At 42.1% G+C, this 288358-nt stretch overlaps 1 protein-coding gene, 2 non-coding genes and 2 pseudogenes across 3 annotated transcripts; all 5 read left to right on the top strand.

Annotated features, from left to right (window-relative positions):
- The first annotated feature begins 20013 nt into the window (after positions 1-20013).
- Positions 20014-20115, top strand: LOC115832718. Its single transcript, XR_004028227.1, has one exon. It is a non-coding gene; the product is annotated as a small nucleolar RNA U13 (small nucleolar RNA).
- A 14296-nt stretch (positions 20116-34411) lies between these two features.
- On the top strand, positions 34412-37052 carry LOC100590444 (annotated as a pseudogene).
- A 30156-nt stretch (positions 37053-67208) lies between these two features.
- On the top strand, positions 67209-67845 carry LOC100590111 (annotated as a pseudogene).
- A 5795-nt stretch (positions 67846-73640) lies between these two features.
- PLEKHM3 (pleckstrin homology domain containing M3) lies at positions 73641-274769 on the top strand. Its single transcript, XM_003254005.3, has 8 exons — positions 73641-73809; positions 97811-98739; positions 122448-123383; positions 153675-153820; positions 168694-168887; positions 191590-191653; positions 241479-241636; positions 273412-274769. Exons 2-8 carry the CDS (start codon positions 98130-98132, stop codon positions 273587-273589), a joined length of 2286 nt encoding a protein of 761 aa, XP_003254053.1. The 5' UTR covers positions 73641-73809; positions 97811-98129; the 3' UTR covers positions 273590-274769.
- LOC115832581 lies at positions 79422-79525 on the top strand. Its single transcript, XR_004028107.1, has one exon. It is a non-coding gene; the product is annotated as a U6 spliceosomal RNA (small nuclear RNA).
- Positions 274770-288358: the final 13589 nt, after the last annotated feature.

The raw sequence follows: 288358 nt of genomic DNA, 5'->3' as shown, positions 1-288358 counted from the left end.
GGGACTTCTGTTTGTCTTGCTGGGGTGAGCTGCCATCTTGAACTTTGAGGATGGTGTACTCTCACTGGACAGCCTCAGTCACATGCCTGCCTCTGTTGGGGAGAGTGGGTCTTGTGATTGCTAGAACCACCTGTGGAGGAGCTGCTCTCAGAGAGAAGGGACACTGGGCCAAAAAAGTTAATAGATGTCTGCTATAAGAGGATTCCTGAATAGACAGATGAGAACAACAATGCCTCCAAGTTCTTGGGGTGACACAAAGAAAGCCATTCTTCTGTAATGTATTGTCCATCTGTAAATATGAACAGGAATGTATACATATATGAAAAGAAAGAAAGCTAAATGAACCCTGCAGTACTAGACCAAAATCGGAGTTATCAGTATAAAACCCATGGTTTTTAAGATAGATAGATAGATAGATAGATAGATAGATAGATAGATAGATAGATAGATAATAGATAGATAGAGTATTCATCTGTTCTCATGCTGCTAATAAAGACATATCCGGCTGGGCACGGTGGCTCACGCCTATAATCCCAGCACTTCGGGAGGCCGAGGTGGGTGGATCACGAGTTCAGGAGTTCAAGACCAGCCTGGTCAACATGGTGAAACCCCATCTCTACTAAAAATACAAAAATTAGCCGGGTGTGGTGGCACGTGCCTGTAATCCCAGCTACTCAGGAGGCTGAGGCAGAGAACTGCTTAAACCCAGGAGGTGGAGGTTGCAGTGAGCTGAGATGAGATCACACCACAGTACTCCAGCCTGGATGACAGAGTGAGACTCCATCTTAAAAAAAAAAAAGAAAGACATATCCAAGACTGGGTATTTTATAAAGGAAAGAGGTTTAACTGACTCACAGTTCCACATGGCTGGAAGGCCATGGAGGAAGGCAAAGGGGAGAAAGGCACGCCTTACATGGTGGCAGGCAAGAGAGCTTGTGCAGAACTCCCCTTTATAAAACCATCAGATCTTGTGACACTTATTCACTATGATGAGAACATCACGGGGAAGACCCGCCCCATGATTCAATTACTTCCCTTCCCACTGGGTCCTTCCTATGACACATGGGAATCAGGGGAGCTACAATTCAAGATGAGATTTGGGTGGAGACACAGCCAAACCATATCAGATAGACAGATGGATAGAAAGATAGACAGATAGATGATAGATGATAGATAGATAGATAGATAGATAGATAGATAGATAGATGATAGATGATAGATAGATAGATAGATAGATAGATAGATAGATAGTACCCTGTACTAACTATAGGGTAGCCCTGCTCCACAAGGAGCAGTAAAAAATAAAAAAAATTAGATAGGTAGATAGATAGATAGATAGATGATAGATAGATAGATGATAGATAGATAGATAGATAGATAGATAGATAGATAGATAGATAGATGATAGATAGAAAAATGTACTTACGCATGAGTTAGACATACACATATTTTGTAGCTCCGTCTGCTGAGAGGGCCTAGAAGTAATGACATTTTAGGAAACAAGTACACACCTAGCACTCAGATCTTGGTCTGCAATAAGAGGAACCAGGGCTTCTAGGAGAAGCATTTAATTCCAGGGCTGGGGCAGAGGAACTACAAGATGAGTCTGGAACATCTTGTGGTTCCAGGAAGTAAGAAAATGCTTAAAAGGGGGCTGGGATACACCTGTAATCCCAGCACTTTGGGAGGCCGAGGCAGGCAAATCACCTGAGGTCAGGAGTTCACGACCAGTCTTGCCAACATGTGAAACCCCATTTCTACTAAAAATACAAAAATTAGCTGGGCGCTGTGGTGGGTGCCTGTAATCCCAGCTACCCAGACGCTGAGGCAGGAGAATTGTTTGAGCCAGAAAATCAGAGGTTGCAGTGAGCCGAGATTGTACCACTGCACTACACCCTCGCAACAGAGTGACTCCATCTCAAAAAAAAAAAAAAAAAGTGGGAGGTAGATACAGCAGATATAAGCACAAACCCAGTGGTGTTCCTAATGACAGAAGCTCAAACTATTTAAATTGCCATTATCTCAGCTTGTCCAGGGCTGGTGAGGATTCATTGCAACTGCTGCCCTCCAAGAAGCTTTTAAAAAATGGTGACACAGCAGGAAGGGATCGCTTTTCTACCCCCTTCCTCACTGAAGCTATCAATTTTAATACCTCTATTAGCTCAAAGAAACAAAACATTCTCCATGAGCTATAATACACATCACTATAATTTTAGAGATAAAATCTAATTGGAATGTTCAGATGACTCTCCACTGAAGTTTTATTCCACAGGAAAATACTGAAATTCTTTTTTTTTTTTTTTGAGACAGGGTCTTGCTCTGTTGCCCAGGCTGGAAGAGTGCAGAGGCATGATCATGGCTCACTGCAGCCTCGACCTCCTGGGCTCAAGCGATCCTTCCACGTCGGCCTCCCGAGTAGCTGGGACCACAGGCACATGCCACTGATGGTAGTAGCAGCCCATCTAGGGTGGCCGCTGCCAAGACACTGGCTGCAACAGGGAGATGGACCCGGGCTTCCCACTCCACAGAGCAGGCGGAAGCCCTGCCCTCCCCAGGTGCCACTGCAGTTGCCCTGCTGTGACTGTAGACCCCAGAGTCTCTGTGCTCTTGGGGTCCCAGGAAGGCCCCCCTACCCCCTACAGGCTCAGAAGTGCCTGTTTCCACTGTCTGGCCTCTCCCCACTCCCAACACCTGCTCCGATCATGGAGCAAGATTGAAGCCGAGCCTGGGCACTGTCGCAGCCCAGCAGGGTGGGCACACACTCAGGGCAACACTGACATGCCAATCCCCTGCCACCTTGGCCCCCTCCGGGCTTTAGGCACCGATTAGCATAGGAGGGAAGCTGAGGAGGGGCTGAGGGCAGCTCAGCACTGGCCTGCAGGCACTTGGCTCTAACAACCTACACTCCATGAATGGAGGCAGGAGGCAGACAGGCTTCTGGGCAGAAGAGAATGGGTCCTGAGTGAAGCCCCACCTTCAGTCCAAAGAAGGCCTGAAGCCTGGGGGGCAGGCTGCCAGTCCTGCAGACTGGAGAGAGAGCTCATGGTACTTTTGCCTGGGCCAGCCCATGGCTGCCCGTGGACCAATCAGCATGCACTTCCCCGCTGAAGTGCATAAAACCCGAGATTGTACCATTCTGCCAGAGCAGAGAAGATGTCAGGATGACCACCTGCAGAAAGGAGCCACCCTCTCCAGGGCCTCCTCTCTGCTGAGAGCTGAACACTCATCAGGATGATCTGCCGGCAGAGATGAGCCACCCACTCTAGGCCTCGTTTCTGCTATAGCTGAACACTTGACAGGTTGACCTGCCTGCAGAGAGGAGCCACCAATTCCAGAGCCACCTCTCTGCTGAGAGCTGAAGACTCAACAGAGATGAGCTACTCACTGTGGGTCTCCTCTAAGCTGTTCTAACACCCAGTAAAGTGCCTCTTTGTCTTGTTCATCCTCCACTTGTCTGCATACCTCATTCTTTCTGGATGCAGGACAAGAACTCAGGCAAAAGTGCCACTGGCCACAGAGGTTTCCAGCCAGAAAAGTGACACCCCAAAGATCTCGTAACACCACCACTCCCAGATAATTTTTGCTTTTTTTTGTAGAGACTGGGTTTTGCCATGTTGGCCAGGCTGATCTCTAACTCCTGGGCTCAAACAATCATACTGTCTCGGTTTCCCAGAGTGCTAGGATTACAGGTGTGAGCTACCATGCCCAGCCAAAAAACACATTCTTTAAGTATCTGGAATCTATTTCCAGATATGTAAAGCTGGCTTCTCGGTGCTGTATAATATAACCCATGCAGTGGTGAGCAAGTGTTGAGCAGCTGCTGAAAGGAGCACAGCTTTGGAAGGCTTCCCTGCTGTTTTCACAGTGTTTTTTCCTGCCACGCAGCCAATAATAATAATCGACAACATTCCTAGACTGTTTCAAGGGTGTTGGGCATGGTGCCATTTACTTCACATCCATTTGATTTTTCAATCTTTTCATAACAAACATATGAGTCAGGTACTAGTAGTATCTGCATTTAACAAGGATACATGTTCAGAAATTAAAGAATTAATCCGGTGCCACATACAAATAAAAGTTGCAAAACCAGGATTGGAAGCCAGAGTTTTCTGACTCCAGAGTCCCCACATTTCACCATTAAGCGATACTGCCTCTCTGTGGGTAAGGAGACACTTGGACACAGAAGAAGGGTGTGAGGGGTGATTACAGGAAGTTGTGTATATTTTTTCCTGGGCCATGGCATTTCTAGCAGTAATTTACTCAATAGAAGGGATAGTAGAAGCAATGAATATGGACATAAGGAGCTTGGCCAGTTACCAGGGACTCACACCTAGCAGGCTACTGCTTGATTCTGGGCATCTATCCCAGTAGGGACCTCAGGCAAGAAGCTGAAGCCAGTGAAGCAAAATGCAATTCCCATTAGAGGGAAGGCTGGCTGGTGGGCAGAAGTAGCTTAATGTCTAGGCAGTATTCTGTGATTTTGCTCACCTCTATTACTTCAAAGAACACTGACTATAACATATGTTGGCAGAAAAAGCCCCAGCACCTGAGTAGTCAAGATTTCTAATAGGCTGACTAGCAGATTTTCTGATTGGTTTAATGATTAGAAGGGCAAAGTCTGCAGGTAATAGGTATTGTTGGTAGCTGGGTGGACTTGAGCAGGTAGGAACTAAGAAGGGTTCAAGAACAGCCAACCTCAACATGGAGTGAGACACAGGTTAGGAGATGCTATGCACCGGGCACGGTGGCTCACACCTGTAATCCCAGCACTTTGGGAGGCCAGGGAGGGCAGATCACAAGGTCTGGAGATTGAGACCAGCCTGGCCAACATGGTGAAACCCCGTCTGTACTAAAAATACAAAAATTAGCTGGGCATGGTGGCAGGCACCTGCCAGCTACTTGGGAGGCTGAGGCAGGAGAATCCCTTGAACCAGGGAGTCAGAGGTTGCAGTGAGCCGAGATCGCGCCACTGCACTCCAGCCTGTGTGACAGAGCGAGACTCCATCTCAAAAAAAAAAAAAAAAAAAAATACTATGACAGCCACAACATGAATTCAGCTCATCCTTCAATAACGGTTGAGTGCCTTTTATGTCCCAGGTCTTAACGCTGCTGAGTTAAGCAGAAACATTTCAGGGATGATAAGATAAAGTTGCTGCCACTGAAGAAAAGGGAGAAGGAATAGCATTGATTGAGCTTTTACTCTGTGCCAATCACTGTATCAGGTTGTGGGAATGCAAAGAGGAATAAGTCAGAGCCTTTCCCCTTAGAGAGCTTAGAGTCTAGCCAGAGGAGCCAGACCACAATTCACTCCATAAAGTAAAATGTGGTTAGCTTTGTAGGCGCCCAGGATGTGTAGGGCTGCAGAGGCATGGAAGAGGAAATACAAGAATTCACCCTGTGTAGGTAAAAGAGGATTTTCTATCTCCCAAGGAGATGACATTTGAAATGGATTTTAAATTCTGATTAGGTATTTAACAACTGAGAAAGTAGGAGGACATTGTTGACACCAGAACAGCATGAAAAAGACATGAACATAGGGAGGCATGGCGGGGCACTGTGCATAGCAGACAGTGTGGAGCCCAGCATTGTTAGAGTACAAGACACAAGGGGTGGATAGAGGTGAAGGGCAGCAAAGACTAGAAAGTGGGTAGATCAGGGTTTTAAGTACTTTCAGGTAATAGGGGACCACCGAAGGCTTTCAGCAGGCTTGATGCAATCGGGCCTGTTTCCTTAAAGACAAAGAACTGACAAATAAGAGGAAGGATGGAAGCAAGAAATCCAGGAAGCCACAAGAGTGTTTGCAGAGAGCTGGGCCAACTCCAAGTGTATCTGCCCCTTGATAGGGGTCAGCTGGACATAGCCTGTGCCTCCCATTTTGGAGAAATAAGAGCTTAGGGTAGCCAGATCTTCTCACTTTTTGCGAAAACCTAAAACTGTGCATTCAATGGCAATTACCTACCCCAACACTGATGTTTAATGTTGCTTAAACATCTTTAAATCACCACACAGGACAAGCAAAACATCCTCAGTTAAATATCTGTACAATTAGGAATATAGGAGGGATTTAAAATCCAAACAGGGCTGGACGCAGTGGCTCATGCTTGTAATCCCAGCACTTTGGGAGGCTGAGGCGGGCGGATCACCTAAGGTCAGGAGTTTAAAACCAGCCTGGCCGACATGATGAAACCCCATCTCTACTAAAATACAAAAAAATTAGCCGGGCGCAGTGGCAGGCACCTGTAATCCCAGCTACTTGGGAGGCTGAGGCAGGAGAATTGCTTGAACCCAGGAGACAGAGGTTGCAGTGAGCTGAGATCACGCCACTGGAATCCAGCCTCGGTGACAGAGCCAGACTCCATCTCAAAAAATAATAGATAAATAAAATTTAAAAAAAATTAAATCCAGACAATAAGGTTTTGTAATTGATTCCTAGAGTCAGGCCAACCTGTGTTTGAATTCTGGTTTTCTCACTAACCAACCAGGAGGCCAGGGGCTAGTGACACAGCCTCTCTGAGCCTTATTATACAAGATGGTTGACATTGTTGCTATGAAAGATAAATAAGAAACGCATGTTAAGTATTTAGAACGGGACCTAGCATATACTAAATACTCAATAGACTGGGTGCACTGGCTGATGCCTGTAATCTGAGCACTTTGGGAGGCAAGGTAGGAGTATTGTTTGAGACCAGGAGTTCAAGACCAACCTGGGCAACATAGCAGGACCTCACCTCTACAAAAATAAATAAATATATACATTTTTTAAGTGCTCAATATGTGTAAGTTTCTGTGGTTGTTGTTATATCTATTGTATTCTACATTGTATATTTTATTATTGTCTAGTTAATATATTATTATCCTTTTCATCAGTTAGAATTGAGTTTTTATTTAGATTCAAAGCACCACAACCACTGCAATCTTAAAAACAACAATTCATATCCCTGGTTTTGATACCCATAGTTGTAAGAAAAGCAAGAGAAAACTGGCTGGGTAGAGTGGCTCACATTTGTAATCCTAGAACTCTGGGATACAGAAGCAGGAGTATTGCTTGAGGGCAGGAGCTCAAGGCCAGCCTGGGCAACATGTTGAGACTCTATCTCTATAAACAATCTTTAAAAAGTTAACTGGGCGGCTGGGCACGGTGGCTCACGCCTGTAATCCCAGCACTCTGGGAGGCCGAGGTGGGCAGATCACGAGGTCAGCAGATCGAGACCATCCTGGCTAAAACGGTGAAACCCCGTCTCTACTAAAAATACAAAAAATTAGCTGGGTGTGGTGGCAGGTGCCTGTAGTCCCAGCTACTCGGGAGGCTGAGGCAGGAGAATGGCGTGAATTCAGGAGGCGGAGCTTGCAGTGAGCCGAGATGGCACCACTGCACTCCAGCCTGGGTGACAGAGCGAGACTTCATCTCAAAAAAAAAAAAAAAAGTTAACTGGGCATGGTGTTGAGTGCCTGTAATCCCACCTACTCAGGAGGCTGAGGCAGGAGGATCACTTGAGCAAAGTGGGTGAAGGTTGCAGTGAGCTATGATGAAACCACTGCACTCCAGTCTGGGTGACAGAGTGAGACCCTGTGAGAGGAAGGAAGAAAGGAAAGAAGGAAGGAAGGAAGGAAGGAAGGAAGGAAGGAAGGAAGGAAGGAAGGAAGGGAGGGAGGGAGGGAGGGAGGGAGGGAGGGAGGGTGGGAGGGAGGGACTTAGCTGTCATTATTTTTATCCTCCCTATGGAAAACAAACCAGAAAATATGGACTGGAAATTCAGTGAGTCTTTCTCCCAAGAATATTTGCTAACTGTGTTTTCTAATGAGCCTCATTCTTTCTCTCACTTCTTTTCAATCTTGCAAGTTTTTAACTTAGAAATTTTTCAGGCTTAGAAACTTAGATGGCTCAAGCCTGTAATCCCAGCACATTGGGAGGTCAAGGTGGGAGGATTGATTGAGCCCGCGTATTTGAGACAAACCTGGTCAACAAAGTGAGACCTCACTTCTAAAAAAAAATTTTTTTTAAATTAATTAATTAACTAATTTAAATCAATTAATTAAATTTGTTAATTAAATTTTTCCACCTTATATTTTCAAAAATAATGAAATTTTGTTAACATTTTCAATAGCCTAACCTAAATTTATAATTAAAGATAAAGTGGACTGCTTCAAGAAGTCTAAGTGAACAGAAATCTCCCTTGCTAAAGATAAGGGTTCAAAGCTTTACATTTAATCCTCGAAATAAATTAGATCCAATCTTGCTTTGAGAGCACCCGGCAGATGAGCAACAGCTGTTATGTTTGACCTACATTTGACCTTCATTTCTGTCTTCTAGCAAAATAGGAAAGTAAGATTAGCTTATATGAGATCAGAATAGAAATAACTGAATTGAAATCACTGTTATAATGTGCTGGGCAGGACTCTTTCAATTGCAAGTGACTAAAACTAACTCACACAAGCTTAAACAAAAAAAGGATATATTGCTCCACATAATCAAAAGCCTTCAGGCATGGCTGGATGCAGGGGCTCAGGTGAGATCGTCAGGAGCTGGTCTCTGTAGCCCTCTCCTTTCTCCGCTCTGCTTTCCTCTATGTTCGTTTTACTCTCAGGCAGGCTCTTTCCATATGGTGGCTGTGGTAGTTAATTTTAGGTGTCAACTTGTCTGGGTTAAGAAACCCAAATAGCTGGGAAAACATTATTTTTGGTATATCTATGAGGGTATTTCCAGAAGAAATTGGCTTTTGAATCAGTGGAGTAAGGAAGACCCCTCCTCACCCAATGTGGGTGGGCACCATCTGATTAGTTAAGGGTCCAAACAGAACCAGAAGGCAGAGGAAAGTTGAATTTGCTCTCTCTTCTGCAACTGCGACACCATTTTCTCCTGACCTTGGACATCAGAACTCCAGGTTCTCTGGCCTTTGGACTCCAGGATTTGCACCAGCAGAGTCCCTCAGTTTCTCAGGCCTTTGCTCTCAGACCCAGAGTTACACCAATGGCTCTCTTGGTTCTCAGACCTTTGGACTTGGACTGAGCCATGCTACCAGCTTCCCTGGTTCTCTACCTTGCATGTAGCCTGTCAGGGGACTCCTAAGCCTCCATAAGCACAGCAGTCAATTCCCATAATAAATCCTCTTTCATCTATCTATCTATCTCTCTATCCATCCATCCCATTGGCTCTGTTTCTCTGAAAAACCCTGGCTAATTCAGTGGTCCTCAACTGTTTCAGCCTTAGAATACTCTAAATGGCTGAAGCAAACCCTGGAGTTGGGAGATAGAGTCAATGAGACTTAAGCCACATGGAATGAGAATGAGGAAGAGGTCATGTGTAGGTCAAACATAACAGCTGTTGCTTATCTTTTACTGGGTGCTCTCTAAGCAAAGTTGGATCTAAAGTATTTTGGGGATTAAATGCAAAGCACTGAACACTTATCTTTAGCAAGAGAGATTTCTGTTCATTTAGACTTCTTCTTGAAGCAGTCTACTTTACCTTCAATTATAAATTTAGGTTGGGCTATTGAAAATGCTCACAAAACTTCATTACTATTGAAAATATAAGCTGGAAAGATTTCTTTAATTAACAAATTTAATTGATTGAAATTAATTAATTAATTTTTATTGAGATGAGGTCTGTTTTCTAAGGAAAAGAGGAGCACTTGAAGGTAGAATGGATTCCAAGAAGAAAAATCAAAACAAAATAAGTGCTCCACCAACACGGCACATGTATACATATGTAACAAACCTGCACGTTATTCACGTGTACCCTAGAACTTAAAGTATAATAATAAGAAGAAAGAAAAAAAAAAGTGCTCATCACCTGAGTATGCTCACTACAAAGTCCAAAGAAAATTGGTAACTTGCTTCACACCACAGCATGTAGCAGACACTCCTGCTAACAAACGGGTAAACTAGTCACTGGCTCCCTCATTCACTAGAACACAGACACTGACAGTGGAGTCTACGGAGAGCATCTCTGATTTCCCAGTTAGCACCCTATCACATGCAGCTTTATGAAGAACATGTTTCTTCTTCCTTGAAATTCAGACTGTTTTAAGCCAGGCGCGGTGGCTCATGCCTGTAATCCCAGCACTTTGGGAGGCCGAGGAGGGTGGATCACCTGAGGTCAGGAGTTCGAGACCAGCCTGGCCAACGTGGTGAAACCCTGTCTCTACCAGAAATACAAAAATCAGCTGGCCATGGTGGTGGGCGCCTGTAGTCCCAGCTACTGGGAAGGCTGAGGCAGGAGAATTGCTTGAATCTGGGAGGCGGAGGTTGCAGTGAGCCACGATTGTGCCATTGCACTCCAGCCTGGGTGACAAGAGCAAAACTCCATCTCAAATAAATAAATAAATAAATAAATAAATTTAGACTGTTTTAAAAAATATGACTGAAAAATTTCAGGTTAGATAAGCACTTCCTGTTGGTAAAGGTGAGTAGAACCTGGAATGGAATTATTGTGTGAAGTTTTCAGATTTTTCTATCATGAGCTGTGTAGAAAATAGGGCCAATAAACTTACTGATCTCTTAAAGGCAAGCCTTAGAGTTATCTACAAATAATCCCATGCCTTCAAATGGCCAGGTCTCTTCAGGGTTCTCCAGAGAACTAGAGCCAACAACATATGAGTATATAAGAGGAGATTTGTTGTGAGGATTGGCTCATGTGATTATGAAGGCTGAGAAGTCCCACAATTTGCTGTTTGTAAGCTGGAGAACCAGAAAACTGGTGATGCAATTCCACTGGAAGTCTGAAGTCCAAGTCTGAAGGCCTGAGAAACAGGACAGCTAATGGTGTATGCTCCAGTTCAGACCCAAAGGCCTGAAAACCAAGAGCACTGATGTCTGATGGCAGAGAAAGACAGATGTCCCAGCTCAAACAGAGTGAATTCACCCTCCTCTACTTTTTTGTCCTATTTGGGCCCTAAATGGATAAAATTATCCATAAAATGATAAAATTACTGTATTGATGAAGTTAATTTTCTTTACTGAGTCTACTGATTCAAATGCTAATCTGTTCCCAAAACACTTTCACAGACATACCCAGAAATGTTTTACCAGATATTTGAGCATCCTTTAGCCCAGTCAAGTTGACACGTAAAATTAAGCAACCCACTACTATATACCTAATGTGGTCCTTCAATCTATTATTTCATTTTGAAAACCAGACTTTGAACTTCTGTAAAGTTCTGTACTGCTCTGAAATCAAGGCTTTGTAAAGCTCCCACTTTTAATGAGCAGTAGGATGATGCAGCGAGAAGTTAGATTTGGAATCACAAGCTTGGAAGCCAAGTCTCAAATGTGCTTCCTGTTATTTGCATGATTTTATGCAACTCTGAGCCTCAGTGTCCTTGTCTCTCCAACACCAACAGAAATTCCTACCCCTACTACCTTGCCAGAATTTTTTAAGAAGCAAATGTGATAATTGTTCAGGAAGCCAATATTTAAACTAGAAAGTGTTCTACTTTTTTGTAAGGTAGACACATGGAGCTACTCTATAATTAAATGAATACTTGCAGAGTCATTCAATGTCAAGCCAGGTTCCTTCACTCTCCTCCAAGTGGGCAGTTATTAATATTTAAATATTTTTTTAAATGCTGATGGAAGCTAATTTAAGACACCCTGCCTTTCTTTTAGAGAAATAAAACTATCTTTTCTTCTTTAATAAAGATATTTATGAATTCATGGACTTTAATTCCTTTTTTTGTAATAAATCTGTTTGCCTTTAGATTATGGAAGAGTGTTATGAGATTTTAAAAGAAATCTGTATTTTATTTTTTTTTTTGAGACAAAGTCTCACTTTATTGCCCAGGCTGGAGTGCAGTAGTGCAATCTCAGCTTACCGTAACCTCTGCCTTCCAGGTTCAAGCAATTCTCGTGTCTCAGCCTCCTCAGTAGCTGAGATTGCAGGTGTGTGCCACATTTGCTAATTTTTTTTTTTTTTTTTTTTTTTTTTTGAGACAGAGTCTCACTCCGTTGCCCAGCTTGGAGTGCAGTGGCGCGATCTCAGCTCACTGCAAGCTCCGCCTCCCAGGTTCACGCCATTCTCCTGCCTCAGCCTCCCGAGTAGCTGGGACTACAGGCACCTGCCACCACACCCGGCTAATTTTCATACTTGCTAATTTTTAGTAGTGTTGCTATTTTTAGTAGAGAGGCTGGTCTCAAACTCCTGACCTCAGGTGATCCACCCGCCTCAGCCTCCCAAAGTGCTGGGATCATAGGCGTGAGCCACCACGCCCGGAGGAAATCTGTATGTTATTTCTGGCTGCCATTTTTTCCATGTTGAATTTCCAAATTCTTTAATTGATATACATCAGCCTTTGGTGTCTGGTAAATTCTCTACAACTTGATTAGGAGCATTCTTCCTCTTCCCCTATTTCCTCTGTTGGCTCTCTCTGCAGGGACATCAGTGTTGCATCCTCTCACTCATCAGCCCGTCCCTCCGGGACACTCTACCAGAGCAGTGCTTCTCAGTCTGCATGCACACTTGAACGATGTGGGAAGCTTTTAAAAATAATCCCAAAGTTTGGACTCGCTCAGAAGTAGGACTTAGTCTGAGGTAGGGCACAGGCTTCCCAGTGTTGGTAGAGTCCCTCAGCTGATTCTAATATGCAGTCAGAGCTGGAAACCATGATTCTAACTCATATATATATATATATATATGAGTGTAATATTTTCCCATCGGACTAGACTTTTTATCATTATATAACGTCCCTCTTTCTTTTTTAACTGTGTTGCTTTAAAGTCCGTTTTGTCTAAGAATAGCTACTCCTGCTCGCTTTTGGTGTCCATTTGCATCGAATATCTTTTTCCACCCCTCTACCTTAAGTTTATGTGAGTCCTATGTGTTAGGTGAGTCTCTGGAAGCCAGCAGATGCTTGGTTGGTGAATTCTTATTCATTCTGCCATTCTGTAGCTTTTAAGTGGAGTGTTTAGGCCATTTACATTTGGCATTAGTATTGAGATGTGAGGTATCATTCTATTCATCATGCGAGTTGTTGCCTGAATACCTTATTTTTTTAAATTATTTTATTGTTTTACAGGTCCTGTGAGATTTATGCTCTAAGAAGTTTCTATTTTGGTGTATTTCTTTTCTCTTTTTTTCTTTTTTGATATGGAGACTTGCTGTGTCACCCAGGCTGGAATGCAGTGGTGCACTCTCGGCTCACTGCAACCTCTGCCTCCCGGGTTCAAGCGATTCTCATGACTCAGCCTCCAGAGTATCTGGGACTACAGGTGTGTGCCACCACACCTGGCTAATTTTTTGTGCTTTTAGCAGAGACAGGATTTCACCGTGTTAGCCAGGATGGTCTTGATCTCCTGAACTCATGATCTGCCCACATCAGTCTCCGAAAGTGCTGGGATTACAGGCTTGAGCCACCATGCTCGGCCTATTTTGGTGTATTTTGAGGCTTTGCTTCAAGATTTAGCACTCCTTTTTAGAGGTGCTTGTAGTGCTGGCTTGGTAGTGCAAATTCTCTCAGCATTTGTTTGCCTGAAAAAGACTGTATCTTTTCTTTATTTATGAAGCTTAGTTTTGCTGGATACAAAATTCTTGGCTGATAATTGTTTTGTTTAAGGAGGCTAAAGATAGGACCCCCAATCCCTTCTAGGTTGCAAGGTGTCTGCTGAGAAATCTGCTATTAATCTGATAGATTTTCCTTTATACATTACCTGAAGCTTTTGCCTCATGGCTCTTAAGATTCTTTCCTTCATCTTGATTTTAGATAACCTGATAACTATGTGCCTAGGGGATGATCTTTTTGCGATGAATTTCCCGGATGTTCTTTGAGCTTCTTATATTTGGATGGCTAGATCTCTAGCAAGGCTGGGGAAGTTTTCCTCAATTATTCTCTCAAATGTTTTCCAGACTTTTAGACTTCTCTTCTTGCTCAGGAACACCAGTTATTCTTAGGTTTGGTCTTTTAACATAATCCCAAACTTCCTAGAGACTTCGTTCATTTTTTTAATTTGTTTTTCTTTGTCTTTCTCAGATTGGGCTAATTCGAAAGCCTTGTCTTCAAGCTCTTAAGTTCTTTCTTCTACTTATTCTATTCCATTGTTGAGACTTTCCAGTGTATTTTGCAATTCTCTAAGTGTGTCCTTCATCTCCAGGAGTTGTGATTGTTTCTTATTTATGCTATCTATTTCTCTGGAGATTTTTCCTTCTATATCCTGTAACTTTTTTTTTTTTTTTTTTTTTTGAGACAGAGTCTCGCTCTGTCGCCCAGGCTGGAGTGCAGTGGCACAATCTCGGCTCACTGCAAACTCTGTCTCCCGGGTTCACGCCATTCTCCTGCCTCAGCCTCTCCGAGTAGCTGGGACTACAGGCGCCCGCCACCACGCCCGGCTAATTTTTTTTTTTTTTTTTTTTGTATTTTTAGTAGAGACGGGGTTTCACCGTGATCTCGATCTCCTGACCTCGTGATCCGCCCGCATTGGCCTCCCAAAGTGCTGGGATTACAAGCATGAGCCACCGCGCCCGGCCCTGTAACATTTTTTAAATGTCTTTAAGTTGGTATTTACCTTTCTCTGGTGACTCCTTGAGTAGCTTAATAATCGACTTTCTGAATTTTTTTTCTGGCTATTTAGAGATTTCTTCTTGGTTTGGATTGTGAACCTAGAAAATCTGAGACAGTTCTCAGTTAATTTAGAAAGTTTATTTTGCCAAGGTTGAGGACAGACCGTGACACTGCCTCAGGGAGTTCTGATGACATGCCCAAGGTGGTCAGGGGCATAGCTTGGTTTTATACATTTTAGGGAGACATAAGACAACAATCAATATATGTAAGAAGTACATTGGTTCGATCTGGAAAGGTGGGACAACTTGAAGCAAAGACAGGAAGATTCAAAGCAGGGAGGGATCTTCCAGGTCACAGATAGGTGAAACACAAACACTTGCATTCTTTTGAGTTTCTGATTAGCCTTTCCAAAGAAGGCAATCAGATATGCATCTATCTCAAAGAGCAGAGGGATAACTTTGAATAGAATGGAAGGCAGATTTGCCCTAAGCAATTTCCAGCTAGTTTTTCTTAGGGATTTTGGGGCCCAAGATATTTCCTTTCACAGGATCCGTTGCTGGTGAGCTAGTGTGAGCTAGTGTGAGCTTTTGTGGGTGTTAAAGTGCCTTGTTTTATCATATTACCAGAATTGTTTTTCTGGTTCCTTCTCATTTGGGTAGACTATGTCGGAGGGAAGATCTGGGGCTCAAGGGATGCTGTTCAGATTCTTTTGTCCCATAGGGTGCTCCCTTGATGTGGTGCTCTCCCCTTTCCCCTTGGGATGGGACTTCCTGAGAACCAGACTGCAGTGATTGTTATTTCTCTTCTGGGTCTAGCCACCCAGTGGAGCTACTGGGCTCTGGGCTGGTACTGAGGAGGGTCTCCAGAGAGTCCTGTGATGTGCTCCATCTTCAGGTCTCTCAGCTGTGGATACCAGCACCTGCTCCAGTGGAGGTAGCAGGGGAGTGAAGCGGACTCTTTAAGAGTACTTGGTTGTAGTTTTGCTTAGCGTGCCGGTTTTCTCAAATGCTGGTTGTACTGACAGTAAAGCTATCATGTGGACAGACTTAGGACCTCTGGTTAGCCAGGATGTTACAGGCAGTGGAGTTAACCATTGTTCTCTCCTTTCTTGGGGCAGGGTTATTCTTTGATGAGTTGCTGTAACAGTTTGTGTTGGTTGGTCTCCAGCTAGGAGGTGGCACTTTCGAGACAGCTTCAGCTGCGGTAGTATGGGGGGACACAAGCTTGCCCTAGGGTCTCCTGGACGAGCATTCAGGTTTCTCAGGTGATGCGCGGGGCCGTAGAACTTCCATGAGTTGTACGTCTTTTGTTTTTGGCTACCAGGGCAGGTAGAGAAAGACCATCTATCTAGTGGGGGTAGAGTCAGGCGGGTCCGAGCTCAGACTCTCCTTGGGCGGGGCTTGCCGCGGCCACTGTGGGGGAGGGGGTGTGGTTCTTGGGGGAGGGAGTGTGGTTCTCAGGCCATTGGAGTAGGTTCCCAGCGGGATTATGGCTGCCTCTGCTATCATACAGGTCGCCAGGGAAGTTGGGGAAAACTGGCAGTGACAGGCCTCACCCAGCTCTCACGCAGCCTGAAAGGCCAGTCTCTCTCCCAGTGCTCCTCAACAGCACCGAGTTTATATCTAGGTGAGTTTATATGCCAATGAGCAGGGCTGGGAACTCCCTCCACCGCCGCCATACAAGCCTCGCGCTTAATAAAGCAAGCAGGGCTGTCAGGCCCGCCCCTCCTCGCTGCGGCTTCTGTGCTCCTATCTGCACTTCCTGTTTGCCCCCAACCCCAGATTCTGCTCTGGAAAATTCGTGCTTGAAATCCCTGTAAAGTTCAGCTGGAAGTTTCCTTCTCCCTGTGGGCTTTCCCTAATTCTACTGGCAGCCCGCTCCCCTCAAGGGCCCCTGTGAGATAAAGTCAGAAATGGGTTCTCTGAGCTTCCCTGGGGACCGGGAGTGCCTACAGGGCTCTTCCTGCTGCTGCTTCTACTTTTATATTTTGCTCAGCTCTCTAAATTCGCCTCACCTCTAGGTAAGGTTAAATCCTTCTCCCATGATATGGATTTTCAGGCTCCCCAGTGAGGATGTGTGTTTGGAAGGAGACTTTTCCCCTCTCACACTCTGGGCACTCACAGTTTTTCAGCTGTGTCTTGGAGTTAGCAGCGGCAAACTCTTCTTTCAAAGGGTCTGTGAATTCTTTCGGTTTTCCTGGTATGTTCCTGCAGTAGTTCTTGGAGCAAAAGTTCACGGTGTGAGTCTTCACATGCTGTTCTGCCTGTCTTAGTGAGAGCTGCAAGTCAGTCCTGTCCCCCATCTGGCAGCTATTTTTATTATGCCTTCTCTTGCCATTCTTGAGAATGTCCAGTGATTGTCTTCCAAGGAAAAACTTTGTATGCTATATTTGCTACCACGCTATTTCATCATCAAATCCTAAATTATCTTTCTGGGTGTGATGAATGAGACAAACATGCCTGGGATACTTTCCCATATTACTTTGAAGCATCGGCATCCGAAAAAGAAACAGATGGCACACTCGATATGGATAAATTGAGGATATTTTAATAAAGGGTCTATTTATAATGGTTTAAGCCAGATTAGGGAAACCAGAAAGAGAAAGTGTAGCACCCTGGAGCTAGCAGTGGGGGAAGCCATTACTTCCTCCCAACCCCCTAACCTAAGGCTCAAGGGAAAAGAGCAATTGTTGCAACCCAGAGAGCTTAGCCCTCTAGAGAGGGCTTCTGAAAAGAGCGGTGGCCTTCAGAAGAAGGATGCAGCCAACCTGTGGAGACACAGCAATAGGGAAACAGGTGAATAAATATCCTGGCCTCAGTCTTCTCCCACTCTCAGATCCCTTAATGGTATTCACCCTCGGCCAAACTCAAACCACAGACAAACAAAGCAGCTGAGCCCCCCAAAATCATGCTGTTCTTTATTCTGTTAGATCTTGGAAAGAGTGACATCCCTACTCCATTCTAGCTTGCCACTTTTTAGGACTTTTTTTCTCAGCCTCACAAGGACGACTCAAACAACCCTAAAGTGCAATGTTGTAGCGGGCAAGCATTTTTGATGGAAGTCTAGAAGTACTGAGTGCACAAGTACGTAAATGCTTACTTCACTCAAACAACCTCTGGACCGAAGCATCTCTCTTTCCTAGTTTAGAAACTAGTGATTAGCAAGTGATTAGTAATTGAGATCCAGTTTAAAAATAAAAGTTGACTTTGGACTCGTTTAAATATTGGATTCATAACGCAACAAACATTTATTCAAAATCTACTATGGCTCAGGTCCTCCATGCATGCTATGGCTTGAGGACACAGGCACATAAGACATCAAATAGCATATTTATTCACTCAACAAGTGCTCCTTGAGAGCTTTCTATGTGCCAAGTACTATGTAAGATTTATAGTCTAGAGGGAGGGAGGCAGAACAATAATAAGAGTAAATGAGATAATTATAATGCAAGGTGATAGTATTTTAATAGTTATGTGAGTCTATAGAGTTATAAAGGCAAAAGAGAAAAACCCTCATGGCTTGTTATGTGATGAAGCTAATGTCTGAACAAATACCACATATTCCTGAGTATGGTCTTCCTGAAGACCAAATTCTTCCTTTTTCTTTTTTTGAGATGGAGTCTCGCTCTGTCACCCAGGCTGGAGTGCAGTGGAGCAATCTTGGCTCACTGCAAGCTCCGCCTCCCAGGTTCACGCCGTTCTCCTGCCTCAGCCTCCCGAGTAGCTGGGACTACAGGCACCCGCCACCATGCCTGGCTAATTTTTTGTATTTTTAGTAGAGACAGGGTTTCACTGTGTTAGCCAGTATTGTCTCGATTTCCTGACCTCGTGATCCGCCCGCCTTGGCCTCCCAAAGGGCTGGGATTACACCAAATTCTTTATATACATAATTTTAGAAAATATTTAAAAATGAGTCCTTCTAGAACAACTGTATAATACTAATGCTTTGTATTTATACCACTCAAAAATTTTTGCTGGGCACAGCAGCATGGACCTCTGGTCCCAGCTTCTCAGGATGCAGAGGTGGGAGGATCTCTTGAGCTCAGGAGTTCAAGGCTATAGTGCATTGTAATTGTGCCTGTGAGTAGCCACTATATTCCAGCCTAGGCAACATAGCAAGACCCTGTCCTTTCAAAATAAATTTTTAAATAAAAAATTTTTTAAATCTTCAGAAGCCATTGTAATGGTTAAATATCATTCATTCATTAACAAACAATTATTCAGCAGTTATTATAAGCTAGCAATTTACCCTAACTCATATGGTTCTGAAATAACAGAACCCAAGTCTGAACCCAGCCTGATTCCAAATCCACGCTAGTTCCTCCACAGTAGAGAGAAGAGGAAAATATGTGAAGGAGAAAAATATTCCTATAAACGTGAGGAACTGAGCATCTTTGTGGAAGAGGAATGAAATCAGAATGTATCAAGTCAGGACAACAGAAGCCACTCTTTCAATCCAAGGGAATTTAATTCAGGAAATAGATTATAAAAGTGATAGAAGAGCTGAGATGCCAAACGGGGTGGTGACGTAACCCGGAGATTAGCGACAGCAAGAATCAGCTAACATCCATGGGCTGGAGGGACAGTAGGAAGAGATGCTATTCTCAGAGCCTAAAAGCTAGGATCGTCTGGCTGGAAATAGAACCATTATAGAGGCTCCCTTGCGGGGGTCTGGACCGTGGAGGGAGGGCCTTTCAGAGGGAGTTAGAGCCTTGAAAGAGACTCTGCTGCTGTGGAAGACATCACAGGAAGCACAGAGAGGCGGGAGAAATATCCATCCACTCATGCCTGTCCCCAGCAGAATATACAAAACTCATGGAGCAAGGAAGCCTGCAGACTAAAGGTTCCCACAGTGCAGAACGGGGCAGGGTGAGGAATCACGCTGGGCAGTTGACAGGCTCAGAGCTTCCAGGAAATATTTATGTAATTTAAGTAATGTAGTTTTATGTAACCACTTACCCTATCAGTACTATCCTTTTTTTCAACACTCTAGGTCTTACTTCTTGGTCTTAAAGAAAACACAGGGCCAGGTGCAGTGGCCCATGCCTGTAATCCCAGCACTTTGGGAGGTTGAGGCAGAGGGATGGCCTGAGCCCAGGAGCTTGAGACCAGCCTGAACAACATAGCAAGACCCTCTCTCTATTTAAAAAAAAAAAAATTAAAGTGAACAAACAGGCCTTGCTTCGTTTCCCCGTTTCTTACCATTAGATCACACCCTTTTTGCCCTATCACATTTCTCCACAGTGGTCCACTCTTCACTAAACCTACAATAAACAACGCTCACATTTAACTGCTTCTTTGGGTCTTCATTTCCTTATGAAGCTTCCCATGTCGTATAAAACTTAAGTAAGTTTGTTAATCTATCTTTTGTGCCAAGAATCAGAAATAGTAGAGGAAAAAATATTTTTTCCTTCCCTACACAATTCTATGGGACAGATATTGGCATGTCCATTTTAACAGATGAAACTCAGAGAGTGAATGACCTACCCGAAGCTCAGAAATGGTCATTGGCCAAGTAAAACTCAGTCCTTTTGTAGTTTGGGAGCATGATTTGGTGTTCGTGCCTAAGTGTGATATGTGCCTCCCTCTGAACCTTGTTACAGCGTTGGCACATTACCCATCTAACCTGAACAACAACAACAAAACTCAGTTCTAGTTCTTCTGATCATAAGTTTAGTGCCCTTGTCACCTCAACGCAACCACCTCCCCCATGAGAAAGAAGCTTCTGCATTCCCTTCCATACTGGGAAGGCACTGTTAAAGTTGAGTGAACTTTATCTTGTATTATTCCAGCCATCTGCTCTATGATTATGATTTTGGTATAAACCTTAAGGCTTTATCAAGGAAAATCACTATTAACTTTTTCTGCTCACTTTTTTTCTTTTTTTTTTCGAGACAGAGTCTTGCTCTGTCGCCCAGGCTTGAGTGCAGTGGCACGATCTCAGCTCACTGCAACTTCTGCCTCCCGGGTTCAAGTGATTCTCCTGCCTCAGCCTCCTGAGTAGCTGGGATTACAGGCATGCGCCACCACGCCTGTCTAATGTTTGTATTCTTAGTAGAGATGGGGTTTCACCATGTCGGCCAGGCTGGTCTTGAACTCTTGATCTGCCCACCTTGGCCTCCCAAAGTGTTGGGATTATAGGTATGAGCCACTGCCCCCAGCCCTTTTCTGCCTATCTTTACCAAAATATTGAAATGTTTCCAAGGCTGGATGTGGTGGTTCCCACCTGTAATCCCAGCACTTTGGGAGGCCAAGGCAGGCCGATTGCTTGAGCTCATGAGTTCAAGACCAGCCTGGGCAATATGGCGAAATCCCATCTCTACAGAAAAATGCAAAAATTAGCCAGGCGTGGTGATGCACGCCGGTGGTCCCAGCTACTCAGAAGGCTGAGGCATGAGAATCACTTGAACCCAGGGGGTGCAGTGAGCAAGATCATGCCACTGCACTCCAGCAACAAGAATGAGACCCTGTCTCCAAAAAAAACAAAAAAACAAAAAAAATAAAAAATAGAAAAATAAGAAAAGAAGCTAGATGCAAAAAAGCACCTATTGTATGATTTCATTTTTATAAAATATAAAAACATGCAAAAGAACTCTATACTGTTAAAATCACAAGGGCACTGGTGGGTTTCTGGGTTTCTGGTGACATTCTATTTCTTGATCTGTGTACTGGTTACAGGGGTGTGACCAGTTTTTGAAAATTCATTGAACTAGACACTTGCAATTTGTGCACTTTTCTGTATATATGTAATACTGTAATAAACAGGGTTTTTAAGAGTAGCATAAGTTGCTTGAAAAAAATTTGCAGGATAGATGCCTTGAATTTATATTTTCTCCTACACACTGCAGTCAGCTAGAATGAAGTGTGAAAGGCTCACTCTTGACATTTGGGCCTTTCGTTCCTCCTTTATTCATCCATTTAACACATATTTATTGAAGAATGGGGTCAGGCACTTGGAGGCAAACAGAGTCTCTGCCCTCATACAGACTACAGCCTATGTAGAGAGGGAGGAGACAGACGTCAATCAAATGGTCACACAAACACACATATCAGAGATGGTGAGAGAAAGGGGGGATGCTGAGAGGCCTCCCTCAGACCTAAAGGGTGAGTAGGCTTTGGCAGAAAAGGATATTAGAAAGGGAACCATGGTCAGGTGGCTTTTAAACGTTAGGCTTAACTTGTCCAGTAGAGGGCGACCACAGACAGGCATTTGTGGCAATTCCTACTGCATCAGGAAAGCTGAAGGCTGAAGGTTTGCTTATCATCATCTCTCACTGAGTGTTGAAGGATCACAAATTACTTACCAGAAACTAAGAATCCAAGTGTAAATTTACAAACGTCAATGTTGCTGTCTAGCATTGCCCAACAGTTTGATGCAGATTCCTGCCAAATGCCTAGTGACCTTAATAAATAAAAAAGAAAAAAAGTTAATAAGGCATGATTAAAGGAATCAAAATAAAAGCCCTTTTCTTGATTTGCACACATCCTCAAAGAGCCGCCTCAAGTACAGATACATACACATGTGACATTTTCTTATTTATTAGTACCTCCCTCCACGCAAACACACAAGTGCCTCATATCTGCTGTACCCCACATCCCCTACAGAAAGCATTCTACTATGGATCTGCCTCATGGATTATTGGTTTTATTCAGGCAGCTGATGAACAAATATAATTTTATATGTTGCCTATAGACATAAGGCAAAACAATAATTTCCCACATCCCATTAAATGATCAGGGATGTAATCAGGATTAAAAACCAAGATATTTCCAGCGTACTTGAGGATAGATTTCTTTAACATCTACTATATATCAGCACTAGCAAGACTCTAAGGCATGTCACTTCCTTCCTTTAAAATTAATTCCCACTGCAGGCTGGGTACAGTGGCTCATACCTGTAATCCCAGCACTTTGGGAGGCCAAGATGGGTAGATCACCTGAGGTCAGGAGTTTGAGACCAGCCTGGCCATTATGACGAAACCTCGTCTATACTAAAAATACAAAAATTAGCCAGGCATGGTGGCGCATGCCTGTAATCCCAACTATGCAGGAGGCTGAGGCATGAGAATCACTTGAACCCAAGAGGCAGAGGTTGCAGTGAGCTGAGATCGTGCCACTGCACTCCAGCCTGTGTGACAGAGTGAGACTGTCAAAAAAAAAAATTCCCAGTGCAATTAAAATTTTTCGGTTTTTTAAAAAATGAAAGCAATTCTCTGACAGGTAAAGGCCTGTGTGGTCTGGCCATTACCCATCTCCCAGACTAATCTCCTTTCCTCCTCATTATGTTTCAGACTTTCTTGTATCCACGAAATCGCCATTTTCCATTTGCTGTTTCCCTTGCCTGAAACATTCTGCTCCCATCATCTAACCAGAGGCTTCTTGTCATTCGAGTTCCAAATTGTTACTTCCTAGGAAAAGACCTCTTTGACCACTCATTCCTGTCTGTCCTTCCCAACATGCAAAACAGAACCCTGATCTTTGGCTGGAAATGTTTTGTGTTTTTGTTTGTTTGTTTGATGGAGACAGAGTCTCCCTCTGTCGCCCAGGCTGGAGTGCAGTGGCATGATCTCAGCTCACTGCAACCTCCGCCTTCCGGGTTCAAGCAATTTTCCTGCCTCAACCTCCCGAGTAGCTGGGATTATAGGCATGCACCACCATACCCAGCTAATTTTTGTATTTTTGGTAGAAATGGGGCTTCACCATGTTGGCCAGGCTGATCTCGAACTTGTGGCCTCAGGTGATCCACATGCCTTGGCCTTCCAAAGTGCAGGGATTACAGGTGTGAGCCACTGCGCCCAGCCTAGCTGGAAACTTTCCTGCCCAGTATATTAGCCTGTATTTCTCAGCCTAACTAGCAGCAGGATGTGGCCATGTTTCTGGCTAATGGGATGTAAGTGGATATGTTCAGTGGGACTTCCTAGAAGCTTCCTTAAAGGGAAGCAGACAGGCCAGAGGAGGTGCTTCATGCCTAGAATCCCAGCACTTTGGGAGGCTGAGGTGGGAGGATCACTTGAGGCCAGGAGTTTGAGACCAGCCTGGGCAATATAGTAAGACCCCATCTTTACAAAATATAAATTTTTTTTTTTTTTTTTGAGACGGAGTCTTGCTCTGTCGCCCAGGCTGGAGTGCAGTGGCACGATCTTCGCTCACTGCAAGCCCCACCTCCCGGGTTCACGCCATTCTCCTGCCTCAGCCTCCCGAGTAGCTGGGATTATAGGTGTGCACCACCACGCCCAGCTAATTTTTTTTGTATTTTTAGTAGAGACAGGGTTTCACTGTATTAGCCAGGATGGTCTTGATCTCCTGACCTCGTGATCCGCCCACCTCGGTCTCCCAAAGTGCTGGGATTACAAGCGTGAGCCACTGCTCCCAGCCTGTTTTGTTGTTGTTGTTGTTGTTTTTTAGCCAAGCGTAGTGGTTCATGCCTGTAGTCCCAGCTACTCAGGAGGCCGAGGTTGGAGGATGGCTTGAGCCCAGGAGTTCAGGGATACAGTGAGTGAGCTATGATTGCCTCACTGCACTCCAGCCTAGGCAACAGAGTGAGAACTCATCTCAAAAACAAAAAGTGGAAAGAAAAAAAGGGGAAGCAAACAGCTCTTCTTCCTATTTTCCCCTCTCCTGCTATCTGGAATGCAGATGTGATCACTGGAGCTCCTGAGAACACCTCGGATGCTGAGATGGCAGTGAGGACGGGAGGAAGAGCAGGTAGGGGCCTGGCTAATGGCACTGCAGGATGGGGGTGGAGTGTGCAATACCAGCCTCTAGATAACTTTGATGTGAAAAAAACAAACAAGTTTCTATCTAATTTAAGACACTGTTATTTGCAGCTTGACTGTTACATGCCGCTAAACCTCAATACTAACTAAAAATATCACAGCCATCCCCAGACACATCACCTTATTTCTTCAGTGTCATTTCACTATTGGAAATACCTGGATCATTGTGTTTATCTGAGAGTAGGGATCTGGCCTGTCTTGTTCCTTGCTGCGTCCCCAGCATCTGCTGCAGTGTGATGTTTCCATGCCTTCCCAGAATTTCAAGAAATAAATTGTAATGATCTTCATGGAAATGTTACTAGTCAGGAATTCCATCAATATTAACAGCTAGCGATGGTGCATCAGTAATGAAAAAATTTGGAAAGTTTTCAGCAAGTGTGTTCCTTCTCCTTGCTGTAACAAAAGTGTTTTACTCAAAAACTGGAAGATAGAGCATCAGAACAACTGGCAGAGGAGGTGAACACAGTGTAGTCTGTCTATGACACAGATGAAAGCAATGACTCTGATTTGGATGATGTGGCTGGAGCCAGTCAGTATAATCTACAAGGTTGTGTCTTTCTGGCAACTTTTAGAAAAAGGAAAGTTGTAAAACTGTTTACAGTTTCTCCAATAAGAAATTCTCTTTTGCATAAAGAAAGAAAAAAAACACACAGGCCGGGCACAGCAGCTCACACCTGTAATCCCAGCACTTTGGGAGGCCAAGATGGAAGGATAACTTGAGCTCAGAAATTTGAGACCAGCCTGGGCAGCATAGCGAGCCCCTGTCTCTACTAAAAATAAAAAAATAGCTGAGTGTAGTGGCGCACACCTGTAGTCCCAGCTACTCAAGAGGCTGAGCCAGAAGGATCACTTGAGCCCAGGTGTTCAAGCTTGCAGTGAGCTATGATCGTGCCACTGCACTCCAGCCTGGGTAACACAGTAAGATCTTGTCTTAAAAAAAGAAGAAAGGGGGCCGGGCACGGTGGCTCGTGCCTGTAATCCCAGCACTTTGGGAAGCCAAGGCAGGCAGATTACCTGAGATCAGGAGTTCGAGATCAGCCTGACCAACACGGTGAAACCGTCTTTACTAAAAATACAAAAATTAGCTGGCCATGGCGGTGGATGCCTGTAATCCCAGCTACTCGGGAGGCTGAGGCAGGAGAATTGGTTGAGCCCAGGAGGCGGAGGTTGCAGTGAGCTGAGATCACACCATTGCACTCCAGCCTGGGCGACAAGAGTGAGACTCTGTCTAAAAAAAAAAAAAAAAAAGGAAGGGAGAAAGTGGGGGAGGAGGAAGAAAAGAGAGAGAAAATGGAATATTATAAAATTGTGAGAGAGACAATAACTTGCTTAAAACTTGTTTGATTAGTAGTTGAAGCATTAAGTAATCATGATGCAAATCTTCTAATCGAAAACAGAATCGTGCTTTGAGTAGTATGCTTTTAAAAGAAATTAGAATCGAATTACTTAATGCAGAAAAAAGATCTCATATCTCTCATTAAATATTTCAGCAGTTAGCAGTTTATATGAGGTTGACAACTCTTTTTGCTTCTGCAAACAAAAATGAAATGGCTCAATTAGCAAAATCATTAAGGAAAGACTTTAATGGAGGAAAATAGGCTTTATCAGAAGCAATGCAAAGAAGAGTGAATATTGTTGGGAACTACCCCACCACGAAGTCAGAAGCATCTAAAATCTGAATTAGCGAGGATAACATACACCTCAAGGAAAAAAATCAAAACCAGTGAAAGAAGACAATATTTTCATCATTAAGAAAAGTGAATGAGTTTGTAATAACCAACACGTACCCTAATGCCCAATTCGAAGAAGCTTGCAGACACATTCTTAGTAATAATAAACGAACATTAACATAGAATGAAAGAAGCATTCTACATCTGGAATATTTGTCAGGAAACAAGGACCAAGACATTCAGGGCAATTCATGCTTTATGTGTTTTTCAATTTCATTTTAAGAATAACTTCTGGCCAGGCGCAATGGCCCACACCTGTACTCCCAGCTCTTTGAGAGGCCGAGGCGGGCAGATCACAAGGTCAGGAGTTTGAGACCAGCCTGGCCAGCATGGTGAAACCCCGTCTCTACTAAAAATACAAAAATTAGCCAGGTGCAGTGACGTGAGCCTGTAATCTCAGCTATTCGGGAGGCTGAGGTAGGAGAATTGCTTGAACCTGGAAGGCGGAAGTTGCAGTGAGCTGAGATCGCGCCACTGCACTCCAGCCTGGGTGACAGAGCAAGACTCCGTCTCCAAAAAAGAATAACTTTTAAAATTTAAATGTTTGCAGTATTATCTTTCAATTGTTTGAATCATTTTATTTGGCATTATTGTGTGTTAATGTTCCCTTCTTTTAATATATTCTATCGTCTAACTCAGGTAGAAATTATTTTTATGTGTCATTGAAATGTAGTGTAATCTTGTCTCAATATATATGTCCATAATAATAATAAACCATATAACCCGTGCATTTATTATCACTGTCTGGGGGGATTTCTTGTTTGTTTTGGTTGCAGAAAGCCTTAGAAACTTTTTGTATAATCCCATCACAGAAACATGGTCCGCTATTTACTACTGTGGTCAGTCATCGTTTCTAAAAACATACCAAGAAGGCATTACGGGAAAATGTAGAATAACTTATGATTTTGAGGATCGCCAAGAATTCTCAATAATTCTAATTTTTTGTTCCAGAATCCTGAAGATTAATAACTCTTAGAAATTCTCAAACACTAGTACAGTGCCTGGCATAGAGTAGACATCAGCATATATTTAGAATGAATGGGTATTATTTTGTTTAGTAGTCACAGCAATCCTGTGAAGAAGATGCAGATGTGCCCATTTTACTCATTAGAAATACCTGGATCTCCTTGAGGTTCCTGTGAGACAACACCTTTAGGAGTCTTAAAAGTTCTATTGTTTACTGAGATGGTCTATGAGGCACATCCTTGAGATTCTTAGACATACTACTAGGCCTGCCCTTAAATTTTTCTGACAAAGCATCTTATTCTGGATTTGATCTTAGGCCCTAGAGATATTTATTATTTGGGAATCTTTTAATGGAAGAGACCAGGGATAAGCAACAGTTTTATTTTATAACCCAATATTTGTACTTTTCCATTTTTGCTAAGAACTTGAATAATTTTTCTTTTTTCTTTTCTTTTTTTTTTTTTTTTTTGAGACAGAGTCTCACCCTGTCACCCAGGCTGGAGTGCAGTGGCGTGATCTCAGTTCACTGCAACCTCTGCCTCCCGGGTTCAAGTGATTCTCCTGCCTCAGCCTCCCAAGTAGCAGGGATTACAGGCGTGCACCACTACACCCTGCTAATTTTTTATATATTTAGTAGAGACAGGGTTTCACCACATTGGCCAGGCTGATCTTGAACTCCTGATCTCATGATCCTCCCGCCTTGGCCTCCCAAAGTGCTGGGATTACAGGTGTGAGCCACTGCACCCAGCCCACAATTTTTCTTTAGATCATCTCTCCTGTCTCATATTTTGTCATAGGCAACTGAAAAAGCCAGCTGGCACCTTCTACATTCTGCTTGGACATCTCTCTAGCCAATCCCACAAGCTGTTAAGCACCCTCTCTGTTTTCCACGTTCCCATAGGCGACAGTGTCCTCACACTTTCTGTCACTACATAAAAAGAGTCCTCTGTTTTCCAGCCTCTATAAATACTTTCCTCAGTCTTTCACACCCTCACCCATAGTCTCCTCCTGGCTTTTTCTGCTTCTCTCTGACACTGTCCCAAAGCCAGTGCCACATGGTTTGGGTATTCGTTATGATAGCACCCCACTTCCAAGTACCAAATTCTGCCCAAGTATCTATTATTACTGCACAATACTGTAGTGGTTTGAAACAACCATTTATCATGACTATCTTCAAACAGGGCACAGCAAGGAACAGCTCATTTCTGCTCCAGAATGCCTGGGGCCTCAGCTGCAAGACTGGAATAGCGGGGGGACTAGAACAACCAGGGGTTGGCTGGGCATCTGTTTCTCTTTCTCCCTCTGTCTGTCTGTCCCTCCCCACCCGCCTTTCCACACAGTTTCTTCCTGCAGCCACCTTAGGCTCCCTTATTCGATGGCAGCCTCTGGGTAGTCAGACTCTCACAGGGAAGCTCGGGGCAGGGAAGCTCCTGTCCTCAGAGACAGGAAATGGAAGCAGCCAGTCTCTTAAAGCCGAGCTTGGAAACCAGCACAGTTCCACTCCCCAGATATTCTACTGGTCAAAGCAGTCAGACTTGAAGGGAGGAGACATAGGTCCCATTTCTCAATGGGAGCCGTGTCAAAGAAGGTATAGTTGTCTTTCATCTATTATTATTCACCTATTTTACTACGGTTATAATAATATGGTAAAATAATATGGTAAAGTTTTGTGATAACAAAGATTATAAAAACATTATTATTATTATTATTACTGAGAGGGAGTCTCACTTTGTTGCCTAGGGTGGAGTGCAGTGGCACGATCTCAGCTCACTGCAACCTCTGCCACCCAGGTTCAAGCAATTCTCCTGCCTCAGCCTCCCAAGTAGCTGGGATTACAGGCACCTGCCACTGTGCCTGGCTAATTATTGTAGTTTTATTAGAGATGGGGTTTCACCATCTTGGCCAGGCTGGTTTTGAATTTCTGACTTTGTGATCCACCCGCCTCAGCCTCCCAAAGTGCTGGGATTACAGAGGTGAGCTACCATGCCTAGCCAAAACATTATTATTATTATTATTATTATTATTATTATTATTATTGAGAGAGGGTCTTGCTATGTTGCCCAGGCTGGTCTTGAACTCCTGGCCTCAAGCGATCCTCCAGCCTTGGGTTCCCAAAGTGCTGGGATTACAGGCATGAGCCACTGTGCCTGGCCAATTCAGATATTATTTTACTGCTGCCCAAACCCACTCTTAAAAGGGGGCGTCCTCAAGTTCCTATCTTCTACACAGTGGTGTCTTATGATCATTTTGAGACTCTCAGTTCCGCATATGAGGCACACTGTTTGAAACAGTTGGTGTGCAGAATAGTTTTCATTCATCTCTCTAGGGTAATGCTTTGTCCCTTCCTCACCTGCTCTGTGTCCCGGGAGGCAGGTCTTTCCCTGTTGGCTTCCGGTTGATCTCAGCCACTGGATGACAACAGAAGTTCCATGGAGGAGGTAAGGGAGTGTGAGGGTGCTAGATTTATTCCCAAGCTTCATCCCAGCTGAATCATTGTGGTTTGGCTTTCTGGCTCTCCAGGCAGTGTTCTACATTTAGCTATACCATATTCTCTCTCAATTAGTTCAGGCCTAGACCAATAATATCTTCCTGGTTCTTGCTAACTTCAGGATACTGCACCATTCTTTGTGAGTTTCCCTTAAACCTGATTCTTTATTAAATTCCTCTAAATTATTCTATTTGGGTCTTCTGTTCACCGACAGAGACGGATACAGATGGTCTACTTCTGATATAACTAACACTTTAAAACTCTCCCTAATTTTTTTTTTTTTTTTTGTCAGGGTCTGGTTGTGTTGTCCAGGCTGGAGTGCAATGGTGCAATCTCAGCTCACTGCAGCTTCTGCCTCCCTGGTTCAAGCAATTCTCCCACCACAGCCTCCTGAGTAGCTGGGACCACAGGTGTGCGCCATCACATCTGGCTAATTTTTGTATTTTTTGTAGAGACGGAGTTATTGCCATATTGCCTAGGTTGGTCTCAGACTCCTGAGCTCAAGTGATCCACCCACCTCAGCCTCCCAAAGTGCTGAGATTACAGGCATAATCAGCCTTTTTCTTATCAGAATTATTTATTAATGTAGTTTTCCCATTTTTTAAATCAGACTTTTGATCCTTTGTCCTTCCATTTATCTAGAGTTCTTTACATATTAAGAATATTATACTTTTATCTGTAATATAGCTCACTGCTTATTGTGTTTTATTTCTCTTTTTGGGGGAAACAGGGTCTCACTCTGTTGTCCAGGCTGGAGTGCAGTGGCATAATCACAGTTCACTGCAAACTCAACCTCCTTGGCTCAAGCAATCCTCCCACCTCAGCCACCCTAGTAGCTGGAACTAAAGGCATGCACTGCTACGCCCAGCTGATTTTTTTTTCAGTTTTAAATTTTGAGATGGAGTCTCACTCTGTCACCCAGGCTGGAGTGCAGTGGTGAGATCTGGGTTCACTGCAACCTCCACCTCCCGGGTTCAAGCAATTCTCCTGCCTCAGCTGGGATTACAGTAGCTGGTATTACAGGCACCCACCACAACGCCCAGCTAATTTTTTGTATTTTTTGTAGAGATGAGGTTTCACCATGTTGGCCAGGCTGATCTCGAACTCCTGACCTCAAGTGATCCACCCGCCTTGGCTTCCCAAAGTGCTGGGATAACAGGCATGAGCCACCACGCCTGGCTTGTGCTCATTGTTTTTTGACTTTGCTTACAGTAGGGTATTTAGCCATGCTCCAAAAAAATTATTTTTATTTTTAATGTAGTCAAATTTATTAACCTTTTCTTTTATTGCCTCTAGATTTTGAGGCTTTCTCTATACCAAAGTTAAAGAAGAATTCACCCATGTTTTCTTCTAGCACTTGTGTGATTTTGTATTTTACATTTAGATTCCTATTTTGAATTTATTCTTCAATATGGTGTGACGTATGAATTTAATTTTATCTTTTTCCAAATGTACCATCTGTCCCAGAACCATTTATTTAAAAGCTTATCTTTGTAGAACTTGAGGATAACTGGTAGATTTAAAAAAATAATAATAAAAGTTTATCTTTGACCCAATGGTTTGAGATGCCAGTTCTTCATATAGTCAATTACCATATGTGTTTCTATTTCTGGACTTTTTATTCTGCTGCATTAGTCTACTTGTCTAGTCATGGGACAGTACCACTGTGTGTTAATTATAAAAGACTTTATAGTATGTTTTAATATCTGTTAGTCTACTTCAAAGTTTTGTGTGTTTTTAAATGTTTCCCTGGCTATTTTTAAATGTTTCCCCATATAAACTTTAGTATCGGCCGGGTGTGGTGGCTCACGCCTGTAATCCCAGCACTTTGGGAGGCCGAGGCGGGCGGATCACGAGGTCAGGAGATGAAGACCATCCTGGCTAACGCGGTGAAACCCCCGTCTCTACTAAAAAAAATACAAAAATTAGCCAGGCGTGGTGGCGGGCGCCTGCAGTCCCAGCTGCTCGGGAGGCTGAGGCAGGAGAATGGCGCAAACCCGGGAGGCGGAGCTTGCAGTGAGCCGAGATCTTGCCACTGCACTCCAGCCTGGGTGACAGAGCGAGACTCTGTCTCTAAAAAAAAAAAAAAAAAAAAAACTTTAGTATCAACTCGTATGGCTTCATTTAAAAAGCTTGCTGCTATTTGTACTGGGATTATGATCGTTAATAAATTGACTTGGACAACTGACATCTTTGTGCTGCTGAGTCATCCTATCCAAGAATAGGAAATGTTTTAATTATTAGGGGCTTTATAGAATATTTTAATATGTGGCAGGCTACTCCCTGCTAAAAGTTTTTCTTTTTTATTGGTTTCTTGACTATTCTTGCTTATTTTTAAAATATAAACTTTAGTATTAATTTGTTTGGCTCCATAAAAAAGTTTGTTGGTATTTTCATTGGAATTGTGATAAATCGACTTAGGAAGAAGTAACACGGCCCCCAGATCTGATCACTTCAAAATAGATATTTTGAATGTAAACACACACACACACACACACACACACACACACACACACACGTACATGCACACCAGAACCTAAAAATTCATTCCAGATGTGGAAAGGATCAATGTCATTCAATCTAGCAAATATTTATATACTACCTGCTATTTGCAAGTTACTATAATAAAATATAACATGAGTCACGGTCTCTGTTCTCAAGAAGATAAGCACCTGAAGGGGGCGATAAGCACTTAATGATTATAGTGAGCCTGCACAGCATTTAATGCAGTGTCTTTTGGGGTGAGCATCTCTCTGAGCCACAGAAATCTACAGCCCAAATATCTATGTGCAGCACTTGGATATATCCACAGCAATCCATGGCAAAAATCCAATGTGTTTTTTCTTGCATCTGCTGCATGTTATTATAACTTCTTATTCTCTAGGGATCTTGACCACATCTAACATTGATCCTCACCCCCAAAATGTTCTCTCTTATAGGAGAAGAAAAGTTTAAGATGAGACCATTCGTTTATCCTATAAATATTCTTTGAGTACCTTCCATATGTGAAGATTGCTCTTGGAGCTGAACTCATAGTGGGTTACAAGAAAGACCACATCCCTCCTTCGGGAGATTCCATTCTGGAGACAGAGACAGTTCAGGCAGAAACAAACAAGTTAAATGATACAACATAATTGCAGGGTGAGGAGGGCTGTATGGAAGAAGAAGGCAGGGAAAGGAGATGAAGGGCAAGGTGCCATTTTGGATAGGACAGTGAGGGAAAGCCTTGCTGGGGAGAAAGAATTCGGGCCGACTTGAATGATATGAATGAGGGAATCACATGAAGGTCCTTGGAGAAGACCCTGTCATACACAAGGAGCATCTGCAGAGCCCGGGGGGCCACACAGCCAGAAGAGAAAGCAAGGGAGAGACAGGGAGAAAAAGGGCTTCAGGTGCACAGTGTCTAGAGCAAGTAGGCACTCCAAGTTCCCCAAAAGGAGTTTGGATTTTGTTCTGTAAGAAAGGATGCTTTTTTGCAGGGGTATGACAAGTGTGATCTTTAAATTTGGCTGCCTTGGAGAAAATGGACTGTAGTGAAGGGGAAAGGGGGAGGCTGGTCAGAAGTCACTGTGCTGATCATGTGACAGATGACAGGGGCTTGGACCAGGGGACCACAGAGGACAAAAAAAGAAGAAGCAAAGTGGAAGAATGTGGGAATTTTTTTGGAAGACAAACTAACAGGACTTACAGATGGACTGGATTTGAGAGTGGAGGGAGAGGAAGAGCTAAAGGTGGCTCCCTAGTTTTTGGTTTGAGTAACTGGTTGAATACCAGTACCATATATTAAAAAGAGGTGACTACTGGAGAAGGAGCAGGTTTGGGGCAAAACCATAGAGATCTATTTTAGACACATTATTCAAGATACTTGGTTACTTCCCACTAACTTTTAATAACCTAGCATAAGTTATATTGTCCTTTTCTATTCTTCTTTCATCCCAAATTAGAGTTGTTCCCAGGACAGTGTTTAACCCAGATGTGAAAGAAGATACGGCAAATCATCATTTGATCATTTCTGAAGGTCTCAAGTATTATCCTTCTATAAAAAGGATTAAATAAGGCCGGGCGAGGTGGCTCATGCCTGTAATCCCAGCACTTTAGGAGGCCAAGGCAGGCAGATCACCTGAGGTTCGGAGTTTGAGACCAGCCTGACCAACATGGAGAAACCCTGTCTCTACTAAAAATACAAAATTAGCCCAGCATGGTGGTGCATGCCTGTAATCCCAGCTACTTGGGAGGCTGAGGCAGGAGAATCGCTTGAACCTGGGAGGCAGAGTTTGCAGTGAGTCGAGACCATGCCATTGCACTCCAGTCTGGGTAACAAGAGCGAAACTCTGTCTCAAACAAACAAACAAAAACGATTAAATAGTCTAGGTGGAGTGGCTCACGCCTGTAATCCCAGCACTTTGGGAGGCCGAATTGGGCAGATTGCTTTGAGCTCACAAATCAGCCAAGCATGGTGGCTCACACCTGTAGTCCCAGCTATTCGGGAGGCTAAGGCTGGAGAATCGCTTGAGTCTGGGAAGCAAAGTTAACAGTGAGCTGTGATTCCGCCACTGCACTCCAGCCTGGATGACAGAGTGAAACCCTGTCTCAAGAAAAAAAGAGGGGAGGGATTAAATAAGTATTGTCATTGACAGCAAAAGCTGTTTGGATCTAGTTGATTATATAATCTGGATACGTATCCTCACCCAAACCTCATGTTGAAATGTAATCCCCAGTATTGGAGATGGGTCCTGGTGGAAGGTGTTTAGGTCATGGGGGCAGATTTCTCATGGCTCGGACCTGTCCTGGAGATAGTGAGTTCTCATGAGATCTGGTCATTTAAAAGTTTGTGGTACCCCCACTTTAACTCTCTCTCTCTTGCTCTTGCTTTCGCCATGTGAAGTGCCAGCTCCCACTTCACCTTCCACCATGAATAAAAGCTCCTTGAGGAATCCCCAGAAGCCAAGCAGATGCCAGCACCATGCCTCCTGTACAGCCTGCAGGACTATGAGCTAATTAAACCTCTTTCCTTTATAAATTACCCAGTCTCAGGTATTTCTTTATAGCTATGCAAGAATGCCTAATACAGTTGATTTCAACTATAATCAAGGAGGGAAAAAAGTGAGTGGAGGTTAAACAAAGTCGTTTGCCATTTTTCACATGATCAGGAGCAGAGATAAAGTTATAACTTGCAAGTGGCTCCATTCAGGCTGATGGTGCATGATCACAGTGCTTTGGTTACCTGGTGGGCCTCATGGGCTGAGGCCTCAAAGACATAACCAGGCCCTATCGTGATCGCTCCATTGGAAACATGGGGCCTTTTTTCAGCATCTGCCATCCACAAGACACTGTGCCCCTGGGACTTTCACCATGTCTCATACGGTAGCCCTACTATTATTCCTAGGCAGCTCTGTATTCCCAGAGGGTTTCCCTTGACTTCTTAGATACAATGGATCATTTGAGTTTTGCTTGTGAAATTGTGAAAAGTTTTTAAGAGCAAACACACACCTCAATGAGACCATAAAGGGGTTAAGGCATGTGCAGTGCTTTGAGGTGTTCAGATGAAAAGCTCTCAGTAATATTAATTATTATTCTTTTACTTACAAGTAGCTCTTTTTTTACATATATACTTTAAGTTCTAGGGTACATGTGCACAACGTGCAGGTTTGTTACATATGTATACATGTGCCGTGTTTGTTTGCTGCACCCATTAACTTGTCATTTACATTAGGTATTTCTCCTAATGCTATCCCTCCCCTATCCCCCCACCCCACGACAGGCCCTGGTGTGTGATGTTTCCCTTCCTGTGTCCAAGTGTTCTCATTGTTCAATCCCCACCTGCGAGTGAGAACATGTGGTGTTTGGTTTTTTGTCCTTGCAATAGTTTGCTGAGAATGATGGTTTCCAGCTTCATCCATGTCCCTACAAAGGACATGAACTCATCATTTTTTATGGCTGCATAGTAATGTGCCACATTTTCTTAATCCAGTCTATCACTGATGGACATTTGGGTTGGTTCCAAGTCTTTGCTATTGTCAATAGTGCCGCAATAAACATATGTGTGCATGTGTCTTTATAGCAGCATGATTTATAATCCTTTGGGTTTATACCCAGTAATGGAATCGCTGGGTCAAATGGTATTTCTAGTTCTAGATCCTTGAAGAATCGCCACACTGTCTTCCACAGTGGTTGAACTAGTTTATACTCCCACCAACAGTGTAAAAGCATTCCTATTTCTCCACATCCTCTCCAGCATCTGTTGTTTCCTGACTTTTTAATGATCACCATTCTAACTGGTGTGAGATGGTATCTCATTGTGGTTTTGATTTGCATTTCTCTGATGACCAGTGATGATGAGCATTTTTTCATGTGTCTGTTGGCTGCATAAATGTCTTCTTTTGAAAAGTGTCTGTTCATATCCTTTGCCCACTTTTCGATGGGCTTGTTTGATTTTTTTCCTGTAAATTTGTTTAAGTTATTTGAAGATTCTGGATATTAGTTTTTTGTCAGATGGGTAGATTGCAAAAGTTTTCTCCCATTCTGTAGGTTGCCTGTTCACTCTGATGGTAGTTTCTTTTGCTGTGCAGAAGCTCTTTAGTTTAATTAGATCCCATTTGTCTATTTTGGCTTTTGTTGCCATTGCTTTTAACAAAACAATAAGTAAAACATGAGTCCACAAAAAACTGTGAGAGGGATATACCTTATAAAGACCTTGGGTTCTTTTGGCTGTTGGCTTGGAGGAGGCCAAGGTGCAACTTTCTTTTTTTTTTCTTTTTTTTTTTTTTGGGACGGAGTCTCGCTCTGTCACCCAGGCTGGAGTGCAGTGGCGCGATCTCGGCTCACTGCTAGCTCCGCCTCCCGGGTTCACGCCATTCTCCTGCCTCAGCCTCTCCAAGTAGCTGGGACTACAGGCGCCCGCCACTACGCCCGGCTAATTTTTATTTTTTGTATTTTTAGTAGAGACGGGGTTTCACCGTGGTCTCTATCTCCTGACCTCGTGATCTGCCCGCCTCGGCCTCCCAAAGTGCTGGGATTACAAGCGTGAGCCACTGCGCCCGGCCCAAGGTGCAATTTTCTTCCGTCATCCTGAATCTGGGTTCATCCAACACCAGCTGCCTCCACCATGCTGCAGAAGTTCGACCCCAACGAGATCAAAGTCATATAGCTGAGGTGCACCGGGGGTGAAGTCAGTGCCACGTTTGTGCTGGTTCCCCAAGATCGGTTCCCTGGGTCTGTCTCCAAAAAAGGTTGGTGATGACATTGCCAAGGCAATGGGTGACTGGAAGGGCCTGAGAATTACAGTGAAACTGACCATTCAGAACAGACAGGCCCAAATTGAGGTGGTGCCTTCTGCCTCTGCCATGATCATCAAAGCCCTTAAGGAACCACCAAGAGACAGAAAGAAACAGAAACACATTAAACACAGTGGGAATATCACTTTTGATGAGATCGTCAACATTGCTTGACAGATGCAGCACCCATCTTTAGCCAGAGAACTCTCTGGAACCATTAAAGAGATCCTGGGGACTGCCCAGTCTGTGAGCCATAATGTTGATGGCCACCAACCTCTTGACATCATAGATGACATCAACAGTGTTGTTGTGGAATGTCCAGCTAGTTAAGAAGCACAAAGGAAAATATTTCAATAAAGGATCATTTGACAACTGGAGAAAAAAAAACAAAAACACCTTGCGTTCTGCAGTCAATTCTCCCTGCCTAAGTGAAAATCCCTGATATTTTGTGAATGATGAGGGGACACAGTCATTCCAGTCCCCAGCACTAAGTCATAGTACATAGAGCAGGGCAGAATATCTGTAGCTACTGTGAATGAAATTATTTTGAATCCTGTGGGAAAAGAACAGTGGGATTGGGCCAGGAAGGAATGATTTACATTTTAAGCATCAAATGTGTGAATATTTTTTTCCAAAAATATAAAGTCTTCTTTTATTATAAGAAAAGTAATACAAGTTTTACATAGAAAATTTAAAAATACAGACTATTTTATTTTTTATTTTTTTGAGACAGTCTCACTTTGTTATCCAGGCTGGAGCATAGTGGTGGGATTTCGGCTCGCTGCAACCTCTTCCTCCCAGGTTCAAGCGATTCTCCTGCTTCAGCCCCCCGGGTAGCTGGGATTACAAGTGCCTGCCACCATGCCTGGATAATTTTTGTATTTTTAGTAGAGATGGGGTTTCACCATGTAGGCCAGACTGGTCTCGAGCTCCTGACCTCAAGTGATCCGCCCGCCTCAGCCTCCCAAACTTCTGGGATTACAGGCGTGAGCCACCGTGCCCAGCCAGAATATTATTTTTTAAATAACATTTAAATTAATTTTAACCACTACTGAGATAATCACTATTAATATTTTATTTATATACTACAAATATATATGTGTATGCGTATGTATATTTATATATAATCATCTTTTAGAAATATTGACTTCTATGAGTGTATTCTTTAAGAGAACATGATTTGAAAACTAAAAGATCAACTTTTGAAAACCTTTGTTATTGGGAAAGTTGCCTAGCACAGATATAATAACAATTACTGGCATTTTATAGCATCTTATGTGAATTATCTCTTTTATTACTAAAAATAGCTATTGTTATTAACATAATAATAATTATTATTGACATATTAGTGACAGAAGAAAGAATACCTTGCTGGGAGGCATAAGTCCCAGTTCAAAGTTATGATTAGATACAAAGCTGCAAAATACTTTGAGCCTGAGTTTCCTCAAGTATATAATAAGCATCTTGGACTAAATGAAGCCTGAGGCCTCTTCCAGTTTTAAAATCCTACCAAAGTCTTATTTTAGAATAGGGGCACTTACTGAGATGCATTTGCTGAGATGCAAATTTACTTTCAAATATTTTATCTAAAATGCACCTGTTTTCAAGCTAAGAAAAATGGATCACATTTTGAAGAAAATTCGAAGGCTTTGAAGATGGGGCCTATTTACAGAGACCAATTTGTTTCTCTGCATTATTTTAACATGCAACTCTTCTCCAGTCCTGAAGCTTCCTAAGTATCTGAGGCTTCGAAAAGTGGGGGTAGAGACAGCTTATTACCATGGAGATAGATGGGAGCAAACGGTCACATCATCAAAAGCAAACTAGAAATGTACAAAGCTTTTGTGATGCTGATCCTTTTTTTTTTTTTTTAAGTAAGAAGAAGAAGGGAAAAAGGCACAAATAAAAGGACAGATCTCTCTCATTAAATCCAACACTAATTTAGTAATCAGTGAAATAAAGGTACCCTTGAAAGCCTGCTGCCAGAAAATACAGTACAACAAAGAAGCACAAAAGGTTGCTGGCTGCCAGGTATAATTTCCAGGTACTCCAAGTGCATTTAGACTCCCTGTTCTCTTAGCTTTGCTTTGCAGATTGGCCGTCTTCGTGGTAGGCTCGAAGTATCCATTTAGTCACCCTAGTGTGTTATCCAAATATTTAGAAGGAGAAAAATTGTGGGAAAATAACCTTTAATTTTACAATTCTCCAAAGGAAACTGTTCAAAATTAAGAGGTCTAAGAAGATAAGAATGAGTGTTAATCTATTTTTCTGTTTATTACCTATCACTTTGGATAATCTGGAAATAATTTTGACAGTGGGATAAAAGTCGAAGTTGGGGTAAGAGTCCAAATTTTCACAAAGTAGCTTACATCAGAATAAAGTCGCCGTCAATTAGATTGCTTGCATATAGATATGTGAGCTATTACCCCTATCCATTACATAATCTTACTCCAGCAGAGGCTGCCAAAAACCTGTAGGCAGGAAAGATTTACACTCAGTTCTTCATAAGTGCCCAAAAGAAATCACTTTAGAATGATTATATAAGTTAAAGAACATGGCCAAGTTTGTGCCTTGAACTTTTAGTCTATCAATTAGCAATAGTAATTGCATACTGCTGAGATGTTTTAGAGACTGAGGTGGTTTTAAAAGTGTTTTGTGCTATTCAGAGGGAAATTCAATTTACATCATATTTTAGAATGTGAATTATGAAGGAAATTGTCTCTTTTTCTTCCTTATCCCTCTCTTCCCCCTCCTCTACCTCCTTCTCCTCCTCTTCCTTTTCCTCTTCAGATTTTCGCTCTTTGCCTACAGCATTAAGAGAGACTATTCACATTATAAAGACATTGATTTCCTTAATTGATCTGTAAATTCAATGTATATGCCAAATAAAACACCAAGGTGATTTTTTTCAACCTGACAAAAATAACACTAAAGTTCTTCAAGACATATAAATGGGCAATTAGAAAAATTCTGAAAAACAAGAGTAGTAAGAGGGTAATTAATACAACTATACATTAAAATGTATCATGGAGTTATAATAATTAAAATATCTTATTCTAGAGAAGAAATAGAATAGCTAAATAGAATAGAATGGAATAGAAGAGAATGAACAGAAATAAACCCAAATACGTATATAGATTTAATGTGTGGAAAAGGTAGATGAGTCAAATTTATAGGGGAGGGATGGGAGAAGGGAAGATGTATTAGTCAATAGATAGCGATGAGAAAACTGGCTAGGAATGGAAAATAAAATAAAATGGGTTCCTCACCATGCTCTTTGTATTCCCAAATTTCCAGAGGATTCAAAGATAGCAATATAATACATACTCTGTGGCCATACCACTCTGAATGCCCCCAGTCTTATCTGATCTCAGAAGCTAAGCAGGGTTAGGCCTGGGGGCCTGCTTAATACTTGGATGAGAGAACTGTAATATAAACAAGTAAGTGTATATATGTGTATATATATGTATATACACACACACACACGCATACACATAAGTATATATATACACACACATATATACTTATATGTATGTATTATACTTATTACATATACTAGTTTTGAACTACTATTAGGTATATTAGATTATATAGTTGGTGAATTTATATATAATCTGGAGTATGAAATATATATAATCTAGGAGTTGTATATAATCTAGGAGTTTTAAAAAAACTGGTGAATTTATATATAATTAGGAGTTTTGAGTGAATTTATTTATATATAATAAATATATAAATAAATAAATTTTTTCATTTATTGGTGAGTTTATTTATATATAATCCAGGAGTTTAAAAATAATTTCTAGGCTGGGTGCTGTGGCCCACACCTGTAATCTCAGCACTTTGGGAGGTCAAGGTGGGAGGACTGCTGGAGCTCAGGAGTTGCAGACCAGCCAGGCATGGTTGTGCACACCTATAGTCCAAGCTACTTGGGAGGCTGAGGTGGGAGGATGGCTTAAACACAGGAAGTTGAGGCTGTAATGAGCTATAACTGTGCCACTGCACTCCAGCCTGGGCAACAGAGTGAGACCCTGTCTCAAAAAAGAAAAAAAAAGAAAACGTAAAATAAAATAATAAGACTTTTTCTTCATTTTTCTTTTAGTTTTATTTTTTATACCCACACCACACAGACGTAATATAAAAAGACTTTCTAGGCAAGACACACAATTCTAAAGTCTTAAAGGAAGAGAAAAATAAATTTGAATATATATAAAGTGGAAAAAATATTGCAACGTATTTGGCAAGCAAAGAAAATCATTAATATACAACTTCTTGTACAACTCAGTAAGTAAAAACAAATCAAAAAGAAAATGGTCGGCCGGGCGCGGTGGCTCATGCTTGTAATCCCAGCACTTTGGGAGGCTGAGGCGGGCGGATCACGAGGTCGGGAGATCAAGACCACGGTGAAACCCCGTCTCTACTAAAAATACAAAAAATTAGCCGGGCGTGGTGGTGGGCGCCTGTAGTCCCAGCTACCTGGAGAGGCTGAGGCAGGAGAATGGCGTGAACCCAGGAGGCGGAGCTTGCAGTGAGCCGAGATTGCGCCACTGCACTCCAGCCTGGGCGACAGAGCGAGACTCCGTCTCAAAAAAAAAAAAAAAGAAAAGAAAATGGTCAAATGTATTAAAATCTTCGTCTCATTCACAATTAAATAACTGCATATAAAAATAATGAGTATATCCATATAATGAAATATTATCTGGCAATAAAAAGCAGCATTATTAAATAACTGCCAAAAAGTATAAATAACCCAAATGCTCATCAACTGATGAATGGATAAACAAAATATGCTATATCTATACAATAGACTGTTATTCAGCCATAAAAAGGAATGAAAAACTGACACATGCTACAACATGGATGAGCCTTGAAGACGTTACGCTAAGTGAAAAATACCAGACACGACAGCATATGTCTTATGATTCCAATGACATAAAATGCTCAGAATACGTATATCCAGAGAGACAGAAAGTGGGTTCGTGGTCGCCTAAGGCTGGGGAGTGGGACTAGAGGAAAAATGGTGAGTGACTGCTAATAGATACAGTTTTGGGGGGAGGTCACGAAAATTGATTGTGGTGATGCTTGCACGACTCTGTGAAATACTAAAAACCATTGAATTGTGCACTTCAAATGGGTAAACTGCCTGGCATATGAATTATATCTTAATAAAGCTGTTATTTTTTAAAAGCTTATGTAAAAAAAAACCAATGAGCGATTTGAATTTGTTTATCATGTTACAAAGCTAGATAATAATAAATGTTAAGAATACAGACACAGTCAGTCTCATACTCTATCGGTAGGAGTGCAAATTGGTACACTTTTTTGAGGACAATTTAGTAATATCCTTCAAAATTTAAATACACCACATCCTTTAATTCTGCAATTCAAAAAATTACCATATGGATATACTTGCAAAAACTTGCCTATATATGTACAAGTATATTGTTTATAATAGAAAAATCTGAAAATCTGGAGCTAGCCATTCTGGGGAATATTATACAGCCTTTTATTTTTTATTTTATTTCTTTTTTTTTTTTTTTTTTTGAGACAGAGTCACTCTGTCACCCAGGCTGGAGTGCAATGGCGCAATCCTGGCTCACTGCAAACTTCATCTCCTGGGTTCAAGCGATTCTCCTGTCTCTGCCTCCTGAGTAGCTGGGATTATAGGCAAGCCCCACCACACCCAGCTAATTTTTATATTTTTAGTAGAGATGGGGTTTCACCATGTTGGCCAGGCTGGTCTAAAACTCCTGACCTCAGATGATAGGCCTGCCTTGGCCTGCCAAAGTGCTGGGATTACAGGCATGAGCCAACATGCCCGGCTTTATACAGCCTTTTAAAAATATTATAGTTATATGGGCTGATATGAAAGGATCTCCAAGAAAACAATAAAAATAACAAATATTTACTGAGCTTTTGCTATGTGACAGGCACTCTTCTAAGTCCTTTACATTCAATAACCCACCTAATCTTCTTTGGAACCCTATATTTTTAATATCATCACCCTTATTTTCTAGATGGTGACACTGAGAGGCACAAATAGGTTTAAGCAACCTGCCTGAGATTGCATAGTAACTAAGTGGTAGACACAGAATTCAAACCCACTTGAATAAATTTAAAAAGTATAGATTTATATAAATATGGCTTCATAGTTATTCTTTTCTTTCTAGGAGCATACATAAGTAACTGTTTGAAGAGAGAGGTACTGAACTGCCTCCTGATTGGTTACTAGAGGAGGCAAATCAACAAAAGCTACAAAATGAGGTGGGTTTTTTTGTTTGTTTGTTTGTTTTTTAATGGAGGGATGGGAGTGGAGGGAGTTGTTAGTGTTTACTTTGTGTGTCTCATGATCTAATGTCTCTGTTACTGACTGGAAGCAGATTGCTGAATCCATAATTTGATTTGCCTGACATTTTTAGATAGATCAACCTAACATATCTAAAACTGAATGACTAATTGTCCTTTTGATCTTTTACTTAAATGAAATAACTAGTTTACAGACCTAATTTTCCCTTCTTAAGGTGTTAATTCTCCCTTCTTAGGGTGTCTAAGACCTGATCCTTCTTTTTCAGTGTAACTACATTATGTCTAGACTACTCCAATCTAGCATTCAACATTGGTTTTATCCCATTACTTTCTTGCACAAAAGCCTTCAAACTCCCAGTATTAGTCTGTTCTCACTCTGCTATAAAGAAATACCCGAGACTGGGTAATTTATAAAGGAAAGAGGTTTAATTGACTCACAGTTCCACATTGCTGGGGAGGCCTCAGGAAACTTACAATCATGGCAGAAGGCAAAGGATGAGCAGGCACTTTCTTTACAGCTCGGTAGAACAGAGCAAGTGCAAGCAAAGGAAATGCCAGATGCTTATAAAACCATCAGATCTCCTGAGACTTACTCATTATTACAAGAACAGCATGGGGGAACCAATCCCATGATCCAATTACTTCCACCTGGTCCCACCCTTGACACATGGAGATTATTACAACTCAAGGTAGATTGGGGTGGGGACACAGAGCCAAACCATATCATTCCCCTCAGGTAATGGTTTCATCCTCAGCCCAGGTTTCACACCTTCCTTGGTCTGTTCAAATCTTTCTCTCCAGGCAGGGCATGGTTGGTCACACCTGTAATCTCAGCACTTTGGGAGGCCAAGGTGGGAAGATCTCTCGAGCCCAGGAGTTCGAGATCAGCCTGGGCAAGATGGCAAGACTCCATTTCTATTTAAAAAAAAAAAAAAAAAGTTTCTTTCCGGTATTATTTCCCACAATTTTACCCTCCACATCAGCATTTGCTGCATGAGATTTTTGCTTTATCCCTAAATCAGCCCGTCCCTTTCTTTCTGCCCATATCCATTATAGCCTGACTTCCAAGTCCAACTTCAATACAACGTTTTATCTAGAGCCTTCCCTGAGTAATCACTGTGATGGCAACTTCCTTGTAAGCTCATCCAGGCGTTATTTATGGTTTACTTTGCAATGGAAGAAATGCCAATGCCTCCATTTTGTCCTCTCTCACCTGACCAAGATTCTCTCTCTGCAGATTACTCTCTCTCCCCACTGTATCCTCAATCTCCCTCTCTTTACTGGCTCCTTCCCATCTCCATTTAAAACTTTTCAAGAGTCTCCAATTATAAATGAAGCAGAAAGTATGTGGCAGTGAAAGTTCTGGTCCCCCTGTGTCCGGAATTGGTGGGTTCTTGGTCTCACTGACTTCAAGAATGAAGCCGCGGACCCTCGCGGTGAGTGTTACAGTTCTAAAGGCGGTGCGTCCGGAGTTTGTTCCTTCTGATGTTCGGATGTGTTCGGAGTTTCTTCCTTCTGGTGGGTTCGTGGTCTCGCTGGCTCAGGAGTAAAGGTGCAGACCTTCGCGGTGAGTGTTACAGCTCTTAAGGCAGCGCGTCTGGAGTTGTTCGTTCCTCCTGGTGGGCTCGTGGTCTCACTGGCTTCAGGAGTGAAGCTGCAGACCTTCGCAGTGAGTGTTACACCTCATAAAAGCAGTGTGGACCCAAAGAGTGAGCAGTAGCAAGATTTATTGCAAAGAGCGAAAGAACAAAGCTTCTACAGTGTGGAAGGGGACCCGAGCGGGTTGCCGCTGCGGGCTCAGGCAGCCTGCTTTTATTCTCTTATCTGGCCCCACCCACGTCCTGCTGATTGGTAGAACCGAGTGGTCTGTTCTGACAGGGCACTGATTGGTGCGTTTACCATCCCTGAGCTAGACATAAAAGTTCTCCACGTCCCCATCAGATCAGTTAGATACAGAGTATCAACACAAAGGTTCTCCAAGGCCCCACCAGAGCAGCTAGATACAGAGTGTCAATTGGTGCACTCACAAACCCTGAGCTAGACACAGGGTGCTGATTGGTGTGTCTGCAAACCTTGAGCTAGATACAGAGTGCCGATTGGTGTATTTACAATCCTTGAGCTAGACATAAAGGTTCTCCAAGGCCCCACCAGAGCAGCTAGATACAGAGTGTTGATTGGTGCATTCACAGACCCTGAGCTAGACACAGGGTGTTGATTGGTGTATTTACAATCCCTGAGCTAGACATAAAGGTTCTCCACATCTCCACCAGACTCAGGAGCCCAGCTGGCCTCACCCAGTGGATCCCGCACCGGGGCTGCAGGCGGAGCTGCCTGCCAGTCTCGTGCCATGCGCTCGCACTCCTCAGCCCTTGGGTGGTCAATGGGACTGGGTGCCATGGAGCAGGGGGTGGCACTTGTCATGGAGTCTCGGGCCACACAGGAGCCCGTGGAGGGGGTGGGAGGCTCAGGCATGGCGGGCTGCAGGTCCCAAGCCCTGCCCTGTGGGAAGGCAGCTAAGGCCCAGTGAGAAATTGAGCGCAGCGCCCGTGGGCTGGCACTGCTGGGGTACCCAGCACGCCCTCCACAGCCGCTGGCCCGGGCGCCAAGCCCCTCATTGCCCAGGGCCGGCAGGGCCAGCCGGATGCTCTGAGTGGGGGGACCTGCCAAGTCCACGCCCACCCGGAACTCTAGCTGGCCCGCAAGTGCCGCGCGCAGCCCCGGTTCCCGCTCGCGCCTCTCCCTCCACACCTCCCTGCAAGCTGAGGGAGCCGGCTCCCGCCTTGGCCAGCCCAGAAAGGGGCTCCCACAGTGCAGTGGTGGGCTGAAGGGCTCCTCAAGTGCCGCCAAAGTGGGAGCCCAGGCAGAGGAGGCGCCGAGAGCAAGCGAGGGCTGTGAGGACTGCCAGCATGCTGTCACCTCTCACCCCTAAGTAAAGTGCTGAGAATACTGAATTGCAAGCCCCAGAATACTGCAGCAGTGATTTCTGGGGCTTGCAATTTTCCATGCACTGCCGTAAGCTCCAAATATCAGACAATCAAGCAGTGGGCAGATGGGGAGAGGGAGGTAAACTGCAACAAGTATTTTGGAAAAACAGTTTGACAGTAAAGAGTTAAAGATTAAAGTATTCCCCCGGGGCCTTATCTGCAGGGGATATGTTCCAAGATCCCCAGTGGATGCTTGAAACTACAGATAGTACCGAACCCTGTGTATACTATGTTTTTCCTTATACATACATACCTATGAATAAATTAGCCACAGTAAGAGATTAACAACAATAATTAATAAAATAGAACAATTATACCAATATACTGTAATAAATGTTATATGAATTTGGTCTCTCTTTCAAAATATCTGATTGTACTGTACTCGCCTATTTTCTATGGGTAACAGAAACCACAGAAAGCAAAACCACATGTAGAGGGGGACTGTTGTAACATCCTTATGACCAAGCAATTCCATTCCTAAATATATACTCCATAGAATTCCTTGAGCATGTGCACCACGAGACATGTACAAGAATATTCATAGCAGCATAGTTATCATAGTCCAAAACTGCAAACAATTCAAATGTCCATCGAGAGTAGAGCAAATAAATAAAAATGGTTGTATTGTAATACACATAAATGTATTATACTGCATAGGGAATGCTTAACAGTATTCTATACAAGAGAATACTACTGAGTGGTGAAAATGAATAAACCGTAGCTACATGTAAGGACATGGATGAATCCCATCAACATTTGAGAAAAAAAAAAAGAAAAGCAACCCCTAATATCCAGCAGCTGTGCTCGTGCTATCAGCTGGCCACTAACAACTAAACATTGGTGTTCACCTGTTGAAAGTAAGTAATTTCATGTAACATAACACCAGATAAGGCCACGCTGTGACCATGATAAAGACAAAAACAAGATTACTCTGTAATCACATCTGACCACAGACAAAACATGGATATTGCCCAGACCACAAAAATGACTAAGTACCCTCTTATTCTAGCTAATATGAGGGACTGCTGCTTCCTTCCCAATTACAGCATTAGTCTTGGTCTAGCCTTCCCTCCTTCTAGATAAGATTTAGTGCGATACTCAATGCTCCTGACAGTATCTAATCCAGAGCAAAGTCCTTGTTCCTTCAACTCTCCCCAAAATTACCTAACAGAAGCCCAAATCCTACAATGAGTCCTGACACCCTCTTACTAGGATGTCCTGACACCCTTTTACTGAGATATCCTGACACTCTCTTACTGAGATGCCCCCTCCTTCCCCATGCTGTGCTTCCCCCTCACTATAATGAGTAACGAACTCAATTTCTTCAACTGCAGGAGTTTTCCTGTTGGACTGCAGGGCATTGGCACATTAAATGGAAAGAAGCAAGTCCTCCCAAGATATGAACTTCCTTGAATAGGAATGATGAGAAAACTAAATAAAAATAATAATAAGAAGAAAAAAAGCAAAATATAAACTTGCATTCAAATTTCTTGAAATACTAATTACATTATTTAGGGATGCTTATCACATCCTAAGTGATGTGACACAACTATACAACTATAGTTGTATAAATGATACAACTATAGAAATAAAAGCAAAGAGGCCAGGCACTGTGGCTCAAGCCTGTATTCCCAGCACTTTGGGAGGCTGACACAGGCGGATCACCTGAGGTCAGGAGACCAGCCTGGCCAACATGGTGAAACCCTGTCTCTACTAAAAATACAAAATTAACTGGGTGTGGTGGTGCACACCTGTAGTTCCAGCTACTCGGGAGGCTAAGGCAAGAGAATCGCTTGAACTGGGGAGGCGGAGGTTGCAGTGAGCCGAGTTGTTCCACTGCACTCCAGCCTGGGCAACAAGAATGAAACTCTGTTTCAAAAAGAAAAAAAAGAAGAAGGGCAGGGCAGAGCAGGGCAGGGCAGGGCAGGGCAGGGAAGGGAACGGGATGGGAGGGGAGGGGAGGGGAGGGAAAGGAGAAAGAAAGGAAATGAAAGCAAAGAGAGGATTATGACAAACACTGGCATAGTGTTAGCTCTGAGGGGAAGAAAGGGAGGGGCTAGGTCAAGGCATAATTGAGGAGTGAGCACCAGTGAAAACTGCTGCCAGAGAGCAGGTAGGGGAAAGCTGGCTGAAACCTGGAAACTGACCTGATAGCTACGGAGGTGACCTCTTCTCCGGATGTGTCTGAGAAGAGGGCTCCAGCATTATTCCACTTAACAGAGAATGGATTCAAGAGCTTGTTTGATGATAAACTTTCAGTCTAGACGTAGCTTACCTTATTCAAGGATGAGTAAAGAGGGCAAAACACTGCAGCCTTGGAGACACTTGCAGAATAGGAAAAAGGAAACAACCTCCAGAAGGTTCTAGGGTAGAGCTTGCCCCAGGAATTGATCTACTGTAGAATACAGAAGGAAACTTCAGGGAACTGGAAGTCTCCAAAGGTACAAGACGGATTTTTTTTTTAAGGGAAGAGCTATGAGTTACTAAAAGAAAGGAATAAAATGAAGACATAAGTATGAAATGAAAAATGCAATGTATTCATCTGTTGAGGCTACTCTAACAAAGCACCGTGGACTGGGTGGCTTTTAAAGAACAGAAATTTATTTCTGATTGTTCTCTAGGCTTGGAAGTCCAAGGTCAAGGCACTGGCAGATTCGGTGTCTGGTGAAGGCCTGCTTGCTTCTCTTTAGACAGCCGTCTTCTCACTGTAATCTCACGTGGCTGAAGAAGCCAGAGGGAAGGGTCTTTCTCAGGCCTCTTTTATTAAGACACTAATCCAATGCGTGAAGACTCCATCTCACCTCCCAAAGGCCTTTTACCTCCTAATACCATCACCTTGAGGGTTAGGATTTCAACATATAAATTTTTGGGGAATGCAAGCATTCAGACCATACCATAGACAATCTTATTATTATTATTTTTTTTTGAGACAGAGTGCAGCGTCACGATCATGGCTCACTGCAGCCTCAAACTCCTGGGCTCAAGTGTTCCTCCCTCCTCAGCCTCTCAAGTAGCTGGGACTATAGGCATGAGCCACCACACCCAGCTTATTTTATTTTATTTTATTTCATTTCCTTTCCTTTCCTTTTATTTTATTTTATTTCATTTTATTTATTTTAATTAGAAATAGGGTCTCACTCTGTTGCTCAGGCTGGTCTGGAACTCCTGAGCTCAAACGATCTTCCCTCTTCGGCCTCCCAAAATGCTGGGATTACAGGCATGAGCCATCATGCCTGGCCACAACAAAATTTTTATTAAAGGAAGAATGATGTGATGAAGAAAGATTGCAAGGAAATTCTTGTGTGCTGGAATTAAAAAAAAAAAAAAAAAAAAACAAAAACAAAACAGGCTGGGCACGGTGGCTCACGCTTGTAATTCTAGTACTTTGGGAGGCCGAGGCTGGCGGATCACGAAATCAGGTGTTTGAGACCAGCTTGGCCAAGAGACCAGCCTGGCCAATATGGTGAAACCCCGTCTCTACTAAAAATACAAAAATTAGCCAGGCATGGTGGTGGACACCTGTAATCCCAGCTACTCGGGAGGCTGAGGCAGGAGAATTGCTTGAACCCAGGAGGTGGAGGTTGCAGTGAGCCGAAGATCATGCCATTGCACTCCAGCCTGGACAACAGAGTGAGACTCTGACTCAAAAACAAAACAAAACACCACAATGTTGGAAGTGTAGCAAACCTGATGCTGTAGTGACAAGGACAAGTTAAGTAACTTTCCCAAAATACAAGGAAAAAAAGGACAATGAATGATAAAGATAAGATGATAGAAACGAAGGCTAAAGAGAGACAAGCAGAGTCAACTGATGTTTCTTAAGAACTCAGAATCAGTGGAAAGACACACTCACCAGGGATATGAGAGGAGAGCGATTCTCCACTGGAGGGTGGAGATGAGAGTGTGTGATAACAGCCTGGGTGGGCACATGATGGGAATGGCCCCAATGGGCTGATGTGCTTTTAAATTGCAGTAATTAGTGTCTGCTAATTGGGCTGTATTGTGTGCTTCAGTTGAGTTAGGAAAAAAATAAGTCAGAACCACTGTAAAACAGAAGTCTGATAGAAGAAAATGAATGCGTATGAATGAATGAGTGAAGTTGTTTAACTAGATCAAAAGTGCTAATACATGTTCCAGATGAAATAAATCTCAGGACTTCAAAACCAGACTGGGCAACATAGTGAGACCTCATCTCTACAAAAAAATAAAGGAAATTAGCTAGGTGTGGTGGCATATGCTTATAGATCCTACTCCAGAGGCTGATGTGGGAGGATTGCTTAAGCCCTGGAGTTCGAGGCTGCAGTGAGCTATGAACATGCCGTTGCACTCCACCCTAGGTGATAGGGTGAGACCCTGTCTCAAAAAAACAAAAATCAAGAAAAACATACACCTAGACATATTTGAACAAAATTTTTGAACCACAGAATTAAGAAAAAAAGCTACCATATTTTCTCATCATAAAAAGAAAAATCCCAAAACAAAGAAAAAAATTAATAGTCACAAGTTTCTCTTTTTGTGTCACATAAAATACCTGAACACAATGAAACAATGTTTACAGAATGCTGAGAAATGACGTTGAAATAATACTCAGCCACATTTTTATTCAGGAAAAGGCAATATAAAGAGTCCTCCAATTCAACAGCACTTGGAAAGATGCCACCTCTGTACTCTTCTTTAAAAATTACGTGAGATGGACTCTAACAAACTAATAAACTGGTAAGTCATGGTGATGAGTACTTATCAACTAAAATTGAGATAGTTTTAATACAAAAATTAACTAAGCATGGTGACGTGCATCTGCAGTCCCAGCTACTCGGGAGGCTGAGGTGGGAGGATCACTTGAGCCAGGGAGGTAGAGGTTGCAGTGAGCCAAGATCATGCCACTGCTCAGATGACAGAGCTAGACTCCAGCTCAGATGACAGAGCTAGACTCCGTCTCAAAAAAAAATAATAATAATAATAAGGAGCCTGCATCGCTGAGTCCCGTGTATTGGAAACTGAATGTATAACTGGAAATTCTTGTAATTTACTTCCATGTAGAACACTGGGTTTGCTGAAGGATAAATAATAAAATGTGCTAAGTTCAAGTTTATATGCACATTATTAAAACTCAGTAACCTCAGCAATTGTTCAGAATTAGGCCAAATATTTTTTCAGGGAGGAATATTTTGTCATTGACTTTGTTTACGTTTGCTGGCACATGGTGATAAGCACAGCCCAACTTTCAATTGATTTTATTATTGTTCCCACTGCCCTACCCTTGGTCTACCACTGGCTTTAATAATTCTGGGAAGCCAGACACGGTGGCTCACACCTGTAATCCCAGCACTTTGGGAGGCCATGGCAGATGGATGACTTGAGGTCAGGAGTTCATGACCAGCCTGGCCAACATGGTGAAACCCCATCTCTAAAAATACAAAAATTAGCCAAGTGTGGTAGTGCATGCCTGTAATCCTAGCTACTTGGGAGGATGAGGCGGGAGAATGGCTTGAACCTGGCAGGCGGAGGTTGCAGTGAGCTGAGATTGCACCTCTGCACTCCAGTCTGGGCGAAAGAGTGAGACTCTGTCTCAAATAATAATAATAGTAATAATAATAATTCTGGTAAATCGGGCTGGAAAACTGAATGCCAGATCCTAGGTCTCTCTTTTTCTAGTTTTTCTCCAAAGAAAGGACTGCGGTTTAATCATTTAGGGTCATGTTCCCACTGTATGTAAAGGAAAGTCATTGCAAAGGTTGAAGCAAGTGAGGGAAACCCTTTTCTTGTGTAATAGCCCAGGGTTGGTAGAGCAGCTGCTCGTTACCAGCAGTGATGTACACTCTCCCTTTTGGCTCCAACACCCTGTGCTTCCGTCTTTCTTCCTTAAGCTTGTGAAACAGCTGCTGAACCTCAACGTGTCATGTGGACTTTCTGCTCAGGAGGAAGCAGAAAAAGCAAAAGCAAAATATTCACAAAGCTAAATCTGTCCCTTTTTATGAGGAAAACAATAGCTTTCCTAGAAGTCTCATCTACCAGGCTTTTGCTGAAATCTCATTGACCATACTCGCCATCCCACCGTGCAAGAGAGAGTGAGAAACACGGCCTTTTTATTTTAGCTGGATTCATTGCCACCCCAAATAAAATTGGAGTTCTTTTGGTGAGAAGGCATGGATATTGTTTAGATAAGCTGCCTGGAAACTAAATGCTAGCTATTGAATTCTTTCAGTTGTGAAAAGGTACAGAAATAAACTTGGGGTATAACTTGAATTTCCCATAAGGAGAAGCTTGTGGTGAAGAATCACTATAATTTTAAACAGTTCCAGCGCTACAGCATGAGAAAGATCCATTAAGAAAGATGCTTAACTATGGAGCGATAGAGACCATAATTTCTTTGGGCCAAAATCATTTCATGTTTCTACTTTTTGTATTTTAATATTTTTTCACTGATGTTGCCTTTCTTTTTTGTAACCGAGAAAGGTTAAAATATATTATCATATTCAATCACCATGAATACATATCATAAGGTCTAGAGACTATTAAAACCAGAAGCAGGCTACTCCAAAGGCAAATATTGACCCTTCTTTTTCCACCCACTCATCTTTCAAGTTCTTGAATCTGCCAGAAAGCAGCAGTGGCCCCAGTAGCAATATTAACTATTTACCATTTACTTAGGTCCTTAGCCCCACCTGCACAGCAGCTCCTGAAAGGAAGGGCATGATGGACGCAATGGGCGTTCTTTGGGTGTTTTTAACGCTAAGGCTCCCTAACACCGAGTTCTCAGGTTTGTCTAATCCAGCTACTTCCTTGTTGTAGTAGACCCATGTTTTCTTAGTTTGCCCTCATTGAGGTGAATAACATATTTGTTGGTGAAAATTTGCAAGATCAGATACCTGTTTTCTTTTTTTTTTTTTTTTTTTGAGGCGGAGTTTTCGCTCTTGTCACCCAGGCTGGAGTGCAATGGGGCCATCTCGGCTCACTGCAACCTCCACCTCCTGGGTTCAAGCGATTCTCCTGCCTCAGCCTCCTGGGTAGCTGGGACTACAGGCGCCCGCCACCACACTGGCTAATTTTTGTATTTTCAGTAGAGATGGGGTTTCATCATCTCGGCCAGGCTGGTCTCGAACTCCTGACCTCATGATCCACCTGCCTCGGGTTCCCAAAGTGCTGGGATTACAGGCATGAGCCACCGCGCCCGGCCATACCTGTTTTCTTATTGTCTCCCACCTCAGAAAATAGCATGGTCTGAAGGATGGGCTCAGGAAAGGAGCTCCCGTCTAGGGAGGATACAGTCTGAGGCTGACAGGCTCTACTACCTGGCTGAAGAAACTGCCACTTTTTGGAGACAAATCTGTGCAATTCATAGTCTCTCTAAAAAAAACAATTCTCAAAAACTCTGGCTGGGCACAGTGGCACATGCCTGTAGTCCCAGCTACTCAGGAGGCTGAGGTGGGAGGACCACTTAAGCCCAGGAGTTTGAGTCCAGCCTGGGCAACATAGTGAGATCCCATCTCAAAAAAAAAAAGTCTGGGCCAGGGTCTTCCATTTTGCTTTTATATGGGATTTCATGCTAGATAGACAGAGATATAATCAATGTAGATATAGATGTGGATACAAATAGAAATAGGTACACATATACATACAGAAAGAGATATACATATATTAATAGAGATAGGTAAAGATAGACATATACACATAGGTAGGTATAGATACATGGGGGACTAAGTCTACCAAGAGAAGAGTTGCAAACCACTTTGAACACCTAGGCCTCCATTGCAGCTGATCATCACAAAATTTGTGCATACCTCATATCACGGCCATCTTCACAACTGTATTCTCAAACACCACTATCACCATATTCTTCCCAGACTAGAAACCAACGGTGATAAATTATGGTACCTCCGTAGGCAATATATCATTACGCAGTGAAATACCACTGGGCCATTTAAAATAATGAGGTAGGGCCAGGTTCTGTGGCTCACACCTGTAATCCCAGCATTTTGGGAGGCTGAGGCAGAAGGATCACTTGTGGTCAGGAGTTCAAGGCCAACCTGGCCAACATGGTGAAACCCCGTCTCTACTAAAAATACAAAAAGTGGCTGGGAGTGGTTGTGCATGCCTGTAATCCCAGCTACTCAGGAGGCTGAGGCAGAAGAATCCCTTGAACCCAGGAGGCAGAGGTTGCAGTGAGCCGAGATGGCCCCATTGCACTCCAGCCTGGGCCACAGAGTGAGACTCAAAAAAAAAAAAAAAAAAGAAAGAAAGACTGACAGAGGTATGGGGGATGTATTGTGAAGTGAACAAAGGAAGTTGCAAAGCTGTGAATAGAAAATTCTATGTGGTGTTATTTGAAGGGTGGCAGGAGCTGGAGAGAATAGTGCAGAAGAGATGTGATTAGACGATGGATAAAAAAAAAAAATTCTAAGGGAACATATACCAAAATGCCACTTTTTTTTTTTGGTTGGGGAGAAGATCATTTTCCTACATTATATGCTTCTCTAATGCTTTATACTTTTATACAAAAATATATAACCTTTGAATTCAGGAAAATACATCGATTCATATCTTATGTGCAACATGTTTTTAAAATTCACTTTCAGCCAGGCTGCTGTATCCCAATACTTTGGGAGGCTGAGGCGGATGGATCACCTGAGGTCAGGAGTTCAAGACCAGCCTGGCCAACATAGCGAAACCCCATCTCTACTAAAAATACAAAAATTGGCCAGGTGCAGTGGCTCACGCCTGTAATCCCAGCACTTTGGGAGGCCGAGGCGGGCAGATCACAAGGTCAGGAAATCGAGACCATTCTGGCTAACATGGTGAAACCCCGTCACTACTAAAAATACAAAAAATTAGCCGGGCACGGTGGCAGGCGCCTGTAGTCCCAGCTACTCCGGAGGCTGAGGCAGGAGAATGGCGTGAACCCGGGAGGTGGAGCTTGCAGTGAGCCAAGATCGTGCCACTGCACTCCAGCCTGGGTGACAGAGTGAGATTCCATCTCAAAATAAAAATAAAACTAAAAATAAATAAAAATACAAAAATTAGCTGGGTGTGGTGGTGTGTGCCTGTAATCTCAGCTACTCTGGAGGCTGAGGCAGGAGAATCACTTGAACCTGGGAGGTAGAGGTTGCAGAGAGCTGAGATTGCACCACTGCACTCCAGCCTGGGTGATAGAGTGAGACTCCATCTCAAATAAATAAACAAACAAGTAAATAAATAAAATTCACTTTCTTACAAGATCTGGCCTTGGCTTTGCTACTCATTCTTATTTTATACCACTCCCAGACTTTCAGCTTCAATCAACCTCCCTCCTGCCATGTTCATTTCCTCACCTCTACTCCTATTATTCCTTCTGCCTGGAACACCCTCCCCTGAGCCCTTCATTATTACAAATTCTACCCAAATGTCCTTCAAGGGCAGCCCAGCTTGAATCCAACAGTCTCCTTGAAACTCTTCTTCCAAATCAAGTGTGGTGGCTCACACCTGTAATCTCAGCACTTTGGGAGGCTGAGGTGGGACGACTGCTTGAGACCAAGGGAGTTCAAGGCCAGCCTGGGCAACATAGCTAGACCTTATCTCTATTTTTTAAAATAGAAAATATGTATAAAAACTTTTCCTTCAGCTCTCATTCCACTCCGACCACTTGTTTTCTCAATTTTTATAATGTCTTTCAAACTTTAGTGTGTATAGGAATCCCCTGGAGAGATTGTTAATGCTCTTGTTTCCCCACCCCCAGAGCTTCTGATTCAATAGGGTGATGTAGGGCCCCAACATTTGCATTTCAAACAGTATTCCCAAATGATGTTGATGCTACATGCAGGTTGTGGATCACACTTCTAGGGACACTGGTCCAGAACTCAATAATTTAGAACGTATATTCTGTTGTTTTGTTCATTCTATGAAACACATATCTCTTTCATTAGACTGTCAGCTCCTTGAGGGCAGGAATCTAGTTTCACACTCCTCTATCCTGTGCAGTACAAGAGTGCCAAGAGATGCCCATAGGATATGTGTTAATTGAGGCTTGGAGGTTTGCACATTTTCTCCATAATTTAGATGCAGTAAAGATTATGTGTTTGCAGCAGTCTCTTCCAGTAGTACCAGCTCTGGAAAATTTCCTGGCACTGGCTCTGAACTTGAATGCATCTGGAACCCATGAGGTGTGACCATGTGGCTTTATGTTCACCTGTCTTGGGTGGACAATTCTCTATGGGCCTCAGATTTTCTGAAAACACAATTTTATAATAAGAGTTTTTTTCTTTGTTCTCCAGACTGTCCCTAAATTGGTGCAATCCTGTGGCTGAGTGATGCAACTTCATTATAAGACAGCAGTCTGGGTCTAGGTGGCCATACTAAGTGTAAAATACAAGTATGCAATCAATTTCTAGCTTTTTTTTTTTTTTTTTTTTTTGACAGGGTCCCACCCTGTTGCCCAGGCTGGAGTGCAGTGGTGCAATCACAGTTCATTGCAGCCTCGACCTTCTGGGCTCAAACAATCCTCTCATCTCAGCCTCCCAAGTAGCTGAGACTACAGGTGTGCACCACCACGTCTGGCTAATTTTTAAGTTTTTGGTAGAGATGAGGTCTCATTGTGTTGCCCAGGCTGGTCTCAAACTTGTGGGCTTATAGCTTTATATTTTTAAAAGGAGTGATAGGATACACAGCCTCAGTCAGCCCACTGTATGAATGCCTGATCCCATTCAGTGTGAGTCATGTTACATTCAGCTGGCTGTGTATGGCCTGATGGCCTTCTCTCCAGGGCAGTCGAAGGCAACAGAATACATACCCAATCCATGCTGTTACTCTGCATCTACTGAAGCCCACGCTTCCTTCTCCAAACAGTAGAGAAAGTCCCCAGTTTTCTTGGGGATCATAAATAATTGGAACAATTCCACCCAACTATCTCTGTGCTGGCATGTCTGGAGTGCTGAGACACTCTAATTCTTCAGCTTCTTCTTTGGATAGACCCTCTGTTCTCTTTCCCACTGGGTCTTGAGAAGACAGGAGGCATCGCTAAAGCTTGTGTGTGTTTACTTGTGCCTTGTGAGTCTGTTATTGTGTAAAGATGCTCTCAAAGGGGGAATAAGAATGTGCTTCTAGTTCTACCCCTAAAACTAGAAAGTTAGTCTTTAACCCCATAGGAAGAGATCTGGCCCCTTACGCTGATCTGAGAAAATATGGAATATAGGTAGTTCCCAAATATACTAGACATAGGAACCTCTCAGGGAACAAACTTTGGTTGATAAATTGCAAACAGGCGGCCAGGCACAGTGGCTCACACCTGTAATCCCAAGACTTTGGGAGGCCGAGGCGGGCGGATCATGAGGTCAGGAGATTGAGGCCATCCTGGCTAACACGGTGAAACCGCATCTCTACTAAAAATAAAAAATAAAAAAACAGCCGGGCGTGGAGGCACGTGCCTGTAGTCCCAGCTACCCAGGAGGCTGAGGCAGGAGAATCCCTTGAGCGACAGAGCAAGACTCCATCTCAAAAAAAAAAAAAAAAAAAAATTGCAAACAGGCATGGAGGAGCAGGGTACAGTATTTTGAATCACTATACGCAATGCAACAAAGATTTATTAAGCACTCAGGTCACAAACATTGTACTGGGCATTGAGGACAGGATGGTACAACAAAAATAGGCATAATTATTGCTTATGGAGCATGTGGTCATTCTCATGAAGCTTACAGTTTCACAGCAAGGTAATTATTAATATAAAAGCATTCTGATAAGTATAAACGTTTAATTACTGTAAATGCTGTGAAGAGGAGCATATGGTGCTATAATTGCATGATATAGACATCGTCAACCTAGAAGGGGAACTAAGGGACAACTTTCCTGAAGGGCTGACTACTGAGCTGAGAGCTTAAGGATGAGTGGAAACTGCTCGGGTAAAGAGTGTTCTAGACAGAATGATATGCAAAGGCCCTGTGGCAGGAATGAGCATGAATTGCTCATGGCATTGAAGAAGGCGGCAGTGGCTGAAGCAGACAGCTAGGGGGAGCATGGTACAAGATGTTGCTAGGGAGAAAAAAAGGAACAGACCATGTCTGGGTCTCTTAAATCACAGTAAGAATTCTTATGAGCAATAGGAAGCTACTGAAATGCTTAAGCAGGTTTCTGTTTTGAAACAGTTACTCTGGCTGTTGGCTGTTGTAGAGTTAATGGATTGGAAGGGCCAATAGTGCTGCTAGGAGGTGATTGCAGGACAATTGCAGTCACCCAGAGGAGAGAAGATGGAAGCTTGGTCTAGGGTTGGGAGCGGGGAAATGAAGAGAGGTAGACAGCTCTGCACAGAAGAGTTCCCCATATGTGATGCAAGCTTCTAGGAGAGCTAAGCATTTGAAGCCTTTGTTATAAAGCTAACTGATTATGGAACAGTAGTTTGAATTTAGGTGGCTGTATTAGGTTTGTAAGCATGTGATTGACTTCTAGCTTCATATTTTAAAAGCGATAATGGGACAGGCAGTTTTTCTACAGAAGTGGAGTCCTGGAGAGTGAGTAGAGAAGCCAGCTCAAGGAAAAATTCCTCAGGAGTGCCATTCTGCTTTATCACCACTGAGTGCTGCTGTTTCCAATGACAAGTTCCCAAGAAACCAAAGGGCCAAGTAAGGTAAGAGGAATGGGTTGGGTGGGGGTGGGGTTGGGGGTTGGTGGGGGTGGAGGGGAACCAACTTAGAGTTTTAAAAAGTGGAGAAGACAAAGATGTTTTCTAATTTTGGAAACCTGAGTCCTAAGCTGCAAGGGTCCAAATCAAATTTTTGGGAAGGTCATTTTGTAATATGGCAACTTCTTGCTTTACTGTCAGCATCTCTAAAGACAGTCCCCAGTAATAAAGGGGCCAAAAGAGGCTTTTTTAGAACCATTAGTGTACCCCCTCCTGTACAGTCCCATTAGCGGGCCTTATTAAACCAACCCAGACAAAGAGCAAAGATGCCCTAGTTAATGGAGAGTCTCCGATAATTACTCTGCTCAGCCGCTTCTTTTAGGGTCTGAATGGTCTTTAAATAATGTTTCTCTTGCTGTGGTCACAGACAATGACCTAGCAGTCTGCTTTAAGCGGTGCCAATCCCATTAGCCGAAGAATAGCAAAGCTCTGTGTGTGTCTGCGTGCCAAGGGGCGAGTGTGTGTGTGTGTGTGTCTGTGCGCGTATGTGCGTGTGGTGAGGAGCTCAGCTTATGGCAGGGATCAGGCTTAATGTTGCTTTCTTCCTCTTTTCCTCCCTTTCTCTACACATCCATCCCTCCCTGGAACCAAACATACCACTGTGTCTATTGGGTCATCTGCCTGTTGAGTGACAACCTGCCCTTATTGAAAATGGAAACAGACTCCCTTAAATGCTTGCGGACAATGTTTCTCATTCCTATTTACTAAACACTTCTCTGTAGGATATGATTCTAAACATGCCCCTGTCCTCTAAGAACTTCACGTCCCGGAACCACAATAATGCAAACAATGTAAAGTCACCCCAGTAAATGTGTGCCATTCAGGGTGGAAAATGTTTTAAAAGCTTCATAAATGTGGAAGAAAAAGATTGAGGGTACAAAAGTTAAGGGAAGGAATGCCAAGATCTTTGGAATATTTTCCTCTGTGGCTCTCTCTCCTGATGCCTTGCAACTCTTTTTTCTGATAATGAGAATGCTTACTTATATTTGAAGACAAGTTATATCCTGGACAGAGAATGCGGAAACGGGGCAACCTTAATTTATTTAGGAAGGATCAAGTGCTCCAACATGAACGTGTGAATAAGTTCGATTATGAACTGTTTTGTAATAAAAATGTACAAAACAACATTCAGAAACACTGCCATAAATGGAACCTGGTTGCAACCTGCTCTTGCTCACTGTTGTCTGGAGGACTTTTTCAGAGGCTCCAGAATGGTCTGATTCAACAGTTTTTGAATCAACTGGGTGTGAAAACAGGCTAGCATAAGTAGGTAGGGTGACTCCACTCACACAAATACATGGGAGTGAGTTATTTGCAGCTCATTAAGTATCACAAGGCCTCTCCCCACCACATACCCACCCGTCACCCACATCATATGCCTCCTAGGAAGAATGATTATATTGAAGCCAACAGGATAAAAGAGCCATTTTCTGGTTCTGGGTTCTAGAAAGACATCCTAGACAAAGGAATAGTCTACTTGGGAAAACTAAAAAGATGCTCCATTTAGTTCTTACTTTATTTAACTTTGATCTGCATTTGTTGTTGTTGTCGTTGTTCTTGTTGTTGAGACAGGGTCTCACTCTGTCACCCAGGCTGGAGTGCAGTGGCATGATCTTGGCCTGAGCAACAAGAGTGAGACTCTGTCTCAAAAAAAAAAAAAAAAAAAAAAAAGCTCATTTGGGTCTTAGCGTAGTGTTGGGGGAAGATTTTTAGATCACATAAGAAAAGAAAAGAGAGTGGCCGGGCGCGGTGGCTCACGCCTGTAATCCCAGCACTTTGGGAGGCTGAGGCGGGTGGATCACGAGGTTGGGAGATCGAGACCATCCTGGCTAACATGGTGAAACCCCGGCTCTACTAAAAATACAAAAAATTAGCTGGGCGAGGTGGCGGGCGCCTGTAGTCCCAGCTACGCGGGAGGCTGAGGCAGGAGAATGGCGTAACCCTGGGGGGCGGAGCCTGCAGTGAGCCGAGATTGCGCCACTGCACTCCAGCCTGGGTGAAACAGCGAGACTCCGTCTCAAAAAAAAAGAAAAGAAAAGAAAAGAAAAGAGATGGGGCTGTTAGAGATAGGAGTGGACCTTACGTAAGATTAAAAAAAAAAAAAACAGGCCAGATGCGGTGGCTCGTGCCTATAATACTAATACTTTGGGAGGCTAACGCAAGAGGATCACTTAAGGCCAGGAGTTTTAGACCAGCCTGGGCAACGTCCTATCTTTGTAAAAAAAAGAAAAACAAATTTAAATTAGCCAGGTGTGGTGGCCTGATCCTGTAGTCCCAGCTATTCAGGAGGCTGAGGTGGGAGTTCAAGGCTGCAGTGAGCTATGATTGCGCCACCACACTCAAGTCTAGGCAACAGAGCAAGACCTGGTATCTTAAAAATAAAAAAACAAAAGACATGATGTGTGCTTCATGAAAGGGCCATATATGCAAACCAACCCCCAAATGCAGAAGGAACCAAGAAACCAAAGAACAAGGCAGACAAATCCAGTTTGTCAGTAGAGGGTTATTTACTGGGGAACTTATGGACAAAAGGATGGTCTTGGGCAGCTGCCAGACAGGTGGATTTCCACAGTTATCTCCCAGATCCAGTGCTTATATACCATAGGGAAAGGGTATATGTGCTTTAGAAGGAATGTATAAGGACAATTGAAGTCCACCTCTCAGGAAAAGGGAAGAATGCTATGTGTGTCATAGCCTAAGGGCAGGATTTGATAACATCAGGGGTGTCTTGGCCTAAGAACAGGATTTACAGACAGTATATATAGATAAAAATAGAAATCTTTTCCCCAGACTGGGGTTAATCAGAAGTCAACATGGCAGATTAGCATCCAAGATGGAGTCACTTTTGTCTCCACAACCAGTTCACCAAAGTTTGAACAAGGGAGTGTTCTTTCCAAAATGCTCTTTGCTTGTAGACAAATGAGTATGTTTGCCTTAATTGTCATAGACATTTATTTGATTTCTGTTTAAGTATTGCTCTTAGATCTTAAACTGGAAGGATGACTATATGCCCATCCCCTAATAAACATTTTGATGTCTAGTATTCCTTTATCTGAAAAACAAAAAACAAAATAACAACAAATCCTTAAAAATCACTGTTGAAACCCAAGTATAATTCTGAATCTTGATTGTCTTCAACATTACAAATACAAATTGCTCATTAGATCTTCCTATAGGCCATCATTGTGCTTGGTATTGTGAAGAGTAGTAAATATAATTCCTAATCCTAGACTTTGTGGCTAGGATTCTAATTCAGATGTCCTGATTCTTTTATTTATTTATTTATTTTTTATTTAGAGGTGGGGGGTCTTGCTGGGCCAGGCAGGGTGGTTCACGCCTGTAATCCCAGCACTTTGGGAGGCCGAGGCAGGTGGATCACTTGAGGTCAGGGGTTCGAGACCAACCTGGCCAACATGGTGAAACCCTGTCTCTCCTAAAAATACAAAAAAATTAGTGGGGCTTGGTGGCATATGCCTGTAATCCCAGCTACTCCAGAGGCTGAGGCACAAGAATCACTTGAATTCAGGAGGCGGAAGTTGCCATGAGCAGAGATCACAGCACTGCACTCCAGCCTGGACAACAGAGTGAGACTTGGTCTCAAAAAAAAAAAAAAAAAAAAAAAAAGAGATGGGGTCTTACTATATTGCCTAGGCCAGTCTTAAACTCCTGGCTTCAGCAATCCTCCTAGCTTGGCCTCCCAAAATGTTGAGATTATAGGCGTGAGCCACCATACCCAGTCACAAATGTCCTGATTCTCAAGCCAGTGCTTTTTCTAGTATAGCAAAGCTTCTCTTATGACATAAGTACCTTATCAAAATCCCACATATATAAAAGATAGAATATTGCATTAAAAGGGTTGATCCGCAGTAGTCCCTCCATGCACTGCCATCAGGCCTGGGCAATCAACTGTTCTCTGGCTCCCCTATGGCCTCGCTGGCCTAGAAGGTAGCAACCTGGAGGCCCCGCCTTCTAGATCAGGTACATGTGGCTTCAGAATTCCCTGCCCTGAAAGTTGAGAGCCTGCCTCCAGGGCTGCATGGGCCTTTTTCCCAGGGTTTGTCATCCTGGGGGCTGACCCAGCTGTCAGTATGTCATCATAGGCCTGAGGAGTGACTTCATCTGGGGAAGCAGTTGGTAAAGTTAGGATATGGTCGCTGAGGTATATGCATACGCATGTGGGTCCTTGTGGTGCAGGACAGGGCCTAGGCTGGGAATCTGAGGGCACCCATTTGTTTTCTTCTCCCAATCCTTGTAACTATCAGGGGTGTGCCTGCCATTAAGGACCTGTCCTGGCAAGGTGAAACTTTGCTCTTTGAGTTTTTCCTGGCAGTTTAGTTTTGAACACATGTCAAAGTTTTGTTACACTCTCGCTGCCAGGGCAGTTCAACTTGGTTTTTTTGTTTGTTTTGTTTTTCCTTTTTTATTTTTTTGTGGAGAACGGGGTCTCACTGTGTTTCCCAGGTAGATCTCAAACTCTGGGGCTCAAGCTATCCTCCTGCGTCTGCCACCCTAAGTGCTGGGATTACAGGTGTGAGCCACCATGCCCTGCTACCAGGGAAGTTCAACCCAAAGATTCACTCTTGATAGGACATTTTGTAAGAAGGGAAAATAGGTTATCATTTCTGATTAAAGTTCAGTATATTCTTTTTTGTTATTTTTATTTTTCGCACTACTCTGCAATATGATATCTCCATTTTGCTGCGTGAAATAACAGGTTATTTATCAGAGGCCAAATATTACTAAGCACTGTTATAAACTCTCAATATGGGCTGGTTGCAGTGGCTCTCACCTGTAGTCCCAACACTTTGGGAGGCCGAGGTGGGCGGATCACTTGAGGTCACGAGTTCGAGACCAGCCTGGCCAACATGGTGAAACTCCATCTCTACTAAAAATACAAAAAATTAGCCGGGCGTGGTGGTGGGTGCCTGTAATCCCAGCTACTCGGGAGGCTGAGGCAGGAGAATCACTTAAACCTGGTAGGCAGAGGTTGCAGTGAGCTGAGATCACGCCACTGCACTCCAACCTGGGTTACAGAACGAGACCCGGTCTCAAAAAAAAAAACCTCAATGTGAATTAACTCATTTCAACAACACTTTGAGGTAGATAATATTATTACTATTATTATGTCATCATCATCCCTATTTTACCTACGGATAAACTGAGGCACAGAGAAGTAAAGTAGTTTGTGCAATGCCTGAAAATTAAAAAGTGGTAGAGACAAGATTCTAACCACAGTGCAATGCTGCTTCTATTCAATCTCCTCTGCTTTTCTACCTCTACTTATCCTTTAGGTCAAGCTCAAACCCTCCCTCTTTATAGAAGCCTATCTGAGCAGCTCCATCTGATTTTCTGGACTTCTGGGCTTTCCTTTGCCTTCATCCCTCCCTGGATGTTTACTGTTTGGGACTGCTGGAAATCTTTCCAAATTTGTATCTATTAGCTCTACCATCTAAAAGTGAAAGGTCTCAGAGTATATGTTCCAGGTTGAGAAAATTTTTAGATTGACAGTTGAGTAGGCAGATGACTGGTTTCCCATAACAAGTATGGTGGACTCTGTGATGTACTGCCCAGATCCCCCATCAAAAAAGGACTTGTTGCTCAAGCTTCCGGGAGTGCTGTCAGCAGATTACCATCAGTGGCCATTCTTCCTAGGGACTGTCCCAAGTTCATAGAGCCACCTTGCCTTAGAGTGGCCCATATCCGATGACTAAGGGATGTGGGAATATAAAATCCTGGCCATCTGGGTCAGTGGTGTGCTGGAGCCAGCCTCTACTGATTCTTAAGGCTTTAATATGTGCATTTCCAATTCTGTGTTCTGTGATGATACATCCAGAGCTTGAAATTAGGCACGGTAGGGATTTTTATATTGTGAAAATTGGCAAACTCGAACAAATCAGAACTTTTACTTTTTCAGAGTCAGTTTACCAGCACACCACTGTTCTTGGTTCTACATAAAACTATGCTGAAGCCACATCAAGATTGAGACAGTTTTTCTTTTATAATATTTTAACTTTCTGGACGATTCTCTTATAATCACCCAATGGCTTCTTCCTGCCCACTGCACGGATAAAATCAATATACTAAGACTGTGGCATTGCAGTAGAGAAAGAGTTTAATTGACATGAGGCTGACTCATGCAGAGGAACTGGAGTTATCACTCAAATCAATCTCCCCAAAGGCTGGAAGACTAAGGTTTTTATGGACAATTTAGTGGACAGGAGGCTAGGGAATGGATGCTGCTGATTGGTTGGGGATGAAATCATCAAGGTGTGGGAAAAGCTCCTGGTGCACTCAGTGCGCCTCTAGGTGGGGCCATGTGACCAGTTGAGTTATGAGTCACAAATCCAGGTGAGGTCAGTCTGAAACAACTACAAACCCAGTATTCGTTTCTACAATAGTGATGTTATCTATAGGAGCAAGTGGGGAAGTCACAAATCTTGTGGCCTCCTGGCCACATTACTCCTGGCAGTAAAGGATTATAGAAACTACATCTACATTTTGTCGGATTTCAAGCCCGTTCCATAATCCTATTCTGTGGCCTTTCATTAGTCTTACAAAGGCGGGTTTCTGTCCCTGAGCAAGGAGGGGGCTAGTTTCAGGGAGGGAGTATTATCATGCTTGCTTTCAAGTTAAACTATAAACAAAATCTCTCCCAAGGTTATCTTGGCCTATGGCCAGAAATGACCAAAAATAGTTCGAAGGTCAGAAGCAGGATGGAGTCAACTATGTCAAATTTCTTTTACTGTCATAATTGAAACCACAAAGGCAGTTTCACTCATCTATAAGCTGTTAACGGAGGGCTCTGGATAGTACTGACCATTATACAAGCCACCAAGAATCAATGAACCCCATACCTAGAGGACAGTGAATTCCTGTAGTAAATGCTTGTTTTTTCTGTTTTGTTTTGTTTTCGAGATGGAGTCTCGCTCTGTTGCCAGGCTGGAGTGCAGTGGCATGATCTCAGCTCACTGCAACCTCTGCCTCCCAGGTCTAAGTGATTCTTCTGCCTCAGCCTCCCGAGTAGCTAGGACTATAGGCGTGCGCCACCACGCCCAGCTAATTTTTGTATTTTTAGTAGAGATGAGGTTTCACCATGTTGGCCAGGATGGTCTCGATCTCTTGACCTTCTGATCTGCCCACCTCAGTCTCCCAAAGTACTGGGATTACAGGCATGAGCCACTGCACCCAGCCAGTAAATGCTTGTTGAATGACCACATTCAAATTGCTCTATTAACGTCTTCTGTAAATTCTATCACTTATTCTTGATCTTTCTAGTTTAAAAAGCCTTGGTAGTTGGTGGTGGGGTGGAAAATCATTGAATAGTTAGCTTTGCTAATGGCTTTTCGCTTTTTTTCTGTTAACTTATTTGTAGAAGTGATAATCAAAAGAGTTAAAGACATATATGGCCTGGCCATCAACTAATCATGGATCCCCTGAGGTCAGGAGTTCAAGACCAGCCTGGCCAACACAGTGAAACCCCATTCTCTACTAAAAATACAAAAATGAGCCGGGTGTGGTGATATGCACCTTTAATCCCAGCTACTTGGGAGGCTGAGGCAGGAGAATCAATTGAACCCAGGAGGCGGAGGTTGCAGTGAGCCAAGATTGCGCCACTGCATCCAGCCTGGGCAACAGAGTGAGACTCCATCCCAAAAAAAAAAAAAAAAAAAAAAGAATCCTGGCCCTAATATAAGAGCAGGGTCCTAGAGATACCCACCATTTCAGCAAAATAGGGTCAGATATTAATCTTTTGTGTGCTGGATCTTAGGATGTGGGAGATTCCTTATAAAGAGACCTTAAGATACTTAGAGTGCTTAGAGACTGAAGCTAGTTACCAACCCATATGGAACTGTTTCAATATTTTAACAGCAGGTATGTCCTTGTGGGTGCCTTCCAGCTGAACAGCAGGTTCATTTATACTTTCAAGGAATAACTCTATTTGTGACCTCAATATTTGACATCTCCTATGCTTTTAATTTACCTAAAGAGACAAACAACAGTAATTACACTATGTTGGTCTTAATAAATATCCTAATCAGTTTTACTTGGGCTTATTTTGGGAGATGGGTGAGGTATACTTGGCTTGCAAATTTTAAGCTATAAATAACACTAAAAATGTTCTGATTAAGTTTAAAACACTTTTTGATGAGATTTTTGTTTTATTTCTTGGAAGACAGCATTGATTTTTTTGAATCCTGGCTTGAGCATTACTTTAGTAAATGAAGGCTAAAAGGAAAATATCTAATGAAAGTATATAGTAATGGCACTTCCTCATATGACGTTTAACATTTTTTGAGATCATTTACTAAGTACCATAATACTTGTGGAGGAAAATGCAAAGATGAACAAGATAGGGTGCCTGCCCTGCCAGGGATGCTGAAGGGGATACGATGGCAGAAATTTGGTATTTGTCAATTAACCTCAATAAAGCTGGGGAAAAAATCAATTAATTAATTAAAAACAGGGAACTTAAAGTTGGAAAAGAAGAGTTTCCAGGAGTGGGTTAAAAAAAAAAAAGGCTTTTTTGTTGTTGTTGCCACATCTACTGCAAGAATGAAGACCATTCTCAGCAACCAGACTGTTGACATTCCAGAAAATGTCGACATCACTCTGAAGGGATGCACAGTTATTGTGAAGGGCCCCAGAGGAGGCCTGTGGAGGGACTTTAGTCACATCAGTGTAAACTCAGCCTTCTTAGGAAGAAAGAGGCTCCGGGTTGACAAATAGTTGAGGTAACAGAAAGGAACTGGCTACCGTTCAGACTATTTATAGTCACACACAGAACATGATCAAGGATGTTACACTGGGCTTCCGTTACAAGATGAGGTCAGTGTCTGCTCACTTCCCCATCAACGTTGTTATCCAGGAGAATGGGTCTCTTATTGAAATCTGAAATTTCCTCGGTGAAAAATACATCCCCAGGGTTTGGAGGAGGTCAGGTGTTGCTTGTTTGGTATCTCAAGCCCAGAAAGATGAATTAATCCTTGAAGGAAACGACATTCAGCTTGTTTCAAATTCAGCTGCTTCGATTCAGCAAGCCACAACAGTTAAAAACAAGGATATCAGAAAAATTTTGGATGGTACCTATGTCTCTGAAAAAGGAACAGTTCAGCAGGCTGAAGATCTAAGAGTTGTCCAGCTACAGAAACAAGATGCTGGAAGACTCCTAAGACCTATTTGTGATATTTAAATGATGCAATAAAAGACCTTTGATTTGGGGAAAAAATAGGTGTCTGAACTATAAAATGGGAAGAAAGGGGTATGTGGGAGATAAGTCTGGAAAGGTGAAGTGTCAGTCAAGACACTTTCAGTTGTAAATGTCAGAAACCAACACAAACTCAACTCAACTCCCTTGAGATAACATGGGCTTAATTGATAATAGAACTATAGGGTCTAGGAGGTGAGGTTAGCTCCAAGCCTGAGGAGATCCTGGGACTCAAGCAAGGTTATTAGCTCTTACTCTCTCACCACACCTTCCCACTCCCCTCACACAAAATCTTCATCCATCTCTTGGTGTTACTCTCCTCTCTCCTGTCACCCTCCTTCCCTTGTTCTGCAGACAGACATTCTCACATGGTGGGAAAGATGGCCATCAGGTGCCTCCAATTCACATCCTTCCAGTCCTGTATCCCAATAGGCAAGGCTCCTTCCACAGCTTCAGAGATAAAAATTCCAGGGAAGGACTCTGATTGGCTGGGTCACATGCCCACCCTGGCTCAACCGCTGTAGCCAAGAGACTAGGGTACTGTGAATAGTAGAACTGGCCTAGCATTGATCACATACTTACCCTGTGTCTTATAGGTAGGGGAAGTTCCCAAAGGAAGTAGGAATGCTGAGTGCAGAAAAACAGAGATGTCCCCACACGTAGGAGGGAGCCAATAATGTAGAGAGCCTCAAGGTCAAGCCATGAAGTCTGAACTCCTTCTGGCAACAGGAGGCCGTTAAAAGTATTGGAGGCCAGGCATGGTGGCTCACGCTTGTAATCCCAGCACTTTGGGAAGCGGGGGGGGGGGGCTGCAGATCACAAGGTCAGAAGTTCAAGACCAGCCTGGCCAACACGGTGAAACCCTGTCTCCACTAAAAATACAAAAAATTAGCTGGGCATGGTGGCAGGCGCCTGTAATCCCAGCTACTCAGGAGGCTGAAGCAGAAGAATAGCTTGAACCCAGGAGGCAGAGGTTGCAGTGAGCTGAGATCACGCCACTGAATGCACTCTAGCCTGGGCAACGGGGCTAGACTCCGTCTAAAAAAACAAACAAAAAAAAAGTATTGGAGTAAGAAAGTGGCTGTGGATTAACAATTGGACTAGATAATCTTCTAGGTTTCATTTCATTCTAATTTTGGGTGTTTTTTTCTGTTTCTGTTTTTTAAGACAAGATCTGACTCTGTCGCTCAGGCTGGACTAAGAAAGCGGCTGGGGATTAACAATTGGACTAGATCATCTTCTAGGTTTTGTTTCATTCTAGTTTTGGGTTTTTTTGTTCGTTTGTGTGACAAGATCTCAATCTGTTGCTCAGGCTGGAGTGCAGTGGTATGATCACAGCTCACTGCAGTGTCCAACTCCTGGGCTCAAGTGATCCTCCTGCATCAGCCTCCTGAGTAGCTAGAATCTTGTGCCACCACACCTGGCTAATTTTTTAATTTGTTATTTTTTGTAGAAATGGAGTCTCCCTATGTTGCTCAGGCTGGTCTCTAATTCCTGGACTCAAGTGATCCTCCTGTCTTGGTCTCTCAAAGTGTTGGGATTACAGGTGTGAGCCACTGCCCCCAGCAAACCTTAATTACTGAGCTACAGCATGAGGCTCCATTCTGTGTTAAAAATCATTTTGATTATTGAAAGAGAGGCCTTCCTGAATGTTAGAGTATAAAGAAGTCAAAAAAATGGTTGCCCTAATGTAAACTATGAACTTTACATTACATGGGTGGTAATGATGTGTCTGTCAGTGCAGCTTCATTGATTGTAATAAGTGTACCACTGTGGTACAGGATTGATAGTGGGAGAGGTTGTGGGTTTGAGGAGCAGGGGATACATGGGAAGCCTGTACATTCTGCTCAATTTTCCTGTGAACCCAAAATTGCTCTAAAAAATAGTCTATTAAAAGACAAAGGAAGGCCAGGTGCAGTGGCTCATGCCTGTAATCCCAGCACTTTGGGAGACCAAGGTGGGTAGATCACAAGGTCAAGAGATGGAGACCTTCCTGGCCAACGTAGTGAAACCCCGTCTCTACTAAAAATACAAAAATTAGCTGGGTGTGGCGGCACATGCTTGTAGTCCCAGCTACTCAGGAGGCTGAGGCAGGAGAATCGCTTGAACCCAGGAGGCGGAGGTTGCAGTGAGCTGAGATTGTGCCACTGTACTCCAGCCTGGGCAACAGAGCCAGACTCCGTCTCAAAAAAAAAAAAAAAAAAAAAAAGACAAAAGAAGATGGTGGAGCTGCTTTTAGCAGACAGCCTTCTGAATGGAGATATGAACTTAAGTATTTTACATTTAGAGAGGCAAAATGTTCCTAGCTGACATACAGAGGCCTAGCTGACACATAGAGTTCCTAGCTGACATCAGAGGCCCGTGAGCCAGTGGCTGCCTACCTGAGATTATTCTCAGCCCTAAATCTTTCAGCATCTTTCAGCCTTTTTCTGGGATCATCCCCTTAATTCTGGTGCTGAGGATCGGTATTAGTGAGAGTGAATAAAATCAGTCATTCTGCAAACACAGTTTTGTTGTTGTTGTTGTTGTTGTTGTTGTTGTTTTGAGGTGGAGTCTTGCTCTATCTCCCAGGCTGGAGTGCAGTGGCATGATCTCAGCTCGCTGCAGCCTCTGCCTCCCAGGTTCAAGTGATTCTCTGCCTCAGCCTCCAAGTAGCTGCAATTACAGGTATGTGCCATGACACCCAGCTAATTTTTGTATTTTTTAGTAGAGACAGAGTTTTGTCATGTTGGCCAGGCTGGTCTCGAACTCCTGTCTTCAAGTGATCCGCCTGCCTCGGCCTCCCAAAGTGCTGGAATTTCAGGCGTGAGCCACTGCGCCAGGCCAAAAGCAGTTTTTTAAATGCATTTTATGTCCCAGACTTCATGCTTAATCAATGAAAAACAATGACAAATCACCAGACTCCTGGCATCAGACTTCAAGACTAGTCTGAAATAGTTTTTCTCAAAGGGTGGTCCATGGATCACCTACGTGGGAAGCACTTGAGGACCTTGTAGAAATTATGGAATTCAGGACCCTAATATAGGTAGATCTTCAGAATAAAAATCTGTGAATGTGTGACCCAGGAATCTGCGTTTTTTGTTTGTTTGTTTGTTTGTTTTGAGATGGAGTCTCACTCTGTCATCCAGGCTGTAGTGCAATGGTGTGATCTCGGCTCACTGCAACCTCTGCCTCCTGGGTTCAAGCAATTCTCCTGCCTCAGCCTCCCGAGTAGCTTGGACTACAGGCACCGGCCACCACATCTGGGTAATTTTTTGTATTTTTCATAGAGACAGTGTTTCGCCATGTTGGCCAGGCTGGTCTTGAACTCCTGACCTCAGGTGATCCGGCCGCCTCAGCCTTCCAAAGTGCTGGGATTACAGGCATGAGCCACCATGCCCGGCCTAGGAATCTGCATTTTTAACAGCATTCAAGAACATTGACACTCAAAATGCAGCATCACCTAGGAGATCATGACTGTTGGAGAGGCCCCATCCCAGACTTACTGTATCAGAATCTGCATTTTGACAGAATTCTTACCCATTAAAGTTTGAGAAACACCATCCTAGAAGATTCTGTTCCATGTGAATTTTGAGAACCACCAATCCAACAGAAGACTGATCTGTGTAGCACAATGTAATGGGTACATTTATAAAGGAACACATGAGATCCCCTAGGAGTGCATAAAAGGAGCAGGTTTCCCTATCAGGCAAGGTTTCCAGAAGAGGTGTGATGTCACCTGCTGCTTTTTTTTTTTTTTTTTTTTTTGAGGCAGCGTCTCGCTCTTTTGCACAGGCTGGAGTGTACTGGCTCAATATCAGCTCGCTGCAACCTGCGCCTCCTGAGTCCAAACGATTCTAGTGCCTCAGCCTCCCAAGTAGCTGGGATTACAGGTCATGTGCCACCATGCCCAGCTAATTTTCGTTTTAGTAGAGACAGGGTTTCACTATGTTGCCCAGGCTGGTCTCGAACTGCTGGCCTCAATCAATCCACCCGCCTCGACCTCCTAAAGTGCTGGGATTACAGGCGTGCACCACCATGCTCTGCTAATTTTTGTATTTTTAGTAGAGATGAGGTTTTATCACGTTGGTCAGTCTGGTCTCGAACCGCTGGCCTCAAGCGATCCACCCGCCTTGGCCTCCCTAAGTGCTGGGATTACAGGCGCGAGCTACCGTGCCCGGCCTTTTTTTTTTTTTTTTTTTAGAGTGAAAGTTTATTAAAAAGCTTTAGAGTAGTAATGAAGGGAAGGAAAAGAAGAAAAGAACACTTGGAAGAAGGCCAAGTAAGTGACTTGAGAGACCAAGTGCCTGTTACCTGCTTCTTAAAGAGCAGGAGAAATTAGCCAGGCTAAGTAAGAGGATGGGCCACGAGTGAGAACTCTCATCAGAGGAAATCACATGTACAAAGTCCTGAGGCAAAAGAGAATACTGCAAGTATTCTCTTTTGGTAATTAAAACAAAACAAAACAAAAAATGTACCTCTGAGTACATAGCCAGGTGAGGTGGCTCACACCTGTAATCCCAGCACTTTGGAAGGCAAGGAAGGAGGATCGCCTGAGGCCAGGAGTTCAGGATCATCCTGGGCAACACAGGGAGCCCTTGCCTTTACAAAAAAAAAAAAAAAAAGAAGAAGAAAAGAAAAAAGAAGTTAGCCACGTTGTGGTGATGCGTGCCTGTAGTCCTAGCTACTCAGGAGGCTGAGTTGGGAGGATCCCTTGAACCCAGGAGTTCAGGGCCGCAGTGAGCTATGATCGTGCCACTGCATTCTGGCCTAGGCACAGAGTGAGATCCTGTCTCTAGCAAAACAGAAAAAAAAGTACTTCAAATTGCAGAGTTTAAAGAAAGCTTATTTAAACTTCGAATATCAACCAAAGGAAATTTTTTCTTAACTCAATGGTTAAAGATTTGCTTATTAATCTTCTGGAGGGTGGGAAGAGGAATCAGAGTTTTAGATTTCTGTTTCATCCCTGACCCCTTTGACCTTTTTTTTTTTTTCATTCCTTTGTTCATTCATTTATTCAGATATATATACATTGGGCCTGTGCTAGGTGCCTACTAGATGGTGGTGAGTGAAACTGAAATAGTGCCTGCCCTCAGGGAGTTTATAGGTGAGATGGGTGAGCGTGGGAAAACCAATACAACAGATAAATGTGTACTTATAAAGTGAAAAAATGGCTAAGAAGTGTGCTATGATGGAAAACAGGAAACTGCAAGGAAGATCTGTCCAATCAGACCAGCATATCCCTGCAAAGCGACCACAGTCACTGCAGGTGGGATGTGGGCGGTCTTACCAGGCAGTCCTGCCCGCGTGCACACACACGCACACTGTTTTGCTGGGAATCCGCAAGTGGGGGTGAAGACCTCACCTCAAAACACCCCTTTTCAACCTGTGTAGGAAAGGACAGTGAAAACGGATTTTCACTGCAGCCCCAAAATCGGAAATGAGAAGCAATGTCCAGAATAGTCCCACTTTTGGAAAGAACTTATTTGAGTAATTAATTCCCTTAGACAAGGGAGCTGCTAAAAACCAGACCGACTCTGACATGTTCTAACTGACATTTTCCAATCGCAAACACCCATTTTGGCGTTGGGTGGAGCAGTGAGGAGACTCCGCGACACACGCCATTGCTTTCACAATGTGTACGAGAGGAACTGTATATAAGAAAGCAAAGAAATAAGGAGGCCTGGCGAGTGCGGTCAGGCCAGGCCTAGCTGCCGGGTCCCTCGGGCAGGAAAGACGCGTCCTCGTGTCCTGGAACCTTGTGTGTCCGGCTCTGGCTGCCCGGGCCGCTGGCGGAAGCATTTCAGAGTGGGACCGCGAGAAGCCGCTTGTAAACAGAGCTGGTCCGGGATGGTCAGCGGCCGGGAGGGCTGTCACCGTGAGGCGGGCGGCGGACTGCGAGAGCCAAGCCCCCGCCAGGAGCGGACTGCAGGCCCCGCAGGTGAACGGAGAGTAGCAGCCGGCGCCCAGGTGAGCATCCGTCTGCTTCTGTGCTGCCTGGCCGGCCAGTTTGGGGGATGGGGTGGGGACGACAGCATTGTAAATATCCGAGCAGCTCCCAGGGGTAGCAGTGATTTTGCTGTTTCTTGCATGCTCAGGTTTTTATTACGTGCTGGAGACTGTACCACATTGCAATGGCTAATGGGTGAGGGGAGATTACATGATGCATTGTCTGCTTATTTTTGTGAATCAGGTATATAATAGGAGGAAAAAGTAGTTGAAATAGTAGGTGATCTTGTTGAGTGCGTTATTAGTACCCCTGCCATCCCCGCCTGGGGATTATAAAACCAAACCCCAGCAGAGCTTTTAACCTACATCAGGCTGGGGCTTCCAGAAAACGATTGTTCTTTCTGTCGACTCTGTCCGTTTTTAATGTATAGTAAATGACACCACATGACTGATGACAAGCATGGTTTGGTCTTGTAGGAAAGAATTATTAAGCTAAAAAATCAAGATAAGAAAATCTCACACCCATCCCTTAAATAAAAATAAATTACTACTGAGATATATATTTGGATGACAAATTGAGACTCGTCTGGATGTATACCTTGCAAGGCAAGACAAATTTGAATTTACCAGGTTAAACTGAGATTGAGCCATGCTGTTGTAAACTTATTTAGAAGTTTATTTCTCTCTTCTTTTTTCTTCCTTGGAAGGGACCAGAGAGAAACAGCTGAATTTTTTTCTCTATATTTTAATTTAAGTAATCGTAGTGAGTTGTGATTTGTATTTATAAAGTATTTTATTATAAAATACTACATGTAAATTATAATTGGCATACTTAAAATACAAGGCAGGTTTTGACTGACTGACTTCAAGAAAATGCCTTAACAAAAGCTGGGCTATATATCTAATCTCTAAAAATGTCAATAGACATTCATAACCTTGGTCACATAGTCTTTTAGACAGGAGATGAATATTAGGTTAAATTGCACCTACAATAGATAGATATACATAGAAGAAATGATACTAATTCATCATGAGTTTTTTTTTACAATGAATATTTTTACAATGTCATGGTTTATAGCAAAACCTATAAAGCCAGACTATTTCAGTTTGAATTCCTGCTTGGTCACTTCCTAGTTGTGTAATCTTGGACAGTTTACTTAGCCCTTCTGTTTCCTAATCTGTAGAATGGGAATAATAACAGTATTGACCTCATTAGGGTTTTTATTATTGTTATTTTATTTTATTTTATTTTATTTTGAGACAGGGTCTTACTCTGTCACTCAGGCTGGAGTACAGTGGCGTGATCATGGCTCACTGCAGTCTCGACTTCCTGGACTCCAGCGATCCTCACACCTCAGCCTCCCATGTGGCTGGAACCATAGGCACATGTAGGGGAGTAGGAGAGTGATAGTTAACGGGATGAAACGGCATTAGTTAGATTCTCCTAAGGGGCTTGCAGCCTAGATCCCTCGCATGCACAGTTCACAATAAGATTTGCGCTCCTGTGAGAATCTAATGCTGCTGCCGATCTGACAGGAGGCAGAGCTCAAACAGTAATGCATGGCTGGTCCATCGCTCACTCTTGTGTGGCCCAGTTCCTAACAGGCCATGGACCTGTACTAGTCTGCAGACATGGGGGTTGGGGACCCCTGGTTTAATGGGTATAGAGTTTCAGTTTTGCAAAATGAAGAGTTCTGGAGATTGGCTGCACAACAATGTGAATGTACTTAACAATACTGAACTGTACACTTAAAAATAGTTAAGATGGGGCTGGATATGATGGCTCAGGCCTGTAATTCCAGTGCTTTGGGAGGCTGAGGCAGGGGCATTGCTTGAACCCAACAGTTGGAGGTTAAGTAAGGTATGATTCCGCCACTGCACACCAGCCTGGGCAACAGAGCAAGACCATGTCTTAAAAAAAAAAAAAAGGTTAATATGGTAAATTTCATATTATATGTATTTTACCACAATTTAAAACTTTTAAATACCAGTGTTAGCAAAGTTATGTTTTCAAAATTTTATTAGCATGCTGCAGCCCCATTCATAGTTAGTTGCCTTTGCCATTATGGAAATGCAGCTTCTGGCAGTCATCAGTAAGATTCATTTTTTTAGTAGATTTGTGTAATTGAGATTTAATTATAAAGAACACAAACAAATGATAAGAAACAACACCTAAGACTCTGTGACAGGCAGAATTCTAAAAATGCCTCTCTACTAAAATTGCTCTCTGTAACCTGTGAAACCTGTGCATATAACAAGATACCACTTTCTCGATTATGTTATGTAGCACAGTTGAATTTAAAATGGTGAGATTTTCTGGGTGGGTCTAATCTAATCACAGGAGCCCATAAAAGTTGGGCGCTTTCTCTGTCTGGGAAATTGGAGAGACTTAAAGCGGGGGAAGGACTCAACATGCTGTGTTGCGGCTTCGAAGGTGGAGGGGAACTGTTGAGAAGGAATTTGGGCAGCCTTGAGGAGTGCTGGAGGCCTAGAGTTGCTGAGGGTGGCCCCACCTAACAACCAGCATAGAAAGAAATGGGGACCTCTGACATAAGCCACAAGGAACTAGATTCTGTCAACAATCCCAATAAGCTTATAACTGGATTCTTTACCTGAGTTTCTATTAATAGATAAGAGCCCAGCCTGGCCACCACCTTGGTTTCAGCCTTGTGTGAGAGACTCTGAGCAGAAAACCCAGCCAAGCCCATCCAGGCTTCTCACCTTCAGAACTGTGAGAAAATAAATAGGTGTTGTTTTAAGCTACTTAAGTTTGTAGAAATTTGTTATGCAGCCATAGAAAACTAATATGGAAAGAAAAATTGAAACAATAGCAAAGTATCATTTTTTTCCAAATCTCAAATTAACATAAATTTTCAGAAATCCTCCTCACCAGTTAGTGTGCAGCACAGCAGACACTTGGAAATGCTAGGAGGGATGCACACTTGCTGTAACCTTTCCAAACAGCTCATTGGTGAATGTATGAAAAGCCTCAATGATGCTCCTACCTTTTGACCCAGTTAATTCCACTTCTAGGGTCCATCCAAAGGAATTTATCAGAAATATTTTAAAAGTTAATGTTCATGGCCAGGTGCGGTGGCTCACGCCTGTAATCCCAGCACTTTGGGAGGCTGAGGCGGGCGGATCACGAGGTCAGGAGATCGAGACCACGGTGAAACCCCGTCTCTACTAAAAATACAAAAAATTAGCCGGGCGTGGTGGCGGGCGCCTGTAGTCCCAGCTACTCGGAGAGGCTGAGGCAGGAGAATGGCGTGAACCAGGGAGGCAGAGCTTGCAGTGAGCTGAGATTGCGCCACTGCACTCCAGCCTGGGCGACAGAGCGAGACTCCGTCTCAAAAAAAAAAAAAAAAAAGTTAATGTTCAAAGATGCTCAATATAACTTTATTTGGAAAAAAAAAGTGTAATAACCTAAATGCCCCAAAACGGGAACAAATTATGGTGTCATCAATAGATACAGTGTTATATAGACACTAAAAAGGATTTTTTAATGCAGAAGTTTAACAGTGTGGAAAGGTGTTACCAATGATTGCTAGGTGGGGAAAAATGTGTATCTATAGTAAGCTCTGAACTATGTTTAAAAAAGCAAAATCTACATAAGGGCTGAAAGGGCCACAGTGGGGCAGTGCTTTTTTCTGGTGGAGGGTGAATAGGCATTGTTTATTTTGCCTTTTATTCTCTTCGTATTTTCAAAATGACAAGCAATGAACATGTACTTATTTATAATCACAAAAGTCAATAAACATTATTTTAAAAGCTGTTAAGTCTCTACATTGTGGGGAATACAATGACTATAAAACATTGTACAGTCAAATACTAGAGATAATAAAATCCACAAATAACTTAAGTATGTGGCAGAAAGTGATTTTTTAAAGAAAACAAGATATAGAAAACAAATTATTATTGAAAAGATTGAAAATAAAGTTGGAAACATTTCTCAGTAGGGTAATAAGTGAAAGCTTCATGGTAGAAGGATCGCTGAATGTCATATAGAAGTAATAGAAAAAGGAGGCACATGGCTGAATGTTCATTAAAAGTATTTGTTTTCTCATAGATTGACAGATTTAGGTTTTGGGCTATGGACCCAGGTTAATTATACTAGTGGAAAACAACTGTGAAGAATATGTAACCATTTACAGAAAAAAATGGTGCCTGATTAGCAAAACCAAGCTGGTCCTAGCCCAATAACATCTTCATTAAAAAGCATCCAAGGCTAATATTTACTGAATATTTATGAGATACTTGACATACTCTATTACAGTTTAATCTTGTATATAGCCTTTGCTTAAGACTTGAAGTCATTCATTTACATATTTAAAAATTTGGCAGGTAGACGGGTACTAATTTAATTACTAGTTTCAAAAGACCTGACTTTAATGGGAACTTGGAGAAGGTTAGATTGGGCAGTTTTTTTAGGATTCTTTATCTCTAGACAGTTTCCAGCAGCACCAGGCTACTGCTGCTGTTACTTTTATTTTCCCATTGTCACCCTATCCTATTTCACCTCACCCTGTCCTCCAACACCCCTAGAAAAGTACAGAGTGTCTGTGGCCCCATTGGTTGCTGGCCAAAGGCTGATTTGCTTCAGCAAATGTTAACCCCTTAAAATAAAAAGTCTGGAGGGATATCTAGCAAGGAGTTGTTTTTTTCTTCTTGCGTTCTCCTTTTAGAGTACATTTGGCATTTGGTTCATAAGGAACTGAACTACATCCTAGCTTGGAGTTTCTGATGCAAGCCAATTAATTCAGAGAACTCAGTGCTGAGTGAGAGTGTGATAAAAATGACCACCAGCAATAAATTCCATGCGTTATGTTTGCTCTGTTTCATTGGCTACTGTGGATCATACCAGACATTGAAAAACATGCATAATTTGCCTTCGTGCTGACAAGGTAAAAGTTTTATTTGTTCCATAAGTAATTAATCTTGATAACAGTATGAGTTATGAGCAAAAACCAAAGTCAAAATGTGGAGGCAATTGCATTAAGATGTCAGGCATGCTGTTTTCATTAACATTTTGTTTGTTTTTCGTACACTCATTAATTGTTAATTTGAGTTATGTGGTTCAAATAGAATCCCCCAATTATATGCCACATTTATGACCATGGTAGAGATTTATTTATCCAGTTCTCCTGACTAGTGTAACCAGTTTATAATTCAGTACAAACTAAAGCTCTTCTGTCTGGCATTATCCAGTTTACCTGTGAGTACTTAATGTAACTGGGAAATTGTTAAATATCCACTTCACCTTGTGTTCTGTAGGTGTGATTATATAAATGTTGATTTTTCAGTCACAGAACAAAAAACACGTGTTGCAGATTAGAAACATCAGAAATATAACTAGCAGATTTTTTGCTCCAGGAAATTAGCTGAATGATCTCCTCCTACATGTTCTTGATCCACTTTTACCCGTACTGTAACTTTTCCAGAACAACTTCTCTTCCACGTTCAGGGATTCATTAATTTGTTAATTCAGCAAGTAAGGATTGAGCACTTGTTTTGTGCCATGGCACAGTACTTGGAGCTAGGAATGAACAAGACAGGCACAGTCCATGCCTTCATGAAGCTTACAGTCTAGTGAAGGAGACAGATGGTAAACCAGCCATTTGAAAATAACTTGCGTGCTCACTTCGGCAGCACATACATGAAAACTGGAACAACACAGAGATTAGCGTGGCTTCTGTGCAGGGATGACATGCAAATTTGTGAAGAGCTCTTTCAGATAATGTTAAGGTGTGTATGGTTATACAAATGGTAAAAAATTATAAAGTAAAAAAAATAGCTTGAGATGCATAATAATGGAGGAAATCTGGGTGCTATGGGAGCATATAAGAGGCCATTCAAAATGGACCTGGAGGTCAGGAGAGATGTGATTCCTCGTCAAGGACTGGACAGCTGAATTAGACTTAGCCAGGTTGTGTATGGGGGTGGGAGGAAAGGAGGGGACAGTGTTGATAAAGAAGATGAGGGTGGTGGTGGTGGAAAACAGTGTTCCAGGCAGAGGAAACAGGATAGGTGAGAAAGCAAGTGGAAAATTCCAGGTTTGGTTTTGTTTTCAGACAGGGTCTTGTTCTGTTGCCCAGGCTGGAGTGCAGTGGCATGATCATAGCTCACTGCAGCCTCAAACTCCTGAGCCCAAGCGATCCTCCTACCTCAGCCTACTGCATAGCCGGGACTATAGGTTCACGCCCCCATGCCTGGTTAACTTTAAAAAATTTTTTGTAGAGATGGGGGTCTCACTATGTTGCTCAGGATGGTCTTGAACCCCTAGCCTCCAGCAATCCTCCCATCTTGGCCTCCCAAAGTGCTGGGATTACAGGTGTGAGCCACCACACCTGGTCCCAGTTTCTGTAAATCCTTTTTTTTTTAGATGCAGTGGCACAATCACAGCTCAAAGTGCTGGGATTACAGGCATCAGCTACTGCTCCTGGCCTCTATAAATTCTTTATATGTAGAGTGGGGTTGAGGTGGGAGTGGGTATGGGGTGAGGGTAGGGGTAGAGAGAGAGATTAAAGAGATAAGGCCAAGAAGGTAAGTGGCCATAAACTCTTTCAGGTAATGTTAAGATGTGTGTAGTTTATCCAGATGGCAATAGGTTTTAATTTTGGAAGGAACATTTGGTTGCAGTGTGGTGAATGGATTAGAGGAGGGTAAGACTGAAGGGAAGAAGATTGGTTGGTGGTGATTGCATGAAGGCAGTGGAGACAGAGAAATGGATAGATGTGGCCGATGCTGTAGATGAGAATTCATATGACTTGCTAATTTGGAGTGATTGCAGGTGAGGGAGCCAGAAGGATCAAGAATGATGTTTATTTTTTGGGGACAGAGGATATGTCCTTTATGGTGAATGTTGGGAGGAGGGGCAGGTTTGAGGTAAGATGAGTTCTTTGTCGCATGTGCAGATCTAGAGCTTGAGAGTAATATGTTTCTTTTTTCTTTTTCTTTTTCTTTCTTTTTTTTTTTTTGAGACAGAGTCTTGCTCTGTCGCCAGGTCCGAGTTTAGTGGCGTGATCTTGGCTCACTGCAACTTCCACCTCCCAGGTTCAAGCAATTCTCCTGCCTCAGCCTCTCGAGTAGCTGGGACTACAGGCACGTGCCACCACCCCCAGCTAATTTTTGTATTTTTAGTAGAGATGGGGTTTCACCATGTGGCCAGGATCGTCTCGATCTCTTGACCTCATGATCCGCCCGCCTTGGCCTCCCAAAGTGCTGGGATTACAGGCATGAACCACTGCGCCCAGCCGGAGAGTAATACGTTTCTTGTCTGCCACGTGGATTGCAGCTGAAGCCACAGGATGGAGAAGATCACTTGGGGAGGGCAGAAGAGAAACTAGATAAGAGGGTTGTGGGCAAAACAGGAATACCCACATTTACGATATGGGCATAGGAAGGGGAACCCATAGAGGATAGTGGGAGGAGCCTCCAGAGTTGAAGGAGAAATACCAGGAGAGAGCATCCGTGAATTCATGAGAGCAGTGCAAGGAGTGGGTGTTCAGTAGGTCAAATACTGCTGTGTGGTTAGGTCAGATGCTGAGTGAAAAGTCTTTAGGGTTTAGCAAAAAAAAAAAAATCACTGGTGACCTTTTCCTGTGAAGTTTCAGCTGGGGCAGAATCAGACTGCTTCTTGAGGGGAGAATGAATGGGCAATGAGAAATGGAGTCAGAAAGTATAAAGAACAAGTTTCTTCAAGAAACTTACAAGAAAAAAGAGAGGAAGGGGAAAGTATGCTAGCTGTGGGGGAACTTGTGTGGCAAAGATGGGTTTTATTCATTTTTTACTTTTTTGAGAAGAGATATTCCTTTTGAATTTTTATGCAACACTTGTGCCACTGAATCCCTCCTTTCCAAGACCACCAGAAAAGCTGATGCACAGCAACTCCTACTGCCTTGAAAATGCTGGAGGAACCTTGAGTAGATTAAAACCTTATTTCAAAGCTTCCTAAACTCTGTCGCCACTCCCTCCACTAGTTCGTTGGTTTATCATGGAGATCAAAGAGAATGTGGTGACCTTTTCGTTGGTATCAGACACCAATGGGCATCCTGTACACTGCTTTGGAGTTCATAACACACTACATTATGTTATTTGATTTGCACTCCAAAAAAGGTGAGACGGGTATCCTTATTTTCCCTACATCACAGACGAATTACAGTTGGCCCTCTGCATCTGTGGGATCCACATCAGCAGATTCAACCAACCATGGATCAAAAATATTAGGAAAAAAAAATTCCACAAATTTCCAAAAGGCAAAACTTGAGTTTGCTAAATGCTGAATACTACATTGACTCCACCAAATGAGAGGATGTGTAGGCACTGTAATAGATATTGTAAGTAACCTAGAGATGACTTACGGGAGGATGTGCATAGGTTATATGCAAATATTACATAATTTTATATGAGGGACTTGAGCATCTGTGGATTTTAGTATCTGAGGGGATCCTGGAACCAATCCCCCATGGATACGGAGTAACTGAAATTCAGATTAAAGTTGCTTGTCCAGAATCAGACTTCTCATAATGATACATAGAAAGTTGAGACCCAGATTGGCTAATTCCAAATATTGTGGTTCAAAAGTGGTTGCCTCACGCTGAAAGGTTAGCTATAGCTATGGTCTCTGTATTTTCATGGTAGTATGGTAATATGAAACCAGGGTGTGTGTGTGTGTGTGTGTGTGTGTGTGTGTGTGTGTGTGTGTATTTTTTTTTTTTTGAGACAGAGTCTCACTCTGTCACCCAGGTTGGAGTACAGTGGCTCGATCTCGGCTTACTGCAATCTCTGCCTCCCAAGGCTCCAGCAGTTCTCCCACCTCAGCCTCCTGAGTAGCTGGGACCACAGCCATGTGCCACCATGCCTGGCTAGTTTTTTGTATTCTGGGTAGAGACAGGGTTTCACCCTGTTCCCCAGGCTGATCTCGAACTCCTGAGCTCAGGAGATCCACCCGCCGCCGCCTCCCCACAAAGTGCTGGGATTATAGGTGTGAACCACCACACCCAGCCAGCGTATCATCTTTTAGTAGATTATAGAAACAAGACTTGAAGGTTGTGGCTCAATTTTGTTATTTTGTTTGAACCCCACATACGTTGATATTTGCCTGTCCCCCCAACAAAAGTCAAGTTAGTTTTAGAAGGAGGCAGTTTATTTTATTTATTTATTTATTTATTTATTTATTTATTTATTTATTTGAGTTGGAGTCTCTCCCTGTCGCCCAGGCTGGAGTACAATGGTGCGATCTCGGCTCACTGCAACCTCTGCCTCCTGGTTTCAAGAGATTCTTCTGCCTCAGCCTCCCGCGTAGCTGGGATTACAGGCACCCGCCACCACAGCCAGCTAATTTTTCTATTTTTAGTAGAGACGGGGTTTCTCCATTTTGGCCAGGCTGGTCTCGAACTCCTGACCTCAGGTGATCCACCTGCCTCGGCCTCCCAAAGTGCTGGGATTACAGGCATGAGCCACTGCGCCTGGCCAGCGATTTATTTCAATATGCCTTAATCATCAAAATATGTTTGAATTATCGATCGTAACATCTAATTTGAAATATTTCTTTTAATTCTTTTGACAGAAACATTTGTTTGCAGGTTGTTTTAAGCAAACATTTTTACAAGTGTTTCTATTTATTGGCTAAATGAAAAATGATGTCGCAGGGAAACACTAGTAAAAGGTTTGGGCAATTAGGACTATGTAAACATTTGCAGAAGCACTTGTTTCGCCTAAATGGAGTCACAGTTATTATACCCTTGCAAACATTCCAAGTAATGTGTCCAAGGTCACTAAGACAATTGAGGTTAGCTATTTAGTTAGAGAACAACTTTTTACTGTGTTTGTTCAGGAACCTGTCTTCTACCATTCCCTTAGAGAACTTATAATAATAACACAGAAGTATTATAGAGGTGATTTTTTTTTTTTGTAAATTAACTATAAACTACTTTCCTGGGAATAAATATGATATTTAGCAATTAACTCTCTGGGTCATGGGATTAACAAACAGATTTTGAAATAAATAATAAAGTTGCTGGTGTTTGACACTAAAATTTGAAGCACCATGTTCATGTACTAAAATTTTAGCCATATTATCCCAGGGTAATTAATTTGCTTTGAATTGTCTTATGGGGCTGTGTGTGTATCTTAGAGTCTTGTTTCTACTCACTGACCGTATTTCCCTAGATAAGTAACTTCATCTTTTTAAATCTCGGTTTCCTTGTCTGTAAAGTAGTAATAATAGCAGCTCTCTAATAGGGTGGTTGTGAGGATTTAACAACATAATGCAGTAAAGGGCTTAACATACGTTTAAGTAGTAAGTACTTTGGTAAGTATGCAATAAATATTAGCTATAACTTTTTAATCTTGGTCTTAGATTAGGACTTATAAGAACTATATTTTCTTTTTAAACATTTTTATCAAATACATCATTCTACCTTTAAAATGTGTCCATCCACATTGAAGGAGTCCTCTGCAGGACATGTTTAAAGAGTTTAGCATAGCCGTAGCAGTGTCTGATTCAACTATTTGAGTCCCAGCTATCATATGCCTATCATCCTAATGTCAGAGCAAAACAATCCAAGAAGTATGGATCAATCAGAGCTCCAGAATTCAACTCCAGAATGTTCAGGCATTGTTTGATAAAAATCTATGCCATGCTAATGGTAATAGTCCATAATAAAAGAAATTCAGAAACTGTTTTAATGTAAACCCAGATTAGGGGGATGAAAACATAGTTCTTACTACTCTTTTTTGTTTTTTGAGGTAGAGTCTCACTCTGTGGCCCAGGCCAGAGTGCAGTGGCGCAATCTTAGCCACTGCAACCTCCGCCTCCCAAGTTCAAGTGATTCTCCTGCCTCAGCCTCCCGAGTAGCTAGGATTACAGGCGCCTGCCACCACAGCCAGATAATTTTTGTATTTTTAGTGGAGACGGGGTTTCACCATATTGGCCAGGCTGGTCTCGAACTCCTGACGTCAGGTGATCTGCCCGCCTTGTCCTTCAAAGTGCTGGGATTATAGGCATGAGCCACTGCACCTGGCCAGTTCCTACTATTCTTATCCTTCATACCTTATAAGCTTTTCTTCTGTCCTGTGTAATGGGCAGAGATTTTTCTGCCCTTCAATTTGTGCATAGTTAAATGACAAAGACTCATTCTGTTATTTTGCCTTATCTTGTGCTTATCTTTGAGGGTCAAAGACAGTGTTTTGTCTGCCTTTGCCAGCCTTGCTTGTTTCCTGACTAAATTGGTTAAGAGGCTGATTGGTAGCCAAGATTGTTGTCACAGATTAAGTCCAAAAGGGAAGGAGAGGTCATAGATGCAGCCCATCACCGCTGAGTATGTCTGCCCTTTCAAACAAGAGGTTAGTCACCTTTTCGCTTAGATCTTATCACTGGTCTCATACTCTTGGGATGCCAGTTAACAAAGACCTAGGCTCACTTTTTAGCAGGTTCAAGTTCAGCAGAGACAGAAAATAAATCAAGTAATTACTTCTCTCATACATTTACTCTGAATGCCCATAGAAACTGGTTTGTGAGTGTGTACTAAGCCATAAGCTGGTTGTTGTTTTGAAGGTTAAAGTTGTAAGTATTCTCCCTTCTGCTGGTGAGTTGCAATGACCAAAAGAGTTAAAGTCAACAGGAAGTGAGGGAATTATTAATTTCCCATGACATCCTCACCACCCAGCAAAGGCCTTCTGTTGGACAGGAATGTGTCTGTGGGTCAGAAAGACTTGAACAGCTTGTGAAGAAGGCCTTTGCATTCTTGCCTTCTGTGTGTGGTTGTTCGTTCACATAGTGCTCACTCTCTGGTGGAACCTTTGAGGCTGTTATTGTAGGCTGACAGCTTCATGCAAGAAGCAGCATGATTTCTTTTTTTTTTTCTTTTTAAGATGGAGTCTTGCTCTGTTGCCCAGGCTGGAGTGCAGTGGCATGATCTCGGCTCGCCACAACCCCTGCCTCCTGGGTTCAAGCAATTCTCTTGCCTCAGCCTCTTCAGTAACTGGGACTACAGGTGCGTGCCACCATGCCTGGCTAATTTTTATATTTTTAGTAGAGATGGGGTTTCGCTATATTGGCCAGGCTGATCTCGAACTCCTGACCTCATGATCCGCCTGCCTCGACCTCCCAAAGTGCTGCGATTATAGGCATAAGCCACCATGCCTGGCCCACAGCATGATTGCTGGAGCAGGAATGATTGGTTTTGTTGTATGTTTTTGTTTCCTTTGTTTTTGATTTCTTTCGACTGAAGTAATCTCTGTATACCTATCATTGTCATTTAATTGTGTTCTGTTACTTAAAATTCTTTATTGTCCCTTAATTAGTAATGATTCCTTATTTATGCTTGTATAATACCTTTGTATACTTCTGTTGAAGTGCTTTTTATACTTGGTTTTGTGTCTCACTTTCCACTAGCTATTTAGCTCTTCAAGAGCAGGAGCTGTGTTTTGTGTCTAATATCTCACATAGTGTTTGGGTACTTGGTCCGTTCTCTATAAATGATTGTTGAGGATAAATGGTTATGTGATTAGAAATCAGCTAACTTCTAATAGAAATAGTAATTGTTTTAGAGTTTGTAAAGAACTTTCACATACTTCGTCCACATTTGTGCTTCTCTGCTTTCTCAGGTAGATGGGAGCAGGTATTGGCAGGACTTCCACTTGCAGATAAGAAGGGCACAGAGGCCCTGAGTCAGCCTGACTTGCTGGATGTCAGTTAGCTCAGAAGGCAGTGTGGGGACTTGACCCTTTCCTGATGTCATAAATTTATGTTCTTCCCATTGCCACACTTCTCTCACAGTGAACAAACTCAATACTTAGTCTGAGTGGCTCAGGGGTTGGATTCAGCCTACTCACTCCTTGTTTATGGTCCTTCTACTAAGATCAGGGCCCCTGTGTAATTTAAGGTGATTTAAAAGGTAATTGAACTTGGGTGGCCCAAAGGACTCAGTAATTAGACAAGGATTTGAGGAACTTCGTTTTCTTTTCTTTGGGAACTACAATTGACAATAAATGAACCATCTTGGGTTCTCTTTCATCATCTTTAAAATAGTCCCATTACTTTACTCACCTCTCTTTTTTGAGATTACTACAAGTATTTATTAAGAATTTTATCAGGCAGGCGGATCATGAGGTCAGGAGATCGAGACCATCCTGGCTAACACGGTGAAACCCCGTCTCTACTAAAAAAATACAAAAAAATTAGCCGGGCGTGGTGGCGGGTGCCTGTAGTCCCAGCTACTCCGGAGGCTGAGGCAGGACAATGGCGTGAACCCGGAAGGCAGAGTTTGCAGTGAGCCGAGATCGTGCCACTGGACTCCAGCCTGGGCGACAGAATGAGACTCCATCTCAAAAAAAAAAAAAGAAGTTTATCAGAGTTCGAGACCAGCCTGGCCAATATGATGAAACCCCATCTCTACTAAAAATACAAAAAATTAGCTAGGCATGGTGGTGGGCACCTGTAATCCCAGTTACTTGGGAGGCTGAGCAGGAGAATCACTTGAACCTAGGAGGCAGAGGTTGCAGTGAGCTGAGATCACACCATTGCACTCTAGCCTGGGCAACAAGAGTGAAGCTCCGTCTCAAAAAAAAAAAAAAAAAAAAAAAAAGTTTATCAAAGCACTTCAAAATTTTTTTTATTCCATAGGCTTGTAGGGAACAGGAGGTATTTAGTTACTAAGTTCTTTAGTGGTGACTTGTGAGATTTTGGTGCACCCATCCCCCAGGCAGTATACAGTGAACGCGATTTGTAGTCTTTTATTCCTCACCCCCTCCCCACCCTGTCCCCCTAAGTCCCCAAAGTCTATTTTCTCATTCTTATGCCTTTGAATCCTCATAGCTTAGCTCCCATTTATGAGTGAGAACATACGATGTTTGGTTTTTCATTCCTGAGTTACTTCACTTAGAATAGTAGTCTCCAATCCCATCCAGGTTGCTGTAAATGCCATTAATTGATTCCTTTTTATGGCTGAGTAGTAGTCCATCATATATATGTATATGATATATAGATATATATATCTCACAGTTTCTTTCCATTCGTTGATTGATATGCATTTGGGTTGGTTCCACATTTTTGCAGCTGCAAATTGTGCTACGATAAACATGCATGTGCAAGTGTCTTTTTCGTATAATGACTTCTTTTCCTCTGGATAGATACCCAGTAGTGGGATTGCTGGGTCAGATGGTAGTTCTACTTTTAGTTCTTAAAGGAATCGCCACACTATTTTCCATGGTGGCTGTACTAGCTTACATTCCCAACAGCAGTGTAGAAGTGTTCTCTTTTCACCACATCCACGCCAACATCTATTTTTTTTTTTTTTTTTGAGACAGAATCTCACTCTTTTTCCCAGGCCAGAGTGCAGTGGCGCTATCTCGGCTCACTGCAAGCTCTGCCTCCCCGGTTCACGCCATTCTCCTGCCTCAGCCTCCCGAGTAGCTGGGACTACAGGCGCCCGCCACCACGCCCGGCTAATTTTTTGTATTTTTTTAGTAGAGACGGGGTTTCACTGTGTTAGCCAGGATGGTCTCAATCTCCTGACCTCGTGATCCGCCCGCCTCGGCCTCCCAAAGTGCTGGGATTATAGGCGTGAGCCACCGCGCCCAGCCTATTTTTTTTTTTTATTATGGCCATTCTTGCAGGAGTAAGGTGGTATCACATTGTGGTTTTGTTTTGCATTTCCCTGATCATTAGTGATGTTGAGCATTTTTTCATATATGTGTTGGCCATTTGTTATCAAGCACTTTATAAACTTGATTCTAACCTTGCATGTGAAAAATGATTATTTTCTGTAAACACCAAGTGATTTTTTCCTGAGATTAACTCAGTTTTAGGAGTTTTGTGAGATAATTAGATAAATACAGTCCTGTATTGAATTTAGAAACACAGCCTCTATTACTCAGGCTCAAGTAGAAGATTCTAAATAGTTATATAAACTGATGACATCTTTAAGTCTACTTCCCCAGCCCTTTCTGGGTATCTTGCATATTTGGTCTCACTGTACTTCCTTGTTGTTACATTCACTGTTGCAGTCAGCCACACTAGCTGGCTTGGCTCTGATGGAACCTACTTGCACCTCACCGGTTACTCCTGCTGCAGTTGGAGGCTGTTAAAGTTTTTATCATGGAAGTTTTTGCCTTCTTCCTCTCAGTCCCAAGATAAAGCTAATTCAAGTGGTTCTTTTGTTTGTTTTCTAGTCAACGTTCTCTGCCATGGAGGCAAAGGGAGATGGAAAACATCAAGTCTGCATTTTTAGACATTTCATAACTGAAGTTTGTGTCTTCCTGCTGTTTCTAAGAGCGAGACATATTGGATCTCTGGTGGTTTTATGAAAATGGGCTTCCCAACCAGAAGCTTTGGCTTTCCAATTTGACATAAAGGTGCAGTATTACTGCTGCCTTCAGTCGCAAAGCAATCTGAGATTTAAAGTGCCATGCTTATATTTAGTTAGGTTTCTGAGGCAGCAAATGTCTCAATGATTTTGCAGGTGGCAAACAATAAACATGTGCAGAGATGTACTGAAAAATGCTTTAAATGGATTGTTGGGACTACTTCAAAGGGAACATCTCATTACTGGTGTTGTAAAGAGCTTGAGCTCTAAGTCATTGGAAAATGAACCCAGCCAAGTTGCTGATATTGTAGTGGTTCACAGGACAATTCCTAAGTAATGCATAGGTGCTTTGGTTTCTATAAAAGGTCTGAGTGAGGTTTTTGCTACCTGATCTTTGCCATGTTATTTTTTAAGCCCAGGTTTTAATAGCTAGGAAGCCTTTTCTACCAAGAAAAAAATGTAAAAGCTTGAGTCAACATGACGTTTCAGAAAGTATGTCAGATTTTACTGAAACGAGCCTGTAAGGAATCCAAATATAATTTTGCCAGGAAACTAGAGTGGTATATATACTTACAGATGTCAGTGGCTTGAAAATATACTGTTTATTCAGTTATTCATTTAGCACATGCTTACTGAGTACCCACTGTGTACTACTAACCACAGTTCTAGGCCCAATGAGAGTTATACAAATGGAAGAGGGCAGAATTGCTGCTTTCAAGTTCGTCTAAGTCCAGTAGGTAGGCGTGTTACTTGATATCAGGTAAGTTACTTGGTATCATTGAGCTTCCTCATTTGTAAAATGAGGGTAATAGTACTCACATTATACATTTTGGGGCTTAGAGATATGAAATACCAAGCGACATACCTGGCACAAAATAGGCTTTTGATAACTTATAATTATTGTCATCGTCATTTGAGAAGGAACATGCAGCATACAGTATATGTTGTGAGGGAGGTACCAAAGATATTCGGTGGCAGTTTAAAGAAAGAACAGACCATTTTAGGATCAGGGACCCAAAAAAGCTTGCGGAAGAGGTGGCATTTGAGCTGGGCCTTGAAGAATAGAATTTCAGTAGGTTGAGGTGGGAAGAGGGTATTTCTGAAATAACTGGAAAAGCAATAGCATTCAGTTTGGAGGTAAAGAGTGTGTGAATTGAAGTAGAAAGTTGGAATGGCAAACTAACCCAAGATTGTGAAAGGCCTAGAATGTCAGGTTAAAGAGTTGAACCTTGTTGTCAATGGGAGCTTCATGGAAGGGTTTCCCTGGTGCCCAGAACAGTGTCCAGCCCATAGTAGGCACTCAGCAAATACTTACTGAATAAATAACTGAGTGTAATTTTAGACAAATGGAGCTTAGTAAGCCAGGTAGAAATGTCTTACAAATAGCTGGGAACATAGGACCAGAAGTCAATTCTGAGATTGAGACTGAAGGTAGAAATTTGAACAGCGTGAATATAGAAGAAGTTATTGGAGTTGCATGTGTGGATAAATTGATTTAAGGAGAACATCATGTAGCTCTAGCCAGAGAAGAGAGCTCAGACAACACCCCTATTTGACCAGGAAGGGAAGGAAGAAGATGGAGACTAAGTGGGTAGAAATGGGAAGAAAACTTCAGTGAATGTAGTACCCACAAAACCCTGGGAGGAAACTTTTAAGGAGGGGCTGGTTAACAGCACAAGGAGTTTAAGGACTTTGGAAAACACTAATGGCTATGTAACAAGGAGGTCCCTTGGTGGCTATAGAAGAGAAGTTCAACTGAGTGGGATCTTGTGTCAGGTTGTAAGGTGTAAGTAGGCACAGCACTCCCTGGGACATTTCTTTTTGTCTGGTTTTTTTTTTGGCAAGGTTAGTATTTACTGGTATTTGATTTTTTTGGAGCATACATTTAAACAAACAGTGTGCCCAAACTGTATATATAGTTTTGATTCCAATTAAATATTGGATAAAAGTACACCTAACTATTGATTTACTTTCACTGAGTTATGAGATCATGACTGCTTTTTATTTCCTTTTCCATATCTGTCACTATTTTCCAGAGTTTCTACAAATATTTATTACTTTTAGAACTGGAAAAAAATTATATACTTTATTTTTATTTATTTATTTATTTTGAGACAGGGTCTCACTCTGTCTCCCAGGCTGGAGCACGGTAGTTCAATCACAGCTTACTACAACCTCGAACTCCTGGGCTCGAGGGATCCTCTTGCCTTAGCCCCCTGAGTAGCTGGGACTACAGGCACATGCCACCACACCTGACGAATTTTTTATTTTTAATTTTATTTATTTATTTATTTTTGAGATAGAGTCTCACTCTGTCACCCAGGCTGGAGTGCAGTGGTGCAATCTTGGCTCACTGCAAGCTCCGCCTCCCGGGTTCAAGCGATTCTCCTGCCTCAGCCTCCCGAGTAGCTGGGACTACAGGTACCCACCACCATGCTCAGCTAATTTTTTGTATTTTTAGTAGAGATGGGGTTTCACTATGTTAGCCAGGATGGTCTCCATCTCCTGACCTTGTGATCCACCCGCTTTGGCCTCCCAAAGTGCTGGGATTACAGGCATGAGCCACCGTGCCCGGCCTATTTTTAATTTTTTGTTTGTAGAGAAAGGGTCTCACTGTGTTGCCTAGGCTGGTCTTTCCTGGCCTCAAGTTATCCTCCTGCCTCAGCCTCCCAAAGTGCTGGGATTATAGGTGTGAGCCACCACCTCCAGCCCAAATTATTTTTTTAATGGTATGCTCTTTATGTATTGTGGCAATAGTCTTCTCTTTCATTTAAACTTAGATATAATATAGCAATTTAATGTTTGCTTCAAACCTATGAAAATGGGATTCCATCTGTGTTTCTAGCTGTCTGTTTCATCTGATAGGCCTCTGAGCTCTTTTTATGAGGTCCACCCTGGCACCATTTCCTTATCAGCTGCTTGCGGCATGCCTGTGCTTCATCCACATCCTTACATCGCCATGTAGCCTCGTGGTCCAGAAAGGCCATTTACTAGGGGCAGATCCTCTTGTGGTGTGTCCTTCACATTATGTAACTCTTAGAAAATTCTCAGTCAGCCACAACCTTAAACCAAGGTGATGTGAACGCCCTCAATGTGGACCATCTTTGTAATCACCCTTGGCTCTTATTTTTGAAAATTGATAGACATAAGTTGTCCTAGGTGTCTTTGCCATTGCAGTTTTCTTCCCCGTCCAGCTGCTTCTAAAATGATATGGCCCCAGACACCTTCAGCACTCATAATATTCTGAGTCACTTAGCTAAGAGGGAGGGAGTCAGCGCTTTTACCATCCAGCTCAGGAGGACACAGCATCTCTGGGTGAGTCAGGGTAGAATTATTACTCATAAGTGCTTCTGTCTCTGTGTGAGAGAACTACTGTATTCATCCTGTTAATTAGCCTTGCCTAACGAGCATGTAAACAACAGATTTCTTAGTTAGGAAATAGTGATACACTGATTCGTTTTGATGCGTGCATAGGATTCTTTGGGTTGAGCTCTTTTATTTCCTCAATTTCTCAATCTATTAAATAGGGGAAATATACCCCTTCTTACAGAAAGGGTGTTCTATACAAATATAAGATAAAATGTCTATAGGTCACTGAGTTTGGCTGAAAAGCAGTGTATTATAAATAGTTCGTTGCTGACTTTGCCTTTGTTGAACTGACAAATCTTTCCAGGGAGAGATGAGGAACATTTGGTTGTTGAATGGGTGAGGTCCAATGGAGTGCTCCATAATTATGTAGCAGTTTATATTTGTAAAGGCATGTTGGAGCAGCTACCTAGTGAATGATCCACACGCAAAGCAATTTGATATTAGCAACTCTATGGGATACAGGTAGCTGAGTAAGGCATGCAGAGGTTAAATGGTTTGCCAGAGGCCACCCAGCGAGTGGTTGAGCCAGATTTAGAACACAGTTCTAATTAGCTCCTGATTTCTAGTTTTGTACTGAGGCAAACCATACTGCACCCACATGCTAATCTTATTCCCTTCACTTTGTCAGAGGAAGGTCCCCTTTATATTTTGACCTATCTGAATATATTTATTATATTTCGATTAATTTCAAAACTAAATGAGGCAAGCTAGTAAGAAGTACTCAATTACAGAAATTAAACTTGACATCAGACTGTTGTACTGTAGTGAATTTGAGGGCTATAGAGCTCAGGAAAAAGATGAAATTCCAAAGAGTAAGGTTGGAAAACAGAGCCTAAAAGAATGAAGACAGAGAGTATATAGGAGGATAAGTAAGAAGGTCATGGTGTCTGCAGTCAAGTAGCTCAGAGTTTAGAGTAGGATCTAGAGAGATTGGCTGATCATTTTGGTACAATGTGGCAAACCCAGGGTGCTATGAGAGCCTGACCAACTAGGAAAGGCTCCCCAATTTGGACAAAAGCATGAAGGAGTAAAACAACAAGGTGGGTGGGTGTTCGTTAAGAACTTTAAATTGGAGAAGTGGATAGGTCATGAGGTGCTATCTCTTATGCAACGCGACAACAATGCATTTGTTCAACGCGCGCACTTGCGTGTGTGTGTGTGCCAAACACTATTCCATGTATTTGGGGTACATCAGTGAACACAATGAACACAAATTCCTGGACTTGTAGAGCTTATATTTTAGTGGAGAGAGAGAAACACTAAATGTTAAATAAGTCAATTAAATGGTATGTTAGAAGATGGTAAATGCTTAAGGAAAAAGGGTACCTCAAGCCAGGTAATCAAGGTTAACGTGAACAGTATTGTAAGTCATGTTCATAGTATATACCCTTAATATTATATGATGAGAATGGTACTTCACCTCCGTGGGCTTCCACTCAAAAACATATAGCCCTGGTTTAATAATGAGAAAAACATCAAACAAGTCCAAAATGAGGGACATTCTATGAAATACCTGACTAGTACTCCTCAAAACTGTCAAAGACATCAAAAACAGGTAAAGTCTGAGACATTGTCATAGCCAACACAAGGCCCAAGAAACATGACAACTAAATGCCCTGTGGTATCCTGTATAGGATCCTGGAATAGATAGAGGACATTAGGGAAATTTGAAGAATTCTGAAAAAAGTATAGACTTAAGTTAATAATAATGTAACAATATTGGTTCATTAATTGTGACAAACGTATCATACTAATGTAAGATGTTACATAGAGGAAACTGAGCATGGGGTATATAGGAACTGAGTGTATTATCTTTGTAATAATTTTATAGATATAAAACTGTTGGCCAGGAGTGGTGGCTCATGCCTGTAATCCTAGCACTTTGGGAGGCCAAGGTGGGCGGATCACCAGAGTTCAAGAGTTCAAGACCAGCCTGGCAACATGGTGAAACCCTGTCTCTACTAAAAATATAAAAATTATCCAGGCGTGGTGGTGGGCACCTTTAATCCCCACTTCTCAGGAGGCTGAGGCAGGAGAATCGCTTGAACGCCGTGGGGTAGAGGTTGTAGTGAGCTGAGATCGTGCCACTTCACTCTAGCCTGGGCGAAAGAGCAAAACTCCGTCTTGAAACAAACAAACAAACAAACAAAAAACTGTTTTAAAATGAAAAGTTTATTTAAACAAAAGCAGAGTAAGGGAGCTCAAGAGTCTAGGACAGAGAAGTGCATTATAATTTTAAAGAGGGTGGTCAGGGAGGGTCATATGAACAATTACCTAAGGAGAGAGTTGTCCATGTTGGGGTGTCTGGGGGAGCAGCAAATGCAAAGGCCCTGAGGTGAAAACTTGCCTGCATGTTTAAGAGCATGAAAGTGCTCATGGGGCCTCTTACCTTCTTTGGGCCTCAGTAGCTTCTTCTATGAAATACTAAGGTTGAAAACATAATCCCAAAGGCCAATTTCCTTGTCTAACAGTCTATGGCTTTAGACCATGTGGGTTAGAAGTATTCCACCAACCAGCATGGCCAACGACGGTGATAATACTTTACTTTTTTTTTGAGACAGAGTCTCGCTCTGTCGCCCAGGCTGGAGTGCAGTGGCGCAATCTCGGCTCACTGCAAGCTCCGCCTCCCGGGTTCACGCTATTCTCCTGCCTCAGCCTCTCCGAGTAGCTGGGACTACAGGCGCCCCCCACCACGCCCAGCTAATTTTTTTGTATTTTTAGTAGAGACGGGGTTTCACCATGGTCTCGATCTCCTGACCTCGTGATCCGCCCGCCTCGGCCTCCCAAAGTGCTGGGATTACAAGCATGAGCCACTGCACCTGGCCACTTTTTTTTTTTTTTTTTTTTGAGACAGGGCCTCGCTCTGTTGCCCAGGCTGGAGTGCAGTGGCATGATCTCAGCTCACTGCAACCTCCGACTCTCTAGTTCAAATGATCCTCCTCCCACCTCAGCCTCCCGAGTAGCTGGGACTATAGGTGCACACCGTCATGACTGGCTCATTTTTGTATTTTTAGCAGAAATGAGGTTTCACCATGTTGGCCAGGCTGGTCTCAAACTCTTGGCGGATCAAGTGATCTGCCTGCCTCCCAGAGTGCTGGGATTACAGGCATGAGCCACTGCACCTGGCCTGTTATATACTTCTAACCAGCCTGCAAATACCAAGCCAGAAGCATAAAAAATAATATATCTCGATAGTTTGATAAATCAAAAAAAAAGAGAAAGAAACAAATAATTTTTTGAAGGTTATTTACACTTTATCATGAGTAAAGACTGAATTTGAAACACTGGATGAGAAAAGGAATAGCAGTAATCTTCAATTAACAACTTAATGCTCTGAACCTTGGTGGCTTCTTTATAAAATGGGAAACCTGTACTTTGTTTATGTTCATTTCAGTTTTTAGTAAGGAAAGAACAAAAAGTTTTAAGATTTATTATATTTATGTATATTTCTGTCTCTGGTATACAAGATGAAATTGAAAAATATCCCAAGTTTCAAAATTATAGAAGCACTAAAACCCTGTTACACATTTGGAGAGACTGAAGGTTTAACTTTAGACTCAGAAAAAATAACCGTGTTTACAGCTAGAAATGTTTTATAACTAATGTATATCTCTAAAAATAAATCTGTGCCTTGCTTCATGAAATACTAACATAATAAATATCAAAATATATAAAAGTAGACAAATTCATAATCATTATCACTTTGCAAGAGGTTCTATAGAGGTCCTATGAACTACAAACCTCCTTGATACATCTAAAATAAAGGTCTGTGTATATGAGTTTAATTTACATAGGTTAAGCAAAGTAGATTGGTGCTGTTGATATAAATGTAGTGGTTTAATGACCTAAGTGGTAAAAATGAATTTAACCATAAAATTGTGAAGTTTTTACAAATAAAGCACTTTTTTTTTACAAAAACTATTGACCTTTGCAACAACATATATGTATTAGTCCGTTTTCATGCTGCTGATAAAGATATACCCCAAGACTGGGCAATTTACAAAAGAAAGTGTTTTATTGGACTTACAATTTCACATGGCTGGAATCATGGTGGAAGGTGAAAGGTGAAAGACACGTGTCACGTGGCAGCAGACAAGAGAAGAACTTGTGCAGGGAAACTCCTCTTTTGAAACTATCAGATCTCATGAGGCTTATTCACTATCACAATAACAACACGGGAAAGACCTGCCCCCATGATTCGATTACCTCCCACTGGGTCCCTCACACAACACGTGGGAATTCAAGATGAATTTGGTTGGGTGGGGACACAACCAAACCATGTCATTATATAATGGTGTTGCTAGTTGCCTAGTTTTGCCTACTTATAAGTAGTTAAGGATTAAAAAAGCCCTTGCCTAGTTGTTTTGTTTGTTTTTTGTTTTTTGTGTTTTTTTTATGGTAAAAGGTAAATGTGACAGTTGGGCACTTGAAATGTGACTAGTGTGACTGAGGAACTTTGACTTTACTAAATTTAAGTTTGAATGGTCATGATGGCTACTATCTACTGTACTGGACAGCATCACTGTCAAGGTCTGCTCTAATTTGGCCTGGTCTTGGTAATCTAGTGTTTGAAAGCATGGGTTACTGCTTATGTAGGATTCTTTCTGCCCAGGTAGAGATGTAAGGTTTGGAACTTGAGTTCTGTAGAGAGAAAAGGATGAACTCAAGCCTGCCATTCAGGCTGTGACTTCACCTTAAGCTCATAGACACCCTGCAGACTGGACCCATACTCTGAGGCCAATCCTGGAAGTCTTGGGGAGTTTGGAGTCTGAAACCCTAAGAATGCCAGAGCAATTCTGAAGTCCAGAGTCATCATCAAGCATTATATAATCTAAGTCTAAGAAGCACAAGCACAGTCACGTTTGGATTTAAAAAAAGGGCAGAACCTCCTTCTCTGCTTCCCTGTGGCACCTTTAAACCCAACAAATCATCAGTGCCTTCAAAGTTTGTGAAAGGACTCAAGCATTTATGACTTTTAGACTGATTATGATACAGGCCCAGTCACAGAATTCCTAGTCTCTTTTGCTTACTATTTTAGGTCAGCATATCAGAGATTTGCCAGGGCAGTCTTTTCACAAATGCTCTCAAAGCATTTTTTCTGTGTGAGTAAAAGCTATTGACCTTAATTCCTCTTATCAAGTGCTCCTCCCTGCTCCGTGTAAGTTTTTATCCAAAGCGGGTAGTGATATGTATTCCTGACAATGGCACTTCTGTGTAGGTGTTGTCTGCCTTTGTGCTTGAGTACCATAGAATAGGCGTAGAGGTGGGAAAGCAATTCGGCAGACTTGTGTACTGTAGAATACAATGAACCATGTGCCAATGTTATCCTGTTTATTTTCTTCCAGGAAATCAAGGATTGGTGTGGCATTGCTTTGACAAGTACTTCCTGTTGTCTTCACAGAGGTCTCACTGAAGAATAATCTCAAAGGAACATTTGGTCTCCCTATACATCTGTTAATGCCCATTAGCCACTAGAAAATGCTTTTAATTACCAGGAAAACATCAACCACCTTTGTGTTTGGCCTGCTTCAGGAAGCCCAATGAAGGTTTCTTCCAGTTGTTGCCATAGCTCTATTGCTGAAGCACCCCTCTTGGTTGGGTGAATGTTCATGAAGCCATTTCTGGAACCAGCTTAGGAGGCTGAGGCCTCCTGGAGCCTGTGACATGGAAGCTTTGGAAGTGGATGATATCAGCCCGGCCTTAGAAGTTACAGAGGAGTTCTTTAGTACTTTGGATAGTAATCTAGAAAAGGCTGTGCAGCAAGCAGAGGTTTATGGGATCCAGGAAGTCCCTGAACTGGTGGGGCATGAGGTACTCAGTAACATAACAGACAATGGTGCTATGAGAAATGTCACCTCCCTGGGCAAGGGGGGCATGATTTGGGACCACTGTAAGAGCAGGCTCTTAGAAACCAAAGCTCAAAATGTCTTCCCTGCCAAAGAACAGTTTATGGTCCAGAGAGGGACAACCCCAGATAATCTTTCCTGGATGGAACAAAAGGAAGCATCAACCTTTAATTTCTTCAGTATCTGTCAGCGTCGGAGGGACCGGCCTCGTTCTGTAAATGACTTACTGGATGAGACCTCAACTTTCAAGCCAGGGCATGCTCGATCACGATCAGATATTACCCAAGTGGACTGGAGGGTGGTCCTCAAAACCACGCCTTTGCAGCAGCAGCAACAGCAGCAGCCATCGCTTCAAGGCCTGCACGTCACCAGGCCATCTTTTCTGTTGCCCTCACCAAATAAGATAGAAGATGCTCAAGGAAATACCGGTATGTTTTTAAATTTTATTTATTTCCTTTTTTTTTTATTTTTCCTTTTTGGGGCTGTGACTCAGATAAGCTTATATGTTTACATATCTGACTTCTACTGAATCATTGTTGATTTTTCCTTTGTCTCTCTTAATCTGCCTCGTGAGAATCTTATGCTCCAGCATCCACATCTGCCCTTGCTTATTTAAGCTCTCTCTTCCATTTTCTTGTGTACTTTACAGTCTTATTATCTTCCTAAGAGGTATTTAGTGAAAAGACGATTACGGTAAATTCTCCCTTTCTAATCTTGTATGTTAGAACCAGAATACTCTCATACTTAATATATTAATAGTATTTTCCTGTGCATATTGTATGATACTGCCTGTTCTTATAGTAGATCGTACGTTGGGCTGAGCCTATGCTAGGAAGGATTTAAAGATGTGTGAAGACACAATCCCTGCCCTAAAGAACTTTTCATCTAGCTGAGGGGATCCAACACCAGCAAGGACTCAAGAAGGTACTTGGTAATGAGAGACAATAGATGGGCCATTGAAATGTGTGGGAGGGGCTTTCGTTTTACTCTGTCCATATAAGAGTGAGTGGCAGTGACCATAAGAGGACAGAAGAAGGAGAAGACACTGTGGGTTGGGCTTCTCAGGAAGGGCTTGGCTTGCAAGGGGACATGGAACTTGAGCTACATCTGGAAGGACACTAAGATGCAGACAGAGAGTCACGGGACATGATACTTGGTCAGGATTATGGTGTAAACAAAGGTGGGGAGAAGGGCGTGCAGAAGAGAACAAGCAGACCCTGGCAAGTAGAGCAAAGGACCCCATAGCCAGCAGTGACAGGAAATGGCTGGAGAGGGTGGTTAGGTCCTCCCTCATGGCAGAGGTTCTTGAATTTCCTTTCTCCTCATACTTTATACACATATGTGTGCACATGAATATGTACTCATGAACTTGCTCTTCTGTGAGACACAACAAACTCTCTCTCCATTTTCCCCAGAATTTCCTTTGAGATAACCTCATTTATACAGGCTATCAATTTTTATTGCTAATGATTCTCAATCACCCTACTCAACCTTTAATGTAGATGGCTTCTACTCAGTTAACTGGGAGACCATTTTTGGTACTTCACCGCTATTTTAGTATTACTTCAGTTTCTATCATTGAATGGTATTCTATTGATGCATTCAACATTTTAATTATAAAAATTAGCTTATAAGTATAACCCGAGGCAAGGATATAGTTTAGTATGTCTGTTAAGCAAATGCATTGTTCCTGAAATTCATCTTTTTTCAAATCTTTTCCACTCTAATTCATGACTTGTAATTCCTTGTCTTCTCTCCTATGCTTTCACCAGTCTTACATCTAGCCAAGGGTAGTGACCATGGGAGTAAAAAGAAAAGGACATTATATATATTTTTTCTTCTTTTAAAATCTGTTTTTTTAGAGACAAGGTCTTGTTGTTTCCCAGGATGGAATATGATGATGTAATTATAGCTCATTGCAGCCTCAAACTCTTGGCTCATGGGATCCTCCCACATCAGCCTCTCAAGTAGCTGGGACTACAGGCAGGCCCGGCTAATTTTTTCAGTTTTTTTTAGAGATGAGGTCTTGCTTGAGTTCCTGTGCTCAAGCAATCCTTCCATTTCAGCCACCCAAGTAGCTGAGATTAGAGGCATGAGCCACCATGCCTGGCTAAGAAAAGGATATTTTAAAGCACAGGACTTGATGACTGATTAGATATTAAGGGACATGGCTGGGCATGGTGGCTCATGCCTATAATCCCAGCACTTTGGGAGGCTGAGGCAGGCGGATCATTTGAGGTCAGAGACCAGTCTGGACAACATAGCAAAACCCTGTCTCTACTAAAAACACAAAAATTAGCTGGGCTTGGTGGCAGGTGCCTGTACTCCCGGCTACTTGGGAGGCTGAGGCATGAAAATCGATTGAACCTTGGAGGCAGAGGTTGCAGTGAGACCGTGCCACTGCACTCCAGCCTGATTGACAGAGGGAGACTCTGTCTCAAAAAAAAAAAAAAAAAAAAAATTAAAGGACATACAAGTTGCTGTAAGCCCAGTGCCTAGCAGAATGATAGCTTTGCTTTGAGCTCATGTACAAGCAGTTGCACCTTCTGATTAGTAAATAACCTCAGTAGCTTTTTGGTTTCTTGGCATTCATTTAGGTTTTTATCACAACCTCCTTAACCATTCTAAATCCCTGGTGTAGCATGAATCAAGAGGGTGTCCTATTTCCAATTTTATTTTTCCTATCTTCTTTTGATTGTAAATATAGGAGTTCAACCTTCCTTAGGCTCTCTCAAGACCTGAACTACTCCTTTAAGTGCTCAACAGACCATGATAATTATTTTTTAATTCTCATGTTTTAAAAAAGTTTAATATTAAATTATGTTGAAATATGAGAACTGAGTGGTATTTTGAAAAGTCAGCTGTAACAAATGGCATTTGCAAATATCGATATAATATGTTCTGACCACCATTTATTTATTAATTTTTAAATTTTTTATCAACAGGGTCTCACTTAGTTGCCCAGGTTGGAGTGCAGTGGTGTAAATCATAGCTCACTGCAGCCTCAGTCTCCCAGGCTCATGGAATCCTTCCACCTCACCCTTCCAAATAGCTGGGACTACAGGCGTGTACCACCATGCCTGGCTAATTTTTTTTTTTTTTTTGAGACGGAGTCTTGCTCTGGTGCCCAGGCTGGAGTGCAGTGGCGCAATCTCGGCTCACTGCAAGCTCTGCCTCCCGGGTTCACGCTATTCTCCTGCCTCAGCCTCTCCGAGTAGCTGGGACTACAGGCGCCCGCCACCACGCCCGGCTAATTTTTTGTATTTTTAGTAGAGACGGGGTTTCACCGTGGTCTTGATCTCCTGACCTCGTGATCCACCCGCCTCGGCCTCCCAAAGTGCTGGGATTACAAGCGTGAGCCACCGCGCCCGGCCTGCCTGGCTAATTTTTTATTGTTATTATTTTTAGTAGAGACGAGGTCTTGCTATGTTGCCCAGGCTGGTCTCAAATTCCTGGGCTCAAGCAATCCTCCCACCTAGGCCTCCCAAACTGTTGGGGTTACAGGCGTGAGCCACTGCTCCCAGCCACTGCCACATTGTAGTCATCCAGGAGATAGCGAATGTGAGTAAATGGCATGCCAAGTTTTGGACACCTTTTCTTTCTGGCATTCTCTGGAGAGCAGGCAAGATAAATCATGTTCCTATTGCCCATCAGTTGAAGGGCAGGGACAAGCAGTGGCCACCCATTCTCAGGCTGGAGTTCTAGATTGCATGGCTGATCACCTATTCTGAGGCTGGTATTCTCATAAGCATTCCTGGAGGGGTGTGCCAATATCCAGGTGCCAACTAGTCAAAATCAGCCAAGATCTCTGAGTAAAATTTACTTTAAAACCTTTGAAGTTAGTAATCCAAACTGAAGAAAGACTCATTGTTTCTCCTGGGGAATATGCCAAAAGCAGAGGGAGGCAGTGTAGTACCTTGGCTAGAGCTGGAGATGAGGACCCAGGAGATTTGAGGTCAGGCAAGACCTCTTCCTTGAGCTGCAGACTTGCATCTCCAACTGCCTGGTGAGCATGTTTGTTGGAATGTACCACAGGCACCTCAAATTCAAAGTGTCTCAAATGACCCATAATCCTCCCTTCTCCCATTCCTGCTGTTCTAAGTTAACAAGGGTTAATGAGAGGCTGGGGGCTCCTCAGAAGAAATAAAATTTCTTCAGTGGGTTTCTTTTGATGAGGTCAACAGGTTTTGTGTCTAGCCCTGTCATTCTCTTACTTGCTGGTGTTATTACTGCATGGTTATGTTTTCTCCAGTTAATGTTCATTTTTTTACCTGGCTCCTTTTCTGAACTCACCTTGCATAGCTTCAAGCCTTATCGGAAGTGCTTCTTCCCTCGTCTGCTCCTTCCTCCTACCCTCCTCCATCCCTTTCCTTCCTCCTGTAACAAGTCCAAGGGTCTTCTTCATCAGGTAGGGCCTCTGCGTCTTCTGTCTCAATTGGTGATGAATAACCAGGCTCTTGAGCCTTTCTGAGGATAAATGCTGCTTTGGGTACATAAAGCAAATTGGGCTCCGGTATAATGAGGGCTGTGGGTAGCTAGGGTGTAGCAGCTATTTTGCTAATAGGGAAGCCTGGTCTGAAGGAGGCCTTCTGGTCAAACAAAGTAGCATATTTGTTAGAAACACTGACTCTAAACCTAGACTGCTAGGGTTTCCAACTTTGCTCTAGTACTTACTAGTTGTTTAATATAAGGCAGGTTTCTTAATCACTCTGTACCCCTATTTTAATTTTTTTTTGGACATAAAGTGTCAGGTAATGGTAGTACTGACCTCAATTTCTTGTGAGCATTAAATGGGTTAAAACATCTAAAGTACTTCTTAGAACCATGTTCAGTACACTTGAACACTTAATAAAAGTTTTAAACATTTAATGATATAATTGTTATTATTATGAATTGAATTTGAAACCCATCAGTGAGAATCAAAGTGACACTAACAAGCATTTCAAGTTTTTTTTTGTTATAAAACGGGCCTCATAATAAATATTTCTTGAAATGAATTGGCCTTCCTGTGGTATACTTTCTCATAGTTATTAACTGGTTTGTTAATGGGAAATAGACCATTCTTTCCCTCTCTCATACTGATTTGTGATCAGCTATTTAATTGTCATTCACACCAGAGTTTATGGTCACTGACGGAAGCGATTGTTTCTTACCCATTTGTTTTTCTTTTCTTTTTAAGTTACTTTTCACCTGAGAATTTTACCCATTGTTTTATCTTCAGTATCTAACTTAGTGCTTTGAACATGTGCTCAAAAATATGTGCTCGAACATTTTTAAAATGTAAAATGAATGTAATTCTGGCAAGAACTAAGCTGATAAATTAAAGATATTAACTTCTTTAGCTGGTTTGTGTCTTTCTAGAAAAAATGACTCCACCCTCTTTTCTGATATCCTCCCTTTCTCCACCTTCACATCACCATTTAGCATTTGCACATCCTCTCTGTGAAGCTCTGTAGCAGCAGTAAATACTGAAAAATGAAGATAGGCTTTTGTCTCAAAAGCTGCCCTGATAAGAGAAAATCAAACACTTTTGATTTTCTCTCCCTGACTGTGTTCACTTTCCCCTCCCTGACTGTGGCTTATAAAGTGCCCCTAACGTTGGAAGAATGTTACTCTGGTCTTGGAGAGCTATTTAGATACCATTTCAGACTCCTGAGTTGCATAGGCACAATTAAGATTTCCCTTCTTACAGGAATCTTGACTGCTGCTTGATGAGCACAAAGCCTGGTGAGATCATTGTGGTTTGCCCTTTAGTCTGTCTGAAGTTGGCAATCATTTGAGATAATTTTATAACTTTTTCAACTTTTCCCTGTTCCTTGATTGTGTTTCTTTATTGAAGATTATTGCTTTGGATTTGGAGGCCACTGCTTTCCTAGAATGGGGAAGGGATATATGAGAGAAGAATACATGAACCAGATTAACAGTTTGTTTATTACTATCAAAGCCAACATCTGAGCACCTAGTGTGTTTATTCTCAGGGTGAGTGAGAGAGCCCAGGTGGAAAGAGAGGGAAAAATAATAATAATAATAATGGCAGTGGCAGCTAACACTTTGTGCACTGATAATTTTAAGTGCTTTATAGGTAGCAGCTTATCCTGTGACATGGGTTTTTCATTGGTCCTGTTTTAAGGATGATGAAACTGAGGCACAGGGAGCATAAGTAACTTGTTCACATTCCCACAGTGAGGGAGAAGTGGAGCCTCAATTTGAATCTAGTCAGTCTTCCTCCGAGTCCAGGCTGTTAACCACTAAGCTGGGGCTGTGCCCTTACTTTGGAAGCTAGTGGTCCTCAGTCTCCTCAGCCCTCCACTTTGAAAGCCTCATTGGCAGTAAATCCCTGCGGGGGTAGTTGGTGGGGATCAGTACGATAATGTTCACTGAACTAAAATTAACCAATATAGGTATAGTTGAAATTATTTAACACAGAAAGATTTATGTGTGCCTTGTAACTCTATCACTGGTTCAGAAAAACTGAGGCATGCCAAAGCAATCCAGCTAAGCAAGGATTGTTTCCTGCATTTAACTTATTCACTGAAATACTCAGACACAGAACCGGTCACAGTTTCTTAGGAGACCAGTGAATCCACAAACGGAAGACGGTCACTTTGCCTTTCATACTCTTTAATGTTAGCATGCCAACAGCTGAAGTGAACCAACCTCGATGGGTTTGTAAGCATGGAAGGGAGAGCTTTGGGGTTTTGCCCCATTAAAAAAAATTATTATACTTTAAGTTCTGTGATACATGTGCAGAATGTGCCAGTTTGTTACATAGGTATACACGTGTTTGGCCCATTTTTTAACTGTCTTACTTGGGAGATTGCCTTGCCTCACGCAGAGGCAGACCTAGCTCTGACTTCTTAAGAAGGAATGTCGGCTGTGCTAGTGGATGAAGGTTGCCACCAGTTGATGGGATGTGGCTTTTTTCCTATCTAAATAGTTAACACCATTTCCATCATCTGAGGATTGAATAGTTTTGTCTCAGGGTTAAACCATGAAGTGATGATGGGAAAAAATAGATCTAAGGCAAAGTGACAGCAGAGGCAGTTATCTCTGGAAAACCTCAAGGTAGGTGGTGGACGCCAAAGCTTTCTCAGGATCAGTGCCTCTCCTTACTGCCATCCCAGCATCTGCTATGCACTTGGTAGCTGTAGCAGGGTGTGACTGGGAACTAGCCCTGAGAATGGGCCCTGATCCTACTACCAAAATGGCTGATTTTTTACAAGTCAACTCCAGAAAATGGAAAAAAAAAGAATGGCTGATTTCTAGTCTTAGCACTAATCTTAGTTGTATAAAGACATGCTCTTCACTAGTGTCTGTACTAAACCCTTTTCCCTCTGCATCACTGTCATCTGTTCTTGTTCATTGAGTAATGACACAATCATAAACACCAAGGACTTTCCTGTAGGATAAAGAAGACAAGGTCTTAACATCTCAGAATTACAATCTAAACATAAATGTATCATAAGGTAAGAACATAAAAAGTCATGTGAACATGTGAACATACATATGAAATACAGGTTATACACACACACACTTATAACAAAGTATAGATACATAGGCTATATGGAAAGAATCCTCAACTAGGACCGGAAAGGTTATCCAAATTCTACTCCTGATTGACCTTGTAAGTTTGGAAAAACCACTTTATTGTCTATTGCGTTTAGTTTACAAACCTACTGAGGCAGGTTAAATTATCTCTATTGTCCTTCCCAACTCCAAAATTATATCATTCTAGGATGTATTTGAATTGACCCAGACTCATGGTTGCGTGGAAGCTAGTTACTGTAGTCAGATAATAAAAAATTGTAATGAAAACGTAGGTATGGTTGAAATTATTTAACACAGAAAGATTTCTGTGTGTCTTGTAACTCTACTTCTGGGTGAACTGCTGTTGCAATTTTTAAAATAAAAAATTTTTAAAGAAATCCTTTGCATTAGCTATAGAGCTCTGAAATTCAACAAACTGCCAGAATCTAACTTACTTTTCCATTCTGACTGTGTTCACATTTTCATCTGCTTGGCAAGGGCAGTGGTCAACTGGGCTTTTGTTTCCGTCGGTTTCACTCTCTGGTGACCTGGTACCATTCCTATGCCTGTATTTTCTTGTTCTAAGTACTTCAGGAGAAGGTCTCAAGCAGAGATTTTCTTTAGGGCTAGAAAAACCATGGCAGTATAGTTTCTTTATCCCAGGTTTTGTGTTACTCTGTTTCGGTTCCCTTTTACCCCATCTTTCACTTTTTAAAAAAAAGCCAAATTTGGGACTTATACTAAAATGACTGCTTTTTCAATTATGATGTTTCTCAAAAGCCTTGGAGCCAGTAGAGGTGGGAATATTCCTGCAGGCTAAGAACAAGTGAGGTCACCAGGACATGGTCTCTTGCTGAATTTATGATTCACCCTTCAGCAAGATTAGTCAGTACAAAGAAGTTGCTAAAATAGGTCACAGAAAATTGATTTTATATGGTCGTATAGTTTCCATTGGTTACATTATTGAATGTTGGCCTGTGGCAGCTATTTGGAAACCCAATATGCCTCATTGACAGCCCACATTCTGATTCATAACACTTCTGTATGGGAACCTTTAAATCAAAATGTCTGATATTTTTTCCTGGTTGTCCTATTAATTTTTTTTTCTTTTTGGCTGAGGAAAACTATGGTTATTAATTTTATAAACTGCTAAAGTTTTCTTTCTAAAACACAAATCTTTTCATGTCACTTTGTTCTCAAAAGTGAACCATAGTTCCCCATTTCTTACAAAATCAAGTGTAAACTTTATAAAGCATCCAGGTATCTTCCCAACCTTATCACCCACACCTTCTTTCTTTTGAACCTTTTTGCCATTTTTGAAAGTGCCATGTGCTTTCAAGCTCCTGGGCCTTTGCTGTCTCTTCATCCCAGAATACTTTCCCTGCCCTTTTCACTTTCCAAAAATCCTCCATTATTTTTCAAGGACCAATTCAAATCCCACATCCTCCCTGGGACCTTTCCAGATTTTTCTCAATTAAAATTCTTTTTTTTTTTCCCCTTTCAGTTGATGTTCCCATGGCATATTTTACTCTGCTATGCACGATAGATAATTGCTTGTCCATCTATCTCCCACACCAGATTGGAAGTCCTTTGAAGATATCAACTGTATTGTAGAAAACTGTACTGTACCAAGCATGAACACATGGAAGGTTGAATTCTGGGTATTGGTGCTTAAAAATCAGGACAGAATAGTGATGTTTTGTTTTTTATTCAGAATGGAAGGGGCTACTCTTTCCTTCCTCATTAGTTACAGCTTGATTCAAGTTGAATGAAGTTTGTTATTATTAATACTGTCAGTAAGAGCTATCACTTAATGAGCGATAATTTTATGCCCAGCTCTGTGCTAAGAAGTGTTCATTCATTATCTTAGTTAATACTCACAACAGTTTAACATAATAGATGATATTATCCTGATTCTACAAATGAGGAAACTGAGGCTTAGAGAAGATGACCTCATCCAAGCCTATGCAGCTAGTATGTGGCAGGGCTAGGATTCTAAGCCAAGCCTAACTCCAAGACTGCACATAACCACTGTGTCAAACCGCTTCTCCAGCCTGAGGAAGGCTAGGACTCATTCCCTCCACCACAAATAAAACACAGTGTGATCTAGATTTAAAGTCTGGAGGTTGGAGTTCCACTCTCAACTTGCCCACTTTGTGGTATAACCTTGGCCAAGTCATTTTGCTTCCTGGAACCTCTTTCCAAATGTGTTCAGTCAGTTAGAATGCTTTCAGAAGCAAGTAACAAAATACTCAACGAAAAGTGGCACAAATAGTAAGGCCAAAATATCACTGTAATTTTTCTTTTATCTGACAGATAACTATTGAGCACTTAGTGGATGCCGAGGACTTTTGCAATAAACACTTCACAGGATACCCAGGGGTAGGTGGTCTTGGGGTCATCCAGGACCTACAGGCTTTCCATCTTTTTGCTTTGTTGTTCTTGGTATATTGGTGATTTCTCTTCTCTCCCCTCACTGGTACAAAGTGGCTACAGCTGCCCCAAGGATCATTTTTTAAAAACATTTTCCTAACTTCCCAAATGTGTTAGGATCATTTTCTTAAATACCAACAGTAAAAGCCAGGAAGAGAGAGAGCAGGGCATCTCTTCTGGGTCTTTTTTCCAGAGGCTCCCAATTGCACCCACTCCTTAGCCAGAACTGGGTCACATGTCCACCCCTAAGGCAATCTCTGGCAAAGGAAAATGGGATCACTGTGATTGGATTAAACAAATTATTATTCTTTTTACAGGGCAGGGGAGAGGCCATCTTTCCTGAGCATATTGCCCCCATACCTGAACAAAATTAGGGTTCTGTTAATGAAGGCAGCTGATAGGTTTTGCCTTACATGTGGATGTGCTAGTGGGATTTCTAGGATCTCTTCCAGTTCTAAGTCTCTATAATTCTGTAGGCTGCATCAAGAAATTGTAATGGAATGCCATTTATGCCTAAAATCCAGTAGCCTAAGTATGGGAGGGTCTTTTATATTTAATTCCTGTAGATTAGAGATATAGAGCCAAAAGCTCACCATGGCAAAGAATAAGCATGGTTTGAAAGGTGATGTTTGGAATTGTTTCCTGGGTCCAAAAGCTCAACAAAGGCTAAGGCTTGCCCTCATCACAGAAGACAGAAAAGCTCTGCTTTTAAAAAGTTGGATCTGTGATCTCCTAGTCAGGTTCACACTTGAGAAAAATTGGCCAGGAATGTATTGACTTATGCTCTATCACTGTTGCCCATAGCAAAGAACTGGATGGAAGAGATCCCTAAACTGGTATATCTAGTTAATATGTAGCCAGATATGTTACAGGTCTGTTTCCACTAGAGCTGACATAGGAAATCTTTTTCCTAGGTTTATGAAGGGAAAATGAATGGAATATCCTCTTTTTACCCAAAAAGAAAATCTCCAAAGTAGCCATAGAAAAGACTAGTTCATTTCTACCAGAACAAATTTGTTAATAAAAATATCTGTGGGATACCATCTGTGTACTCCACTGGCCAATACTGTATGAGGGCCTGTGGAGCATATTAAATATGTGCAAGATGCAGTCCAGCTTTGGTTCCTGTAGTATCGCTCTCTTCATGTTCTTTGCTATGGACATGTGTGGCAGTGTCATGATTAGTGTGCCCTGATATGACTGTAATGAGAACAAAGACCTAAAATTAGTTCATTTTTTCCCTTTGTTTCTGGCTTAAACATAGTCGAGTACTATAATATGAAACAAATTGACTTGGAAAAATGTCTTTTATTAACCAGGAATGCAAAGAAAAGAGTGATGATTGTGATTCAGAATGCCAGAGGAGTCTTCATTGAGGAAAGGCTATTTCAGCTAAGCTTTGAGGGTTGAGCACAAAGTCAAGGTGGAAAGAACACAGCGTATGTATGAGATGGTCAGGAGGCTAACCTAGAACAGGGGTACATTTTGGAGTAGTGAGCTGAGACTTTGGAGGACCTTCAAAGCCATATGAATAGACTTACTGTGATATATTTGGCAAGAAGCAACCACACATGTCTTGAGACTCAAGATTAAAAGGATATTTAATAAGAAATGTGGAAGTTGGTGGGGTGAAAGGTGGTGATAGGGTAGCAGGGACCCTCCTTTTCAGTGGCCTTATGTGTCCATGTAGAGGGACATCAGCTGGAATAGCACTCTTGGCCTCCGTCCATCCCTTTGCACACTCCACCCATGAGAAGGAGGAGTGGCTAATTGGCAAGTTTAGGAGAGGAACCAGGTAATTCAGCTGCTCTCCTAAGAGCACTAATTCTGGTCCGCTCCCCCAGATCTGCTCCTCCATGCCATCAGCCCTTCACGGGCAGTTTCCCAGGAGGGGAGGCCTCTGGCTATCCAGTGATGCTTGTGACTCAGAGGTAAGTCTCTGAAATCCTGGGGTTCAATTTGCTGCTATGCAACTAAGTTGCATCCTCCAGCTGTCTGATGTTTTGATCCCCATGTATCCAACCACCCTCTGTCTATCTCAATTGGTTCAAAAGTTGGGTGAGGAAAAGGAAGCCTCTTCAGTGGGTCTCCTCAGGCCCCAACAGTACATGGAATGATTGGTAGGTGGAAAGAACTAAGGGATAGAAACCAATCAGAAGGTCTGCCAGGCGTCATGATGTGTGATGAGGACTCAGATTAGTGTGATAGTGGCAATAAGGAGAAAGTGGGACTTGTGAAAAGGAAAAGAAGGGCTGTAATTGGGGATAGATGGAGGATAATGGATGAAGGAAAGGGAAAATCTAAGTGAAGGCCCACCATCTGGAATGCTTTTTACCCCTTCCTGCCGTCTCTGAATATCAATTCTATCCTGTCTTCAAAGTCTACCTCAGATACCACCTCCTTCTCATGACTTTTAAGAACTTCCCAAGCAAAAGCCCTCTCTTTCTTCTCTTGCATGTTAGAAGGCTCTGAGTACTTTATGCTGCATATTGCAGATACTTTGGGGCCCATCTTTTCTCCACTATGGGCTATAAACTCTGTTGACAGGATCTGTGTCTGATTGGTTTGGTATCCCCACAGATTCTAGCAAAGTCCTTTGCTGATACAGTCAACAATATTTATGGAGCTAGCCTCTGGTATTCAGGAAGGAGAGAGATATCAAGGTCCCTGTTCTCAGGAGGAGAGAGTTCTTTGAAGGAAATAAGGCAAGAGGTGTGATGGAGAACGATTGAGGGGCTCTTTAACCTGAGTGTTTAAGGGATGGCTTCAGTGAGGACAGCACTTTTGAGGTGAAAAATTGAGAGAGGCAAATAAGGTATTGGAGCTGGGGAGAGAAGCCCCAGACAGAGAACATGGCAACTCAGAGGCCTCGGAGCTAGAATGTGCTTGGCTTGTTCAAGGAACATAAGAGAGGATTGTGGCTGGAGCAAGAGAAGGGTTATAAGATGATATGAGATGAGGTCAGAGCAATAGCCAGAGGCCAGGTCATGTAGACCAGGAAGAAGAGGCATTGTAAGCATATGGAATCTGAAGGAAGAATACAGGTTCAGCCATAACGGGGTAGGTCAAGCAAATAATTTTTTAATAGACACAGTAAACATTAGGATATTGGAAGATGGAGAAAAGGAGGTTAGTAGAGAGAGAACTGCAACATATTATAGAGGAACGGATTCTAGAGAAGTAGGAAGGAATTTTTTAACAGAGTAGAGGTGGAAGGGTCTGCTATAGCAAGGAAGCAAAATGTTTCTTCTTTTGATACTAAAAGGCTGAAACAGAAAACATCTGTTGAACACTTACATAGTGTCAGGCATTGTCCTAAGAGCTACTTATTTCTTCCTCACAACAGTACAGTGAGGTACGTACTACTATGATAGCCCCACTTTAAAGATGAGGAAACTGAGACTCAGGTTAAATAATTTGTCAACGGTCACATAGGCAGTAAGGGCAGAACTGGGTGTTGAACCTAGGCTGGTTGCTCCAGCAACTGTGGCCTTAACCACTGGGCTCTGTGGCACTTCTACAGGACATGGGTTAGTATGATGTTGAAGTGAAGCCAAGTATCTTATATATACAAGAGCTCCCTACGGTGCACAGAGAAAGAGACCGTGGAATTAGGTGCTTGAGGAAAGTGAAGATGGTATGGAAATACTGTTCTGGGGATTGTGTTTCGGACCCACTGAAATGGATAAAAGAATAGATTATCAGGATTAAAGATATGATAGAAAGTGAGCAATATGAATTTGTATTTACTAGGGTTAGCACTTCTATCTCTTGCTCAAGAAAGCTAGACTTAAATAGAGAATATAGATGATGTGATCCGGAATTGGTGATTAAATCGGAGAAGTAGGAGAAAACGAGTTTTAACTACTGACCACAGGCTCTTGAGAAGCTAGGAGTCCAGTGAAACAAGGAAGAGGTTGTAAGGGGTAAGGTGGAAGAGTTTTGTGATTGAAGGCCCTCATGAAGATGGAGTGGAAGGCAGGTGAGGTGGACTGAGAAAAATGCCTGTGTAAAGAATGAAGGAGGACCAGGTTGGAATTGATAAGAACTTCATTATGAAGAGCTCTAAAAGGTCTAGGATATTACTGTTGTGGAAGACAGAATTTGTCTCTAGAGTCAAAGAGGGTAAGGAACTGTGTTGTCAAGATCCTAAAACCAGAGGGCAAATGCATAACTCATATTATTACCTACCACAGCAACACCCCAGTGTTCTTTCCCACTGAGTCCGCATGTGTCTCAGCATCTTTCTCAGTACAGAGTTCCAGGAAGTCAATAGCAGTCAATGAAAATTGATTTTTGTCCTTGCTTCAGACAGTGCCACAAGGGGTTGTTACTCGAGACCAAGGGTGGGTGGAGCTGACAGTAGGGCAGTGTATAACAGATGAAGTTTAGTAGTCCCCCTGGAATTAGAGTCAGTGGCTAGAGTGGAATCTTGAAACCTAGGGGTTGTAACTAACCTTGGAGAAGTGCTCAGCCTTAGAGGAGGGAGTGGGGCTGGTAGGTGGTTGAATGGTTCTCAGGAAGTCTAACCACATTCTCTCATGCTCTAGGCTGTCAGTGCAGTGCTGGCAGCACCTGGGCCAGAGCCATTAGGTGAGGTTGAACCAAGTAGCATGCTGTCTGGAAAGCTGGAAATGGGGCCTAAAAGGCAAGAGAAAGTAGCAGTTGAATACAGATTATTGGTATTGGCCATAAGTGAAGACAAGCCAAATCAAAGGAGTATCTTTGTTCTGAAGTGATACTTCTTTTCTTTTATCTTGAGCTAATCAATTATATTGATGGAGGGCGAGTGTAGTGGCTCACACCTGTAATTCCAACACTTTGGAAGGCCAAGGCAGTAGGATTGCTTGAGCCCAGGAGTTTGAGACCAGTCTGGGCAACATAGCGAGGCCCTGTCTCTACAAAAAATAAAAAAAATTAGCTGGGCGTGGTTGACAGACGCCTGTAGTCCCAGCTACTCAGGAGGCTGAGGTGGAAGGATCCCTTGAGCCTGGGAGGTTGATGCTTTCCGTGAGCCATGATCATGCCACTGCACTTCAGCCTGGTCAACAGAGCAAGACCCTGTCTCAAAAAAAAAAAAAACCAAAAAAATTCGTAATGATGGGGAAGTCTATATTCGAGTAATTTACCACAACCAAATTGTAAGGACCTTAAGAACTTCTGTACCTTCATGTCTGCAACAAAGCTTAGTGCCCTGCTTTGCACGTAGTTGGTGCTCCATAAATGTGGGTCAAATTGCTTTGCTTCCTTGTCTTTGAGCCTATATAACGGTTGTAAACCCTGTTTCCTGACTTCCAGATAATATCATTTATCCTTTCAACTTACTATAGCCTGGATAGCCTGTAGAGAAACTGAAAAGAAAGATGATCCAGTGAAAGAAGTGTCATAGATCTGCTAAACTTTGACAGAGAAGCAGTCTGGGTGAGCCTGTCTAGGACAGAGTGTTATACTGCAGTCTTATGAGTACTCCATCCACTTTCTGCTCTGGCTTCTTTTCACATTTATTAATCTTATTATAATAAGTATTTCATTTAAATTTTCCTAGATAATTTTGATTTGGAATATTGGCACCACATGGCTTTTGAGTTCTTTGAAAACATTAAAATGTTGCACTTTGTCTTTCATTCCAACTATTACCTGATCTTCAGAATCCTATTCCTGTGGGTTCATTCATTATTCTGACTCAGGCAGCCCAGACTGAAAGGTAAAGTAGGTTACCTAAACATTTCATTTATTGTGATCTGGAACATGGTTTTTTTTTTTTTTTTTTTTTGAGAAAAAAAAAAGTCTTGCTCTGTTGCCCAGGCTGGAGTGCAGTGGGCCAATCTCGGCTCACTGCAGGCTCCACCTCCCAGGTTCACGCCATTCTCCTGCCTCAGCCTCCCGAGTAGCTGGTACTACAGGCGCCCACCACCACACCCGGCTAATTTTTTTGGTATTTTTAGTAGAGACGGGGTTTCACCATGTTAGCCAGGGTGGTCTCGATCTCCTGACCTTGTGATCCGCCCACCTCGGCCTCCCAAAGTGCTCAGGCATGAGCCACCGCGCCCGGCCAGAACATGGTATTTTTTAAAAAGGCAAAATTTTATAAAGTAACCAAAATGAAAGCACATTAATAGTCAATAATTATATATGCTAACATATGTGAACATACCTAATTACTTTATCTGTATATATTTATTAAAATGTCTAAAGGGTTCATAGCAAACACTATACAGTCTGGGCAGGAGAATTTTGTGGGTGCTAGGGTGCAGAAGTGGAAATTTTTTTCCTTTTACATTTCTTACTGATTTGGGGAATAATTTTTATTATAACATTTAATAAATATTTGATAAGCATGAAATAGTATTTGAAATATAAGGCAAAAATGACTCTGAGTCGTCATAATGGTATAGACATAGAGCCATGAGGGTTCAGAGGAGGACAGTTGTTTTCAACTGGAAGGGATGAAGAAAGGCTTCAGGAACGGATGAGATTTTATCCTAGCCCTCAAGTATGAGAAGAACTTGGACAAGCAGAGACGAAGGAAGATCTAGGTGGGGGACTGTGGAGAAAATGCATGAAGGTCAGGAGGGGGTGAGCCATGGACATGGTGATTTGGTCAGCTGATGGAAAGATGGTGGAGTTAAGAGTGGCAGCACTGTGTGAGGGGTTCCTGAGGAAATTTATGATGGAGGGGTCAGGCTAATACACTCTGAACCCCCTAATTATCTTAACATCCGTAGAAGTGGGACAACCATCTGTGATATATTCTTACAAAAACAAAACAGAAACAAAACCAAAAAGCCACCAAGAACCAAAACACAAAAAACCTCACTGAACCTTGAGGTCCAAGTAGCAGTTGACAGAAAACATGGGAAACAGGAACATTGAAGTAATTCTGTGAAGATACACTCAGCCAAATCCAGAATGTGGGAAATTCTACAGGATAAATGAACCAGCTTCTTCAAGAAATACATGGCATGAAAAAAAGGAGGAAGAGAGAACTGTTACGGATTTAAAAAGACTTAAAAGACATGTCAACGAAATCAACATATGAACTCATTCGAACAAACTATCTATATTAAAGAAATGTGCCTGGGCGCAGTGGCTCATGCCTGTAACCCCAGCACTTTGGGAGGCCGAGGTGGGTGGATCACCTGAGGTCAGGAGTTCGAGACCAGCCTGACCAACATGGTGAAACCCTGTCTCTACTAAAAATACAAAAACTAGCCAGGTGTGGTGGCACACGCCTGTAATCCCAGCTACTCGGGAGGCTGAGACAGGAGAATTGCTTGAACCTGGGAGGTGGAGGTTGCAGTGAGCCAAGATCACGCCATTGCACTCAAGCCTGGGTGACAGAGCGAGACTCCGTCTCAAAAAAAAAAAGAAATATTTGAGACAACCTGGGAAAATTAGACGCAGACTGGGTATTAGATAAGAAATTATTAATTTGGTGGGTGTGAAAGAAGTATCGTATATATTTTAAAGATCTTATCTGTTAGACTTGAAATATACCCTGAAGTATTTACGGGTGAAATAAAACAAATGTCTGTGATTTGCTTTCAAACATACCAGCAAGAAAAACAAATAAAAAGCAAGAGTTGGAGAAGCGTAGGAGAGATGAAAGAAGAATGGCAGAAACTTGGGATTTTTAAAACTGAACAATGAGTACCTGGCATTCATCTTACTCTTCTACATGCTTTTCAAGTGTGTTCGAAACTTTCTATAATGAAATGTTTAAGGCCAAGCTAAGGATTATGGACTTTACTGTGTGGCACCCAGAAACCTGTGAAGAGTGTTAGCCTGAGGAGGGACGTGAGAGGGACTGTGAGATACCCAGAGAGTTTAGCCTGGCAACAGTGGGTGAAGTGGCCAGGAAGGAGGAAGACTCAACCTTGATGAAGGTGGCCATGAGGATGGAAACTTTTTTGAGAACAGATAGAGGAAATAGTGGCAAAAGAGGAACTCTTTGGCATGCTGGCAGTAGAGAAGTGAATCAGGTGCATGACAGCGAAAATTCCCTTCTTCCTCTTCAGTAAGTAGCATTTATTGTCCTGAAACCACTGCACTGGATACTGTAAGGATGAGGAGGAGAAGGAAAAGGGTATCTTCATTGAGGAGGAACAGAACCAGGTCTTTGTATTAGCCACAGTAGAAAGCAATGGAGAAATAGTTCTTTTTTTTTTTTCTTTTTCATGAGGAATTTGTCTTGTGGTTTCAGTATGAAATTCATGGGTACAGTGATTTGTTTTGCTCACCTTTCTCTGTTTTCTTTGGGGAAATGGTGATGCTCTGTCAGTGATCCTATCTGGATCATTTGTGATATTAGATAATTTACTCATTTGCAAAATAAGTTATATTACAGTTGACTCTTGAATGACTTGGGTTAGGTGTGCTAATCCCCCATGCCATAAAAAATCCATGTTTAGGCCGGGTGTGGTGGCTCACGCCTGTAATCCAGCACTTTGGGAGGCCGAGGCAGGCAGATCACGAGGTCAGGAGATCGAGACCATCCTGGTTAACATGGCAAAACCCCGTCAGTACTAAAAATACAAAAAATTAGCCAGGCGTGGTGGCTGGCGCCTGTAGTCCCAGCTACTCGAGAGGCTGAGGCAGGAGAATGGCGTGAACTCGGGAGGCGGAGCTGGCAGTAAGCCAGGATCATGCCACTGCACTCCAGCCTGGGCGACAGAGCGAGACTCTGTCTCAAAAAAAAAAAAAAAATACATGTTTAATATTTGACTCCCCAAAAACTTTATTAATAGCCTACTGTTGACCAGAAGCCTTACTGATAACATGAACAGTCAATTAACACACATTTTGTATGTTATATGTATTATATACTGTATTCTTACAATAGAGTAAGCCAGAGAAAAGAAAATATTATTAAGAAAATCAGGCCGGGCGTGGTGGCTCATGCCTGTAATCCCAGCACTTTGGGAGGCCGAGGCAGGCAGATCACGAGGTCAGGGGTTCGACACCAGCCTGGCCAACATGGTGAAACCCCATCTCTACTAAAAATACAAAACTTAGCCGGGCATGGTGGCAGGCGCCTCTGATCCCAGCTACTCAGGAGGCTGAGGCAGGAGAATTGCTTGAACCCGGGAGGCAGAGGTTGCAGTGAGCCAAGATCATGCCATTACACTTCAGCCTGCAGGACAAGAGCAAGGCTTCGTCTCACAAAAAAAAGAAAAAAAGAAAGAAAGAAAATCAATGCTGGGCACAGTGGCTCACACCTATGATCCCAGCACTTTGGCAGGCCAAGGTGGGAGGGTTGCTTGAAGCCAGGAGTTTGAGACCAGCCTGGGCAACATAGCAAGACTCTGTCTCTACAAAAAATAAAAAAATGAACCAGGTGTGGTAGGGCATACCTGTAGTCCCAGCCACTCCGGAGACTGATCTTGGAGGATTGCTTGAGCTCAAGAGTTCAAAGCTGCAGTGAGCTATGTTTGTACCACTGCTGTCCAGCCTGGGTGACAGAGTGAGACCCCGTCTTGAGAAAGAAAGAAAAGGAAGGAGAGAGCGGGGGGGGGGGGAGTGAGGGGGGAGCGAGGAAGGGAGGGAGGGAGGGAGGAAGGAAGGAAGGAAGGAAGGAAATAAATAAATAAATAAATCACAAACAGGCTGACAGGTACACCATGGTGGCCATAGCCATCTCCATAAAATAAGTAAATAATCAGAAGGATGAGAAAATATATTTACCATTCATTAAGTGGAATTAGGTTATAAAAGTCTTCATCTTCTTCATCTTCATGCTCAATAGGCTGAGGAGGAAGAGAAGGGGCTGGTCTTCCTATCTCAGGGGTGGCAGAGGTAGAAGAAAATCCAGGTATAAGTGGACCTGCACAGTTCAAACCCATGCTTTTCAAGAGTCAACTGTATTCATCTGTGATGATACTCATTTATGAAGTCAAACACTTTCACTTCATTATTATATGATATTATTCATTTATCAAATTAGTCATTGTGAGATTTTATTATTTATGAAATTGAATACTTTAAAAGAATATATGTGGGGTTAATTAAATGAGTTGAAATGATATGGCCCAGAGAAACAAAAAGTGAACTATGGTAAATTAATGAAAACTTAGATTTAAATGCATAGCTTCTGATTTGTCAGTAGCAAAAATATTAAAAATAAACTTCAGTGTGGGTGCAGTGGCTCACACCCATAATCCAAGCACTTTGGGAAGCCAAAGTGGGAGGACTGTTTGAAGCCAGGAGTTCAAGACCAGCTGGGGCAGCATAGTAAGATTCCTTTTCTACAAAGAAATAAAAAAATAAGCCAGGTATCATGACGTGCGCCTGTACTCCCAGCTGCTTAGGAGGCTGAGGCAGGAGAATTGTTTGAACCTCTAGGAGTCCAAGGCTGCAGTGAGCTATGATTGTGCCACTGCACTCCAGTCTTGGTGACAGTGCAAGACCCTGTCTCAAATAAATAAACTTCAGATCCAGTAGAAAGAATTGTTGGAGATTAAAGAGAAATGGTAGTTCTCTAGCCCTTTATGATCAGATATATAACTTTTATATCACACACAATAAATTAATAAGGTATGATATAAACAGATCCTCCGGAGAGGAATGGATACTCCAGAAAACAGCTTCCTGATCACCTTTGCTATTTTTCTTCTTGTTTTTCTTTTCTTTTTTTCTTTTTTTTTGAGATGGAGTCTCTCTCTATTGCTCAGGCTGGAGTGCAGTGGCGTGATCTCGGCTCACTGCAACCTCCGCCTCCTGGGTTCAAGAGATTCTTTTGCCTCAGCCTCCCGAGTAGCTGGGATTACAGGTGCACACCACCACACCCAACTAATTTTTATATTTTTAGTAGAGATGGGGTTTCTCCATGTCGGACCAGGCTGGTCTCAAACTCCTGACCTCAGGTGATCCGCCCGCCTCAGCCTCCCAAAGTGCTGGGATTACAGGTGTAAGCCACGGTGCCCGGCCGATTCTTATTTTTCAAAAAATTACATGACAAACAGCAGCCTGTAAGAATACACCATTTCCCCAGCCTGGGAAATATGGTGAAACCCTGTCTCTATTAAAAATATACAAAAATTAGCCAGATGTGGTGGCATGTACCTGTATTCTCAGCTGGCTGGGAGGCTGAGGTGAGAGGATTGCTTGAGCCTGGGAGGTCAAGGCTGCACTCCCGTCTGGGTGACAGAGTAAGACCTTGTTTCAAAAAATAAAAATAAATAAAAGGCCATTTCCTAGGATTCTAGGATTCACAGTGTTTATTTTCTGTTTCAATTTAATGTACCACTTAAAGAGGGCTGAAGCTGAGTTGGGAGAACAGAGATAGGAAATGTTGCTTAGTGAGTGGGAAAAAATGTTGGAACCCAGTGCATTTTTTCTTCTTATTCTGCATCTAGAAGGTGAGGGAACCTTGAAGATTCCCTCACAGGTCTTCTCATTCAGTCTACCCAAGCTGGCACCTGCCACCCTAGCTCATATAGTTAGAAAGAAGTGAGGTTTTAGCCAGGCTTGCTGCTGGTTTGGGCCCAATTAAAGTAGAATTCTTAATTCCTGGGAGCTGTTATTAAAAGCTCACAGGGAGATAAGAAGAGGGGAGGAAAATTCCTAGCTAAAAGCAGGAGAGGTGGTTTTTATTTCACTCAGCGGACTCATCTGAGCCTTTGGGTCACAGTAGGGATGGGGATAGAGGGACACATAGTTTTAAGTCTTATTATGGAAAAGATTGAACTATCATCAGTGCTTGATGGAAATGAGATCAGGAGAGGTGGCAGCAGTGTCGCTAACAGCACTGCCTCCCTTATTGCATTATCAGAAGAGAAAGATAACCTGCAAATAGGCATCCATTATCTCTTTCTACAAAGGGATTAGCGTGGGTTGCAAGAAATTAATGGCTTTTGAGTTACCACAGAAATACTAATGAATGTCAGGACCAGAGATGTAAAGCAGGTAAAACTGGCTTTTCTCAGCCTCATTTCTCTCCTTTTCTCTTTTGGTTTGCTATTTTAAGATCTAGACCTGTATTACTCTTTTTTTCTTCAGCCAAAAGCAGAAATCTTTAGCCAAAAGCAGAAATCATACCCTTTGGCAGTGTGATTTATCTTTTTTAGGGAATGACTCAATTAGTTTATGACTGTCTCCAATGTGTGTTGGCAAAGAGATTGAGAAACATTTCAGAAATTAAAGTCTCTACGAGGGAGGAGATGATTGACATCCTTCACATGGATGTCATTTTCTTTCTTTCTTTTTTATTTATTTATTTTTTTCTGAGACGGAGTTTCACGCTTGTTACCCAGGCTGGAGTGCAATGGCATGATCTCGGCTCACTGCAACCTCCGCCTCCTGGGTTCAAGTGATTCTCCTGCCTCAGCCTCCCAAGTAGCTGGGATTACAGGCGCATGCCACCACACCCAGCTAATTTTTGTATTTTTAATAGAGATGGGTTTCGCCATGTTGGCCAGGCTGGTCTCGAACTTCTGACCTCAGGTGATCGCCCCGCCTCGGCTTCCCAAAGTGCTGGGATTACAGGCGTGAGCCACTGTGCCTGGCTGGATGTCATTTTCATGTCTGATAAGAATGTCAGGAAATCTCTCAAGTGATAGTCCTCTTTTATTAAGTACTAAATGAGTATATATTGCAGCTAATCATTGATTATGGATGGCATGACTTGTAAAACAGAGGGGAAGGGAGAAAAGAAGATAGGAGGGGAATTATACCTACCATGTGCTGAGCATTGTGCTAGTACCTTATTTCTAATTCAACAAATACTTATTAAGCACCTACTATGTACAAGGCAATGTTCAATGTGCTGTGGTCTAAGAATGAAAAGAGAGATTTTAGTTCCACCTTGCCCGTAGTGGAACTGATTGTCCAGCAGGAAAGGCAGCCTTAAAAAAAATTTAAGACTTATTTTATTTGTTCAGACATGTAAATAAGCTATTATAATGTAGCCTGAACTAAGAGCCCATGATAGAAGAATAATTTAGTAGTGATACCTGATACTGACTCAGGCATGCATGCATGTGTGTAGGCGAGGTTGGGGGAATCAGGACAGACTCTCTGAAAGAAGGTAAGTGTGCAGTTGCTGATTGAAGCCTTTGGAAGGAGCATTGCAAGCTCAGGGGACAGCATAAGCACAGTCAGGTTCAGAGAGAAAACTGCCATCTAAGCAGAGACCTAAAAAGTGAGCTAGTCGAGTCAAGCTTGGATCTCTGGTTACTAGATAGAAGGCCCATGAACTGGCCCTGAGGGCTGCTGAAGGTATCTGAGAAATGAGAGTTTGTGAGTAGCACATTTTATGCTCTCTCCTATTCATTGACCCTTCCTCACTTTACCAACCTGAGGAGAGATAAAAGTATTAGCAGGGAGTTAGGTCCAGTGGCAGAAGGCACGTTCTCTCTTGTGTATTTGGTACTGTTAGGTTGGTGCAAAAGTAATTGCGATTTTTACCATTACTTTTAATGGTAAAAACTGCAATTACTTTTGCACCAACCTAATAGACTGTTACCTAGAAAACATGGAACCCTGGCAAAGCGTGATTGGTTCCTAGATTCACAAGGCATAGCTAGTCACAGTTGTTCCAGTATTTCTGTTTTCCACACAGACCTCTGCATCTCACATTGATGTTGCACGCTCCATTGATGTTGCACATTCCATGCCCCATACTTATTCTTGTACATGTGATTCCACCCTAGTTCTAGTTTTTATTTTTGTTTTATTTTTAAGACAGAGTCTCGCTGTGTCACTCAGGCTGGAGTACAGTGGCATGATTACGGCTCACTGCAGCCCCAACCTCCAGGCTGAAGTGATCCTCCTACCTCAGCCTCCTGAGTAGCTAAGGCTACAGGCATGTGCCACCATGCCCAGCTAATTTTTTAATTTTTTATAGAGACGGGCTCTCACTATGTTGCCTAGGTTGGTCTTGAACTCCTGGGCTCAAGCAATCCCTCCCACCTTGGCCTCCCAAAATGCTGGGATTAGAAGTGTGTGCCACCACACCCAGCCTCCTAGTTACAGTTTTTAGACTCAAGATTTCCCCGGCTATTTCTTGCCAGTTAGGTACCATCGTGGGATTCTACTACTTTTATTTTGTTTAATTTGAACCAGAAGACTGTCAGTCCCTGATCTGTGTGGTTTCTTGTGCCCTGATCTGTGTGGTTTCTTGTGCCTGCCTTCTTGTAACTAATTCTAATCAATACTTTGCCTCTCTTTTTCTTTCTAGAACACAAGCAGACATTCCCAAACATTCTAAAGAAGGGTTACCTGGAGATTAGAAAGGACCATGACAGTTACTGGCAAAGCTGTTATGCAGAACTTTCACCTTACAACTTATACTTCTACAGCCTCGACAGCAGTGGGAATCAAAACCTCTATGCCACGTACCAGCTTTCACACTTCCAGAGCATATCTGTTTTAGGCAACCTGGAGGCCAGGATGGTGGATACTGTTTTGTATGACAACACTCAGCTACAGCTAAAGGCAGAGTCACCATGGGAGGCTTTGGACTGGGGGCAGAAGCTTTGGGAAGTCGTGCATGCTGCTGTGCCTGGTTACATGGGGCGGCAGAATGAGCTGACAATCTCACCAGGGCTTGGCCATCATGATGACTATACACAGAATCATTGTTTCCAGAAGAAAACCAGTGGGCTGCTGCCACCGTCCCCTGTCCTGGATAGCTCCAAACCGTACCAAAACATCCTCAAATCAGGGACTCTCTACAGGCTGACTGTCCAAAACAACTGGAAGGCATTTACATTTGTGCTGAGCAGGGCTTACCTTATGGCTTTTCAGCCTGGCAAGCTAGACGAGGATCCACTGTTGAGCTACAACGTGGACGTGTGTCTGGCTGTCCAGATGGACAACCTGGACGGCTGTGACTCTTGCTTTCAAGTCATTTTCCCCCAGGATGTCCTTCGCCTCCGAGCTGAGACCCGACAGAGGGCTCAGGAATGGATGGAGGCTCTGAAGATAGCTGCCAATGTGGCGAGGAGTTCAGAGCAAAACCTGCAAGTCACACTGAGGAACAAACCCAAGGATCAAATGGGTGGGCATGAACTCAGGAAGAACAAACGCCAATCTGTGACTACCAGCTTCCTGAGCATTTTGACGACTTTGTCTTTGGAACGAGGACTCACTGCTCAGAGTTTCAAATGTGCAGGTATGAAGCAGATTTTCAGCCTATAGCTCATTAAAGAACAATCCTGAACCCCACAATTAGAATTCACTTTAAAAATCCCCTTAATAGGCTAGTCACAGCTACATTCCTGTTTATAAAGGGCATCTCTCCTTGAGAAGCTTACTGTATTAAAACGTCCTATATTAAATTACTATATTAAAACATAAGGACGACCATCTTTATCCCATGCTGTTGAAGTAAATAGAAGCAGCTATGATATATCCCGTTGAATCAAAATGATTTGGCTAAAGCCTAACCAGACTAGAATTTAGGCTTCCTGAGTCGGCTGTGATTCCATTCCCTCTGCTTTCTTGAATAAAGGTCACTGTGAACATGGATGTCACAAATTGTCTCATAAGAAACATTCAGGCTGGGCGCGGTGGCTCACACTTGTAATCCCAGCACTTTGGGAGGCCGAGGCGGGCGGATCACGAGGTCAGGAGATCGAGACCACGGTGAAACTCCGTCTCTACTAAAAATACAAAAAATTAGCCGGGCCTGGTGGCGGGCGCTTGCAGTCCCAGCTACTTGGAGTGGCTGAGGCAGGAGAATGGTGTGAACCTGGGAGGCGGAGCTTGCAGTGAGCCGAGATTGCGCCACTGCACTCCAGCCTGGGCGACAGAGCGAGACTCTGTCTCAAAAAAAAAAAAAAAAAAAAAGAAAAAAAGAAACATTCAAGTCTAAAGCTGACTTCTAAAACTCCTTAGGCAAGGAAAAGGGCCACAGTCAGTAACTGTCATTGATCTTGACCTTGTCAAATCCTCTTAAGGTGAAATCTAGAAAATCAGTCTTGACAGAAAATATGGGGGTGGCTAAAAGCAGAGTAAATGATGATTCAGCAGATGACCACTGAGTCACTATGGGCTTATGCCCATCATGGGGAAGCCCAGGCCTTCTGGAACTGCTATGTAAGGATGAGATGCAAAGTGGAGTTTGAGGTCAACAATCTTATTTTGTAAAAGCTTATTACTGCATCTTTCCTCTACTCCCCATTCTTTCCACCTTTCCTAAAACAGTAAAATTACCAAAAAAAAAAAATTGTGCCAGGTACAGTGGCTCACACCTGAAATCCCAGCACTTCGGGAGGCCAAGGCAGGTGGATTACTTGAGTTCAGGAGTTCAAGACCAGCCTGGCCAACATAGTGAAACCCCATCTCTACTAAAAGTGCAAAAATTCATCAGGCTTGGTGGTGGGTGCTTGTAATCCCAGCTACTCAGGAGGCTGAGGCAGGAGAATCGCTTGAACCCAGAAGGCAGAGGTTGCAGTGAGCCAAGATTGAGATTGCACCACTGTACCCCAGCCTGGGCGACAGAGCGACACTCCATCTCAAAAAAAAAAAAAAAAAAAAAAGGTTTTAAAACCTCACTGAACCTGATCTAGATATCTATTATAAACTAAATAAAATTATTTTCCTTTCATTAAACCCCACAGTTTGTGACATTAAATTTACCATGAGAATGGCTTTAAATGGAAACCTGACTTGAAAGGTTTTAATTCAAGTCTATTAGATTTAAGATGTTGTTTAAAAATGATCAAGAAGCTCACCACCAGCCAAAACCACATTTAAAATTTTGTCCTTGCTCCTGCATTGAAAAAAGCCAAATAAAGGTGGCCATTGAAAACCCACGTTTTGAACCTATGGTTAGTTATGATGCTAGTCTTTTCTATGGAAAATGAATTACCCAAAGTGAGGACTGAGTGAATCATCCTTGCTTTGACTCAAGGGCCTCAGTGATTGTGGACCAGAAACTTGCAGAGTGGGATCGGAGAGACCAGAAACACTGAGCCAGTTAAGAAGCTCTACTAGACTGGGCTCACACCTGTAATCCCAGCACTTTGGGATGCCGAGGCGGGCGGATCACCTGAGGTCGGGAGTTCGAGACCAGCCTGGCCAATATGGTGAAACCCCGTCTCTACTAAAAATACAAAATTAGCCAGATGTGGTGGTGGGCGCCTGTAATCCCAGCTACTCGGGAGGCTGAGCAGGAGAATCGCTTGAACCCGGGAGGCGGAGGTTTCAGTGAGCTGAGATTGCACCACTGCACTCCAGCCTGGGTGACAGAGCGAGACTCCGTCTCAAAAAAAAAAAAAAAAAAAGCTCTACTAGTTTATATATATGTATCTGTAAGTATGAAAGACCTGTGTTAAGTCACCCAGATACTTTTGGAAAATGGTTTTGAAATGAGATACTAGTTTTAGCAGTTTTTTTAAAAAATAGAAATTACTGACATTTCAGTGTCTTATACTAGTACATATATTTTTAAGTTCAGGCATTCAATAATAATTTACTAAGTGCTTACTCTGGACATCCTGGAATTATGGTACACTTCCGTAGCTTTAGATTACAGACGTGGTCAGCAAATCTGTTGTGTTATTGGAGTAAGGAAGAACAGCTCAGCTTAGTTCTCAAGATGTGGAGATTGGAGTAGCTGAATCAAGAAACTTTCTAGTAAAAGAGGGAAGAAAAGCCTCAGGTATTTCACAAGAGGTATTGCCTAATTCACCTCCCTCTCAGAGGTGTGCCTTCTGATGGAGTGTGCACTGCCCATGCTCTGCACTGCATTCGTAGCATTCCTGACACTCAAGAGGAAGGAGAAATGTAGGTAAGAAGGTGCCATTCAGCAAGCTCATTCGCATCCGGCAGCTGGAGAAATGAAATCAGGAAAAAAAAGAAAAGTGAGCAAAAGAGGGAGAAGGAAGCTGAGTAGAAAAGAACAGGAAACGTATTATTATATAATGGGCAGGAATAGAAATTTCTGGCAGCTGCCTTAGTTAGGTTCCATATGATAGGATGCTTCCCTTTGCTGTCTAAATTTTGTGCTCACTAAATTTGGCTTGTGGAGGATAGGTTGGGTAAGGGTAGTAGTACGGAATCGGGGGAGGAAGGCAGTCTAAAATTCATTTGCACTGCTTGACTTTTAACTTTGTGCTTTGGTTCGGAGTTCTAATGAATGGGGCAGAGAGAGAGACAGGTTTCTAATTTGGGACAGGGAGAAGTCAGTCTTAATTTGTATAGTGTGGCACATTCCCAAAAAAAAAAGAAAAGAAAAGAAAGAAAAGCTGTTCCATTTATATGCCCTTTCTTCCCTCAAAAAGTGCTGCATTCAGTTGCTTTGTGATACTTGTGGTTTACCAGGTTGTTTTTCATATCAGCACTTGAACTCTGGTTTTCTTTCTTTTTTCATTTTCTTTTTTTTTTTTTGAGTTGGAGTTTCGCTCTCGTTGCCCAGGTTGGAGTGCAATGGCATGATCTCGGCTCACTGAAACCTCCGCCTCCTGGGTTCAAGCGATTCTCCTGCCTCAGCCTCCCAAGTAGCTGGGATTACAGGCATGCGCCACCATGCCTAGCTAATTTTGTACTTTTAGTAGAGATGGGGGTTTCTCCATGTTGGTCAGGCTGGTCTCGAACTCCCGACCTCAGGTGATCCGCCTGCCTCAGCCTCCCAAAGTGCTGGGATTACAGGCGTGAGCCACCGCCTGCGCCAGGCTGAACTCTGGTTTTCTAGGTAAGAATACTTTATTTCCTGATCTCCTGTAGGGGGCAGAGTCTCAAAAGAAAAAGGCCAAAACCTGTTAAGCAAACTTCTGAATGTTTTTTAAATTACCTGGGAGACTGTTCATTATATCAGAGATTATTATAGCAGATGGAACGTTAAAAATTGATCTGTGTTTCTCACAAACACAGTTAATCTAAACCAGCTGCTTCTTCCTTTTGTACCTATGTCTCCTAACTTTGCATCCTCATAAAAACACACCTTCAGTGAAAAAGCTGGTGGCATAGCATGTTGATCTTCCAAAATGCCAACAACTTCAGCACATTGTTTTTGATGAGTTTTGGCTTTATGTATTATTTTAAGGAGAGGCTAATTCACTGTATTTCATGGTTTTAGCATGCCCCTTTATAAGTTTTTATGTCTACTTAGTTCTTCCCCCTTTAAATAGTTTGGATGAATAAACTTTAAAAGTGGAAGATTGTATGAAGTAGCTCTTTATTATGATGTCATTTACTTGCTATTCAGGGGAGCCACAAATGTTGGCTTTTAAATCTATAAAATAGTGCAATTGGCCTTATTTCATTAAATTCTTTCTGTAAGTGAAGAATTTTCTATATCCTTCTTTAAAACTTAAACAGCCCCTGCAGAAAAAAATGGACCATGGTTATCCAAAAATGCCTGAGGTTATGGTTTTAAAAATATATGCTGATACATAACGGTATATTTCTTAAATGTGTACTTGATTTTTGATAGTTGTATCTGATTATGTATGACTGTTCCATGGCTTCCTCTTTTTTTTTTTTTTTTTGAGACGGAGTCTCGCCCTGTCGCCCAGGCTGGAGTGCAGAGTTATGATCTCGACTCACTGCAACCTCTGCCTCCTGGGTTCAAGTGATTCTCCTGCCTCATCCTTCCTTGTAGCTGGGATTACAGGCGTGCGCCACCATGCCCGGCTAATTTTTGTATTTTTAGTAGAGACGGGGTTTCGCCATGTTGGTCAGGCTGGTCTCGAACTCCTGACCTCATGATCCACCCCACCCCCCCACCCCCCCACTCGGCCTCCCAAAGTGCTGAGATGACAGGTGTAAGCCACTGCGCCCAGCCTCATAGTGGTCTTCTTGCTGTTCCTGGAACCTACTATTATCATGCCTCCCTCTAGGACCCTTACACTTGCTAGTTCTACTTGAAATTTGAAAACTTAGTTGTTTCATTCATTCTGTCATTTATTGTGTGCCCAGAAACTTGGATGCACCTAGATGGGTCAGTGCTGGAGGAAAGCAGACATGGTCCTTCCCTTCATGAAATTTGCAGTCCACTAGGGAAGACATGAATCAAGTAATCACATCAGTGAATGTCAAAAGGCAGCTGTGACAATTGCTACAGATATGAGGCCCATGCATTGGGTTAGAGAACTCTCAGAGATGCTGCCAGGTAGAACTATGTGAAATTGCAGATTTTCAGTCATTTTTGACCTATAAAAATAAACAGTTCAGATTACATTTAATGTTTGACCCTGAAGTCACAGAAGGTTCTTGAGCAGAGAAGCACATGGTGGGAATGGCATTTAGGAACAGTTAATTTGGTGGTACAGCTTTTCAGGGACACCTCTGTAGCAGCAAATGAGGCATGCTTCTTCAGTGAAATTACTGGTTGAGGTTTAAAATTGTGTTTGGCAATGGGGTATCTGTGGTGTTATAGTATTAATGCTAAAACAAATGACTATACAGCTTATTAAAATATTTATGAAGTACGTACCTGTATGTGATTCTAAATTAGGTTATTCACAAAATGCCATATAAATTAGATTAAGGCAATAGCTCGGTTTTTTTTTTAGTTAAAAAAAGTTTTAATTGACACAATATACATCTTTATGGGGTACATAGTGATATTGCAATACATATGTATAGTGATCAGATCAGGGTAATTAGCATATCCATCATCTCAAACATTTATCATTTCTTTGTGTTGGGAACATTCAGTATCTCCCTTCTAGGTATTTGAAACTACATATTATTGTTAGCTATAGTCATCCTACAGTGCTATTGAACACTAGAACTTATTCCTCCTATCTAAGCAGCTCTGTTTTCTTTAGGAATTTGACATTTGTACCTACCTATTTGCACTTAATAGATACATGGTTTTCTTGGCACTAGCACACACAGATATTTTTCCTATAATTTCCTAGCAATCAAGAAACCTAGCAATTGAGTACTATAATAAAAGGGCCCAAGGACTTGTTTCTTAGTGTGACAAGAGATGCAAAGCTCACCTTTGGAAGTGTTCCTTGTATGACTGTTTTGTAATCTGGAGATGAAATTGGATGGCCCACTGTAGGGCAATGTTCCCAATTCTGAACTGAATTTGAACATGTTAACAGCAAAGACAGCAAGAAAAACAGTGAGCTTGGGGGATCCCCTACACCATTTTCACTGTGTCAGATTTTATGGTTTTACTCCTTGGCTGCTGTTTAACCTCTTGGGACTGCTGTTGGTAATTACATCTCTCTAGCATTAAGAGCTTTTTTGCTTCCCTTTTTTTCCCTCCAACCCTTGGGAGGGGTAAACCCAAGAGGTGGTGGGGAGAAGTTTTGCTGTGAATTCTTCAGCCATTTAGTGCAAATTCCTGTAATTACCGGCATTGTGTCTTCTCTGAATGGCACATAATACAGCAGAAGCCATTCCTAATTGAGACCTTACAGGAGGTACAAATCCCCTCTTTGTTCAGCCTGACAAATTAGTGCCAGAAAGTGGCAGGGTCTGAGTGGGAATCAAAGGCAAGAAACACAAAGATGGAACTTAAGGCTACAGTAATAACCCTCTCTTGTCCTGAAGGGAAAAAAGTAATGACCAATGAAAAATGAAGTTTTTTTTGTTATAAATTCCCTTGACATGACAGCACCTCGGGGCTGCTCTATTTATTTAGCAAACGTGATTAAATAGTAATACAACAGGGCTGTGCATTGTTTCCCTGGGTGCCCCCCCCCTCACAGACCCCTGCTGCCTGGGCTAATTGATTGACAATGAACCTCTGATAAAGAAGTATGTTGTTAGGACCTGGGGTGGGGGGTGGGGGGGCATTTTCCTCCCTTTGTGTGTTTGAGAGAGAGAGAGAGAGAGAGAGTTTCATTTTTGTTTGAATTGCACTCTAGTTTTTCTTTCCCCACCCCACCCCCTCTTTCCCCTCTTCTCTCCCCTGCCTTATTTTCCTCCCTGCTTTTTTCCCCCAAAGCTTTTCAGCGATTGCTCCCAGCTAACGTTCACAAACAGGTAGAGGGCAATTAGAATTGTAGGACAGACTTTTGATGAGTTTATCTTTGTAGCTAACTTCCTCTCCCCGTACTCTGTTTAAGCCTGAACAGCAGTATGAGAAGAAAGAAAAAGAGAAGGGGGCTGATTATTGGTGCTTTAAGGCCAGAAAAGTTGTGCTTTTTAGTTTTTTATTTGTGGGAATGGATGTCTGAAACTAGCCTTTGCACTAAGGTTTTGTCTTAAATTCCTTGCTCAACTTTAGAAAAAAATCTATGTACTAATAACATTTATATGCTTAGCGGGGGGAGTTGTGGAATAAGAAATAAAAACCCAAATTTTTAGCCTCCCCTTAGTAACCAAGAAGCCAAGATTAATTACTCGAGGATAAAATCTGGCTGCTTTTGGTGTAACTTAGTCCTCCAAGGATGCTGTAAGTTGTGGGAAGATGACCAAAGGATTCTAGGCAGATAATTACTAGCTCCTAGTTATATATGCTCAACTAGCTAAGCTGAAGCTAAATCCCTAATTTAACTCTGTTACAGCTGCAAAAACAAATCATTTCAAACTCCTATGAAAGCAAAATATATTAAACAAACATTATCGACCTTGCTAATGCCACATGGCATTTCATATGATAAATGAGGGCGTATTTCTGGCAAAGGCCTGTTTTATGGCATCATTTAGACATAAAGGATACCTTTTCCCTAGCAATACAAGCATCCTTGATAGAAAGTATGGCGTGGTTAATTACTCATTAAATGGCTGCCAGTCTGGAAGTAAGCAGTATTTCTGGGTTGGACCTAGTTAGTTACTTATTGGCTTCTGGGTAAATTATGTAGAATAGCAATTCTTAAGAAAAAGAGAAATCGAATTTGGGAACTTCTTACGAATGTGAGTCTAGGTAAAGAAAGATCTGTTGGTTTCTAAGTGCCCAGAAGGGTCGTTGTGTATTATGCTCTTGAAAAACAAGAAGTTCTAAGGTAGCCAAAATCTGTTTTCATTCCCATGTGAAAAATTGGGGGGTCCTTTAGTAGCCAAAGAACCAGATCTTCTAAGGAACTGAGAGGTGGAAATAAGGAAATTGACTTTCCTTGTTATCTCCAATTATTATCTTTACTACTATTTTCAAATTTGTCTCCCACTTAGAAGTAATAAGGTGAAGATTTATTAGAGTTAGGGAATAGGTATGTAGCTAATTGGGGGAGGAAAAGACGATGAAGGAAAACTCAGATATGCCCCTTCCCCAAACATACAAACAGCTTGGATACATGAGAAATGTTTAGCGTATTGTTGCCTTCTTATGTTGTATTGTCTAAGTCATTTTCTTATTGAGTGTTTTGGATTGTTGTCTCCCAGAGAAGAAATCCCTAGGTATTTGTGTGCGATAAAGGGCTAAATTTTATTTTTCCAACTTTGAATATAACCGTGGAGGGGTTGCTTATAGTAAAATCCTTAGGTGAAGTTTTAGTTGGGAGTTTTCAAACCCCTCTTTGTGTGCTACACCCACTCTGACAGGCACCTTGGGATATGCAAATGAGAATGAGGTGCAGGTTGTGCTCTTCAAATACTTATAGAAACACCCAGCCTCCCAAGGCTATGGAGGTCTTGAAGGGGGTGAGCTGAAGAATGGGATAGGGTGACCAAGGGTCAAGCCATCATGGACAGTGGCTTGGAGACCATTACATCCCTGTCTCTGCTCATGTCAGGGAATCTGTACTAGAGAATTTGAAAGCTAAAGAGCTAAAGTGGCCCCCCACCCCAACCCCACTTTAAACTTTGTCCTTAGTTCCCACAGAATTTGACTCAGGGAAAATCTCCTTGGCTTTTGCTACCATCTATCAAAGATAAAACTTCCTGTTGTGTGTTCATGATGTAGTAGGTGCTCTGGGAGATACAAGAGGAAGTGTAGTTGTGGTCTGTAACTCCCAGGACTTTATAGTCTGAGGGCACACAAAAGAAATTGAGGAATACTAGATAAGTAGGTCAGGTCTGTGCTATATAGCACTTAGTGTTCAGGAAAGCATTTGGCAAAGCCCTCAAAATAATGCACATGCTACAATCTCTGTTAACTTGGGTTATCAGAGATTGTAGTATGTGCATTGTTTTGTGAATAATTTGCAGTTTTACTCAAGGATTGTTGTCTAATGGTTCCCTCTCAGTCTAGAAGTTTGTCAGTAAAGGTACACAATAATAATGAGAAGCAGAATAATTTAGTAATTAAGAGCAAGGATTCTGGAGCCAGACTGCTTGGGTTTCCAGTTCCACTCACGAGCTGTACAACCCTAGGTAAACTACTTAAACTCTCTGTACCTCCACTGTTTCATCAGATGTAAGAAAATAATCACATCTGCTTTATTAGTTTGTAGTGAGAATAAATTGAGTTAAAGGACTTAGAACGCTGACTGGCACACAGTGAGTGTCCTATGAGGCTAGCTGTTATTATTAGGTTTGTGCAAAAGTAATTGCGGTTCTTGCCCTTACTTTTAATGGCAAAAGCCACGATAACTTTTGCACCAACCTAATGGTATTTGCTCACTTACAACTATAATTACCTGGGTAAAGATACCATAGGCATACTTATCAAATTTGCAGCTATCACAAAACTAGTTTGGAGAGCTAATATGTTGAATGACAGAATTGAGATTCTGAAACGTAAGCTAGAGGATGGATCAAAACCAACAAGATGAGATTTAGTAGGGAGACATAGTCCTCTATTTATATTCAGAAAATTAACCACAAAGATAGAAGGTAGAGAAAACCTGAGCTAACAGCAGCCCTTGTGGGCATACAAATGAGGCAGCTGTGAAGCCAGCATTTGTGTTGCTATGGCTACATGAAAACCATTTGCAAGACTGGTGCAGTAGCTCACGACAATAATCTCAGCACTTTGGGAGGCTGAAGTGGGAGGATTGCCTGAGGCCAGGAGTTTGAGACCAGCCTGAGCAACATAGCAAGACCCTGTCTCCACACACACACAAACAAAAATAGCCCAGACTGGTGGCTGATGTCTGTTGTCCCAGCTGAGCAGGAGACTGAGGTAAAAGGATTGTTTGAGCCCAGGAGTTCTAGGCTTCAGTGAGCTATGATCATGACACTGCACTTCAGCCTGGGTGACAGAGTGAGATCCTGTCTAAAAAAAAAAAAAAAAGAAAGAAAAGCTTTTACAAAACAGATCCAGAAAGAAGAGGTGATATTCTCGCTGCACTCTGCCTTGGCCAGACCATATCTGGAAACTTCAGTTATGTATTGCTGTTCTTTAAGAATACATGTCCTAGGCCGAGTGTGGGGTGGCTCATGCCTGTAATCCCAGCACTTTGGGAGGCCTAGGCCAGTGGATCACGAGGTCAGGAGATCGAGACCAGCCTGGCCAACATGGTGAAACCCCGTCTCTACTAGACATAAAAAAAATAAGCCAGGCATGATGGCAGGCACCTGTAGTCCCAGCTACTCGGGAGACTGAGGTAGGAGAACCTCTTGAACCCAGGAGGCAGAGGTTGCAGTGAGCCAAGATTGTGCCACTGCACTCCAGCCTGGGCGACAGAGCGAGACTCTGCCTCAAAAAAAAAAAAATACTCATCCACATCTATTGATGTGTGATAGTGAAGGAACTAAAAACCATAGCATGCAAATCAATGTAACCTAGAATAGGGAAGACCCAAGTATTATCCCCTCATATTTGAAGGCTGTCACTTAGAGGAGAAAAGAGCGTTACTATGGGTAATCCTGTTGGGCCAAGGTAACAAAAATATCCAGAGTGAATTGTATTTTTTCTTATTTAAGAAAACTTCATGGCTATGGGTGAAAATGAGTAGAATGGCAAGAGGCCTGGAATTCTGACCTCAAGACAAGTCATTTAACTTGTCTGATCTAGAATTTTCTCATCTGCAAGATAGAGATTTATTCATTCAGCCTTTCTGCAAATGTTTATGGAAGCCTTACTATGTGCTAAGCACTATGCTTTCTGCCGAGTGAACAAGGCAATCAATCTCATTTTGTGTCCTTACAGAATTTGAAAACTGGAAGCCAGACAAATAAATAAGTAATTATAACACACAGTTGAACTCAAAGGTCTTAGACTTTCCTTCCAACTCTTCCACCTCTGTCTGGCATATTTTAGAGGGACCGACTTTGCTCTGTGTGGTTCCTTTTATCTCTCATTTTGTGATCCTTTGAATGTCTATAGAGGGTTAGAGAAAATGAGATTAATGTGGTCCTTCGTTTAAACCTTATTTAATAAGTAATACCTTTTTCCTCTGGGGAAGAGAACTTAAACTAGTAGAAATATCAATTGACTAAAGAGACAGGACATAGAAATTCTTTTCCTGGCTCTGATGTCTATCATTAAATAAATTACTTTACTTTTTGCAGTCTAAGTTTCTAGGCCAGGAAATAATTTTAAATAAAAATAAATGTATAAGAGGAATATGAATACATACTAAAGTAGTAATGCATGTCTATGGAAGAAGAATGTTATATAATTTGTGTTTTAAACTATTTCATATCCTAAAATTCAAAGAGATTTGATCACTTTATATAAGTAGGCCCTTTGATTTTATAGGATATAAATTTGCTTTTTTGATTTATTCCTGGTATTCTCATCATAGAAGTCACATGTTGGTCTTTGATATGTTTCAGAAGAATAAAATCATTTTGAATTTCAGAAGATATAGATCTTTTGATGGACCTTCCTGAACTTCATAGGCCATAGCTGTGCTGTCGTTTTTTTTTTTTTAAGCCGTTCATTTCTCCTAGTCTTTGTTGCTATACTTTGGTCTGGAAAGTTCTTGTCCCTTTTTGTAGCTTCCTTTTTGGTTAACATTGTTCTCATCATGTGTTCATTTCCGGCGTAACTTCTAAAGAGAGTGTTAATGTACCATTGGATTCCACATTGACTTCAAAGTTTTTATTTACTGACCTTTCACTGGGAGAGAAACTGGTGTAGGTACAGTTTTAAGATAGACTTGGGTAGGTTAAGATTCTCCTTAATTTCTAGCTAAGTTCCTTGAAAAACTAAGCTTTTCATGGACCTAAGAATAAAAGCTACTTGAGAGATTTTCTAAAATCTATTATACTCCCTAAAGACAGAAACATACTTAAGTGAAAAACTTGCCATTTTAAAATATATCCACTAGGTAAGGAAATCTAGTAATATAGCAGTACCACCTTATTTCTTGCATTAATATTTTCATCTAATCATTTGTACATTCAGCAAACTTGGACCACACACAGTCCCAGAAATTGAGGTGTGGGGTAAAGTACAGGTTAATTTTGCAGTAGGATAGATGCCTGTATGTATGCCTATCCATCTTTGTACCTTGAAATATGTTAACATAAAAAAGTTTTAATTAAATTACAGTAATAAAAAACCAAAGAGTGCGAAACGCCCTCCCTTTTTTCAGGTGAAAAATGGAGCAAGCCTGAAAAGCAGTGAGATCAGGAGGACAGCTGATGTTTGACCATGTTGGTTATGGTTCTGCATTGTACTTTATTGAAGACTTCTGGGTGTGAAAAATCTTTTGCACCCCTAAAGACTTTTTTGCAAGACTTTATTGACCGCCTTCCCCTCCACCCCTAATTCTAATGCTCCAGATATAATCAAACATTTCTCCTTTGCAGCCTCCCTCCCTCCACTCTCGTGGCCTCCTGTCATGGGCCTATGACTTTGCGTTGTACTTTTGTGAGGGCAGGGCCCCAGCACCAGTTTGTCTACCCCAGGGTCTCTCAAAGTGTGATTTGAGTATTATTTGCATTAGAATCATGAGTGTGATTTGGGTAGGGATGACTGGACCCTTCCCGAGACCTGTTGAAATCAGAATCTCTGGGATTTTTTAACAAGCTTTCCTATTGATTTGAGTACTTACAAAGTTTGAGAAACAATGGTTTAGCACATAAGATATTCTTTTTTTTTTTTTTGAGATGGAGTCTCACTCTGTCACCCAGGCTGGAGTGCAATGGTGTGATCTCAGCTCACTGCAACCTCCGCCTCCTGGGTTCAAGTGATTCTCCTGCCTCAGCCTCCTGAGTAGCTGGAACTACAGGTATGTGCCACCACGCCCGGCTAATTTTTGTATTTTTAGTAGAGACGGGGTTTCACCATATTGGCCAGGCTGATCTCAAACTCCTGACCTCAGGTGATCTGCCGGCCTTGGCCTCCCAAACTGCTGGGATTATAGGCATGAGCCACCATGCCCGGCCAGGATGTTCTTAGTGAATGAGTCAACCCATACTTCAGTTTTCTCTAGTTTATATAGGCACATTTCCTTTAACTATTCCTTCTACATATGTTCAATATGTTAGCCATTGGGGTATCAATCTGCTGAAACATCTCCAGGTTTCCATGTTTTCCTTACATTCTGGAAATGTCAGTGATGTTCTAACAGGGTCTACCTGGTGGCGAGTATAAAGAAAGGAAGGAGTTAGCCGGAATTCTTTACCTACATTCCAGCTTCCTTTTTGATACATCCTAATGTCATGCCTAATTTTTATTTTATACTTGGTAAACATAGTTGGTGTTTGAGTTTTGAGATCTCCTTTACCTCCCTCACTTTATTTGCTGCAGCTGGGTCATCTTTCACTAAGATGACTATAGTGGCCTTCTAACCAGTTTTCCTGCTTTCGTTCTGACTTTTTCTAAATCTTGTCTCAACTGCAGCAAGCGTGATCTTATTAAAATTCAGATTGACCCCTGGTAGTCCTCTCTTTACAATTCTTCAGTGCCTTCCCACTTCTTTTGGAATGAAGACCAGCATCCTTAATGACCCTGCCCACCTCCTCAGTTTCAACTCTGGCCTTCTTGCCACTTTCTCCCTTAGACACCGTTCCAGCCACACTGGCTTTCTTCTGTTCCTCAGATGCACCACTTTCTGCTCACCCACCTTAGAGCCTTTGCATGTGCAGTTGCCTCCTCAGAGTATTGCCATCCCCAGCACGACCCCCAGCTCATTCTTCAGGCCACTAGCGTAAATGTTACTTTCTCAAAAACACCCTCTCCATCCCGGCACACTGACTTAGGACCTATCAGATTCTCTCCGCTGTAATGCTTGAACTGCCATCCCCACACCCACTGTCAGGTTTCCTGCTTTCACCATCTTTTCTAGGAATCCTAGGTTGGAGTCATCTGTAGATACAGTTAACATGTTCCCTATTTAGCAAACCAATTATAATCTTGCAAGTTTCCAGGCACTTCTCTCTTTTTTTAAATTTTTTACTATAAGACCTCTTAGAGCCTTTATTCTACTAATGTGAGAGAAAAGTATACAACATTTCCTAACTTACTTAACCATAATACCCTCTCTGCAGGACCAGGATTCCTCAGATATAAGGTACAATCCCCTGCTCTGGGCACTGCACTGTCAGAGTTTATTTGCACAGTTTATTTGCACATAATCTGTTTCAACTCCAGTTGGATACTGCAATACAGTTCTGGCACTGACCACCTGGAATTAGCACAGACCTCACAAATTAAAGGCTCAGCCCTCTACAAGACTGCTCCCACTTCAGATGCCAGTGCAAGTTCAGGGGGTTCCCAGGCCACCTGCACAGTGACTGACTGGCTACAAATTTGAGGGTTCCTACCCCTCCTCAGGGTTGATCATTTGTTAGAACAACTCACAGAACTCAGGACAATGCTATACGTACAATTGCAGTTTTATTATAAAGAATAAAAACCAGGAACAGCCAAATGAAGAGACTCAGAAGGTAAGGTGTGGGAGGGCCATAAATGCAGCACTTCTGTGCCCTCTGTCTGTGTAATCGGGCTGCATTACCTTCCCATCAAATTGATATGATCATCAATGAGGAAGCTCCTCTGAGCTTCAGTGTCCTGAGTTTTTCTGGGGCTTCATTATGTAGGCACGATGCATTGGCCATGCAACTGAACTTAATATCCAGCACCCTTCCCCTTCCTGGAGGTCAGGCTGGCTCAAAGTCCCAACCCTCTAATCGTGTGGTTGGTCTTTCTGTTGACCACCCCCCATTCTGAAGCTATTTAGTGGCCCACTATGACTCACCATTAGCATAAATTCAGGTGTGATCTTAGGGGCTCGTGAATAACAAAGATATTCATATCACTTGGGGAAATTCCAAGAGTTTTAGAAGCTCCCTGCCAGAGATCGGGGACAAAGACTAGACAAATTGTTATACAATAGCCCAGGACATTGAATGGAACATTTCCACAGCAAAAATGGAACCTGGATGAAAGGAGGATGAATGATGTGTGTGATTTCCCCCCAGAGAATGAGGAAGCTTTGGCCTACTTGCCCTGTTCCCTCATTTCCAGTCAGCTACTTCCGACACTGACAGCATCCACCTGGGGAAGGGAGATTTCTGGTGATATCTTTTTGGGTGCTTCTGGGACCAAGCAGACAAGAAACTGACCAGCTCTGGACTGCTCAGCTTGTCTGCAGCCCTCTCAGAGCCGCAACTCAGAGTGGTGGGACGATGGGCAAGCACACTCAGTGACTCAGTGATCTCCACTATCTAACCCAGATATCCCTCTTAAATCTTGGCTAAAAATAGGTGTTTCTTTCTTAAATGGACATAAAAGTAACCACAAAATTGATTTTATTACCTTTAACTGAAAAAAAAAAAAAAAGTCGTACTTACCATATACCACTTTCAAAAGGAAACTAGGATTCTAAAACCTAAGACATATGGGTTTGTATCAATTTCCAAAAGATTGAAAAATCACATTCTAACCAGGTATATACCAGTGTACCAAGGATTGCGTCTTGCCCATATTTTTTCTATAAAGGAAGTAAATCAGGTAGGGCTGAACTAAAAACTTTGCTGCAAATTGCTTCTCTTTTAAATTAGCAGACTTGTACCTCTGACACAGAGAATTGACTTAGTTTGAGTCTTGGTCTCCTTCTCCATCTTCATCAATAAAGATATTTTTCTTGAGCCCCAGACCAGACAAAATAATAGACACACATGATGTGGTGGCTGGGAGGCATCCACACTCAGTGGGATAAGTAATAAATTAGGAGCACAAGAAGTTGGTCTTCTGTTTATAGTCCTGCCACTGATTTATTATATGGCCCCGAGCCAGCCTTTTCACAGTCTTGTGGGTCAGCCTCTTCAACACTCTATTTTGAGGGAAGATTAAACTGTCTTGACTATGTACAATTCAAATGTTACAAAATATCAGTTGAACCAAAAGTGACATATCCTAATTCAGTAATTAGTACATCACTGCAATTTTTTTGCCCGGAAACTACAGGGAGGCTCCCCAAATGATCTCTTAGATAAAGAGAAGTCTTATTATGGCCTAATAATGGATGGAAAACCTTTGGGAAAATGATATTTCTCACCCATTGTTAGGATAGAGAGTTTTAACTTGAGTAAAAGGTTCCTGATAATGCTAAAGGTTTCCAGGCAGCCCCTTTAGCCCGACTCTCCTGTGTGATCTTCATCTCTCAATAATGTCACCCACCGACATGCATCTGAGTGCCTTTCCCTTTCCTCTCCACTCCCATTATTAGATGCTGTCTGTGTGGGCCACTATCCTTGCAGGAGTTTTATAGGGTTAATAAATGAATAATACCTCTTCTTTCTTATGCCAAGAGGCAGGAAGATTGGGATTAAAATATCACATATATTGCTTATAGATCACATTTATTATTATAGAGTGGACCCCTAAATTAGATGGACTTACTCACCTGGCCACAGCTGGAGTCCTGAAGGGCATGATGTCCTCTTACCACAGCAGACAGAAACCTGCTTCCTGAAGGCCATCATGTCCTCTTATCACAGCAGACAGAAACCTGCTTCCTGAAGGCCAAGCTGAGCATGCCTGGGTCCTTCTTCTTAACTCAGCAGTCAGATACCTAATTTCTCCATCTGTGAGGAGGGCTGGATAAGGGACGGGGAGAGAAGCTAGGAATATCACTCTAGGGAATTCCCCAGAAGCAGGAGTTCCAGATAATAGGAGTTTTCCACTTGTGTCTTACCTAGTAAGTCTAAATAACCTGCTATAAATAGCTTATCTGCAAATACTAAATGTATAGTTAAACGATTAGCTTTGGAGGTGGTCACAAACATGTGCTTCTAAAGAGATAGAAAAGCCTGGAAAGAAGGCAAAAGGGAAAAGAATAAAGGAAGAGAAAATAGACCAAGACAGTCCCTAAATCTTGCACAACATAAAGAATTTGGTTGGGGTGAAAATGAAGAAATTCAAGCATGGATTTAAAGGAAGCTGATGAAAGTAATCTTTTTCACTTTGAGACTGTTCCTAGCACTACTCGGATCCACTCTTATGACTTTAATTTTATCAAATTGTTATCATTACCAAAATGGCTCAAGTAGAATTTCTCTAAGAAATGGTGTTAGGGTTTTTTAGGAGGTTTTAGCAAAGAAGAGGACAGGTTTTGTTTTAAGGATACTGTAAAGTTCAAAGAGATGAGACTCTCGTAAAATATGAGGAAATAGAAGCAGGCATTAGGAATGGGGAGTGGCGTGAAAGAGAAGTCAGAGGGGACCCTGGTAGGACACTGTATGTGATAGAAGCTACAGAGTGGAGGAGATTGATGTAAGAAGCGACTTCTAAATCCAAGCTGGGAGAAAACGTAAGTTCCAGAAACAGTAAGAAAAGACAGGTTGCTTTTCAGGTAACCCCCCAAAATAATCTGAACCTCTAAGCCAATAGGAGTTTCTTGGCCTTTTGAAGCAATCATAAAAGAGAGATGTAACTGGGGAATCGCAAAAAGAGAGTTAGTAGTGGTTTAATATAATGCTAAATACCAGGGGAAATCACTGTAGAAAATGTTAAGTGCAGCATACATTGGATTCTCTGTGAGGCAAAAGTGTTCAGAACAGGACTGGGACTAGGGTAAGCTGAGAGAGGCATGTGCTTTGGGTACAGAATTTAAGGAAGTGCCGAAAAACCCTTTGTAATCAAGATTTTAAAAATATGTTAATATGATATTCTTTAAAAATCAAAATTAATGTAAAAAGTCCTGATGAACAAAATATAAAAGCTTAACTAGAGACAGGATTAGAATTCCTGATTTCTCCTTTTGTCTCGGGTTCTAATATGGCTTGGCACTGGTTCAGAGAAACATTCCAGTAAGATATTTTATTTTATTATTATTATTATTATTTTTGAGATGGAGTCTCACTCACTCTGTTACCCAGGCTGAAGTGCAGTGGTGCAATCTCAGCTCACTGCAGCCTCTGCCTCGTGGGCTCAAACGATTTTCCTGCCTCAGCCTCCCAAGTAGCTGGGATTATAGGCGTGTGCCACCATGCCTGGCTGATTTTTGTATTTTTAGTAGAGAGGGGGTTTCATTATGTTGGCCAGGCTGCTGTGGAACTCTGGACCTTAGGTGGTCCGCCCACCTCGGCCTCCCAAAGTGCTGGGATTACAGGCATGAGCCACCACATCCAGTCAAGACAGTTTATTTAATTAGACATCTTCCCCTGAAGCTCTCAGTGCTTCAAGTAGCCCAGCCCAGCATTTATCTTGTTTCAAGGATGGTGAGGTTGACCTTCCTTCCCTGTCTGAGATTGCAGGAGAATATATAGAGAATCCTGGTAGCCCCATGTTGAAAATAGAACTGATAGAGAAAGAGGGAGGTCAACTGTGACAAGAAGCATTCTTTCCATCCACCACTAGCAGCTTTCATGTCTGAAATCATCAGCTCAGGTGAGCCCTGTTTATGCACTTGTTTTTCAAGTAAGAGTTCTTGGTGAGCAGTGTTTCACCAAGATTAATTTGTGAAGAAAAGAGCCAAGCTTGGAGCAGATGTTACTAGCAGGTAGTCTAGTAGATGATGGTGCCTCTTTTTCATGACACTAATTTAACCTACCAGCATAAATCATTTTTTAAGGTAAGAAAGTAGAACTGGTGAAAGGGCTTTTCCTCCTTCCCATAATAAATGGTATATCCATTGTTAGCAGAGAGAAGTGATTAAGTAGGATCAGCATATTGATCTCTTATTTTGCCCTCTTGTCTTTCTGTTGTCATAGGGTTTTTCCAACAGTGGCGCTATTGACATATTAGGCCAGATACTTCTTTGTTGTGGAGGGATGTCTTGTGCATTGTAGGATGGTTAGCAGTGTTCCTTGCCTTCATCCATAAGATATCGGTAGCTCACCCACCCATCCTACCAAAAATGTCTGCAGACATTACAAATATCCCCTCCTGGGACAACAGTCTCCCTTGGTTGAGAACTGCTGTGCTACCAAAGGTCAAGGCCTACAATGATGTCTTCTTTTCTTCATCTAGCTTTTTCTCACTTCTTTATAAATTAATAAATGTCTTCTGCTGAAATAGATGTTGATTATTTCATACCACATAATTTGTTTTGTTTTGTTTTTTTGAGACAGAGTCTCGCTCTGTCACCTAGGCTGGAGTGCAATGGCACATTCTTGGCTCACTGCAACCTCCGTCTCCTGGGTTCAAGCAATTCTCCTGCCTCAGCCTCCCAAACAGCTGGGATTACAGGCTCCTGCCACCACACCCAGCTAATTTTTAGTATTTTTAGTAGAGACAAAGTTTCGCCATGTTGGCCAGGCTGGTCTTGAACTCCTGATCTAATGATCCACCCGCCTTGGCCTCCCAAAGTGCTGGGATTACAGGCGTGAGCCACCGAGCCCAGCCACTACATAATATTTTATATTCTGAGACCTCTGCATCTTAGGTAAATTTAAGTGAAAGTAGTAGGTTATAAAAATAGGACCTTCACCAACCATCATTTGATATCAAGCATATCAAATGCTTTCAGTAACAACTAACAGAATATACAATTCAAACTGATTTGTACAATAAGGGGAATTATTCTCAATCACCTGAGCTTTAGGCATCAGTAGATTTGGTAGCTCAAATTTTTTGAACTATGTTTTTTGGATTGAATGCTTCAAATAGCATTTTCTCCCCCAAACCACCTGCTCCTTCTAATTGATGGATTTCTCACATGAGTCACAGGCTTGAAACATCATAAGCATCTTTAACGGTCCCTTTGCATGCCCCCAACGTCTGTCAGTTGCCAGATCATCTGCATTTTGTCCCCATGCTATCTCCTCTTTCTTTCTTCCTGTTTCCAAGACCACCACCTAATCAAGCTCAAACTGGTGCAATAACTTATCAACTAGTTCCCTCCCCTTCCAGCTTTTCTTGCTAATTAATCTTTTCAAAGCGTACATTGCAGCTGGGCATGGTAGCTCATGCCTGTAATTCCAGCACTTTGGGAGGCCAGGGCGGGAGGATAGCTTAAGGAAAGGAGTTCAACACCAGCCTTGCGCAACACAGCAAGACCCCTGGGTCTCTGCAAAAAAAAAAAAAAATTTAAATCAGCCAGGTGCGGTGGCATGCACCTGTAACCTTTGATACCCAGGAGGCTGAGGTGGGAGGATCACTTGAGCCCAGAGGGTTGAGGCTGCAATGAGCCATGATTGCACTACTGTACTCCAGGCTGGGTGACAGAGTAAAACCTTGTCTCCAAAATTAAAAAAAAAAATTTTTTTTTTTTAAGTTTACATTGCTGCTCTGCTTCAAACTCTGGTTGTTCCTATATCTTTTTTTTTTTTTTTTTTGAGACAGAGTCTCATACCGTCACCCAAGCTGGAGTGCAATGGCACAATCTCGGCTCACTGCACCCTCCACCTCCTGGGTTCAGGTGATTCTCCTGCCTCAGCCTCCCAAGCAGCTGGGACTACAGGCACCCGCCACCACGCCTGGCTAATTTTTGTGTGTGTGTATTTTTAGTATAGACGGGGTTTCACCATGTTGGCCAGGCTGGTCTCGAACTCCTGACCCCGTGATCTGCCTGCCTTAGCTTCCCAAAGTGCTATATCTTGTTAATTAGGACTTCTCACTCTGAGCACTCAGGATTCTTATGTTCTAGCTTCACTTTATCATTCCTAGCTCTTTTCTTCATACTCCTCTATTTACAACGAGCCTCAGACAACTAGAATATCCAGTGTTTCCAAAGGTGCTTCCATTTTTCTGACTTGAGCCTTTATGAATGAACGTTCCTTTTCCAAAATCTCTTCTCTTCTTCGAGACCCAGCTCAACTGCCCCTATGTCGACACAGCCTTCCTCGATCTCCACAACTAATAGTGATTGCTTCCTCCTTTCCTCATCTCTTATCTTCTGCTGTTTACTTTATAGATTTGTATTCTTCTTCCCTTCACCCTTCATCTTCAGAGGTGATGCTAATGCCTGTGATGTCCCAGGCTATATTCATTGATGAGCTAAATTATGTTCTTTTATGTAAATTGATTCATATTTTTTGTCCTTGTTTTGTCATCTGCAGGGGACAGTTTTTCTAATGTCTTACAAAAGGAGATAACTACTTGGAAATTCCCCTTTATAGTTGATTGGTGTTAGTCATAAAATGCCACATTGCCACTTTTATTAGGCTCTGCCTTTTAAGCAGCTGTACAACAGCGGACAGAATTACTTTTTCATCTTCTGCCTCAGTTTCTTATTCTGTAAAATGGGCATAATACCTACCTCATAGAATTGGTATGAGGATTAAATGAACATAGACATACACATGTATTTACATGTGTTCATTTGTGTGTATGTAAGGTAGTTATGACAGTGCCTGGCTTATAGTCAGCCTGTCTTACATAAGGTGTTTGCTTATAATGTAAGTGTTTATCCATTTGCTTAGTTCTTATTTATTTATTTTTATTTTTAAATTGCTTACCATTTTCTTGAAAGACTTTGGGGAAAGAACACAGAAGTAAATGAGAAAGTCTAGTCATAGACTGTTAGGGAAAAACAGGATGAAAAAAATACTAAGTTTAGACTGATTTCAATATTCTAGAAGCTGAATTTGTAAGATTTTATTATTAATGTGAAACTTATCTTACACCAATAAAAGCACTATTGAAGCATCTTATCCTAAGAAAAATTAAAAGTAACTCAACAACTCAAGTCATGTCTTGGGAAGTGAAAATCTGTATTACAGATCATTATACTTACAACTTTTGGGGTAGATATTTCATAGATAGAAAGCAGATTCTCTAAAATGGTGCACATATTTACTTACGTGCTTTAGCAAAAATCAAGATTTATTGCCTTTCAAGATAAATTTTGACTAAATATTGACTTTAGGTTCTCAATCATTGTTTACCTGAAAGACCAATAAATCTTGACATTTCTCAACTTGAGTTGGAATCTACTTGGTATTTATTAATTTATTTCACACGATTTATAATCTTAACAGCAACATTCCATGAGATTAAATAAACATTGTAGAGTTTAGTAAGTTTATATTTTCAGTCAGCCGTAACTACTTGACATGTGATTTTCACTTCATTTCTTATTTAAATATAGTACCTCTAGCACTGTTAACACAACATAGGTCCTACATGTCAAAGCTGACTTAGCCATTTAAATATTCAGAGAGAGAAAACCCAAATAACTCTTAACAGCTTATAGACTTGCTTTACATTTTAAACCAATTAGTATTCAGATTGGAGTTTCTAATCTGAATTGATTTTGTTTTTTTGGTTGCCTTAGTTCTGCAAGTATAATCTAGTAATACATGATTATACTTCATAGATGGCCTCTGTCTTGGACAGTTTATGTCTGTTGGTTTTAATCTGTTTCATGCATCTGTCTGTTCTTGTCTCTCTCTCTAGATGTAATGTGTATTGAACATTCACTGTGTCTTAGCACAGTACTAATACTTTACAAACATAATATCTGCCATATTGTTGTGTTGACAGGGTTTTTAGAGACAGGGTCTCATTCTGTCACTTAGGTTGGTGTGCAGTGGTGCAATAATAGCTCATTGAACCCTCGAACTCCTGGGCTCAAGGTATTCTCCTGCCTCAGCCTCCAAAGTAGCTGGGATTGCAGGTGCAGACCACCGCACCTGACTAATTTTTAGAAACTTTTTTGTAAAGATGGGGCCTCACTCTGTTGCCCAAGCTGGAGTGCAGTGGTGCGATCATAGCTCTCTATAACCTCGAACTCCTGGCCACAAGCAATCCTCCCATCTTGGTCTCCAAAAGTACTGGGATTACAGGTGTGAGCCACCAGTGCCCGGCTGGAAATTCTTTGGTTAGTTACATTCAGTGTGTCTAGGAGGAGTTACTTACTTCTGTGAGATTCTTAAGACAGAGCTGTCCTAGCTATAGCAGCAGTCCATTCTACAAGTGCCAGCTGAAGTTAACCTAAATGTGTGTCACCCATGGTAGGAACATGCTTTTTAACATATGTCAGCTCTCTGTGCAGTGGAACTTTATTCTTTTTTTTTTTTTTATGTAGACAGAGTCTTGCTTTGTGGCCCCGGCTGGAGTACAGTGGCACAATCTCTGCTCACTGCAGCCTCTGCCTCCCAGGTTCAAGCAATTCTCCTGCCCCAGGAGAGAGGCAGGGATTACAGGCATGTAGCTGGGATTACAGGCATGTGCCATCACGCCCAGCTAATTTTTGTGTTTTTAGCAGGGGTTTCACCATGCTGTTTTTAGTAGGGATTTCACCATGCTGGCTAGGCTGGTCTCAAACTCCTGACCTCAAGAGATCCGTCCACCTCAGCCTCCCAAAGGATTATAGGCATGAGCCACCACACCCGGCTTGTGCAGCGGAACTTTATGAGTCAGTTTCAGCCAACAAGGAATGACAATTTCTCATATATAATCTCTCACTGCTATAAAATTTGTAGATGAACATAAAATGAAGCCCATCAGAAAAAAAAAGTTCTGATGAACAGAAATGAATTTTTGTGTAGCTTTGGAAACAACCATCAGTACATTTCAGGATTGTATTTGAGCATGTGTGTTTCCTCCCAACTGTGAAGTTTTCAACTCCTGGGAAGAGAATTCACTATGAAGGGACTTAAAGGCTTATGGAGAAAATAATTTTGAAGTGTTGCAGTCTAAAGTCCATGAACTCAACCCAAAGACTGTCAGCTGCATGCCATACTGTCCTCATTAGCAATTACAGGTGGCACACAATTTATTTTTTCCAGATTTCCCCTATTGTTCCTTTAGTTTCATTTGAGATGCTGTGGATACTGTTTGCTTTGTAGCCAACAGAATGTATACTTAATGGCATGTGCCTGATTCTCCATCTAAATGTTTAATGTCTTAATTGATTTATGGCTAAATAGCTCCTACTTTATGGGTCACCACCTTGTCTCAAAGACAGAATAACTTGGATGCTTGGGATGTAAAAAGTTTTGGATCACTGATTTTTGAGTAGATGTTTCTCAGTGTTCCTCACTCTTTACTCCCTTTCTACTTTACAGTTATGTAGAATTCTATAGCTTCAGTTTCACCGTGTTAACTTCAGACTACATATGTGTGGTCAGTCTCAAATTTCAGCTCTGTTCCCTCTGACAGTGGAGGATGCAAGTGTGGGGCCCAGGTTTGCTTTGCCTTTACTTCCTTTAATGGACCTCAAAGCTACATTGCAAAAATTGCTTGTGCCCTGTGTCAAATAATCCTTTCTTTAAAGACTGTGCCCAACTTTGTGCTAATCCCAGGGAGGACTTTGAATTGTATACCAAATGTAATACCTTATTTTTTAAAGTACAGGTTCAAAATTTGACTACTTAATGAGCCAATGGTTAGAGACTATAAGCTAGGAAAGCTAAGTTCTTTATGACTTTAACCCCTAATCCTTGTAAAATAGCAAGTCCTTGAACCTGCATGTCTATTTTTCTTCATTTTGGGAAATCTGGTCTAAAGAGCATATGATCAAAGTCTAGGCCTTCAAGCAACATTTTACACAGTGCTTACTGCAGCTCACTGTCCCCAACCAGGAAAATGGAGGGATGGAAGGAGGGACAGGGAAGTCCCCTTGCTCATTCCTGTGGACATCTCTCCCTACTTAGTGCATAAAATAAAAGAGGATGTGAAACTCGCCAGATTTTTTTTTCTATTTTTACAGAGAAAACGACAATGTGTCCTCTCACCCTCTTTATCTCTTTTCCTTCCTTTTACAAAGGCACCTTCTCTTCTTTTTTATTTGCCCTTGTTCTTTTCCTAGAGCATTTCTACCTTCTAAATGCAAAACACTAGATTTACCTTACTGAATTAGGTAAAAGCTTACTTTAAGAGATGGAAAGTGGGTGGCATAACTGACCACACTTAGCACTGTATGAGGTCCTTCCTTAGTAAGAGAGATTCACTTGGATCCAGCCACAGCTTTCTCGTTCTTCCCTCTTATGCCCATGAGTTTTCCAACTGCTGGTCAGGGAAAGGAGAACTGAAGGTAATAGTCGTAAAGTAGAGAGAAGGTGGCTGGCTCTTCCTCAAGGTGGCAGCTTCAATAACAACAACTGCAGCCAGTCGAGCTAACTAGGTACACTTGTTAGAAGAAAGATTGTGCTTTTGTGGAGAAGTATGCCAAAATTCTGCACAACCCCCAGCAACAGATTCTTTTGGGTGTATTTAGTGAAAGGCCATTTGGGAAATGGACTGTACATGCAGCAAATAGGATTTTGGTTAAATGGTGACATTTGTTTCCAAGAGTGTATCAGAGGGGAGGCTAAGCTCTTCAGAGCATGTGTTCATTAAAGATTTGAAGTGGAGTGGGAAGCAACAATAAAAAAAAGGCCAGTGGGTTCTCTGGTGAGATAGTTTTTTGTTCCTATGAATTGAATATACTCTGAAAAGTTTCAAAAAGAGTCTGGGAAGAATGTATTTGCTTTGATCCAACATGTGGAGTGTTCTTTACTACAAATGCCCTTTAATTTAGAAACATTGCTGAAAAGTCTGTTTGAAAGTACATAAAAATATAATATGTAAATAAGCCCTAATTAGTTATTTCAATTAATTTTTTGTCTCTACTTTACAGCTCTATTTTTCTCCCCATAATGTCGCTTTTCAGCGTCCAGCTTTGGCACCCTGTAAAAAAATGGTTTTTTGTAACGGTGATTATTAAGAAAAAATTTTCTCTGTTAAAACCCCACAATGATAAAGTAAAATCCCAGATTGTGTATTTTTATGGGGAATTGTTTCAGACATTTTTAGCCCATGATTTGCTACTGTGATAGTAAAGGAAATCTTGCAGTTAATTGAAAAAACTCGTGTTTCCTTCTTCAAATAAATGGCATGTGTTGTTTTTTAGAAAATGAATCTACATCAGGACACTAACTAGCCTCTAATCTTCTTTTCCAACCATTCTATGTTCTTTCAAATACAAATACTTTGGATTTGGGGGTTAAAAGTTTTCATTCTTTTTAAAGTGAATAGAATACTCCCAGTGGAGACAAGAATGCTCTGGAAAAACACTGGTAAAATGAAGTCAGGTTGTTTCTACATAGCGAGTTTTTTAGAAATTGACTAAGTACCTAAAATATTGATTTTTTTGAAGCCTAGAGGGTAAACTGTGTGACAAATTCTGAGCTTTTCACTGAGCAGTCTGCACACCCTCTGCACTTTTGTTGAATAGAAGCAGAATTTTAGAGCTCGAGGGACCTCGGAGGTCACCTAGAAATCAGGGAGCAATCCTCAGCTTTTACCCGTCAACGTCCCATGTGTGGGTTGGGGATAGGATGGGACGGGGAGGATGCTCATTTCATTAGAAATGCAGATTTTTGGTCCCTACCCAAGATCTACAGAGTCAAAATCATCTCAGTGGGAAGAAGAGTCCACCTTTCTCACAAACGTCTGCAGAAAATTCCATTGCTCACTCAACTTTGGCAATTCACCAATTAAAGCTAACACGTTTATTTTGTGGTGAGGAAGCAAGGCCTAGAGAATTTGATGGTCAGGATCACAGTGGTGCCTAGGCAAGAACAGACTCAGGCTTCCTGCCTTTAGACTAGTGATGGCCTGTATACCATGTGCCTAAAGTAGTTTTGAGCATGCAGACAGGTTCAAACCTACTTCTGGGTCATTAGGGTGATTTCAGCACCAGGAGTAGGATAGCCTGGTTCTAAATAATGTATGAAAGTAAAGACACCCAAGGACTAAAGGTAGGTGTTTATGTGCAGCTGCATTTGTCCAAACTAAAACCTGAATGGACCCTATCCATGTTCTCTCATCTCTGTCTTTTATGAGCCTGGAGACCTGTGCATAGTTGCGAGGATGTTTAACTCAGTTCGTTAACTGAGTTGATCCCCCAGCGTGGTGAGCTTTGGATCTGTGTGCCCGGTTGATGTGAACATTTTTAGGCTATAGGCTTTCTTAAAATGCATGTTTGTGTATGTTAATATTGCCTATGTGTGTTGCGTCCAGAAAATTAGAATAAGCTCATTAAAATTATAGACAGATAAACCCAGTAGTGCCTACTAGGGAATATATAAATATCTAGCAAATGCTTACTGATGTCTGTTATATCCAAAAATTTTTTTTTAGTGTTCTTTGGTGAGAATTTAAACTATAATGATGATCCTGAATTTCTGCAATATCATGGTCACCTTTTAAGTCATTAGGAAGGATTGGATTCTACTTAGTGTCATTTTAGTGTTCAGTCAGTTTGTCTACTAATTTTTGGAAACAGCAGTATCCCACTGTCTAGGATATATTAAGTTCAACTGAACTCTGTTCCACAGTTCATTCTTTCTTTCTTTTTAAAATTTTTATTTTTTCTTTTGAGACAGAGCCTTCCTCTGTCCCTCCGGCTGGAGTGCAGTGGGATGATCACAGCTCACTGCAGCCTTGACCTCCTGGGTTCAAGTGCTCCTCCCACCTCAGCCTCCCAGTGGCTGGGATTACAGGCCCATGCCACCACACCTCGCTAATTTTTTTGTAGAGACGGAGTTTCACCATGTTGCCCAGGCTGGTCTCAAACTCCTGGGCTCAAGCAATCCACCGGCCTCGGCCTCCCAAAGTGCTAGGATTACAAGTGTGAGCTACCATGCCTGGCCAGTTCCACAGTTCCTATGTGAACATGGGTAATATATAGTTCTTAGAATGGGCAATATATTTTAACAGGGATATTAATGAAAGGCTGTTTTCAGAAGCAGGTGATCAGGTTAAGAGGATCAGTTTTGGAATCATATGGAAAATTAAAATTTCTGTATATATATACAGTTTATGTGAGTGTACATGTGCCAGATAGTACTCAGTTTATCATCCCTTCAACATAAATATTTATTGATTGTCTGCTATTTGTAAAGCTCTGTGTTAAGTGCTGAGGATAAAAAAATTGATCTGGGCCGGGCACAGTGGCTCACGCCTGTAATCCTAGCACTTTGGGAGGCTGAGGCGGGCGGATCACAAGGTCAGGAGTTCAAGACCAGCCTGGCCAACATCGTGAAGCCCCGTCTCTACTGAAAATACAAAAATGTGGCCGGGCACAGTGTCTCACGCCTGTTATCCCAGCACTTTGGGAGGCCGAGACGGGCGGATCACAAGGTCAGGAGATCGAGACCATCTTGGCTAACGTGGTGAAACCCCGTCTCTACTAAAAATACAAAAAATTAGCCAGGTGTGGTGGTGGGCGCCTGTAGTCTCAGTTACTCAGGAGGCTGAGGCAGGAGAATGGCATGAGCCCGGGAGGTGGAGGTTGCAGTGAGCTGAGATCGCACCACTGTGCTCCAGCCTGGGTGACAGAGCGAGACTCCGTCTCAAAAAAAAAAAAAAAAAAAGAAAATACAACAATTAGCTGGGCATGGTGGTGTGTGCCTGTAGTCCCAGCTACTCAGGAGGCTGAGGCAGGAGAATCACTTGAACCCGGAAGGTGGAGGTTGCAGTGAGCCGAGATTGTGCCACTGCACTCCAGCTTGGACAACAGAGTGAGACTCTGTCTCAAAAAAAAAAAAAAAAAAATAGACCTGAGGAGTTTCTAGCGTGATCCTGGTTGGACAAGCCCATAAAAAGGCATGATAATTTAAAGAGGCACGTGCTAAATGCCAAATGAGTAATGCAGTCAGTGAGTGCAGTGAACAGCATTCCAACATTTCACAGCCCTGTGACTGTGGCAAGGTCTCCTTTGTCAATCAGGAGCTACATGTGTGTTGGTTCTAACTCATCTTTCACACATTTCTCATTCCTTAGCCAGTCTGAAGAACAGGAGCTTGTTATGATTTTTTTTTGCTGCTCAATAGTAAAGAAATAGCCATTCTAGAAAGGAACTGGATCAAGCTCTGGAAGCCTAATACTAATATATTTACTTATCTTCTTCCCATTTCTCATGTATTTAAAAACAATGAGATCTAATTCTCTTTCTAGAGGATGCACTGGGAAACTGCTTAATTACTGATGCCATTGTATTTGTGATGAAAATGAAAGTTCTGTTGAGCCTTGTGATACTTTCATTCATGGAGTTCATGTGAATCAGAATCTTCTTAGATTGGTAGTTTGTTAAATAAATGTGTTTGACCTCCTTGTAATGGGAAGGGTTACAACACTGATTATTATATTATTAGTAGTAGTAGTAGTTGTCGTAGTCGTAGTAGTAATTGTAGTAGTATTGAAAGAGTAATTCATTTTTGCCCCACTTCATGAAATAGGCTTAGTGCCAGATCTCTTTGATCCATATAGTTCTTGGCACCCAACCATAAAATGGGCCACCTGGAAGGATTTCTAAAATGAAAGCTGTAGACCAGAAATGTCAGATTAATGATACTGTTTGTGTATTCTTGATTACCTGTTCTGGATCTGCCAGGATTTTGTCCTTGGGGATGACTGTGATGGAATTTACATACTCAGTAGAAGGTAGTTCTTCCTATCTAAAGAAAATGAATGGCTTCCCTATGGAAGGGCTATGATTATTACCAGGTTCGCTGACAGTACCAAAACAGTGCTTACAGAGTCATGGACTTTCTTAGATCTGAAAAGGGCATTGTAGGCAACCAGTAGTCTTGGGCAAGATTTGTTGAAGTAAAGAGCAGATGAGAGGGTGCTATATAAGGAGAGGTAATACATGTTAATATATGGAGGGTGGAGTAAGCATGCTGTGTTTATTTGGGGAACAATGAGGAGAGTTCTCTGACTGGAATAAAGTGATTACATTCCCATTGGACAGTAGTGAAAGGGAAAGTTAGAAAAGTGAGATGGAGCCAATCAGAGGCCAAATTCCTTACAATGATTTGGTAAGCAAAGTAAGGCTACATAACAGTTTTGGGGATTATTTTAGCATCCAATTTAGAGCCAAATCCAAACTCTGGCTTTTTTTGGCTAGGTGAACTCAGACAAGATACTTAACCTCATAAAAATCTTAGATTCTTCATCTATAAAATAGAGTCAATAATACCTTCCTCGTAGAGAAGTGGTGCTGGTTAAACAAGATTCTGTATGAGATTCCCTCAGCAAAGTGCCTGGTGGAAATGGAGTTCTGAGCAGGGCAGTGAGGAGATAAAGGCGAGGTTGTAGAGAGACTGATCTCTGGCAGCTGTATGCAGAAGAGATGGAATCAGAAGAAACCAGAGACGGGGGACCAGTTTATGACCCTTACAGCAATACCCTAGGAGGTGAAGGGACAGGCTGTCAAACTAGGAAGAAGAGGACACAACTGTACAACTCTATTCTCTGTAACTTCTTTTTTGTTGCAGACTTTCATTTACCTTGAGGTAAATGAAATATAACCTTGTTCTGTGATGTTAGAGCTCTATAACCTTGTTCTGTAGTGTTAAAAGTGCAACAGCAATCATAGATTCTTTCTTTTTCCTTGAACAGGCTGCCAGCGATCCATAGGTCTTTCCAATGGGAAAGCCAAGGTGTGCAACTACAGTGGGTGGTATTACTGCAGTAGCTGCCACGTGGATGACAGCTTTCTCATCCCAGCACGCATAGTCCACAACTGGGATACTTCAAAATATAAGGTAGGTACAAAAACTCAGTTCACTTAATAATAATAATTCAGGTGTTCATATGTTCTCAGGTAGATTATAAAGATGGTGATCAAACAATTTGAAGCAGATATGATTAGCTAGTCTCATAAAAGCTGTAAGACCTTACCTAATGCTTCTTATATATCTCACAGTTGAAAGGCTTCTTAACTATGACTTTTATTAGTTTCCTCATTTAAAAAGACATATAGAACAGTTTTTACTTCTGGTGCTAGAGAGAATTCTGAGAGAGAGGAGTCTCTTTTATTATTTTTTATTTGATCTTATCTTCAACATCACAACACTATGGGAAGATAAAAATGGAAAAATAATACACACATGAACATACTAGTGACTTTCTAGGCAAGGACTTATATAATCCAAGATATTTCTTTTGTTTGTTTTGTTGTTGTTTTGTTTTTGTTGATTTGTTTGTGTCGGGTTTTTTTTTTTTTAGACATTGTCTCACTCCATCACCCAGGCTGGAGTGCAATGGCATGATCTTGGCTCACTGCAACCTCCACTTCCTGGGTTCAAGTGATTCTTGTGCCTCAACCTCCCAAGTAGCTGGAATTACACACACATGCCACCATGCCCAGCTAATTTTGGTATTTTTAGTAGAGACGGGTTTCACCATGTTGCCCAGGCTGGTCTCAAACTCCTGACCTCAAGTGATCTGCCTGTCCTGGCCTCCCAATATGCTGAGATTACAGGCATGAGCCACTGTGTGGCCCGAGATATTTCTTATAGTAGAGTAGTGCTCCTACTTATGTGAAGGTCAGTCTTCTAGCAAATCCAGGCCTTTGGAACTAGAACCAGAACCTTGAGAGAAGTTATGAAGACTTCTGACTAGGGGCCAACAGCAAGGAACAGTACACTGAGCCATCCTCAGGCCTTCATCAGCACTGTTTTTTTTTTTTAAAAGGAGAGCAAGTGAGAATCACAGGTATATGCTAATAGCTTTGCAAAGTAACTGCTAACAGCCAAGGAGGCTCTTCAGGAAGTATAAATAGTGGGCTTAGTGGCTATAAAAATGCAGGTCAATAGAGGAGAAAAGTGAGCATGGGGACACTCCAACTTAGGAGCCTAGAGACAAGAGGAGGGACCAGCAAAGGAGGCCAAGAAGGTGTGAGCAGTGAGGTAGAAGGATCCCAGGGTGTCTGACAAGCCACGTGAAGAAAGTGTTTCCAGATGAATTGTGACAGATGCTGATAGCTCAAATAAGATGAGCACTGAGAACTGACGATTGGCTTTAGTAATGTGAAGGTAATTAGTGACCTTAATGAAAGCAGTTTGAATGGAGTGGTGGGAGCAAAGGTCTGATTGAAATGGGTTCAACATAGAATAGAAAGAGAGAAACAAGAAACAAGAATAGACAACTCTTTTGAGAAGTTTTGCTATAAAAGGAAGAAGAGAAGTCAGGAGTAACTTGAAGGGAAGTGGGGTCAAGTTAGGTTTGATTTTTTTGTTGTTGTTTTAATGGAAAAAATAGCCGTATGTTTTCTATGCTGATGTAAACTATCCAGAAGAGAGAGAATTGCTAGAATGATATGGTTGCATCAGTGAGAATGATGGAATTGTGTGAACAATAGGAGGGTTTGGCTATTGCTTGGAGCATGGAATAAGAGAAAAAAGCTGTCTGCGGCCATGGGGGCCAGTAGGTACTTAGATGTGATGTTGGAAGCTTGTTGAAGTTGTATTCCATTTATGTCAGTAGCTTTCATCAGATTCTTTTATTTCAGCATCTGTGATCTTAAAAAGATGAAATATCCAGTCCAAGTTACCCTGTGAAGTGCCATTATCTTCTACTTCGTAAAGAAAATAGAGGTGATTATGCAATAATCCTGTCAACTGACCTATAAACAAGCCTACATCCTCATCTATCCTCATTGTCCTCCTTCCAGCCACCAAAGAAACATTACTTGTCCTATGAAAGTTTATCCCTTCTGCCTGTGTTCATGGTCTTCTCTCTTCTCCATCATAGTTTTGCCAAATCTCATCTCTTCTCCAACACAATTTTGCCAAATCTTGTTGACCCTTGGCAGTTTCTTATTCTACTGGACTTCTCTGGGATACACTATTTGACCAGATAGACCATACTCCTTTTGAATTCTCCTGCCTTGGTTTTGATAACACACCCCCGGTTCTCCTCCCTCTAACTCTTCTTTTTCAATCACTTTCTCTAATTTCTTGTCCTCTGCCTACACTTTTAATAGTGGGCTCCTTAAGATTCGTTATTTTGTTTCCCACTTTATACTCTTTCTATTGGGCATCTCCCTCACTTACATCGTTTTAACTACCAGGATTCTTATGCTGATAATTCCTACTTTTATCTGCAGCTCCAGTTTTGCTACTAAAATTGAAATCTGTGGCTTTAATTGCCTATTGGAAATCTCGACTTTATTTTCAACCTAGTAGTCTTCAAGATACATAAATTGGCTAGCTATATGGTACAGCATTTCTACCCTTGCATAAAAAAGGTAGTAGAATTTGGCAAGTCCAGGAATCTAACTCCCTACTGGAGTAGCACTCTAGGCTTAGGATTCTGTTATGATCCTTAATCTTACACACATAATAGATAACATACTTCAATTACCTGGTATTACCAGAAGCTTTTCTGATCCTTCTGCCAGAATGTTGTGACATCTGCCTTGAATGTACCTTCTGTGCAAGGGGCTTTATATGGAAACAGGCTGTATGACTGCTTTTAAAATTGATCCATAATAGTTGTACATGTTTATGGGGTATATGTAATATTTTGATACATACATACTGTGTGTAATAATTAAATCAGGGTATCCATCAGCTCAAACATTTATCATTTCTTTGGGTTGGGAACATTCAAAGTGTTCTCTTCTAGCTATTTTTGAAATACACAATAAATTTTTATGAACTATAGTTGCCCTACTATGCTATCAAACACTAGAACTTCTCTTTCCAACTATTTTTTTATACCCATTAACCAACCTTTCTTCATTCCCCTCTTCCCCCTACTTTTCTTAGCCTCTGGTAACCACCGTTCTACTCACTACCTCCATGAGATCAATTTTTTTGCTCCTACATATGAGTGAAAATATGTGATATTTGTCTTGTCTGTGCCTGCCTTACTTCTTTTTTTCTTTTTTTTTTGAGATGGAGTCTTGCTCTGTTGCCAGGTTGGAGTTCAGTGGTGCAATCTCGGCTCACTGCAACCTCCACCTCCCAGGTTCAAGTGATTCTCATGCCTCAGCCTCCTGAGTAACTGGCATTACAGGCACGTGCCACCACGCCCAGCTAGTTTTTGTATTTTTTAGTAGAGACGGGGTTTCACCATGTTGGCCAGGATGATCTCAATCTCTTGACCTTGTGATCCACCCTCCTCAGCCTCCCAAAGTGCTGGCATTACAGGAGTGAGCCACCGGGCCGAGCTGGCTTATTTCACTTTAATTTCCAGTTCTATCCGTGTTGCTGCAAATGACAGAATTTTATTCTTTTTTTTTTCTTTTTTTTTGAAACAGGGTCTCACTCTGTCACTCAAGGTGTGGAGTGCAGTGGTGCAGTCATGGCTCACTGCAGCCTTGACCTCCTGGGCTCAAGCAGTCCTCCCACCTCAGCCTCCCAACTAGCTGGGACCATAGGTGCACACCACTACATCTGACTAATTTTTGTATTTTTTGTAGAGTCGGGGTTTCACCATGTTGCCCAGGCTGGCCTCGAACTCCTGAGCTCAAGCAATCTTCCCACCTTGGCCTCCCAAAGGCATGAGCCACCACACCTGGACAAGAATTTCATTCTTTTTTATGGCTGAATAATATCCCATTGTGCATATATACCACATTATCCATTTGTCCATTGATGGGCACTTAAGTTGATTCCATATCTACCACCTTTTGGTTATATATCTAGCAGTGATATTGCTGGGTCATATGTTGTTCTATTATTAGTTTATTGAAGAACTCCCATACTGTTTTCCACAGTGGCTGTACTAATTTACATTCCCACTAATAGTGTCTGAGCATTCATTCCCTTTTCTCCACATCCCCACCAGTATCTGTTATTTTTTGTCTTTTGAGTAATAGCCATTTTAACTGGAGTAAGATGATGTATCATTGTGGTTTTGATTTGCATTTCCCTGATAGATTAGTGATGTTGAACATTTTTTAACATACCTGTTGGCTATTTGTATGTGTTTATTGAGAATTGTCTATTCAGATCTTTTGCTTGTTTTAAAATAAGATTTATTTTTGTTGCTACTGGGTTGAATTGCTTATATATTCTGGTTATTAATCCCTTGTCAGATTAATGGCTTGCACATATTTTCTTCCATTTTGTACATTGTCTCTTCACTTTGTTGGTTGTTTCTTTTGCTATGCAGAAGCTTTTTAGCTTGATGTAATCCTACCTATCTATTTTTGCTCTTGTTGCCTGTGCTTTTGAGGTCTTACCCAAAAAATCTTTGCCCAGGCCAATGTTCAATGCTTCCTTCTGGTCATTTTATTTGTCAGGTCTTACATTTCAGTCTTTAATACATTTTTATTTGATTTTTGTATATCCTGAGGGGGTCTAGTTTCATTCTTCTGCATATGAATATCCAGTTTTCCCAGCACCATTTACTGAAGAGACTGTCCTTTCCCCAGTGTAGGTCCTTGGCAGCTTTGTTGAAAATGAGTTGGTTGTAAATGCATGGATTTATTTCTGGGTTCTTGTTCTGTTCCATTGGTCTATGTGTGTATGTCTGTTTTGATGCCACCTTGCTAACAGATGTCTGAGACTTATTTTCATTGTACCTATGTTACCTGGGAGCAAGTAGGTGGGGAACGGCCCTAGAGCTGTCACCTACCTGGAATCTTTGGAGTCTAATAAAACAAACATGAAAATTGTGAGTGGTCAATTGGCTTATGTCCTTTTCTAATATATCCCTGGGCAACTCTGTTTCCAGTTCTACCCAATAATCATCCAAATCTTCACTGTTTTCAAGATGCCTCTTCCTAATTATTCTCAGCATAAGACCTTGTCTCCTACTTCAAGGAGAAAAATGAAGTTATGAAATATGAATATCTGCAAATCTGTCTATATTTGTACCTATCCTGTTTTCCCTCATAACTTGAGAGAAAGAAGAACCCCTTCTTTTGTTTAGTGACCATCTTTCCACCTGTGCTCCAGATATTTTTATCCATCTAGGGAATCCTTGCTTATTCTTTGAGAGCTAAAGAAGGCATGTCCTCCATGGTGACAGCTTTTTTGTTGCTCCCCACCATTCCCCATTGATGGCATTGCTGACTCTCGCCTTCATGCCACCATCATGTCATGTGGACCTTGAGAACTGCACTTATTAAGGGATTAATAGCAGGAGCTTGGAGTTAAAACCCCTACCTGTTATCAGTTGCTTGATTTTTTGGGGCAAATTGCTTGAATTTTCTAGAGCCTCAGTTTTGTAATCTGTAAAACGAGCCCAGACTGCCAAGGCTCAAGTCTTAGCGTTGTCACTTGTTAAACCTAGGCAAGTTATTTAGACTATGGGTGTCAGTTTCCTCATATGTAAAATGAGGATATTAATGCCTTATAGAGTTACTGCTGGCTAAATGGGTTAATGCATGTGTCATGTTTAGAACAGTGCCTAGCACATAGGGTGTACCAAATTTGTTCTCATCATATTTTCACATATTTACCTAAAAGAGTTGTGTGAATTGGGGTAATATAAGAAAAGCACTTAGCAAATGACTGTGATGGGCACTTAATGAATGGAAGCTGTTACTATTTTCATTATCATAACATCTATATAACAGCTAGTTGCTTGTCTATTTTCTCTATAAAGGTGAGCTCTCTGGGCACACGGAATGTGTTTTAGCACAGTTCTGGCACATAGTAGACAAGCAGGAATGTATATTAAATGAATGAAAGAATGAAGCCTGTCCCCTGGGAACATCAAACTCAACAGTTCCCAAATTGGCCTTATCACATCACACTCACCAGATGTTCCCCCGAGTGCACAGTACCTGTCTTGGTGAATGCCCCACAGTCACCACTGCCAGACGTGGGAGACATCCTGGAATCCTCCCTCTGGCACACCTACACTGCCTAAGCAGTTAGCAAAACCAAGCCTTTATTTTAGCTCTTGAGGCCATGCTCTCCACTGTACTCCAGTCCCACCACACTAACTCAAACCCTCAGTCTCACTTACATGAAGGAAGTCAGGAGCCTCCTATTTGCACTTCCTGCCTTTAAGCGTCGCTCTCTGGCTGGTATATTTCAAAAGAAAAGTCCTAATCTTACCTTAAGTACATTTCTTACTCTGTCTCAGTCTTAGTTTCTTCACCTTTAGAATGGAAATAATAATAGAACCCAGTTCATAAGGTTGCTGTTTGCTTAAATGAGTGATTCACAGAAAGCACCTGGCACAGGGTGTGGCGCATCATAAGCCCTCAGTTATGGTTAGCTTTGACTGCGATTGTATACAGGACAAATACAATTCTCTTAGCCTTCATGATCCTTAGTCCCTGCCTGCCTTCCTAGCTCCTTCATCCATAACCGTTTCCCAGCACCAATCTCTTCATTAATATTACAGCCGTCCGTCTATTTCCCTGTCATGCCATGCTGTTTCACACCTCTTGTCTTCCTCTTGCCCTCACCCACAACAGCAAATCCTAAAACCCAGCTTAAAACCTCTTTTCCTCTCCTGATTCTTTCTTTCCTGTCTACCAGACAAAATTATCATTCTATCCTCTGCTTCTTGTACTTAACACTTTGAATATAGGCTATAAATATATTTGCCATGTGTGTATTAGATGAAAACTCATTTAGAGGGAAAGAATGATAGTTGAGCTTGGTTTAGAAGTTTTGGATTAATCTGCTTGGAGCGGGGCTTTGACAGCTATGAGAAGTGTATAGAGAGCAAGTGAGTGAAGCAGTCCAAGCCCTGTGATCCATTGAGAGCTTAGGCGTATAGCACCTGCCACCAGAATACACACCTATTAGTAAAGCAAAAGCAGAAAAGGCGGCACTGAATAAGAAAAATTAAAAGGCAAGCATGGTTGATGATGGCATGAAATGGAGGAGGAGATCCGAATCTGTTTGCAATGAGCTCTGAAGGTCACAGAAATCACCAATTCAGCCATCGTTGACACTTAAAATCTCTCTGTAAAGCAGGATGTTTTGTTGTGGTGGTCACTCAAGTAATTAGATTTGATTTTGAGAGGATAGGTAGGTAATTGAAGATATTAGGTACACTCGCTTCATCCATGTTGCACATGAGGAAAATCTCCTTTGTCAGACCACTCCTTCCTAAGTTCTTAGTGGACCAAGGAAGATTTTAAAGCAAAAGTGGACCTGGTGGATTTTATCTGGATCATCTCTCATTGGCATTAAGTAACTATATTCCATTTAGTCCAGTGTCTGGCTGTCTTTTCTCAGATATCAGGATTTAACTTAATTCTCCTAATTGTGAGGATCAATTCAGACCTATCAGTTTCCAAGACCAGACATCGTTCTGTTAGATCTGCCTGCTATCCTTAATAGCAAGTACGTGACTGGCTTGAATATCCATTTAAAAGAGTAAAAAATGGTTTTGCAGAACAGAATGAAATCTGTCATCTTAAGCATTTCCTGGCCTGCCCTCTGGAGTATTAATAATCCTAATTATTTTTAAAGCAGGATTTCATCTATTTTCTGGTGTTATACTGAAGATTGAATTGAGCTCCAAGATTAGGAAGCGCTAAACCCTATCCTCAATTTCTATAGCCATTTTCTAATGAAATCTCTTTGAAGATAACTTTCCCTATCCCCCAATCAAAAATATCAAGCGTAGCAAAGAGATGGTAAGGAAATCAAACAACTCCAACTCTTCCAAATTGTTTCCCTTAGTTTTGTTAAAAAAAATTTATTTGTATCCTAGCTTGAATATTCACATTCCATTTAGCTAGGGGTTTTCCATGTTACATAAACCATTTCCTATCTCTACATCTTGAGAGGTGTTCAAGGCAAGTTCTACTGCCCTTGTGGAGCTGAGGAAAAGCTCACTGATGGGAAAAACCTCTTGATCAGAGTCATTTGGAGATTCTGAGAACAAATTGTAATTAAACTGAAGGTTTCCTAATTTCTCCTCCATTAACCCACAGTAACTGTTTTAACAGGACTAAGAAGCATTACCGTTAGAATTGATTTTATTATGATTTGGGCTATGAATTTTTATGATAGAGATGGGAATAAATACAGGAAGGAAACGTTTTACCAAAGCAGTAAGTGGTTATTTGACGGTGGTAAGATTATAGATATTTTTTTCCTCTGTTGATCTTTATTCTCCAAATTTTCAGTAATGGGATTATATTACTTTTATGATTTTATAAGTTTTAACTGTCATTTTATTTAAGAAAATATATATTAAAAGTTGACTTTTTTAATGCCTTGGAATCATATTTTTTTTTTTTTTTTTAGAGACAGGGTCGTGCTCTGTTACCCAGGCTGGAGTGCAGTGGCACTATTGTAGCTCATTGCAGCCTTGAACTCTGGTGCTCAAGCATTCCTCCCACCCCAGCCTCCTGAGTAGTTGGGACTACAGGCGCATGCCACCACACCTGGCTAATTTTTAAATTAGTTTTTGGTAGAGACAAAGTCTCACTATGTTGCCCAGGCTGGTCTCAAACTCCTGGCCTAAAGCAATCCTCCTGCCTCAGCCTCCCAAAGTGTTGGGATTATAGGCATGAGCCACTGTGCCTGAACCAGAATTATAAATGTAAATGATTATTCTGTCCTGTGATAGATAATTTGAGAGTTTAATGTGGTAAGTGAGGCTGTTTTTCCCTAAATGCCTTGCACTGCTATCTTTTATTCATTCTTCTTTTTTGAATATAGTATACTTTCAGTAAGTTCAAGGTTCAAAAAGTAAAAGGGGGCATGCATACATACATAAATAATCTCCTTTTTACTCACCCCATTCTTCTCAGAGGCAACCAAAACACTCCTTTCTTGTGTATCCTTCCAGACATATTTTATGTACATGTATTTTTTCATACAAAAATGATATAGTATACACCCTGTGCTTAGAGAGCTTTCCATTTAGATAATAAAACTCTTCCTTGCATTTTTTTTTAATATTTCATGAATTTTACATACATATTTACACACACACACACACACACACACAAATTTATCTAACCAGTTCTTTTTTTGATGGACATTGATTTTTCCAGTCTTTTGCTATTATAGACAGTAATTCAATGAATAACTTTTTACATACTATCGAATATAATTTTTTTCATTGATAAGCAAAATTATCTGTAGATAACTTCCTAGATGTAGGTATGTACATTTGTGAGTTTGATGGATAGTGCCAAGTTGCCCTCAATTAGGGTTGTATGCTCTTTGTTTTCACCTTGTAGCTTCCTGTAGGTGCCTCTCTTCCCCTGGTGCTAGGATGTCAGCTCTCATTTATGTTGTATCCGTGCTGCCTCTAGCTATATTTTCTTCTTTATGGACTCTAAATATGTTAGGAACTTAGAAACAAATAACCAAGCTGTAGGAACTATGTCTAAAGCAAGAGTGTATGCTTCAAAGTTATGGCCAGAGCATTGTAAATTATTCATGTATTTGTTCAACAAGTATTTACTGGATATTTATTGTGCTCACTGTTCTAGGCACTGGGGACATAGTTTCTGCCCTTATGGATGCTCTTATTCCAGTGAAAGGAGAAAGACAGTAAAAAAAAATACACAAATAGACTGGGCACAGTGGCTCATGCCTATAATCCTAGTGCTTTTGGAGGCTAAAGCAGAAGGATTTGCTTGAGACCAGCTTGGGCAGCAGCAAGACCCTATCTCTACAAAAAATTTAAAAATTAGCCAGGCATGGTGGCATGCACCTGTAGTCCTACCTAGCTACTCCAGAGGCTGAGGTGGGAGGATCCCTTGAGCCCAGAAGTTTGAAGTTACAGTGAACTATGATCATGCCACTGCATTCCAGCCAGCCTGGGCAACAGAGCAAAACCTTGTCTCTAAAATAGAATAAAATAAAATAAATTGCACAAATAAGTAAGTTTTGTATAAATGAAATGTTACTGAACTTCAGTTTTAAAGTTAAAATCAAATGGGATCCTACATGTCAGTGTCCTGCTTAATTACATTATAGGTTAGTCTTCATTTGTAGCCTACTTGCTGTGAGATGGAGAAGAGGCAGGAAAACTCTTTTATGGAGTGATAAGCTGATAAGAGTATGGTAACATTATTAAAAAATAAGAAGAATTGTGAATGTAAACAATGCTAAAAAGCACAGAGCAGAGTATCCAGGGATCTGAGTTCTGGCTCTAATTCTACCATGACGTGACCACAAATAAGTTACGCTCTTTGTACTCAATTTTCTCTTCTATTAAATACAGGCAATGGATTAGTTTAGTGTTTCTCAAAGTGTATTCCACAGAGCATTACCAAATTATTTCATATTAGTAGATGTTATGCAAAAAGGAGGGCCACAGCTAGGCCAGCTTTATAGGAATTGGAAAAGGGCCCCTCCAGAACACAGCTCAGCAAACTCACAGCTTAGCAAGAGAATGCAGCAAGGTAGAGAAAGACGCCCTTTCTTCCGGTTGGTGAGTGGGGGTCCAGGCTGGATCTTATCTCCCACACTCCCACCGCCCGTGCATCCTGTGCAGCACTAAACAGCTGCCGTGTCTATAGTAAAATAGCTTTGAGAAGTGGCTGGGTTAAGCAGGTTTTCTTCGGTAAGAGATGTCTCAGTTTTAATATGCAAACATGCTGTACTTTGAATCTCCAAGGAAAGAAAGTGGTGTGTGGCATACATCTTATTGGACCTCAGAACGTCTTTTTTGTGGGACTAGTGTTCCTTGGAACACAAGTTGAGAAAAATTGAATTAGATTATCTTTACTAGTCTTTGTTATTCTACGAGTCCTTCTTATTCATGTTTTATTCTGATACATTTTCCTCCTTTAATAAAAATAAAGTCCTCACTACCACCACCATAATACCATGTCATCTCCAAATTGCTATCTATGGTTAAACATTCCCTTTGCCCCATTACGTTATCACCAGGGGCTATTTTTGTGGGGGAGCATACCAGAACACTCTCCCTCAGGATTACGCAAACCTGAACAACATTCAAGAACTTTGTTTTTAAGAAGTGGCTGTCACTAGCGTAACAAAAGTCGTCTTATGTTCGAATCTATACTGATGACACTTAATAATGTTCAAATCAAGTGACATATATGTTTACTTATAAATGTATATGTGTAAATAGCAAATCTGGTCATTATTAGTTTGTAGCTAATCATAATGTGATTTTACCATTTTCTCCAACTCCTCCTGAATGTGAGGTAGGGGAGGAGGCCTCTTTCCTCTTGGATTCCTCCTTCTCATCTCTCTTGAATCATGTAGATGGCAGGGTTGTGAAGAAAGAATCAGTTCACAAACTGCAGCACAATCACCGTCACAGAGTTGAGTTCTTATAGCTTAAACTATTCTGTTTATAAGCTACAAAAGCTATAGAAATTCATTCATATGAATAGAATGAATATAATAAATATTAAATATTATCTGGTAAGATACTAATAGGTCAATACTAATACTAATGTGAATAGAGTGGTATCATGGAAAAGAGTGCCAGCCAAAACCATTCATTTTTAAAAATAGAGTTTTGAGCTCATTCATCTGCACCTGACCATGAGCTGAATTTTTCTTTACATCAGAAATGGCAGCAGGCTTTTTAGGTTTTTCGTAGTTTGGTTGGCAAGAAGTAGGACAGTAGCTCTAGCTCTTAGTTGGAACATAGTCAGTGTTCACATATAATTCATGTAATATTTATATTAACGAAAAAACTTTTTCTCACATAAACTTTATCACCTAAGAATATCTTTGGCTTTTGTTCCTAAGTAACTTTTTTTTTTAACATTTTCTTTTTTGATTCGAGTAGAGTTTGAGAGTGCAATCCTCATGCCAGTGTGGAGGGTCATTTAGAACTTAGGAAATCAGTGGGGATACAATGCTCTATTTTGCAAAAATAGTATGCCATGCCAGATTTTGTGTTCTCTCAAAAATTCCCTCACCGATTGTTAGTGCCTGATTCTCAAAAATGAGTGCATGTGCTCAGCCTTGCTGCCAAAAATGGCTGAACATGGTGGGGATTTGTTCATGTACTTAGGCAGCAGCGTTAGCGATGTGCACCGTATGCCTACTGCTAGTAACAACTGGTGAAGGCAGCGCCTCCGACATGGTTGAAACGAGCTCTGTTTTTGTTTTTTGTAATTTCAGTTTATGAATACTGATGTCAGTGGCTGCTGTTCCATTTGTCTCACTGCTTTTACTTTCTCTGTAAAAGATTTTTTTCTTCCTTTTGGCCTTAAGTACCACCTGAAGAGAGAAGCCTTTTAAGGCCTGGGAGACTGGCCAGTGCCCTCTGTCGCTCTGTTCACCTACTAAAAGGTAGCATTGTTAACCTAATTCAGCAGGGCTCTGACTCCATATAAACACTGCTCAATAGAGCCAGAAAGACTAATTGAATTGTACAATACATCATTTTTTAGCAACAGTTTCAAGTGGGTTTTACTTCATTTCCCAAAACACCATCAGTCTTTTCCTCATTTTAAGATATTTAAATATTGCAAATATTTAATCATGATAAATAAAATATTTAAACACAATTCTTTCTTTCCCACTGAACTGTGGGCTATTATACCTAAAGACAGGGCCATGCTTGTTTTATTCTCCACTGAATGCCTAATTCCTGCCACAGTATCTGGCATATACCTGTGTCTATTAATATATGCCTCAAAAATAAAAGTGAGGAATAACCGTTATTTCCAATCTGGTTAGATAGTTGAAGATTTTGGCTAATTCTAGGTGCCTCTTTGTGACCTGGATTTTCAGAGACTGTAAACTTCTCTAATTCTGTAACTCTAACTCTGCAGGATGCTATAGGATCACACAACACAACAGGTACCTCAAAAATAATTGCTTATAAGGAAAAAAATTAGAAGTTTATTTTTTAAATGATGTATTTTTTGCATTCCTATAAAGAACATAAACTTTGGTATAAGCTTTGCAATATAAGAAAATGATCATATTGAATTTTATGTTTATGTACGAGAAATTTATAATCAGCATATAATAGCCATATATTTAATTATCACATATACATACAGAGGGGTTTTTATGTTTGTTTCTGCCTGTTGTACTCTATTCTGTCCCACATTTGTTCACCAAGTGAATTTCTGTTTATCTTCTACACCCAGATCCAGTGCCACCTGCTTTGCCAACCCTCTCCCCACCAGGAGAGTTGATTTCTCCCTCCTCTAAGCTAGCAGTGGGCCCCATCCATACCTCTTTTGTAGCAGATGACAGGGTACACGCTGCATGTTACATGTGGTTTTGTTTTAAATATTTGTCTCATACTAAACAGTGAGCCATTTGAGGGTAGGAACTGTATCCTATATATCTTCATTAATATACTTCTAGCCTATCATATGAAACATAGTAGATTTTTTATTTTCTTTTTAATAAGCAAAGTTTTTTGTTTATTTTAATGTTGAATTCTAACCTTGCTCCTAGAGAGATTTTAATGGAAACTTTTTAGAGAGGTTTTATCTTCCATAAATAGAAACTGAGCCAACTTTCTATGTATCAGTAGCCAATCTACATCTCACTGTCAGTGATTGGTATGTAGAGATTCTGAAAAATTACCCTCATGTTATGCATTATTTAAGCCACTCCCTCTGTATCTCTGAGACATTGTGTTTCCATGTACTACTTATTTCTACTGATGACAATCACATTATAAAATGAACTTTCATAGTCTTGTGGATTACCGTGGATTACCACTCGAGATGGATACAGAATTGGATGGATATATTGGCTGGAGTTAGCCCAAGTTCAAAGTTGTAATAAGAGCAACTCCTTTCTGGTCACTGAAGCAGTATATTTGAGCTTGTTTGCTAGTCATTCAGATTATTCTGCAAATAATATCCTTTTATCCTTCTTGAATGTTGTAATATGTACATGATTCACTCTTTTCATTTGTTCGTTTGTTTGTTAGATGGAGTCTCGCTCTGTTGCCCAGGCTGGAGTGCAGTGGCATGATCTGGGCACACTGCAACCCCCGCCTTCGGAGTTCAAGCAATTCTCCCGCCTCAACCTCCCAAGTAGCTGGGATTACAGGCATGTGCCATCACGCCTGGCTAATTTCTGTATTTTTAGTAGAGACGGGGTTTCGCCATGTTGGCCAGGCTGGTCTCGAATTCCTGACCTCAAGTGATCTGCCCGCCTCAGCCTCCCAAAGTGCTGTGATTACAGGCATGAGCCACCATACCCGGCCTTGATTTACCTATTTTTTAAGTGGCTACTTTTAAAAAATGTTATGGAATATTCATACATATATATGCACATATAAATTTATGTCATTTTTAAAAATCAGCATTTGTGTTAAGACAGTCTTCTTAATTAATTCCTTTTTTATTTTGAAATAATTGTGAATTCACAGGAAATTGCATAGACAATTCAGAGAGGTTCTGGGTACCTTTCACACAGTTTCCTCCCTTGGCTACATCTTAGGCAACTAAGGTACAATATCAAAAACTAAAACAGCAAGTTGACATTGGTATAATAGGTCAGTTTAACGGCACCATACTGTGCCATTCTGTCACATGTGTAGGTTCCTATAATCACCACTGCAGTCAAGGTACAGAATTAATAAATTCCTTCCTAGCTTACAGTTGAATGTCTGGAAGAGAGAGAAGTCAAAATTTACATTTAATTCAACTACAGACTTTTTCATTTGTCTGTATTGAGAAAATAATCGTGTTCCTTTGATATTTCAGCGATGGTTCCTAGTTTGAGCAGGTGTGGAGAGCCAGGTGCTTATCCAGGGCTGACTGACGACGCTTGTTTTTTAGGTGTCGAAGCAGGCCAAGGAGTTTCTGGAGTACGTATACGAGGAGCCGCTCATCGACATCCAGCAGGAGAACGCCATGCTGTACCACCACGCAGAGCCGCTGGCCGCCGTGCTGCGGCTGCGGCAGCGGCTGAAGTCGCTCCGAGCCTATTTGTTCAGCTGCCGGGCAGCGGTGGCAGAGGATCTCCGCCGCAGGTAAGAGTCATAAATCTCAGACGGCTCCCGTTTGTTTTTCTTTCCCGCCCACGGAGGGTGGTGAGATTATCTCCAGAGGGCCTTTCCAGCACGGACCGCCTCTAATTTTGTGACTCTCCCTCCGCCTCTCCACTGCCAGCCTCTCTCTGGGCTCATATTTTTACTTTTTTTACTCCAAGGTCCCCATTTGGTTAAGCCAAGCACAATGAAAATAACATTTACCATTACTGAAGGCTTTCACCCATGGATCGAGTGGCCAGGACGGTGAAGGCTTCTCTTACCAATATGTTAATTCGAGATAATAATCATGGAAATATCTGTATTGGTCACTTATGTAGTATTTTATACTTTTCCCAATTTCAATTCCTGTTTCTCATCAGCAAAAAATAAGCATGTTTAAAATAGTTCATAACTAAAAAGCATTTTCAATGGGAAATAAGTAGATGGTTATTCAAATTTTATTTTATATATTTATTTTATTTTTATTTTTATTTTTAAAGAAGAGAGACAGGGACTCATTCTGTTGCCCAGGCTGGTCTTAAAATCCTGGACTCAAGCAATCCTCCTGCCTCAGCCTCCCAAAATGTTGGGATTACAGGCGTGAGCCACTGTGTGGGCCTCAAATCTTATTTTCTGTACAGAAACAAATACCCAAACTTGGTCAATGATGCAGGCAGTAGAGCTATAATTAAAATGCACAGGCCCAGGATTCTGTCTTTTCATCTTACCGTGGGTGCAGGCTGCTTTCCCGTAACTTAGTTAGCTCATAGTTCATAGAACACCAAGTCCAAAGCAGGCTCAGATCCTTAAAGTTGAAACTAAAATGTGCCTGCTCTCATAAAATTCCTTTTTTACAGACAGATTTTATAGGCATTTAAAGTCTCACCCTTGGCATATACAAACTAGCTTATACTTGAAATAATTGTTGATGGTGTTCATAAATCTCTAAAAATACCTTTTAATTTTTTTGTTTTAATAGAAATGACCAGCAGCATGCATTAGTCATGTTAAATGTTTTTGGAGGTAAGCCTACCTGCCTAAGAACCTTTGGAAAGTATTGAAGTGATGGAGTTTTGAGATCCAATTAGATCCAAAGAAACTGACATAACCCTGGGCATCTAAAAAGAACTAAAAGTAGATAGTGAAGGATATATAATATCTAGACAAGCTCTCATAAAATAATAATGAAAAGACAGCTGCCATAAAGCAAAATACTTCTCAGTGGTAGTCATCCTATTACCTAGTTGTGTTTCAGAAAGCACAGAAAGTGGTCAGGATTTATTCTTATAAAGTCTAGGCAGATCTTAATTTTAAAAGATCAGGGCTTTCCTTGGAAGGCAATAGAATTATATGTCTCAAACTAATTTACCAGCTAAACCAGATGCAAGATTTTTAATGTTCAAAGTATGTTCTATTATTTTCAGTACCTTCTGGCTTTGCTCAGAGCTTAGTTTTCTTGTGCCTGTATTTCTAGACAATATTAAAATCTCTACATAGGAATCATGTTAGATACCTTTATGGTATAATGTTTTGCTCTGCTTAAAATATGCCAAATCAGGGCACACATTTAGAAATTAAATAGAAGGTCCTCTCCTCATATGGATGACTAAGAATCTCTACTCGATTCCAGCAGTCTGGTGGTTTACCACCATGTACTGTGCCTTATGGCCAGACCACCAGGAAAGAAATGGGAGTTCTACAAACAAGGCACTCCCAAAGCTATAAGAATGAAGATAGCATTTTTCCCCTTCATTTTCCCTTTTCCCTATATTTTTCTTTCCTGGACTTGTTCATAACCATTATATAATGCAATGCCTGGCACAAGATAGGTGTTCAGTAAATACTGAATGGATAGATGGAGGGAGGGATGGATGTATATTAAGTGTCACTTCAGAGCACTGAGTAATAGCTAGTAGCCCAATTTTGGGGAGGGAATCATCTTCAGAGTCTTCTTTTTCTTACCTTCCTATTTTTCACTTAGCATAATGTCTGACCCATCCAAAACACTCAAAAACAGTTGTTGAGTGAATAAGCAAATGAGTGAAAGAGCAGTCAAATCAGTCCAAAAAATTTAGATGGTTCTGTTTCTAACTCTCAAATCTTTCCTCTCCTTTTTACTTCTAATACACTACCCTGGTTGAGAATCTCAAGGCTATTGCAGTGTCCTTGTAACTAGCCTAACATTTCTTCCCTCTTCAATCCAACCTTTGCGTTAGATAAATTATTTAAAATAGAAGTATAGAATTCAAGATCTGCCCAAGTCTAACCCGGTATATTGTTCTACTCTCAAATACCCTGCCCTTCAGGCAAAAATTATTACTTTGCTCTCAAGGCATTCCCTTGTGGGAATTAAATGAGTTCACACAACTGAAGTGCTTAAAACAGTGCTTGGACATAGTAAGCATACAGTAAATACTATTATTAATATCACTTTCTTATCCTAGACTGTTCTTATATCTGGCTTTAAAAATATTTGCTAAAATATTCCACTTAAAAGCCACCCCGTTATTCTCTCTACTAGAATTAATCCTCTTTTCCTGCTGCTATGTCAAGAAAGGAGTGAGCAAGGGAGAATGGATGGAAAGCTAGCTGAGCCCAGGCCTATAGTTTCTGCTTATACAGTGCATGCTTCTCCATGTGACTGTTTCACAAAATGGGTGGAGCAGTCTCCCTCTCAGCCAACAATGAGACATTGATTCCTACAGAAACTGAGGTAGCACTGCTTTATTTTAAATTTTGTTATTTTAGATTTCCTATACTTACATGTTGTTAAAATATTGTTTAGGGTTACCATTTCTCTCAAACCTGAGGCAGAGAAAAGTGTGCTAGTAACAGGTAGTACTTTTACGGCTTTTGAGGGAGGGGGTAAGTTGAGGGGGGCTGGTGTTGAATTTTTTTAAATCTTTTTTATTAAAAAATTTAATTACAATGTAATTTTAAAAAATTGTTTTTCTACCCACTAAACAACCAGGGATGATTTATTTTGAAATACGACTATTTAGTGAAATAATCTCCAAGAGTTTTGCTGGGGTGTCCATACTTCCTGCAGCCAGGCCACACTTTATTTTTTTTTTTGAGACGGAGTTTTGCTCTGTCACCCAGGCTGGAGTGCAGTGGCACGATCTTGGCTCATTGCAACCTCCACCTCCCAGGTTCCAGCAATTCTCCTGTCTCAGCCTTCTGGGTAGCTGGGATTACAGGCATGTGCCACCACGCCTGGCTAATTTTTGTATTTTTAGTAGAGACGGGGTTTCACCATGTTGGCCAGGCTGGTCTCGAACTCCTGACCTCAGGTGATCCGCCTGCCTCAACCTCCCAAAGTGCTGGGATTATAGATGTGAGCCACCACACCCGGTCAGCCACACTTCCTTTTTTTTTTTTTTTTTTTTGAGACAGAGTCTCACTCTATCGCTCAGGCTGGAGTGCAGTGGCATGATCTCGGCTCACTGCAGCCTCTGCCTCCTGGGTCCAAGCAATTCTCCTGCCTCAGCTTCCTGAGTAGCTGGGATTACAGGCATGTGCCACCACACCTGTCTAATTTTTGTATTTTTAGTAGAGACGGGCTCTCACCATGTTGCCCAGGCTGAATCTGACTTCTTAAAAACAAAGTTAGTCACCAATACCTTTATATGTAATGAGTTTATCCAAAATCAATATTTAAGGCTCCCTTTGTTTTACCTGAGGATACAACATCTAAAGTGGGGGAGTTTAAACAGTGAGGTGAACTTGTTGGACTTAACTAATCTTATATATCCCTGATAGAAATTGAAAGAGGGAGGAGTTGACGGGGAACAAAAAAAAAGCAAGAGAATCCAGTTCTTATCTAGTCGTAAAAGGCATTCTCTTCCTGCCTGGTTTTTACCTCAATATGAGAGTGGCCATTAATCTCCAGCAAGTAGGCCCAACATGCCGAAGACCTGTCAGCACCATATAAACAGAATAAAGCAAACTGTTAATATTGCTGTCGTGAGAAAACTGAAAACAGACTGATTAATTGTATTGGCGCTCGACCGCCAGGGAGCCAGCTTTGGCCGTCGCCTTATTAGGGAAGTCATAGTTTGCTTTTAGGCCTTTCATTATGATGGCTGTCCGGTATTCATCCTCACTGTTTTTGTTATTGTTGTTAAATGAACGCCTTGTTCTTGAACCCATACTGCACATCTTGACTGGCAGAGGTGATTAGTTTAGAAAAAGTCAGTGTCCTCCCCGAAGCTTAAAATGTTTACAGTGCTGACAATTCACTGTTTCTGAGGACTCCCAGATGGCGGCCCTGCTGAATTAGTTCAAGGTCTAGTTAACTTTTCATGAGAAGAATTATTTACAGTGTCCACACATGAAGGTGCATGTGTGGAAAATCTGGCATACATGGCAATGTCAGGACACATCTGGATCAGCAGCTGTTAGGGAAATTTCTGGGAGGGACATTAAGAACTGCTAGGAAGAGCCTCAGCTCTTGCTGAACACAGGAACAGCAGGATGTGTCACACACAGGCACAGTAGAATGTGTCGCCTCAAGGCCAGATTTGGCCAGCAGACATGTTTTGTTTGGCCTCACGGGGATGGCCCCACAAAGTTTTGAAATTGTGAAATAGTTGCCAACTTTAAAAAAATCAGGAGTTTTCATGCACACACAAAGTGAAGCTTTCTGGTTTCTCTTGGGAAATGAGTTCTGATCTCTGTGTAGCAGAGATCAGCTTTAGACACTTGACTCGCCATTTTGCTGTAACTTCTTCTGCTCTAGTTTGTCTCCCCAAACCCCATGCCACTTGGCATATAACACATTGCTGCCCTATTTTTCTCATCTCCAGCCCATTTAATTCATTTATGGTGGTTCCCCGGGCCTAGGCATTTGAGGTTTTAACACCAAGGCCATGTAATTACATATTAAGAATAGAGTTTGGCGATGTCTCAGATACTGGATCCATAACTCGGTCAGGAAGTTCATCTCAAAGGATGCCGAATGTCTAGATGTGATTCTCTCAAAAGACAGACATGAAGAGGCTTGTAGAGCTAGAGGAAATAACACCAGGTCAACTTCAAAGTTCCTCAGAAGATGTGTTGGGGTGTCCTAAGGCTTGGGCTAGGCCATTACAATGCACCCCTCAGGCAGTTGTGGTACAGTGATTTGAGGGAGGGACCATTACCTGGAGCAGCAGCCTCACCACAAAGCTAAAGATTAGAGCTGGGTTACCAAGCCCCAGTGGGGCAAACTGAGAAAAAAGAAAAAAGTGAGGGCAGAAATGGAGGTGGTTTATTATAAACTCTGAGTTAAGTTGGACTGCCTGAGCTCAGAGCTCATTTCTGTCTCTGATAGCTTTCAGAGCCAGTTTTCTCACCTGGAGACAATACCACCTCATAAGGAAAGTGCGAGGATTCAGGGATTTAATGCCCAGAACAGAGCAAGCTCTCAGGAAATATTAGCTGCTATAACTTTTATTTTAAGCAGATCATAATTCAGGAGGAGCCAGGAGGTGAACAGGGGAGAAGAGGCAAGAGGAAGATGAGCCTGGAGGCATCCAAGAGCCTGGGATTCAGGGAATTGCCACGCCTTTCTGTGCAGAGCACACAGCATCAGTAGAAGTTATGAGATGCGGACTCTGGCCCATCAGTAGTGATCCACCCAGATCCTTCAGAGACCATGCCCCTTAATCCTCCCTCGCTGCTTCTAGCATAGTTAATTAATGTCATACTCTCTAATTTTTTTTACCTGCCCTCTCACTAAAAAAAAAAAAAAAACAAAACAAAACAAAAAAAAACCCTGTTCGTACTACCACCCTTAAGATCCCATCTTAAGCACTCAGAACTGTCTCCATTTCCCTTTTGCCCACTCACTTCTGACGTGGCCCCTTGCAGGCTGACTGTGGATTGCACTCTTCTCTGACACCTTGACTTCCTGAGGCCCTTGTTTCTTTGGCCTCCTGGGCATTGTTGGTCACCATTTCTCCTAGACCTCCTTCTCCCTGTCCTTCTCTGCACTCTGTCCTGTCCGAGTCTCCCCCTTCTCCTTGACCTCACTGCCTCCACATCCTCCATTTCCCTGATGCTAGGAATACCCAACACCTCGGCTGCCCTTCTGCATAATCCTCCAGCCTTGACAGGAGCCAATGGGGCAACTTTATGTGAGCTAGCAGAAGGTGCCCCTTTCTCAGGGCACTTGGTTTTGTTGTTGTTGTTGTTTTGTTTGTTTGGTTGGTTTTGTTTTGTTTTTGAGACAGAGTCTCTCTCTGTCACCCAGGCTGGAGTGCAGTGGCACGATCTCAGCTCACTGCAACCTCCACCTCCCAGGTTCAAGCAATTCTCCTGCCTCAGCCTCCTGAGTAGCTGGGAATTACAGGCATGTGCCACCACACCTGGCTAATTTTTGTATTTTTAGTAGAGACAGGTTTCACCATGTTGGCCAGGCTGGTCTTGAACTCCTGACCTCAAGTGATCCACCTGCCTCGGCGTCCCCAAGTGCTGAGATTACAGGCATGAGCTGCCACACCTGGCCTTATCAGGGCACTTTGTTGTCATCTGCAGGGAGAGCCATGGTCCCTCTGTAAATCGACACTGACTATAAGGTGACAACGTTTGGCCAAGCACTCTTCCTTGAGGAGATCACTCACTAGTTTGTTATGTCCAGCTGCCTACTGGACATCCCCACTTCAAATTGAAATTATTTTTTCCCTGAAAAATATATCCATGTGGGCCAGGCACAGCAGCTCACACTTGTAGTCCCAGCACTTTGGGAGGCCAAGGTGGGCAGATCACCTGAGGCCAGGAGTTCAAGACCAGCCTGGCCAACATGGTGAAACCTGTCTCTACTAAAAATACAAAAATTAGCAGGGCGTGGTGGCATGCACCTGTAGTCCCAGCTACTCGGGAGGCTGAGGCAGGAGAATCACTCGAACCTGGGAGGCAGAGGTTGCAATGAGCTCAGATTGCGCCACTGCACTCCAGCCTGGGAGACAGAGCAAGACTCCGCCTCAGAAAAAAATATATATATATGTGTGTGTGTGTGTGTGTGTGTGTGTGTGTGTATACATATCCATGTGGTCAGGTATGTTTCAGTTAATCATGACATTATTCCCTTATTTTCCCCTAGTTTGAACCTTGACATAGTCCAAAAGTTTTGCTTTAAGGTTCTCTAAGAGCCAAATTCTTCCCTTATTTTTTATTCCCATTGCCATCCCCCTTGTCTCTACTCTCATCACCTTATTTCAATAATTTTCTTTTCTTTTAAGAGTGTGTGTGTGTGTGTGTGTGGTGTGTGTGTGTGTGTGTGTGATGGAGTTTCGCTCTTTTCACCCAGGCTGGAGTGCAATGGTGCCATCTCGGCTCACCTCAACCTCTGCCTCCCGGGTTCAAGCGATTCTCCTGCCTCAGCCTCCCGAGTAGCTGGGGTTACAGGCATGTGCCACCATGCCCAGCTAATTTTGTATTTTTTGTAGAGACGGGGTTTCTCCATGTTGGTCAGGCTGGTTTTGAACTCCCGACCTCAGGTGGTCCTCCCGTCTCCGCCTCCCAAAGTACTGGGATTACAGGCATGAGCCACCGCGCCTAGCTATTTTAATAATTTTCTTTTTTTTTCATTTTAATACTTTTCTAACTGGGGATCCTACCTCCCCATGGCACCCCTCCTCAGTCCCTCTAACATATGTACTACTGTAAATATGTAAAATGGTCTTATTAGACAGTGAGTAGTTCAGCTACCTACAGGATAACGCAACACCCTTGGATGGGTTTTCAAGGTTCTCTGTCATCTGACCCTGACCTACATGCACAACTTTAACTTCCACGTGGTTCCTGTGTGGACCACACCACGAGCCAGAATCTTCCACTGTGTTCCTGATGGACCACAGCCACCCCAGCCCAGCCAAAATGACATACTCATTTCCTTGACACCAGCTGCCTCCCAGTCCTCTCGACTCGACTTCACTTGGCTTCTCTTACTTTAAAGCCAACTCAAGTGCTGCCTCTTCCCACCTGTCCTCAGTAGCTGATCCCTTCTCTGGTCTCCTCCAGCAGTGATCATCTGGACCACACATTTGGCACTTAAGGGCTTGGATCTCCACTCACTGCAAGTTCCACCTCCCAGGTTCACGCCATTCTCCTGCCTCAGCCTCCTGAGTAACTGGGACTACAGGCGCTCGCCACCACGCCCAGCTAATTTTTTGTATTTTTAGTAGAGACGGGGTTTCACCATGTTAGCCAGGATGGTCTCGATCTCCTGACCTCGCGATCTGCCCGCCTCGGCCTCCCAAAGTGCTGGGATTACAGGCGTGAGCCACTGTGCCCGGCCAGGGCTTGGATGGTTTTCATCTCCTTATGTATATATCCTCTCTTGCTGGCTAGATCAGAAGGCCCTTAAAGGCCACGACTGTCCTCGAAACCTAAAATAGAAGACCACACATGCTAGTGATGCAATAAAAGTTTGTTAATAATAGTAATTATGTGTAGAATAGTTTACTGTATATAAAGATAATTATGATTTCATTAGTCACAAAGTACTTCCCCTTAAATATATTATTTGTTCTTTACAGCAGCCCTTTTAGATAGGTAGGGCAGATGGTATTTAGAAAGAAGAGAAAGCGTCACTAAACATCAGGGAAATGCAAATCAAAACCACAAGGAGATATCATCTCACCCCAGTTAGAATGGCTACTATCAAAAAGACAGAAAATAACAGCCACCAGCAAGGATGTGGAGAAAAGAGAACTCTTATAAACTGTTAGTGGGAATGTAAATTAGTACAGGTTCTATGGAAAACAGCATGGAGCTTCCTCAAAAAACTAGAAATAGAGCTACCATATGATCCAGCAATCCTACTACTGGGTGTGTAGCCAGAAGAAAGGAAATCATTATGTCAAATGGATATCTGCTCCCCTTATTTATGGGGATCCCACTAGTCACTGTGGAAGTGTCCATCAAATGGACAAAGAAAATGTGGTAAATATACACAATGAAGTACCATTCAGCCATAAAAAAGAGTGAAATCCTGTCATTCACAGCAATATGGATGAGCCTAGACAATGTTAAGTGAGATAAGCCAAGCACAGAGAGACAAATACTCCATGTTCTCACTCATACGCAGGAACTGAAAAAGTGGATCACATATAAGTAGGGAGTAGAACAGTGGTCACTAGAGGTGGGGAAGGGTAGAGGGATGAGAGGGTTAGGGAGAGGTTGGTTAACAAATACAAATTACAGTTAGAGAAATAGGTTCTGGCATTCTATAGCACTGTAGGGTGGATGTAGTTAACAATAATTTGTTGTGTATTTTCAGATAGCTAGAAGAGTGCATTTTGAATGTTCCCACCATAAAGAAATGATAAATGTTTGAGATGATAGAAGTGCTAATTACCCTGATTTGATTATTATACATTATATAATGTACTGAAATAGTACATTGTACCCTATCAATACGTATCATTATATGTCAATTAAAAATATTTAATAATAATTTTTTTAAAAGAAGAGAGGCCAGGTGCAGTGGCTCACGCCTGTAATCCCAGCACTTTGGGAGGCTGAGGCAGGCAGATTGTGAGGTCAAGAGATCGAGACCATCCTGGCCAACAGGGTGAAACCCCGTCGCTGCTAAAAATACAAAAATTAGCTGGGTGTGGTGGCGCACGCCTGTAGTCCCAGCTACTCAGGAGGCTGAGGCAGGAGAATCACTTGAACCCGGGAGGCGAAACTTGCAGTGAGCCGAGATAGCGCCACTGCACTCCAGCCTGGCAACAGAGCGAGACAACAAAAAAAGTAGGAAGGAAGGGAAGGAAGGATGGAGGGAGGGAAGGAACGGAACTATGACTCTAAGATGCTACACTCTGAGAGTGTAAAGGAAGGCAGGGAGGTGGCAGACAGTGGTGTCCCTTAAACAGGGAGGCGGATTGCTGAGATGGGCACTCCTGTGCTCGTTGGCAAGCTTGATCAGCCGTGGAGAACCAGGCATGACAATTGGGTTAGTGCTAGCAAATGCATTTACTCCAGGTCAGCATTTGCCATACCTTCCTATGTCCCAGACCTGTAAACTTAAAACAAAAATGCGAAGATAACTGTAGGGTTGCCTTGTAAATATCTTTAGCCAAAACAGAAATAAAAACATTACCCTCTATTTCTCACCATCATTTCATGTAAGAAGATAGTAATACTAAAAAAAAAAAAAAAAAAAAAGGCAAACTGCTTTAGAAATCAAACAGCTTTTTAAAATCAAGTAGATTTAGAAATCATTCTACATTTTTTTTTCTCATTTTACTTTGGACTGCTAAAAACATCACCAGACTGACACCAGCTGTTTGGACTAGCTTTTCAGAAATCCCAGTTTAAGTCATATTTTCTTTTCTGAGTGCTGAAGTGAAATCCAGTCCAGGGAAATTTCTGTGGATGCTTCAGTATTTCCCATTCTCAATCATCAAAAATGTGATTTGGGGGCTTGGGGTGCCTGGCAAATCCACAGCCCATTATGGTATAAATGTAAAATTCGTCTCTCTCCAGCACTAGTTGAGGGCAGTAAGCAATATTAGGCCTCTTTCCCTGGTTGCTTAGAACAGAATTGTGTTCTCAGGGAGCATTTGCTCCTATGCGTTTGTCAGGTTTAGTCCTTGACTTAGACCATTACGAAGCAATTTAATGGCTTGGCTTGAGAGCCTCAAGAGAATACCCAAAGTGATTCTTCTACCTTCTAAGCCATCTCTTCCTATCTTTGGTGTCACATTTTATTTGAAATTATGATTATATCCAGCAGGAGTTCCCACTGAAATATCAGTTTTACCAAATGATGAGAAATTTCTATTATAAAGACTGCCATTTTTATTAACACTGTCCTGGTGAATACTAGAAAAAAATGTGTGTGTGTGTGTATGTGTGTGTTTGTGTCCTGACAGACTCTCATTGCTTCCTCTTCCTTCAAGCAAAATTTAGCAGCTTTCTCTGCTCTTAGACCAGTCTTCATAAATGTCACTTGATTTACCAAGACTGCCTTCCCCCTCCTTCCCTTGTTATGTCAGAAAAAAACTGTCTGTCTAGTGAGTTCACTGTAGCTGAGGCTAAGTCCAAAGGTTGAAATGCTCTTTGGCTAATAATGTCTTAACCTTAATATGTCCAAAACTTAGCTCCTAGTATTCCCACCCACCCCAACTCACATTGCAAACCACTCCTCCTGCAGTATTTCCCATCTTGCTTCATGGCATCTCTGTCCATCCAGTGGTTCAAGCCAAACACCTTTCTCTCATATTCTACATCCAGTCAGCAAACCTGTCAGCTTCAGCTTCAAAATCTATTCCACTTTTCACCACTTTCACTGCTGCAGGTTGGGTCCACCATCACCTTTCGCCTGGATTATTCCAGTAACTGGTCTCCTGTACCACCCTTAGCCCCCTTCAGTCTGTTCTTAAGACTATAGCTAATGTATAAATTAGATGATGTCACTCCTGGCCCAAACGAATAGTTTCACCTCTTGCTCCAAGTAAAAGCCCAGGGCATACATGGTCTCATCTCCCATTACCTCTCTGCCTCATCGCCCACTACTTTCCCCCTAATTCACTGTGTTCCAGTCACACTGGCCTTTTTGTTGGTCCTTGGGCATACCAAGCTGGCTGCCACCTTAGTTTCTATGCTTGCTTTTCCTTTCCCTCTATAACTGCTGAGATTGCTTCCTTTTTTTTTTTCTTTTTTCTTTTTTTTATCAGTTTGTTTCTCAGTGTGAAACCAAGCTTGCTTCCTAACTCCTTTAGGTCTTTGAGCAGCCATCACTTAATGAAGCATCCTTGACCACTCTGTTTTAAATGGCAACACAGTGTCTATTTGTACCCCACTGCCCACTACACACGCCTCCTGTCTTCTTTCTCTGCTTACTTATTACCATTAAACATGGTATTTTATTTTGTGTGTCTCCGTCTCTTAGGCCATCAGGTATGAATGTAGATGTTTTGCTTTGTTCAACCTATGCAGCCACATGAACTGGCTCTGCCCTTTCTACTAGATGTAAGCTACAAAATGTCATGACTTTTTATCTGTTATATTCACTGCTTAGAGCTATACATATAGTGGGGGCTAATAAATACTTGTTGAATAAATTAATTAAATGAATGAAGACTCTGCCCAACTTGGCCAAACTTATTTTTTCTCTTATTACAAAAGAATACTGTTCATCAGAGAAAACAAAAATAAGAAAGCCACCCATATCCTACCAGTTTGATGCATATCCTCCCAGACCTTTTCCTCTGCAGATGATCTTTCCCCATGAGAGTGGTTTGGTTTTTTTGTTTGTTTTTTTTTTGTTTTTTTGTTTGTTTGTTTGTTTGAGACGGAGTCTTGCTTTGCTGCCCAGGCTGCAGTGCAGTGGCTCGATCTTGGCTCACTGCAAGCTCCGCCTCCCGGGTTCACGCCATTCTCCTGCCTCATCCTCCTGAGTAGCTGGGACTACAGGCGCCCACCACCACGTCCAGCTAATTTTTTGTATTTTTAGTAGAGACGGGGTTTCACCATGTTAGCCAGGATGGTCTCGATCTCCTGACCTTGTGATCCGCCCACCTCAGCCTCCCAAAGTGCTGGGATTAGAGACGTGAGCCACCATGCCCGGCGCTGAAAGTGGTTTTATACTGTCCTTAACCATTTCACTTAGTATATTGTGAACATCTTTTTTATGCTGGTAAATATTTGTCTAAACATAATGAAATGAGTGAAAATGGTGTTTTGATGTGTGGGCATACCTACATGTTATTGATCTTGGAAGAAGCAGGTGGAGATTATTATTCAGTGTACTCAACAAAAGATTGCATGAGCAATCTAATACTAAATGAGCTGGTAGAATCACTTCATATCAACACTCCCTCTTCTCCCCTCACCCCCTAAAAAGTCAAATATATTAGGCAGAAGGATTATCTGATACAGAGAGAAAAGATTGCATGCTCTTGTAAATCAAGTACACTTGATCTAGGAGGGCAGTTTATTAAGAACATGTCTCTTAGGGCAGAATTTTTTTTTTTCTTTTCGAGACAAGGTATCACTGTTGCTCAGTGCCATGACATGACCACAGCTCACTGCAGCCTCGACCTCCGAAGCTCAAACAATCCTACTTCAGCCTCCTGAGTAGCTGGGACTACAGCTGCATGCCACCATGCCCACCTAATTTTTTTATTTTTTATTTTTTGTAGAGACAGAGTCTCACTATGTTGCTAGGCCTCCTCTCAAACTCCTGGGTTTAAGGGATCCTCTGCCTCAGCCTCCCAAAGTGCTGGGATTACAAGTGTGAGCCACCCTGCCTGGCCAGGGCAGCCTAACTCTTAAAGCACAGTCTACACGGACTGGAGTTGCAATGTCTCTGAACTGCATATGAGGAGTATCTTACAACCAAAATCTGAGACTGAAGTGTGCAAGGTCTGGTTAATACTGAATTTTAGAAGAATAAGTCTATTTTAGCAAAAATATTAGCACTAAATTTGTCTCATTAAAGACCAGTAAGTATTAGCTCTTCAAACTTGCGGATAACGCTTCTTTAAGCTCACTAAATGAAGACAACTCTTTATGTTCTCTGTAAGATTTAAGATTACCCGACTTTTGTGGCTACTTTTCCAGTTAGCTAATTAAAAATTTCATCAGCTGCAGGTGGGGCTTTAGCCTTAACAGATTAGCTGCAGAATCTATCAGGACTCAGAAATAAAGCATGTCATTTTGGTAGTTTTGATAGCAACCTTTCTCCTCATTCTACTTCAAGAATTCTTTTCCATTAGATGACTTCTGAAAGTGTGGTTTTTGAGTCATCTATCTTCCTGATATCCTAATAGCTACTCCCTCTCCCTTCTTTTTCTCCAGAGATCTAATTCAGCAAATTATGTATATACCAATATCAGCACTGTAAATGGGTGCTACAGACTGTCTGCAGTGTCATTCATGACTAAACAGATTTGAAAACTTTCAAAAGGAATTCTGGGAAGTTATATATTAATTTTACTAAACTACATACATACATAGCTCTTTATTTACTCAGAGATCTTTCAAAAAGCCAGGATGTTTTCTCTTATTCTGAGATTAAATGAAATACATAAATTCTCTAAAATCATTTTCTTTTTTTTTTTCTTTTTTTGAGACGAAGTCTCACTCTGTCACCTGGGCTGGAGTGCAGTGGTGCAGTCTTGGCTCACTGCAACCTCCACCTCCTGTGTTCAAGTGATTTTCCTGCTTCAGCGTCCCTAGCAGCTGGGATTACAGGTGTGAGCCACCATACCCAGCTAATTTTTTTCTTTTGTGTTTTTAGAAGAGATGGAGTTTCACCATGTTGGCCAGAGTGGTCTCGAACTCCTGACCTCAGGTGATCCACCTACCTAGGCCTCCCAAAGTGCTGGGATTACAGATGTGAGCCACCGTGCCCAGCCTCTAAAATCATTTTCTAAGAGAAAACAAAAATAAAAGTCATTGCAGGGGAAGTGTTATATTCTTGCAACTGTTAAACACCTTAAGAATTTGAGCTAGGTATGTAACAGCTATGATATAATCTATCATTTTTATAATCAGATGCCACAATACTCACAATTAAAATTACATCCCAAATATTTATACCTGAGGCTTTAGATTGTGGCTAAGAAACTTAAGTACAATTTCTGAATAAGCAGGTAAAAGAGACCATTATTTCCTGTAACTACCTGCCAAAATATAATATCTGATGCAATCTTGCCATTTTTTCAGCCAATGAGATTTGCAAAATGAGGTACCTAGAGAAGTGATTGAAGCTTGTTTCTTCCATATGAGCTGCTATCGAAATATGTGCCTTTGATTTAAAATTGTTTTTCCATTAGCTCAGAGTATAGCTGGACATACGAATCCTGTCCACATCCAGCCTAATGTAACTATTTCAGGAAGAGTTTGCAGCTCATATCAAGAACATCAAATTGCATCTCCCTGGGGATGCTTCATAGTGCTTTTTGCTGATTTCGGTGTGGGTATATGTGCCCTCCAAAAGAAAGACACTGGCCATCTCAACTTAATACAAATTACCTACCCTGGAGCACATATTCTTGGAAGACAGTAAAACTACGTGAATAAATGGTTTTCCTTTCAAAATTATTCCTTATTCATCTTTATCCATATTCTTTATTTAGACCCTTATCATTTAGAATCAAATTGTGGAGTTTGCTTTTGGTGTTGTGCTATCATTTTAATTTTACATGTGTGTGTGTTGTGGGTCTTTTCTTTAAAGCCTGTCTGAGATGAGATATTTCCATTGCAAATTTTTCCCTCATTTTAATCATTGAGTCTTTAAATGCTGGTTGTGCATCTCTAAGAACTGAGCTTTAGGAAAATGGTAATATTATCAAATCTATCAGAACCTTGCAAAGGGTCTGCCTACTTTACAGCCTCACCCAATCCCTTTTTTCTCGTGAGCACTGGGGCTTGGTGGGAGCTGAGTTGAACTTCTCAGAAATTAGTCAAGTTAAATGAGTCTTGATTTATTTGACTTCATGTCATGGAACAAAATGGAATGAGGCCCTTCTACCTTTTTGTTAAGACTACTGCCTTTGATTGCATAGGCAATTATCTCTGCATTTTTAACCCCAAATACCAGCTACATAATATAAGGGCTCTGAATCATATATGACCTTTTTCCTTTTTAATTTTCATCTTTTCTCACCTTTCTCATTAGAGCAATCTATAAATGAAGCCTAAGTTACCTTCCCAGTGTGTCAGGTGATTCTAAAGATGATAAAATAGAAAATGTTAGCACTAGAAGCGATTGTGCTAGTTGGTTTTCATGATCTTCTAGCACGTTTCTTCAATGTTCTTTGCTACCAGGAAACTCAGTAGTGCTACCTGCTAGTGATATCGTTTCCTTTGATGGGTGAGTGAAGTGTGGAGTTGACTCTTCTTATCTCATTTATTCTTTGGCTCTGGTGTCAGGGCTTGCATTGGCATAAGCAGGGCTGCCCACTGCAGAAATGCTGCCAGACATGATGATTAATAGCCCTGCAATACAGTGAGGTCAGTTAATGCACAGAAGGCCCTAAACAGAGCAGCCTCTTCTGCAACAAGGATCCTGTTTACCAAAGGACTGCTAAGCCAGATAACCTTCAGTTAGTTTGTGGCTTTTGGTTCTTAATATAATGAAGTTTAGGGGTTAAATTTAATAAATTAGTAATTACTTTTTTTTTTTTTTTTTTTGAGACAGGGTCTTGCTTTATCACCCAGGCTGGAGCGCAGTGGCATGATCATGGCTCACTGCAGCCTCAACCTCCTGGGCTCAGTTGATCCTCCTGCTGCAGCCTTTTGAGTAGTTGGGACCACAGGCATTCACCACCACCCCTAGCTAATTTATTTTATATTTTGTTTTTTGTTTTTTGTTTTTTTTTTCTTTTGAGACAGAGTTTCATTCTTATTGCCCAGGCTGGAGTGCAATGGCGCGATCTCGGCTCACTGCAACCTCCAGCTCCTGGGTTCAATCAATTCTCCTGCCTCAGCCTCCCGAGTAGCTGAGATTACAGGCATGCGCCACCATGCCCAGCTAATTTTTTTTGTATTTTTAGTAGAGATGGGGTTTCTCCATGTTGGTCAGGCTGATCTCGAACTCCCAACCTCCGGTGATCAGCCCACCTTGGCCTCCCAAAGTGCTGGGATTACAGGCGTGAGCCATGGTGCCCGGTCCCCCAGCTAATTTTTGTATTTTTTTTAGAGACAGGGTCTTGCTATGTTGCCCAGTCTGATCCCAAACTCCTGAGCTCAAGTGATCCTCCCACCTCACCCTCCCAAAGTGCTGGGATTACAGGTGTGAGCCAGTGTGCCCCGTTGAGTAATTATTAATCTTTTTTATATGACACTTTAGTAAATACTTGAACCGTTTCAGTTAGGAAAATATTGTGTGTGGGGAGTGTGTGTGTGCGCGCGCACACGCATGGTGAGGGGAGTGTGTGTGTGTGCGCGCACGCGTGCTGTGAGGGGAGTGTGTATGTGTGTTTTCATGTACGCACGTACACATGTGCAAACGTGTGTATTTGAAAGAGCTTCCAGCTGGGTCCACATCCCATTTCCTTTAGGCCTTTTGAAGGCCAGGCTTCATCAATTATCTCTACTTTTGTGTCTTCAGCTTTTGTTTCTATAGTAGCTTCTTAATGTTAGCGTTTAAGTATGCCCAAGTCTCTCTTATGTTTTAAAAAAAAAAAATCCTTTCTTAGTCCTACATCCTTCTTTAGCTGTGGCCCAATTTCCCTCCTTTTCTTTAAAGTTGACTTCGTAAAAGAGTAACCCACAATCCTCACCCCTCTCCAGTCTTTCCTCGTCCTCCCCTGAAACCACCCTGTCTGAGGTCACTGATGGATTCCTGTGTGCCAGCAGACACTTTCCAGGCCTCATGAGAGTCTTCCTCACGTTATTTGACCTCTCCACTACCTTTGATGCCATTGACCACCTTCTTCCTTCATGAAATTCTCTGCTTCCTTGGCTTCCCTGGTGCTGGCTCTTCTGCTTTTTCTCCTCCCTGTCAACCTACTCCTTCCCAGTCCTCTTTCTGTTTATCTGCTCCTAAATATTAATAGTACTGTTTCACCAGGAACCAATCTTTTCTCATTTCCCAGCATGTGCCCCCCTGGACTATCACTTTTTCTCATGGCTTCACCTAAAACCTATAAGCTGGGGGCCCACAAATCGCCCACTTGGACTCACTGGTGACTCCACTTGAGCATTCCAAAGACAGTTCCAACCATCTGCCCCAACATCTGAGCTACCCTTTCCCCTACCAAGACAACTCCTCTTCCTTAGTCCTGTTTTTCGGACCCCTTTCTACTAATCAGAGTTTAAGGCAAACTGGCTCCTGGGAATCTTTACTTTTCCCATTCATTTCCTAAAGGACTCCTGTCAGGCCCACTTGTAGGACCTCAGCCACAGCAGAGGAAAGCCCTTGGAATCACCCAGATGGGAAGTTGCCACGGCCCACACTTTCCTCAGCTTGGCTTTTAGGTCCATATTTACCCAGAGTTTCCCTCTGTTTGGTCTTCCTAAAGAAAATATTTAGAGAATGTCTTGCAAATTCAGTCTGCCTTAGGGGAAAGAGGAATAAATGGCAGTGTGTGTAAGTTATCTGGCCCTGCCTTGGAAACCCTTACCTCCTGTAAGCAAAAGAGTGAGTCCCTATCTCTAAATAGCTGCAAAAAAATATTTTTCTTCTTTTATTTACATTAAAAAGCATTACTATAAGAGATACATTTTAATACCTACCAGTCTTCCCTCTCAGGAAATTTATTCCCATATTTGACTTCAGTGCTTTCATACAACTCCCGTCCTCCAGGGAGAAAAAAAGATGATTGGCATTATCTCTCTTAAAAGTCTTTATTTTTAATGGCCACCACTAAATCTCTTGGACACAACATCTTCTCCAGACACAATAAGCTGGGTTCCTTTATCTGTCCTGTATATATTGCATTTTCCAGTTCTTTGTGTCTGTTATGACTGACCTCATGTAAATTATAGTATTAGACACTGAAGCATAATGGAGAAGACAGTAGAGGAAGTGCTTCTGGAGGGGCTTAGAATCTCATATAAAAGGAGAGAGAAAATAAACTATATGTGAAATATATATACACATAGAAACATTAAATAAATACATTGCCACTTTAGCTGTGCTGTACAAATAATTTGAAGGAATATTAGAGATGATTGTGACCAAAGTTGGTTAATTTTTGTGAGAAGAATAATGAATAGTATTTGGAAGCAAGAAGGACCCTGCCTAGTAAGGAGAAATTGGAAATTCTCTTTGTTGCTCATCAGTTGTATTCATTGAAGTATCCATCTCCAGCACGTGGCACGATGCCTTATTTTAGACACTCAGTAAGTGCTTGTTGACTATGTGATAACCGAGTGGTTATAGTACTCCAGGAAGAGTATGCCAGTGTGATTTGGTTTGTAAATTTGTAAATAAGTCTGATATCCTGTATATCCCTAATCATAAAAATTTTAGAATTTTAAAGCAGAAAGGACTTTTAAGTAGCAAAACATTGCAGATATGCTCTCCTGCACTTGTCCCTGCCGTAAATCATTTCATCTTCCTTTTAACTCTTTCTCCAGCTGACCTATGTTTCTACAAACCAGCAGAAGAGGCAGGAGCTAGTCTTGCAATGATTTTGCAGCCCGCTTACTGGACTCTATTTCTTAGCACTGCTGCCACATTGCTTTCATTTTACTTTATTTAAGGGATTTCATTATTAAGCATTTACCTTTCAGTAAGATTATTCCTTCAATTTAGTCACCCCTAAACATCCTCTGTCTCTCATATTATCATACACTGCTCCCTTTGAGTCCCACTGAAAGACTGCCCTAGTTTTCCTTTCCTGCAGATAAGTATGGGTCCTTGGATCTTGGAACAGCAAAAGGACATTAGTGAAACAACTGGTGAAACCTGAATAAAGTCTACAATTTGCATAATGTCAATTTCTTATTTTTGATCAATATGCCATGGTTATGTAAGATGTAAGCATTAGGGGAAGCTGGATAACGGGTATGAAGGTAAGAACATTTTACAAATACAGAGAAATGTTAGGAACTGTGGATGTACATGTGAACATTCTGGTTATTTTCAAAAACATAATTTTCAAAATATAATAAGAAAATTGCAGACTACCAAAGTACGCTTTTAGATAGTTCTAGATTGTAAGGTAAACAAAGTAAAAACAAACAACCCTCATCTGGGTTCAGCCCCCTTCCCATTCAGGTTTTCCTCACTCCATTCCCTCCATTCCTATGGCTTCAGCCGTCCGCTCTGTGCTCCCATCAGAAGTGCCCTGGGTCCTCTACATCTGAGGCCCAGATCCATGCTTGCTGTTCCCCACACAGGCACTGGATGTTCAGCACATAGGAAGCTCAATTTTTTATTCCCTCACCTGGAAGCCTGCCCTCAGTTGGCCAATGGCATCACCATTCTGATCCCCAGGCTCTATACTTCAGAGTCATCTTAGACTCCCTTCTCCTTTTTCACTTATTCCCAATGTTCTTGATTCTTCCAAAAAGTCTCTGGTATCTACCCACTCATTCCTTTCACTGTCCCCTTGTCTACCCTAGAACAGACTCTCACATGCCTTGTCAACTGTCTGTAGTCTCTCCACCCTCCCTGCTGCCTTCAGAGGCACATCACTGTGGCTTTCCTGCTTCAAAAAGCATCAGTGACTCTATACTGCTACCGGCCTAAACTACAGTAATAAACATCCATCCAGAAGAGATATGCATGATATTACTAAATTAGATGGTCAGCTCAAACCTACCTCCCTCCTTCCCCCACCCCCAGCCCCAAGAAATTAGAAGGAGCATAGGCCTTTGGAGTCAGAAAGTCCTGGCCTTGAAACTCAGCTCTGTGACCTTGAGCAAATTGGTCTTTGCCTCTGTGCCTCAGTTTCCTCTTATGTAAAATGAAGGTTGTGTTTACCATCCAGGGCTATTGTGAGGATGAGATAAAATGATGTATCTTCAGTGCCAAGCTCAGTGACCTCCTGTAGGCTGCCTTGAGGAAGAGGTCCCTTGATCATTTCTGTCATGTGCTTGTGTTATTGAAAATGGAGGTTGGCCGGGCGCAGTGGCTCACACCTGTAATCCCAGCACTTTGGGAGGCCGAGGCGGGTGGATCACGAGGTCAGGAGATCGAGACCATCCTGGCTAACACGGTGAAACCCCGTCTCTACTAGAAATACAAAAAAAATTAGCCGGGCGTGGTAGTGGGCGCCTGTAGTCCCAGCTACCCAGGAGGCTGAGGCAGGAGAATGGCGTGAACCCAGGAGGCAGAGCTTGCAGTGAGCCGAGATCGTGCCACTGCACTCCAGCCTGGGCAACAGAGCAAGACTCTGTCTCAAAAAAAAAAAAAAAAAAAAAAAGAAAATGGAGGTTGATTACATCTCATGGTCCCCCCAGGGACCATGGTCTACCTTCCACGACAGGGGCCTTCCTGTAGAGAAGCTAATCCTACATGGAGGAATTGAGTACTTTTTCTATGCCCTACCCAGCTGTGCTGGACCTGTGCTCTGCTTCCTGTCACAAGTGCAGCCCTGAACCATTAGAGTTGAAGGGAGCCCAGCCTTAGGAACTGCATTCAGTTTCCCAGAATATAATGCCCTTGTCACTCGTCTCATTCCTGTGGGTGAAACAGTGCTTTCCAGCAGAATTCTTCAGTGATTTTCCTACTTTCCAGGAGAGGTCCTTACTAGAATACATCTACTCCAGTCCCCCATTTGGTCAGGACTTCGTCTAATTGATTCAGTGCTCCAATTTCAGTGTCTAATAGTGTCTCCTACTTTCCAGGAGAGGTCCTTACTAGAATACACCTACTCCAGTCCCCCGTTTGGTCAGGACTTCGTCTAATTGATTCAGTGCTCCATTTTCAGTAGTCTAATAGTGTCTGATATGCAATGTGTGCTTAATCAATATTGGATGGATGGAAGGATGAATGATTTAATATCTAGGATTTGGCAACTAATGCATACTTAATTGAAAGACTGAATAATGATTTTCCCAGTGAGCAAGATTATTAGGCCAGTGGTTCTAAACCTTGGCTGTACTAATCACCAAGAGAGTTTTTGTTTTGTTTTCTTTAACACTGATTTATGGGCTCTACCCAGGCATATACCCTGTGGTTTTCTAAAAGCTCTCCAAGTGATTCTAATAGACAGCCAGGGTTGGAATCCACCATGTTAGACTACTCAAAAAATATGTACCCCATGCATAACTCTTTATCATTTTCAATTACCACATTGTATTGTAATTATCAGCTTATGTGTCTTTCTCTCACTTGACTTTATGCTCCTTGGCCTCATACTTGGGCTGTCTTCCTAGTGCCTGGCATAGTGCTTGGCATATAATGAATAGTCATAAATGTGAATTGGATAAATTGGTGGTTTCTTTCATTTAAGACACAAGAAAATTGCATAGTACCAAATAAGACAAAGAGAAAAGTCTTAGTATCATGGAGTTTGTTTTGGGTTTAGTTTGTGTGTGTGTTGTTTTCCAGTCATCTACACTTTGGTAACCTGTTTGCTTACCCATAACGGATTATTTTTTTCAGTTCATTCATTGTCATCTATCCAGATGCTGTGAACAGACAGCAGCTAAAGATATTGAACTTTGTTGAAGAGTCCTAATTTAAAATATCTTGTCCCATTATTCTCATTTGTACAGAGGTTCTAAAATTGCCATCACTATACATATGAGAGGATAGTTCATTAATGTGATATTCAGTATCACTCCTCCTCATTAATGAAAGCCGTAGAAGCCTCTAGACATGAGTGGCCACTCCAGTTTTTCTGAAATCCAAAATCAATATATTTAGATATAGAAAAATACCACTAGAAAGATATTTAGAGACATCACATTAAACCACCCTCATTCTGCTGTGAAGAAGCTGAAGCCAGGTGGGCATGTGGGGACTTGCCAGAGATCACACAGCTTATTACGGACACAGCTGGTACAAGAAACCTGATGTTCTGTTCCTCAGGCCTGGGCCACCACGCAGTGCTTGTAGCCCTTAAGATTACATTAGAAGTCAAAGATCAAACTTTTACCTCCATTCTGGTGTCTGTGTTAGGAAGAAAAATATCTGAGAAAAAGACATTACAGGTTCCTCAGAAGGCTTAGGAGGAGAAGTATAGGTGGAAAGTGGAGAGGGCAGAGGAAAGGAATTCTTGAATGAGACTTTGAAACTTACCAGAAAAATGTGTGTTATGGCAACACCACAGTTCACTTGTCTATCTGCCCTTGTTTTCAGAATTTTCCCCAGAGAATACCTCCTTCAACAGATCCACCTGTATTCCCTCGCCGACCTGCAGCAGGTAAGTGCTCAGAGGGGCTGTTTCGTTTTTGTTGCTTTCCTGGAGGAGTCTCTTTGTTGACTTTGGTCTTTGCACTGTATTCTGCCATCATTGGGGTAGTTTTCGTCACAAACCCTGATAATTCTTATTCAGAATGGGGGGGAAACTTAGTATAAAAAGATATATAGGACAATAACAAATGTTGGCAAGGATGTAGAGAAACTGGGGCTCTTATACATTGCTGATGGGATGCAAAGTACGTTAGCCACTTTGGAAACAGTTAAAAAGTTAAACATAGAATTACCATATGACCCAACAATTTTACTCCTAGGTATATACCCAAGAGAGTTGAAAACGTATGTCCACAGAAAAACCTGTACACAAATGTTCAGAGCAGCATTATTCATAATAGCAAAAAAGTGGAAACAACCCAAATGTTCATCAGCTAATGAATGGATGAACAAAATGTTTTGTAGCCATATAATAAAATATTATTCTGCCATAGAAAGAAGTGAAGTACTGATGCATGCTACAATATGGGTAAATCTTGAAAACACCATGCTAAGTAAAAGAAGCCAGACAGAAAAGAATACATACTGTATGATTCTATTTACATGAAACGTTTAGAATAGGCAAATCCATCGTGACAGAAAGTACGTTAGTGGTTGCCAGGGCCTGGGGAGAGTGAAGAAATGAGGAGTGCCTGCTCATGGATAAAGAGTTTCTTTGGAGGCTAATGAAAGTGTTCTGGAATTAAACAGCAGTGATGGTTGTACAGTCTTGTGAATATTCTGAAAACCACTAAATTGTTTACTTTAAAAGAGTAAATTTTATGGTGTGTGAATTTTACCAATTAAAAATTTGTATGAAAAGATGTAAAAGGCATTGAATGTGTTAAGCCCTTGACTTGTATTCAAGCCAAAAAATTGAATGGCTTTTAAAGTTTGGTAAAACATAACGGAGCATGTAAGAGTTGAAATCATCCTTTTATACTTTTATTAGAACATGTACTTTTTTTTTTTCCTTTCATTTGTGAGACAGAGTCTTGCTCTGTCGCCCAGGCTGGAGTGCAGTGGCGTGATCTTGGCTCGCTGCACCCTCCGCCTCCCGGGTTCAAGCGATTCTCCTGCCTCAGCCTCCTGAGTAGCTGGGATTACAGGCATGTGCCACCACGCCCGGCTAATTTTTGTATTTTTAGTAGAGATGGGGTTTCACCATGTTGGCCAGGCTAGTCTTGAACTCCTGACCTGAAGTGATCCGCCCACCTTGGCCTCCTAAAGTGCTGGTATTACAGACGTGAGCTACCATGCCTGGCCACACTTGTACTTTTGATGATTGACCAGATTAGCAGCTAGGAAGAAACTGGCCTTTTGTGTGTTCAGCCCTAAATTCTAAATATGTTAAGCTTTGGTTAATCATTTAAATCAACAACTCACTCCTGAGAAGCTGTTGGACACTAGATAATGATTCTTTCAAGAGTTCATTAAATAATAATAATAATTGTGACAACTTTCAGAGTATCTCAAACTGCTGTGATTCTGTTCTTTTGTCGTTGTTTTCCTCTCTGGTTGTTTTATCCAGAAGAATTTAGGTCAACTTAAAAACCATGCTCACATCCTTCAGTCATTTTTCTGACTTCAAATTACTTTTCGAGGATTTTTTGTGTCTTTTAATTTAATAACTTAAGACTTTTGTGTTCTTTTTGTCCCCCCAGAGCTAGGAAAGTTTTTTATTTATTTATTTATTTATTTATTTGACAGTCTCGCTCTGTTGCCCAGGCTGTAGTGCAGTGGTGTGATCTTGGCTCACTGCAACCTCAGCCTCCTGAGTTCAAGCAATTCTCATGCCTCAGCCTCCCGTGTAGCTGGGATGACAAGCGTGTACCACCAGGCCCGTCTAATTTTTGCATTTTTAGTAGAGACAGGGTTTCACCATGTTGACCAGGCTGGTTTCGAACTTCTGATCTCAAGTGATCCGCCTGCCTCAGCCTCCCAAAGAGCTGGGATTACAGGCGTGAGCCTCTGCTCCCTGCCAGAAAGTTATTTTAAATTAAATGGGAGACATGATGTTAGAGCATTTAGTTGGAGAGGTCTAAGAAAAGACTAAGGTTTTCATTTCCATTTATATGTCAAGTTGAAACCTATTTGCACATACCAGCTCTCCCAACTCCTTCGGTCCTGCCTGACCTTTACTACATAGTCAAGCAGCAGTGGTCTGCTGGCTAGGGTGGAAAGGGGTATATTTTTACTTAAAATTGTTGTTCAAGGGGAAGAATTGGTTAAAACGCTTGTTATACATTTATCTATTTTCTGGAGTCTACCTGATCATAGTGCCTGAGGACACAGACTCTTATCATTTGAGAAGTATGTTTAAAGGCACTGAACATTCTTGTAAAGATGGTTCAAAATAGAATGGGTGGGCTCCAAAGTGAGTACTCTTTGAGGGAGCCTTTCAAACGTGAGTTTTGATATCTGACAAAGAGAAAGAATCAGAGTAATTCCATATTCATTTTAGGGTGTCAAAGTAATGTATCCATTTGGAATCATACAGCCTGCTTTTTAAGGCTTTCCTATACCCTGCTGTCTTTCTCTCCACCCCCTTTTCTTTTTTTCGTCCTTTAATAATCAAACCATACATGCCAAGCAGCTTACTTAAATCAGTGGCAGGGGTATTCTTGGTGGCCAGGCCATTAGCCCCTGGAGCCCCATAAGCAGCTTAATCAGTTTTCAGTGATCGAGGCAATCAACAGCTTATCAAACACCCTGTGGGCGGGGCAACTAGAGCTCAATGCATCCATTTACTTAACAGCTCACTCTAACCTGGTTCTTTGTGCCTGGATTTAAGAGCCCCAAACTTATCATATTTAGAGGAAGTTTAATTCGATTACTTTTTCTGCCTGAGGTGGGTTAAATTGGATTTAGCTTTTGATCTGTCTGCATCTTGGCTATCAGCACTGAAGGGCATCCCCGGCCTCATCTTTCCTTGGTTTCTAAGTAAATAACAAGCATGTTTTCTAGATCTGAATTTTTCTTGCAAATATGTAATGGAAAGGACACAAGGAGAAAAGAACAAAAAATACCATTGCTTTGTGAAAGGTCGTGTGGTGATATCAGGAAACCCTACCTAACTGACCCAACCACCAGCCTTATGGCGTCCTGGGCCTTTTTGGCCTCTTCTGGACTGCTTCATCGTCCTGCTTCTTGTCAGTTTCAGGCATTTTAGAGTAAATTATTTTCCCCTGTTTGATTTTTCTCCTCACTGCTAAAGGTTTCTGTAAAAGCAGACCTGTCTGTCATATCAAGTAACTATAGAAAAAGGGGCTTTTAATGTTCAGATTTTGCAGGGGAAAGGAAAATAAACTAAAGCAAGTGACTCAAGAGTTATAAATCAGAAAAAATAATACAGATATTCTTCTTAAATGCACAGATTCCTGTCTACACATTTCTCTTAATTTGATTTTTCGCATTAGCTCTTATTTAAAAAGCAAAACAGACATTTTCCTCTTCAAAAAGAAAAAAAAAGTAAGAATTTAATAAACATGGTGAAAGGAGATTTATAATTTAGAGATAATTTTAAAATAATATAGTACACAAAGCACTAATAATACTTAAAGATGCTGAAAGAATTCTGGTACCAAAAAAATTGCAATCTTATTGTCCTCTGTCTGGTTTTATGTTTATAAGTAACAATCCCTAAAATTTTAGCAGATAAACTCAATTCAACAATTTGGCTGAAGATGGCCGGGCACGGTGGCTCACGCCTGTAATCCCAGCACTTTGGGAGGCCGAGGCGGGCAGATCACGAGGTCAGGAGATCAAGACCATGGTGAAACCCCGTCTCTACTAAAAAATACAAAAAATTAGCCGGGCGTGGTGGTGGGCACCTGTAGTCCCAGCTACTCGGAGAGGCTGAGGCAGGAGAATGGCATGAACCCGGGAGGCGGAGCTTGCAGTGAGCCGAGATTGCGCCACTGCACTCCAGCCTGGGCGACAGAGCGAGACTCTGTTTCAAAAAAAAAAAAAAAAAAAAAAAAACACAATTTGGCTGAAGATTTCAAGCTACCTTACCACTGCTTTTGTTACATTCAAGAGTTTTCCCCCTTCTCATTAATTGAATTACTGTCCTTTTTGCATGCATTTTCCCTTACTATTGTACATTTAGATGTGAGGAAAGAAACAGCAAGGATTGACAATTGCTTTGCAAAGGAGATTCCCTCCAGTTGTTCTGAGAGCAATTGTCACCTGCTCACTGTGCACTGAGTACCAGTTATTGGCAAAATTAATGCTTAGAATGAGTCCCTAATTGTCTGTTTGCTTGACCAGTGATTGAATTGCTCACTGGTATGACTTGCACATCGAAAAAGTAGTAGTTGAATATAGTCATATGACTACAGTCAGTTGGTAGCGTTTAGCCATAACATGTAAAATGGAGCCAAGTAAACCTGGCCTAGTAGCAGGGCCAAGGAAGAAGCATAAGACACAGGCAGAGACTCTCCAGATCCTAGGAGCTCCAGGGAGCATGGCCTTCCTTTACTCATTTCTTGTGTTTAGAATTCCAGGTGAATTTATGTTCTGCAAACTAGATATTGTTAGAAAAACATATTCAATCCAAACTCTTTGAATATAACTTTAACAGAAGGTACTGCTCATTTTTTAAAAAATAAAATCTTACAAACTTTCTTTGAGGAGGTATGAATGCATGGTGGTTTTTGAAAATGACCAAGTACTTCCTTATAAAGGATGTAGCAGGCAACAACTCAGCGTGTGTGAATGCATGGACTAGTATTGGTGCATGTTTTGAATGGGGAAACTGAGGCACTGCTTTTTAAGAGCTTTCCTTGGTTAGCTACTTTGAGAAGGATAAATAGAATAGAATTTGTGTTTTGTTATTTTCAGTCTATCCAGCATTATCACAAATCCATGAGAAGGCTTTAAGACAGGAATGCAATAAAAATATATGCTCACCTGAGATGGCAAGACTTGTATCGTAACTCTCAATGCCTTAACTTTTGTCGTCAGCTATCTGCTTTCCCTGTTAAGTATGTGACAAACCATCTCCTTACTCACATCCCCTTGGCACTTTTAACACTGATGAAAAGGTTCCAGATTTTACCAGTAGAATACATTAGTACATATAAATAAATGGTCAAGAGTTCTTAGTTGTTCTTAAGGAGCAAATCAGAACGCTGGTTTAAAATGTCAGTCTTTGGACTGTGTAAATGATAGGAGAATTCTTCTAAAGTTCCTTCTACTTGCTGAAAGAAAAGGTCAGATTTTACTTCTAAATTTTGGCTACCTGTGCTCTTGTGACAAAACCTAAAATGTATATTAATGACTAACTCTTCTGGTATTACTCACCTTTGGGGGCATATGTAAGTTAAGCATTGAATGATTCTATTTGTGGCGATTCATGAGAAAGGATACTGGATGATCCCATGGGTGAGGTGGCTGGTTAGAGTAGGCCCTCCCCGCTACTCCCTCCACTGCCCACCACCTCACCCCCGCACACACACACCCGTCTTGTGAGACAATCTAAGGAGCTAATTTTCTCATTATTTTCCTTCCCTGGGCCCTAAATTTCCAAATGAGACCCTACCTTTAGGTGAAGGCAATTTAGATTCTAGTTTATAGGAAATGTATTACCCAAAAAAAATAAATTATTATTTTGGCAGAAATTCATTTGAAAACATGGCATGATATTGGGGGCGGGGAGACATTTCCACAGATAAGTTTTAATGAAAGAAAAAGGACAGGAAAGTCTGGAATTTGGAGTACTTACTAAAGAGTTGTGAAGTGGGAAGGATGCCAGGTGGGAGGACCCACAGCACTCAAGAGCTGTGAAAAGAGAGAGGAGTGACCAGATGTACACTACCTTTCTGGAATTGCCTAGCACTGCCTAAACTGTTTGTTTTATACTAAAGCAATACACACTTACACTAAGCAACTGATGTAACTTATGCAGTATAGAAATGTTCAGTGGATGGATGGATGGATGGATGGATGGATGGATGGATGGGTGGATGGGTGACAGGGTGTATATGTACATATGTTCATACATATGCTATGGTGAACTCACTGGTTCTCTCTCCCCTGAAAAGCAAAGCAAACTGATTAACATTAGCCGCTAAACAAAACAAAATTAGAAAAGCTGGTGATGAAATAACAATGCACAGAATTCTAAAACCAAATAAAAATCTCTGCTTATGTCAGAATAATGGTGGGTTGTTTAGTGTTGTAAACTTTCTGAACACTCCATATCCTGAACAATTAACTCTTCAGTTAACTTTTTTACTAGTCCAGCATACCCACAGAGCTTAGAAATTGTCATCCTTGTGACCCCAACATTTGTTGGAATTGGCCCCTAAAGAAATAATTCAAACAGTGGTCTTACCTCAGCTGTTTTCTAGCTAGTAAGATCACGAAAAGGCAATGTTTAAGGTATTTCAAGGCCACTTTTAAACAACATACTTTACTGAATTCTTCTTCAAGGAAGTGATGTGAGTTATTTTGCATGGCCCTGCCCCACCAAACAAACCCATTATCAGAGAACGTTTTTCTCTATGGACGCTCTTCACAGAGTCAGCAGACAAAGGCCGAGCCTAAGTGGGCACCCAGCACAGCTGCCCTTTCACCAAAGAAGTAACAGGTGATGACCTTTATTCACACAGGGGTTAACATCTTTGAATCCACAGCTCATAGGAACACAGCGCCTCAGTGCCCACAACCGAGTCACCAGTCCCAAGCCTCAGGAGCCCAAGGAACTTGTATTCATAGCTTCTCAGCAGCCCTGATCCCTTCACCATTGTCCACCCAGGCATTAGCGGCCAGGATAACTAATTAGGAGCATTCGGATTTAACAAGCAGAAAAACAAAGCGTGACAGCTCGCCTGTGTTGTTCCATGGCCAGTGCCTGTGTCCGCTGCAGCCGGCACTGCCTTCAGAAACCCCTGAACATAATCTGGGGTGAGACGGGAATGAGGCCTCCATTAAAACATCACTAAATCTCTGTTAGCTATTTTAGCCACAGCTCTTCCAACCAATTAATGAGCTAGGAAAGAGGACCATGAGCTATTTGGGGAACAAATTATGCCTTTTAAACAAGTGGGTTTTCAAAAAATGAATGCACAGGCTAAGATCTTTCTGGGGCGGAGGAAGGGATTGAGTGTTATTCTTTGAAGTTTTGATAGGCAGGCAGCGGAGCAAATGGAAAAGTGCTGTTTCTCAAGAGAGCAGGTGTACCTTGAGTGGGTGCTGAACAGTTCATGCCTCATGCTCGGTCTCCCAGTGTGTTTCACATCGTACGGGGAGGGGAACAGGAAGAGTGACAACTGCTGCTAGGTGCCAGGACTGGAGCTGGGTCTTCTGACTCCTCACTTTCAGTCTTGATGTCTTTACTACCTGCTGAGCATAACTACTAGTTTTCTGATGTTTTGATGATGGGGCCAGTTAGCTGAGTGGGTTAAAGCAGGTGATTAGCAAGGTGCTGGTGCAGATTGTCCTTTATGCAAGCTGACTTTTCTGTTCTGCAGACCCAGGCGCCACAACCAAATCTAACCTGATCTACAGGTGATTGAAGGAACGGGGGAGCTCGGCACGGGCTGCGGCAGCAAATGTGCGGCGCTAAGGACAAAGTCACTGCCTTTTGTGGAAGCCAGATCAGAAAGATGACTGTGTGCTGTAGTTGGTTGCCCAGGTGAGAAGGAGCTCAGTTGAGATAAGGATTCCAGGAGCCAACTCGAGCCCCTCAGGTAGAGACAACACAATACCAGTTGAGGCTGCAGCTGTGGAGTTGGATGGTGTTTAGTCAGTGCTGAAATCACTTTCCTGGGAGTCCCTTGGCATGCAGTCATCTGAGTGCTGTTGTTGTTGTTGGGTTTTTGTTGTTTCCTATTTTAAAAGAGCAGTCATAATACTGACAAAGTGAGGGCCCGTTTTCAAAGAACATTTACTTAAAGATATAGAGTAAAGTTAGCGTCGGTCTTGCCAGTGGTAGAAACCTATGCCACCAACAGCCATCGTGAAAGGGCCCCAGGAGTCTTTCTGGTTCTTCGTTTCTATTCAGTTTCATTCAACAAGTGTGTATTGATTGAATGCTTTCTGTGTGCCAGTCATTGAGCTAGTCACAGAGGAGGCAAAGGTGATTAAGCCACAGTCCCTTCCCTCACTGAGCTCACAGTCTGATGAGAGAGGCAGATAGGCATTGTGGATGTCAGCGGAGTTGAACCTAGGGTACTTGGGGAATACATCTGACCAAGTGTGTGGCAGATTGTATTTTGCAAAGATAGGTGCAACAGTATCTTCCATCCCACATGTCTTTCTTACGCTGTGACTTTGATGCTCCTCCTATCCAATAGTGGGATCTGTGTTCCTTCTCCCCGAATTTGGGCAGGTCTGTGACTATGGAAGTGATGCCATGTGATTTCCAAAGCCAAGTCATAAAAGGTGATATAGCTCCAACCTGGTGCTTTCTGGAGATGCTCACGCATGGCAACCCAGTGGCCATGTTGTAAGGAAGTCCAGATTAGCCCTCATAGAACAACCACATGAACAGGCCTCATACGGTAGTTGTTCTAGCTGGCAGCAATCATCAGCCACCAGAGAGATGAGTGAAGACAGCTCCACATGATTCCAGCTGCTAGCCTTCAAGTCTTCTCACCTAGGCTAGAGATGAGGCTGCAGATATTATGGAGCAGAAACAAACCATCTCCACAGTGTCCTTCCTGGAGTCCTGACCGACTGACAAAATGTGTGAGCCAATAATAAAATGGTAGTTTTGCACCACTAGGTTTTTGTTTGTTGGTTTTTTTTCACCACTAGGTTTTGGGGTAATTTGTTTTGCAGTAATAGTAACCAGAACACCCAGTAACTTGGCCATCAGGGAAGGCTTCTAGAGGCTATGACTATAAGTTAAAATTTTGGCCCATAATCATGAGCCAGAGAGAGAGGACTAGGAAGAGAACTTTGAGGCCTTGGTAACCTTAAACCACTCTAATGATCTGATCTACAGTGTTTCTTCCATGGGGGAAGCTGAAGAAAATTTTCACTACCAACTGTGACATTTCTTAACACTGTCTGCATGCTTCAGGATTATTCTGATAAATTGTCTCAACAAAACATTCATAGAATGAGTAAAACGGTATCGCTTCACTTCCCTCAGAAATGAAAGATTCTGGGATGTGCCTTGAGGTGCAAGAACAAGGAATTGAGTTTTAAATCTTTCCATCCCACCTGTGCACCTGAAATGTGAGCCCAACTCTTGTCACCAAGCCCCTCGCTGAGTGCTTTCTCCCTATTCATTTATTCATTCAGCAAGTATTTTTTTTTTTTTTTTTTTGAGACGGAGTCTCGCTCTGTTGCCCAGGCTGGAGTGCAGTGGCGCGATCTCGGCTCACTGCAAGCTCCGCCTCCCGGGTTCACGCCATTCTCCTGCCTCAGCCTCTCCAAGTAGCTGGGACTACAGGCGCCCGCCACCACGCCTGGCTAATTTTTTGTATTTTTAGTAGAGACGGGGTTTCACCGTGGTCTTGATCTCCTGACCTCGTGATCCGCCTGCCTCGGCCTCCCAAAGTGCTGGGATTACAAGCGTGAGCCACCGCGCCCGGCCTCAGCAAGTATTTATTAAGCATGTACTGTGTATCAGGAGCCATGTTACCCCTGAAATTGAAAGGGCACATTTTCTCAGAAACGGACTAGATTCTTACTGATTATGGTCAAACTCCTGCAATCTGTCTGTGTGCCAGGAACTTGTAGTCAAAGCTGCTCATGATTCTGTTCCACTTGGTGATGTCCAGCAGGATTTCATCCCTTGATGCCTTGGACTAGCCATCCCACCACACCCACAGTTGGTCTTCAAGGGACTAGAGGGATAAGCAGAAGGCACTATATTCAGGTGTTTGAGGGCTGAGGAGGTTTCCAGCACTTCACCCAATTCAGAAATGTAACCAGGATGCATGACAACCTCAGAAGACAGCATTGCCACATGTGTCTTAGCGGACATCATTGTCTCCATGTGATAGTGGCCTGCAATTCCTTCCATATTTGGAACTTGCAGCTTTTCAACAATATTACACCCATCTTTGTGAGGAAACATTAGAAGGCTGATGGGGGCAGCTTTTCATATTGTTGTTTGGCTTTTATTTGAACTTCTGGCTAAAGCCTAGTGAACCATCAACACATTTACTCCTGGAATTTTATTTTATTTTATTTTATTTATTTTTTTGAGACAGGGTCTTACTCTGCTGGCCAGGCTGGAGTGCAGGGGCGTGATCATGGCTGGCTGCAGCTTTGACTTCCTGAGCCTGAGCAATCCTCCCATCTCAGCCTGCCAGGTAGCTGAAACCATAGGCATGCGCCACCATGCTACCGCTGATTTTTTAAATGTTTTGTAGAGGTGGGGGTCTCCCTATGTTGCTCAGGCTGGCCTTGAATTCCTGGACTCAAGCAATCCTCGCACCTCAGCCCCCTGCGTAGCTGGGACTACAGGCTTGCACCACCATGCCCAGCTAATTTTTGTGGGGTTTTTTGGTAGAGACGGGGTTTCGCCATGTTGCCTGGGCTGATCTCGAACTCCTGGGCTCAAGTGATTTGCCTGCCCCAACCTTCCAAAGTGCTGAGTTTACAGGCGTGAGCCAGCACGCCTGGTCCATTTCACGTTTTAAAGGAGGGAATTCTGGCTCTAGAATAGAGCTGTGTTGACTGGGATTCCTGCAGAGACCAGGCAAATGGCATCTGTCCCTGAAGCAGGCCCGAGGGGAGACAGGTTGTGCGGATGAACCAGAGAAAGCTTCCATATCTGAAGGGGGCAGCTGTTACTCAGTAGCCCCAGAGTTGTCTGCTCTTCCCGTTTTCCAAAGAAGCCGGAAATCTGTATTTTTATGTGAAATTTCTCAATATTTAAACACTCTGCATGCCAAACAAAACACAGCCACCAGTTTTGACCTCTGCTTTATAATAGAGAATGCCTGCTTTTGTTCCGTCAAACTAATGAATGCTGAATTACGAGAAGGAATTTAGAGGTTAGTGTTAGATTGTGCTCCTCAAAAGGCGGCAGACCCCATCCCAAACCCTTGAGATACTAATTGACAGACTTGCACAGGCTGACAGCTGGACTCTGAAAGTGGACACACACAAGGAAACAACCAAGCTATTCCAGGTCACTTTGCAAGGTCAGGGCAGCAATGCAAACATTAGGAAGGCTGAAGACAAAGGTCAGGTGGCAGCAAGGAAGCCCTACATTCCCTTAAGCTGCTGGTTGATAAATCATATTCTAAAGGTATCACTAGACTCCGTCACCCTGGCATTGCTTTGTGAGGTGGAAAATTAAATAGAAATCGAAATTAAGATGGCTGTCAGGAGCTTTTAGGAGGCCAGCACGCCGGTGTGAGGTGAACATGGAATGGAGTTTCTGCCTGGAGCAAAGGTCTCCTAAGGGATGATGATATCCAACATTGGGCATTGCAGAGGTGCTGGCTGCTGCAGCGGTCACACACTGGAGCTTTGGAGGCCGCCTGCCTATGTTCAAATGCCAGCTCACCCCAGAAATACTAGGTGACCTTGGGCAAGTCACCTCTCTTTGTGCCTTAAGCACTTCATCTCTGAAGTGAGAATAATAGTACCTGCTCCCGAAGGTTGTTGTGAGGCCTTAGAGTTAGTATGCATAAAGCACTTTGAACTTTGCCTGACACTTAAAGGCTTAGGAGATAGGTGCTTTACTAGGGGTAGAGTATTGCTATTAGTGTTGCTGTGAGGTGTGGACCTTGTATAAATGGCTCCTGGAAGCTTTCTTCAGCGTCATGAAGACACTGCATCTGTGGACACTAGACCACAACCATTGCCACAAAAGCAATGCTCGCTATGTCCCAGTTTTCCCCCTCATGTTCCAGAGGGGATTCTAGGCCATAGAAACCTGCTATAGCTGCAGCTATACAGTCACCATATGGAGCAGCACTTTGCTAGGGAATGCAGAAAAGCTTCATTTCCTCTTGCCTCCAGGATGATCCTAGACCAGACCTCCCCAGTGGCTCCATAGGGGAATTGCACCTGGAGAGCCCCCACCCTCTTGAGCCAAGGAACTCTCCCTAGGCCTGCACTTGAGTGAGTGGTACTACCTACCCTCTGAACCTTGCCAGTCTTTATTCTTGCTGAGAGAGGTCTTCAGGGCTTGCACCCGAAGGTGGATTTTGGCTTGCTGAAAAAGGGAAGCACCTTCAGCACTTGTTTCTTGCAAGAATTCATGACCTTTTGGTGGGCTATGCACAGACATCTTTTCAATTTTAACAAAAAGCAGTCTTTCTGTAAATTTTGTAGAATCCTGGAGTACACATTTTTGTGCTTAAAGAAAACCATGGAGTCCACGCTCTTTCTGCAGCTGCAGAGAGAAGCTTATCAGACTGAAATGTTGGCAGAAACAAAGAGACGCCATGTTCCTTCCCACCTGCAATTATAGTTTTACTAGCTTGTAAAGCACACATAGAATTTGCAGTACATTCTTCCCTTGCAGTAGGGGAGAGGCCCTGCTGTGAATGTAATTGGCTTTCTAGCTTCCTTTAACATTGAGGTGGAAGGGAACTGGACCGAAGGGCCTTTACTCTTAGAATTAACTGATGTTGAATTGTGTTCAAATTCCATGCATCTCCCTGAATGCATTTGTTCCATTAAGTCTTAGTCAGAAGTGGAGGCACAGCTTACCTCTGAAAATATTCCAGTCCCTATCATTTCTCATCACTTTGTAAAAGCTGAGTTTCTTTCTTTTTAAAAAATGGATTTTTAACTTAACCCTGGTAGGGATTATTTTCCATCCTGTTAACCTCTGTTAAAGATGTATGGCATCTTTAGATGACAATTTCATACAGTACAGCCCATTTGGGTCACTTTTTATTCTGGCTTTGGCCTTGCAACTATATCAGTTCCCAGGAAGAGGACCACAGGCATGTATTTGGATGGAAACTGTATTACTTTACTTCTCGAGTCCTCAGTGTCTTCGTTCATGAAGTAAGAGGATTGGATTAAACAATCTTTACAGCCTCTTCCAGCTCTAGGGCCCTCGTTCTGTGATTTTATAGAGCTCGAGAAGTGTTGAAATTGTGGAAGTCTTTCTGCGTGTATCTGCTTTCTGGGGGCTCCCAGCCAGTTTGCACGAAGTTTCCAGGCTTCTGGGTGCAGCAAGGAACCTGGAATGAGAGCCAGGTCGCTGAGTGTAGGCTCAGCACCTTCAGTTCTAACTGACAAATGGCTGGATTTCCATTTGCCAAAGGTCAACTATTTCAACTTTTTGTCAGGAAATAGCAGCTTTAAGCATTTTGACAAATATGAGCTGAAGGACAGCTTATTAAAACAAGTTAAATATACTGATTTTATATTTTCCTTAAAGACGAATTGTTGTCTTAATACCTTACAATTCAGTGGCAGTTAAAATAATGCCCAGTAAACAAAAGTTGGCCAATAAAAACACGCAGAAGATAATATGCCACCTAGCGGGTTTCCTCCTAAAACGGGCAGCACCAGTCAGGTTATCTGGTGAACTGTGAGTTGGCATTTGTGTTTGGGCTAACAACAGAGAGCCCGTTGCAGCTGAGGTTCGCAAGAGGTGGAACTATTTAAGAACTTGGGCTATAAGGGACATTAAGGGAATGGGACACCATAAGGGAAGCTTTAGAGCTGAACAACAAAGGAAATCGGGGAAAGAGACTGTGAAAGGATTCTTGGCTAGAGCAGAGGTCAAGGGCACAGAGAGAAAGTAGGCTAGGCAATCACGGGTAATAAAACTACTGATTTGAGTTTCACCTTTTTCTCTTTTCTCTGCCTACTGCCTGCTGGGACAGGGACTGATCATCTGGCAGACAGGCAGATATGCTGAAAGGGCCAGGATCCTCAGCCCATTTGCTCCATCCCTGACTTGGTATGGTGCAGTCTCACTGAAGGCAAGGGGCCTGCCTGGTTCACTGTCATTTTATAGCACTTAGCCAAGAGGAGAGAGGAAGGGATGGCCAGAAAACCCACGATCCAGGATGACAGCAACAGTTTATCCTTTATCAAGTCACAAAATACCTCTGCTGCTTAAAATCTTTCTTTGTAAAATGAGAAGGTTGTACTAAATAATTAGATTAAAAATAGCTCCCTTTTAGTATATGCTCAAAAAATGTTACTCACTTTTATTATTGAGTGCTTACGTTAGGCCAGACCCTGTCCTAAATCTACATGGATTATCTCATTTAATCCACACAATAGCCCTATATAATATACCTATAATAATAGGTGCTATTATTATCCACATTTCACCAAAGAGATTTACTGGCACAAAGTCATCCAGCTAAAGTGGAGGAGCTGGGATTCAAACCCAAGCTGTCCTGTTCTAGCACATGTCCTGTTTTGTTATGTTTTTTCAATTTTGCGTGAAATGTTTCAAACGTATTAAAAGAAAGAAGAATGAATGCTGCCAGCTGCACAATTGCTCCTGCAGTGGAAGGACTCCCTTCTTTAGAGAAATGGGCACACACTCTGAACCACTAAATTGGACTGTTATCTCCCAGCACTCACATTCTCTATTTCTAGAGGCAAACTGCTATCAAATCCACCTGGCAGCAAAGCCAACCCCACCCCACCACCCCAACCACCACCATTTCTGAAACTCTACCATGTCTTTCCACTGGTTGGAAGGCAGGAATAATAGGGCAAAGAGGGGGGAAAGAAAAGGGCAAATGCACCCATCATTAGCCCTGGAGTGCCAGCACCATGCATGGCAAAAAACCCAGTGCTTGGAAAGACTCTGTAGATATTGGGATTATATTGGTCAGGCCCAGCTTCCTGCCCAGTTTCCCCCAAATAGGCTGTAACTCCTAAAATTATTTATAGGTCAGTTTCAACTGGTGCCACGGTGGTCAAAATATTTTATTCTGTCTACACCAATGACCTGTAGTCATCAAAAACAGCAAGATGCTAGAACAAAGGAACTGGATAATCCACAGAATATATTGCAGTCCAAAAGGGAATGCAGCCTAATTAGATATGGATGTATGATGCTGCGAATTTGCTTTTTGCTTTTTTGATTATTTATTTTTAAGACCAGGACTCTGTCTGTCACCCAGGCTGGAATGCAATGCATGATCCCAGCTCACTGCAGCCTCGACTTCCCAGGCTCAAGCAATCCTCCCACCTCAGTCTCTCATGCAGCTGAAACTACAGGTGTGCGCCACCACACCCAGCTAATTTTTTTTATTTTTAGTAGAGACAAGGTCTCGCTGTGTTTTGCAGGCTGGTCTCCAATTCCTGAGCTCAAGTGATCCTCCCACCTTGGCCTCCCAAAGTGCTGGGATTACTGGTGTGAGCCACTGCACCTGGCCTTGCTTTTTGTTTTTGTTTTGTTTTTCAAAATTTTCAGGTTAGCACATTCTGTATCTGTAGCTATGACTGACCTGTGTCAGTGTGTGGTTTTGTATTTCTAGCTGGCCTGATTCCAAAAAGGACTTTTGAGGGAGAGCTTCTCTCTCTCTGTCTCTCTCTCTCTCTGTCATGCATATGTATGTGTATGTATTTATAACTGTGGCTAATTTTAATTCCTATCCCCTTCCATTGGTTTGAATTATTGACATATACACTTGTCAAAGATGAGTCTTTGCTACCCAGGATCCCGCATGTCTGGAGTTCTGCTAGCATCCATCCCCCAGTTTATGGTTAAAAAAACCCAGCTTCTAAAATTGCCATCAGCCTAAAGGTTCCCTTCAGCCATGCAAAAGATAGCAAAAATCTCTGATGCAGCTGACATTTTAGGTGTGTGTATAATTTAACAAATTGTTGACCACTCAGCTTTTAGTCAGTGGTCACAAAAGGAATTAGCAGCCCTCCCCTGCTCCCCCAGAACCCAAAGAAGGAAGGGTGTTCCTTGGCTTTGGCCCAGAGGCCTGCTGGCACGCAGTGTGAAACAGCAGCACAATGGTACATTTTGGCCACAAAAGGCTTTGGGGTGGCAGAAAGGGCCAAAATAGTTGTGGCATAAGTTGGCTGGGATATTAAGTAAATCTGAGTTTAATTTAACATAGAGATAACAACCCTTTTTTTGTTTTCCAACTGGCTGCTGCTTTCTCTGTCTCCATGAGACCAAAGACTGGAGCCAGGAGTTAGTTCATGAGGGTATTCAAGTCCTTTCAAAGTGAGACATGCAGTGGTCTTTACACAGGCTTTCACGTTTGTCTGGGCAAGATGGAGTAAGGATAAAAAGGCACATGGGTAGCTGGGGGAAGCTGAAAATGGATCTTGAGGCTTGAATTCCTTGTATGAGTTTGCTTAAGCCACATCGCCTGAGCTTAGAATAGCGAGGCAGGCAGTCTGTCTCCTTGGGATAAGGAAGGATTTGGAACTCGGCGACTGTGAGGTCTTGGCCCCTACTGTGTTTTCTGGTTTGTTTTGTTAACAGGAGCAAGTTATTCTAGTTTCTTGCTTCTGGGTTTTTCTTCAGCACACTTTAAGCAATGAGTCTCCACCCCACCGATGGCAATGGGGTGGATGGAATGGGATAATGAAAGGGGTGGCGAGAGAAGTTGTTTCAGCTGCTTAGGATGAGGGAGGCAATCTTCAGACCTTGGATTTAGCTTCTGAATCTGTCAAGGGTGGAGAGGGAAGGGTTCCACAGGATTGAAATCATCTCAGCATAGGAGAGAAGTTCAAGTCTTTCTGAGAAACTGATATGGCCAGCCATGCTAGTTAGGAAAACCAGCTTATTGTCTCAACTGCAATTTTATTACCCATGAAATGGTTAACAGTGGAGGAGAAGCTATAGTATTTTAAAATGCAATCTGTGAAAGGTAACCAATCAAAAATGATTATGATGCATTGGTATGGATGTGTGTGGTAAATGGTATGCTGTGTACATTTACTACAATAAGAAAAAGAATATCATCCCCTTTACAAAAATGATTATGAGCACCACAGGAAAGTACTGGCACTGCGTGACTTATGGAGTCTATTTTACAGCCTTTCCAGTATCTGTTCAGTGCTAGGTTCAATGTACTGTGATGCAGTGAATTTGAAAAAAAGTATAAGACAAGACACACATTCTAGGTGGGAGTGTGCTGAGAGTCCTCTGAACTGAGAGGAGAGGAATACAGTTAGGAGGAAATCACCAGCCCCTCATACCCAGGCTCTAGAAGGGCTCACCTTGAAGGGTGTCCTCAGTTTCGAGGCCAGGGAGCTCAAGAGGGTACCATTTTATGTTTCTTGCCAGGACTGTGTTATGCCTTCCCCAGATAAAATGTCACCTGAGTTACTTAATTCTCAGGCGTGCTTGCAAGAGCCTTTAAAAGTAATCCATAAGTGAAAGATTCAGCCTTGAAAGCAAGTCTTGATCTTATGCATCCTGGACCCCAATCCTAGGAGCAGTGCCTGGGCAAGAAAAAGTACCTCATAAATATGGGGTGAATGAATGAATCAGTAATAGGAAGAGGTAGTGAGGGTAAGAATGAACTAAAAGGGGGCTATCTGTTCATTCAAACTATGTTATTGCATAAGTGAGCATTTGTGAACTGAAAACCTCTTTGGTTTTTTTCTTTAGGACTGCTCGTTCCCGAGTTCAAGTAAACAATTGACTTTCAAGTAAATCTTTAAATAACCCTGGTCTATTGGTTAACTTCAGCATGGCCTCTGAAAAGCAGTTTAGCATAATAGTTGTGGGCAGAGAGTCTGGAGCCAGACAGCTTGAGTTTGTATCTTGCCAGCACCCCTTACCTGCTGTGTGACCTTAAGAAATTTATTTAAACTTATGCCTCAGTTTCCTTTTCTGCAAAATGAGGACAATTAAACTACCTGCCTCACAAGGTTGTGAGAGATTAAGTGAGTTACAAATATGTACAATGCTTAGAAGAGTTTGGCATATAGTGAATGCCTTATGAGGGCTGCAATTCAAAGTCCCTTAACAAGAGTCACTTGATTTACAACTGTAATGAGGCTTTATCACACCCCCATGACCACAGATTCTTTCTCTCAGTTTTTTATTCTGACCAGCAGTTAAAACTACCCCTGGATAGCAAGAACACCTTGAGTGATGTTAGAAACTATCTGAAATGTTACAAAGGGTATTTCCTACATGAACAATTTGACATTTATTTCACATCCACCACCACTACTAATCTTTTTTAGTTTAGGTGGCCTCAATTTTTCCATCTCTGACATGGATAATAATTTATTTCACATTACTGATAAGAAAACTAATAAAATATTTATTAAAATTTTATTGAAGTTTGTTAGCCAATAATAAAGTGTAATAAAAATGCTTTTTCAAATGGCCCAGCAAGAATTACTGATGCTGGCGTTTTAAAAAAATACAATGAAAATAGTAGTTGATTTGCTTTGGTAATCATATCCTCCAAAAGCAATACTATAAAGCTAAGTGACAATGGCCCAATGGAAGAAGCAAAAATAACAATATGTAGCCATCATGATATAGTCTGAAATTCAAACTCAGAGTTTGGTAGATGATGTTGCTAGCAACTGAGCCCTTAAATGATGGCCTTTTCTATTGTCAGGTCTTATATTCTTGCTTTTTTGTTTTTTTATTTTTTGAGAGCATCTCTCTCTGTCACCTAGGCTGGAGGGCAGTGGTACGATCTTGGCTCACTGCAACCTCTGCCATCCGGGTTCAAACAATTCTCGTGCCTCAGCCTCCTGAGTAGCTAGGACTACAGGTACACGCCACCACATCCAGCTAATTTCTGTATTTTTAGTAAAGATGGGGTTTCACCATGTTGGCCAGGCCGGTCTCGAACTCCTGAACTCAAATGATCCACCCGCCTCGGCCTTCCAAAGTGCTGGGATTACAGGCATGAGCCACCGTGCCCAGCTCTATTCTTTAGTAGTAAGTTACTAATATATATTATTCACAGTCATGTATTTAAGGAAACCATCTCCTTTCCATAATTTGAAAATTTCTGGTAACTCCGTTTTGTTTTATTAACATACATTCTCATTTGATGTTAACTACCTGTTTTCTAGGATGCCCTATAATTTATACTCCTGACATCACCTCGTGACAAGAATTATGAGCACTAAAGCCAATTTGCAATTTTTTAAAAAATGAATGAATAGGCAGGGCACGGTGGCTCACACCTGTAATCCCAGCACTTTGGGAGGCCGAGGTGGGCAGATTGCCTGAGCTTGGGAGTTCTAAACCAGCCTGGGCAAGATGGTGAAACCCTGTCTCTACAAAAAATACAAAAAATTAGCCAGGTGTGGTGGTAGGCCACTGTAATCCCAGCTACTCAGGAGGCTGAGACAGGAGAATCACTTGAACCCGGAGACAGAGGTTGCGGTGAGCCGAGATCGCGCTACTGCACTCAAGCCTGGGCGACAGAGCAAGACTCTGTCTCAAAAAAAATAAGAGGGAAAATGTGTGAATGTAGAAGGGCTGGGGGTGGCAGGAGTAAGGGAGGAAGGCAACTTGGCCCAGGAATGGCATTGGAAATGGGGAGAAAGGAGAGAGCTGACTGCCTCCAAGACATGTTATTTTTGCTGTGGCTTCTTGCTCCTTTCCACCCCCACCTCTTCCAGTCTGAGCTTTGAGCTTTGAGTACGCTTGAATTTTCACCACAGAACTTGGCTAGGCCTCCTAAGGGACTTTCTCTTTCCCATCTTTCCATAAATTATAGGTTTGCACATGAGAGCAGAACAGATGATTCCCATTATCTTTTGGGTTTGGTTAGGGCCGTGTGTGTGTGTGTGTGTGTGTGTGTGTGTGTGTGTGTGTGTGTGTGTTGAAAAAAACCTCCTGTCTGCTCTTAAATGTGTATTCTAGTTGAGGGAGGTGGAGCTTTGTTAACATAGTGGCCTATCTACCAAAGAAGTGGTCCTCTCCTCCTCACTAAGGTGGTTTTAACCTGATTTCCTTGACCAGGGTTGACTGCAATCAGTTTCCTTGGCCTTTCAATAGGAAGTCACGGCCCCACCATAGCAGGGCCTTGTCTGGGTTGTTCACCCGCATCCCCAGCATGTGCAACAGTGTCAAGCATACTGCAAGCTCCTTCTGAATGTATGGGGAGATTTTTCTCCCTATTTTGGTGACAAAGTGACATTTCTAGGACACTTTTTACTTTCATAAATGACCCATTCATATCACCATAAAGTAATTGGACAGATCCAAAAAAGTTGACTTACCCCAGAACATAGAGGCCATTTATAGGTAGAGTGTGGAACTCACTAAAAACTGGAGCCACTGCTAATACTAGTTAAGTTTAGGGTGCTCCACTCCTGGGTACTCATTTTGATTTCGTACCCAGACCAGTGCAAACACAATAACAGACAGGGAAAAAGAGTTTATTGCATTGCCCCTGAGTTTATTCTGCTCTTTTTGGTATCCTAAAGTACTGAAGCCTCTAAGAGAAATAGGTCCTAGGGAACAGGTACAATGTGGCCTACCAAGTCAGGGGAGTAGACTGTAATTCATGTCAGAGTCTGGAACATTTTATTGCTTATAGACATAATAGAAGTAGAGTGAAGGGGCTGGCGCGGTGGCTTACGCCTGTAATCCCAGCACTTTGGGAGGCCGAGGTGGGCAGATCACGAGGTCAGGAGTTCGAGACCAACCTGACCAACATGGTGAAACCCCGTCTCTACTAAAAATACAAAAATTGTCTGGTTTGGTGGCGGGCACCTGTAATCCCAGCTACTCCAGAGGCTGAGGCAGGAGAATCACTTGAACCCAGGAGGCAGAGGTTGCAGTGAGCTGAGATCGTGCCACTGCACTCCAGCCTGGGCGACAGAGTGAGATTCTGTCTCAAAAAAAAAGAAAAAAAGAACTAGAGTGAAGGAATTATCCAAGAGTGAGTGTGTGTGTGTGTGTGTGTGTGTGTGTGTGTGTATGAAGAAAAGCAGGAAAAGGCAGACAACATTCATCAAGAAAGAATAGTTTGTGTTTGATGCACAAGTCAATAGAAAAGCTGAGGGTCCTGCCTGAAAGAGCAGAGCAAGCAAGGATGGTAACTTCACCCACTCAGAGGAGATGCAGCCTAGCAATGAAGAGGTCTGTGGAGAAAAATGGAGGATCATGACATCAAAAAGGAACAGCAGGAAAAGGAACACCTTGAAATGCTGGAGGAAGGAAGAGCCAGAACTGGGTGGAGAGGAAAGGGAGGTGGTAAAGATGTTACAGAGAAGCCTATTGCAGAGATGGAAGAAACCGTCCTACAATGAATGGACAGGGACTGAGAAAGATATTTTTATAATCCAGATCTTTCTGAATGAGACCACCATCAACATAGGCCAAATATAGGGTCTAGGGATTGCTATAAATTTCCAATATAACCTTATCTTGTAGTTCAATTAGCCAAATACGTGCTTGTCCACTATCTCCTGCCCTAACCTTGACCAACTTCTACTAAATTAATGCCCTCTCTTTCTACTTGACTGCCCTGGCGGTGCTGTTGTTCTCTTTGTACTAAATATAGTTCCAGGGACAAAAGGGATGAGACACATGAAAGGCAACAAGCTTAGATATGTTAATATATGTCTTTCTTGTTCAGGACCAACTAATCCATCTTAGGAGCCCCCTAGAACTACTGCTTTTTGATGTTAGCATATTTATTTGATTGTTTACTGATGAGTAAGTCCTCCCTTACTGTATTTCATAACATGAATTAAATTATAACATGTGTTGCCACTCTGACAATTAAATCCTATGTTAATTCTGTTGTTTACTCCAAGTAGATGAGACATTGATTTCATAATTTAACAGCTAATATATTTGGGCAGCCTTGTTTACCTAAATGGTGACTTACAGTTAAGATCCTAAAATCCTTTCTCTGTGATGTGATATTTTTGTGTCAAATGCATTGTGTACTATGTCCTAAAGGCAATAATATATCATTCAGACTTGCTGTTGGTCAAGTAAATGAGGCATGGAAGGAAACATGAGCAAAATGAACTGTAAATTGCCTTAGATGCTTTGTAGTAAGTTATTCATTTAAATTTATATCAGCAAAAGAATTGTCATTCTTATTCCCTAGCCGTATGTTCTTTCCAGAAATGTGTTGCTATATTACTGTATGCCTGATACGGTCTAACATAGGCCTAGACCAATATCCTAATTTGGTGCTTCCCAAAGTGTGGATAGTAAGAATAATAACTAACATTTTTTCAGCTCTTAATATGTGCTGTTTGCTATTCTAAGGGTTTTACATGTATATACTGTACTCGTTTGATCTGCACAATGAGCCTATGAAGTGGGTATTATTTTCCCCATTTCGTAGATAAAAACCTTAGGCACAGAAGGTAAATTACTCAGGGTCATGAGCTGGTACATGGCAAGGTCAGAATTTGAATTCAGGAAGGCTGTTTTGGCCAGTGCTCTTAATTATTATATGAGGATTCCTCTGATTCCATAGATTGTCTACCAAGACAATATTAGTTGGTACAGATAATTATTTTAGGCAGTTACATAGATGTGGCTTAAAATGACATTGAATCACATAATGAGAAAATTATTCCCTTCAGTTCTCTTTCTGTCCTTCAGGTTAAATCAAACAGAAAGTTTCATTCTGGTGCTGGTATGACTGGAACCCCTAACATCTGCTGATCTCCCTTTTCAACAGAGAGTTGGCTGCAGGCTCAGGGCCTTCCAGCATCTGTATTAGCTTCATTTTATGGCAAGGGATACTGGCTTCCCATTTATGGTATTTCTATAAGGCTTTCATTTTAAATAAACTTTTAAACATAAATGACTCAATTTAAATAAAGCATTAAATAAATAACACAGGTGGAATGCAGCTATGACAACACCTGTAAAGGTGTTTTCACCTTGACAGTGTTGAAAACACTGTCTTGATTCTTCTGTTTTGAAATTCACTTCTATGCAATGACTTTGGCTTTCATTTACTTTTAATTGCTTTTAATCTATAGGTTATTTCTTTCTCCTTCTTGTTGGAATACCCTGGGCTCATATTACAAAGATTCCCCATTTCCCTCCATGGGCTTGGGGCTCATCTGGGATGGAGTTTTCACCAGATTTTAATAATATCACATATATTTAGTTTAAAACATTCCTGTTTTCAAAAATTATACTTTTCCACTTTTTTGGTGTTAAAATCCCCTTTTTTGTGAAATATTAGTGAAAATAGATGGTAGCTTTTGTTTTGTTTTTAGCATCTTTACTTGGCTAATTTAAAATTGGAAACTTAAAAAAATTATGCTGATCTAGAAGACAAAAAATTGGGGTGCCACTGTTCAGTCACTGTCTGCTCAGATATGATTCCTCCCAGTTGCCTAAGCATTCTTGAATATTTCAGGAAGGGTGATATGGACTCATGCTAATCTTTTTTTCTAAAGTGTACTCAAGCATTTTCTTCAGGGAAATTGTTAAAAAGTTCCTGCTTATGAAACTCTCTTATGTCTATTCCCCTAGGTTTATCGTTTTCCTATCAGAGCTGCAACCCTAATTATTAATAAAATCATTTTTAAGTATCTGAGATAACTAATTATTGTGAGCAATCAATCAATTGGAATACTTACACAGTACTTACTAAGATGTGTCTATTTCATATACCCTTCCAAAATGGAAAGTTCATAGCACAGTTGAGAAAAACCTGAACAGTCACTGGTTTTTGTTTTCATTTTTCTTTAATGTTACTGGGATTCAGGAGAGTAGAGAAGCTACAAAATCTTGCACATATTTAAAAAAATTTTAAAAGGCCATCATTTCTCCATCTGCTTCTTTATTTCCTGCTTTGATGAACACAGTATTTTACACAGGATTTCAGAATTGGTCTAGAAAGACATCATTTGGAGGTGCTGATAGATTCGCAAAAGGCCCAAAACGCCCCATGTCAAGCAAGCTACAGTTAGAAGAGCAGGGCTGAAGCACAAACAAGAAGCAAAGTTCAAGAACTCCAGGAAGCTTTAAGGCAGTTTGTCAGGATATATAATTGTCTGAGTTAGTCAGAGAAGATCTGTTAAATTCAAGGCCAACATATGCCAATAAACCCAGAGCAACAGGATCACTGCCGTAGTCGCTGCTCTAAGGAAGAGAGTAGAAACTAGTCAGAGCTTTCAGACCAAAACATTCCCACGCCACTGGATTGCTCCGTAGATTCAGTGGATATGACTAGCTGGTGTGGAGCTTTTATTTTACTAACTCTGCAGTGTCTGAGCGGCCCTATCCCTTACATGGCTTTCCTTGTGCCTTAAAAGATCTTCATAGAGAGACATGCGGGTTCTCAGCTTCGTCTACCCAAGGAATTCAGTTTCAGCAGCACATGATGATGGCTTGTTTTTTATCTTACTCTAGGCCCTGTGTTCATATGGAGTCTTTCATGATCCACTCCAAAGGGACCTGGAGCAGGCCTATCAGACTAATATCGTCTGTTCCCTTGGGAGTAGGCAGGGCCAGATTGAACTATGTGGGCGCCCAGGAAGGCTGGTCATTTGACATCCTGCACTTTGACACTCTTTAAACATACTTTCAATACATATTTAAATAGTATTCAATATATTTAGTAGGGGAAGAGAAACTGATTTTCTATTAATAAAATATAGATACATCATCTTTATGTTGAAAATGAATGTATTACATGCTTTGATAGTAACACTACCCTTTTTACTTATTTGGAATGAGATTCCTTAATAAGCTTTTCCATAACTCTGAGTTGGACAGGGTTAGCCATTTAGTCTCTTCAAGAGTAGAAGCAATATACATGGATATAGTTACAAAGTCTTGTTCAAAATATATTTAAAAGTTAATTTTTTTTCTAACTTTTGTGTCATCAAAATGTTTCCAACTTTCCTATATACCAGATCTTGTCATCTGAGACTAGAGATAGTTCTACTTCTTCCTTTCCATTCTGTAGTTTTTTTCATTTCTGTTTCTTGCATGATTGCCCTGGCTAGAACTTCCAGTAAAATACTGAATAGATGTGGTGAGAGCAGACATCGTATCTAGTTCCTGATCTTCCTAGGAAAAAAATTGAGTCTTTCACCATTAAGTGTGATGTTAACTGTGAGTTTTTCAGATGTCCTGTATCAGATAAGGAAGTTCATTTCTATTCCTAGTTTGTTGAGTGTTTTTTGTGGGGGGATGGGGGTTGGGACAGGGTCTCACTGTGTTGCCCAGGGTGACCTCGAACTCCTGAGCTCAAGCAGTCCTCCCACCTCGGCCTCCCAAAGTGCTGTGATTACAGGCATGAGCCACCATGCCTGGCCTGTTGAGTGTTTTTATCAAAGAAGGGTATTAGATTTTGTCAAATGCTTTTTCTATGTCTATTGAGATGATCATATGGCTTTTGTTCTTTATTAATATGGTCTGTTACATTGTTTGATTTTCAGATGTTAAACTAACCTTGCTTTACCAGGAGAAATCCCAGTTGGTCATAGTGTATAATTCTTTTTATATGTGGATTCATTTAGTTTGATAGTATTTTGTTGAGGATATTTGTATCTTTTTCCATCTTTTATATAGTTATTTTCTCTAGTTTTTTGTTCAGAAATTTTACTGAATCAGTCCATCTTAACATTTATGTAATAAAACCAGTCGCCTGGACCCATGTTAGTTGACTGCTGACTCAGATGACGGTCAGCTGCCTCACTCCAGGGCTGCTTCTCTGGCTTATACTTGCACACTACACCTTACACATGCTCACCACCAAAATGCTCAATGCTCACTATATAAAGAAATGTTTAAACACTTTCACTGCTGTCATCTTATTCTCAAGTGAGACTAGTTCACTTTTGCCAGTAATTTAAGAAATGTATGTGAAAACCTGAGCTCACTAGCACCTTATTTCCAATTATTTGGTGGTGATTTAATGCAGTTTACCAGTTTGTGTGCTGGGGCTGCCTGGGCTATACCTTAATCAAACTCTAATGGCAGGGGCTTGAGAAGAAGAACCTCACCACTGGACTCTGATGTTTTGATGCCTAGTCCCTGGTAGTCAAAACAGATCTAAGGCCACAGAAAGAGCTATCTGAAATTCTTTCAGTTTTGTATTGCACCAGCCATGGTTTTGGAAAGTATAGTCACAAAACAATATTCTAATCTCATCTTCCCCTTTCAGCCACTTCCTTTAGGGGGAAGGAGACAGAACACTCAGCTGAGCACATGGTACCAAAGCCTTGTCAACCAATGGTAACGTCACAGGTGTGGAGCCTCCTAAGTTGAGAATGTGTAGTTCACCCAGGCACGGTAGCTCATGCCTGTAATCTCAGCACTATGGGAGGCCAAGGTGGGTGGATCACTTCAGGTCAGGAGTTCGAGACCAGCCTGGGCAACATGGTGAAACCCTGTCTGTACTAAAATACAAAAATTAGCTGGGCATGGTGGCGGGCACCTGTAATCCCAACTACTTGGGAGGCTGAGGCACGAGAATCTCAGGAAAGAAAAATTTTTTTTTAATTTTTTAAAAACTGTAATTACTGGCTGAGAATGTGTAGTTCGGTATGACTGAGCTTATCGAGCTTGTATAACAGGTACTTAGACATAGATGTAGTCTGCCTTTTAGTCTGAATAAACAACATCATCAGTAGACAATGACTTTTATTATTTGATTAGACTGTAGGATTAACCAACTCCCATTGTGATAACCCAGGCCTTTTTTTTTTTTTTTTTTGAGATGGAGTTTCGCTCTTGTCGCCCAGGCTGGAGTGCAATGACGTGATCTGGGCTCACTGCAACCTCTGCCTCCCGGGTTCAAGCGATTCTCCTGCCTCAGCCTCCCGGGTAACTGCAATTACAGGCACCCACGACAATGCCCGGCTAATTTTTGTATTTTTAGTAGAGATGGGGTTTCACCATGTTGGTGAGGCTGGTCTCGAACTCCTGACCTCAGGTGATCCACCTGCCTCGGCCTCCCAAAGTGCTGTGATTACAGGCATCAGCCACTGCATCCGGCCAACCCAGGCCTTTTATAACTGTTTTCAGTGAAAGAGAGAAGAGGAAACAAGAGAGAACAACTCTGACCATGGTCTAAGAGCCAGGTTTCTGTCACTAAGCAATAAAGAAAAAAAGCTCAAGTAGCCCTTGCATAAGTGGGAATTTGTGGTTTCTAAAGCTGCCCATTCCCCAAACAACTAAAATATGTTACTGGCATTTGGCACTGTTTCCTATGTTTTGCTCTCCTTAAATTTCTCTTTAAAGGGGTTTGAGTTTAAAGGCAGAACCACTGAAAAATGCAATTTAATCATAGAACTGTGAAAGGCCAAGCCCAGAGTTAACCCCAGGATGCCCTGTGTTGTTTTGTTAAACCAGGACCTTGAACCAGGCTTATTCCCAAGAGGTGGTGGAAAGCCTAAGGGCAGGCAGGAGGGAGGCAAAAGAGGGAGGCAGAAGGAAGAAAACCAGTAGGCCAGACTGACCCCAGGATGGTGCCTCCAAGCACCAAGGGCTTCCCTCCCTCACTAGGCCCAGTAGCTCCATGATTTTCACTGGAAAGAGTAGGAGAAAGGGAAGGGAAGTTGAAGGAAGGGAGCCCAGAGCCAAGGAGAAGAGTAAGAAGACTCAGTGGTGGACTATCAACCATACCGCAGGCTGTCAAGGGACAGAACAGGGAACTTCAAAGGGCCTTCTTGGCCCCAATTCCCATTTTTAAAATTGTTTTTTCTTGATGATAAAAGTATGCTGATTACAGAGAATTTGGGAAGCACACATAGTTACTGAATAGAAAATAACCCTCCAGGCAGCATGGCAGAGATTCAGACCTTAGCCTTTGGTAGACCTGAGTTTGAGTCCCAGCTCCTCCATTCAGTATCCTCATCTATAAAACAGGAGTAGTAAGACCCCCATAATGATGTGGTGAGGATTCAATGGGATCAATACCTTGCAGAGGCTAGCTGCCAGTGCTATAATCATTATAATGGCACCAAGGTTAACGTTATCTAATGTTACACATCCAGCTTATTCTTTTCTGTGAATGTGTAGGTTTAAAGTATGGCTCATTCTTTATAGTACATCAGTTTTTATCCTGCCTTTTTAAAAACTTACTAAATAATCTTCAGAAGAATTAGCTAGTTTGAATGCCTGTGTAAAATTCCATTGCCATAATTAGTTTAACCTTCTCGTTTGTATTGGGTATTTAGGTTTCCAATTCTGTATTATTATAAATAATACTATTATATATATATTTGTGCAAAACCATTTACCTTCTGACTATTTAAGATAAATTCAGAAATTCAGAAGAGGATCTACTATATTCAGAGTGTTTCTATATTCAGAACTACTATATTCTGAACCTTTTCAAAGTTCTGGATACAATTATCTATACCCATCAACAGTATAAGCAAGTTCTCCATATCACTGGAGCATAACCATTGTCATTAAAAAACACAAATCTTTGGTCATTTTAGAGGTAAAAAAAAAAAAGACTTCTTATGATTGTTTGACTTTGCATATCTATTTTTTATTTGTGAAGCTAAACTTTTTATATGTTTATTACTACATCAATTTGGGTTTTTTTTTTTTTTCTTTTAGACAGAGTCTCACTCTGTCGCCCAGGCTAGAGTGCAGTGGCACGATATCAGCTCACTGCAACATTCGCCCCCTGGGTTCAAGTGATTCTTGTGCTTCAGCCTCCCCAGTAGCTGGGATTATAGGCACATGCCTCCACGCCCAGCTAATTTTTGTGTTTTTAGTAGAGACGGGGTTTTGCCATGTTGGCTAGGCTGGTCTTGAACTCCTGGCCTCAAGTAATCCTCCCACCTTAGCCTCCCTAAGTGCTGAGATAATAGGCGTGAGCCACCATGCCCGGCCTGAATTGTTTGATTATATCTTTTGTCCATTTGGGAACAGGCTAATTTTTTAGTTAAACAATTAACTTATTTTATAATCTTAAATACAAGTAAGATTGAGTGATGACAACCAAATGCTGCGAGAACTTGTCAGGAAGCAATTACAGAGCCACTTCCTGACAATTTGAGAGACTTGTATAGATTGTACATTAATATTCACTTTTGATGTACAGAGGGAGCTGAACATGTACCAAATGTTCAAATGTTAGGGGTTTTTTTTACCCTCCATAATCAACAAGAATGTTAGCTATTCCAATAATAAAATGCTTTTCACAATCAGTTTAAAAATTGCCCATTATGGCCTTTCTGGCAGCCCACAGAATCCACCGTCTGTTGTCCTCTTGTTTAGAGAGCTGGCTAGCTCATTCCTCAGGAGTGACCCATGTCCCAGGAGCTCAGGAATCACACATCCCCTAGAGGTTCTTCTGAAGTCCATGTGGTGCTCGAGTGGCAGCAACTTCTCCATTTGCCCTCTGTGTTCATGCCATTAGGCCATAACCCCGTCTGGTCAAAGACTTGTCATTTTGTTTGGACAAAGTTGCAATTTAAATGTTTGGATACAGGGCTCACAGTAGGAATGTTCCAGAAATACTTGGTTTAGCTTTTTGAATGCAAAGGTTGAATGCACTTGGAAAGGCCTAGAATAGAAATTAGGCAAGAACACTTCTTTCTTCACAAGTGATCTGTTCATAAGTATGGATGGCAGTAGAGCAAGAGGAAGCAAACTGGTGACCAAAGTCACAAATGCCTTAGAAACTAGGTGACATTTGAGCCAGATGTGAAAGAGTGTGACTTGAGAGGAATTCGCATAGAGGAGAAAGAACCTGCATTAAAATCAGACAGGCCTGAGGTCAAACTCCAGTTTTGATGCATATTAGCTCTCTGACCATAAACAAGTTCTTTAATCTTTCTATGTCTCAGTTTACTTACCTGCAAAATGAGTATAATACTCATTTGGGGAAGTTACAGAGAGAATTGGAATGAAATACAGAAAGCACCCAGAACTCATACATGGTAATAGCAATAAATGGTACTTTTTATCATAATAGATTTTTCAGGGAATAGGCAGGCAACCCAGGAGCAGAATATGAGTACATGGTAGATAAAGACAGAAGCAAGTTTGGAAAGAGAGGCTGTCCCTAGCTTGGGGAAGACTTTATAGTGCATGCTGAAGAGTTAAACCTCATCCTCCAGGGGCAGAAGAGGCTTCAGGGGCTTTTCATTTAAAAAAAAAAAAAAAAAAAAAAAAACAAGAAAAAACAGCAAGACACTAAAGCTTAGTGCTTAGGGCTTAAGCTCTGAGAGTCCAGCTCCCTACTCTATACTTAAAAGCTGGGCAACCCTGGGCACATGACTTAAGCCTTCTAAGCCTCAGTTTTATCCCCTATAAATTGGTAATGACAAAAATATTGACCTCTTGGAACGATTGTGAATAACAGAAATAATAGTTTTGTTTGTTTTTGAGACAGAGTTTCGCTCTTGTGGCCCAGGCTGGAGTGCAGTGGCGCGATCTCGGCTCACCGCAACCTCCACCTCCCGGGTTCAAGCGATTCTGCTGCCTCAGCCTCCCCAGTAGCTGGGATTACAGGCATGCACCACCACGCCCAGCTAATTTTGTATTTTTAGTAGAGACGGGATTTCTCCATGTTGGTCAGGCTGGTCTCAAACTCCTGACCTCAGGTGATTCGCCCGCCTCGGCCTCCCAAAGTGCTGGGATTACAGGAATAAGCCCCTGCACCTGGCCAGAAATAATAGTATTTTTTTAGTACTCACTGTGTGCCTTCCAGTGTTCTAAGTGCTTTGCATGTATTATCATAAATGAGGCAATGAATTAAAAGCCTAGGGCAAGGCTGGGCACAGTCCCAACACTTCAGGAGGCCAAAGCAGGAGGATCACTTGATCCCAGGAGTTCGAGACCAGCCTGGGCAATATAGGGAGACCTTATCTCCAAAAAAAATTTTAAAAATTAGCTGAGCGTGGTGGCATGTACCTGTCTTCCCAGCCACTAGGGAGGCTGAGGTGGGAAGATTGTTTGAGCCCAGGAGGCAGAGATGGTTGCGGTGAGACAAGATTGCACCACTGCACTCCAGCCTGGATGACAGAGGGAGTCCCTGTCTCAAATAAATAAATAAATAAAAGCCTAGAGCAGTGACGGGCACATATCAAACAGTCATTCAGTGCTATGGGAATGGTGATGATTGTTGCTGATGTCATTATTAGTATTCTTTGGTCAGATCTATATTTTAATAAGATCCTTCTGGTGATGGCATAGAGGATGGCTTGGAATGGTTGGAACTAGAGGACAGGAGAGCAGATAAGACAGTAGTAGCTTCACATACATGTTTAAAAATTCATTGAGTTATATATTTAAGATTTGTGCACTTTACCTTATATGTGTTATACTTCAGCTTTTTAATGTAATTTTTTAAAAAGAGATAACCAACAAAACCTCTTCTCTCAGTTTACATAAGCTAGTCTACAGCTGCTTGGAGTTTCAATTAGCTGAGTTCTCCTCACTTAAGAAAACGGACTGTGAGGAACGAAGTAAAATCCTTTTTCTTCAATTAGTCACATTCATGAAGGACAGGGAGCCCAAGGAAAACTGAAACCTCTACAACTCCTACAAAATTCTGCCCCGGTGGATGGTTTCCCTCTGCTAGAGCTGCTAGCAGGAGCAAATGAATCTAGATAGACGTCAGCTCTCCCTTCCTCTGGCCTGGTATTGCAGAGAAGCTAGCGTGGGAAAGGCAGCTGATCAAGGTGGTGCAGAGAAGGACATTAGGGGCTGAGCCAGATCACAGACTGTCTGCCCTCAACCCTCAGGAAAATTGTCTGTTTCCTTTTTTAGGACTCTTTTCTATTTAGATTTTACTGAACCTCTGAACATGTCTCAGGTGGGCATGCTATTCAAAATGCTTTTCTTTTTGAAACTAATCTTATCTTTGAATGCCCTCCTATTGCAAAACCATGGTTTTCATTTCCTTCTTCGGGCCAAGTCTAAGGCAGGTCAGTCAGTACATTGATTTTTCCTTGGAATGACCTCAAACTAAGTGGTAAAAAATCTTCAGATTGGGTAATATACTTCCTTGGCACAGTACTTTGAGTGGTATGAAATTATTGTGACCTCTGAATAGATGAGGAATGGACTAAAAAAATCTGATACCAATACTGTTTCTCCTCCTTTTACTATTCATTACAAATGTGCCTGAAGGGATGGAACCAGTAAGAGTGGGTCATCTCTGTTAGGGCAGGAAGGAAAAAGCCCTGGCGGGGCAGACCTGAATCTTGGCTGGAAGAGGGCACTTAAAACATGTGAGTGAATTCCTAATAGAAAACAGCAATATGCATCCTAACTGATTGGTTACTTAAGTCCCAGTCAAGTATTTAAAGAGATAAGATTAAGTGTCTAGAATTCAGTGTTAATCATGTAAACAAAAACCATCCTTAAATCGCCTGGTATTAGATATGGCTGTTGACACTGCATAAGTCATTCTAATTGAATGGGCTACCTTAGAAGCCTGAGAGACCCATAAGTAAGGGAACATTCTGATTAGGCAAACAAGTCTCATGGGAAGCAAACAAGCCTGATATAGTCATGACAGATTCACTGATAGGCAATTTTCAAGAACTTTTGTGAAAATAAACATGTTATTAGGGACAAGTGAAAACACAGGTCATCTAAAACCAAAAAATAGAGATTTTCTACATTTTTATAATGTTTATATATATGCATATGCAGATTGTTTGTTTACTTCTAAAGCCATGCTTTGTAGAGCCATCATTGTTTTTTTTTAACAATTTAAATATTTGTTATAAAAGTGACAATTCATATTCATTATTTAAAAATCAGCCAGGTGCAATGGCTCACACCTGTAGTCCTAGCTGCCCAGGAGGCTAAGGCAGAGGATCGCCTGAGCTTTTCATGTCAGCCCTTTTCTCCCCTACATCCCACTACAGTGGTAGCTTTTGTTCACTGTAGACAAATTGTACACAATTACAAATGTTACATTTTTGTAATGGGATCAAACTATGCCACTTTTCTGTGCTTTGTCTTTTCCAGTTCACATTATACTGTGGACATTTGGGCATGTATACACATTTAGTACACATGAAGACTTACCTCATTCTTTTTACTGGCTGCATAACAGAGTTATCTTATACCTAAAGTAACTGAGGTGTAAGCTAGGTAAGTTAAGCAAGGTAACTCAAACCTGTTTTGTTGTTGTTGTTGTTTGCTTTTTTTTTTTTTTTTTTTGAGACAGAGTCTTGCTCTGTCACCCAGGCTGGAGTGCAGTGGCACAATCTCAGCTCACTGCAAGCTCCGCCTCCCGGGTTCACGCCATTCTCCTGCCTCAGCCTCCCGAGTTGCTGGGACTACAGGCGCCCACCACCATGCCTGGCTAATTTTTTGTATTTTTAGTAGAGGCGGAGTTTCACCGTGTTAGCCAGGATGGTCTCGATCTCCTGACCCCATGATCCGCCCGCCTCGGCCTCCCAAAGTGCTGGGATTACAGGCATGAGCCACCGCGGCCGGCCTATTGTTTGCTTTTTTTAAGAGACAGGGCCTCACTATGTTGCTCAGCTGGCCTCAGAATCTTAGAGTCAAAGGATGCTCCCACTTCAGCCTCTTAAGTAGCTGAGACTACAAGGTGCACACTACCGACACTACCATGCCCAGCTAAACCTAAGTTGTATGTGTGTGTGTGTGTGTGTGTTTTTAATCTGTACCAGTGTTTCTCTTTGAGGACCTATACTGCAGTGAACACCCTCTACATTTCCCTGTACACTTGTGTGAATATCTCTGTAGTGTAAATTCATTAAAGTGAGACTGCTAGGTCAAAAGGTATGCATGCTTTGCAGTTTGATAAATATTGCCAGTTGCCTTCTGAAAAGGTAGAACTAATTTAATACTTCCATTCACTGTCTTGAGAGTGCCTGTTTTCCTGAACACACATTAATTTTCTATATTAACAGTATTTTTAATCCTGGCCAATCTGATAAATAAAAAATAACTTCACAGTGTTGTTTTAATTTGTGTTTTTTCCATGAGAAGTAAAGTTGAGCATCTTTTTAATATTATTATTGGCCATTGGTAGTTTTTCTGAATTGCCTTTTTATTAACCTGTGTTTAAGTTATATCATTGGTCTTTTCTTTATTAATTTAAAAGAGCTTTGTGTATATTAAGGAAATTGGCACTTTTTTCATATAAATAGGAAATTTTTTTTGTTTCTGTCATTTGGCTTTTAAATGATATTTTATATTAAACTAATTGTTTATATATTTAGATTTATTACTCTTTTATAGCATCTAAGGTTACAAAATATTTACCCCACATAAATGGGGTAAATTCTATTTTTCTAATATTCTAAATTTCTAATATTTTTCCCTAATGTTTTGTTATAGTTTTAAAAATATTTTATGGTTTTCTTTTTATATTTAAGTCTTCGGTTTATCAGAAAATATAGTTTTTAAAGGCCGGGCATGGTGGCTTATGCCTGTAATCCCATCACTTTGGGAGGCCAAGGCGGGCAGATCATGAGGTCAGGAGTTCAAGACCAGCCTGGCCAATATGGTGAAACCCCATCTCTACTAAAAATACAAAAATGAGCCGAGCATGGTGGTGTGCGCCTGTAGTCCCAGCTACTCAGGAGGCTGAGGCAGAAGAATTGCTTGAACCCAGGAAGCAGAGGTTGCAGTGAGCCAAGATCGTGCCACTGCACTCCAGCCTGGGCGACAGAGCAAGATTCCATCTCAAAAAAAAGAAAATACAGTTTTTTTGTTTGTTTGTTTTGAGATGGAGTTTCACTCTTGTTGCCCAGGCTGGAGTGCAAAGGCACGATCTCGGCTCACCGCAACCTCCGCCTCCCAGGTTCAAGCAATTCTCCTGCCTCAGCCTCCCAAGTAGTTGGGATTATAGGCGTGCGCCGTCACACCTGGCTAATTTTGTATTTTCAGTAAAGACAGGGTTTGTCCATTTTGGTCAGGCTTGTCTCGAACTCCCGACCTCAGGTGATCCGCCCACCTTGGCCTCCCAAAGTGCTGGTATTACAGGTGTGAGCCACCATGCCCAGCCTGAAAATACAGTTTTTATGAGATGAGTTAGGGATCCAGCTTATTTGCTGTCCCTGATGGCCAACCACTTGCCCCAACATCATTTATTTAAAAATTCATCTTCCCCACCTTTATTGTATAGCAAATTCCCATGTATTTGAATCCATATTTTGGATGTACAGGTGCCCAGGCATATAGACCCTGCAGACACAACAGATAATATTCTAGAAATACAGGACATGTGAAATTGTAATCACTACTGTGTTGAAAGTTGTGGCTTCTACTTGTGGACCTTGAAGCAAAGAGTAAAAATCCCCAACCATCTTAGACAATGATATACAGGCTAATAAAAGCACCTATTTCAATGTACATGCAGGGCTTGTTTTTCCTCATCAGTGAGCCAGCAAAGTATTAGATCACAACCTTCTAACCAGGGACTCACTTTAGTTTCTCATTTAATCTCAGGAATGGCTGGTTCCATAAAAGCTGTTAAGTAATAATAATGTTGAGCCCTTATATTGTACTTTACATCCCGAAAGTGCTATCTAAACATTAACTAATTAAATGCATTGATGAAAGGAAGGGATTTGCAGAGGTTTTCAGGAAAACTGATATCTGGTTGCACACCTGTGAGGGGATGATTCCTAAAAGGCCTTACTTCCCTCTTTGAATGGAGCTCAGCAGGCAGGGGAACAAAAAGCTGGTGACATTATTTCACTTTTGTTGAAAATTTCCTGGAGTATCTTCTAATTAGTCTGGTTAAACTCACCTTTTATCTAGCTCCGCAGATATTCCCTTGCAACATTCCTGGAGCTATTCAACAAGTTTCTTTTGATGTCTTCCTTGTTGGTTAATTATAAAATTGTACAATCTTCAAATTGAAAGAGATCCTTCTTGATCATCTAGTTTTGAATGACTGAATAGAATCACTTTATTTTGTAGATGAGGAAACTGAGGCATGGAGAAGTTAAGTGATTAACAAAAAAGGTCGTAGAGCTTACTGGGGACATAGCTGGGAATAGAAACCAAGATTTCCAACTCCCATTTCAGATCTCAATCAGCTTCATTGAGGAATGAAACTTTCTTCCCTCTGTGTAAGCATCTGTGTTCTCTATTTTTTAAACTTAAAAAAAAAATTGCCACAGAACCATCAAGCCCAATTTTTTCCTTTTTAAATTATCATTATCATTGTTATTATTATTATTATTGCTTTCATCCTTCCCTACTTCTTCTCTTCTTTGCTCTCAGCCTTTTATGTCTGTCCTAACTCTTATGGTTCATTCCCCTACATGATCAGGTAATGCTACTTTTGTTTTTCCTCTGTTTCTGAAAAGTCATATTTCTTTAGTTTCTCCCACATACGTACATACAGGGAGTTGCTTTGTTTTGCTTTCTGTTTTTCCTCAGCTGTAGTTGCTTCTCCTTTTAATAAAGTTACTTCTCTAGTCTTGGCAAATAGCCTAGCTGTTTGTTTGTTTGTTTGTTTGTTTGTTTGAGATGGAGTCTCACTCTGTTGCCCAGGCTGGAGTACAATGGTGCAATCTTGGCTCCCTGCAACCTCTGCCTCCCGGGTTCAAGTGATTCTCCTACCTCAGCCTCCTGAGTAGCTGAGATTACAAGCATGCAGCACCACCCTCGGCTAACTTTTTGTAATTTTAGTAGAGACGGGGTTTCGCCATGTTGGCCAGGCTGGTCTCAAACTCCTGACCTCAGGTGATCCATCCCCCTCAGCCTCCCAAAGTGCTGGGATTACAGGCGTGAGCCACTGCTCCCGGCCGCCTGGGGTTTAAGTTGATGATAAATCCATTTCTGTCACAGAATTTCGTGTAACTTTAATTTATGAGTTTCCCAGTAGTTCAGCCAATAAGATACTGTTAAAGATCATCTTCATATTCAGAAAATTGCATGAGATGTGACCATTAAAAGAATTTTTATACAAGAACTTCATATAAGGACTAGAGGTATTATTTTTCAGTAAGCCAAAGGCAGATCCAGTTCAGATCAAAACTGTGGATCTCAGTGAGATACCATCTCACACCAGTTAGAATGGCCATCATTAAAAAATCAGGAAACAACAGGTGCTGGAGAGGATGTGGAGAAATAGGAACACTTTTACACTGTTGGTGGGACTGTAAACTAGTTCAACCATTGTGGAAGTCAGTGTGGCGATTCCTCAGGGATCTCGAACTAGAAATACCATTTGACCCAGCCATCCCATTGCTGGGTATATACCCAAAGGACTATAAATCATGCTGCTATAAAGACACATGCACACGTATGTTTATTGCGGCACTATTCACAATAGCAAAGAGTTGGAACCAACCCAAATGTCCAACAACGATAGACTGGATTAAGAAAATGTGGCACATATACACCATGGAATACTATGCAGCCATAAAAAATGATGAGTTCGTGTCCTTTGTAGGGACATGGATGAAACTGGAAAACATCATTCTCAGTAAACTATTGCAAGGACAAAAAACCAAACACTGCATGTTCTCTCTCATAGGTGGGAATTGAACAATGAGAACTCATGGACACAGGAAGGGGAACGTCACACTCCGGGGACTGTTGTGGGGTGGGGGGAGGGGGGAGGGACAGCATTAGGAGATACACCTAATGCTAAATGACGAGTTAATGGGTGCAGGAAATCAACATGGCACATGGATACATATGTAACAAACCTGCACATTGTGCACATGTACCCTAAAACCCTAAAGTATAATAAAAAAAAAAAAATAGTAAGTAAATAAATAAATAAATAAATAAATAAAAATTTAAAAAAAAAAAAAAAAACTGTGGATCTAAACCTGGACTAATTTAGTCTGCACAATCCTGCTTCTGTGCAGGGACTCCGTTTTAGAAATCTTCCATTTCTACAAGGTGGGTCAGTAGGCATCCAGTGACCTCAGAATTCCTGGGCTGAACCAAACCCTGGGGCTACACTGTGACCTCAGATGCCCTCAGAAAGGCCCCTTCCTTGGAGTAGCAAAGGGTGCTTAAGAAAGCCAGTCAGAAGCTGTCACTAATCAGCTGGGTGATCTTAGATAGAGCTCATCACCTCTCTGGGCTCAATTTTCTCATACATTAAGAAAGGAAGGTGAGTTAAAAAGTCTCCTTAGAACTTTTCCTCATTTACTGCTCAATGAGTCAATAATGTCAGAACTCGGGCTAAAAGGAATAGTAGAGACCTAAATCAGATTTATTTCAAACATGTAACTAATTAACTCAACAGAGAAGCAAAATTCTGCTGACCATCTATGAGAATTTTCTGGAATTGTCTCAATTTAAAATACTGTAGCTTATTTTCCTCATAAATAAAACACATGTACCTATATCAGATCATATAACCTGTTTTGGGCTCAGAATATTTGGACCACATTCTTGTACTTACTCTTTGCAAATGCTTCATTAAGTTCCATGGAGTTGTGGTTTGACTAAGCCACACCCCTTGAGGCATTTAGTGCAGAAAAGCTGTCTGAAGTAGACCCCATCCCATATATTTTTCTGGATAAGAAATTTGCCTTCCAATACCATTCAGGACATAGGCGTGGGCAAGGACTTCATGTCTAAAACACCAAAAGCAATGGCAACAAAAGCCAAAATCGACAAATGGGATCTCATTAAACTAAAGAGCTTCTGCACAGCAAAAGAAACTATCATCAGAATTAACAGGCAACCTACAGAATGGGAGAAAATTTTTGCAACCTACTCATCTGACAAAGGGCTAATATCCAGAATCTATAATGAACTCAAACAAATTTACAAGAAAAAAACAAACAACCCCATCAAAAAGTGGGCAGAGGACATGAACAGACACTTCTCAAAAGAAGACATTTATGCAGCCAGAAAACACATGAAGAAATGCTCATCATCACTGGCCATCAGAGAAATGCAAATCAAAACCACAGTGAGATACCATCTCACACCAGTTAGAATGGCCATCATTAAAAAATCAGGAAACAACAGGTGCTGGAGAGGATGTGGAGAAATAGGAACACTTTTACACTGTTGGTGGGACTGTAAACTAGTTCAACCATTGTGGAAGTCAGTGTGGCGATTCCTCAGGGATCTCGAACTAGAAATACCATTTGACCCAGCCATCCCATTACTGGGTATATACCCAAAGGACTATAAATCATGCTGCTATAAAGACACATGCACACGTTTGTTTATTGCGGCACTATTCACAATAGCAAAGAGTTGGAACCAACCCAAATGTCCAATAACGATAGACTGGATTAAGAAAATGTGGCACATATACACCATGGAATACTATGCAGCCATAAAAAATGATGAGTTCGTGTCCTTTGTAGGGACATGGATGAAACTGGAAAACATCATTCTCAGTAAACTATCGCAAGGACAAAAAACCAAACACCGCATGTTCTCACTCATAGGTGGGAATTGAACAATGAGAACTCATGGACACAGGAAGGGGAACATCACACTCCGGGGACTGTTGTGGGGTGGGGGGAGGGGGAGGGACAGCATTAGGAGATACACCTAATGCTAAATGACGAGTTAATGGGTGCAGGAAATCAACATGGCACATGGATACATATGTAACAAACCTGCACATTGTGCACATGTACCCTAAAACCCTAAAGTATAATAAAAAAAAAAAAAAAAAAAAAAAAACCAAAAAAAAAAAAAAAAAGAAATTTGCCTTCAAAAAATGATGAGTTCATGTCCTTTGTAGGGACACGGATGAAACTGGAAATAATCATTCACAGTAAACTATCGCAAGAACAAAAAACCAAACACCGCATGTTCTCACTCATAGGTGGGAATTGAACAATGAGAACACATGGACACAGGAAGGGGAACATCACACTCCGGGGACTGTTGTGGGGTGGGGGGAGGGGGGAGGGATAGCATTAGGAGATACACCTAATGCTAAATGACGAGTTAATGGGTGCAGCGCACCAACATGGCACATGTATATATATGTAACAAACCTGCACATTGTGCACATGTACCCTAAAACTTAAAGCATAATAATAATAAAATAAAATAAGAAATTTGCCTTCTCGGTTTTATCTTTGCCATTCTAGCCACTGAGAAAAATGAAACTGAAATTTTTAAAATCTTTTATTCCCTAAGACCTAGTTTCCAGCAGGGAGCAAAATGTAATTTGATTGGAATGATGGTGGCCACTCATAAATCTACCCAATTGCATTAAACCAGATTAAACTATCACATAGTTTCCCAGCTCTAAGCAGAAATTACCACCTTTGGGAGAGGATCAGATAAGAGCTAATTGGTGGCATCACAATCCACCCTCAGTAAAGTGCTTGATTAGCCAAACTTTAAGTCTTGTTAGAGTAGTCCCCTAATGGATTGGGAAGGGTGAGGAGCAGCTAATTAGAAAAGAGATACTTCTATGTTTATGTACAAACATCCCAGCATTGAGCCATGATAAGGAGCTCAAAGGTTAATTATGGGAAAATGGAGTTTTGAACAACTTTTTGAAATAGGAATATCCCATATACTTTGGTGATATTTATTTGTTTTGAGACGGGGTCTCGCCCTGTCACGTGGGCTAGAGCACAGTGGCCCAATCATAGCTTATAGTTCACTGCAACCTCAAATTCCTGGGCTCAAGGGATCCTCCCACCTCAGCCTCCTAAGTAGCTTGGACTACAGGTGCATACCACTGCAATCGGCTAATTTTTTAATTTTTTACAGAGATAGGGATCTCACTTCATTGCCAGGCTGGTCTGGAACTCCTGGGCTCAAATGATCCTCCCACCTTGGCCTCCGAAAGTGCTGGGATTACAGGCATCAGCCCCTACATCCAGCTTACTTTTTATTTTCTATTTTTAAGGATTGATGAGTAAGAGGAGTAAAATTTAAAATTGAGGATTCAGAATAGTCTCGTGAGGTGTGTTAGGATTTTCAAGCTTGAGCAGAATCCACAGGCTGTTTTTTCCTAACTTCCCATGAACTCACCTGGCCAAGGCCACTAGACTTCACTCTACCCATCTATTAAATGAACTGAGAAATGACACTAGAGACAAAATGCAACCTTTCATGGTTGTCTGGCCAGGCAAATGCAACTAAATTATATGGGAAATTATTTCACAATGTGTGACAATGTTGATTCTTCCATTTCGTCAAGCCAGCCTGTTCCTAGTGAGTGGCAGGTGACCGTTCACTGTGAATTGGGTCTTTTGGTTAGACTTTCAGAGATGGAGTTGTTTGTCAAGTGCAGCAGCCCTCTTCACCAAAGCATTCCCGACAGTTGCTCCGAATCTAGATGTTACACAATGGCTAAGGAAGCTTGTTTTGAAATGGAAGGTAAATTGACAAATCAGAGGGAAGGAATTAGCCGATGCATAAGGAAATTCGATGAGAAAGAGCTTTTTCCTTTCTTTTTTCTTGCCCAGGTTACTAGTTCTCTGTCTTCCCTCCACCCCATAAATTTTGAATTTTGTGGTGGTGCTGAGGGAGTGAAGGTAACCAACATAAAAGAATCATTTGTGCCTTTTTCCCAATCCCACAGATCTCTATTGGCTGCAGACCTTAAACATGACACTGCAATTTCCTGGTGCCACACATGAGTAATAAGCAGCTGTTACTGAAACTGTGGTTTGGGGAAGGCAGCACTAGGTTATTTTTTAACTTAATTGTAATTTTTGATTGGTCTGCAAGAAAGTAAATCAAATAAAGCCTGTTGTCTTAGTCTGCAAGAAAGCCATAGGCCTCAAATTCCAATGCTGACCATCTTGACCAGAATAGAAGAGGGAGGCAAAATGTGTGTATCCCTGAGCTGGACGTTCAACCAGGCAGCTTTCATGGGCTTCTTTCACACAAGAAGGGTAAGCATATTTGGCATATTTGTCAGGGACTGGGTGATGGAAAGTGATATTTGGCAGTTCCTTGAGTTCTAGAAGTACCTAAAATGATGGTAAAAAGAATTTATAGACAGACTGCAAAAGTGAAAAATAGCAAAATCTGGAAGATGATATCAGCTTGATGCTACATTCTGTCCTTGTGCTACAGGGCAATAAGATCACCTAATTTTGTTACAAATGGAAATGTGTATTCTTTGAATACCCAGTTAGTATAACACCTCTGAAATAGTCATATATACACACTCCCCAAGTAAATAAATCAGACTAGTACCTTCCTTAGTACAAGACATTAAGTTTAATGGAAAACAGAAACAAACTTTCACCCTATTTTGGACATCTGCCTTTTCTCAAGGAGATAGGGCATTTGGTATATGGAGAAAGGGAAGGAGATTGAGTGCAGGGAAGCAAGGAAATGGGGGAAGAGCTACACATGTTTCCTTCTAATTACACTGTCATGATTTTGTTCACGTAGACATGCCCTTTGAGGGAATAAATAGAGATAACTAAACCTCATCTCAGGTCTGTTTCACTATCACTAGTCATATACCAAATGACCACCTGGTTTAACTAAAAATTACCAGCCTTCTAATGCTAAAGATGAAGTGTCCTTTTGACTTTTTGAGGGGTTGTTATAAAGTTATATTAGCCTATGACTAATTTAAGTACAAGTAGGAAAGGAGTAAGACACAATTTCCAGGTGTTACTAAGATGTTATCTTACATAAGAGATTCAAATTAAGTTTGAGGCATGTTAAATGTCTTCCCCCTAGCATTTTGGCCTTGGCAAAAGTACGTATGCTTGTACATACTGTTTTCTTACTTACAGCAATATCAAAAGAAATGGATGTGACTGCTTTACATTAATTTCTACTGATCCCATCCAAACAGACGAACAACTTGATGCCTTCCTTTAAAAAAAAAAAAAAAATGACATGTGGCCTTCATAGCTTTTTTCCTTCCCCTTGATGTAAATCTCAAGTGTTTAAAAGAAGGAGTGAGTCTAAACCATAGAAAATCTCTATTTAGATTGGGATAAGCTAATTAGCTATTATTTATTGATCCGTTGCTATAAGTCAGACACTATATTCGATGCTTTCAATATATTAAATCTGATCCTTCTCTCAACCCTGCAAAGTAGATAGTGTCCTAATTTTTCAGTTAAGGAAACAGAGACTCAAAGAGGTTAAGTAGCTTGCCAAAGTCTCACAGCTGGAAAGTAGATGAGCTAGAATTTGTCCTCAAATCAGCCTTGCTTTTTCCACTCTACCCCACTGCTTCCCAATACCCAGAGACAACTGAGTTATGATGGGGTATAGAAAGCTCCCAAAGGCCAGCCCCTCTGGGAGACTCCCTAATGAGTCAAACCACTATCCATTGGAAAATACCCCAGTTTCTGAGAAGCAAAAACTCTACCATGTTTCGATTAAAAATAATAATAATAATAAGCTTTGACCAGTTAAGGAAGTCATTTTGCAGTTTATTTTGTCCTAGTTGGTCCTGGTTTGGTCTCAGTGATACTAGATTCCCCTGCATCAACTCTAGCCAGAGCACACTGTTTCTAGGACTTTTCTCCACGCTGAGCCCCGTTGAGGACTGTGGTCACTCTAGCAAGTCACAGCAGTTTAGGGTTGACATAGCAGAGTTCAAATGTCTGACTTTTCTCACTGTTGTGTACTTGTTGGCCAGGACACCTCATTTGACTTTGTCTCACCCATAATCATTTTCAGATCCAATGGCCCAGTGGCATTCTGGCAGCTCTTTTCTATTCTTCATTCTTGGTTGGAACCCAAAGGTAGTATGCTCCTCTGGCTTTGGTCTAATATTTGAGGCTCCCCTGCCTTCCTAGTGTTTGTATAATATGGCCCTAACCTTAAGCCCCTACCAAGATGGCTAGGAAGTGGGAGTGAAAGTTAAGGCTCTTGGGATGGTGGGAGGAAAGACAATTGATTTATTTTTGAGCACTTATCCAAAATAAATAAATAAATAATATATTTATAAACATAAATATATATGTATATGTGTATATGCATTTATATATGTATTATACATAAAATGATTTATATAATTTTGTGTGTGTGTGTGTGTCTATGTATGTATGCTTTTTCAAAAAGAACCCTAGGAGAAATCACACCTGGAGCCCACTTCTTCATAGTGATGAAACCTCTGGACCAGACGCTAGGATGGCCGGATTCTGTTCCTAGTGCTTCTAATAGTTGTATTCAAAGACAAGATTAACCTTTCTGAATATATCTTTACCCCTGGAAAATTATAAATATAAAGTTTTCCTTTCTACAGTATTAAAGGAATGTTTGTAAATTCTAAAATAAACTTCGTATTATTACCTCACTTTTCTGGATAAAAAAATTCCAGCAGCTTTAGCCATTTGGAACATGGCCATGAACCTAAGCTGACAAATGGGAAGAGCAATTAATCAAGTAAATCAAGTAAAAAGAAGCAAAAGGATCCCTGAATAGCTGATCCCTGAACAATTTTAAATGTTCAGTCTACAGTTAGATAAGCAAAACAATCATATGTTAAAAGCAAAGAGTACGAAACAGCATCAAATTCTCTATTAAATTATATGATGTAAAAGTTAATTTCTAGGGAGAAACACAAGAGATTTATGGTGTCTGAAGTAGCCAAAGATGGCTTTTTAGATCAAGACAGGGTAGATCTGAGCCATGAAGCCTACATGAAATTTAAGTAAGGGTTAAGAAAAGTGAAACTCCAGATAGAGGAATGACATGGATGAAGGCACAGGAGCAAGAGCAAGCATGTTCTACATAGGGGAAAATTTGCTCACAACAGGAGGTACATGTTAAGAAATACAAAATGAGTTTGGATGGCTAATATGGAATCCACTTGCATACCAGGCAAAATGTAAGCTCCAGTTTTTATCCAGTTCACTCTACATTGAGTATCTGGGACATAGTAACTCAATATAATTTTATGAAATGAAAGAGTGAAGAGTTTTGATTAATGATACACTTAAGAATTTGCCAGGCCCAGTGGCTCACACCTATCATCTCAGCACTTTGGGAGGCCAAGGCAGGCAGATCACACAAGCTCAGGAGTTTGAGACCAGGCTGGCCAACATGGTGAAACCTGACCTCTACTAAAAATACAAAAAATTAGCTGGGCATGGTGGCTCATGCCTGTAATCCCAGCCACTTGGGAGGCTGAGGCAGGAGAATCGCTTGAACCTGGGAGGCAGAGGTTGCAGTGAGCCTAGATCACACCACTGCATTCCAGCCTGGGTGACAGAGCAAGACTCCATCTCAAAAATGAAGAATTCACCAAAGGTTTGAGGGAAGAGATGATACGTGATGAAAGTGATGTCTAAAACTGATTAATATGTATGCACAATGGATCTAAGAAAAAAGACTGACACCTAGAAATAAAACTAGGAGATTAGTTTATTAATCTAGAGAGGAGAGATAAAAGTCTAGGGTAGGATGGAAAAAAGAGACTTACAGTGAAGGCATTTAAAAGAAAATCAGCATGAACCTTGAACACTTTATGCTAAGTGAAAGAAGCCAGTCATAAAAGACCACATATTATATGATCATATTTACATGAAAGCTCCAGAATAGGCAAATCTATAAAGACAGAAAGTATATATATATATATTTTTTTTTAAGTCAGAGTTTTTGCTCTTGTTGCCCAGGCTGGAGTACAGTGGCACCATCTCAGCTCACTGCAACCTCTGCCTCCTGGGTTCAAGCAATTCTCCTGCCTTAGCTTCCCAAGTAGCTGGGATTACAGGCATGCACCACCTTGCCTGGCTAATTTTTTTTGTATTTTTAGTAGAGTTGGGGTTTCACCATGTTGGCCAGGCTGGTCGTGAACTCCTGACCTCAGGTGATCCACCCGCTTCGACCTCCCAAAGTGCTGGGATTACAGGCATGAGCCACTGCACCCGGACAGAAAGTAAATTATTGGTTCCTTGGGCTTGCAGGGGCATGGTAGAGGGAAAACAGAAGTGACTACTAATGGATATAGAGTTTTTTCAGAGAGTTAGTGGAATGCCCTAAAATCGATTGTGGTGATGTTTCACAACTCTGTGAATAAACTAAGAACCATTGAATTGTAGACTTTAAATAGGTGAATCACATGGTATGTGAATTATATCTCAGTATAGCTGTTATTTTAAAAGAGGGGGAATAAATGAAATGTGGTGAATGACAGGATATATGTATTTGATGGAGAAAATGAGTCACTCACTATAAACTCCATAAGTTCCAGTTTGATTCTTACTGAAATAATAAAAATAACCACTAGTACCATTATTAATACTATTTTAGGAGCTCTGGGTGATGCAACAAGAAATGAAACATAAACAAGAGATATAATACTAGAAAAACCAAAAGAATCACCTAAAAGTAATTAGCATCAATGGAAATGCAGTAATTATTGTCATATAGTAAATGCACACAAATGTCAATATATTCTAATATACCAGCAATAGCTAATAAGAAAAATATACAAAAGTTTAACCTTAAACTAAATAATAAATGTGAGTAGCTTGTACAAGGAAATAAATTTGTATTAAGCAATAATAAGTGAAGATTTAATAAAATGGAGATATGTACCACATTGTTTTAAAGGAAGACTGAATATTATACAGATACCAATCCCCAGAGCTTATTAACGTCCCTATTTAAGAATAAATATACATTGCTAACAGTGTAAATTTGGTGCAATATTTCAAGAGCCTTCAAAATGTTCACACCCTTTCTCCAAGGAAATCTAAATAGAGAAAAAACTTTATGCACAAGATGCTCAAACTTCTCCTTTAGATCCTAGATGATAACTCTCATGTCTTCCTCAAGGTCTTCTCTTCCCAGTTTCATCAACCTTTACTCACCTGGTTTCCAGACTGTTCTCTATCCTGGTTGTTTCCCCCTAAATGGACTATAGTTTGTTAGTGCCTCTCTTTAAATGCCTCATTAAGTTTGGTTGTTTAGAGAAGAGTAGAATGAGAAAACCAAACTCAACTGAAGTGCTACCATCACAATTTAGAAATAACCCCATCATGCATTAAAAAGTGTTTACTGGTGGCTGGATATATGATTTGGTAGTGGCTGTTTCTTAGAAAGTGTATATCGTGTGTTGGTATTAGGAGCGTGCCTTACTGGGGTTTACTGGAGTTAATGGTTCCTCAGAGAACATAATAAAAGAAGGTCTATCTATGGCTTCCTAAAGGTAGTGGAGAGGAAAGTAAGTTGAAGAATGGTGGGAAATGTATGCTTGACTCAGAACAGCAAGGATAATTTCTACCCCCTTTGCTAAGAAAAAAACTACTCTTACAAAGCCTTCTGCAGTTTAATGCAAAATTATTATACATTGTTTTTTCAAATGCAAAAACACAGCTATATACAAAGTGACAATTTGCTTGCACCAGGAGATACATATTAAGAAATAGAAAATGAGTTTGGAGAGCTTATATATATATATATATATATATATATATATATATTATACAAATGTGTATATAGTTGTGTTTTTGCTTTTATAATATGTATATATATATTTTTGCTTTTCTGACTTATTGCCCTCCCTAGAGTTAACCACCATTATATTTATTTATCTCTTTTTCATAGAAAAGTTATTCTTTTATTGTTTTAAGGAGGTAATTCATTGCCCAATATGCCAAAGCAGTAGGGAATTAGAGGCAGCGAATGGCCAGGTTTTTTTTAAGAGCCTCATGCTGCATCTCTGAGGTCCTACCTGCCCACAGCCTATGGCTGCTTACATGAAGTCCGGGTTGGTGGACAGATGACCCAACTCAACACCCTTTAACTGAGAATGGGCTCGATCAGCAGAGGCACTGCCAGGGCCCAGCACGCCAGCTGGCACCCCCCGCTGCCACCACCAGCTTCCAAGGCTAGTGCCTTAGTGGCAGCCAGTGTGTCTAGCACTTGATTTTATTTCTGTGAGTCTAGAGTGGGCAGGACGTGAATAAATCCTGAGTCATAAATTAAGGTGAAAGACTTAGTAGTGTTAATACTCTGGGTGAGAAAAGACAACACTGTCTTGGAGGAGAGTGGGCTTGGAGTCTGGTGGAAGAAAGATGGAAACCCCCAGAAGGGCCTCGGCCTGCAGGCACTGCCTTGAGGCCACCCGAGGGGTTTTCACGGTACATGATGGGGAGGGGCAAGGTAGGGTAGGCACTAGGGGGGCTGCTTCATCTGGCACAGTTGAACTAGAGGTTCATTTTCCACTCAAAATTGGTTTCCTAAGTCTAAGTCACCACACCTGGGGCCGAAGCAAGTCTTGCCTATGCACCAAGCATGGCCTTGGACCTCGAAGAAATGCATGGCTCAGTTCTCCAGTGTTGAAAGAGAGGGACTTTCAATTGAAGGAGATCTTTCTCCCCGCACCTCCAGCTCCTTTCCCTTGCCAATGACCAGGGTGGGAGGCGGGAGGCAAAAGGCAAAGGCACCTCCTGGTGCAACCTCACCACAGTCTTCCAGAGAAATCATCTTTGTGGGACCCAAAGCCTAGCCTTGGCTTGGAGCAGACATTTCCACACGTGGGAGGGTACCCTGTCTGGCAATTGAATGGAACCACCATTATATTTATTTCTAAAACATGGATCATTCCGTGATGTTTAAAAACCACTTCAGTTTTTATCTCTGGTATTATGTATAGCTTCATTTTTTACGAAAGGCATGATTACATTTTTTGTAGTCTTTTGTTTTTGTATTACCAGTCACTACTACCTACTCACCTAGACATTGTAATTTCTCTTTAGGTATGATTTATACTACATTTCCCTCAGATACTATTTTTTTCTTTTTCTTTTATTTTTTGAGACGGGAGTTTCACTCTTGTTGCCCAGGCTGGAGTGCAATGGTATGACCTCGGCTCACTGCAACCTCCGCCTCCCAGGTTCAAGTGATTCTCCTGCCTCAGCCTCCTGAGTAGCTGGGATTACAGGCACCTGCCACACGCCTGGCTAATTTTTTGTATTTTTAGTAGAGACAGGGTTTTGCTATGTTGGCCAGGCTGGTCTCGAACTTCTAACCTCAGGCGATCTGCCTGCCTCGGCCTCCCAAAGTGCTGGGATTATAGGCATGAGCCATAGCACCCGGCCTCCCTCAGATATTATCTTTATGTAAAATTATAATGTAACTATATTCATTTGAAAGAAACTATTTTCAGCTATTTCTAGCTATTTCCAAATTAAATGTAACCTTCAATTGTTTTCTTATAACAAAACCAGCACATATTTGTGTCTGCATTAATTAGAGAGAAGCAAAGGCAGATTTTATCTAGCTGGCGTGTGAAATGCTGAAGTCTTTGAAGCCCGTGGGTATTAGTTAAGTCAGAAATGATCAACAGAACATGAGTTCCAAACTCAGGGATGTATGCAAGCCAACAGGTGAGGCCACTGTGGAAGGCAGGCAGATGCAAGACCCTGGGGCCTGGTGGGAACAGCTGTCAGGCAGAAAGCAGATATCTCAGTGGAAACAGGCAGCCCCCTGGCGTGGCCAGGATCATCATCATGTTGAATCCAAGCCTAGTTGCGCTAGATCATCTGATTTTTCCAAAAATCTGGGTTTTTATGTGAAATTTCCCAATTTTTAAATTACTTCATTTTAAAAATCACGAGTTAAAAGAAAAAAAACCTACAGGCTGAAAATGGCCATCAGGCTGCCAAATCGCACGCTTTTTTTACTATACTTACCAGCAGCAAAAGAAAACTATTTTTCCCCATTTACTATATGTTCTTGGGGAAGATGGTGAAAAAACTATCCCATTAATTCATCAGAGAAAAGGTATTATTGTATTTACAACATAAACTTATGCATTCAGATTTACTCTGTATGTTTTCAGTTTGCTCTGGGAAACCTACCACACTCCTCTTATACCACACCCTAACTGTGAAGTTGGTCTATCCATGCAGGGTTCCCCATTTGTTGGGCCTTAGTCTTCTACACTACACTACAAAGCAAGAGGAATACAAAAGAAGTTTCAGCACCTTAATTTACAACCTCCAGTGGTTTAAACAAGAAAGTTCTTCTGGAGCAAAACTACTATGTCTTTTCTTCCTCAGAGTTGCTGAGAAATTATAATTAGAGGTTTTCCTGTTGTGTAAAGGAAAGGAATTCCTTTCCTTTCCTGTGTGTACAAGACTTCTGTTCTCAATAAATGTGCTTCCCTGTCCCATTTCTCTTTCTGCAGGTAATAGAGGGAAAGCTGGCTCCATTCTTGGGCAAGGTCATTAAATTTGCCACCTCACACGTGTACAGCTGCAGTCTTTGTAGCCAGAAGGGGTTCATCTGCGAAATCTGTAACAATGGAGAGATCCTCTACCCTTTTGAGGATATTTCAACAAGCAGGTACAGAATATCTTATTTCATAAAAGAACACCCGAATGTGTAATATGCCATTTTCTTTGGCTAAATCAGGCCAACTTTTAGTCAAGTACTGTATCTCTGTCTCTTACCCTGGATCAGGTTTTCCTTGTCCTTGGAGAACATGTTTCCCCCTTTGGTTTCCTGTATTTATTTCCACCCCTTACCTCGCTACCTTTATCCAGAACGAGATAACAGAGCTGCAAAGAAACATTGCCGAACTCTGCCTTATTAGGTAATAGAGAGTGTTCAGGTTCAATTTTAGAATGAAGACTGGGGAGGAAGCATCCTAATAATTTCTTCAGAGCCAAATGATAGGCAGTGGGAAACTGCATTCTCAGAGGAAGGCCCAAACTGGACCGACCGCCAGGGGTAAAACTAGAGGACACTGGTGAGCAGCTGCTGCCTGGCCATGTGCTTTTCTCCGCAGATGCATGCACTGCAGTGGAGCGATGAAAGTTTTAGGATCCAAAGGAGAGAAAAATGGGAGTTTATGTGGGATGATTTTTCTAACCAAAGTAATATTTGGGTATCATCACATCCATGGATTGATGGATGATTCACAAAATGATACATATTACTTTTCCTTTCATCCCAAAAGCGTAATAGAAATCTACACGGTATGTGTGTGCACTGGCCTCTTTGGGCATGAATGTCATGGCTCATTTCCCACCCTGCAGGGCTCACTTATACTGTGGTTCAGAACAGAAGGTAAGGCATGTAGCCAGGGAGAGTTGAAGCATGTAGGTTAGAGCTAAGATATTGAGAGTTGACTCAGCCCGTTTAGCCTCTCCTAAAACCTAAAGACTATTTGTAAACATGCAGGAATTTGGCTTGGCCCACACACAGAAAAACAGACACAGAAAAACAGACACATAAACACATAGACATGCAGATACACACACACACACACACACACACCACACACACACACACAGAGGCAGAGGCAGAGTTCAGCCTCCAGTTTCCTGAGCAGGTACTTAGCTTATAGAGCTTATATAGCCTAGAGATTAGCTACCTCTTAAAGGGAGGAAACTCCTCACAGCCTTTTTGTGGCCAAGTGAGAGGCAGTGGGAAACTGCAGTCTCAGCGGAAGGCCCAAACTGGACGAACCACTGGGAGTAAAATTAGAAGACACTGGTGAACAGTAACTTAGCCCATAGCCTAGAGATTAGCTACCTCTAAAAAATGTACGCCAGGCTGGGCGTGGTGGCTCACGCCTGTAATCCCAGCACTTTGGGAGGCCGAGGCAGGTGGATCACTGAGGTCAGGGGTTCAAGACCAGCCTGGCCAACATGGTGAAACCCCATCTCTACTAAAGATACAAAAATTAGCCGGGCATAGTGGCAGGCACCTGTAACCCCAGCTACTCAGGAGGCTGAGGCAGGAGAATCACTTGAACCCAGGAGGCGGAGGCTATAGTAAGCTGAGATTACACCACTGCACTCCAGCCTGGGCAACACAGCAAGACTCTGTCTAAAAAAAAAAAACAAAATGCATACCACATAAAACTTATACACAAATGTTCATAGCAGCAGCATTCATAATAGCTAAAAAGTAGAAACAATTGTCTATCAACTGATGAATGGATAAACAAAATGTAGTATATCCAGACAATGGAAAATTATTCAGCTATAAAAAGAAAAAAAGTAGCCGGGCGCGGTGGCTCACACCTGTAATCCCAGCACTTTGGGAGGCTGAGGCAGGCAGATCACCTGAGGTTGGGAGTTCGAGACCACCCTGACCAACACGGAGAAACCCCGTCTCTACTAAAAATACAAAATTAGCTGGATGTGGTGGCACATGCATGTAATCCCAGCTGCTTGGGAGGCTGAGGCAGGAGAATTGCTTGAACCAGGGAGGCGGAGGTTTCAGTAAGCCAGAGATTGCGCCATTGCACTCCAGCCTGGGCAACAAGAGCAAAACTCCATCTCAAAAAAAAAAAAGAAAAGAAAAAATGTACTGATACATGCTGCAACATGTATTAACATTGAAAACATGCTAACGGAAAGAAGCCAGACACAAACCACATATTACATGATTCTATTTATATAAAATGTCCAAAATAGGCAAATCCATAGAGACAGAGAGTAGATTAGTGGTTGTCTAGGGCTTGGGGGAAGGAGGAAAAGGAGTTACTACTCATGGGTATAGGTTTCTTTTTGGGGTGATGAAAATGTTCTGGAATTAGATTGTGGTAATGGTTGCATGGTCTTGTGACTACACTAAAAATTAGTGAATTGTATACTTTAAAGGGGTGAGTTTTATGGTACGTGAATTATATTGCAATAAAATATGTTTAATGACTGGGCACGGTGGCTCACACCTATAATCCCAGCGCTTTGGGAGGCACAGGTGGGTGGATCACTTGAGGACAAGAGTTTGAGACCAGCCTGACCAACGTGGCAAAACCTCGTCTCTACTAAAAATACAAAGATTAGCTGGGTGTGGTGGCAAATTCCTGTAATGCCAGCTACTCAGGAGGCTGAGGCACAGGAATCACTTGAACCCGGAAGCCAAGGTTGCAGTGAGCAGAGATCATGCCACTCACTGCACTCCAGGCTGGGCAACAGCAAAACTGTCTCAAAAAAAAAAAAAAAAAAGCGTGTTTAGTAAAGAATTTCTAAATGCTTCTAACTGAATAAATCATATGCTGGGCCACAAAACAAGTCTCAATTAATTTTGAGACTATACCAAGTGTGTTCTGTGGCACATGGAATTAAAGATTCACAGTAGAAAAAAATATGATTAGTTAGGCGTGGTGGTGCACACCTGTAATCCCAGCTACTTGGGAGGCTGAAGCAGGAGAATCACTTAAACCCAGGAGGCAGAGGTTGCAGTGAGCCAAGATCACACCACTGCACTCCAGCCTGGGCAACAGAGTGAGACTTCATCTCAAAAAAAAAAAAAAAAAAAAAATATATATATATATATATATATATATATACACACACACACATATATATATATATATATGAAACCCCAAAATATTTGGAAATTAGACAATATATTTCTAAGCAACTCATGGGTCAAAGAAGGATGCACAAGGGCAATTTTAAAATATTTTGAAATGAATGAAAATGAAATATAAAATATATAAAAAACGCTAAAGTAGCACTTAGAATGAAATTTATGACCATAAATACCTGTATCAGAAAAGAAGAAAGCTCTCAAATCAATATCCTGAAATTTCACCTTAAGAAACTAGATAAAAAAAGAGCAAACTAAATCCAAAGCAAGCAGAAGGAAGGAAAGAATAAAGATTAGAGCAGATATCAATGAAATAGTAAACAGAAAAATCCCAAGTTGAATCTTTGAGAGATCAACAAAGTTAACAACCTTTTAGCTACCCTGATCAAGAAATCAAAAGAGAAGATACAAATTGCCAAAATCAGGAATGAAAAGAGGTACAGAAATTAAAAGAATTATAAAGGAGTATTATAAGCAACATTATACCAACAAATGAGACAAATTTAGATGAAATGGACAAATGACTAGAAAGACAAATTACCAAAACTGACTCAACAAGAAGTAGAAATATGAATAAACCTAAAACAAGTAAAGAAATTGAATTAGTAATTTTGAAATCTTCCCACAGAGAGGCCAGATGGCTTCACCAGTGAATGCTATGGAATATTGAAAGGAATAATACCAAACTTTCACTCACTACCTTTATCTCCAGAATGAGATATCCAGAGTGAGATATTCATAATGAGATACTAGAGTTGCAAAAAAAAAACATTGCCAAACTCCACCATATCAGGTAACAAAGAGTGTCCAGATTCATTTTTAGAATGAAGATTGGAGAGAAAGAATCTGCAAGGATAAGGATGGGTCAGTTCTCCAAAAAGATGTAACAATCCTTAATGTATGAATAGAATCATACATTGACTGAACAGTTGACTCTAAGATCAAAGATGAACAATTTTTATAAACCTTATTGGAACAATTTTAGGTTCACAGAGAAATCACAGAAATAGTACAGAGTTCCCATATACCACACACTCAGTTTCCCCTATTAATATTTTACGTTAGTATAGTACATTTGTTACAATTAATGAACCAATATTGATACATTATTAGTAGCTAAAGTCCATAGTTTTTTCAGATTTCCTTAGTTTTCACCTAATATCCTTCTGTTCCGGGATACCACATTATATTTAGTTGTCACACTTCCCTAGGCTCCTCTTGGGTGTGACAGTTTCTCAGACCTTGTTTTTGATGACCTTGACAGTTCTGAGGAGTACTGGTCAGTATTTTATAGAATATCTCTGTTGGATAGGCCTGATGTTTTTCTTATGTGTAGAGTCGGTTTTATGGGTTTGGGGAGGAAGGCCATAGAGGTGGTGCCATTTTCATCACATCATATCAAGGGAACATACGATCAACATGACATCACTGTAGTGTTTGTGTCAGGTTGCTCCACCGTGAAGTTCCTCTTCCTCCCCCTCTTTCCATGCTGTTCCCTTTGGAAGGAAGTCACTATGTGTAGCCCACACTTAAGGAGTGGGGAGTTATGTTCCACCTCCTTGGGAGCCAAGTATGGATAAAGTTATTTAGAATCCTTCCACATGGGAGATCTGTCTCTTCCTCACTTATTTTTTTCAGTTGTTTATTTATATCAGTATGAACTTGTGCATAGTTCATTTATACTTTGGGTTACAGTCCAGTACTATATTTTATTGTTCAGACTGTCCCAGCTTTGGCCATTCAAGCTCTCAGTAGGCTCCTTTGTTCCCTTGACATACCCCACCCATTATGGGATTTTTGCTGGGGGGTAGTTGTTTTTGGTTTGGTTTGGTCTTCAGCATTTCGTTACTTTCCGGCACTACCAGATGCACCAGGCTCATCTTACTTATTTCCTGCCCTAATCCTAGGAACAGACATGTGTCCAAGGAGCCATGGTTTCCTTTGTTAAAGAAAGACATTAGAAACTGAGATCTAGGCACTGGCTTTGGCATACATTTTTAAAGCCCTCAGTTCCTGGACTTGTGCCTTGACTGGGGCAGAGTGCTGCCCTCTGACTGTACATCAGAATCTTTTGTGAGACTTGGCTTTTAAAACTCCAGAATCTGTATCTTCAAGGACTCCATATGATTACGAATCACCCCAGAAAAAAGAATCACTCCTCTAAGGTAGCTGTGGTCATAGTTAAGATGCTGGATTCTCACCAAAATAACCACATTAGCATATGTCTAGGTTCATAGGGGCCTTTACTCAGTAGTAAAAACTATGGAGAATCCTCCTTCTTCCTTGATCAGATGCAGTTCTCTAAGCCTGTACAAATGTCTGAGTCAGAAGGAATATTGACCAGCTTTCCTGGAACTCCAGGTTAACACTTTTCAGAAACCTGTTGAGCTTTCTCTTGGTGTTCAGTTTCCAGTTAAACACCAAGAGTGGTTTATACAACCCTGTGAAAAGGCAAAAAGAAACACTAATAAAAAATTTATTAAAGGAAAATTTTAGTCAGAAATACGGAGTTGCTGATTCAAAACATGTCTATAAAAATGTTTTAAATAAATAAATGTGATAAATAAAAATAAATTTGAATAGTAAAGTAAATTTTAAAATCTCAGTGTAACTGAAATCTTTATGGATTAAGTAATATGATGTCTGGGATTTGCTTCAGGATAATCTGATGATGGGGTAGGGGGATGATACAGGTGAAAGAAATTTCCATGTATTAATAATTGTGGCAGCTAGGTGATAGGTACACAGGGATTTGTTATACTATTCTCTCTACTTTTGCATATGTTTGAAATAAAATCTGTATGTAAAAATTTTAGAAATAAGGTATTTAGTGAATTTGTTACCACATACCCTTGACCATCCTGCTAAATTTGGCATTTTTATGTCCTCAGAAATATACTTAATGTCCTTTCAGGTCCAAATATCACTTGAATAGCATAATTACAGTTCAGTTAAAAAAAAAAATTCAGGGCCGGGCGCGGTGGCTCATGCCTGTAATCCCAGCACTTTGGGAGGCCTAGGGAGGATCACTTGGATCACTTGAGGTCAGAAGTTCGAGACCAACCTGGCCAACATGGTGAAACCCCGCCTCTAATAAAAATACAAAAATTAGCTGGGCATGGTGGCACACACCTGTAATCCCAGCTACTTGGAAGGCTGAGCCATGAGAATCGCTCAAACTCAGCAGGCGGAGGCTGCAGTGAACCAAGATCGTGCCACTGCACTCCAGCCTGGGCAACAGAGTAAGACTTTGTCAAAAAAAAAAAAAATTAACAAGCATAAGAACAATTTGTACTTGTTTGTTTGTTCGTTTGTCGACTTGCTGGGTCGCCAAGGCTGGAGTGCAGTGGCACGATCTCGGCTCACTGCAACCTCCACCTCCTGGGTTCAAGTGATTCTCCTGCCTCAGCCTCCTGAGTAGCTGGGATTACAGGCACCCGCCACCACACCTGGCTAATTTTTGTATTTTTAGTAGAGACAGAGTTTCACCATGCTGGCCAAACTGGTCTCAAACTCCTGACCTCAGGTGATCCACCCACCTCAGCCTCCCAAAGTGCTGGGATTATAGGTGAGCCACCACACCCAGCCCTGTACTTTTAATAAATGATTTTTTTTTTTTTTTGAGACGAAGTTTCACTCTTGTTGCCCAAGCTGGAGTGCAATGGCGTGATCTCAGCTCATTGCAACCTCTGCCTCCCAGGTTCAAGCGATTCTCCTGCCTCAGCCTCCCAAGTAGCTGGGATTACAGGCATGTGCAACCACACTCGGCTAATTTTGTATTTTTAGTAGAGACGGGGTTTCACCATGTTGGACGGGCTGGTCTCGAACTCCTGGTGATCCACCCGCCTCAGCCTCTGAAAGTGCTGGGATTACAAACGTGATCCTGACCCTAATAAATAATTTATTGAGCATACCATGTGTGTGCATTGGGCTAGGTTCTGGAGACAACAGTGAACACAGCATGCTACTTGCTCACAAATAGTTGAGTTTAGTAGGGACAGACAGGCCAGTAGGCAGTTCTATGAAAGTGTGGGAGGAGCACAGTAGAGGGGTGGACCTGGAGCTCCCAGAAGGGCTCCATCATCCACAGAAGTGATGTGCATGTTGAGTGAGGAAGAAGTTCCACAGTTTCTAAAAATATTAGGGAGCGCTGTGTTTTTTAGGTTTGGGTTTTTTTTTTTGCTTTTTTTGCTTTTTAAATTTTAGATTCGGAGACCCGTATGTAGATTTATTACAAGGATATGTGGCCTGATGCTGAGGTTTGGGTTTTCATTGATCCCATCACCTATATAGTGAACAGGGTACCCACAGGAAGTTTTTCAGCCTTTCCCTGCCTCCCTCCCCTCTTTTGAGTCCCCAGTGTCTGTTGTTCCGTCTGTATGAGGGAGCTCTGCGTTGAACCTGAGTCACTGATTTATGTTCTTCAGTACTAGAATATACTCAGTTTTAACGTGTTCATTTGGTTATGACTATATAGCAAACATTCGTCAACTCCTTCAGGCTTTCTTTTCCTCTTTAAATTAATCATTATGCAGAAGGAAGTTTCATGACTATGTAATTTGAAAATATACCCCTAGTATTAATTTTTAGGATCCCACCTCTGACAGATATAGAGAAGGTGCTGGGATTGTAAGGGAATGGCACTAACATTTATTAGTACTAGTGCCAGCAACTTACATATCTTATCTAATTTTTCTGCCAGTCCTCTGAGGAAATAGTATTACTTCCGTTTTAATAATGAAGAAACCTAGGTTCAGAGAAGGCAATTAACTTGGCCCCAGAGATAAGGCCAAAACTTGAGTCCAAATACATCTGACTCCAAAATCCATGTTTTTTCCATTATATCTTACTGCTCCTTCTGTACCTGTAGTCCTCAAAACATTTTGCCATGTACCCCCTAAAATCAATTTGAAAAAATTATGTACCTCTGTCATTAAAGAAGTCTTCTCCAAAACTGCTATTTTGAAATGTCATTTTATTTGCTGCCTTGGGAGTCTTTACACTCGGAGCAGTAAGCCATGATTAGATTGGTTTGGGGGAAAGATATGCCTTTCTTCTGTAAAATGGCCAAAGTACTGTTGTGGAGACAACAGCAGAGCTTCCACCTCCTATGCATCCCTTGGCAGGTCAGGTTCAGCAACGGGTACCTGTGAAGCTGAGGATCTGCCTAAACCAGACTTCCATAGGCAAACCCCTGTTTGTTGCACCAAAGCAACCTCCCCTCCATTCAGAAGATAATGCTGACAGTTTTACCTTGAGATATTCTTTCTTCTCAAACACATTTTTTTTTTTTTTTTTTTGAGATGGAGTTTCACTCTTGTTGCCCAGGCTGGGGTGCAATGGCGCGACCTCAGCTCACTGCAACCTCTGCCTCCTGGGTTCAAGCAATTCTCCTGACTCAGCCTCCAGTGTATCTGGGATTACAGGTACCCACCACCATGCCCCGCTAGTTTTTTTGTATTTTTAGTAGAGACTGGGTTTCATCATGCTGGCCAGGCTGGTGTCAAACTCCTAACCTCAGGTGATCCGCCTCCGCCTCGGCCTCCCAAAGTGCTGGGATTACAGGCGTGAGCCACTGCACCCAGCCTCAAACACAAATTAAATACATACCACTCTTTAACCTAAATAGAAAAACCCTAAAGCCCAGATTGCAAGATTTTTAAATACAATAAGAATATCCTGAATTATAAAACTGCTTTACTAAAGCCTAATCCAGGATTTATCCTCCTAGAGGACTACAAGGAAAGCACAGCCTTGGGAGAGATAAACATTTTGACAAAACAATGATAAAATTCCATCTATCCTAAAAAGATAGAAGGCCAGGCGCGGTGGCTCACGCCTGTAATCCCAGCACTTTGGGAGGCCGAGGCAGGCGGATCACAAGGTCAGGAGATCGAGACCTTCCTGGCTAACACAGTGAAACCCCGTCTCTACTAAAAATACAAAAAAAATTAGCCGGGCGTGGTGGTGGGCGCCTGTAGTCCCAGCTACAGGTGTGAGCCCGGGAGGCGGAGCTTGCAGTGAGCAGAGATCACGTCACTGCACTCCAGCCTGGGAAAGAGCAAGACTCTGTCTCAAAAAAAAAAAAAAAAAAAAATAGAAATGACGAAACATGCCCTCCTTGATTGAGAATAAGAAGGAAGGGCTCTAACTTTTTTTTTTTTTTTTTTTTTTTGAGATGGAGTCTCGCTCCGTCACCAGGCTGGAGTGCAGTGGCGCGATCTTGGCTCACTGCAACCTCCACTTCCCAGGTTCAAGCAATTCTCCTGCCTCAGCCTCCCGAGTAGCTGGGATTACAGGCGCATGCCACCACGCCCAGCTAATTTTTGTATTTTTAGTAGAGACGGGGTTTCACCATGTTGGTCAGGCTGGTCTCGATCTTGTGACCTCGTGGTCCACCCGCCTCGGCCTCCCAAAGTGCTGGGATTACAGGTGTGAGCCACCGTGCCTGGCCAGGAAGGGCTCTAACTTTTAAGAATTACAAATCAGAAGATTAGGCTGACACTGCTCTACAATTTAAGAGAAAACAATGAATATAAAAGCAAAAAAGTCACATAAATCCACAAAATGACCCAGGACTTAGATTTTTTTTTTAATCCTTAAATTGCCTCCTATGCAGCTTTCTTTCTGACATCTTTATACATCCCTAATCTTCTCTCGTTATTAACATCCCTTTCCTAATGCTGTTAAGAAGACAATCCTGCTTTCTACATTTCTGCGAAGATGCTATTTCTGAATCTTGAAATGCTTCGAGATTACAAGTACATAAACACTTCATCTTAAAAACACTCAGCGTGCATTTTTAACATGGGACTTAGAAAATAAACCAACTGTGATAAATCAGTTCCATCATTTCTGTCCTGTCCATTTGGCTTTCTGAGTTTTTCATGTGACATGTAAGTCATCCTCCTAGGTTTTTAGACTCAACCTACACCTCTGAATTCCAATGCTACTATGAAGAACATTGTACTTAAAGACTTTATGACCTTTATGCCACTTGGCACTGTATTTAAATGTGAGTATTCTATGAGAAGATTCTACTGAAAACTGACGTTGGTATCCTCCATCTGGTAGGCATTTGCTATGGTTTGAATATGGTGTGTCCCCAGAAAATCTTGTTGAAGCTTGGTCCCCAGCGTAGAGGTGTAGGGAGGTGGTGCCTTTAAGAGGTGATGAGGTCATTAAAATGGATTAATCTCCTTCTGACAGGAATGGATGAGTTCTGGAGGGAATGGGTTAGTTTGGTGATAGGGGGTTGCTAGAAAGCGAGTTCCCTCCTGTGTTTGGTCCTTTTCCGCGTGCCTGCTTCCCTTTCCACTTCCCTGCCATTTGTGACGCAGCTCGAGGCCTCACCAAAAGCTGAGCAGATGCCAGTGCCATGTTTCCTAGACCTCCCAGCCTCCAGAATCAGGAGCCAAATAAACTTTTTAAAAAATGTTTCCCTGTCTCAGGTATTCTGTTTTACCAACACGAAATGGACTAAGCATTACATAAATACTTACTGTTTGGTTTAAGCTTGCCTAAGTATATATGCATTCATAAGAACACTGACAACGTTTTTTAAATAAACTAATTAGTTAGGGGAATATAAAATACCTCCAAAGATAGAGGAGCATAACACAAGTCTGAGGTAACACTACAGCTTTCTATATAAGGTTGAAGCAATTGACATACCATTTAAGGTGTTTCACTGATGAGAGCATAAGCCTGCCCTGGTCAGCAACATTCACTAACACCAGGGAAGGCATCAGAGGAGGTGTTCTTCCTGTGTTAGTAGGGCATCGGCAGCTCTGTGGTTACTCTTCTAAAAAGGGTTGTTTTTTAAAGCATTGGAATTCAGAGGTGTAGGTTGAGCATTGCTTGCCAGTTTTTCTTTGTGCACAAGTAGTTGACCACTCCATCCCCTCGTCTAAGAAATAATGGTGGCACACAGGGCATTGAACTTATTAACACCAAAATCTTACCCGCTTACCACTTGAGTTAGCATACTCTGCTACTACATCTAGTCTGTACACTTTTTTTTTTTTTTTTTTTTTTTGAGACAGAGTCTCGCTCTGTGGCCCAGGCTGGAGTGCAGTGGCAGGATCTCGGCTCACTGCAACCTCCACCTCCCGGGTTCAAGCGATTATCCTGCCTTAGCCCCCTGAGTAGCTGGGATTACAAGTGTGCACCACCATGCCCGGCTAGTTTTTGTGTTTTTAGTACAGACAGGGTTTCACCATGTTGGCCAGGCTGGTCTCGAACTCCTGGCCTTCAGTGATCCGCCCGCCTCGGCCTCCCAAAGTGCTGAGATTACAGGCATGAGCCACCATACCCAGCCAATCTGCACACATTTAAAGAATATTTTTTACATCAGTCTTGAGAACAAACATCAGCCTCATGGAAAAGTGCGTAGCAGATGAGCTTCTAACAGGGTTTATCTGCTTTTTCATTTTTAAAATCTATTTTGTCAGGTAATCTTACCAAAAAAGGCGGCCTCCCGTGAAACTTAGTCCAAGCCCCATTGCTTTCATCCATCTGGCCAGACTTCAGAAATGTCCAGCTTGTCCTGAAGAACAAGGAGACTCCTCCCAACATGCTCAACGTTTTGAATTGGTCTTTGTCATTTTGCGTTTCACTGCAATCCATACCACTCTGCTCCTGAGGACCTAAACTTGTTGGGGCATGGACTTTGTTCTTTGCCTTGGCACTTTCTTCCTGTCTTTAAGCCTCATGTACACATGAAGCTTCAAATGCCTAATTGTACTCAAACCTTATAAAGACTTGTTTAAAAAGAAGGAACCTGCTTTATTATAAAATGTGAAACTACTTCTTCCCATAGATGATGCTGAGATGCGTAATTGTTCTCAGCACAGCTTGAACAATCAGTCCATCAAGAGCTGTGTTTTCTGTTGCCCTGTTATCCTTAGATTTGCCCCTGGGCACAGTGCATGGAGAAAGCTCCATGGAGGCTGAATGTGGAGATGATTTTGCCTAAAGTTGTCACTTACTTACCTGCCAAAAAACCATCAAGCCCCAGATGTGTCAGTAACCTTACAAAGACTTTCATTTTTCTGAGGAACCAGTTGTAGTTTGTCACTTTTTGAAAGAGACTTTCATGTGAAGTGTTTAGGCAAAATTTTTTGGTGGGGAAGGGGCGGGGACGGGGGCAGGTGGAACAAAACTCCGGAGGAGAAGGGGAGAGAAGCACTGCCCAGAAGCTGGGCTTTCCCCATGGCTTCCTATTTGCTCGGCCTTTGTTTTTGTGAGTCCTTGCACAAACAGACTAAATATCTGGATTATGCCCTCATCTGGACTCAAATACACATACATTACATACCCTTTTCTCCCTAATCAGCCTGACACATTCCTTTGTTGGTAAATGGTTCCAAAACAAACACTGTCAGGGCACCTAATTAGCAGTTTTGTGGGCTGCGCTTGGCAGTCTTGTTACATCCTGTTCAACAATAGAGAACAACAGCCTTGGCTAGGCCGGGCTTCAGGGAGGGAGCAGCTTCCCCCAATGTATGTGCCATTTTTTAATGATATTTCCTTTCTGTGGCTTTTCTTGGGAAGCAGCCACTCAGTGAGTATTGCAGTGAGGTGTAGGATCCTAGAAGCAGCTAAAGGAAACCTGTGCTCCTCTGTAGAGTACCTTTTTGGAGGAGCTGTTTGTTTCTAATCGTTCTTTTCTTTCTCTGGTATTGAAGAGGAACATTTTGAGGAACTTTGTCAGTGGTTCTCTAATACCAATGGTGGAGGACCAGACTCTCGCTTGTGTTTTAGAATTATAAGCTAACAGAGATAGAAGGGACTGTGGGGACCCTTTAGACATTTGGGGGGTGGGAAACTTGAAGCCCAGACAGCTCACATGTCTTGTGCATGGCAGAGGCAGGGTGATGACTCCCCAGATGGAATTTGACCCTTCTTCAGCTCTGACTGCCCACTCTTTAATGTGTTTATTGTGTCAATGACAGTTTTCTTTAATGAAAACTCTTCAGCACAATGCTAGTTTTTCTGGATTTTAAACTTTGGTCAAAGAGTAACTTGGTAAATAACATTTCACCTTGGCCTGGTGGCTTCTGCATTCACATGTCGAAATGTTTCAGAGTGTCTGCTAACATAGCTGAGACTTTTGTGAAAACCTCAGGGCTGACCTGACCCTTTATGCCATTAAGCCACTTGATAAATATGGTGCATTTATAAACACAATCCTAGCTGCTGAAGCCACCATTGTGTTTTGAGGCCATTTGGTCACTTGAATAGATGGCTGTCACCTAGACACATTTCTTACCAAGCTTCTAGTTAGGTATCTGGTTAATATTGTGTTGATCATCTTAGCTTTAAGCATTTCAGTCAGCTTAATTTTTTGCCGTTTAAAGGGGAAATGTTCATCGTTTAACTCATTTTAACTTTCTAACTATAAAATTAGTTGATATTATAGAAAATTTGAAAAGTACAGAAAATTAAAGAAAATATTCTCCATTTCTCCATTTTTTCTACACATAGGTATTTTTAAATAAAGTTGGAATCATATTGAATATATAATTTTATATCCAGCATTTTTTATCATATTGTATCAGAACCAGAAAAATAGTCACATTTAATCTATAAATTTGTATTAATGGGTACTTTTAAAGAAAAAAAAATTTTTTTTTTTTTTTTGAGACAGGATCTGGCTCTGTCATCCAGGCTGCAGTACAGTGGCACCATCTTGGCTTGCTGCAACCTCTGCCTCCCAGGCTCAGACGATCCTCTCACCTCAGCCTGCCAAGTAGCTGTGACTACAGATGCTCTCCACCACGCCTAGATAATTTTTGTATTTTTTTGTAGAGATGGGGTTTCACCATGTTGCCCAGGCTAGAGGAAAAAATTTTAATTGGCTCTAAAATCATTAAGATCCATCGAATAAACACAGTCAGGCCAGTCCATAAAAAGATCACTGGGCCAGGTGCAGTGGCTCACGCCTGTAATCCCAGCACTTTGGGAGGCCAAGCCTGGTGGATCATGAGGTCAGGAGTTCAAGACCAGCCTGGCCAATATGATGAAACCCCATCTCTACTAAAAATACAAAAATTAGCCGGGTGTGGTGGCGGGTGCCTGTACTCCCAGCTACTTGGGAGGCTGAGGCAGAGAACTGCTCAAACCTAGGAGGCAGAGGTTGCAGTGAGCCGAGATCGCACCACTGCACTCCAGCCTGGGTGACAGAGCAAGACCCCATCTCAAAAACAGAAAACAAAAAGATCACTGGACTAGGAACAAAGAAGTATCGATGTCGTTCCTAGCCACTAACTTGTGTGATCTTTGACAAGCCGCCACTCCGCTGGACCTTCATACCAGGCATATGGCACTGTTTTAAGCTTTTATTGACAAAAGGAGTAAGATCTTTGCTTCCGCTCCATTGCTCAGCATTTTGTATTTGTGTTTGATAGTTTGTCATGATGTTTTCAGTAAAGTTGGCTGATTTTTATTCTGTTTACCCAAAGGGATTTAGATACAAATCTAAACTGCAGTTCAGTCCACCGTTTTGAAATAATGTAAGGAAATAGACTTTTTATATTTTGCTCACTGCTCCATCTAAGACAACACTTAGTAACTGCTCAATAAATAATTCATGAATGAATAGAGAGTTTGCTTTATTCTGTAATTTTAACTATAATCTGTAGTTATTAACATATTTTCTTTTAAATGGCTTTTAAAGTGATTTCAGGAAATTCATTATTTAAGTAGGCATTACCGAGATATGTGACTTTATTGAGTGATGGCTAACTTTCTTAGCATATGTTAGAGACAGATGTGTTTTACTGGGTCAATGGAGACTTTAATGTCAGGAGAGAGATGATGTAAAAAATGTGAGCTTTGCTAAGCTACTCAGATAATTTCATTTTCAAAACATCTTTTAGGTTGGTTTTTAGCATGTGCTTTTTCTTCCCCATGGGACTGTAAATAAGTAACCTGAACACACAATAGGGCAGAGAAGGAGTATTTACCTTTCCAAACAAAATGTGTTGACTTTTCAGACTGAGCAGTATGTTCTGAAATGAACTGTTCTATGCTTTAGAATTACAAAGGGTACAATAGTATCTTGATTTTGTCAATACATGTTTGTTATTTTTAAGACTTCTTTCATACAACTAATTATAGGAGTACAGATAGTAATACCTCATTAAATTTGTCTTTAAAAAAAATCTTTTTTAAGTATCTAATGTATATTATCACACTTTTACTAAGCCCCTGCAGAATTCTGAATATTTAAAACACTTAACAATGCTACCTCAGGAAACATCTTCACAACTATCTACAGCTACCATTAATAATTATCTTTTCAGCTCTTGATGCTTTCAGAGCACTTAAAATAGAGAGAAAGGTGCAGCCCATGTTAACCCTGTGTATAAAATTATACCAGAGCCAGAACCTTTGTAAAGCCAGGGGGAGCTTAGCAATAGTCTGCCCATGTCTCCCACCTCCTTGAAGGCCGGAATCCCCCTCCAAACCACACCTGGAGCTACTGGAAGATTCAGGCTGCTGAATCCCAGAGCAGTACCCTTTCCGCCCTACCCTGTTGTCACAGCAGTAGCCCTGAAATCTGGGGAACCCACAAACCAACCTGCGGGGTAAAGGACTCTGCCACCTACCTTTAACTAGTCTCACTTGTGGTGGTTGATGTGTAGTTGGGATCATCACCACCACATTTAATGGGAAGAATTTTGTAGCCTTTTGATGAGAAAACAAGGGAAGATAGCATTAAAAAGTAATTCATATGAAAAATAAATGTGTGAATTGTTATTTTATAAAACCAGTAGCATAATAGAGTACACAAATAATGAACCTGGTTCAAAGACTGCCTTGGAAATATTGGAAGCCACTAACTTGAACTGATTTAACTTAGACTGAAAGATCTAGTTTGGCTCTGAGAGTTGGGAGGTTGAAGTATCTTAAGACCATTCTTTGAGAATGGAGTTAAGTCCTACTATTTTTTTTCTTTTTTTCTTTTTTTTTTTTTGAGACAGGGTTTTACTCTGTTGCCCAGGCTTGAGTGCAGTGGCACTATCAGGGCTCACTGCAGCCTTCACCTCCCAGGCTTAGGTGACCCTCCAGCCTCAGCCTCCCAGGTAACTGGGACTACAGATGCACACCACCATGCTTGGTTAATTTATCTGTGGAGACAAGATCTCAATATGTTGCTCAGACTGGTCTCCAACTCCTGGGCTCAAGCAATCCTCCTGCCCTGGCCTCCCAAATTGCTGGGATTACAGGCATGAGCCACCACTCCCACCCCGAATTCCACGTTTTTTTCTAGAAAGCGAATCTTTGATGGTGGAGAGAAAGGAAATTTAAATGAAAAGACTGGGGGAAAAGCAATTTATATCAATGATTGGAAAGAAAATCTTCAAACTCTAGATTGCAAAGAGACAAGCAAATTTCCCTTGGTAGCAGAAGACACAGGAGTCGGAGAGGGAGTGCAGCGTGGAATGAGCTCAGAGGCCTGAGGTAACAACCTCTTGGGCGGAGCGTGGTTTTCCTGCAGTGCTTGAAATAAGCACCAGCTCAGGGGCTTAGGGACAGAAATGATGTGAATGTCAAAGCAGCAAGCAAAATGACTTTTCCCTTCCTCTGGCTTCCCTGAAAGCACATTTAAGATATACTGTTTAAAAGTGAGAGATCGGCCGGGCGCGGTGGCTCACGCTTGTAATCCCAGCACTTTGGGAGGCCGAGGCAGGCGGATCACGAGGTCAGGAGATCGAGACCACGGTGAAACCCCGTCTCTACTAAAAATACAAAACAAAACAAAAAAAAAAAAGTGAGAGATCTAGTTAGGGGGACTTTAATACTTCCAAAGTACCTACAAGCAGTACTCAAGTCTCCTTCTCCCAGGCTAACCCCCCCAATAGTTTGTTACCTCACTTTTTCTCAGAGAGGGGTCTGGGGAGGTGGCTCAGCAGGCTGCTACCCAAAGACAATGAAAAGGAAAAGCCCCTGGTGCGGTGGCTCAACACTTTGGGAGGCCAAAGGAGGCCAACACTTTGGGAGGCTGAGACAGGCAGATCACTTGAGCCTAGGAGTTTGAGACCAGCCTGGGCAACATGGCGAGACCCCATCTCTCCAAAAAATACAAAAATGAGCCAGCTATGGTGGTGTGCACCTGTAGCTTCTGCTACACTGGTAGCTGAGGTGGGAGGGAGGATCACTTGAGCCCAGGAGGTGGAGGTTACAGTGAGCCGTGATCACACCACTGCACTCCAGCCTGGGTGGTGGAATGAGACCCTGTCTCAATAAAACAGAAAAAGCTTAGTTCTTACTTAGCACAGCTTGATGTTTCAGCCTAAGTTAGAAGCTCACATTGGCCTCCCAATGTGACTGTTGCTCCCTTTGAGAGATTCCTTTGCTGAAATACTACTATTTAGCCTTCTATATCATATTTGTCTCTTATGAGTATGTGTGATGTTGAAAAAAATAAGGTTTTCAGTGACTTCTTACATATCAGCTTATGGCTTGTGTACGCAGCAGAACTATTCTTATTATTGTGACTATCGGTTCCATCCAACATTTACCAATACACAGAATGGAAACAAAAGTTCCAACGAATGTTCTCACTGAATGAAAGGGACTGCTAAAACATGCTTTGCTGTTCAGGCCTTCCCTCCTTCTTCCCTCCTTCAATATTAATATATATCAGGAGGAAAGCATTATTGCAGTATATTTCCAAGGTAATACATGTTTGGTTAATGTAAAGTAGAGTAATTTTAATTATTAAAAGTTTATACATTATTAAACAATTGAACCATGTTTGCTAATTTTATAAACATGTAAACAATCAGTCTAACATGTAAACAATCAGTCTAATTAGTTTAACCCACCAAACTTGTACAATGCCTTTATCCTTATATAAAAATGAAAAGCATCTGAGATGTTCAGAACGTCCAATATCTAAAGCCAGGATTAGTTCTTAACTACCTGAGATTTTTATTATACAGGTGCATCTCATTTTAAATAAACCTTATAAATAAAACTGTAATATAAAGATCAGGGCAGTAAACTTCCCTAGTATATTTAATAGAGAATTATATAGAATTTGACTTCTCAAAGTTTTATGTACATGAAGGGAGACTGTTTCTATCAGATATAAAAATGTATTGTAAAACAATGTAATGGGAATAAGGATACAAAGATCACTAGAACAAGAGTCAAAAAGATTCAGAAAGTATGGAAATAGACCCAAGTAATATGGGAATTTAATACATGATAAAGGTGGCATAGCAAATTGGTGGAACAAAAAAAGTATTCCATATTAGGAATTGGGAACTAATTAGCCATTTGGAAAAAGAAAAATAATGCTGCCGATACTCCTTACATCAAGATAAATTCTAGGTGGATCAAATATTTTAATGTAAAAATAAATAAAACCCACAGAGTACTAGAAATGTACTAGAAAGAAATGGTGGTGAATATATATATATATATATATATATATTTTTTTTTTTTTTTTTTTTTTTGAGATGGAGTCTCACTCTGTCACCCAGGCTGGAGTGCAATGGCGTGATCTCAGCCTCCCGGATTGAAGCGATTCTCGTGCCTCAGCCTCCCAAATAGCTGGGATCACAAGTGCACGTCACCAAGCCCAGCTAATTTTTGTATTTTTAGTAGAGATGGGGTTTCACATGTTGGTCAGGCTGGTCTCGAACTCCTGACCTCGTGATCTGCCCACCTCGGCCTCCCAAAGGGCTGGGATTACAGGCATGAGCCACCGTGCCCAGCCTATTATTTTTATAATATTAAAGTGTGAAAGGACTTTCTAAGCCATGGAAGCAAAATGCTTTTAAATACATAAAGAGTTGTCCGGGCGTCTGTAATCCCAGCACTTTGGGAAGCCAAAGCAGGTGGATCACTTGAGGTCAGGAGTTTGAGACCTGCCTGGCCAACATGGTGAAACCCTGTCTTTACTAAAAATATAAAAATTAGCCAGGCATGGTGGCACACACCTGTAATCCCAGGTACCTGAGAGGCTAAGGCATGAGAATCACTTGAACCCAGGAGGCGGAGGTGGCAGTGAGCCGACATCACACTACTGCACTCCAGCCTGGGTGACAGAGACTCTGTCTCAAAAAAAAAAAAAAAAAAAAAACATAAAAAGTGTTAAATGCTTAAAATTCTATAGGTGAAGATAAACATAAACAGGAAGCTTGGAGAAATAATTTCAACACATGACGAAGTATTGATTTCCTTAATATGAAAGATATATTTAAAAATTAGTAAAATATCAGTAGAAAATGGGCAGAGGACATGAACCAATTTACTGAAAGAATATGCAAATGGCCAAAAACTACATGAACAACTCCATATTACAATTAAAGCAAAATTAGATTTTAACCTATTAGTTATGAGAAAATATTAATAGATATAAAATGTAAAGCCCTATATAAAAACACTAGTTGGCCGGGCATGGTGGCTTACACCTGTTATCACAACACATGGGAAGGCCAAGGCAGGAGATCCACTGAGGCCAGGAATTTGAGACCAGCCCGGGCAACATAGCAGAAACTTGTCTCTGCAAAAACAGTGTTTTTTTTCAATTAGCCAGTCGTGGTGGCACACACTTGTAGTCCTAGCTATTAATACTTGGGAGGCTGAGGTGGGAGGATCCCTTGAGTCCAGCAGTTCGAGGCTGCAGTGAACTATGATCACACTTGGACTCCAGCCTGGGCAGCAGAGCAAGACCCTGTCTCTAAAACAAAAAACAAAACCCACATTAGTTAATATCACCTCCTATTTTCATTTTGCAAAGTCCATATTTTTGTTTTAAATATACTATATGAAAAATAAGAGCCCTGCTGTCCTTAGCAATGATTGACTTAGAAGTATAGTTCTCAAACTTTTGTGTTCATCAGAATTCCCAGGAGGACTTGTTAAAACACAGATTGCTGGGCCCCAGCCCAGAGTTTATGATTCACTAAGTCTAGAGGGAGACCCGATAATTAGCCTTTATTTTATTTATTTATTTATTTAGAGACAGGATCTCACTCTGTTGCCCAGGCTGAAATGCAGTGGCACCATCACGGCTCACTGCAGCCTCAACCTCCCAGTCTCAAGCGATCTTCCTACCTCAGCCTCCCCAGTAGCTGGGACCACAGGTGTGTACTACCATACCCAGCTAAATTTTTTCTATTTTTGTAGAGATGGGATCTCCCTGTGTTGCCCAGGTCCTGAACTCCTGGGCAGGATCATTCTGCCTCAGCCTCTCAAAAGTGCTGGAATTACAGGTGTGAGGCACTGTGCTGGCCACTAATTAGCCTTTCTAACAAATTCTCTAGTGATGCTGGCTTGGCTGCATCGCATTTGGTCCAGGGACCACACTTTCAGCACCACCAGCCTAGAATAAATTGAGTATTAGAAAATTATGGTTACCATCTTTGAAGAGCATTGTCTTAGAGAGACAAATAGGAGAATAATCTAAAGTAATGGCAAAACACTTTAGATCTTTTATTTAAAGGCCTTTCTCCTAAATTTACATCAATAACCAGTAACTTATTCCTAAGCAACTAATCACGCTGCTCATAAAGTTAGATAGGGCTTATCTTCTAGACTTTTTGCATTTTCATCTTTTTTTTTTTTTTCTTTTTCGGGAGAACGGGGTCTCGCTATATTGCCCAGGCAGGTCTTGAACTCCTGGGCTCAAGCTATCCTCCCGCCTCTTGCCTCCCTGAGAGCTGGGATTACAGGCGATAGCCACCGCGCCTGGCCAACTTTTTGCATTTTCTAATGTACATTAGGTTTATGTACATTAATGTGCATTTTCTAATGTACCCATGCTTGACCTTTTTTTCATTTTGGTTGTACTTAGTGTCTTAGTCCTTTGAGGAACTGAAATGTCATGTGTTAAATACAAGTGAGTCCCATTCAGAGTCTTAGGTGCGTATCTTCCTGTTACATTATTAGTTCTTTTTAAAAGGCTTACTTCAAAAACTTGGCAGGTAGATGTTTCAATTTTACATTAAGAAGGTAGACTGGTAAATCATGAGAAGTTCATATATAAACCAAGATCATTTGTTTGAATCTGCATTCGCCTAATAATCTCATATTCACTCCCTTCGTCTTAGATGTAGCAAGATAATTCTAAACACCCCTTTGGCTCTTAGGCATTTTAAACGACTTTAGGAATTTCTACAGAAAACCATTTATCTTGTTTATATTTCTCTATGGCTACAATTATAATACAGTCTAGCTTTTTCCCAGAAATGGTAGAAATGTTTAAATCCTCCATCAGTTCCTTTACTTTGTCCAATATTAAACAGATTTTCCTAAATACCAAGATGGGTATTTGTTTCTCGAGAATTATATTAATTACCAGATGAACCTTAAAATAAAAACTTAGAAGCATCAGAAATATCCATTTTCCCTATCCCAAGAAAACTATTTCATCAAGGTCAAATCTATTATAATTTTATACACATACTTAGAATATAACTGAGAAGTTCAGTCACCATCCACAAGTTAGCAAGAAGCACTGATTAAGCATTTGCACAAAAGATGGCAGTGAGTTAATGTCCCCAGTAGGGTAGCAAAATTAACAAATGAATTAATTAACCTTTATTTACATTCTATTTTAAAGCCAAGATTTAAGTAAAGCTTTTGTCAAAGGTATTTAGCTGAACTTGGTTTACAAACTAAAAGTGCAAATGCTTTGTGGGCTGCCGTCAGGGAAAACCTCTCCTTAATTAACTATGGGGCTTAAAGTGCAGATAAAAAGATCATTGCAGGACATACCAATTGTTCTTCCCAGATTTGGGTCTTAGCAGGTATCTGGGCATGTGTTGAGTAACTTAAAGGACCAAGTTGCTAGTAATAGAAAAGGGGCCACATTCACATGAGAACACTGGAATCAAGTAGGCTTACTAGCTCTGGAATCAGATAAACCTCCAGTTATTATATTACATTATATCTATTATTTTCTTACTGACTGACTTAATAAAAATGAGAGAACTGGAGGCCAGGCGTGGTGGCTCACGCCTGTAATCCCAGCACCCATTGGGAGGCCGAGGCGGGCGGATCACCTGATGTTGGGAGGTTGAGACCAGCCTGACCAACATGGAGAAACCCCATCCTTACTAAAAATACAAAAAATTAGCCGGGCATGGTGGTGGGTGCCTGTAATCCCAGCTACCCGGGAGGCTGAGGCACGAGAATCACTTGAACCCAGGAGGCAGAGGTTGCAGTGAGCCGAGATCACGCCACTGCACTTCCAGCCTGGGCAATAAGAGTGAAACTCTGTCTCACAAAAAAAAAAAAAAAAAAAAAGCGGGGGAGAACTCAGGCACAGTGGCTCACACCTGTAATGCCAGCACTTTGGGAGGCTGAGGTGGGCGGATCACAAGGTCAGAAGTTTGAGACCAGTCTGACCAACATGGTGAAACTTCGTCTCTACTAAAAATACAAAAATTAGCTGGGTGTGGTGGCACGCGCCTGTAATCCCAGCTACTCAGGAGGCTAAGGCAGGAGAATCGATTGAACCCGGGATGTGGAGGTTGCAGTGAGCTAAGATCGCATCACTGCCCTCCAGCCTGAGCGACAGAGCGAGACTTAATCTCAAAAAAAAAAAAAAAAAAAAATGGAAGAACTGGCCGGGCGCTGTGGCTCACACCTGTAATCCCAGCACTTTGGGAGGCCAAGGTGGGCAGATCACGTGGTCAGGAGAACAAGACCAGCCTGACTCCATCTCAAAAAAAAAAAAAAAAGAAAAAAATGGGAGAACTTTTGTAATTTTATTTTATTTTATTTTATTTTATTGAGATGAAGTCTCACTCTGTCGCCCAGGCTGGAGTGCAGTGGTGCGATCTTGGGTCACCGCCACCTCTGCCTCCCAGGTTCAAGCGATTCTCCTGCCTCAGGCTCCCAAGTAGGTGGGACTACAGGCATGAGCCACCACGCCAGCTAATTTTTGTATTTTTAGTAGAAACGGGGTTTCACCGTGTTGGCCAGGCTGGTCTCGAACTCCTGACCTTAGGCAATCTGCCCGCTTCAGCCTCCCAAAGTGCTGGAATTATGGCTTAATTTAGCCGGGCACAGCTAAATTAATCCTATTAATCATATTTAATTCATTTTACCTTAGAATGTCTAGTATCCTGTGTATGTCTATAAGTACATGCATAGCATATAGGCCCACATGGAAGCATAAACTATACATTATATTGGCTGATTTCCTATTCAAGCAAATTACAAATTGTTTGCTTATGTTTACTTACACAATAACAAAAGAAAAGACCAACCCAAAACATTTAAATAACCAGGATCCAGTAACTACCCTCCTTAGCTAAGAGATTTAAGTAATCTTGGTTTTTTGGAAAAACCAATAATAGCTAGTGGCTGTATGGGGTGCCTTGCATAGTAGCCGTACGCAAAACCACACTCACATGCCTGATAACGTGCACTTATTTCTGAGCCCCACCCCATTCGTTGTGGGCTCTGCAGAGTGAAAACCAGCCAAGGCTCTGCCCTGCTCTGCAGGCCTGTCCTTTTGCTTGTCAGAGATCCAACCAAACTGAAGCCTGAATTTCAATCCAAGTGAAATATCTGAGGCCATTGCCTGAGCCAAAAATAAAAATACAGCAGGAGAAGAACCCAACGTGAACACAGCAGACGCATTTCAGTGACCTCAACTCGGGGCAGGGGCCTTTAGCAGTTTCCTGTGACCTCCCTGTGTGCAGCTAGAATCTGGAAGGGTGCAGACAAAGCCATTGGGCCTGTCTCTAATTGGTCTCACATCATCAGCATTCCAGAACAGGAAACTGTCTGCAGCCAGGAATTCTTGCTTCTTTGCCATAATATTTGAGAAGCAAACCTTTTCCCCCTGCACATATTTAGTTCTGCTAGTTTGCAGCAGGTTCATTTTCCTAGTTTCAATAACTACAATAAGAGCATCATGTCTGGCCTATCTCTTGGTGATGGACTATTAGATTTCTAGGGTATGAACTTCTTCCTCACTTGCTATGGGTCAGTAAGCTAATGTTTGGGTCAAAGACTGTTCATAAAATATATAGTCTCATTCCATGGTGCTCTTTTTTTTTTTAGACAGAGTCTCTCTCTCTCACCCAGACTGGAGTGCAGTTCTCTCTCTGTCACCCAGGCTGGGTTCAAGTGATTCTTCTGCCTCAGCCTCCTAAGTAGCTGGGATTACAGGCATGCATATGGTGCATTCATTGAAATTCAAAGTGAGATTTATGCTGCCCCAAAATGGGGGAGATGTTCCCCTGCTCCTATCCCAAAGAAGGGGACCAGTTTGTCAGGGCACACACAAATAACTAGGAGTGCTCCCAAAAGCATCCACAGAAGCCGAACTCCGGTCCTCCCTTCCTGGTCCCATGTCTTGTGGTGTATCCAGTGTTGACATGCACCCAGTTAACTCTGGTGCAGCTGTCCCAACAGTTAAAACACAAACATATTTCCACATAGGCTGGTAAATGGCTGTCGTCCCTAGCTGGCCCTCCTCATCCCCACCCCCCAAAAAAACTTGACAACATTTAACAATTAATGTTTTTTTCCCTTGGGAAGAAGAGGCACTTATAAGGATTGGGAGAAGGCTAAAAAAGGAACCCTTAATTTTTAATTGAAATTTTATTAAATAGGGGCAAACTCAGCTCCTTTTGGCCAAATTCCTGAGTCAGAGCTGTATATACTAGTTCATATATTTCATAGCTTGATTAATCAATGCAAATAAATAAAAAGTAATGCTTTACACCTTAAGGTTCATCTCATGCAGTCCCAGCTTATGAGTTTGAGACTCTCTGGAGAGGGTAGCCAAGCTACATTCCTACTCATTCACTCACAGACCTTGGAGCAAGACAATTTGGAGAGAGGAGAGTACAACCCAGAGTAGCTCCCCCGGCCCCCAAATCCTGCATAAAATCTGCAAGTTGGAAGAAACTTTAGATTAACCCAAGCTTCTCTTTTACTTCTGTGGAGAGTGAGATTTAGAGATAAAGTAACTTACCCAAGACCCCTGTGACACCAAGGCCAACCTGCACCAAGGACTCGGGGCTCCTCACTGAAGCTGAGGTCTACTCTCTGCAGTAGGCACCCCATTGAAGTAGTATTGGTCTCCTTTTTATTGCAGAAGTTGTTGAAACTGGCCGGGTGCGGTGGCTCACACCTGTAATCCCAGCACTTTGGGAGGCCAAGGCGGGCGTATCACAGGGTCAGGAGTTCGAGACCAGCCTGGCCAACATGGTGAAACCCCGTCTCTACTAAAAATACCAAAAAAAAAAAATTAGCTGGGCATGGTGGCGGGTGCCTGTAATCCCAGCTACTTGGGAGGCTGAGGCAAGAGAATCACTCGAAACCAGAAGGTGGAGGTTGCAGTGAGCTGGGATCACGCCACTGCACTCCAGCCTGGGCAACAAGAGTGAAACTGCGTCTCAAAAAAAAACAAGTTGTTGAAACCTGACTGCTTCACAGTTGCATAAAAGCAATTTATTTTATGAAGTAGATGTAAAACTTTTAGCTTTGATTTGTTAGATGGCCCAGGTAGGACATAAAGAAGCAGAAAATACCACAGAGAAACAGCCCAGAGGTTCTTGGCCAAAGAGCAAATAAATGGGACTAAGACGCACCACCAAGACAGCTTTTAGGTAGAATTGAAAAGTCAGGCCGGGCGCGGTGGCTCACGCCTGTAATCCCAGCACTTTGGGAGGCCAAGGCAGGTGGATCACCTAAGGTCAGGAGTTCGAGACCAGCCTGGCCAACATGGAGAAACCTCGTCTCTACTAAAAATACAAAATTAGCCAGGCATGGTGGCACATGCTTGTAATCCCAGCTAGTTGGGAGGCTGAGGAGAATTGCTTGAACCCAGGAGGTGGATGTTGCGGTGAGCCGAGATCACGCCATTGTACTCCACCCTCAAGAGCAAAACTCTGTCTCAAAAAAAAAGAGAAAAATCAGAGTGAGTTGATAGGGAGTGACTGAGTGATGCACAGCATTGTGTCACTGATATTGACTTCTTAAATGATGTTCTAAATGATTTCCATTTAGGTTGGTGCAAAAGCAAGTGCGGTTTTTGCCATTAGAAGTAACAGAAATCACTGGTTAATATTAATATTAGTGGTTTCAACTATTTTAAATCAAATGATGTGTTTAAAATACGTATTTGTGAAAGTTAAATGAATAAGTACACTACACTGGACCTTATTGGTTGGTAAGAACGTAAGCCAGCAGGTGACACTTGCAAATTCAGTGTGGGGGTCCTGTGTAAGTATCCCTGGGTACCCCCTCTGTGATGCATTTTCCACTAGATTAGGTCAGTGGTTCTCAACAGGGATGGTTTTGCCCCGCAGAGGCATTTGGCAGTGTTTGGAGATATTGCTGGTTGTCACAACTGGGAGGAGGGGGTGACGTGGCTACTGGCATCTAGTTGAGAGAGGCCAGGGATGCTGCTACACATCCTATGATGCACAGGACACCCCCTCACATCAAAGGATTATAACCCAAAATGTCAGTAGGGCCAAGGTTGAGATCCCTAGGTATGAGAAAAAATGAAGCAATGAATGTTTTCAAGAAAAAAAAAAACGGAAAAACCCATTGGATGACTTTGGTCAGTAACAAATGTCTCCCTGCAGTTGCGGACACTGCAAAGGGAGGATGTCAGTCTTTGTTTTCTGTGATGTACAGCAACATCCAACAAGCAGTGAAACTGCTTATCGCTGGACTGGATGACTCAGAATGAAGACACCAGCTTTCATTTGATGTATCACGCAGGAACACCAAAGGGACATTTTTCTTTCATTACCTGTTGCAATTTTCAGCAGAGATGATTACATTGGTAGATTTGCCTTATATGAAAGATGTGTTCCTGAAAAGTTGTATGTGCTAAATCATATTTTAAATACAGTCAAGAAACTCAGTGAGTACTCAGGGGGGCCAATGAATCTTTGTTTTTTGAGATGGTGTCTTGCTCTGTCACCAAGGCTGGAGTGCAGTGGTGCAATATCAGCTCACTGCAGCCTCTGCCTCCCGGGTTTCAGCGATTCTCGTGCCTTAGCCTCATGGGTAGCTGGGATTACAGGCACATGCCACCATGCCTGGCTAATTTTTGTATTTTTAGTGGAGACAGGGTTTCACCATGTTGGCCAGGCTGGTCTTGATCTCCTGACCTCAGGTGATCCACCCACCTGGGCCTCCCAAAGTACTGGGATTACAGGTGTGAGCCACCGCACCCGGCCCAATGAATCTTTTTTTTTGGTAGCAGGGGATGCAGGGGGAGGGAGTCTCGCTCTGTTGCCAGGCTGGAGTGCAGTGGTGCAATTTCTCGGCTCTCTGCAAACTCTGACTACCGGGTTCAAGTGATTCTCCTGCCTAGCCTCCCGAGTAGCTGGGATTACAGGCACACACCACCACACCCAGCTAACTTTTGTATTTTTAGTAGAGATGGGGTTTCACCATTTTGGCCAGGATGGCCTTGAACTCCTGACCTCAGGTGATCCACCTGCCTCAGCCTCCCAAAGTGCTGGGATTATAGGCGTGAGCCACTGCACCCGGCCAATGAATCTTTTTTTTTTTTTTTGAGACAGAGTCTCGCTCTGTCGCCCAGGCTGGATTGCAGTGGCGCAATCTCGGCTCACTGCAAGCTCCGCCTCCCGGGTTCAAGCCATTCTCCTGCCTCAGCCTCCCGAGTAGCTGGGACTACAGGCGCCCACCACCACACCCGGCTGATTTTTTGTATTTTTAGTAGAGACGGGGTTTCACTGTGTTAGCCAGGGTGGTCTCGATCTCCTGACCTTGTGATCCGCCCGCCTCGGCCTCCCAAAGTGCTGGGATTACAGGCATGAGCCACTGCGCCCGGCCAATGAATCTTTTTAAAGTAAAAAAATAAAATCCTATTCTCAAAGAGGAACATACCCATATATTACATTTTTTTAATGTAAATATTTATCCTGAACTTTACATTTTTATTACAGGGCTCCATAAACCTTATGTAAGAGAACAATTTCCCTTTCTCCTTCCTTTTCCTCCGCTTATTCTTTTCCTTTAAAGAGAAAAGGGTTGGGGGAGGGATTAACTATAGATTCTTGGAATTTGTAAAGTCATTGATCAATCTATCCATACTACAGTTTAAAAGATACCTTCTGGGTTACAAATTGTTAGAAAATAGGGCTTAGTTCTATTTTGAAATCATTAATTTTTTTTTTATCTCATGCTTTGTGTTCAGTTACTGACCTTTGGTTAGAAAGAGCAGGTGCGCTCAGCTCTTCCATCACCCCATGGGTGTTTGCTGCACCAGAAATATCCGATAAGACCCAATCTCTTCACTCACTGGAGCCTGGTATCAGCAGAGATAAGGGAGTGGTACTGAAGGAACCCAGGGTTTTTCCTCCTTATCAATCACTGCACTGGGGCAACATCCCTAGGTGTATAAATTACTGACTAACCCAGCAGGGGAAAGGGGGCTGGAAGGAGGAAATTTATATGATAAAGCTACCATTAGTGTCACTTTAGTGATAGAAAGTTACAGAGGTGTGACCAGTGCGGACAAAGCCATTGCCACTAGGAAGGAGCTGGCCCAGATGAGAGAGGCTCTAGAAAACATGGGTCTGACCTTTATCCTCACTGGAAGGAGGAGGGGGCTGGGAAGAGGAAGATGCTAGAGGTGACCCTGCCATGTCCAGGATAGCGCCTGTGTCAATGAGACGGGTACTAGAGTCACCTGTGAGGGGCGGCGTCACAGCCTTTGCATAGTCCTTCCACTTACAAGTATGTTTCTCATTTTAGTCTCACAGCAACCCAGTGAATAGGAAGGGGTTCACCGTGAGCAGCATTTTACAAATGAGAAAACCAAAGCACCAAGAACTTAAGTAGTAACTTGCCCACTGTCACTCAGCTACAAAGGATTTGTGGTTCGACACAGGTGTTCTGATTGGAAGCCCTGTGTTTCCCTATGCGATGGCTCCCTGCTCTCACTGGGATGGCCAGGCCTCAGCCCGGCAGTGTGGTGCTCGGTAAGAGCCTTGGCTAGGCTGCCAGGAGCCCTGGGTTCCAGTCACAACTCTGTCTCCAACTCACTGCGTCCCCAGTAGGCAATCCCTAGCCCTCTTGGAGTCTCTTTTCTCATCTAGGCAAGGAGGGGGTTGACTGAGATGTCCTTAGGTCTCCATAGTGACATGGGTGAAGTCAGGCTGCAATGCAGCTGCACAGAAGGCAGCAGGCAGCCTGGGGGGCACCCTGGCCGGAGCAGTCCTTGCTGTTCGCTAAGCACTTCCCACCACGGCCAGAAACTGGGAATACACTGCATCCATGATGTTACCTGAGGCCTGCAGCACCCCAGGAGGTGGGTGCTATGTAGTCTCCATTTAGCTGATAAGGACAGTGAAGCGCAGGAAGCTCAGAAAGGCGACGTGACTTGCGTAGGGTCATTAGTCTGCTCAGACTGTCACACGGAAGACCACAGACTGGGTGGCTTAGACAACAGAAGTGTGTTGCCCCCAGTTCTGGAGGCTGGAAGTTTCAGATCAAGGTGCCAACAGGGTTGGTTTCTGGCAAGGCCTCTCCTCCTGGCTTGCAGGAGTGTGTATGTCCCCACAGTGCGCTGCCTCAGAGGCATGTGGAGTTGGGGAGAGCAAGCTCCCTGTGCTCTTCTTCTAAGGACACTTATGAGCTTGGATCAGGGTCTCACCCTCATGACCTCATCTTTTTTTTTTTTTTTTTTTGAGACAGAGTTTTGCTCTTGTCATCCAGGCTAGAGTGCAGTGGTGTGATCTCGGCTCACTGCAAACCTCCACCTCCCGGGTTCAAGCAATTCTCCTGCCTCAGCCTCCCGAGTAGCTGGGATTACAGGCATGCGTCACCACACCCTACTAATCTTATATTTTCAGTAGAGTCGGGGTTTCACCATGTTGGCCAGGCTGGTCTCAAACTCCTGACCTTGGGTGATCCGCTCGCCTCGGCCTCCCAAAGTGCTGAGACTACAGGCGTGAGCCACCACGCCCGGCCTACCTCATTTAATCTTGATTACCTCCTAAGCACGGTATCTCCAAATATAGTCACATTATGGGTAAGGGGTTTAACATATGACTAACAGGGGGACACAGTTCAGTTCATAGCAGTCACACAGCCAGGAATTGATGTGAAGCTCCTTGCTAGCTGGCCTCACCACCTGTATGTTTCACTAGACCCAGAGAGCCAAGCTGGGGGTAGAGCTGCTGGATGCAGGAAATCCTGTCTTCTTGTGCCTCTGCTGGAATAGGTGTACACGCACACACACACATACACACACACTCTCTCTTTCTCCCCCCTCCAACCCCCCCACCCCACAACAGTGTCTCTCCATCCAAGTCACTGCCTCCTCTCCAAGGTATGAGAGGGGGTAGGAAGATCTTCCTTTCACTAAGCCCTCTGGGTCCTGAATGGTGATGGAGTAAGTCAATGGCAGACTAGGAGATCATGCCCCCAAGACCATCCTGCACCCAGCACTGAAACTCAAGACGCTGTGGAAAAAGCAAAAGAAGCCTGAGGCTGAGCCCTCGGTACTGGTTCCTTCGCAACCCTCTTTGAACCCAGTCCAGTTCTGGACCCTCCCCGAATGCTGCAGCCTGAACAAAATTACATAGGTGCAATTCCCTGGGCTCCTAAGACTTGGTACAAGTTGCCTATTACCCTCGTGGAAGGATGAAAACTCACCCAATCCATATCGGCAAACCACTCACTGGAGCAGCTGTATTTGAGCTTGTCAGTTACTCATTATTAAAAGCTTTGCAGACCAAATGCAGTGGCTCACGCCTGTAATCCTAGCACTTTGGGAGGCCGAGGCGGGTGGATCACCTGAGGGCAGGAGTTCCAGACCAGCCTGGCCAACATGGCAAAACCCTGTCTCTACTAAAAATACAAGAATTAGCCAAGTGTGGTGGTGGGTGCCTGTAGTCCCAACTACTCGGGAGGCTGAGGTGGGAGGATCACTTGAGCCCAGGAGGCGGAGGGTGCAATGAGCTGAGGTCACGCCACTGCACTCCAGCCTGGGTGACAGAGTGAGACCCTATCTCCAAAAAAATAAATAAATAAAAACTTCACTGTAAAAACAAGTTATTCAGACTCCCGTGCAGGCTTCCACCAAGCCAAACAACAAACGAGTCATCCACCTGGAATGTTTCCTCTCTACAAATTGTAATAACTGTCATATTGTTGGAAAAATGTTTTCTTCCCCACTGTCTCCTGCTTTAATGTTCATGCTCATGTTATAAAGGTAGACTTACAAAGGTAGGAGTTTTTTCCTAATTTTTAAAAAACCCGCAAGATTTCATAGACCACAGGATGTCATTCAGAAAATGAAAATGTGTCATTTTATCTTTTCAAACTGTCAAATAAAGGCAGCTAGTTAACAGAGAACCACTTAGCTCGTGTTAACTGATGTAGAAAGCTACCTTGCCACAGATGTAACGCTGTGGCTGTCACTGGTGTGCCGAGCATTTTCACGAGGCACTCCCCTCTCATTTTCTGTCGCTTCACCATAGAGTCACTGCCCACTCCCTTCTCAATGGAGAGCTTCTGCTGTTGTGTCCATTGTCACTATAACCAGAATTGCTGGGTGACTGCAGACTCCCCCCCACTCATAAGCCCTAGTTCAGATCAGAAAAGCAAAAATGTTTTTCAAGTGAAATTCAACCTTCAGCATTTTGGAAAATCAAACAGTTCATTTCAATGAGTCATCTCTCTTCCCATTGGCAGGGTTGTCCAGAACAGTAGACTGTGCCACCAGCTGCACCTGAGGCCACAGGGCTTCCCATTTGTGTCTTGCTGGCTTCAGTCTTGCTCATCATATCTATGGTTGACTTTCGCAGGTGTGAAAGCTGTGGAGCCGTTTTCCATTCTGAATGCAAAGAAAAGTCTGTCCCCTGCCCGAGGTGTGTTCGCCGAGAGCTGCAGAAGAAGCAGAAGTCTTTCTGGCAGAGACTGAACATGGACGAGAGTCTAGAGGAGGCTTGCACCATGTTCGAGCTGTCCTACCAGAACACCTGACTCCAGCCGACCCGAAGGCCAGGGATTCACCAATCAACAATCCATCAGCCCCAGAGCGGCTTCCTAACTAGCCAGTTAGACCCCTTTGGAAGAAGAGTATGTCTCCTCTCCAGCTAGATATAGATATATATATTTATTTATCTAGACACAAATACCTATACGTCCTGTACGTATGCTCTGTGTACATCATTGTCCAGACGATCCGCAGAACCTCCGTGGCTCGAGAAACTACCAATAGCTGGATTACATTTAGCCAAGAATTTCAGCTGCTTGCTCCCAGACAAAACGTGGTATACACAATGCTTTATAGTTCAGACTTTTTTTTTTTTCTGTCTCTTGGGACATTTTATTACCCAAGACACAAGAGGAAGCATTTCCTGCACAAAACAGTGCTTTAGGTTATTTTTGTGTTATTTATTTTTAGCCTTCACAGAGGCTGAGGTAACTGAGGCAGGCACCCATCATCATCTGTTTCATAAGAAAACCTTCAAAAACAAGAGACTGCTGGGTCCTTCCAGGACCCAGTGTCCGTGGCGCTCCCGCCTCAGTTCCTCCTGCGGAGGCAGGGAATCACGTAAGCAGAGCCGACGGCTGGAAACAGGAGCCAAGCCCCCTCTGACAGAAAGCATACAACCCTCATTTATGAGGAGGGATGGTTCTGGTTTTGAAGTTAATCTCAGAAGTTTTTTTCCTGAGAAGAGAAGAAACCTCTGCGACCAATAACTGCGTGTTGTCAGTCTGTTCGCCGGTACGAATCCCATCACCCGCCTAATGATGTGACGCTCCACCGTGTTTTCCAGGCTGTACACATGGCTTTCTTAACAGTTTTCAACGGGTGCCCCTGGTTGATATCTGTGATTTTTTTCCTGTTGCTGGCCGGAGGAAATGTCCTGGGGTGGTTGTTAAAGACATCGGCGTGTAGCCTGGTAGATAAGGCTATCTGGTACGTATATTCACAGAGAGGGTCGTTTTAGTTTCTTTTCTCAGAATCCTGTGGAGGCAGTTCCTACCTATTCATTTGAAGTGGTTTATTTCTCGTTGTTCTTCTTGCACTTTCATTTCAACCTTTGTCAATGCGACCATTCTTGCTTTCTCATTTTTTGTTTAAAAAATCAGAGTAACGTGGAACTTCAAAATACCAACTTTGGACTATTAAGAAAATACAGACTTACAAGTATAATTAATGAATTAGATCTAATATTATTTAAGTAAATATATATACACACACAGACATATATAATTGCCACCTTGAAGTAAAACAAAGAGTGCTAAAATAAATAATAGGAGTAAGAAAGAGAGCTGCTTTGCTATTTGGCAGGTAGCGTTCTCCCGCTGCAGTGCCCTTGGAAGAGTGCGTGGCAGTCACTGACCAAAACGGCAGGTAGGACAGCCCTGGGACCCTGACAGCTCCCATTCCTTCCCCTTAACTCTCCCTAGAGGAAGAAAATACGTTTATAATGGAACAGTTCTCAGCAGACTTTATGAGAAGATTCTGTATCTTTTGCGCTGAGCAGATGCCTTCTATGTCTTCATGGTTTAGTAGTTTTGCTGCTATTAGGATCAGTGGCTCACAACATACTTGGTACATTCAACCCCATTGCTCCTTTCCCCCACACGCTGCTTCCCCAAGACCCCAACTCATGATACTTCCGTCCATCTAGAGATGTGACAGTTCAGGCTGACTTTTGTGCAGTTAGATGTAAGCATTTTACCTCTCAACCCACACCAGTTCCTTTGGCCCCAGACCACACATTTCACCTTAATAGCTCAACACCATGCATGCATTTATTTTCTGACTATACAGTAGCCGCAACCAAGGCTTGAAAACTTGTTAAAAGGCCAGGGCCCTATTCATGAGATGCCTCACGGTGCCTTTTACCCTTAGGAAAGCAGGTTGACTTTTCCCCCACTCTAGTTAAAGAGAATGTTGCACACAAAAGAAAAAGAGTGGAAAATCTCAAACACTTGGCAACAGGCAAACAAATTTGATCATCTCCTTTCCTCCTCCCCTTGGTAAAATACAGTATTTATATTTTCCAGCCTCAGAGAAGATAGCAGAACATGATCTTTCACAAGAGAATTATAGACCTGCTTATTATAAAACAGATGTGCTCCCATGGCAAAGTGCCTTCTCCCTCCGCCCCCAGCTCCCTGTCACTGTAGCTTACTTTTGCCTTCGCTGTAATTAATGTATCCGTGATTCCAACTGTCAGCGAGGCCATTCCTAGCACACTGCATTTGGAGACCTGAAGTGCAGGGCCATCTCCTCCCCTTGTAACATGTTTGCCCTGCGTACAGAATTCCCTCTCCTAGCTCACAGGCACCCAGGGTCATACCTGCCGAGAGTCAAGGGCAAAATTCTGGATCCCTGTTCAAAACATACTTGTTTTCACCAGTCCCCATTTAGAGGGCCCTGCTAAATACGAGCAGTCCCTGTGAACTCCTAAGGAGGACTTTCCACCCACATCATTTTCTGCTTATTTTCAAAAGGGAAACAAAAAATCGATGTGTTATCACGATCAGCTACCCAGAGCTGGGTCCATGTCCAGCACTCCTGTTTCCTCTCCTTTTCGTACAACCCTGACAGCTTGGTCGGTGCCAGCCACAGGCCTATGACATTCTCTGCCACCACCACCAAAATCTGATAGGACAGAGTGGAGCCAGCTTAGGAGTTGGGTCTGCCATGAAAATTCAAAATTGCTGTTTTCAGCCCAGAATGCTTGGCGCACATGAACGCCCTTACTGTTTTCAACTCTAATAAATTACTTGGTGCACTGTTAGGTAATTGTTCCACTGCTTAGAAACTGTCGAAACAAAAGCAAATCTGTGGATTACCACCTCTTTCAAACCAAACTAATACCTGCTTTTCCTCGTGTTCCATTTTTCATCCCATATTAAATATCTTACACATAAAACATATGAAAAAATGGCCAATTAATCTCCTGGAGCTGGCAACTGACTCCGGGGAACCGCTTTTTGCTGAAAGGCTCATTCCCTAGTGTATCACTTGAGGAAATCCCTCCTAAAAGTGCCAGAAACTCATGTGTGAGATCGTCCAACCCTGGTAAAATGTTGGCATCTAACCCCGCAGTAAAGAAGCCAGTTCCTAAAATAGACCTCATTTTGCACCGCGGCAGGAAGGCCACAAAGTACTTAAAAAGCAGTCAACTGGAGTGGGAGTAGTGTTCTTTCCAGGCCCGCTTTTTCCAAAGTTAAAAGCCTCTTTATATGAAAACCATGTAAACGCTCAGCGGCCCCCTTTGCTTCACTGCCTTTTCGAGGGAGTGCATTATAGTCATTTTTACGTCTGTAGTGCTAAAGGGTCACCTAGTTAGGAGCTTTAACATTGGATTCGCTGAGAGGGTCATCGCTTTTTGGTTGTTCTAGAGTAGGCCTCCACCAAGAAGGGAATACGTCTAATACTTGGGATCTGTGGTTTGCGACACAAGTGGTATCCCTCAGACTCCTGAAAAGGGACTATGCTGTGACTTCCTTCCGGCTGCAGTGAGATCCGAGGTGTTTACACCACCCTAGTTGCCGAATGCAGCCTTTGCTCAGCTAGAGTGCGTCCTTTGACGAAGCCTGGCCTCTGTTTTGTCTCTGTGTGTTGTGTGTACACACTGAACATGGACATCGGATAGTTCTTTTCTGTGCCTCCTCAGAGAGGCTTGGCTTCCAAACCTGGGAGTTTGTTCTCTACCCATTGGCTAAAAAAGGCCGTCCATAAATTAATATATCCAGGTGGGACTAGCACGATGCCACGCACACTGAACATTTTCTGCAGAGGGGCATTAGCAGAGGAAGTAGAGACGCATTCTGGTCCTCCTTTAGAGTCAAGCCAGTGCTGTTGCTCGTGTGTGCACAATTATTCATCTCCATTGATCTGACACACTCTCTTGAAATCACTAGATGATGAAACATCTTCACCTCCTGATCCCAATACTGCCTGGTTTCAACACAGGGATTATTTTATTTTTTTACTTCTCCTAGTAAATAGAGATGGGTATAATTTTTGCCCATTTTAGTTCTTGAGTTGTCTGCACCACTTCTTTTTACTCTGAAATAATGTGAAAATGTGAAGTTGGAGCATGACCTTGAAAGAGCCTCCCTCCTTGGCGTGACCTGAATCGGTAGCGGCACTCTCCGAATTTCCCCTGCCTCCGTGTCGCTTGTTAGTGACAGGCATTAGGAGCTTCACATGTTGCACACCTTGTACCACTCTTCCGACCCTGAGTCAAGTAGAGCTGTCTGCTCGAGGTCGAATCTAGTGACGGGTGACTAAGCTGTGCTCAGTTAATGTAAACGGACAAGCGTTGATTACTGTCATGTGGAACGGTGTTTCAACAGTTAAGTCTAGCACCCAGCAGTCTCCTTATTGGTAGATGATTCTAATTTCATTGGATTAAAAAATCTCTGACTCAAGGGTCTTTCCTTAGTGTGTTTTAATGGGTGCATGGCTGAGGGAAAATCCAAGTCATTGTTAAACTCTAAGTAAAAGACAAGAGTATGGGATACCCTCCTAAGCATGCCGGTAGTTGTCAGTTTTATTTAAAGTGGGTTCCACTTGGCCAGGATTGGTGGCTCACGCCTGTAATCCCAGCCCTTTGGGAGGCCAAGGCAGGCGGATCACTTGAGGTCAGGAGTTTGAGACCAGCCGGGCCAAAAATGGTGAAAATCAGGTCTATACTAAAATTAAAAAAATTAGGCTGAGCGTAGTGGCTCATGCCTGTAATCCCAACACTTTGAAGGCTGAGGTGGGTGAATCACTTGGGGTCAGGAGTTTGAGGCCAGCGTGGCCAACATGGTGAAACCCCCTCTTTACTAAAAATACAAAAATTAGCCAAGTGTTGTGGTGGATGCCTATAATCCCAGCTACTTGGGAGACTGAGGCAGGAGAATCGCTTGAACCCGGGAGGCAGAGGTTGCAGTGAGCCGAGATTGCGCCACTGCACTCCAGCCTGGGCGACAGAGCAAGACTCCATGTCAAAAAAAAAAAAAAAAAGTAAGCTCCAAATGATCATGTTTTGTGGCACTGTCCTCATAAAGTGGCCACTGGTGTGATGGAAAGCATTGCTAAACTCAAGTGAGACAACTGCTGTTTTGCTTTGGATTTTCCCTGTGAAAAGAGAAGCCACTGGCTGCTCGTCTTGTTAGAAAGACAAGACTTTGAATGAAGTTCCAGACGTTGAATGAAGCTGGTTGTTGCCCAGGGTAGAAGATTCAGGCATCTATGGCAACTCACAGCAACTCCTAACTCTTAGGAGGGCTCCCTCCTATTGGCCATGAAGCTGCAAACCAGCCTCTCTCTTTTCCCCGGATCTTCCTTGCCCCTAGTTCTGAGCCCCAGCCCAGAGGCAGGCCTCATGGCTAATAAACCAGCTAGAGGACTGCTGGGGCCTGTGGCTCCTTCTCCATGTTGGCCTTCCCTTGTGTCTCTTGTCCCTGTAGGAGTGCCTTGTAGTACTGTCTCGTGCTTCTAGTCTAGTCTGAACCACTTGAAGTCTGCAGGACCCTTCAACTAAATCTGGATCCCTTTGCTTCTTCCCTGCTGGCTACTCTTCATATAGATGCTCTTGGAGCCTATGCATTCCATGATGCATGTCAGAACTCTCACTTTGTTCAGCCTGGTGTGCCTTAACCTCAGGAGTAAAGGGAATCATGTCGGAAACACATCGTTAAAGTAGAATGGTACAAACATTGGCTTCTTAGTGCCATTAGCACTTTTGCCAGGAAATACAAAAGATGCAACCACATAATGTTTTCACTTTGTTTTATGCTGTTCTTAAATCGCTTTTTGTTTATTTGTTTGTTTGCTTTCATTAACCAAACTCAGGGGAATGTCATGATGTTACCAAGGCCAATGGGTAGAGAAATAAAAACCAGCCATCCAGAATTGAATCTGTAAAGTCAGTGAACTTGGCCTTTTCAGGTTCAAAATTACACAAACACAAGGATTTTCTTATCCTTCACCTTTCAAAGGTTTTCTTTTTATTTTGCCACCTGTTTTCCAAATAAGAAGTGGAAAGCCTCTTAGATAAATTGTGCTAAAAATGTCTCTTTGTTTGGCGTGAGCTATCAAATTAACTTTGTGTGTCCACTGAGCCATCAAATTAGGCTTTGGCTGCTAGAGGCCTAGGTTCTAGCTTTGGTCACCTATCAGAATCTTACTGTTACGCTGGGCATGGTGGCATGTGCCTACAGTCCCAGTTATTTGGGAGGCTGAAGTAGGTAGATTGCTTGAGCCCAGGAGCCTGTGCAATATGGTGAGACCCATCTCAAAAAACAAACAAAAAAAGAAGTAGAATCTTACTGTGAATGGCTACTAGCCTACCCTAGAAGATATATATTTTAAATCTGTTTCTTAGGAATAGTAGCTAGGGCCGGGCGCGGTGGCTCACGCTTGTAATCCTAGCACTTTAGGAGGCCGAGGCGGGCAGATCACGAGGTCAGGAGATTGAGACCACGGTGAAACCCCGTCTCTACTAAAAATACAAAAAATTAGCTGGGCGTAGTGGCGGGTGCCTGTAGTCCCAGCTACTCGGAGAGGCTGAGGCAGGCAGATCACGAGGTCAGGAGATTGAGACCACGGTGAAACCCCGAATCTACTAAAAATACAAAAAATTAGCCAGGCGTGGTGGCGGGCGCCTGTAGTCCCAGCTACTCGGAGAGGCTGAGGCAGGAGAATGGCGTGAACCCGGGAGGCGGAGCTTGCAGTGAGCCGAGATTGCACCACTGCACTCCAGCCAGGGCGACAGAGTGAGACTCTGTCTCAAAAAAAAAAAAAAAAAAAAAAGGAATAGTAGCTAAAAGAAGGAATGGTCAAAGGAGGGAAAGTGGCTGGCCGCAGCGGCTCACACATGTAATCCCAGCTCTTTGGGAGGCCGGGGTGGGAGGATCACTGGAGCCCAGGAGTTCAAGACAAGTCTGGGCAAGATAGCAAGACCCTCATCTCTTAAAAAAAAAAAATACATATATATATTATATATATATATATATATTGCACTCCAGCCTGGGTGACAGAGCACGACTCTGTCTCAAAAATATATATATATGTATATATATATATTTTTTAAGGAGAGAAAATGCTTAGGTTGCAAATGGAGAGTATTGAACATGGTGACGTAAAAAACTTCTGCACAACTTGTTCTCTAGCTCCTGGGTCAGGTCTATGCCATTTTTTCTTATATCTGCTCACACAGTACAGAAATGACTAAAATTTTGGGTCTGGGCTGTTATATCACTTTATGTTAAGTTATTTGTAGTAGCTAATGTGCTAACTTATATATGTGTTCTTTCTGTTTTTTGGATTTTATTACCTTTTGTTTTGGCATAACTTATCTATATTTTTGTTTACATTATTTTAAAAATATCAGTAACTGTAATAATATAAAATTGAAGTTGTATTGTTGACAATACCTCTAGTTTTTAAGTTCATCTGTCACATAATTTAAGTGCACCAGTTCCTAATGTATAAAGTTCTCTCTCTGTCAATAAACAATGCAGAAAATACTTTCCTTTCTCATAACAACTTGATTAAAATACTGCTCTTGAGGGGGTGGTGAAAGCCCAAGGTAAGCCCTATATATTAATTCAAAGTCAAGATTTGAGCTTTATTGAAAATGAGCCACAGCCGGGCACAGAGCCTGAGGCAGGCAGATCATCTAAAGTCGAGAGTTCGAGACCAGCCTGGCCAACATGGCAAAACCCCCTCTCTACTAAAAATACAAAAATTAGCCGGGCATGGTGGTAGGCACCTGTAATTCCAGCTACTCGGGGGAGGCTGAGGCAGGGAGAATTGCTTGAACCTTGGAGGCGGAGGCTGCAGTGAGCTGAGATCGTGCCGGTGCACTCCAGCCTGGGTGACAGATCACGACTCTGTCTCAAAAAAAAAGAGCCACTTTTAAATTATCTCTAATATCTTACAGATAGACTTTTAAAAAAATTCATCAACCTACAATATTCTCATCAGCCCTTTCCATGCTTATGAAAAATGTAGTGTAACTTTTAAAAAGATGCAGATGTAGTGTCATGGGCCTTATTTGCTGAATCTAAGCATGATTGCTTTCAGTTCCAAAACAAAGCTGCCAAAGCTCATGCATGGATGTTCTCCCACCAAAGCTTTTCCCCAAGCCTTCTGGCCCTGATTCCATTTCACCATTCCTGCACTCTCCAAATTAGATGGCCAAGTGCCAGGTGGCCAGCTAGGCAAAAGCACTGGTCCTTCCTTCAGGGACCATATTTTGGGAGCAAAGAAGGAGCAAAGAGTGGAGAGTAAAGAGAAACTTCCTCCTCGAGACGGCAGCTCTCTGGGGGTTGAGAAACAATCAGAAATATCTGCAGGGCCTCATGCCTGGGCTGACCCTCACTCACTCAAAAGGCCAGGGGTACAACAACTATCCACTTGGAACCTTGAGAAGGCTCCATTTAAACTCACTTTCCCAAAGGAAGACATGGAAAAGAGACTAGAAAAGGTTCTTCTGGTAAAACATTTACCAAGATGAACCCTGAGCCTTACACCCTAAGACACACCTAAACAAGTTTATGCCCGGTCCCTGCCACTCCACCCTCAGGAAATCGGCCTGGGCTCACACCCACTCTGTCCAAGAAATAACTGGACTTCATCGTCACACGAAACCTGCCACAATCCACGATAAAGAGAAACGGGTTAATGTTTCACTGAACCAAACTAGACATACGATGTAGTCAGAGCCTGGATTCATAATCAGATGAATCACACAGGACAGGTTAGCTTTCCCCCAGTTGCAGGAAACTGGCGAGGCTGGATAACTCCAGGAAGTTTTGACATCAAAGAAAAGATAGGCAAAAATGTCAGAACCGTGGAAAGAGACACTATTTTGTTCATCTCTTATCCTCAGGAGACGAGGATGATTGAATCTCCCTTAATTGTTTCCCATGTCCTGTTCTTTGATGACGGCTCAAGATGATGGTTTAAATCCATGGTTCCTGCATTCGAAACACAGAAATAAAAGCAAAATCTCCGGGCCTCATCACAGACAATTGACTCAGAATCTCTCTGGATGGGGCTTGAGTATTTGTATTTTTTAAAAGCTCCCTGGGCAACCCGATGCATTCTGGAGGTGAAGAACCACCAGTTTAAATGAAGCAAGTTGCCTTGAAATAAACATTTGTTTGCTGTATCGATGGTCCACGGTGGGAACAGTGCCAAGAGGAATTGGAGGGATGACTGGCGGCAGCTGCCCTGCAGTTAATAGCTGTTGCTTCTCTTCTTCCCAAAAGTCACAGCACTTTAGAACTTGCTGCTCATGGACTGCAATTGTTTGCATAAAGCCTTACCTTTACACCCCCTTTATTTTCTTCCAGGGTGTGATTAGCATGTATTTATCAGTATATCTCATTGCCAGAGAGCATTAGTGAATAGAAGCGTCCAGGTCGCGGCTGCAGGCGACTAAGCTGGCCTAAAAAGGGAGCTCTGTATGCTCCCATTCATTTTTTCATTCCTCCCAGTTATCCTGTGATTGGTCCTCAAATGCATGTGAGAGTCTGTTCCCAGTTCAGGCCGATCCAATGAATGTGAACCTCACAGTCTGGATGGTGGTTTTTAAAACAGAAAATCACGCTGGGTGAGGTGGCTCATGCCTGTAATCCTAGCACTTTGGGAGGCCAAGGCAGGTGGATCACCTGAGGTCAGGAGTTCAAGACCAGCCTGGCCAACATGGTGACACCCTGTCTCACTAAAAATACAAAAATTAGCGGGGCATGGTGGTGTGTGTGCCTGTAATCCCAGCTACTCAGTAGGCTGAGGCAGGAGAATCACTTGAACTCGGGAGGCAGAGGTTGCAGTGAGCTGAGATCATGCCACTGAACTCCAGCCTGGGCAACAAGAACGAAACTCCATCTCAAAAAATTAATTAATTTAATTAAACAAAATAGAAAACCACTAGGTGCTTCTTGCCCAGAAAGGCTTAGGAAATTCAGGAAATCTTGAGCTATGTCCAGATACATCTTGCTTCCATAGAAGAACTAAGGTTTTGGGGGGGTTTTTTGTTTTGTTTTGTTTGTTTGTTTGTTTTAGCTCTGTCTCCCAGGCTGGAGTGCAGTGGCACGATCTTGGCTCACTGCAACCTCCACCTCCCGGGTTCAGATGATTCTCCTGCCTCAGCCTCCTGAGTAGCTGGGATTACAGGCATGAGCCACCATGCCTGGCTAATTTTTTTTTTTTTTTTTTTTTTTTTTTTGAGACAGAGTTTTACTCTTGCTGCCCAGGCTGGAATGCAAGGGCACGATCTCTGGCTCACCGCAACCTCCACCTCCCAGGTTCAAGCGATTCTCCTGCCTCAGCCTCTCGAGTAGCTGGGATTACAGGCATATGCCACCACACCCGGCTAATTTTGTATTTTTAGTAGAGATGGGGTTTCTCCATGTTTGTCAGGGTGGTCTCAACCTCCCAACATCAGGTGATCCGCCCGCCTTGGCCTCCCAAAGTGCTGGGATTACAGGCGTGAGCCACCGCGCCTGGCCAGCCTAGCTAATTTTTGTATTTTTAGTAGAGATGGGGTTTCACCATGTTGGCCAGGCTGGTCTCGAACTCCTGACCTCAGGTGATCCACCCACCTCAGCCTCCTGAAGTGCTGAGATTACAGGCGTGAGCCACTACGCCCAGCCAGAACTAGGCTTTAAAATGAACCAGAGTTCATTCACATCCAAGCAACTGTTGAACTGATGACTTTCAACTTCAACTGCCAGCTATAGGTGAATAGATACTTAGAAAGGCAGTTCTTCCCATTTCCTCCCTTTATGAGGTCAATAACTAATGACAAATATTCCTCATGGATGGAATACGTCGCCAAAGAGTTCAGAGTCTCCTACCAAAGATGCTATTCTATCTCCATGCCCACAATGCTGAGCACATCAGGTGCAGCCACAGCGGCAATAACTGGATTATCAGTCTGTGTAGGAAGCAAGTGCCAAAGGGCAAGGATGCAACTAGAAATGAACTTGGGTCACTGGGGCTTTACTGGGACTTGTTCCAAAGTAGCATCGTTGGAAAGCACATTCCTCATTGAGAAAAAAAAGTGTTTTGCATTTATTACATTATTATATTGGATTCTGATTGGGGTAGAAGATTCCTCCCGCCACGATAACAAAGGTCCCTGCTACACAATACTTAGGAAGCCTGAGACTAAACACACCTAAGAGAAAGATATAGTTTATTTTCCCTCATTTGCCTCTATTCTCTTGTAGCTTGGGCAGAGAAGTCTAGCAGGAAGAACAGATTGTTCCCATAGCTGAACATATAGAGATTCTGATTTATGTGCACTGACATCCAATTTACCTGGACAATGGGGAAATTCATTATTTCTCCACCTTTATTTCATATTCCTCCATTAAGGGGTATTGATTTTAAGCAAATCAGCTAGAGTTCATGAGTTCATACAATATTTCAGATCCTGCCATACAACCTCAGGCAGCTGTTGGTCTGGGGGAAATTCCTCCAGCTTTTGTCCAGACTCTCCCAACACGGTCTGTTGTTTGGAGGCTAAAGAGCTGCTATTAGCACAGTAATTTTTCCAAATGAACACTGAGCTAAATTATCTCAAATGTATAAAGGAACATCTCTCACTGTGTTATGGAAAATTGCCTCCCAAATTATAAGACTATACAAAGCACATATTAATTCTAGGCCCAAGGACATCCAAATTGCCGTAGATTCTGTGCTGTATTGTAATAACACACTCTTAATAATGTCAGGCTCTGAGCATACTGCAAGGTACACGTCGTCAGGAAGATAAACCAGGGTTTTTCTCCATTAGGATCACCACATGCACACCCAAGCCTAGCTACAGGTATTTTGCTCTGAGATTCAAGCCTTTCGCAGAGGAAATAAATTCCAATTGCATAGACAGGGAGTGAATTTGAATTCTAAACGGGGTCAACCGTCCCAAGTGGCTTTCTCACTGCTGCCCATGAGTGAGGCAACCTAGGAAGCAGCTGTGGGCAGCCGTAGTGCTCGGAAGAGATGCCTGACAGCCGATGCCTCAGGGAGTAGCTCCTGCTCACACGTGTTTAATTCCACAACAAGGGGAAATCAGAGGCCAGACACCGGTTGACGGACTGTGCCAAATGCCAGTGCTGTGGTCAGTGTGTGTGGACAAACCCCAGAAACTAGTGCTACCAAAATTGCGAAAAACCAGTCCCCCGGGCAGTGAAACAGCTCAAATGTAGTCCACACAAGGTGTTTTCAATGGATATTTTCAAAAATAAGATTTATTCAGTTTTTCACCTTGTTTTATCTAGTCTTTTTTTTTTTTTTTTTTTTTTTGAGACAGAGTCTTGCTCTGTCGCCCAGGCTGGAGTGCAGTGGCGCAATCTCAGCTCACTGCAAGCTCCGCCTCCTGGGTTCATGCCATTCTCCTGCCTCAGCCTCTCCGAGTAGCTGGGACTACAGGCGCCCGCCACCACGCCCAGCTAATTTTTTGTATTTTTAGTAGAGGCGGGGTTTCACCGTGGTCTCGATCTCCTGACCTCGTGATCCGCCCGCCTCAGCCTCCCAAAGTGCTGGGATTACAAGCGTGAGCCACCACACCCGGCTTATCTACTCTTGTTTTTCTTTTTTTTTTCTCTTCTCTGAGGACATATTACAAAGCAAATCCCAGATATAATGACATTTTATCCCCGCATCCCTCAGTATGCATCTAAAAAATGTTTTTTTCCTCCTGTGCAGTCACAACACCATTACACACCTAACAAATGAATAATAATTCCTTCTATCATCTCAGTTCCAAATCAAATTTATCTAATTGTGTCAAAAATTGTCTTTCCTAGGCCAGCACAGGTGGCTCATGCCTGTAATCCCAGCCCTTTAGGAGGCTGAGGTGGGCTGATCGCCTGAGGTCAGGAGATCGAGACCAGTCTGGTCAACATGGCAAAACCCCGTCTGTACTAAAAATACAAAAATTAGCCGGGCATGGTGGTGCGCACCTGAAATCCCAGCTACTTGGGAGGCTGAGACAGGAGAATCGCTTGAACCCAGGAGGTGGAGGCTGCAGTGAGCCAAGATTGTGCCACTGCACTCCAGCCTGGGCAACAGAGTGAGACTCTGTCTCAATCATTCATACATACATACACACATACATACATACATAAATGTAGGAAAGTGAGTACCCCTCCTGAAGGCTTGATAAAATGTAAAAGGCTGTGGGGTCTCCCCAGCACCCTGCCCCCTTCTTGAAGGTAATGGCACCCTACTTTTCCCTCCGAAGGCAGTAGCCATACCACCCTTATTCCACGTAGTCCTGGTGGCCTGTCAGCAAAGTCCACGGCCTTCAGGGTGGGACCCGTAGCTCAAGCTTGGCCAGCAGGAATTTGAATCTTGTGAGCGCTAAGCACGTGCATTGACTACAGCCTCTGAAGAGGTTGTCTGTTGGTTTCTGCTCCATTGAAACTGCCTGAATTCTCTTCCTCCAAAGACCTGATATTTTTATTCCTTAAATTGTGTCAACTGTGCAACAAATAGTTCTCTCTTTAAGTTAGCCAGACATGGTTTCTGACCCAATGGCTTTCCTGCACAATTTCTCAGTACGATTTCCTCCCTGGCTCTATGTTTTTGCAATCTCACCTGGCCTATGCACTCAATAGACACAGCAGCATGAACATTCAACAAGAGTGAGCCGGGCACGGTGGCTCACACCTTTAATCCCAACACTTTGGGAGGCTGTGGCGGGCAGATCACCTGAGGTGAGGAGTTCAAGACCAGCCTGACCAACATGGAGAAACCTCATCTCTACTAAAAATACAAAATTAGCTACACATGGTGGTACATGCCTGTAATCCCAGCTACTCGGGATGCTAAGGCAGGAGAATCACTTGAACCTGGGAGGCAGAGTTTGCAGTGAGCCAAGATAGCGCCATTGCACTCCAGCCTGGGCAATGAGAGTAAAACTCCGCCTCAAAAAAAAAAAAAAAAAACAAAAAGAGTGAACCCTGCCAGGGTGCACCATTCCTGGCCTCTGTATTCACAAAGCTATAACAGGGCCAGGAAAACTTTCTTTCTTTTTTTTTTTTTTTTTTCTTAATAATGGAGAAGACATCCTTCTTCAGAAGCTTGCTACATTGCTGACACAGTAACAGGGACTTAGCAAGGGTGTTAAATAACTTGACTAATTGAGAGGATCTACTCAAGAAGTAGGGTTGGTTCCTACAGAGCTGAGTGGAAAGAGAACCTCAGGGTGCAAAAGTGCCTCTCTGTTCCCTGGCACCACATTGAGACCCAAGGCATCCTGAGCCAATTCCTGACCTGTCTCCAGTGCTGCCCCCACCAAAAGATTTTAGGATTCAAGTGCTCTTTATTTAGCTCTTCTATTGGATGAGTATTTGAGTTTAGAGTATTAAATATTCATGAAATGAAATTTAAAGGCACAGGCTGGGTGTGGTGGATCATGCCTGGAATCCCAACACTTCGGGAGGCCAAGAGGGACAGATTGCCTGAGCTCAGGAGTTCAAGACCAGCCTGGGCAACGTGGTGAAACCCTGTCTCTACAAAAAAAAAAATATTTTTAGGCCGGGTGCTCACGGCTACCCCGGGAGAGGGCACACTTGAGGCCGGTCTGGGAAGGGGAGTCACTGCATGTGAAGGAGGGCCTAGGCTGGAACTAGAAGGCTCTGAGGCGCCAGGTGACCTTAGGGCTTCTCGGGCACTCTCCAACAGACCCTGAGCCCCAGCAGCATGATCTGGTCACTAATTTGTTCGTATCTACCATCCAACCCCACTCCTCTTTAGGGTCATTTTAA

Source organism: Nomascus leucogenys, chromosome 22a (genome assembly GCF_006542625.1).
Source record: "Nomascus leucogenys isolate Asia chromosome 22a, Asia_NLE_v1, whole genome shotgun sequence".
In the NCBI taxonomy this organism is placed as follows: Eukaryota; Metazoa; Chordata; class Mammalia; order Primates; family Hylobatidae; genus Nomascus; species Nomascus leucogenys.
Note: the sequence above shows the minus strand (reverse complement) of the source record. Positions and strands in the feature narration are given on the sequence as shown.

Excerpts from the sequence above, each read along its gene's own strand:
- PLEKHM3 (XM_003254005.3), top strand. The coding sequence starts at position 98,130 with ATGGAAGCTTTGGAAGTGGATGATATCAGCCCGGCCTTAGAAGTTACA. Across the intron at positions 123,384-153,674 it reads TCAGAGTTTCAAATGTGCAG|GCTGCCAGCGATCCATAGGT; the intron begins GTATGAAGCAGA and ends TTCCTTGAACAG. Across the intron at positions 168,888-191,589 it reads GCAGAGGATCTCCGCCGCAG|AATTTTCCCCAGAGAATACC; the intron begins GTAAGAGTCATA and ends CCTTGTTTTCAG.